Source organism: Pristiophorus japonicus, chromosome 17 (genome assembly GCF_044704955.1).
Source record: "Pristiophorus japonicus isolate sPriJap1 chromosome 17, sPriJap1.hap1, whole genome shotgun sequence".
Classification (NCBI taxonomy): Eukaryota; Metazoa; Chordata; class Chondrichthyes; family Pristiophoridae; genus Pristiophorus; species Pristiophorus japonicus.
Window position 1 is genome coordinate 14,727,597 of NC_091993.1, and position 244,073 is coordinate 14,971,669.

Consider the following 244,073-nt stretch of genomic DNA (forward strand, 5'->3'; position numbering starts at 1 on the left):
CTCAATCCATCTCCCGCCCCCCCCTCAATCCATCTCCGCCCCCCCCTCAATCCATCTCCCGCCCCCCCTCAATCCATCTCCCGCCCCCCCTCAATCCATCTCCCGCCCCCCCCCTCAATCCATCTCCCGCCCCCCCCCTCAATCCATCTCCCGCCCCCCCTCAATCCATCTCCCGCCCCCCCCTCAATCCATCTCCCGCCCCCCCCCTCAATCCATCTCCCGCCCCCCCCTCAATCCATCTCCCGCCCCCCCCTCAATCCATCTCCCGCCCCCCCTCAATCCATCTCCCGCCCCCCCCTCAATCCATCTCCCGCCCCCCCCTCATCCATCTCCCGCCCCCCCTCAATCCATCTCCCGCCCCCCCTCAATCCATCTCCCGCCCCCCCCTCAATCCATCTCCCGCCCCCCCCTCAATCCATCTCCATCTCCCGCCCCCCCCTCAATCCATCTCCCGCCCCCCCTCAATCCATCTCCCGCCCCCCCCTCAATCCATCTCCCGCCCCCCCCCTCAATCCATCTCCCGCCCCCCCTCAATCCATCTCCCGCCCCCCCCTCAATCCATCTCCCGCCCCCCCCTCAATCCATCTCCCGCCCCCCCCTCAATCCATCTCCCGCCCCCCCCTCAATCCATCTCCCCGCCCCCCCTCAATCCATCTCCCGCCCCCCCTCAATCCATCTCCCGCCCCCCCCTCAATCCATCTCCCGCCCCCCCCTCAATCCATCTCCCGCCCCCCCTCAATCCATCTCCCGCCCCCCCTCAATCCATCTCCCCGCCCCCCCTCAATCCATCTCCCGCCCCCCCCCTCAATCCATCTCCCGCCCCCCCCTCAATCCATCTCCCGCCCCCCCCTCAATCCATCTCCCGCCCCCCCCTCAATCCATCTCCCGCCCCCCCCTCAATCCATCTCCCGCCCCCCCCCCTCAATCCATCTCCCGCCCCCCCCTCAATCCATCTCCCGCCCCCCCCTCAATCCATCTCCCGCCCCCCCCTCAATCCATCTCCCGCCCCCCCCCTCAATCCATCTCCCGCCCCACCTCCAATCCCCCTCAATCCATCTCCCGCCCCCCCCCTCAATCCATCTCCGCCCCCCCCTCAATCCATCTCCCGCCCCCCCCCTCAATCCATCTCCCGCCCCCCCTCAATCCATCTCCCGCCCCCCCCTCAATCCATCTCCCGCCCCCCCCTCAATCCATCTCCCGCCCCCCCCTCAATCCATCTCCCGCCCCCCCCTCAATCCATCTCCCGCCCCCCCCTCAATCCATCTCCCGCCCCCCCCCTCAATCCATCTCCCGCCCCCCCCTCAATCCATCTCCCGCCCCCCCTCAATCCATCTCCCGCCCCCCCTCAATCCATCTCCCGCCCCCCCCCCTCAATCCATCTCCCCGCCCCCCCCTCAATCCATCTCCCGCCCCCCCCTCAATCCATCTCCCGCCCCCCCCTCAATCCATCTCCCGCCCCCCCCTCAATCCATCTCCCGCCCCCCCCTCAATCCATCTCCCGCCCCCCCTCAATCCATCTCCCGCCCCCCCCCTCAATCCATCTCCCGCCCCCCCCTCAATCCATCTCCCGCCCCCCCTCAATCCATCTCCCGCCCCCCCCTCAATCCATCTCCCGCCCCCCCCTCAATCCATCTCCCGCCCCCCCCTCAATCCATCTCCCGCCCCCCCCTCAATCCATCTCCCGCCCCCCCCTCAATCCATCTCCCGCCCCCCCCTCAATCCATCTCCCGCCCCCCCCTCAATCCATCTCCCGCCCCCCCCTCAATCCATCTCCCGCCCCCCCCTCAATCCATCTCCCGCCCCCCCCTCAATCCATCTCCCGCCCCCCCCTCAATCCATCTCCCGCCCCCCCCTCAATCCATCTCCCGCCCCCCCCTCAATCCATCTCCCGCCCCCCCCTCAATCCATCTCCCGCCCCCCCCTCAATCCATCTCCCGCCCCCCCCTCAATCCATCTCCCGCCCCCCCCCTCAATCCATCTCCCGCCCCCCCCTCAATCCATCTCCCGCCCCCCCCCTCAATCCATCTCCCGCCCCCCCCTCAATCCATCTCCCGCCCCCCCCTCAATCCATCTCCCGCCCCCCCCTCAATCCATCTCCCGCCCCCCCCTCAATCCATCTCCCGCCCCCCCCCCTCAATCCATCTCCCGCCCCCCCCTCAATCCATCTCCCGCCCCCCCCTCAATCCATCTCCCGCCCCCCCCCTCAATCCATCTCCCGCCCCCCCCCTCAATCCATCTCCCGCCCCCCCCTCAATCCATCTCCCCGCCCCCCCCTCAATCCATCTCCCGCCCCCCCTCAATCCATCTCCCGCCCCCCCCCTCAATCCATCTCCCCCCCCCCCCTCAATCCATCTCCCGCCCCCCCCTCAATCCATCTCCCGCCCCCCCCTCAATCCATCTCCCCGCCCCCTCCCTCAATCCATCTCCCCGCCCCCCCTCAATCACTCCCCTCCCGCCCCCCCCTCAATCCATCTCCCGCCCCCCCCCTCAATCCATCTCCCGCCCCCCCCTCAATCCATCTCCCCCCCCCCCCCCCTCAATCCATCTCCCCGCCCCCCCCTCAATCCATCTCCCCCGCCCCCCCCTCAATCCATCTCCCGCCCCCCCCCTCAATCCATCTCCCGCCCCCCCCTCAATCCATCTCCCGCCCCCCCCCTCAATCCATCTCCCCGCCCCCCCTCAATCCATCTCCCGCCCCCCCCCTCAATCCATCTCCCCGCCCCCCCTCAATCCATCTCCCGCCCCCCCCTCAATCCATCTCCCCGCCTCCCCCCCTCAATCCATCTCCCGCCCCCCCCTCAATCCATCTCCCGCCCCCCCCTCAATCCATCTCCCCGCCCCCCCCTCAATCCATCTCCCCGCCCCCCCTCAATCCATCTCCCGCCCCCCCCTCAATCCATCTCCCGCCCCCCCCTCAATCCATCTCCCGCCCCCCCCTCAATCCATCTCCCGCCCCCCCCTCAATCCATCTCCCGCCCCCCCCTCAATCCATCTCCCGCCCCCCCCTCAATCCATCTCCCGCCCCCCCCCTCAATCCATCTCCCCGCCCCCCCCTCAATCCATCTCCCCGCCCCCCCCTCAATCCATCTCCCGCCCCCCCTCAATCCATCTCCCGCCCCCCCCTCAATCCATCTCCCGCCCCCCCCTCAATCCATCTCCCGCCCCCCCCTCAATCCATCTCCCGCCCCCCCCTCAATCCATCTCCCGCCCCCCCTCAATCCATCTCCCGCCCCCCCTCAATCCATCTCCCGCCCCCCCTCAATCCATCTCCCGCCCCCCCCCTCAATCCATCTCCCGCCCCCCCTCAATCCATCTCCCGCCCCCCCCTCAATCCATCTCCCGCCCCCCCCTCAATCCATCTCCCGCCCCCCCCCTCAATCCATCTCCCGCCCCCCCCTCAATCCATCTCCCGCCCCCCCCCTCAATCCATCTCCCGCCCCCCCTCAATCCATCTCCCGCCCCCCCCCTCAATCCATCTCCCGCCCCCCCCTCAATCCATCTCCCGCCCCCCTCAATCCATCTCCCGCCCCCCCCTCAATCCATCTCCCGCCCCCCCTCAATCCATCTCCCGCCCCCCCTCAATCCATCTCCCGCCCCCCTCAATCCATCTCCCGCCCCCCCTCAATCCATCTCCCGCCCCCCCCTCAATCCATCTCCCGCCCCCCCTCAATCCTTCCCGCCCCCCCTCAATCCATCTCCCGCCCCCCCTCAATCCATCTCCCGCCCCCCCTCAATCCATCTCCCGCCCCCCCCTCAATCCATCTCCCGCCCCCCCCTCAATCCATCTCCCGCCCCCCCCTCAATCCATCTCCCGCCCCCCCCTCAATCCATCTCCCGCCCCCCCCTCAATCCATCTCCCGCCCCCCCCCTCAATCCATCTCCCGCCCCCCCCTCAATCCATCTCCCGCCCCCCCTCAATCCATCTCCCGCCCCCCCCTCAATCCATCTCCCGCCCCCCCCTCAATCCATCTCCCGCCCCCCCTCAATCCATCTCCCGCCCCCCCCTCAATCCATCTCCCGCCCCCCCCTCAATCCATCTCCCGCCCCCCCCTCAATCCATCTCCCCGCCCCCCCTCAATCCATCTCCCGCCCCCCCTCAATCCATCTCCCGCCCCCCCTCAATCCATCTCCCGCCCCCCCCTCAATCCATCTCCCGCCCCCCCCTCAATCCATCTCCCGCCCCCCCTCAATCCATCTCCCGCCCCCCCCTCAATCCATCTCCCGCCCCCCCCCTCAATCCATCTCCCGCCCCCCCTCAATCCATCTCCCGCCCCCCCCCCCCTCAATCCATCTCCCGCCCCCCCCTCAATCCATCTCCCGCCCCCCCCTCAATCCATCTCCCGCCCCCCCCCCCTCAATCCATCTCCCGCCCCCCCTCAATCCATCTCCCGCCCCCCCCTCAATCCATCTCCCCGCCCCCCCCTCAATCCATCTCCCGCCCCCCCCTCAATCCATCTCCCGCCCCCCCTCAATCCATCTCCCGCCCCCCCCTCCAATCCATCTCCCGCCCCCCCCTCAATCCATCTCCCGCCCCCCCCTCAATCCATCTCCCGCCCCCCCCTCAATCCATCTCCCGCCCCCCCCTCAATCCATCTCCCGCCCCCCCCTCAATCCATCTCCCCGCCCCCCCCTCAATCCATCTCCCGCCCCCCCCTCAATCCATCTCCCGCCCCCCCTCAATCCATCTCCCGCCCCCCCCTCAATCCATCTCCCCGCCCCCCCCTCAATCCATCTCCCGCCCCCCCCTCAATCCATCTCCCGCCCCCCACCCTCAATCCATCTCCCCGCCCCCCCCTCAATCCATCTCCCCCCTCATCATCTCCTCCGCCCCTCAATCCATCTCCCGCCCCCCCTCAATCCATCTCCCGCCCCCCCCTCATCCATCTCCCGCCCCCCCTCAATCCATCTCCCCCCCCTCAATCCATTCCTCCCCCCCCCAATCCATCTCCCCCCCCCCTCAATCCATCTCCCCCCCCCCTCAATCCATCTCCCCCCCCCCTCAATCCATCTCCCCCCCCTCAATCCATCTCCCCCCCCTCAATCCATCTCCCCCCCCCCTCAATCCATCTTCCCCCCCCCTCAATCCATCTTCCCCCCCCCTCAATCCATCTTCCCCCCCCCCCTCAATCCATCTTCCCCCCCCCTCAATCCATCTTCCCCCCCCCTCAATCCATCTTCCCCCCCCCTCAATCCATCTTCCCCCCCCCTCAATCCATATCTCCCCCCGCCCCCCCTTCAATCCACCTCTCCCCGCCCCCCCTTCAATCCTCCCCCCCCCTTCAATCCCGCCCCAACGCCCCTTCAATCCACCTCCCCCCCCCCCCCCCTTCAATCCACCTCCCCCCGCGCCCCCCCCTTCAATCCACCTCCCCCCACCCCACTCCCATCCGCATCCCCCACCCCACTCCCATCCGCCGCCCCCCCATCCATCCATCCGCCCCCCGGCCAGACCCGCTCTAACTGCCGCCGCTCCGATTCTGCGCAGTCCCTCGGAAGCCGGCACATTGCAACTCCTGTTCGTGTCAACCTGCGCTTCTCTCTCAATCCTCCCCGGGGGCAATTGCAATTGCGCCGGGGCTTTGCTCCCAGTTCAGCTTCCCAGGACTCCTTTTGGTGCATGATGCGCCAGCAAAATGCAGCTGTTGGATCATATGTGAATGAATGGCCCCAGTGTGTGTGTGTGTCCCAGTGCTGCCACTAACCATGGTAACACTGGCCATCTGTAATAGGTTGCAATAGTGCTGCTGCGTCTGTCTCCTGCGGCACAACACAGCCTATCCCTAATTGGAGGCATTAAAGCTTGCATATGTCGAATTGTTTATTTAAAATTTACTGTATCAGCTGAGCTGAGGGGACAGTTGCAACTTCAGGTCCTGATTTTGCTGAGGCATTGATGCTGCGTGCAATGTGATCAACCACCTGTGTTCTATTATAAAGGTAGCTTTGCTGTAGAATCATGTGGATTTTCATTTGAAGTCTATTATTTTACCGTGACCTTTACGAGCAATTCAGGATTTTTTTATTTGAGGAGAGATTTTTTCACCCAGAGGGTGGTAGAGATCTGGAACTCACTACCTGAAAGGGTGGTAGAGGCAGAAACCCTCATAGCATTTAACAAGTGCTTGGATGTGAACTTGAAGTGCAGTAACCTACAGGGCTAAGGATCAAGAGCTAGAAAGTGGGATTGGGCTGGATACCTTTGTCAGCTGGCACGGACACTGGCCCGAATGGCCTCCTGTGCTGTAAAATTCTATGATTATGTATTTTTAGATTACTTGCCAAGAACAGAACAAATTCAACCAATTGCTGCCCCATCAACCTACTTCCAACCATTAGTGAAGTGATGGAAGGAGTCATCAACAGTGCTATCGAGTTGTAGTTGCTCACCAATGCTCTGTTTTGATTCTGCCAGAATCTCTTTGCTCCAGACCTTGTTACATAGATACGAGGTGAATTGGTGAGGTGAGAGTGACTGCCTTTGATTTCAAGGCAGCATTTGACTGAGTGTGGCAGCAAGGAGTTTTAGTAAAACTGAAGTTGATGGTGATGAGGGGACATCTCTCCAGTGGTTGGTGCCATACCTGTGCAAAGACAGATGGTTGTGGTTGGAGATTATTCATCTCAGCCCAGGATATTGCTGCATGAGTTCCTCAGGGCAGCGTCCAAGCTTAACTATCGATAGTTGCTTCATCGATGACCTTCCCTCCATAAGGTCAGAAGTGGGACTGTTTGCTGATGATTGCATAGTGTTCAGCTCCATTTGCAATTGCTTAGAATTCATGCCTGCATGCAGCAAGACTTGCACAACATCTAGGCTTGGGCTAAGTGGTGTGCTGCACAAGTACCAGGCAATGACCATCTCTAACTGGAGAGAGCATAATTATCCCCTCTACCGTTGCTGAGTTCCCCACAGTCAACATCCTTGGCGGGGAGGGGAGGGGGGGCGGTGGGGGTCACATTGAAAAGAAACTAAACTTGGATCAGTCAGTAGCTGTGGCTGTTACAACAGGTCTATGGTGCGTGGCTTACCTACTGACTCCCCAAAGTATGGCAGCAGCTCCAACAACATGAGGTTTGACACAGCAGTGCAGTAACCCATCAAGGCATTTTCAGCAGCACTTCCCAAACCCACGACCTTCACTACCTAGAACGACAAGGGCAGTAAATGCATGGGGACACCACCACCTCAAAGTCTCACACCATCCTGACATGGATATGTATTGCAGTTCCTTTTATTGTCACTGGGTCAAAACCCCACCTAACAATTGTGAGAGCCACCTTAACCACATGGACTGCAGCGGTTCAAGAAGACCCACCACCACTACCTTAAGGGCAACTAGGGGTTGGCAATAAATGTGGAGGGAGGGTAACTAGGGGTGCTAATATTTGCTCACATAAGTCATTAGCTGTTTTCTGTAGGTGCATAAATAGTAAGTTTTTGCAGCCCAACTAAATGGATGTGAGGGATTTGAGAATGATTTTAGCTTGGTGCATTCATATTAAGTTCAGTATCTAATTTGAAGTGGTTTTGACTAACTCTGCATTTTCTTGCTCCTCTTCACCCTATATTGGGTTGGGGCCCAATTCTGCATTCAGGCTGCCATTACACTTTAACTGCAGGGTTGGTGTGATATTAAATCACTTTTTGGCCTGACACTAGTTATAGGGTGAATATAACCTCCTTGCTTTGTTACTATCACCATCCTGAATGGGGCAAATTAAAGAATGTATTCTGTTGCTTAATGTAATTGTACAGTGTTTAGTGTTACACAAAAATTAATGTTGCTTTGATGGCATTTCTATTGATATTAATGCTGTCTGCATAGAATTTTACAGCACAGAAACAAGTCATTGGACCCAACAGGTCTATGCTGGTATTTGTGTTCCACACAAGCCTCCTCTCGCCTTGCCTCCTCTCGCCTTACTTCACCTCGCCCTGACAACAGACCCTTCTATTTCTTTCTCACTTGTGTTCTTGTCTATTTTCCCCTTAAAGGCATCTATGCTATTTGCCTCGACCACTACATGCAGCAAGTTCCACTCTGGGTGAACAAGTTTCTCCTGACATCCTTATTGGATTTATTAGTGACTATCTTTTATTTACGGCCCTTAGTTTTGGACTCTACCATAAGTGGAAAGATCTTCTCTACATCTACCCCATTGAAACCCTTCATAATTTTAAAGACCTTTATTGGGTCACCTTTCAGTCTTTTTTCTGGAGTAAAGAGCTGCAGTCTGTTCAATATTTCCTGATTGTTGTACCCTCTCAGTTCTGGTAGCATCCTTGGAAATCTTTTTTGCACTTATTCCAATGCCTCTATATCCTTCCGATAATGTGGAGGCCAGAACTGTGCACAGTTTTCCAAGTGCGGTCCAACTAAGGTGCTATACAAGTTTAACACAACAGCTCTGCTTTTGAAATCTATTTCTCTAGAAATGAACCCCACTGCTTTATTTGCATTTTTTATAGCTTTGTTAACCTGCGTTAATACTTTTAACAATTTGTGGATCTCTATCCCATTTAGAATCATACAATGATACAGCACAGAAGGAGACCATGCAGCCCATTGTGCCCGTATCTGCTCTTTGAAAGAGCTCTAATTAGTCCGACTTCCCTGCTCTTTCCCCATTGCCTTGCAAACTTTCCCTCCAAGTATTTATCAAATTCCCTTTTTGAAAGTTATTAATTTGCTTCTAACACTTTTTCAGGCAATGCCTTCCAGATCTTCATTACTTGTGCTTATTATATTTTATCCTCTGATTGCCTCTGGTTCTTTTGCCAATTACCTTAAATCTGTGGACTGTGGTTACCAACCCTTCCGCCACTGAAAACCGCTTACTCGATCAAAACCCTTCATATTTTCAACACTATCAAATCTCCCCTTCTCCTCTGCTCCAAGGCGAACCCCAGTTTCTCTCATCCCTCCACTTATCTGAAGTCTTTCATCCCTGATACCATTTTAGTCAATCTCTTCTAATGTCTTAATGTCCTTCCTAAAGTATACTGCCCAGAATTGAACACCACACTCTAGCTGGAGCCTAACCAGTATTTTATGAAGATTTACCATGCTTCCTTGCCTTTGTACACTGCTTTTTTTTATCAGCCTTCAAAGCCTCTTGTGTGCACTCCCAGGTCTCTCTCTCCCTGCAGCTCCTTTAAAATTGTACCATTCAACTTGTAATGCTTCCTACCAAAGTGATTCACTTCATATCTTTTCTGTGTTAAATTTCATCTGCCATGTATCTGCCCATTTCATCAGTCAGTCTACATCCTCCTTGCTGTTTACTACGTTTTCCAAGTTTCGTGTCATCTGCAAACCTGGCCCCAACACTGGCCCCAACACTGGCCCCTGGGAGACACCTCTCATACTTCCCTCTAGTCTGAAAAACAATTGCTCACCACTCCATCATCATCATCATAGGCAGTCCCTCGCATCGAGGATGACTTGCTTCCACATTAAAAAGGGGTGCATTCACGTGCTTCAATGAAGGACCTAATATTCCCGGTCCCGAACTACATCTTGAAGGATGGAAGATGCCTGTGCGTGGATTTTTTTAACGTGTGGTGGCCGTTGCACATCAGCCACCACATGGGCTTGACAGAGCTAGGTCTTGGTCCAGTGGCAAGGATTAACCAAGATGACTGGAAACCAGCTCTGCTGCACAGATCTAGTGCGTGCACATATCACAGTATGAGCTGGCCCATGCTCCCCCTGGGCCCAAACTCACGCCTCTCCTGGGCCCTGATCATGTTGGTCTACGAACTCTTCGCCCCGACCTCACCGCTCCTGCTGTACCTGCCCGTGCTCCAATCAGCGACCTGGAGTTGGGTGATGTCACCCTCTTCACAGCTGTCGCCCTCCTGCAGCCAGCAGCATGCGCTATGTCCTGTAGTGGCATGCCTCCATGCTCTTTTAAGGCCCTGACCTGTCTCTCGTGTTCCTTACAGATTGGGGCCGTGCCGAATGCCGGGTCCACCTCTGCACTCTGCTTTCTGTCCCTTATCCAGCTTCGTATCCACACAGCCACTGCCCTTTAATCCCATGGGTTTCAATTTTGTTAACTAGTCTATTATATGGTACTTTATCAAACACTTTATGAAGTCCATATACATAAGCTGCACTAACATCATCAACCCTCGCTTGTTGCACACACAACTCAATCAAGTTAGTCAAACGCAATTTGCCTTTAACAAATCCGTGCTGGATTTCACTTATTAACCCATAATGTTCCACGTGCCAATTAATTGTATTATTGTCCCTTTTTTTAAAAAAAAATGTAGACTCTTATTTTCCATGGAGTAGCTGGCCCCTTTATTCCTCCTACCAAAATACACCACATCACACTTGTTTATATTGAAATTAATTTGCTATTTGCATGGCCATTCTCCAAGTTTGTCGTCTTGTATTTTGTCGCAGTCTTCCTCAGTATTAACTATACCCCCAATTTGGTATCGCCTGCAAATTTTGATGATGTACTTTGATTTGGACTCGGAAATCAATCATATAAATGGTGCAGTGGTGTCAGCATCAATCCCTGTAGACTGGTGGCTGGTGTGCAACGGCCACCACATGTTTAAAAAAAAAAAAAAAATCCACGCACAGGCATCTTCCACTCTTGAGGATGTAGTTCGAGTTCTTCTTTCAAAACACCTGTGAACTCATCCTTTTTTTTTGGTGTGGAAGCAAGTCATCCTCGTTTCGAGGATCGCCAATGGTGATGAATCCCTGTGGAACACCACTTCCCACCTTTGCCAGTCTGAGTAACTACCCGTAACCAAGGTTCCCGCTAAGCTACATGGCTGCGCAGCAGTCAGGAAGACCTGCGCAGGCCACTCACCAGCTTTTCAATGGCAATAACCACGCATGCGTGAAAAATGGAATGGGCCGCGCAGTTAGTTAACGGGGCCCGTGCAAGAAAAGAAATTACAGGGGCCATTGCCTTTAACGACGACTGTTTTCTGTTTTGTAACCAGATTTAATTTGTGCTGTATTAATTAAAATTTGATACTTGGAGCCACTTATAGGACAGTTATCTTTGTAAACTGTCATTTGAGTGACATTCTAAGCTGAACTCCTTTTATTTAGTTTGATTTTTTTTTACACTTTCAATTACATTTGAACCTATGTTCCTACTCCCTTATTTTAGGACGCCTGAAGATCAGTTTGGTAACATTGAAATGGTCTGTGCAGAATGCCCCAATTACTGGCAGAATCAAAATGTTGCTGCATGCACTGCCACTTCTGTATGTTAAAAATTAAACTTCAAGCTGATACAATAGCACAGCTGCTACCTCGCCAGAGCTGTCATTTTAGATGCGGGCTTACTAAGCAAGACTCGCAGCTTGTTCCCATCCAGCTGCAGTTTGACCCAGTTTTCTAGGCAGCGTGCAGTGCAGTGATCAGAGCAAGCAAGCTCGCTATGAGTCTTTCTCCAGCTAATGCGGAGGAAGATGAGACCAATTTGCTGAAGGTTATGTGAAAAACAGAACATAAGGTTATGTAGTGAACTTGTAAATCCTGATGTCCTAGTAATGGATGTAGAATCAGATGGTATAGAATCCGTAAGATAGGAGGAGGGAAATAGGGACATGTATATATTGAACTTGCTACTTTCCATCCCACCCCTCACCAAAACGAAGTCCGTAGTTTGATTTATCAAATCTTTGTAACTGGTTTACTTTGTGACTGAACATCTTAATCTTTGAATTGCAGCTATTTCAGTTTTTTCCACCTGGTACAGTATTGTTACTAGAATTCATAATTCTATGGGATCCCTGAAGTTTGTTCTTTAAATGCCAGTAGCATGATGGCAGTAAAACATACTGAATGTTTCAATGTTGATCAGCTACTGAACAATTTCAGTAAGAGTTATGATCAAATGATGTTTGAATTATATATTATCCTCGAGTTTCCTGATCTTACTGACTTTTCAGGAAATGGATGACACCGTAATCAGTCCTGAAAAGGCGGAGGAAGCAAAGTTGAAGTTAAAGTATCCAAAGTTAGGACAGAAGCCTGGTGGGTCAGATTTTTTGAGGAAACGACTACAGAAGGATGTAAGTATTTGTTGGAAGTAATTTTACTATAACTGTTGAACCTTGTGGGTGCACTCAGATTTTTGCGATCTAGTGTTAAATGCTTTTTATATACTTTTGCACATATTACCCAATTATAGTATTTTTAACCATATATCGAATATGAATGTCTTTAAAGCCATATGGTTATTGGAGTGCAAGTTCTTGGTGCACAGTTGACGAGATAGCAAGCACTTTATTTAAGTGCGAATCTGTTGAACTGAGGTTATTGGAGAACATGAATCTTTGAGTGACCTCTGCCATCAAAGACAGGACATTAGGGTTTGCAATTCCTTTTCACTAGGATCTCTGCTTAGCCCTATATACAAGGAGCTGTGTTCTTGTTTTTTTTCTCCTATTGGTAGCTGTGCTGTTGTATCTGTCTTAACAGTTTCTTTTCTAAATTCTGTAGTTCTTTGTTTTCCAGAATTTTTAAAAATGATTTTTAGTGATTCTTATCATTGGTATAACTCCAGCACCGTGCAAAGGCACACTAAATGGTTTGAGCACCTTATAACAATAAAACAATTGTCTCCTGACAATTCAAAGTTAGGTGCTTGGGCAGCAGAACATTGCAGGCAGTAAGGACACATGCACCAAGATCTTCTGAGTGCTAAATCCAGCAGAATAACACTGGTGTCTCTGCTGGGATTGCATTCAAGTGATGCTGATCTGTCTGACACAACCTTGGCTTGATGCTGATGCCTGGCTTCAAAGATGAAGGTCCTTCTGGGCTGTCAGAACTCTGCTTCGCCTGCTGTCTACTGGTAATTGAACGATCAGCAATAATATTCATTTTCCATATGTGTTGGAACAATGTTAAAAGGACTAAATCCTGCATCTAATAGCTGACACCTCTCTACCCAAGGAAATACTTATTTTTAGGACTGCCAAATGGTCCATTTGAAGGAACTGTTGGTCCTGGTTCTAACATTTGGTTTGTGCTTTGGAGAAATTTTGGGCCCGAAATTGGTGGACTTGCCGTCCACTGCACAGCGGTCGCCCTGGTTTCTGGGCGCTTTCCCTGCCAAGTGAGTTTGGTGGAGTCCTCCTGCCGGCGGGGTACCGTTTGCGTGCAATGCCCACAAGAGTCCTCCCACCACTGTGTTGCCAGTTTGGTCCAGGCGGTCCTCCGCTCCAGCATGGGCAAAGCCTGCCGCATGGAGGCAGGTCTTACCTCAGTGGTAAGTACGAAGACCTGCAAAGAAAGGTTAGTCCACTTTTCTTTTGCAGGGATTTAGGTCGATGGGGTCCCCTGAAGGATTTCTGGTGGTTATCTTTTTTGTTTTGAACATTTTTTATTTGATCAGTTTTCCCCCCTCCCTGGACCCGACTAAATCCATGGCGGTACTTTGCCAAGGATTGCATTTGCTGCCCAGAATAGGAACTGCTGCCGCCCAGAATTCGCGTGCAAGGCCCATTTTTGCCCGCCAGGCAGTCTTTCCCACATTTTTTCATGAAACTTCTGCCCAAAGTACCGTCAGGATCTTAGCAGTCCTTTGGGCGGAACTTAGCTTTCACCAAACTCGGGTCCTTTGACTTTCCCGGGGCACAGAATAAATGTTAGTAGGACCAGGAAAAATAGTACCTGTTGGTATTCCCCATTTTCCATTGTCTAATTCCTATGTAGTGGTGGTCCATATTTTAATCACTTAACACTTTTTTTCTAACCTCCTTTAATTTTTTGTGGTTAACTTGAAGTTGTGCCTTCTCATTTACTGTCTTGTCTCTCACCTTTGGAAACAGTATGTCGTCTTCCCTCACCTTGAAGACCTTTCATCTATTCAGCTTCTCAGCTTGACGGGGGAGGAGAGCGTTTGAGACCCTTACTTCTCAATCACTGCAAAACTAACTCCTCATTGCTGGTGACATCTTAGTGAATCTACACTTGCATTTTTCCACTTCTGTTGCATCTTGGAGTGCTCAGAACTACAGAATTACCATTTAGCATGTACTTAGTAACTTTATCTTCTTTTACTCTAGCTTACCAACAGAAGCAAGGCTTATAATCACCATTTCTTTTTGAATAGGGGTGTTGCCACCCTTGAGTTCTCTGGCACAATTTTCCTTTTCAAAGAATTTTGGAAAATTGTCAGAGACTCTTCTCTAGCTTCCTTCGAGATCTTTGGATGTAAATCCTGTTGTTCATTTATCTTTCAGTTTGAATAAATTTGTCTTTGAATAACCCACCTTCAGTTCTACATTACAATATCCACTTCCTCTGAAAACTAAGCCATTTCTTCATTTAACACTAAAACTTGCATCTCTTACTGCTAATGTGTCTAAATAAAAAAAATTTTGATCATACTGTACTATTTATTTGCTAATTTTCTCTCTCCCTTAGCTACCTTTTTGGAGCTTTAATATTTGCCATTCATTTTTACATGCCCTGTAATCAATGCTTTTTAATTTTGGGGTTTTGCTTTTAACAGCCCCTTCCATCCATGGGGCCCCAGCTTATTGTATGCTCTTACTGGATGCACTTGATTTGTTCCCGTCCAACTCCAATTTGAATATTCCCCTGCTGAGCTCTGGTTCTGTTTGCTAGATTTCCTCTCAATTTTAACCTGGACAAGATCCATCTTCCCTCTCGATTATTTTTTTCCCAGTCATGTTCCCTTGCCTTCCACCTTTTTTTCTTTTCCTTCTATTAACCTAATTATGTTGTGCTTACTGTTCTCTCCTGTTTGCTATGATTCATTACCCGAACCAGTACAAGCAATGCTTCTTGCTTACTACAGCAATGTTATGGCAAATAATGCTGAACACTAATGTAAAATATCTTTCCTTTTCACAACCAAGCACTTTGACTATCCCAGTTTCGGTAAATGAAACTGGAACTGTTGATGTCACTAATTTGTGTAAAATGTTAGCCTCTATTTCCTGGTCTACAATATGTGATCAGTAATGTGACCGATCCTTTACTCTGCCTCAACTTAATCCAAAGGGATTGTGATTGGATCACTTCTCTTTATATTTTGATGATGTACTGCTAATCTTTACACACAAGTGATTATATTGTTTCTAATACAACAACTCCAGATTCTTCCTATCCTGTTTGCCGATATAACTGACTGCACTTCAAACACAAGTCATTTGATGGTTGTAGTTTCAGATGCACTGTATACGAGGGGCTATATAAACAAATGTATTTTTCTTGTCTTCTCTTTCACCTGTCTCTCTTTGCATGTATGTGCAGCATTTTAATTGAAGTCTGTTCTGTAAAAGCTGATTGCAATAGGGTGTTTTGCAGTACAAAACCTTGCGCTATAATTGTTGAGGGTGGGGTATTGCAAATTGACTATCAAAAGCTCAACTTGTAACAGTAATTATGATCATGTTTTTAAAATGGAATGATTGCTTCAGTGTGAACTAATTTTGTTTATGTTGCAGCCAAAGTACTTTGATTCAGGAGATTACAATATGGCTAAAGCTAAGATCAAGAACAAGCAGCTGCCAAACAGTGGAGCAGACAAGAACCAAGTGACTGGGGAACACATTCCCACTCCGCAAGACCTGCCTCAGAGAAAACCTTCTCTTGTTGCTAGCAAATTGGCTGTCTGATACCTCCATGAAGAATGCATAAAACTCTTGCCATTCCTCTTTCTTGCTATTCATTCCTGTGTTTTAGCTTTTTTCTTGTACCATTACATCAACATGACTGACCGCTTGACAGATAACTACAGTACTATGCTGTTGCTGCAAGAAAGTCCTGTAAACACAGACTGAGGACCAGCCTGGGATTTCATAAACTATACACCATGCACTGATGACAAGGACTTTGATGTTAAAAGTAGGAAGTAGTGGACTACAATACTGAGGCACAAATATGTACATATAGTAACTTCATGTAGAAGCAGTCCCAAGAAGTAGTGACATTAAGTATTTTACATTTTTACTGTTTCCAGTTTCCCATAAATTAGTATAAAGCTACTGGATTGAATTAGGTAAGCCTTGATTGTTTTTCTTTTTCCATGTTTTTTTTTCTGCGTTCTTGCATATGACTAATCTCAATATTGCAACTAACAATCCTTCTGGATGTTAACACAAAAATGCATAGAGCATGTTTGAAAACCAGGATAGCTGCCCATTCCTCAACTAGTCTTGAGAAGCTTAAAGAGCTTTAAACCTATTTAAATGTTTGTGTTAATTGGACAATATTTGTCCACTCCGATATAGCCCTCCTGGATGTACTTCAATTTATAACTACTTGTGCCTCCTAGCAGTTCTGAATGGTATTCACTAAAGATTGGTAGGTTAGGGCTGTTGTATATTCAAGGTGATTGAAATGTGCATGAGCATAGACTGTGCAGTCACTGTGCCATTTTTGTAAATAAAATAGTTTTGCACAACATGTGCTGTTGCTGCCTTTAAGTAGTGGGGAGTTATTTGTAATTAGCCGATTGCTACACATCTTGAGTATAGAGAATCAATTGAAATCTTCTCTGCAGTGTTGAAGTTCCAGTGCTGTATAATAATGGGGTGCTCCATGTCCTCCAAACATCACTGGGGGAGATTAGTTACCACTTTGTGGCTAGTCGACAGAGCTGTGGGTATTATTAACCTGCCATCAGATGGGGACGTTGTAGCGAGACTTGAGATGTTCCTTGAAAGAAATCTTGCTTCCAAACACTTCAAGTTAGCATTTACAATAATTCACATACTCGGGTGTCCAAATAATCTATCAGTTGTTCAATGTGTATGTGGATACTATCCTCGCAGACTTGTGCTAGCATTTGCCAATTGGATTCATTTGATATGCCTGCAGTTGCACCAAATTGGCTAATTCCCATATACATCTACAATCAGTCTAGATAGTGATCATGTTTGGGACAGTAATTGCATCAATTCATTCCAAATGGTTAACCATCAAGGGCAAATAGGCATCATCTATTGGCTGGTCAAGTTGCTCACACTGATCTGATGAATTTGGTGAAGATGCAAGAATAGCTGATTTGACAGCAGGTTGTGTATTGCAATAAAGTTCAAAACTTGAATGCTAGTTATAATATCTTGATATGTTGCCAGTCAATTCTAAGTATGTCTGCCTTAAATTTTGTATTAAATTATACATGTTCAAAGAATAGTGCTGTTTTATTCCTCTGAACAGTACTTTATAAAATGGATTCCTCCTTCATATAAGTGCAATGGACTGGGAGTGGTAACATAGTGGTTATATTACTGGATTAGTAATCCAAAGGCCTGGACAAATGATCCAGGACACGAGTTCAAATCCCACCACGGTAGCTGGGGAATTTAAATTCAGTTAATTAAATTAATCTGGAATTAAAAAGCTGGTATCAGTACTTGTGACCATGAAACTACCCGATTGCTGTAAAAACCTATCTGGTTTGCTAATGTCCTTTTAGGGAAGGCAATCTGCCCCTGTTAACTGTTCTGGGCCTATGTGTGACTCCAAACCACAGCAATGTGGTTGACTCTTAACTACTCTTTGAATGGCCGAGCAAGCCACTCAGTTGTACCAAACCGATACAAAGGCTCGAGGGCAACTAGGGATGAACAATAAATGCTGGCTTTTCTGGTGATGCCCACATTCCACAAACAAATAAATGAATCCACCCTGTAGACTGCCTCCTTGAAAGCTTGAAAGAACTGGCTCTTCCACCATGCAGCAGCAATATATGAGCTCCTCGTGGTTCGGCCCTACTTCCAGCTTCCTCATATCGTACTGTGCATGCACGACTGGCTTGCGCACACAAAGGGGCAAGAATCCACAGCACACATGCAGATAATCACTCCATTATGTTGATGTGGATGCTGCTCTGAATAAAAGCTCTTAAGAGGGACTTTGGATTTGCTTCCTCATCCTTTTAGGCTGAATACACCATGTTGGTAGCTGCCTTCAGTTGCAGAGAAAAACAAGTGTTTGAATTTCCAATGTTTTGTTTTATTCTGGCCTTTATTTCATAATATCCAAATGCATTTTAAGGTAAGTGGGAACTGAATACTTTAACATGCCATGGGAAATACCTCTTGGCATTGGAACATAATTTTCAGGAACAGTAAAAGTTAATATTTCAGAGATTAACTCTATTTTGCCATAATCCCACTTTCCTATGTTCAAAGAAATTGTTAGAACTCTCAGTATCTGCTTCAGTAACGTTCCCAGGTGTTAAATATGCAACCATTGCCCTTTTGAGTGAAGTTCTACCAGACTTATTGCTTCTAGTTTTCTAATTAACTTTATCATCTCTGGTATTTGAACTCTTAATCATCATCATCATTTGTATGGATGAATTTTACCAATTCATTTGCAACTGGAAGATTAGCATTTCTGTGAAGCCTTTCAAGACATCACAAAGTGTGTCACAGCCAATTAAGAACTTTTGAAGTGTAGTTACATCAACTGGATCAGCTCCATTTCTTTTTCTGAAAAAAACAAACCTATTTTCCCAAGATTTTCCTTTAACTTAAATTTAGATGCCTTCTGTACCCCATCAAAGTTATTCTCCCCACTATTGGGTAACCAGAACAACAGTACTTATGGAGGTCCGATGAATGTGTTATACTGAAACAGTGCAACTTTTCTGATTTGTACATAATCCCTCTGCTCACTCAAGGTACTTGTTACCTCGACTACATGACAACATGGTTACACATCACAAAATGCTTACATGGATTTATTCACAACTCAGCGTAGGTTTTCTTGCCAATTTGTAGTAAAAAGATGAGTATAAAATAGTGAACTATTTTTTAAAAGTAATAGGTTCTTTTAAAATAAAATTGAAAATCTGCATTATTAACATAGATTGCTTTTGATCTTCTCTACATGTTGTGGGAGTGCCCATTATCTTTTTGGGTTTCTGAAAAGAAAGTTCTTGAGAAGCTGGAGGAGATACATCTGTAACCAGTTTTATACAAACTTCCCTTTGCTGGTGGTTCCAGGCCAGTTTGGAGCTGTAGCCTTACTGTTCCAGTTACCAGCACCATAAATGGTTCCCCTACACTGGAAAAACCCTAGTCCACACGAAAAAATTTTTATAGAAACAGACGAGGAAGAATTAACATTTGGGCACAATATCCCTGGCCAGGAATCAACAAAAAGAGGCAACATTTTTAAACGTAGAACTAAATTAAGCATTGGGTATTGACACACGATAGTCAATATTAACTGAATTTTCAAGAACGCATAAGTAAGATGCTACATATTTTATGTTGCAAGGTGGGAGGAGAGGAGCTTTATTTTCCTCTACCAAATCAAAATTAACATAATCAGCGAAGGTTCCCAATTCTGTCTGCTAAATGGTGATCCCAGTCAACGTATATTCTTGTGGGCCAAGAATGAGGGTAGATTGCTGCTCAGCTGTAAGGCTTCTTGTCTAACTTCAAATGGCAAGAAACAGTAAGAGTTAAGGGTTGTTACTCAGATTGGCAAAAGGTGGGAAGTGGTATTCCACAATGATCAGTGCTGGGACTACCTTTTTGCAATAACTTAGTTAAATGTTCAGTAACTTGTACTTGTGTAACTTATAGTCATGTAATAAATAATCCACATTTTATAAAATAAATACAGAAAAAATCTCAAGCTGAAATTTCTATAAAAATCACATTTGTTAAAAGTAAACCCTAAAATTCTAAACATTGAATCTAGATGTTAAATGCAAGTTGTTTTTCATTTAACCTATAACATTGAAATGCAGTTATCTACAATTGAAGTGGTTATGTATTGAAATTACATTATAACTAACACCACATGAAGACTATAGAATTCAGTGCAATAATAAAAATCAGTTCTTTATATCAATTATCCTTACCATTTATATAGCTCAGATTACATTGATTTTCAGAATTTGCAATGGAACTTATTTTGGTGAATGTCCGTGATCTCTGCCATAAATCACCAATAGCTGAGCCAAAACATTTGGTTCTGAGGCCACATTAGAACTTTGCAGTTAATTTTGAATAAATAGTTAATATCAATGCAATGTTAGTATTTGTATAGTCCTTCATATGTCAAATGGGAAAGACTGCTAAAGACCCCCCCCATTGAGTGTCTCATCTTGGAATTGTATATCAGCTGTCCGTGTGTATGAAGGTAACCTTTTCATATAAAAAATTTGCAGGCATTCATGAAATAAGAGATGAAGTGCTGGAGAATGGGAACTTTAAATCTTGATGGCAGCAGTACTTTTAGGTCAAATACTAGTAAATGCAATCTGCAGTATCCTTTCCCCCTCATTCTCTTTAATTCCAGTATATTCATCTGTCGCTTGCACTAACCGCCCGTGTCATTGATGAATCAGTAACCGAGCCTTCCGTGAGAGGTGGGCGCCAGAGGGACTGGAGTGCATCATCACCCCCGGCAACCAAATTTTAATTTGCTCATTTAAGTTCAAAGTTTAATTTGCCGGTTTTAGTGTCCCCCCACCATTTTAACCAGGGGGCACGTGTATAATTTCTGATTTTAGTGCCCTAAACTGCCCCCCCCCCCCAAAAAAAAGGGGGACTAGAAAAAAAATTAGTTTGGAGTGTGACCCCCCTTACAGGGGGCATTTGTTTAAAGTGCACAACTAAAATAGTTGAATCAGTAACCGATGTGCACCTAGTTCTTGTCCTATGGACTTTTGCATCCACGTGGACCTGGGTTGAAGCATCAATGGTTGGTCTGAGCAGATGCAATTGAGTTTTGAAGTAAAGTGACTGCTCAGCAGGATTCATTCCAAATCATGTAAGTTGAACAAGTGTCACCCCACCTGCCTCCTATATCAGCTTGCACCTTAATCATTGGTGTGCCTTAACTACATTGTAAGGATTGGTTGAAATAAGGTTGTAAAACAAAAATAATCTACACAAACTATACATGTTTGCACATGTACACTCATGAATGATTTTATCTTTTTGTATTTTACATTTCAATTTTCAAGTTGTGATACTGGACTATTTCCACTGGACTAACATAAGAACATAAGAATTAGGAACAGGAGTAGGCCATCTAGCCCCTCGAGCCTGCTCCGCCATTCAATAAGATCATGGCTGATCTGGTCGTGGACTCAGCTCCACTTACCCGCCCTCTCCCCATAACCCTTAATTCCCTTATTGCTTAAAAATCTTATCTATCTTTGACTTGAAAACATTCAATGAGCTAGCCTCAACTGCTTCCTTGGGCAGAGAATTCCACAGATTCACAACCCTCTGGGAGAAGAAATTCTTTCTCAACTCGGTTTTAAATTGGCTCCTCTGTATTTTGAGGCTGTGTCCCCTAGTTCTAGTTTCCCCCACCAATGGAAACAATCTCTCTGCCTCTATCTTGTCTATCCTTTTCATGATTTTAAATGTTTCTATAAGATCACCCCTCATTCTTCTGAACTCCATGGAGTAAAGACCCAGTCTACTCAATCTATCATTATAAGGTAACCCCCTCATTTCTCGAATCAGCCGAGTGAATCGTCTCTGTACCCCTTCCAAAGCTAGTATATCCTTCCTTAAGTAAGGTGACCAAAACTGCACGCAGTACTCCAGGTGCGGCCTTACCAATACCTTATACAGTTGCAGCAACACCTCCCTGCTTTTGTACTCCATCCCTTTCGCAATGAAGGCCAATATTCCATTTGCCTTCCTGATTACCTGCTGCACCTGCAAACTAACCTTTTGGGATTTATGCACAAGGACCCCCAGGTCCCTCTGCACCACAGCATGTTGTAATTTCTCCCCATTCAAATAATATTCCCTTTTACTGTTTTTTTTCCCAAGGTGGATGACCTCACACTTTCCGACATTGTATTCCATCTGCCAAACCTTAGCCCATTCGCTTAACCTATCCAAATCTCCTTGTAGCCTCTCTGAGTCCTCTACACAATCCGCTTTCCCACTAATCTTAGTGTCATCTGCAAATTTTGTTGCACTACACTCTGTCCCCTCCTCTAGGTCATCTATGTATATTGTAAACAGTTGTGGTCCCAGCACTGATCCCTGTGGCACACCACTAACCACTGATTTCCAACCGGAAAAGGACCCATTTATCCCGACTCTCTGCTTTCTGTTCGCCAGCCAATTCTCTATCCATGCTAATACATTTCCTCTGACTCCGCGTACCTTTATCTTCTGCAGTAACCTTTTGTGTGGCACCTTATCGAATGCCTTTTGGAAATCTAAATACACCACATCCATCGGTACACCTCTATCCACCATGCTCGTTATATCCTCAAAGAATTCCAGTAAGTTAGTTAAACATGATTTCCCTTTCATGAATCCATGCTGCGTCTGCTTGATTGCACTATTCCTATCCAGATGTCCCGCTATTTCTTCCTTAATGATAGTTTCAAGCATTTTCCCCACTACAGATGTTAAACTAACCGGCCTATAGTTACCTGCATTTTGCCTGCCCTCTTTTTTAAACAGAGGCGTTACATTAGCTGCTCTCCAATCCGCTGGTACCTCCCCAGAGTCCAGAGAATTTTGGTAGATTATAACGAATGCATCTGCTATAACTTCCGCCATCTCTTTTAATACCCTGGGATGCATTTCATCAGGACCAGGGGACTTGTCTACCTTCAATCCCATTCGTCTGTCCAGCACTACCTCCCTAGTGATAGTGATCATCTCAAGGTCCTCCCTTCCCACATTTCTATGATCAGCAATTTTTGGCATGGTTTTTATGTCTTCCACTGTGAAGACGGAAGCAAAATAATTGTTTAAGGTCTCAGCCATTTCCACATTTCCCATTATTAAATCCCCCTTTTCATCTTCTAAGGGACCAACATTTACTTTAGTCACTCTTTTCCATTTTATATATCTGTAAAAGCTTTTACTATCTGTTTTTATGTTTTGCGCAAGTTTACCTTCGTAATCTATCTTCCCTGTCTTTATTGCTTTTTTAGTCATTCTTTGCTGTTGCTTACAATCTTCCCAATCCTCTAGTTTCCCACTAACCTTGGCCACCTTATACGCATTGGTCTTTGATTTGATACTTTCCTTTATTTCCTTGGTTATCCACGGCTGGTTATCTCTTCTCTTGCCGCCCTTCTTTTTCACTGGAATATATTTTTGTTGCGCATTATGAAACAGCTCCTTAAAAGTCCTCCACTGTTCCTCAATTGTGCCACCGTTTAGTCCTTGTTTCCAGTCTACTTTAGCCAACTCTGCCCTCATCCCACTGTAGTCCCCTTTGTTTAAGCATAGTACTCTCGTTTCTGAAGCAGTTTTTGACTGGAGCAGAAAAAGCCAAGAGAAGGTTCGCTAGAGGTGTTTTAACATCATGAAGGGTTTTGATTGGACGAATAGGTAAAGACTTTCCACTACTTAAGGACTTGATGATGAGAGGTCATCAATTTAAAATTGTCATTGGGAGTGAGGAGAGGGGTTAGAATTTTTTATTCAATGTTGGAGCACGGACTGCACTGCTAGAGGGTACCATTGAGGCAAAGACCATTGTATCTTTTAAAGGAAGAGTAGATAAACATTTGAAGTGCAGGAAGATACAGGGCTGTGAGGAGAGAGTGGGGCAGTGGGATTAATGATGGATTACTCTTGCAAAGAACTAGTACAGACATGATTGACTGAATAGCCTCCTTCTGTGCTGTTAATTTATATGCTCCTATGACAAGATATCCCAAACTGGATGTAATGGGCTTCGTGTCTCTGGTAAATTTCAGGCTCACTGTGCCAATCTAACTCTGGAGATCATTTTCATTGCAGTAAGTTTCAGTTTTTCAATTGGGTCTCAGCAGACAGACAGTCTTGAATGGATTATTCAAGATGCCTCCTCAGTCAATCTGGCTCAGTCGTCTTAACTCTGCCTCTCAGTCTATTGCACTGTTCAGTTCTTCTTACTCCAGATACATTCACACTAGCATAGTGCGAAGAATACTCTGCATAGAATTTGGTTATGCATCAAAACTACAATTACAATGTAAAAGCAGTCTGACTCTGACATTTAGACCTGATCGGACATCAGAATGGAGCTTAGTGACACTCCCTGGAATAGATGGTCTTGCTCCCCTTTACTTTGGAATCAGTTTGTGACCATGGCACCTGATTTACAATCCAATTTATCCTTTGTTTATTTTTATTCGTTCCTGGGATGTGGGCAAAGCCAGCATTTATTGCCCATCCCTAATTACCCGTGAGAAGGTGCTGGTTAGCTGCTTTCTTGAACCACTGCAGTCTGTGTGGTGAAGGTACTCCCGCAGTGCTGTTAGAGAGGGAGTTCCAGGATTTTGACCCAGCGACGAAGGAACGGTGATATATTTCCAAGTCAAGATGGCGTGTAACTAGGAGGGGAACTTGTAGGTGATGGTGTTCCCATGTGCCTGCTGTCCTTGTCCTTCTAGGTGGTAGAGGTTGTGGATTTTGGAGGTGCTGCCAAAGAAGCCTTGGCGAGTTGCTGCAGTGCATCTTGTAGATGGTACACACTGCAGCCACGGTGCGCCGGTGGTGGAGAGAGTGAATGTTTAAGGTGGTGGATGGGGTGTCAATCAAGCGGGCTGCTTTGTCCTGGATGGTGTCGAGCTTCTTGAGTGTTGGAGTTGCACTCATCCAGGCAAGTGGAGAGCATTCCATCACACTCCTGACTTGTGTCTTGTAGATGGTGGAAAGGTTCTGGGGAGGTGAGACACTCGCCACAGAATACCCAGCCTCTGACCTGCTCTTGTCACCACAGTATTTATGTGGCTGGTCCAGTTCAGTTTCTGGTCAATGGTGACCCCCTGGATGTTGATGGTGGGGGATTCGGCAATGGTAATGTCAAGGGGAGGTGGTTAAACTCTGACTTGTTGGAGATAGTCCTTGCCTGGCACTTGTGTGTCGAGAATATTACTTGCCACTTATCAGCCCAAGCCTGAATGTCGTCTGGGTCTTGCTGCATTCGGGCAGGGACTGCTTCATTATCTGAGAAGTTGTGAATGGAACTGAACACTGTGCAATCATCAGCGAACATCCCCACTCTGACCTTATGATGGAGGGAATGTCATTGATGAAGCAGGTGAAGATGGTTGGGCCTAGGACACTGCCCTGAGGAACTCCTGCAGCGATGTCCTGGGCTGAGATGATTGACCTCCAACAACCACAACCATCTTCCTTTGTGTTGGGTATGACTCCAACCAGTGGAGCGTTTTCGCCCTGATCCCCATTGACTTCAAGTTTACTCGGGCTCCTTGATGCCACACTCTGTCAAATGCTGCCTTGATGTCAAGGGCAGTCACTCGCCTCACCTCTGGAATTCAGCTCTGTTGTCCATATTTGGACCAAGGCTATAATGCGGTCTGGAGCTGAGTGGTACTGGCGGAACCCAAATGCAGTGGTTTCATCTTCACAACAATGATAAATGTGTTAAATGTGAATGCTTCTTTAGGGCACACTTACACAACTGTAGCATTAGTGCAAAGCAGTTTTACCTCAGGCTGATGCTGCAGTTCCTAGAATGATACAGCATAGGAGGCCATTCAGCCCATTGTGTGCGTACGTACCCACTGAAAGAGCTATCCAATTAGTCCCACTTCCCTGCTCTTTATCCATTTTTCCCTTTTAAGTATTTATCCAATTTTGAAAGTTACAATTGAATCTGCTTCCACCACCCTTTCAGACAGTGCATTCCAGATTATAACAACTCTCTACATATTTCCCACCTCATGTCGCCTCTGGTAATTGCAACCTGAATCAAGTATCAGGGCCTGACCAAACGAGCTTGGGCCATAATACTTGATATGTACTAGAGGTTTAAGTGTGAAGTCAAAGCCGATTTGCACCAACACTACATTTGCAGGGCAAATGCACCTCATTCTTTCTGAGCTTCTGTTTCAGAAGGCATTTTACAAGGTGCCACATAAAAGATCACGGGGTTGGGGGTAATATATTAGCATGGATAGAGGATTGGCTAACGAACAGAGAGTAGGAAGAAATGCCAACACGAGAATGAATCAATCAATAACCAGTAGGGTGCCGCAAAGATCGGTGCTGGGACCCCAACTATTTACAATCTATATTAACAACTTGGAAGAAGGGACTGAGTGTAACGTAGCCAAGTTTGCTGATGATACAAAGATGAGAGGAAAAACAATGTGTGAGGAGGACACACAAAATCTGCAAAAGGACATAGACAGGCTAAGTGAGTGGGCAAAAGTTTGGCAGATGGAGTATAATGTTGAAAAGTGTGAGGTAATGCACTTTGGCAGAAAAAAACTCAAAGAACAAGTTATTGTTTAAATGAATAAAGATTGTAAAGTGCTGCAGTACAGCGGGATCTGGGGGTACTTGTGCTTGAAACATAAAAGGTTAGTATGCAGATACAGCAAGTAATCAGGAAGGCCAATGGTATCTTGGCCTTTATTGTAAAGGGGATGGAGTATAAAAGCAGGGAAGTCTTGCTACAGTTGTACAGGCCACACCTGGAATACTGTGTGCAGTTTTGGTTTCCATATTTACGAAAGGATATGCTTGCTCTGGATGCAGTTCAGAGAAGGTTCACTGGGTTGATTCCAGAGATGATGGGGTTGACTTATGGGGAAAGTTTGAGTAGTTTGGGCCTCTACTCATTGGAATTGCGTGGAGGTGCGTGGAGAGGCCTATAAAAGGCACAGCAGGGAGTCCGGGGCCCAGCGTCGGCGGCAGTCGGGAGCAGCGTCGGAGGTGCGTGGAGAGGCCTATAAAAGGCGTACTTGTGCAGCAAAGGGAGAAGGCAAAAAAGAAGTAGAAAGAAATCAAAAGGTGACGTCACAGCCAAGGGGGTAAGTGATTGGCTGGTGATTGGTAAGTAGTTTTTCTTTTTTCTCTTCTATATCAGTGAGTAACTTTTAACATTGTTGTTGCCAATTTAAGTGTATCTAAGGGTTAAGTCATGGCAGGAGAGCTCGGTCGGGTGTTATGCTCCTCCTGTACCATGTGGGAACTCAGGGACGACACCAGTGTCCCTGACGACTATATCTGCAGGAAGTGTATCCACCTCAAGCTCCTGACGGACCGCGTTGCGGAGTTGGAGCTGAGGGTGGATTCACTCTGGAGCATCCACGATGCTGAGAATGACGTGAGTATCACGTGTAGCGAGTTGGTCGTACCGCAGGGAAAGGGTCCACAGCCAGATAGGGAATGGAAGACCAACAGGAAGAGCAGTGCAAGGAACGTAGTGCAGGAGTCCCCTGTGGTCATCCCCCTGCAAAACAGATACACTGCTTTGGGTGCTGTTGAGGGGGATGACTCATCAGGGGAGGGCAGCAGCAGCCAAGTTCATGGCACCATGGCTGGCTCTGTTGCACAGGAGGGCAGGAAAAAGAGTGGGAGAGCAATAGTGATTGGGGATTCAATGGTGAGGGGAATAGATAGGCGTTTCTGCGGCCGCAAACGAGACTCCAGGATGGTATGTTGCCTCCCTGGTGCAAGGGTCAAGGATGTCTCGGAGCGGATGCAGGACATTCTAAAAAGGGAGGGAGAACAGCCAGTTGTCGTGGTGCACATTGGTACCAACGACATAGGTAAAAAAAGGGATGAGGTCCTACGAAACGAATTTAAGGAGCTAGGAGCTAAATTAAAAAGTAGGACCTCAAAAGTAGTAATCTCGGGATTGCTACCAGTGCCACGTGATAGTCAGAGTAGGAATCGCAGGATAGCGCAGATGAATACGTGGCTTGAGCAGTGGTGCAGCAGGGAGGGATTCAAATTCCTGGGGCATTGGAACCGGTTCTGGGGGAGGTGGGACCAGTACAAACCGGACGGTCTGCACCTGGGCAGGACCGGAACCAATGTCCTAGGGGGAGTGTTTGCTAGTGCTGTTGGGGAGGATTTAAACTAATATGGCAGGGGGATGGGAACCAATGCAGGGAAACAGAGGGAAACAAAAAGGAGGCAAAAGCAAAAGACAGAAAGGAGATGAGGAAAAGTGGAGGGCAGAGAAACCCAAGGCAAAGAACAAAAAGGGCCACTGTACAGCAAAATTCTAAAAGGACAAAGGGTGTTAAAAAAACAAGCCTGAAGGCTTTGTGTCTTAATGCAAGGAGTATCCGCAATAAGGTGGATGAATAAACTGTGCAAATAGATGTTAACAAATATGATGTGATTGGGATTACGGAAACGTGGCTCCAGGATGATCAGGGCTGGGAACTCAACATCCAGGGGTATTCAACATTCAGGAAAGATAGAATAAAAGGAAAAGGAGATGGGGTAGCATTGCTGGTTAAGGAGCAAATTAAGGCAATAGTTCGGAAGGACATTAGCTTGGATGATGTGGAATCTATATGGGTAGAGCTGCATAATACCAAAGGGCAAAAAACGTTAGTGGGAGTTGTGTACAGACCTCCAAACAGTAGTAGTGATGTTGGGGAGGGCATCAAACATGAAATTAGGGGTGCGTGCAATAAAGGTGCAGCAGTTATAATGGGTGACTTTAATATGCACATAGATTGGGTTAACCAAACTGGAAGCAATACGGTGGAGCAGGATTTCCTGGAGTGCATAAGGGATGGTTTTTTAGACCAATATGTCGAGGAACCAACTAGGGGGGAGGCCATCTTAGACTGGGTGTTGTGTAATGAGAGAGGATTAATTAGCAATCTCGTTGTGCGAGGCCCCTTGGGGAAGAATGACCATAATATGGTGGAATTCTGCATTAGGATGGAGAATGAAACAGTTAATTCAGAGACCATGGTCCAGAACTTAAAGAAGGGTAACTTTGAAGGTATGAGGCGTGAATTGGCTAGGATAGATTGGCGAATGATACTGAAGGGGTTGACTGTGGATGGGCACTGGCAGACATTTAGAGACCGCATGGATGAACTACAACAATTGTACATTCCTGTCTGGCGTAAAAATAAAAAAGGGAAGGTGGCTCAACCGTGGCTATCAAGGGAAATCAGGGATAGCATTAAAGCCAAGGAAGTGGCATACAAATTGGCCAGAAATAGCAGCGAACACGGGGACTGGGAGAAATTTAGAACTCAGCAGAGGAGGACAAAGGGTTTGATTAGGGCAGGGAAAATGGAGTACGAGAAGAAGCTTGCAGGGAACATTAAGACGGATTGCAAAAGTTTCTATAGATATGTAAAGAGAAAAAGGTTAGTAAAGACAAACGTAGGTCCCCTGCAGTCAGAATCAGGGGAAGTCATAACGGGGAACAAAGAAATGGCGGACCAATTGAACAAGTACTTTGGTTCGGAATTCACTGAGGAGGACACAAACAACCTTCCGGATATAAAAGGGGTCGGAGGGTCTAGTAAGGAGGAGGAACTGAGGGAAATCCTTATTAGTCGGGAAATTGTGTTGGGGAAATTGATGGGATTGAAGCCGATAAATCCCCAGGGCCTGATGGACTGCATCCCAGAGTACTTAAGGAGGTGGCCTTGGAAATAGTGGATGCATTGACAGTCATTTTCCAACATTCCATTGACTCTGGATCAGTTCCTATGGAGTGGAGGGTAGCCAATGTAACCCCACTTTTTAAAAAAGGAGGGAGAGAGAAAACAGGGAATTATAGACTGGTCAGCCTGACATCGGTAGTGGGTAAAATGATGGAATCAATTATTAAGGATGTCATAGCAGTGCATTTGGAAAGAGGTAATATGATAGGTCCAAGTCAGCATGGATTTGTGAAAGGGAAATCATGCTTGACAAATCTTCTGGAATTTTTTGAGGATGTTTCCAGTAGAGTGGACAAGGGAGAACCAGTTGATGTGGTATATTTGGACTTTCAGAAGGCTTTCGACAAGGTCCCACACAAGAGATTAATGTGCAAAGTTAAAGCACATGGGATTGGGGGTAGTGTGCTGACATGGATTGAGAACTGGTTGTCAGACAGGAAGCAAAGAGTAGGAGTAAATGGGTACTTTTCAGAATGGCAGGCAGTGACTAGTGGGGTACCGCAAGGTTCTGTGCTGGGGCCCCAGCTGTTTACACTGTACATTAATGATTTAGATGAGGGGATTAAATGTAGTATCTCCAAATTTGCGGATGACACTAAGTTGGGTGGCAGTGTGAGCTGCGAGGAGGATGCTATGAGGCTGCAGAGCGACTTGGATAGGTTAGGTGAGTGGGCAAATGCATGGCAGATGAAGTATAATGTGGATAAATGTGAGGTTATCCACTTTGGTGGTAAAAACAGAGAGACAGACTATTATCTGAATGGTGACAGATTAGGAAAAGAGACCTGGGTGTCATGGTACATCAGTCATTGAAGATTGGCATGCAGATACAGCAGGCAGTTAAGAAAGCAAATGGCATGTTGGCCTTCATAGCGAGGGGATTTGAGTACAGGGGCAGGGAGGTGTTGCTACAATTGTACAGGGCCTTGGTGAGGCCACACCTGGAGTATTGTGTACAGTTTTGGTCTCCTAATCTGAGGAAGGACATTCTTGATATTGAGGGAGTGCAGCGAAGGTTCACCAAACTGATTCCCGGGATGGTGGGACTGACCTATCAAGAAAGACTGGATCAACTGGGCTTGTATTCACTGGAGTTCAGAAGAATGAGAGGGGACCTCATATAAACGTTTAAAATTCTGACGGGGTTAGACAGGTTAGATGCAGGAAGAATGTTCCCAATGTTAGGGAAGTCCAGAACCAGGGGACACAGTCTAAGGATAAGGGGGAAGCCATTTAGGACCGAGATGAGGAGAAACTTCTTCACCCAGAGAGTGGTGAACCTGTGGAATTCTCTACCACAGAAAGTTGTTGAGGCCAATTCACTAAATATATTCAAAAAGGAGTGAGATGAAGTCCTTACTACTAGGGGAATCAAGGGGTATGGTGAGAAAGCAGGAATGGGGTACTGAAGTTACATGTTCAGCCATGAACTCATTGAATGGTGGTGCAAGCTAGAAGGGCCGAATGGCCTACTCCTGCACCTATTTTCTATGTTTCTATGTTTCTATGAATTCAGAAGAATGAGAGGTGATCGTATCGAAACATATAAGATTATGTGGGGGCTTGACAAGGTGGATGCAGAGAGGATGTTTCCGCTGATAGGGGAGACTAGAACTATGGGGCATAATCTTAGAATAAGGGGCTGCCCATTTAAAACTGAGACGAGGAGGAATTTCTTCTCTCAGAGGATTGTGGATCTGTGGAATTCGCTGCCTCAAAGAGCTGTGAAAGCTGGCACATTGAATAAATTTAAGACAGAAATAGACAGTTTCTTAAACGATAAGGGAATAAAGGGTTATGCTGAGTGGGATAGGAAAGTGAACCTGAGTCCATGATCGGATCAGCCATGATCGTATTAAATGGCGGAGCAGGCTAGAGGGGCTGTATGGCCATCTCCTGCTCCTATTTCTTATGTTCTTATGTATACTCTCTGATACACATTAACAGGTTTCAGTTGTTTTGTTACATTTTAAACACACAACAACAACATATAATTGATTATTTATTGCTATTATTTGATAAAGTAATTTTGCAAAACAATTTACGAGATCAGCTAATATGTGCTTTTTTTGTGTATCTGTAAAGCATGCACTCCCATGTTCCACCACCAGGGAGCTCATCCCCTGAAGTCCCAAGGGATCCCAGCATCCCTTGGGAGCACTGTATATAAGCCGGCCCCTAAGGCCTGTTCCACACTCTGGAGTGTCTTATTAAAGACTGTTACTTTAATCTCCCTATGTGCAGCCTCATCTGTGGTAGGAACACAATAACTGGCGACCAGAATACAAATCCAACGCAAAGATGCAGCAAACTCTGGGCATCCTGGAGAAGTTCTCGGAGGGTGAGGACTGGGAAGCCGGTGTCGAATGACTAGACTAGTACTTTGTAGCCAACGAGCTGGACGGAGAAGGAAGCGCTGCAAAAAGGAGAGCGGTCCTCCTCACAGTCTGCGGGGCACCGACCTACAGCCTCATGAAAAATCTTCTGGCTCCGGTGAATCCCACAGATAAGTCGTATGAGGAACTGTGCATACTGGTTCGGGAGCATCTTAACCCGAGGGAGAGCGTGCTGATGGCGAGGTATCAGTTCTACACGTGCCAGCGATCTGAAGGTCAGGAAGTGGCGAGCTACGTCGCCGAGCTCAGGCGACTTGCAGGGCAATGTGAGTTTGATGGCTATCTGGAGCAAATGCTCAGGGACTTTTTTGTACTGGGCATTGGCCATGAGACCATCCTACGAAAACTTTTGACTGTAAAGACACCGACTCTCAGTAAGGCCATTGCAACAGCACAGGCGTTTATGTCCACCAGTGATAACACCAAACAAATCTCTCAGCGCACAAGTGCTAGCAATGTTCATAAATTAACTGGAACTGTGTTTGCGAGCAGAAATGTACAGGGCAGAAACCACGAGTCTGCAACTGCCAGCAGGCCTCAGTGATCCAGATGTCTCAGAGTCCCCAACAAAGGATGAATGCAAGGCAATTCACACCTTGTTGGCGTTGTGGAGGCTTCCATTCAGCCTATTCATGCCGCTTCAAAGGGTATGTTTGCAAGAGCTGTGGAACAATGGGGCACCTCCAACAAGCTTGAAAACGAACTGCAAGCTCTGCAAAACCTGCCAAACACCACATGGCAGAGGAAGATCGGTCCATGGTGAATCAAAGCAATTTCGAGCCTCAGAGAGAGGAGGCAGATGCTGAAGTACACGGGGTGCACACATTTTTGACGAAATGTCCACCTATAATATTAAACATAAAATTGAATGGCTTACCCGTAGCCATGGAACTGGGCACTGGCGCTAGCCAATCCATCATGAGTAAAAAGATGTTTGAGAGACTGTGGTGTAACAAGGCATTCAGACCAGCCCTGAGCCCCATCCACATGAAACTGAGAACGTACACCAAAGAGCTTATCACTGTCCTGGGCAGCGCCATGGTCAAGGTCACCTAGGAGGGTATGGTGCATGAACTGCCACTCTGGATTGTCCCGGGCGATGGCCCCACACTGCTTGGAAGGAGCTGGCTGGGCAAAATCCGCTGGAACTGGGATGACATCCGAGCGCTATCACATGTTGATGAGGCCTCATGTACCCAGGTTCTTAACAAATTTCCTTCCCTTTTTGAGCCAGGCTTTGGAAACTTTTCCGGGGCGAAGGTGCGGATCCACTTGGTCCCAGAGGCACGACCCATTCACCACACGGCGCGAGCGGTACCTCACATGATGAGGGAGAGAGTGGAAATCTAGCTGGACAGGCTGCAACGTGAGGGCATCATCTCCCCAGTGGAATTCAGTGAATGGGCCAGCCCGATTGTTCCAGTACTCAAAAGTGATGGCACGGTCAGGATTTGCGGCGATTATAAAGTAACTATTAATCGTTTCTCGCTACAGGACCAATATCCGCTACCTAAGGCAGACGACCTATTTGCGACGGTGGCAGGAGGCAAGACATTCACCAAGCTCGACCTGACTTCAGCCTACATGACGCAGGAGCTGGAGGAGTCTTCGAAGGGCCTCACCTGCATCAACACGCACAAGGGACTGTTCATCTACAACAGATGCCTGTTTGGAATTTGGTCGGCTGCAGCGATCTTCCAGGGAAACATGGAGAGCCTACTCAAGTACCACACATGGTGGTCTTTCAGAACAACATATTGGTCACAGGTCGGGACACCGCTGAGCACCTACAAAACCTGGAGGAGGTCCTCCAGTGACTGGATCGCTTAGGGCTGCGGCTGAAGAGGTCGAAATGCGTCTTCATGGCAACAGAAGTGGAGTTTTTGGGGAGAAAGATCGCGGCAGATGACATTCGGCCAATAGATGCCAAGACAGAGGCGATTCGGAACGGGCCCAGGTCACAGAATGTCGCGGAGCTGCGGTCATTCCTGGGACTCCTCAACTATTTTGGTAACTTCCTACTGGAGTTAAGCACCCTCTTAGAGCCCCTACATGTGTTATTGCGTAAAGGTGAGAACTGGGTATGGGGAAAAAAACAAGTAATTGCTTTTGAGAAAGCCAGAAACATTTTATGCTCCAACAAGCTGCTTGTATTGTATAACCCGTGTAAAAGACTTGTGCTAGCATGTGATGCATCGTCGTACGGAGTCGGGTGTGTATTACAACAAGCTAACGTTGCGGGGAAGTTGCAACATGTCGCCTATGCTTCCAGAAGCTTGTCTAAGGCCGAGAGGGCCTACAGCATGATTGAGAAAGATGTATTAGTGTGTGTGTTCGGGGTAAAGAAAATGCATTAGCAACTGTTTGGCCTCAAATTTGAGCTGGAAACCGATCACAAGCCCCTCACATCCCTGTTCACTGAAAACAAGAGGATAAATACTAATGCCTCAGCCCGCATACAAAGGTGGGCACTCGCGCTATCAGCGTATAACTATACCATCCACTACAGGCCAGGCACCAAGAACTGTGCGGATGCTCTCAGTCGGCTACCATTGCCCACCACGGGGATGGAAATGGCGCAGCCTGCAAACTTGTTGATGGTGGTGCAGCCCGCAGACTTGTTGATGGTCATGGAAGCATTTGCAAATGATAAATCACCTGTCACAGCCCGCAAGATTAGGACTTGGACCAGCCAAGATCCTCTGCTGTCCCAAGTAAAAAACTGTGTACTGCATGGGAGCTGGGCCAGCATCCCAGTTGAAATGCAAGAGCCAATCAAGCCGTTCCAGTGGCGAAAGGACGAGCTGTCCATTCAGGCAGACTGTCTGTTGTGGGGTAACTGCGTAGTGCTACCAAAAAAGGGCAGGGAGACGTTCATCTCGGATCTCCACAGCACACATCCGGGTATAGTGATGGTGAAAGTGATAGCCACGTATGATAGCCACGTGTGGTGGCCCGGTATCAACTCTGACTTAGAGTCCTGTGTACCGCAATGCAGCGTATGTGCTCAGTTGAGCAACGCGCCCAGAGAGGCACCACTAAGTTTGTGGTCCTGGCCCTCCAGACCATGGTCAAGGATCCATGTTGACTATGCGGGCCCGTTTCTTGGTAAAATGTTCCTGGTGGTGGTGGATGTTTTTGCAAAATGGATTGAATGTGAAATAATGTCGGGAAGTACCGCCACCATTGAAAGCCTGAGGGCCACGTTTGCCACCCACGGCCTGTCTGAGATACTGGTCAGTGACAACGGGCCATGTTTCACCAGTGCCGAATTTAAAGAATTCATGACCCGCAATGGGATCAAACATGTCACCTCGGTCCCGTTTAAACCAGCCTCCAATGGGCAGGCAGAGCGGGCAGTACAAACCATAAAACAGAGCCTTAAATGAGTCACAGAAGACTCACTCCAAACCTGCCTGTCCCGAGTACTGCTCAGCTACCGCACAAGACCCCACTCGCTCACAGGGGTGCCCCTGGCTGAGCTACTCATGAAAAGGACACTTAAAACCAGACTCTCGCTGGTTCACCCCAACCTGCATGATCAGGTAGAGAGCAGGCGGCAGCAACAAAATGTAAACGATGGTCGCGCCACTGTGTCACGGGAAATTGATCTGAATGACCCTGTGTATGTGCTAAACTATGGACATGGTCCCAAGTAGATCGTGGGCACGGTGATAGCTAAAGAAGGGAGTAGGGTGTTTGTAGTCAAACTAGGCAATGGACAAATTTGCAGAAAGCACCTGGACCAAACGAGGCTGCAGTTCACAGACTGCTCTGAACAACCCACAGCAGACACCACCTTTTTCGAGCCCACAACACACACCCAAAGGATCAACGACACCACCCCAGACAAGGAAATTGAACCCATCATGCCCAACAGCCAGCAAGGCCAGGCTCACCTAGCAGCCCTGCAGGGCCAACAACACGCCAGCCCAGCGAGGGCACAGCCAACACACCAGAACAGACATTTGTACCGAGGCGGTCCACCAGGGAAAGAAAGACTCCCGACAGCCTCACCTTGTGAATAGTTTTCACTTTGACTTTGGGGGGGGAGTGATGTTGTGTATCTGTAATCATGCACTCCCATGTTCCGCCACCAGGGAGCTCATCCCCTGAAGTCCCAAGGGATCCTAGCATCCCTTGGGAGCACTGTATATAAGCCGGCCCCTAAGGCCTGTTCCTCACTCTGGAGTGTCTTAATAAAGACTGAGGACACTGTCACTTTAATCTCCCTGTGTGCAGACTCATCTGTGTTAGGAACACAATAGGCTTGCGATCAGTAATGTGGTAACATGATTCCAGCTGTTGTTGTCAATTAATTTATGAATCTTGCATTTAATTGTAAAAAACTGCAGGTGTATATTGCAACAGATTTCATGAATGCTGCATTGACACGCTGCTGCAACGGCCAAACTTGTGCAAAGCAAAATCGTTTCGAGAGCAGGTTGTTCCTAGTTGTGTGTTGCTCCTGGCTTTACAGATTGTGCAATTTCATGGAGAGTGAATGTTTCTTTCCTGAGAGATACATGCACAAGATCAAGCCACCAGTTCTGGGATCATTTGATTTGGAGGAATCTGTGAAGCCCAATCACGAAGAAGTGCGAGTTCTTTTTAATATTCCCATTTCATTTTTCCTATTTGCCAATTACATGTGTACAAGAGGGATGTGACCTAATCTTTTTAACCAATTAAAAACTACCAGACAAACGTTAACCACCTCAGTTTGAGGGTGCATTTTGATTTGTAGGGTGGGTCAAGCCATACTGGTTCAGTGTTTCTACACAGTTCCAATTTGCCTATTAGCTAGATGATGGAAAGACTTGCATTTATATAGCACCTTTCACAACAACCGCACATCTCAAAGCACCTTACAACTAATGAAGTGCTTTTGGAGTGTAGTCACTGATCATCATCATAGGCAGTCCCTCGAAGCGAGGATGACTTGCCTCCATGCCAAAAAAGGATGAGTTCACAGGTGTTTCAATGAAGGACCTAATATTCCTATGCGGCTTGACAGAGCTAGGTCTTGGTCCAGTGGCAAGGGTTATCCAAGACGATTGGAGACCTGCTCTGCTGCACGGACCTAGTGCGCACGCATGTCGCAGTGTGGGCTGGCCCGTGCTGCCCCTGGCCCCGAACTCATGCCTCTCCTGGGCCCCGATCACGTCCCTCTACGGTGTCTCGACACTCCTGCTGTGTCTGCCCACGCTCCAATCATCAACCTGGACCTTGATGATGTCAGTCTTCGCTGCCCTCCTGCACCAGCTCGCGCTGCTCTCTGAAGTAGAATGTAACGTGGGAATCGCGGCAGCCAATTTACATACAGCAAGCGCCCACAAATAGCAATGCGATAATGATCAGATAATCTCTTTTAGTGATGCTGATTGAGGGATAAATATTGGCCAGGATATCAGGGATAACTCCGCTGTTCTTCTTCAAAAACGTGCCATGGGATCTATTTCCACCTGAGCGAGCAGACGGGGCCTCGGTTTAACGTCCCACGTGAAATACAGCACCTCCGACAGTGCAGCACTTCCTCAGCTGGGAGTGTCAGCTTAGATTGTTGTGCTCCAGTCCCTGCAGTGGGACTTGAACCCACAACCTTCCCTCCCAGATGTGGCTCACAGCGGAAAGGGAAGCTGTGTTTCAGGTGACGCTGAGCATCTGCGCGCATCTTCTGGTGTGTTGTATTTTCGAGGGTTTGACGCTGGGGCGAGGTTGCCCCGCCTGGATGCTCCTTGCGGTGGCGCTGTATTTCCAGCCAGATTTCTGACACTTGCTCTGTGACTTGGTGCTGCCGATGGGAGGCACATTGAGCAGGGATTTTTTTTTCTCGCACGAAAGCATCTCAATGACTATCTTCCCTTGTACCCAGAATTCACAGCCGGGTAGCTCTCCAGTAACACAGGTAACATGGCGTTTGGTACCTTGGGCTGAGATTCTGCAGCGGGTGGGGATCGCTGGTTTGGTTTTTTTTTGCGGGGGGAAGGGGGAAGGAAAGAATTGATATATTTTTGCAGCTGACAGTGAACCCATTCCCTTTGCAGCCGCTTTCCAGGGGCTGCTCCGAACGGCGCTGGAGCCGCACTCTCGTACCGCAGCAGAATGGCAGCATCCGAGCTCTTCACCAAGGTACAGCCCTTTTTTGCATTCGCCTTCAAACGTGTTTATTGCCGGTAACGTGAGCAAACCCTGCCACGGAGCACTGGTTAAAGAAAATAATGATGGAGGGTTTTTTTTTGTTTGTGCATCTCATTTGATTGCAAAACAGCGGCTGCCAGATTTGCCAATATCAGGCCAATATTTGCTCCAAGGAGAGAGAGGTTTGGAGAACAATGGTTGGAGAGGAGGGGGGCGGATTAGCTGCCCCTTCCCATCATTGCAGCAGCCCGATTTAGACATGTCCTTTCGATTTAGCAGAGAGTTCGCGGGGAGAGAGACACACCAGCTCAGATTGTGGTGTATTGCATCTCGGTGGGGGAGAGAGCTAGCTGCGATGGATGAGTTTGTTCATGTGGACCTTTAGCATTAAAATGGAGCAGTCCGATTTCCTCTCTTCCCAACCCCCCCAACCCAGAGCCATGCAATCCTGAGACCACCTATCCCACACTGTTGCAAGCAGAGCATTTAAAAAAAAAACAAAATAGAAGCCCTCCCCATTACTTGGACTCGCTACGTCAAGGAAATGTACCAGACCAGCTGATTTATTGACCTAAAAAGTGAAAGCAGGAAGAGGAAAGCATTTTGCATCTCGGCACTTCCTCAGGTCACACGCTGAGCAACATTGAAAGCCCCAATCTGTGAAATGAATGAACCCAGCGCTCGGCTCGTGTGGTTGTGATAATTTTCTTAAGGCAGCGTTTGAACGAGATTTCGACATTTCTCAGTGTGCTGCTCGCACTCAAACCCCTATTCCAATCTTTGTTTTAAAAAAAAAATGTAACCAAATTGTAGCCGTTTGACGGGCCATTTTGAAACCGCTGCATCTGAGCCTGGTTCCAGGAGGCTGAGTGTTGGAGAGCCAGCTCGGGCTTTGTGCTGACTGGTGGCACAGATTGACAGGCCATTGGATTCACCATTTCCACACAGTTCTTCACCAAGAACACTTGCATTTCTAAATCAGTTCCCCATATTATTAAACACTGATTTTGCCTCCATTCTTACAACAAACAAGTCAATCATGTTTTCAATCATTTGGAATCTTCATTTAAATCGCTGATCCTGATGAAATGCATCCCAGGGTATTAAAAGAGATGGCGGAAGTTATAGCAGATGCATTTGTTATAATCTACCAAAATTCTCTGGACTCTCGGGAGGTACCAGCGGATTGGAAAGCAGCTAATGTAACGCCTCTGTTTAAAAAAAGGGGGCAGACAAAAGGCAGATAACTAGGCCGGTTAGTTTAACATCTGTAGTGGGGAAAATGCTTGAAACTATCATTAAGGAAGAAATAGCGGGACATCTAGATAGGAATAGTGCAATCAAGCAGACGCAGCATGGATTCATGAAGGGGAAATCATGTTTAACTAATTTACTGGAATTCTTTGAGGATATAACGAGCATGGTGGATAGAGGTGTACCGATGGATGTGGTGTATTTAGATTTCCAAAAGGCATTCGATAAGGTGCCACACAAAAGGTTACTGCAGAAGTTAGAGGTACGCGGAGTCAGTGGAAATGTATTTGCATGGACAGAGAATTGGCTGGCGAACAGAAAGCAGAGAGTTGGGATAAATGGGTCCTTTTCGGGTTGGAAATCAGTGGTTAGTGGTGTGCCACAGGAATCTGTGCTGGGACCACAACTGTTTACAATATACATAGATGACCTGGAAGAGGGGACAGAGTGTAGTGTAACAAAATTTGCAGATGACACAGATTAGTGGGAAAGCGCGTTGTGTAGAGGACACAGAGAGGCTGCAAAGAGATTTGGATAGGTTAAGCGAATGAGCTAAGGTTTGGCAGATGGAATACAATGTCGGAAAGTGTGAGGTCATCCACCTTGGGGGAAAAAAAACAGTAAAAGGGAATATTATTTGAATGGGGAGAAATTACAACATGCTGAGGTGCAGAGGGACCTGGGGGTCCTTGTGCATGAAACTCTTTTTGGAGTTCACCTGCAAAACATAAAACATTAAACGGTGCCACCCGACCTGGGTGACACTCCAGACATTTACAAGGCCCTTTTTTTTTTCCACCCTTTTTTTTGGTTTTTTTTGTGTTTTTCTTTTTTTTTGGGGCACTAAAATCACAATTTTTCCCCAGTGCCCCCTATAAAAGGGAAGGGGACACTAAAAGCACCGGCAATTAAAACAAATTAACTTTAAAACGTAAAATCAAATTAAAATTTGGTTGCCGGGCGTGATGATGCACTCCAGTCCCTCCGGTGCCCACCTCTCGCGGAAGGCCGCGAGCGTACCGGTGGACACCGCGTGCTCCATCTCCAAGGACACCCTGGACCGGATGTAAGAGCGGAAGAGAGGCAGGCAGTCAGGTTGTCCTTGTGCATGAATCCCAAAAAGTTAGTTTGCAGGTGCAGCAGGTAATCAGGAAGGCAAATAGAATGTTGGCCTTCATTGCGAGAGGGATGGAGTACAAAAGCAGGGAGGTCCTGCTGCAACTATATAGGGTATTGGTAAGGCCATACCTGGAGTGCAGTTTTGGTCACCTTACTTAAGGAAGGATATACTGGCTTTGGAGGGGATACAGCGACGATTCACTAGGCTGATTCTGGAGATGAGGGGGTTACCTTATGATGATAGATTGAGTAGACTGGGTCTTTACTCGTTGGAGTTCAGAAGGATGAGGGGTGATCTTATAGAAACATTTAAAATAATGAAAGGGATAGACAAGATAGAGGCAGAGAGGTTGTTTCCACTGGTCGGGGAGACTAGAACTAGGGGGCACAGCCTCAAAATACCGGGGAGCCAATTTAAAACCGAGTTGAGAAGGAATTTCTTCTCCCAGAGGATTTTGAATCTGTGGAATTCTCTGCCCAAGGAAGCAGTTGAGGCTAGCTCATTGAATGTATTCAAATCACAGATAGATAGATTTTTAACCAATAAGGGAATTAAGGGTTACGGGGAGCGGGCGGGTAAGTGGAGCTGAGTCCACGGCCAGATCAGCCATGATCTTATTGAATGGCAGAGCAGGCTCGAGGGGCTAGATGGCCTACTCCTGTTCCTAATTCTTATGTTTCTTATGTTTCTTATTTGTAGATCCACTGTGATCGTCTTCATAGAATCATAGAAATTTATGGCACAGAAGGAGGCCAATCAGCCCATTGTGTCTGTGCCCTCCGAAAAAGAGCTATCCAGCCTAATCCCACTTTCTAGCTCTTGGTCATTAGCCTTTGTAGGTTATTGCACTTCAAGTGCATATCTAAGTACTTTTTAATTGTGATTAGGGTTTCTGCCTCTATCACCCTTTCAGGCAGCGAGTTCCAGACCCCCACCACTCTCTGGGTGTACAAAGTTCTCCTCAACTCCCCTCCATACCTCCTACCACTTACTTTAAAAGTCTTGCTGTGTTGCTGGAAATGTTTCAATGAATACATTGGTTGTATTTATATCAGCAATGCATCCATAAGGTTATTTGATCAAGTTTGATTTTAGGCAATGTGCCTCAGAATTCACCTAGCGGGGTAAAGCCACTTCAGTATAGTGCCACCAAATGATGGTTTCGACCGAGCGATTAGGTGTCCAGCAGCTTGTACCATATACAGTACTTCATTCCAAGAGACTGATCATTTCATTTCAGGGTGGATATTCATGTGTGTAGGAACATTATTGATTATTTTCCTGGAGTAGTCCATCCGTTACAACATTTAGATTCTGCAACCATTCAAATAGTAAAATGTCTTTGTTAAATGTGTGATCAGGATCATATCCAGTAGTGAGCATAATAGACATTGCAGAATTCATGCTGAATCTTCAGTCAGAAGATGTGGCAGTTATCAAACTAATAAATGCAAGCTTTGTATGCTGGAATACATTTTATTGCGGCCGCTTTGCAGTTTATCTGAAGGAGTAGATTTCCCCTGGGGTATGGTTCCATGGATACCTGGCACCTTCTGCTATCTCCCCTCAATGGCCAGTTTTCATTTATGAGTGCTGATGGTGTGTGTCAGTCGGCTTCTCAAATACAAGGCATCACAGCCACTCTAATCCTTGCCCTTGCCTGACATCCATACATGTGCCTTTCAGTATGGAAGCCTGGAAAACAATCAAGAGTGAAAGCTTGATCAATTTTATCCTTCCCAGCTTAGCAACTGGGGAACTGAGGGCAATTGTAGTGTCCCAACCACTACCCGAGCTGCCAACAGGAAACTAAGCACCGAGCCATTTTGAGCTGGAACCTTTCTGGTTTCTAGCTTGTTACTCAACAGATTAACTTGCTGAGTTCTGAAAGAGATGGGGCTAAGTTACTTCTTTGTGTAGGACTTTGCATGGTTTTAAATTGACCTATTTTTGGGAAGGTGTGATGAGATCGAATCCCAGCTCACCAAAATGATATATGTTCATGCTCGGGAATGGAACATTTTTCAAGTTTTGTCACCGAGTGCCACCATCCAAAAAAACTAGCAACTCGAGGATAGCATGAACCAAACACAGAGTGAGTTTAAACAGCCTTCGACTCTGCCCCAACAATTTACCTCAACCCCGACATCAAGTACACCCTGATTCCCAACAGTTTGAGTTTCCTACTCGCTGACCTGACTGCGGCCTGTTCAGGTGATTCCGCTAATTTGCGGCGGACTATGGGCTTGTACCTTTGCCCACAGGGACTGGGATGAAGCTGCACAAACCCAGTTCACTTGGAGCCTTGGTACTTGTAATTGTAGCTTGATTCAAATTCATTCCCAGGAATGGCCATCTAGAGCTCTACTGTTGTGTGCTACCCAGTCCTACACAATATCACTACTTCCTGCTCAAAGGGGAATTAGTTTATCTCTTAATTCACAATTTGCAGTGCCATTGAGTTACGGTGACACAATAAGTCAAACTCTGTCTCGTTCTGTGGGCTGACTGGATCTTTCAGGGTATTTTATTTTTTATATACCAATGTTTTGGGAGTAACATTTCTCAATTTTGGCTACTTTCCACGAAATGCTGAGGGATTTATATAACGAGAAAGTGTTTCCAATGCGGAAAGGTTGTTACCCAGGGGGCACAGATTTAAGGGGATTGGCAAAGGAACCAGAGGTGACAAAAATTAAAACTTTTTAATGCAACAAGTGTTTGGATTTGGAATGCACTGCCTGATGGGTGGTGAATACAGATTCCATAGTGGCCTTCAAAAGAGAATTGGATAAATTCTCGGAGAAAAATTGAAGGTATAGGGGGAAAGAGCTGGGAGTGGGATGAACTAGATTACTCTTCAAAAGAGCGGGCACAGGCTCGATGGGCCGAATGGCCTCCTTCTATGCTGTACTATTTTATGATGGCCCCAAAATGAGTAAATTGAATACAGTCTGAATGCTGGAGTTGCATCTGTGAAGATCCGAACCAATAATTCATGTTATTTAAAGGCTGGTCTTGCTAAGCGGAAATAAGAGGTGCTCTATGAGGAGATGAGATCCCACAGAGTAAACTCCCTAACCTAATGTTGCATTCCAGCTGCTCTTTTGATCTTCTGAAATTTCACTCTTAACCTGCTCTGACAGGCAGTGCTTGTAAATTGCAGACGGAGCCGGAAATTAACATTGGCCTCACCCTCTGCTGAATCCAAATCAGCACATTCAGCAACAGACTGCTAACATTAGGAGTGTGACCAACTCACTAGATCGGTGATTGATTTCTGCGCCATTTGGACACCCGCACTGCTACGCATGCACAACTTGGTGGCAATAAACTATTTTGTAATGTTTATGAACCAGCGGGTCAGGGACTTTGAGTTACGTTACTGGTGTCTTGTTGCCGTGAGAAACTGATGTTGAGATGGCCCCTGTTTTTGTTACATATATCAATGTTGTTGATTAGCGTGAGGGCAGGTGATGCAGGTTAAAGATTACGGGAAAGAAATGTTTAAAGTTCTGGTAAAAGTTTTCATGTTCACACTACGGTTTCCAGATCTTGGCTTTTTCAGGTTTTTTTTTTTAACCATTCTATATTTTATAGCATGATAATTCAGTAATTCTGATGTCAAACCTTTGAGTCATTCATGAAAATGTTATCAGCACCTTACCCAAGTGTGACCGTGAACTTTGCCAACTTAGTCGACCCATGTGCGAAGAATCGCAGCCAAGCCCAATCCTGTGTTTGCCAAACACCCAGACCTGCACTTTGGAGGGGAATTGCTGTACAGTAATTGGGAATAGGAGTATTTTCTTTGCTTCTTCTTAGCCTGGGGACATTGAACCCAGTTGTCTTGCCCCATCACCACCTCACCTAACATCACCACTCTGTACATTTATCCTCTAAGTCACTGGGAAATTGTTGACTGACATTTGGCACCCTCTGTTTAATATTATTGTAGTGGAATAGCTATACAAGTTTATCTGTGCAGGGTTTTCTGAACAAAATACATTTTGGATCATCGTGTAGCTGGGACCTATGTAAACCTCCTGATAAGCATTACAGATGGGATGTTTGCTTCTGTGGAGAAGGAGACGGCGATGTTCTCAAAGATCCTGTGATAACCTGACTTTGAATGGGATGTTCTAGACGCATGTTTCAAAGAAGAAAGCCCGATGGATTATAGCGCCGGAAGGATGCTGCTGTATGTTTTGGAAAGATGGATTTAAATTTTCTGTTTTACATAGGTATTCCTGTTCTTCATTTATTTTTCAGTAGGTTTGTTTAAGCTTGAGTTTTCACCATTACAAAGCAGGCCATTCAGTGGTGGGGGCATTGCGACCAAGTCCAATCATCTCTTTGCACAACATCCACATGAATGCTGGTCTGTACCAAGTTTGTTGATGTCGGTAGGGGTGCTAAACTTGGAAACAGTGACATTGGAGATAGCGAAGCAAACATGGACCAAGATTCTGGCTCCTGATGTACAGCTCCCCTATAATTAAAAGACAAGGGTGGAATCTGTTTCTTGCTTTAACACCCTCTCTTTGCTGTGCTGTAGTTTATGTTTCAATCCTAGTCTTCAAGAACTAATTTTGTGGACTGGAGTCTTAATGCAAAATATTTTTAAAATCACTACCAAATGGGGTTTAAAAAATCATCCTTTTTAATCAAGTCTGTTTTTAGAATTGAAATACCGCACACAGAGCAGTACTGTACATTGTATGGCTTCTGTGAGGTCCCAGTTTACAGTATTACACAGTAGCTTGTTTAATGAATTTCCCCTCCCTCTTATGCCAACAAGACAATTGGAGTTTTTGTTCCAGAAATGCATTGAAAATGGTATTTGAAAAAGGTGAAGAAGAGTTTGATGTAAACCCGAGGTGTATTTTATTTCTTTATCAGCAATAAATTTATGCATGAAATGTTGTTGTGAAAAGGGGGAATCGTTTATCCCCCTTTGACTCCTGACGAAGCGTCTGTTATTTCAGGGTCATCTCCTTGTGTACTAGCAGCTGAGCCCATCCTCTGGGAAATGACATCATCAGCAGGCAGGACTCTGTGGTCTGCTGGCAGGCTGAGCAGATTGTGAAATCCTCCCTTTATCTCCACACCTGAAGCACTGAACGGGTTACACAAGCTTGAGGGTTGAGCGGCCTTCTAAGCAGCAGCAAGAGAGCAAAGAGAATTCTGCATTTTTCTGCAGAGCATAATCCTGTTATTGTCATCAGATGAACACAAGGATAAATTTATCACTTTTCTGCAAACAGCCAGCCTCTTGTGCTCGAATGGACGATGGGGATGTTGTTCCAGGGATATGCAAAAAAAAAATGCAAGAAAGGCTTCATTCACCTAGAAATGTCATGTTCTCTAGTCACATCAGGATTGTGATTTTGTCACGCTTTCCTGTGTTTAGGGGGAGGGATTATCATGTACTCCACTTTCACAAGTAAATGTTCAATTTTGTGGGGCTGCTGCAGTCCACATATGGGCTAATGTGACATAGTCCTCGATATGAGCAGAAAATAGATCCAACATAAAATTTGGGTCTATTACATGACTGAGGGGATTAAGAGATGGATTTGGATTGTATGTATGTGAAAGTAAGTACTTGGTAAACGTTCTGTCATTTTTCTGTACAGTCAGGAAAAAAAAGCTTGCTTTTAAAATTGGATTCACAGTTCTCTTTTGTTGCTTTCCAAATGTTTTTTAATTTCTCTCGGGCTCCCACCCAATTTTAGACTGAATTAAAATTAGATTTGGAAATGTTAATTGGAGAATGGAGTACAGTATGCGGGGAAGATAAACATGGCTTGTCTAATAACAAGACACTTTGGGGCCGTGATAACACTGATGTATTGCGGAGGAAATCTTATTTTTGTCTTTTTTTAATTAAAAGGACAATAACGTTTGTGTTTTCGGACCCAAAGTCGTCTTCTCCATTAGACAGAGGTTAGATTGAGGGGTGTATGTGCACATTAAGTGACTAGTAGCGGCCAGTGGAGACTTACTGATTTTTAAAACTTTTTTAAAGTAAGCCTTGATTAATCTGAGTACAATTGCAGGTCTAAAGTTACAAAGTATCTATTTTAGATGAGACATTAAACCGAAGCCCTGTCTGCTGGTTAGGTAGATGGAAATGATCCCACGGCACTGTTTGAAGAAGAACAAGCAGTTTTCCTGGTGTTGTGGCAATTTCTTCCCTCAATCAATATAACCCCCAAAAAATTAGCTGGGCGTTTATCTCATATTTGCTGTTTGTGGGACCTTGCTATGTGCAAATTGTCTGCTACATTTGCCTACAGAAGTGATTACATTGCAACAGTAATTGTGATTGGGTACAGAGGAGATTTACGAGGATGTTGCCAGGATTGGAGAATGTTAGCTATGAGGAAAGATTGGATCGGCTGGGGTTGTTTTCTTTGGAACAGAGGCGGCTGAAGGAGACTTAATTGAGGTGTATAAAATTGGAAATATAAAATAGGAAGGATCCATTTCCCTTTTAAGATAGGAATGTCCCAACACAGCAAGACTTTTAAAATAATTGGCAGAAGGATTAGAGGGGAGTTGAGAACTCCTTTCACCCAGATGGTGGTGGAGGTCTGGAACTCACTGAAAGGGTGGTAGAGACAGAAATCCTGATCACATTTAAAAAGTATTTGGATATGCACCTGAAGTACCATAACCTACAGGGCTACGGACCAAGAGCTGGAAAATGAGATTAGGCTGGATAGCTCTTTGTCGGCTGGCACAGACATGATGGGTTGAATGGCCTCCTTCTGTGCTGTAAATTTCTATGATTCTAATTGATTGGATGTGAAGCGCTTTGGAATAACTATGTGATAAGGTCCTGTTATAAATGAGTGTTCGTTTTTGCAATCTCTCCTGCTATCACCTACAACTCTCTTTACAATCTCAGGGAATCGGTATATTGGTATTAAAATACTCCAAGTGAATGGATGTGAACCTTTTGAGTGGCTATTTATTACTGTGTATACGTACCGGGGTAGTGCTGGCCTCTATTCCTATACCCACAGATTAGTCTTTCTTCTTAACAACATTTACGAACCTTTTTAGTGTGCATTACATAGTTGCCCATGCAGACAACTTGGCTTATTACCAAGCAGTGTATATTATCATGTATCTGATCAAGGTTACTTGGCTCCTGGTGACTATAGTTGTCAATGGCAGAGAGATCAGTGTCGTCCACAGATGAAGCACTTATTGTAATCTATTTTGTCCCTGGCTTTTCCAATATTCTATCGACATTGACCAGCGGCACTGTCCTTTGTCTCTGTTGACTATGATTCCATGCTATAAATTGTGTTCAATGTGTTGCCCACCGTTTCAGTACTATGGACCTTTCTGCCGAGGACTAACTAGCATTGATTTCCTCCTTTTGCCATTAAATTCAATAATTGAAAGTAATAGACCTTGTTTTGAGGCTGAAGGTGACAAACTGATTTTACAGTGAGGTTTCTAACCGTGCATTTACACCAGAGGCCTGGGGTTGGTGGAGAGTGGTTTGGCTTCGCATTGATGCTAAACTTGTGGAGTGTCAGGTTTGAATGTGCTCCTGAAGTGGAGTGAGACGACCTCCTCCAGGGAGTCTAATTCGGCTTTGTTCCCTTGTCCAACCCGCCAGATTCAGGCTGCTTATATACTATAACTGCAGCGAATCCTGCTTTGCAGGCGACACTAGACTTGTAACGGCTATGTTACTCTGAGCTCAAGCTTTCAAAGTGACAGATGCAATCTTTAAACAAACTACTTTTTATGCTTAATAGAATGAACGCACTTTCTTTATATAAAGGGTTACTAGCAAATATACCTCTGCCAATTTCCACTGGCATTTATTTTCCCTCAAACTTTTTTTTCCGTATAACCATTTGGACTCCTAATATGCCAGTGATCAATGGGCGTTTAAAACAGTGTGAAATCAGTGTTGCTATGAAACATTTTCATGTAAATATCAAACAAAACCATGGACATCTGCTGCTTTAAATACTTTGCAAATCCACAGGGGAGTCACTCTGCACTAATAATTCTACTGAGCCATGTGTGGTCTGTTGTACACTAATTATAAAGAAAGCAGTGGTGAATTACTGCTTTTAATTTATCGCATGGACTGAAATCCTGGTTACAGTTTCCCCAGGCAAAAAATGGTGTCCTTTATGTAATAAAGCATCGCATGGTTAATCATGGTTTGCATCAAATAGCACAAATGACCCAACGTCCAACAAGCCAGCACATCGCCAAATGGGCACAGTCATAATCTGTGATCGTTTAGTGCATTGGAAGTGGGTTCTGCTTCAAGGGGAACTTAGTTATTCCAGTTAATGTGCTTCGATGCAAATCCCTTGTATCTTTTTGGTTCCATTTGAATTGGCCTTATTTTAACTGAGAGTTCATACACTGAACGGACCACACCCTACGTGGACTCTATAGATTTTGCCTATTCTGCCTGATCAATGTTGGAGAGGATGTGGCTAGACTGATGTGCCTCTGTACATGCCCTCAAATCCAACCATTCTGCACAATAATCCAGGAAAGAAAAGAAAGACTTGCATTTATATAGCACCTTTCACGACCACCTTGCGTCCCAAAGCGCTTTACAGCCAATGAAGTACTTTTGAAATGTAGTCACTGTTGTAATGTAGGAAACGCGGCAACCAATTTGCGCACAGCAAGCTCCCACAAACAGCAATGTGATATTGACCAGATCATTTTTTTTGTGATGTTGGTTGAGGGATAAATACTGGCCAGGACACCGGAGATAACTCCCCTGCTCTTCTTCAAAATAGTGCCATGGGATCTTTTACGGCCACATGAGAGAGCAGACAGGGCCTCGCTTTATTGTCTCATCTGAAAGACGGCACCTACGACAGTGTAGCACTCCCTCAGCACTGCACTGGAGTGTCAGCCTAGAATTTTGTGCTCCAGTCCCTGGAGTGGGACTTGAACCCACAACCTGCTGACTCCGAGGCAAGAGTGCTACCCACTGAGCCACGGATGCCACAAAGGCCCTGTCTTGCATTAAGATCCCTCAGACTTGCTCTACTATCTGCTGGACCAATCCCCAAGGGCTCGAGGGTTGCCTGAGATGCACAGACTAGCATTCTTCTTCAATGGCAAAGCCCCATCTTCCTTCCCGCCCTCTCCTCACTGCAAATGTGTGGATTAAAGCATCTTTCGAACGTATTCCACTTGGAACTGGGGAAATGCAAAACTGTCTGGACCCCTTCCTCGCCTAGAAAATGAGCAAAGCTGACCATGTCCTGAAAAAGGTAGACATCACAAATAGCCCTCACTGTATGTCTGAGGTATAGTTACATTCAACTGCTTGTATAATGGGAGATTACAGGGATTTCCCCTCATTTCTTGCAACGGATTTGCAGCCTATTCTGGATATGTATTGGAATTCTCCATTGCCAAATCTGATATTGTTTTAGAATTGTTTCTACCATTGTCAGTGATACAGAGGCAATTTTCTCTTTCCCCCCCCCCACCATCCCCACCTTGATTCATTGTTGTACTCATTTCTCTACTTCTCCACCTATTGCACACTGGCACTGTTCTGACCTCCTCACTGCTGATCCCAGATCCTATCTGAAGCCCTAGGAATCAAACTGTGTTCCAGGTATCCGTTTATTTTAACATTTGATTTCAGCTGTCAATGTCACATCTGGTAGCAGCATAAGTCAACAATGCAGCAAGCTGATTGGATGAAAGGAAAGGTCTTGCATTGATATAGCGCCATTCACCACTTTGGAACGTTCCAAAGCACTTGACAGCAAATGCAGTACTTTTGAAGTGTAGTCATTGTCGTGATGCCAAGAAACATAGCAGCCAATTAGCGCACAGCAAGGTCCCTCTTGCGTCAATGAGCTACATGACCAGATAATCTGTTTTAGCGATGTTAGTTGAGGGTTAAGTATTGGCCAGGACACCAGGGAGAACTCCTGTTCTTCGATTGGTCCCGTGGGATCTTTTACAACCACCTGACAGGGCAGATATTTTAACATCTCGTCCCTCAGTACTGCATTGGAGTGTCAGCCTGGATTATGTGGCCAAGTCCTGGAGTGAGGCTTGATCTCATGACCTTCTGACTCGGGCAGCAGTGTTATCACTGAGCCAAGGCTGACACCCCAAGATCCTGCAGAGGCAGTGGGTTGAGAGCGGAGCGGGGCTATTGCAAATGAACTGCAGTTGTCCAGGGGGACAGCCTTGGTGAATCACAGGAAATGGTTCAGGCACTGGGTCCGAAACGCAAACAGTTGGCTTGTGTGATAGATGGTTTCATATAAACAGGCAGAGTACAGAATCATAGCATCATAGAATAGTTACAGCATGGAAGACGGCCATTCGGCCCATCGAGCCCGTGCCGGCTCTCTGCAAGAGCACCTCAGCTAGTCCCACACCCCCGCCCATTCTCTGTAGCCCTGCATTTTTTTCCCTTCAGGTACTTATCCAACTCCCCTTTGAAAGCCGTGATTGAGTCTACCTGCACCACCCTTTCAGGCAGTGTATTCCAGATCCTAACCACTCGCTGCCTAAAAAAACAGGTTTTTTCTTATGTCACCTTTTGGTTCTTTTGACAATCACACATTCACATTTTAAACTTGTAATTCCCCAACCACAAAAAAGAATGTTGCTAAATCTTAGTTAACCACTTTGTCATGCTTTAATTAACGTTTAATACCCACCACCCCCAAATAAATCTAGAAAATGGACTAAAATTACCATTTTCAGCAGCACTTCTTTCAGTCCGGAACGACTCTCCACCTGTAGGATCACACAAGAAATCTAGGATAGATATCCTGCTGCCCGTATCCTGACTCACACCAAGTCCCATTCAATCATCATCCCTGTGCTCTCTGACCTACATTGGTTCCTGGTCCAGCAATTTTAAAATTCTCATTGTAGTGTTCAAATCCCTGCATGGCCTCGCCCCTTCCCTCTTTATCTCTCCGACCTTCTCCAGCCCTACCAATCCGCAATATCTCTGCGCTCCTCCAATTCTGGCCTCTTGCGCATTCCCCGATTTCCAACACTTCAGCAATGGCGGCGGCTGCGCCTTCAAGCTCTGGAACTCCTCCCTAAACCTCTCCGCCTCTCTGGCCTCCTTAAAACCCATCTCTTTCACCAAGCTTTTGGTTTCCTGTCCTAATAGCTCCTTATGTGGCTCAGTGTCAAATTTTGTCTGGTAATTGCTCCTGTAAAGTGGCTTGGGACATTTTTACTACCTTTTATAGGCGCTACAAAAATGCAAGTTGCTGCAACAGTGCCTGCGAACAGTGTGGCCCGCCCAGCGGGTCTGGTCGAGTGTGGTCAGTGCTTCGATTATGGCTTGGTCGAGGACACTTAACGTTGGTGCGTCTGTCCCCCCAGGGGATTTGCAGGATCTTGCGGAGATATCGTTGGCAGTGTCTCTGTCTGTTCAACCAGTGACAGAGACTGTAATTCCTGTATTGGACTGTACAGTCACCTGAGAACTCATTTTGAGAGTAGAAGCTAGTCTTCCTCGATTTCGGCGGATGGCCTATGATGATGCAACAGTGCCTGGGCAGAAATACTGAGCCACAGTGGCTCACAGGGCAACCTCTGCAGCCAGAGTTTAACCTGTGGTCCAGCTGGCGAAACACAGGCTGATCGTATGAACTGTGCGAGCGGGTATATGCTCTTCCTATAGGCCCACATTCACCGCGCCCATGACTTATTTTTGGAAAGAGAGAGGGGCAGGCTGGGGCACATGCAATCACCTGTCCTCAGCCCCAAGAAACATAACCCACCGTTAGCAATACTTCAGCAAAGGCCACATAGGTGTGTGTCTGACATGATCCAGCGTTGCCTTGGTGATGGAGCATCAGCAACTGCAGACTAAGGAGGAGCACAGGGTTTACAGTATGTGAGCTTTGTGCTTGAGCAAAGGAATAATTATATTGATGTATCACGAGCTACTTTTACATTAAAGCTCTTGAGTAGAAATCCTGCCTCATGATTTCTTTTATCCTTTGGGGTCAGTAAGTGGACGGTCTTTCGGTTTCGAAGGCCTGGTACTAGAATCCTGAGAGAAGAGTTCCATATTCGGACTGTACGAACTGTAGTTAAATAGCTACTCTAGCTGCTTAAACAAAGAGTGCTTCAAAGCTGTCTAGACAGGTTTCCTACCTCTCTCACGACATTACAATATTCCACTTGTATCCCGGTATGGGTAGAGCATGAAGGCTGTCTGGAGAATTTGATGAGCAAAACATAATAACATAAGAAATAGGAGGAGGAGTCGGCCATTTGACCCCTTGAGCCTGCTCCGCCATTAAATAAAATCATGGCTGATCTGATCATGGATTCAGCTCCACTTCCCTGCCCGCTCCCCATAACCCTTTACTCTCTTATCGCTCAAAAATCTGTCTATCTCTGCCGTAAGTATATTTAATGACCCAGCCTCCACAGCTCTTTGGGGCAGAGAATTCCATAGATTTACAACCTTCTGAGAGAAGAAATTCCTCCTCATGTCAGTTTGAAATGGGCGACCCCTTATTCTGAGACTGTGCCCCCTAGTTTTAGTTTCTCCTATGAGTGGAAAGATCCTCTCTGCATCCATCTTGTCGAGCCCCCTTATTATCTTATATGTTTCGATAAGATCACCTCTCATTCTTCTGAACTTCAATGAGTACAGGCCCAACCTACTCAACCTATCTTCATAAGTCAACTCCCTCATCTCCGGAATCAACCTAGTGAACCTTCTCTGAACAGCCTCCAATATCCTTTCTTAAATACGGAGACCAAAACTGTATGCAGTACTCTAGGTGTTGCCTCACCAATACCCTGTATGGTTGTAGCAGGACGTCACTGCTTTTGTACTGTATCCCCCTTGCAATAAAGGCCAACATTGTATTTTCCTTCCTGATTACTTGCTGTACCTGCATACTAACTTTTTGTGTTTCATGCATAAGGACCCCCAGGTCCCTCTGTACTGCAGTACTTTGCAATTTTTCTCCATTTAAATTATAATTTGCTTTTCTATTTTTTCTGCCAAAGTGGATAACCTCACATTTTCCTACATTGTACTCCATCTACCAAATTTTTGCCCACTCACTTAGCCTGTCTATATCCCTTTGCAGATTTTTTGTGTCCTCCTCAGAATTTGCTTTCTCACCCATCTTTATATCATCAGCAAACTTGACTACATTACACTCGGTCCCTTCCTCCAAGTCATTAATATAGATTGTAAATAGTTGAGGACCCAGCATCGATCCCTGCGGCACCCCACTAGTTACTGTTTGCCAACCGGAAAATGACCCGTTTATCTCTACTCTTTGTTTTCTATTAGTTAGCCAATCCTCTATCCATGCTAATATATTACCCCTAATCCTGTGAACTTTTGTCTTGTGCAGTAACCTTTTATGTGGCACCTTATTGAATGGCTTCTGGAAATCCAAATACACCACATTCACTGGTTCCTCCTTGGATGAACTTCAACAATTGTACATCCCTGTCTGGAGTAAAAATAAAACGGGGAAGGTGGCTCAACCGTGGCTAACAAGGGAAATTAAGGACAGTGTTAAATCCAAGGAAGAGGCATATAAATTGGCCAGAAAAAGCAGCAAACCTGAGGACTGGGAGAAATTTAGAATTCAGCAGAGGAGTACAAAGGGTTTAATTAGAAGGAGGAAAATAGAGTATGAGAGGAAGCTTGCCAGGATCATAAAAACTGACTGCAAAAGCTTCTATAGATATGTGAAGAGAAAAAGATTAGTGAAGACAAACGTAGGCCACTTGCAGTCAGATTCAAGTGAATTTATAATGGGGAACAAAGAAATGGCGGACCAGTTAAACAAATACTTTGGTTCTGTCTTCACAAAGGAAGACATAAATAACCTTCCGGAAGTACTAGGGGACCGAGGGTCTAGTGAGAAGGAGGAACTGAAGGATATCCTTATTAGGCAGGAAATTGTGTTAGGGAAATTGATGGGATTGAAGGCCGATAAATCCCCGGGGTCTGATAGTCTGCATCCCAGAGTACGTAAGGAAGTGGCCCTAGAAATAGTGGATGCATTGGTGATCATTTTCCAACAGTCTATCGACTCTGGATCAGTTCCTATGGACTAGAGGGTAGCTAATGTAACACCACTTTTTAAAAAAGGAGGGAGAGAGAAAATGGGTAATTATAGACCGGTTGGCCTGACATCAGTAGTGGGGAAAATGTTGAAATCAATTATTAAAGATGAAATAGCAGCGCATTTGGAAAGCAGTGACCGGATCAGTCCAAGTCAGCATGGATTTATGAAAGGGAAATCATGTTTGACGAATCTTCTGGAATTTTTTGAGGACGTAGCTAGTAGAATGGACAAGGGAGAACCAGTGGATGTGGTGTATTTGGACTTTCAAAAGGCTTTTGACAAGGTCCCACACAAGAGATTGGTGTGCAAAATCAAAGCAAATGGTATTGGGGGTAATGTACTGACGTGGATAGAGAACTGGTTGGCAGACAGGAAACAGAAAGTCGGGATAAACGGGTCCTTTTCAGAATGGCAGGCAGTGACTAGTGGAGTGCCACAGGGCTCAGTGCTGGGACCTCAGCTCTTTACAATATACATTAATAATTTAGATGAAGGAATTGAGTGTAATATTTCCAAGCTTGACACTAAACTGGGTGGCGGTGTGAGCTGTGAGGAGGACGCTAAGAGGCTGCAGGGTGACTTGGACAGGTTAGGTGAGTGGGCAAATGCATGGCAGATGCAGTATAATGTGGATAAATGTGAGGTTATCCACTTTGGAGGCAAAAACACGAAGGCAGAATATTATCTGAATGGTGGCAGATTAGGAAAAGGGGAGGTGCAATGAGATCTGGGTGTCATGGTTCATCAGTCATTGAAAGTTGGCATGCAGGGACAGCAGGCGGTGAAGAAGGCAAATGGTATGTTGGCCTTCATAGCAAGAGGATTTGAGTATAGGAGCAGGGAGGTCTTACTGTAGCTGTACAGGGCCTTGGTGAGGCCTCGCCTGGAATATTGTGTTCAGTTTTGGTCTCCTAATCTGAGGAAGGACGTTCTTGCTATTGAGGGAGTGCAGCGAAAGTTCACCAGACTGATTTCTGGGATTGCTGGACTGACATACGAGGAGAGACTGGATCAACTGGGCCTTTATACAATGGAGTTTAGGGGATCACACAGAAGCATACAAGATTCTGACGGGACTGGACAGGTTAGATGCGGGAAGAATGTTCCCGATGTTGGGGAAGTCCAGAACCAGAGGTCAGTCTAAGGATAAGGGGTAGGCCATTTAGGACTGAGATGAGGAGAAACTTCTTCACTCAGAGAGTTGTTAACCTGTGGAATTCCCTGCGGCAGAGAGTTGCTGATGCCAGTTCATTGGATATATTCAAGAGGGAGTTAGATATGGCCCTTACGGCTAAAGGAATCAAGGGGTAGGGAGAGAAGGCAGGAAAGGGGTACTGAGGTGAATGATCAGCCATGATCTTATTGAATGGTGGTGCAGGCTCGAAGGACCTATTTTCTATGTTTCTATCCACCCTGCTCGTTACATCCCTAAAGGACATTAGTGAACCATTCAGCCCCTCGACCCAGATGCGCTATTCAATTAGATCATGGCTGATCTGTATCTTAACTCGCCTTGGTCCGTTACACTGAGTACCCTTGCCTAATGAAAATCCATCATTCTCAGTTTTGAAATTTCCAATTGACCTCCAGCCTCAACAGCTTTTTGGGGGAGAGAGTACAGATTTCCACCACCCTTTTGTGTGAAGATGTGTTTGCTGACATCACCATGAATGATTTTAAGGTTATGCCTCCTTGTTCTAGACTCCCCCACCAGAGGAAATAGTTTCCTCTCTCTCTCTCTCTCTCTCTCTCTCTCTCTCTCTCTCTCTCTCTCTCTCTCTCTCTCTCTATCTATCTACTATATCTAGTCCTTTTAATCATATTAAACACCTCAATTGGATCACGTCTTAATTCTCTATACCCAAAAGATACCATGCTATTATTCGAAGAGTATCAGAGTGTGTTCTGGGATTCTGGGCAACCATCCTTCAGCAATAGCACCAAAATTGCCCATTCATCTCATTGCTGTTTGTGACATCTTGCTGTGTGCAGAATGGCTGCTGCGTCTGAAGGAAAGAAAGACAGCCTTGCATTTATATAGCGCCTTTCACGATCACGGGCGTCCCAACGCGCTTTGTAGCCAATGAAGTACTTTTGAAGTGTGGTCACTGTTGTAATGTCTGCCTGAATAACAGTCAGTGCACTTCATAAACAATTTATAGCTTTGTTGAAGTATTTTGGAATGGCCTGATGATGGGAAAAGGCATTATATAAAATGCAAGTTTGTTCGTTTTCCCCTTCATTTGTGATTCTTGGTGAAAACGCTGACCATCTATGCTTTGCACTTTGATTTTTTCCCCCCCCCCCCCCCATATGTACTTCTTTCTTAAACGTAACATGGATTAAGCTGCTTGTATCAATAACTGTCATTTTCTTGAGGAATTACATTGTTATCCATCAAAAATCAATCTTCTGCTTCCTGGAGATCTTTTATGTCCCTGAACAACTAGCTGGCATCTGAAAAGACATCAGCAGTTTTCTGCATCATTTTTTATACTTTGTTACGTTCCATATGTTGTTAGGTTTTTAAACATAATGTCATATTGTTCCTGCAGTGGCCTTGATCAATCTGTTCCTCAAACCAGTTATGTAAATGTCATACTGCACGTAAGATTTCACAGAAACAACTTATCATCTACAAAATGTATCTGAGCTTTGTTATTACCAACAGTTAGCTCCATTCATTAGCATTTAAGATCATCAAAGGATCAAAGAGGTTGGAGAAATTATTTTCACGCAGAGGGTTGTTGGGACCTGGGGATGTTATCTGCCACAGGTGGCAGCTGAATCCAAGATTTCTTAAAAGGAAAGTGGATAAATAATCTGAGCATTTTAATAAATAGAAAGAAAGTCTTACATTTATATAGTGCCTTTCACGACCACTGGACGTCTCAAGCGCTTTGCAGCCAATGAAGTACTTTTGGAGTGTCGTCACTGTTGTGATGTGGGAAATGGGGGGAAACCGTTTCCACTGGCTGGAGGGTCGGTAATCAGAAGACACCAATTTAAGGTAATTGGCAACAGAACCATAGGAGCGATTAGGAGAATTAATTTTTTTCTGCAGCGAGTTGTTATGATCTGGAATGCACTGCCTCAAAGGCTGCTGGAGGCAGATGCAATAGTAACTTTCAGAAGAGAATTGGATATATACTAACGGGGGGCAGGGGGGGGGGGGGCAAGAATTGCAGGCCTAAGGGGAAAAGGGACTCAGTGAACAGCTCTACCGAAGAGCAGCACAGGCACGTTGGGCCAAATGACTGCCTCCTGTGCTGTATGATTCTGTGAAATATTTGAGAAAGAAACATCTGTGGGGGAAAGGGCAGAGAGCCGGCACAAATGTGATTGGCCGAATGGCCTTCTGTGCCCGATCTGTGATCTACATAAGCTCTTTCACTTGGTTGGAATTAAAACCACCAGTCACCAATTCTAAAACCCAACACTGTGGTTCTGCCAGGTGTGCAACACTGAATGAATTCACCAAACCAATATTGCCAACAGCACAGTGAGTCGAAAATGCAGAAGACCCACTCCTTTGATGATCTGATGCGACAGTGCCTTGCTGTGGCACTGGAGAAATAACCTATTATTTTTGCCTTTTTTCTTTTTCCACATCTGCCCTGTAACTACTGAATACTTTCAAATTTGCTCTGATTTCCCTATTCCTACATTACAACAGTGACTACACTTCAAAAGTACTTCATTGGCAGTAAAGCGCTTTGGGTTATCCTGTGGCGGTGAAAGGCGCCATATAAATGCAAGTCTTTAGTCATTATCAGGACCCTAGCCTACCGTATCACTCTGTTATGGTTCCATTTCCCAATGTTACTTTGTTTAATCTGGGCAAGTTCTCTCTTCCTATTTTTTGCTTTTTTTTCCAGTCAAGAATAAAGGGTATTGATCTTTTTCTGTTCTTCGATTGAACCTAATTATGTTGTGGCCGCTGTTTCCTTTTGCGTACATGCTGTGCTTTATTGCTCAGAACCAAGTGCTTCCTTCCCCAATACGTTGACTGAGGCGTTTTTATTTTGGATTGCTTTGTGTGTGTGTGTGTGTGCGTGTTTCTCTGTTTGCAAACATTGATAATATTCATTTTGAGACATCTTTGATTCTGGTGATCCACTGATATCTTTGGCTCCCCACCAGTGCCCATGTGATCTGCAACGATTTGGTTTATGGGAGGACATTTTCTTTTATTGGAGCCTTCTCCAATAGGAACATGATCTTGTAACTTCAGACCTCGTAACCCCTTCAGAAATGTGACCACTCCAAAAAAAAAAAACTGTTTTGTGTACTCTAGTTTGTCCTGCAAAACCAATGATGAAATTTTGGGTGTTACTACAGCTTAACTTCTTCTTTCATATGGTAGTAGCAAAGCGAATCAAATGTCAATATCCAAGTTGGATATCCAGGCCAAAGCTTCCGGTGTAACAGCGTGGATATCTTGTAGGCTGTCTGCAAATTTCCTCTGAGGGTAGTGCTCAGTGATGTGCTCTTGGGTCTGATTCGGAGCTCCACAGTCACATGATGGGGAGGCTTTACTCTTCCACCGATGGAGAAGGTGACAGCGTCGGCCATGACAGGTTTTGAGGCAGTTGCTGGTTGTCCGCTGTTTGTGAGGAAAGTTTGATCCTTCAGGTTGTACTGTGGGGTCCTCTGTAAGGAATCCATTCCGTATGTCGTGGATGATGACCGTCTTCTCGTGGTCCACCCTGTTACGTGATCTTAGATCTCAATGAATGTGGTTTCAAAGGACACCGGAGTTGTCATTAAATCCACCTCCCAGTGACGGTAGCAGTTTACATTAAAACAACCTCGTGCCCTGCAGCACACTCTGTGTAACCACTTGTTTTCACATGTCACAGACAAATCCTTCGGGTTTCATTTTTTATAAGAGAAATGGACTGAATTATGGAATATGCTGAGCTGATGTTTCCCCTCGTGGGGGAATCTAGAGCTAGGGGGACATAGTTTCAGACTAAGGGATCATTGAATATATTCAAGACTGAGATAGACAGATTCTTGAATTATAGGGGAGTCACGGGTTATGGGGAACAGGCAGGAAAGTGGAGTTGAGGCCAAGATCAGATCAGCCATGATCTTATTGAATGGCGGAGCAGGCGCGAGGGACCAAATGGCCTACTCCTGCTCCTATTTCATATGTTATGTTATTATATGATCACTTGGATTCCATGTGTTAAAATTGACCAAGTTATTCATTCATCATAATGTGGCCAGAGCCGATTTTGAGTTGCCAGCTTTTTTGGGACTGTTGCCCTTATTTCTTGGACATCTTTGCAGATGATGCAGGATTTTCCTTTCGATGAGCAGTGCAGCTGCCACGTTTTGTGAGTGGCAGATGATGCACAATTTCTAACATCAGGGGTATAGTTGTCAAGTGTGTGAGGGCCACTGACTCTCTCAAAAACCACGCTGGTTTCTTTCTCGGCTACTGTTTAAAGAAAGAAATGCCGCAGTGGAAAATAGCTCCTAAAATATTGACGTGTAAGTGTGTCTGCTGCTTTGACCACAACGCGCTTATCACAACTCGCGTCATCTCCGACCAGTGCCTCGAAACCTCTCCGTGTTTGGACTGCAGTGAATGTTGCCACTTTGTTAAAGCAATATCTTATGGCACCTCCCCAAAAATGCCTCCAGCTCTTTACATTTTATTAACAGTACAGCAAGATAGGAGTGGCCCCTGGAGTGATGCACAGGAACGAGATGAAGATCGAATCCTTTCTGGGCAGTATTAGTCACACACAACTTGAAGAGCTTACAGATCAAGGTCCAGTGATTTTGTGTGGCTCCTTGTGGGATGCTGTGTGCTGGTCTCATGACAGTACTGGTGCGTAATGAAAAGGAGTGACTTGTTTGCTGATGCATATGACTGGTGCTGTTTCATATGACTGCTGTTCCGAAGATCATGAGATTAACATCAGAGCACAGGCTCTTTCCAATCGGAAGACTGGCTAGCTGAACATCACCGCTATCTCGCAGAATAAGCCCATCAGACTTTCCCAGTTCAATTGCATTTTTTCTTCCTCGGTTACAACGCATTTGGCTTTTTATAAATGCTGTTGGTGCTGAAATATTTCTCACGTACAGAAAAGGAATGAGATTTCCAAAGTGCTCGGTGCTGTATGATTTCACAGTATGTTGCACTATTATTCCCCATCCCTCTGAAAAGTGGAATATCACTAGAAGCCAACCGTTGTTTGTGATGTATGGCACAAACCTGCAAGGAGAGGTTGAGTAGACTAGGCTTAGATTCCCTCGAGTTTAGAAGAATGAGAGGTGATCTCATTGAAACATATAACATTCTTACAGGGCTTGACAGGGTTAATGCTGGGTAAATGTTTCCCCTGGCTGGAGTCTAGAACCAGGGGTCACAGTCTCAGAATAAAGGCTCGGCCATTTAAGACTGAGATGAGGGGAAATTTCCCCACTCAAAGGGTTGTGACTCTTTGGAATTCTCTACTCCAGAGAGCTGTGCATGCTCAGTCGTTGAGTATATTCAAGACAGAGGTCGATACATTTTTGGGAACAAAAGGATATGGGGATAGTGCGGGAAGTTGGAGTTGAAGTAGAAGATCAGCCATGATCTTGATGAATGGCGGAGCAGGCTCGAGGGGCCAAATTGCCTACTCCAGCTCCTATTTTTTATGTTCTTGTGTTTGAAAATACTCTGGTTTGTAAGCTGCGAGGCACACTGATGGACTATTTTGTTTTCCCTTCAGCTTACTTGTGTGCCCCTTGATCTCGGAAGCCATGCCAATTGAAATCCCACATTGAATATATTGTAGTACGAGATAATTGGTTTTTAAAAAGAGACCTTTTTCCGTTCTTGTCTGCCTTGGCAACGAATCAAGTTTGCAAGGCTGCACGATGTCAGTATTTGCATGGCTGGGCCTGATATTTGATGGACTTCTCCATTCTGAAGCTTAACCGAGCTACAGCCAGTCCAACTCGGCTCACCATTTTGATGACAACTGTATGGCAATGCAACAATGTATTTACAACGCGGAGGAGATGCCAATAAGTGAGACGTACTCACATTGGACGGAAAAATCACATACATACCAGTCAGGGATCAGCAGGAATCAATAAAACAAATGGCATGCTGAACCATAAATCAGATTAGCAATGTGAAAGTCCGAGGGTGTCCTGATAAAATTGTACAGGGAACACAGTGTCCCGTTTTGCTTACCCTGCACTTGAGGGAAGCCTTCAAATTTTGGAGGCAGTGCAGGGAAGAGCCATTGAGCTGATTCCTAGTTTCAGTGGACTGAGTTAGAATGAAAGATGGAAGAAACTTGGGTTCTTCAGCTTTACAAGGAGCCAATTCAGAAGGAACCTCATGTCAGTGTACAAGCTAGTAAACAATAGGATACGGTTCACAAGTTCACACTGGTAAAAGGCAAACTTAAGACTGATGTCAGGCGGTTCTTCATATAAGCTGTTGGACAGTGGAGACAATCTTTGGGATTGTTCCAAAAGAGATTAGATGCTGTGATCTGGGAAACTAAGTTTCATCTGGATGGATGAGCTAAATTGAGACAAATAGCCTTCCTCATCCTATCGATCTTGGGATTTAGATTTATTCTTTTTAAACAAAAACTCTGCAAAAAAATTAATAAAAATAAAGCATGAAATTCCCAATTGAATTGCATAAATTTAGGGCAGCACACATCTGATGATTATGCAAGCCTTTTCTTATTGACCTGAATTGGAAACCATATGATGACTGAAACTCAGTCTTCAGCTAATGTCAGCAGGATATTGCACAGGCCTCTGGTTAATATTTCTCTGCTCAAAATGGGGTAAATGAGGCAGATAAAGTTGTTCGAACAGTGGCGTTCATAAGAATCATTCTGTTGAAGTATGCTCCAGGCTATTTTTTATCAGATTTGTGCAATAATTTGTCGTGTCTTCAAACCTACTTTTCAAGCGATGATTCGTTAAGTTGAGTTGTCAACTTTCCCAAATTACCTCCAAACAGCAATTTGAAAGTAACACATGTATGGAAAGAATTGAGCATATTCAGTGTTTTTTTACTAATCTGGACATGATCAGTTTTGGTGAGATTACATAGTATTGGCGCTTTGCACAATATGACTATTATTCTTTTCTATAAAGTGATTTTTGTTTTGCAATCATAGAAATTTACAGCACAGAAGGAGGCCATTCAGCCCATGCTGTCCGTGCCGATCGCCAGGTTCTGAGCAGAAAAGGGTATATATGTAGCTGTACGTCAGTACCTTGTACCAATCCAAGTTGGTCTGCCTATCAGCTGCAGTTGTTTGGTCACCGGATTAGGGTACAGGGTTAGCCGACTATTTGGTGCCTGGTCAGAGAAACAAGCCTATGTTTAAGGTGACCAGAATACTCACTTCAGCAAAGAATTTTAAAAGCCGAGATAAAAATATATGTTTGTACCAAGTACTGATGGGCATGACTTTCTGTGATTTGAGGAGAATTTGAAGTACCAACACAGATCTGTTGGACAGAAGGTATATGAGCAGAGGGACCTGGTGTTTGGAAACATGAGTCATTAAAACACAAGTAGATAAAGCCATTTCTAGCCCCTGCTTCTTCACTTGGTGTCACATCTGATCTACGCTGGGTCATAGTGTGGCTGAGATGCTTGGCAAAACTGGTACAAGTGATGGCAACCCTTTTAAGAATGTCTGACCTTGCTTGCCACCATCTTTAACCTCCGTTCTCTACAAAGCTTGTAACCGTCCATTCGGTCGAACCCTATTTGTTTGGGGAGCTGCAGAACAAACCTATCTGATGCTCCTCGGCTCTGCAAAGTCCAAAGCCAAGCAGACCGATGGGCTGATTTAAGGATGGGTTACTTCGTGCCCAGTTCTGCTGTCTGCAACGTTCGAGACATGTGGCTGTGCTGCGGGACCTCCAGAAGATGGTGATTGGAGCTGTTTTAGAAAAATCAATCGAGCTTGAGCCAGAGGCCCCCCTTCTCTTTTTATACTAGGATATATATGTAGCTGTACGCCAATATCTTGTACCAACCCAAATTGGTCTGCATAGAATGTTAGTGCCAAGGTCCACAAACTGCTCCATCTGTCAGGACCTCTGTCCCTGTATGGGGAAGGTCAGATGCAGTACTACCCGTGAATATGCGGAATCTGGGAAACTAGCAAAACCTGAGCAACAGCTTCAACAAAGTTCACTGCTCGAAATCTGGTCTAAATATAGGACTTGTGATATGTGAAAAGGAGTTGGATGGAATTGTCCAACCTTCAGTTCCTGAGATCTAAAACATTGATCACTTATATTGAAGGGGAATAAAACTAGGCGCACACTATAATTTGTAGTATTGTGAATTCCCAAATGAACAAATTCTTTGGTTCTGTCTTCATGAAGGAAGACACAAATAACCTTCCAGAAGTATTAGGAGACAGAGGGTCTAGTGAGAAGGAGGAACTAAAGGATATCCATATTAGGCGGGAAATTGTGTTAGAAAAATTGATGGGATTGAAGGCTGATAAATCCCCAGGGCCTGATAGTCTGCACCCCAGAGTACTTAAGGAAGTGGCCCTAGAAATAGTGGATGCATTGGTGATCATTCTCCAACAGTCTATCGACTCTGGATCAGTTCCCATGGACTGGAGGGTAGCTAATGTAACACCACTTTTTAAAAAGGGAGGGAGAGAGAAAGCGGGTAATTATATACCGGTTAGCCTGACATCAGTGGTGGGGAAAATGTTGGAATCAATTATTAAGTATGAAATAGCAGCGCATTTGGAAAGCAGTGACAGGATCAGTCCAATTCAGCATGGATTTATGAAGGGGAAATCATGCTTGACAAATCTTCATTTTTTGAGGATGTAACTAGTAGAGTGGACAAGGGAGAACCAATGGATGTGGCGTATTTGGACTTTCAAGAGGCTTTTGACAGGGTCCCACACAAGAGATTGGTGTGCAAAATCAAAGCACATGGTATTGGGGATAATATACTGACGTGGATAGAGAACTGGTTGGCAGACAGGAAGCAGAGTCAGGATAAACTGATCCTTTTCAGAATGGCAGGCAGTGACTAGTGGAGTGCCGCAGGGCTCCGTGCTGGGACCCCAGCTCTTTACAATATACATCAATGATTTGGTGAAGGAATTGAGTGTAATATCTCCAAGTTTGCAGATGACACTGAACTGGGTGGCGGTGTGAGCTGTGAGGGGGATGCTAAGAGGCTGCAGGGTGACTTGGATAGGTTAGATGAGTGGGCAAATGCATGGCAGATGCAGTATAATGTGGATAAATGTGAGATTATCCACTTTGGGGGCAAAAGCGCGAAGACAGAATATTATCTGAATGGTGGCAGATTAGGAAAAGGGGAGGTGCAACGAGACCAGGGTGTCATGGTTCATCAGTCATTGAAAGTTGGCATACAGGGACAGCAGGCGGTAAAGAAGGCAAATGGTATGTTGGCCTTCATAGCTAGGGGATTTGAGTATAGGAGCAGGGAGGTCTTACTGCAGTTGTACAGGGCCTTGGTGAGGCCTCACCTGGAATATTGTGTTGAGTTTTGGTCTCCTAATCTGAGGAAGGATGTTCTTGCTATTGAGGGAGTGCAGCAAAGGTTCACCAGACTGATTCCTGGGATGGCTGGACTGACATATGAGGAGAGACTGGATCAACTGGGCCTTTATACATTGGAGTTTAGAAGGATGAGAGGGGATCTCATAGAAACATATAGGATTCTGACGGGACGGGACAGGTTAGATGCGGGTAGAATGTTCCCGATGTTGGGGAAGTCCAGAACCAGGGGACACAGTCTTAGGATAAGGGGTAGGCCATTTAGGACTGAGATGAGGAGAAACTTCTTCACTCAGAGAGTTCTTAACCTGTGGAATTCCCTGCCGCAGAGAGTTGTTGATGCCAGTTCATCGGATATAATCAAGAGGGAGTTAGATATAGCCCTTGTGGCTAAAGGGATCAAGGGGTATGGAGAGAAAGCAGGAAAGGGTTACTGAGAGAATGATCAGCCATGATCTTATTGAATGGTGGTGCAGACTCGAAGGGCCGAATGGCCTACTCCTGCACCTATTTTCTATGTTTCCATGACTGAAGCTGAAGGTATGCGAATCATTTTCCAGGGTGGTTTGGGGACGTGCCTGCCCCTTAGACAGTTTAGTTTTTTGACACCTTTCTGCAGGCTATTCTGATGCTGCCAAAAAGCCAAAAGTAATTTCCCCTGGCACGGTTACTTATATGTTTAAATTAAAAGTAGTTCTAGGGTCTTCAATGCAGCTTTACAGGGTCTAGTTCATTTCATTGGCAGGATAGGCGAACCAGTGTCAGTGTTCTTTCTCAGGCCAGCATTGACCACGCTCAATCAGCTCCGATGGATGGGCCACATTGTCCACATGCCTGATCCAAGGCTCCCGAAACAAGCGCTCTACTCCGAGCTCCGTCACGGCAGGTGATTTCCGTGTGGGCAGAGAAAACGCTTTAAGGACGTCCTCAAAACCTCCTTGGGGGGGGGGGGGGGAAATGTGACGTACTCATTGGCTCTTGGGAATCCCTGGCCTAAGACCACTGAAATCGAAGGAGGAGCATCTGAGAAGGCGCCGAACACTTTGAGGCTCTCTGTCGGGAGCTCACGGAAGCCAAGTACAAACAGCGGAAGGAGCGTACGACAAACCAAGCACCCCACCCACCTGTCCCTTCAACCATCACCAGACCCACTTGTGGCAGAGTGTGTAGATCACGCATAGGACTCATTAGTTGCCTTAGAACCCATAATACTGGTGTGGAAGTAAGTCAACCTCGACTCCGGGAGACTGCAGAAGAAGAAAGAGCTCATTTCACGAACAATCTAACACCAGATGCGTCATATTAATTTGCGAATGGTAAATTAAAATGAATGGATTGTCGGCTCATTTTAAAATAGCAGACAGAGAAAAGGCATTGATCATCGCTTCATGTTCATTGACGTCATTTCTATGTTCTTTTGACTCTGTCTAGAAGTTAATTATAACTCGCTGTAACTGTTTTTAACAAGTGATATAACTAAAGTGCAGAAACTGTGTGAACCTGACTGACTGCCACCTGTCTGTGACCAATGTCATTCTTACTAAATATTGCTCCTCACATTTGCCTGTGGATGTTGATTGCAATAGTGGATGGTGTCACCTCTTTTCCTGATTTATTTCATAGTAGCGAAAGTACCTCCCATCATGAATGTGTGGGGAAACAGAAAATCGCACTTCAAAGTTATACAACATCACCTCTTCGTTCCGTGGTCAACATCACCCAGCACCGTAATACACGATAGTGACATCTGAATTAATGGGGATCGGTGTAATTTTTGGATTAAATTCAGTATAATTCACCATCACTCCAACCAACTTCCCTATTTAATTTTAACCCATGCCACTTCCATGTGTGCACTGATGGGTATGCTCAAATAAAGACAGTTTATGCATTCACACCATGAAACATTCTGCTTATTTGTCTTGGCGTGTGCACTAAATCCCGAAGTTGATATGGTGGCGTACTCTGAACATGCAGTCATACTGACTGCAAATTCAGGGCCATTAAATAAACACCCCTCGAATTCTGACACTGAAACCATCTCGTCTTGTTACCTCCAGTTGTGCAACCAACAGCGGGAGCGTTGGGATTGGGAGAAGTGGGAAGGGAGCCCAGGATTCAGAGAGCTGGGAGTACTGAGAACTGGGGGAGAGAGATCTGGGGTTGGGAAGGGTGTATCAGTGTGTTATAGGAATGGGAGAGAGATCTGGGGTTGGGAAAGGTATACCACAGTGCTATAGGAACGGGAGAGATCCATGGGTATGGGGTGAGTATGTTTGAGAAGGTGTAGTGGAAGGGTCCTGGGATATGGGAGCACTTGGAAGGGGAATCAGTAATTCAACAATATGGGGGGTGGAATTATGGGGATTAGTGGTATTTGTGGGTGTCATTTGATGGGAGAGAACTGGGGAAGGTAGTTCTCGGGTCTGGGAATATTGAGGTGGTTCAAAGCAGTGCGAGAGGAGTTCTGGGGTCTTTCTGGTGAGAGACATGTAACAGGATCTGAGAGATTTGGGGATTGGTCATGGAGTGTTGAGGGGGTCTTGGGGCTAATGTCACATCTTTGGAGAACACACAACTTGTAAGATGGCTGCAGGTTTCCGGAATCTTCTGACCTGGTCAGGTGACCTGCTCTTTATTAAACAGCACTAGCTGCAGTAACACAGGTGTCCACAGTGTGGAGCTACAGACATTACACTTCTCCCTCCTTAAGAAGTAATTATAACAATCACCATACATAATTTGCATGGTTATATATAACAAAGGATATGGGCTTATTTTGCCATATTTACAAATCAAGCTTAACCACTTGTTTTCTGTTTCGAAGAGGATACCTTTGCTCTCGAACAGAACCTTCCAAACATGGTGTTGAATTTAAACTCATTCAGAGCTGATCCTGAGGGAAGTTTTCCTCCAAGGGATGCCCTTGATTTCCATTTGAACTTTCTCTCACTTCAGACTGTTTGTTTTCCTGCCTCGGACTCAGTCTTAAATTCTGACTGTCTCTTGGATTTGTTTCCAGTACATTGGATTTAGGATTTGCTACTGGTGTATCAAAACTATCTGATGAGTCAGAAATAATTGAATCACTCCCACCTTCAACTACTTTCATGTCTGTGGGTAAAATATGATCAATGTGAACAAACCTAACCTGTCCATTATCAAACACTTTGACCAAATGTGTGCGAGAGCCACACATCGCCACCATTCTTCCTGGTAACCACTTTACCCATTTATGGTGATGGTTCTTCACTCTTACGTTCTGATTTAATTTCACACTTCTCTCTTTTACTGTACCTCTATCATGATTCTCTTTCTGTCTTAATTGTGTCTCTTCTTCGGACTGTGCCAAGTTTGGTTTTAACAACGAGAATCTGGTTCATGGCTGTCGTGTGAGAAACAACTCTGCTGGTGTTCTACCAGTAGTTGTGTGAGGAGTATTACGATATGTTATAAGAAAATTAGCCAATTTGTGGTCCAATGACAATATCGTTTCGTTGGATTTGGACCCAATATTTGTTTGATGAGGGCATATTTTACAATTTGTACAGTATGCTCTGCTGCACCATTCGAAGCAGGGTGGTATGGTGGAACCTTGGTATGTTTCGCACCATTTTTGCTCGTGAACTGTGCAAATTCTTCTGAACGAAATTGTGGTCCTTTATCCGAAATAATTTCTTCTGGGAGGCCAAATGAAGAAAATAATCTTCACAAAATGTCTAATGTTTTACTTGTTGTTTTCCACTTCGAATGGCTATCAATCACAACGAACAATTGTTGTTCTTCTAGCTCAGCAAAATCAATATGTAGCCTTTTCCACACACTGGGAGGCCATTTCCATGGCTGTAATGGTACTGATGGGGGTTGCTTGCTTACCGATTGACATGTCGTACACTGACTGACTATGTATTCTATATCTTTATCAAGACCTGTGATGGGGAAGGCAATCTAGACATAGCATCAGCATTACTGCGTGCAAAACTCTTGGTCAAGTACATTCTTGGTCAGGTACTGGTCATGGAGGTCTCCTAATAATTTGGACCTGAATTTATTTGGTATAACCACTCTTGCAACCGACATGATACAATCTTTATCGACTGATAATTAATTCCTAAGAATGAAGAATGGATGAATATCTTTGTCTGTTACCTGGTTTGGCCATCCGTTTGCAATATAATCATACACCTTTGACATAACTGGGTCATGTTTGGTTGTTCTACCAATCTCTTCAGCTGTGACTGGCAATTCATCGATGTATGAAAAATAGAACACCTCTTCCCTATCGGGTGTAACTTGTGATGGGGAAGGCAATCTAGACATAGCATCAGCATTACTGTGCTCAGCTGATCGTCTATATTCAATATCATATCTATATGCTGACAAGATCAAAGCCCATCTCTGCATTCGGGCTGCAGCTAATGTTGGAACTGGGGACTTTGGATGGAGGATTGCTGTCAGGGGCTTATGGTCTGTAACGAGAGTAAACTTATGACCATACAAATATTTGTGGAATGCCTTGACCCCAAAAATTAATGCCAAAGCTTCCCTTTCGATTTGCGCATAATTACTCTCACTGGCACTGAGAGTGCGTGAAGCAAAAGCAATTGGTCTCTCCTCCCCACTACATAATACGTGAGAGATTACTGCCCCAACTCCACACGGAGAGGCAGCACATGCTAGCTTGATCTCCTGAGATATGTCATAGTGAACTAACATGGTGCTCTCTACCAAGTTGCTTTTACAATTCTTGAATGCTGTATCGCATTCTTTTGACCACTTCCAATGGACCTGTTTTTTCATTCAGTGGATGTAATATCGTAGCCAAATTTGGTAGGAACTTCCCATAATAGTTCAAAGGACTCAAAAATGATCGAAGTTCAGTGACATTCTTGGGAGTGGGTGCATTTCTGATTGCATCCAGTTTTTCCTTGGTTGGATGTAAACCATCTTTGTCTACTCTGTACCCTAAGTACTCCACTAAGGTTTGAAATAACTCACACTTGCGAGCAGCCACTCGTACTCTGTGCTTCTCTAGCCGTTTGAGGACTTCATTCAATATGTTATGAATTTGCCTATTTGGTGCTGAAATTATTATGAATATGGCAGGGGCGGAAGACACTCCAAATGGTAGCCTATTAAATTGATATAGGCCTAGATGAGTATTTATAGCCAAGCATGACTTGGACTCCTCATCTAGTTCAAGCTGTAAGTAGGCATTCGTCAGATCCAACTTTGAGAAAATCTGACCCTCTTGTCAGTGTTGTGAACAAATTTTCCATATTTGGCAATGTATTGGGGACATTACCCTCTAGAACCTGGTTTACAGTTACTTTATAATCACCACACAATCTTACCTTACCATCGAACATGGGTACAACAACAATGGGAGTAGCCTAACTACATCGATCTATCTTAGAAATAATGTTCAGTCTCTAGTCTTTTGAGTTCTTGCTCAACTTTCTCCTTGAGTGCATATGGTACGGAACGTGGCTTGCAGTAAACTGATCTAGCGTCCTTCTGTACCCTGACACTCGCCTTGAAGCCTTGGATTGGACTGTCCATTTCGCAGAACACCTTCGGATAATTTCTTGACGACATCATCCTTTGACGCAAATCTCGTTTCAACACAAAAAATTTCACTCCAATCTAGCTTCAGTGATCCCAACCAATTTCTTCCTAGTAAGGCAGGCTTGTCTCCTGCCACTACTATTAGAGGCAAGCTCTGAACTTGATCCTTGTATTTCACAGGTACGGTGATAGGTCGTATCACCAGAATGTTCTCTGCCGAGTAGCCTCGCAGCTCTATCTTGGCTTTCTCCAATGGAAATCCTGCAATTTGTCGAGGTATAGCGACTCCGGTACTACACTCATGGATGCACCAGTGTCGATTTCCATAGGTATCTTGAATCCTGCAACATCTATATGGATTATGATATATTTCGAATCGCCGTCCGTTAACCTCGTGCTCCTGATGACGTTTAACTCTAACATCTCCTCGTCCTGTTGTTGTTCTTCCATGCTATGTAGTCTCTGGGGATTTCTACTCATAGCTTTGAAAGCTGGTTTGCTCTTCAGTCGGCATGCCTTCGCAGGATGCCCAGTTTTTCTGCAGACGAAACACTGCCTTCACATATGGACAACTTTGAGCAGAATGTGTTGTCCCAGGCACCGATAGCAGGATGTCAATGCTCTGTTCCCATTTCCAGTTTCTGAGACTTTGGGGCCCCCCGCCTTTTACTTTGAACCTGCAGGCGATTCACCTCGGTTGTCTGATGACTGAAATTAATATAAAATTCTTGGGAATATTGGTCGGCCATGCTCATCAACCTAGCTGTCTGACCAGCTAAATCTAAAGTCAAGTTGGGCGTCGTCAATAACTTTCTTCTGATCGTATCATTTTTCATCTCACAAAACAAAACGGTCTCTCAATGCTCAGTTCTGAAAGTCTCCGAAATTACAGTGAATAGATCGCTTTTTAAATGCTTCAATGTACTCACTGATATCTTCTTTGGCCTTCTGATTTCGTATTCTGAAACGATAACTTTCAGGAATTTCTAACAGAACGAGACTATATTGTTGTTCCAGCTTAGTTAGAATCTGTTTCAGCGTTGTATCCTTTGGCTTGTCAGGCCAAATTTATCAGCGTTTCATACAACTCTGGCCCGGCCTCAGTAAAGAATATAGCTCTTTTTCGTTCCAACACCGCCCGGTTATTGTCTTCAGTACTGGGAATTTCGATTATATTATTTTCAGTGAAAAACATTTCTAGCCGATCCACATACGCTCTGAAACTTTCACGGTCGCGTTGAAATGCCCCCAAATGCCCTATAACTCCCATAGGGGCAGCCATTTTGACTCTGGCAGTTTAACCAAGTGCGCTGTAATTTACCTCGGATTTGTAGCTGTTTCCAAAAACAGAGAAGCTCTCAAAATCTCTCTGTCGGCTGGCTGAATCCTTCACCAACAAAAATGTCAGCTTTGTATTATCCGATTACATCCCATTCTCGTCACCAAATGTCATATCTTTGGAGAGCACACAACACACAACCTGTAAGATGGCTGCAGGTTTCCGGAATCTTCTGACCTGCTGGTCAGGTGACTTCTGACCTCTTTATTAAACAGCACTAGCTGCAGTAACACAGGCATCCACAGTGTGCAGCTACAGACATTACAGCTAAGGAGTGGGGAGAAGGACATGGGATGCACCAGCTTTGGAGGTGCTAAAATCTAGATTCATCTGCTTGGCTTTAGACTTTGCAGAATCTAGGAGCATCTAGAAATCTAATTTCAGGTTTCCAGCAGAGAGGGTAAAGGTCTGGCAAGAATTAAAGAGGAGAAGGAAAAATATGTGGGATCTGGGCCTGGCCTTGTTGGCGATTTTGGGTGTCTCTTTCTCAATACAGTTCCCTTATCTATCTTTGTTTCTGTTAAGCTGTTATGAATTTTCTGAATGCTGTTACTGGTTTTCAGCAGCTCGTGGAGTTTCAGCTTTTGACTGTAACAGTTAGTATATAGTCAGCAAATATTGTAATAATTGACATACATTCAGAAGATATTGTAATTAGTAGTCAGCGTAACTTATTGGCATGCAATTGGTGAATACTGCAACCCATGGTGTACTGTTGGAGACCTAAGTGAGCTTCGAACCCGATATCCTCTCCATCACACAGTGTACTTCCACCTCCATAACATCATCCCATCTGCTGAAACCCTCATGCATGTCTTTGTCACCTCCAAGTTAGACTCTTCAAGTGCACTCCTGCCCAGTTTCCTGCCCACCAGCCATCATAAACTTCACTTCATCCAAAACTCTCTTGCCCATATCCTATTCCACACTTTCTGTTCGCCCATCGCTCCTGTCCTCGCTGACTTGCATTGGTTCTGATCGTCAAATTTAACATTTTTCATCCTCCTGCTTAAATCCCTTCGTGGCCTCGTACTCCCCTATCACTGTCATGTCCCCTCCCTCTCCCAGAACTCTTGTTCCTCCAACTAACCTCTTGACAGTATCCTCCTCACTTTATCCCACTATTGGTGTCCATGACTTCAGCAGCCTAGGCTCCACGGTGAGAATTTCCTCTGTCAACCCCTCTGCCTTTCCATCTCTTGTCTCAACCCCCCCCCACCCGCCCCCAACCCCGGACCCACCCCTTCGACCAAGCTTATGGTCACCTCCTAATATCTCCTCCTTTGGCACACTCTCCATATTTTTCCTCCTTAACACCTCTGTGAAGCACCTTGAAACTTTTTTTTTTACATTAAAGGTGCCCTATAAATGCAGGTTGTTGTATTGGTGGTAGTGCTGACTAGGAGAGGAGAGGATACTGTTGGGATCGGGGTAAGCACTAACACTCTGGATAGAAGCAGCAGCAGAGCAGGGAAGGGAAAGGACAGAAGCAAAATCAGAGCCTTGAGACTGTGCTCCATAAGTAGATTTAAGCATGAAGGAAATAGCGTTGCACGAAGTGAGACACATCCAGGCGATACATTCTCTCTGCAACATGGTTTAATATGTTGTAGTTAGTGGATATATGCAGGAAACCATTACGCAGTGTTTGTTATGCAGCTGAACTCAGTTCAGTGCTGCACATTGTATCACTGTGTCCCCCTCTTGATGGGCAAAGATTAAAATGAATAGGTATTAAAAGTAGAAATTTCCCGTCGAGCTCTTCCACTCAGTTAGTCGTTTTTAGTTATGAATCTTCAACCAGCCTTTGTTTCTCCACAGGGTCGGTTCCCCGGTAATTTGGTGTCCACATGAAGCTTTAATCTTTCTCCCCGAGAGAAGTGATGGATTTATTTATGGCTCCGCCTCTGTTAAAGTTATCCTGTCAGCTCGAAACCTAAAAAAAAAATTCATTATATTTTTCAATAAGACTTGAAAAGTATTTCTACAGCTGCAGGAGATTTCTCCATCTGCATTTGCTGACAAATTGTGTAAAATTACCCACCTATTTAGAGTTAATGATCAGGGTTTTCCACTTGTGCAGTTCCCTACCAGCAATTTTCCTTTCCCTTTACGATAAGTGGTTCAGATGAAAGCTGAAGTATTCCCAGTGTGCTGACCAATGCCCTCAACCAATACAGCCTGAAAACAAATTGATTCACTCTGCATTTTACCAAGTTTCGAGGGATTTCTGCATTTCTGTAGTTTGTGCACTGAATGCACATGTTTACATTGCTAAAACTGGTTGACATTTGCTAAAACTGGCTGGCATTTTCAGAAGTCTTCAACTCATGTGTGATAAGGGAGCCATTTTTCGCATTGTGAATGTAAGGGCTGTTGTAGCAATGTCTACTTCCCTTGATCGGAGCAAAAACAACCAAACATATAGGTGCCTTAAATGACTCATAACCACTATACTACCATATCCCCTTATGTTACTGGACTAGTAATCCAGAGGCCTGGACTAATAATCTGGAGACAGAGTTCAAATCCCACCCTGGCAGCTGTGGAATTTATATCCAGTTAAATAAATAAATCTCGACTTTTTTTTTTAAAAGCTGGTATGGTGACCATGAAACTTATCAGATTGTTATAAAAACCCGTCTGGTTCACTGATGTCCTTCAGGGAAGGAAATCTGCCGCCCTTACCCAGTCTGGCCTGTATGTGACTCCAGACCCACGACAACGTGATCGACTCTTAACTGCCCTCTGAAATGGCCTGGCAAGCCATTCCGTTGTACCAAACCGCCACGACAAAGTCAGCACTGTGGGAGTACCTTCATCATTCACACGGCAGTGGTTCAAGAACGCTGCTCACCACCACCTTCTCGAGGGCAATTGGGGATGGGTAGTGAATGCCAGCCTTGCCAGCGATGCCCGTATCCCATGAACAAATATAAATATATTTAAATCCTACAGAGAAGTCTAGCACATACACTATAAAAACTGAAGGTGCAGCCCTTCTGCACACTGAGAAATCACAGACACTCCCTCAGCATTGTGTATAATTGAAATGGAACTGATACGGTGATCCTATGTTATAGACTGAGGAGTAAAATGAAAGACGGGTGAAAAGCTGATTTAGTTAAACGCTTACACTTATTCCCAGAAGGAATTTTCTCCTAGTTGCCTTCAAACTGCTTGACAATACCTCTTGTGTTTTGTTATGTGAGAAGTCATGAGACTTAATTCTGAGGGAATGCCTTCTAACCAATAAAGTAAAATTGGAGGATTTCACTGAGGTTTACAGCAGTTTAACAGCTAGTACCGTTGAAGTATTAAAAGCCGTAACAGTACAACTAATCCCATTACTATTTCAGAAACCTTGTAGTGTTCATTGCATTAGACTCATCCATTTCTGACATGATTTTTTTTCCTTTACTGTATTTCTTTGGTCTGAGGGTTATTTTTAAAGCAATTTCAGCTATACGTAAAGTCTAGATGTAGTTTGACGATTCAATCACTGCAGTATTGATAGAACAAGACTTGAACAATAATAAACTCTGTTTTATTTGCCTCACTTAAGGGGGCTGTGTTACTGTTTAAGAGGACTAAGGTGGATGAAGTCGCAGGTTTCTCAAACACCTAGGGATACTCCACCCAGTTGTTGAAATACTGTCGTTGACTATGTCTCTGCTGTAACGCACCCTTTCAAAGGGGGTTTCACTTATTTGTCTTTGTTTATTGGGTAAATTCAGCATTTCTAGCAGGTAGCTGCACTTGAAGGGAAAGCAGGTCATCGAGCCTCCAGTGTTGTAGCCCCACCGCTGAGCTATGCTGTCTGCTTATCCTACATAGACTCCAGTTGAAGTTTCACCCTTCCTGTTTTTGGATCCCCTCATGATCATCAATATCGACCTCTCTCTGTAGTGTAGTGTCAAGGTCTTCATTCCTCGTCTCATCCGCACTTTATCAAAGACTTCCCCCCACAACCCCCCCCCCCCTTTTTTCGGTCAGCAAGCACTGGAACACGAGCAATTCCTGAATGGTAGACGATGCTCGAACCCCTGTTCCTCTGACCATCTCTCCTTGTGGCTGCATTCCTGTCCATAAATGTGTTTGTCAGACATTCCCCATCATTGCTGAGCTTACCCTTCCTGACCCCGAACACTCTGCCCCGGCAAGGGTCCTGGCTTCACTCCTCTATCATCCCCACTTTAGTAAATGCCAAGCCTGACATGATACCGAACTCCTCTTCGACCATCTTCATGGCAATGCTATCATTATTGGCCGGGCAACTGTTCCATGTGAACCTGAGCCCCTTTTGCTGTCCTCGACCTCATTACCCTCCTGAACAACAACAACAACTTGTATTTATATAGCACCTTTAACTTAGCAGTATTAGAAGATAAAAAATTTGACACCGTCCGCATAAGTAGAAATTAGCGCAGGTGATGGGGGATATGTTTTAAGGAACGTCTTGAAGGAGGAAAGCGAGGTAGAGAGGCGGAGAGGTTTAGGCAGGGAGTTTCAGAGCTTGGGGTTGCGGCAACAGAAGGCACAACCACCAATGGTTGAGCGATTATAATTGGGGATGCTCAAGAGGACAGAATTAGAGGAGCGCAGACATCTCTTGGGAGGAACCGGGTGGGGGGGGAGGGTGGTGTTTGTGGGGCTGGAGGAGATTACAGAGATAGGGAGGGACGAGGCCATGGAGGGATTTGAAAATAAGGATGAGAATTTTGAAATCGAGTCGTTGCTTCTGGCCTCAATCTTACTTCAATCTTTTTGTTGAGAATTGCTCCTGAGATATCAGCTGTCTGAAATGTTGCACTCCCCTTATGGTAGTTTATTGGTCTCTGACTAAGTATCTCTATGTGCCAACTCTGATATCGTCATGCCTGTTGTGTGGAGGAAGGACATGCTTGAGGCCAAATGATAACTCCTCTCTTCTGGAGATCTTCCAGCCCATCCAGTTCCCATGCCACATTCGGTCTTCGGTTTCCAACCCTTCACGGTTCATTTCTTCCTTCCTATGTGAAGCCACATAGATAGGAGTGTCTTGCTTCTGTCCCACTGACATCCACCTTGACTTTTTAAATTTCCTTTTGTCTTGTCTCTATCCACCTACATATGTAACTCATCTTATTTAAAGACCAGGATGGTCTTTGGATCCCCTGTTTCCTCAAACAATGGCCCAGCCATTTTCCCCTACATTCCAACAGTGACCACACTCCAAAAGTACTTCATTGGCTGTAAAGCACTTTGAGATGTCCGGTGGTCGTGAAAGGCGCTATATAAATGGAAGTCCTTCTTTCCAACCATTCTTCATCCACCATCGCCCTCCTCTGCTTGGTTGAACTTGTTCTCACCCTGAGCAACTTCTCTTAAACTCCACGCCTTCATCCAGATTAAAGGTGCTCATTGGGAACCTACATGGCTGCCAATTATGTCTGGCTTTTTTGTCTGATGTGTTGGGTACTTGTTCCAGACCTGTTCAGGCTTGCTTCCTGAGGTTCCCTGCTCTGTTGCCTTGATTACTGTGTTGCTGTTCCCTCCTCTTGCGAATTTCATTTGACGACACTTCCCATTTACACCCCTCCCTTGCCTTGTTTTTCTGGAATTACCCCATCCTCTGATGATGGGCTTAACACAGATATCCCAGCTATCATACGCCCACGGGCTTCAAGGACTAATTGGATTATGCTTCATTGCTCCTTGCCTACTATAAAAAAAAAAGCTCTGACTGCATTGCTGAGCGAGGAAGTGGAGCATCATTCTAACATGAACTGGTGGTTTTGGTGAAGAAGGCGTGTTTACAGAATTAATCATTTTCATGTAAAGATTCAAAACTTGGCTATGTGGACCATGTTCCAGAGGCCTCTTGAATTCACCACCTATGGCTGGAATTTGCTGCCCACAGCACTATGTTCAAATAAGATGATGTTGGAAATAAAATGCACTCCCCCCCCCCCCCCCCCACCACAATAATAGGTAATTTTCTACGACTGGGAAAAATAATTATAATAGCAAAAGAAAAATAACAATTTTACTAAGTGGAAAATGTTCCTTCATTTAAAAAAAAAAGTCCAGTGCAGGTTCATTGTAGAATCCAAAATGCTTGAAAATAAAGTGTCAGAATGACACCATTTTATGGAGAAGTTATAATGGGATATGCTCAGTCATTGAGCAATCCATGTAGGTTTCATCATCATAGGCAGCCCCTGGAATCGAGGATGACTTACTTCCACGTCAGAAAGTTCACAGGTGTTTCAGTGAAGGCCCGAGTATTCCAGGTCCCGAACTAAATCTTGAAGAGTGGAAGATATGTGTGTGTGCATTTTTTTAATGTGGCCGTTGCACACCAGCCACCACACAGGCTTGATAGATCTAGATCTAGGTCTTGGTCCACTGGCAAGGATTACCCAAGATGACTGGAGACCAGCCCTGCTGCACGTGCCTGGGGTGCACACATAATCTCTGTGTAGGTTTAATGCACTGTTTGTGCATGTTGTGTGTGTGCAATCAATCAAATTAAAAAATCAAGGCCATGTGTGAGCAGAGTCGGAATGTATTCCTGGTGCAGACCAGTGAATGTACTTAAGCTTTTAGTTCTGTTGTCTTGCTATCCAGGACTGAAAGCCAGTGAGTTTATGCCTCAGTCCTGGTCATTCTACAGACACCAGTGGATATGGGGCTGCTGCTTCACTGAAACATGCTGTTCTCTCCAGTAATCCTCTTGGGTGGGGTTTATGGTGATTCAGGATTGTGTTGTGCAAATCTGATTTCTGTTTTAAGATGTAAAAGACATGTTCTGATTTCTGCCCTCCACACCTTTTAGAGCCCAACCTCTTCCAAAAATGCAGCTGTCACAGGTCGACAAGCCCGTGCAGCAGCCCAGCCCTGGTGCCACTCCCACCGTGCTCAATGATTTTGCTTGGCTGGTGCAGATGGTCACATTTGCATTAGTAAAAACAAATGGGGAGCATGAAAAGACTTGTGTTTGTGTTGCATTGTTGCTGTGTTTTGACGATCCCTGTGCCCACAATGAGTGCGTATTTTGAAGGTGATTTTGTTATTGTGGTGGATTGTAAGTGACATTCAAACAGGGTGCCTTACTTATCGACCCTGCTCTCCTGACGCATGGCAGACTGCAGGCTCCTGAACCGTTCTGGAGAAGTGCCGGTGAGAAGGTTAATTGGCATCTCGCATCCCCCCCCCCCCCGCCAGCTCCTAATGGTTTCAGTTCAATATTTGCATATTTACTGCTTTTTAAACCGCTAAATCCTCACTGCCAGTTTCTTGCAGGTATAATGGAGCCCTTGTGATGCCTGCTTTTTTTTTGGTGCAATATTTAAAACTCAGCTCTTTTGCAGTTCCAACTCACTGCCATTTCATGTGGTGCAACATCCTGTGACTGTCCTGCAGATTTCAACATCAGCACGTTTGGGGGTGGGGCGGACGAGGGAGGAAGGGATAAAACGACAGGCTTGTAATTAAGTAATACAAGTACTTCATTTTATCGTCGACAGACTTTTGAACTGCAGTCAATAGCTTTAGCTTGGCCCAGAAGGTAGCATTCTTGACTCTAATTCAGAAGGTCGTGGGTTCAAGCTCCACTCCAGGGGCACACAATGTCGTCCAGAGGTTCCCACATTGGGGGTAGGGGCTGTGAGCTGGCCGAAACGAACCAGTACAGTAGTCACCGATGCGACCTCAAATGGCCAGAGGAGGTGCATTAAGGGGACAATTCAGCACAGTGCGGGTTGTTTGAAACTCCAGAAGTGAAGCAGCTTTGATAGGTCCAAAGTTCACTTCTATAAACTGGCGGTGATTGAAACATCTCCTACTGTGCTGAGGCGGCCTCGTATTACACCACCTCTGGCTGTGCTCACCAAGTCCCGCTCACCCACCACCCCCTGTGCTCACTGACCCACATCGGCTCCTGGTTAAGCAACGCCTCGATTTCAAAATTCTCATCCTTGTTTACAAATCCCTCCAAGGCCTCGCCCCTCCCTATCTCTGTACTCTCAGCCTCACAACCCCACGAGATGTCTGTGTCCCTCAAATTCTGCCCTCTTGAACATCCCTCATTATAACTGCTCAACCATCGGTGGCTGTGCCTTCAGCTGCCTGGGCCCCAAGCTCTGGAACTCTCTCCCTAAACCTCTCCACCTCTCTACCTCTCTTTCCTCCTTTTAAGACGTTCCTTAAAACCTACCTCTTTGACCAAGCTTTTGGTCATCTGCCATAATTTCTTATTATGTGGCTTGGTGTCAAATTTCTCTGTTTTGTCTTATGACACAGCCGTGAAGTGCCTTGGGATGTTTTACCACGTTAAAGGCGCTATATAAATACAAGTTGTTGTTGTTGTTGTGCGAGGCTGCATTTGTGGCTCTCTTACTGGTTGCTTTAGGCAGTTGCTGGCACCCACCAAGTAAGCAGTGTCTATTGACAATATTACAGCTTGCTATCAGTCCAGGTAGATCTTTGCCTGAATAATTAGCTGCACTGGTCTTCCATTTCAAATTGAAGTGTTCCCAACACCCTGAGACATGCCCCCAAATTGCTGGCTTGAGTTGTGGGCAGATAGTTAGCGATGAGACGTGAATCTCCCAAGAAGCAGGCTCGAAGCAGGCTCGAAACAAAGGTTTGGGAACCTGTGATCTAGGCTGTAAAAGGTCCCCTGGTACCAATTTGAACAACAGCAGCTGAACATTTATCCCTCCACTCAACACGTCCAAAAACAGATTAACTGGTCACTGATCTCGCTGTGTAAACTGCTTTCTGTATTTGCCGACAAAACAAGTGACTACACCTCAAAAGCAAATCATTGGCTTTGGGATGTCCTCCGGATGTGAAGGGCGCTATAAAAATGCAAATTCTTTCCTTGCGTTGTTTTGTAGACAAAAGCAACAGCTCATTCTCACACAGCAAGATCCCACAAGCAGTAATGAGATGGAACGACCAGTTAATCTACTCTAGCGTTGGTTGAGGGAGGGTTGTCAGCCAGGGACACTGGGAAAGCTCCCTGTTTCTCCTTGGAAAATCTGTCACGAGATCTTCAACTTTGCAGGCAGGTTGCAACCTCCGCTTAACATCTCATTTTCAAGGTCAGCACCTCGAACAGAGCAGCACGCTGGATGCCTGCCTTCGATTATGTGCTTAAATCCAGCAGTAAGCCTTGAACCCATGGCCTTTTGATTTGGAAATCAGATTGTTATTAATTGAGCCAAGCTGACACTTGGCCCTATTGAAAGCTGGAGATAGGGGGGCATATCTGCCCTAATTGGTCATGGGAAATCTTCCCTTTTTCCAAACTGGACAATTGCTCACCTTGGAACTCTCTCCCTAACAACACTGTGGGAGTACCTTCACCACACGGACTGCAGCGATTCAAGAAGGCGGCTCACCACCACCTTCTCGGGGGCAATTAGGGATGGGCAATAAATGCTGGCCCTGCCAGCTATGCCCACATCCCATGAACAAATTTTTTAAAAAACCCTGCCAATACTTTATATAAAGTTGTGTCCCTTCTTGCCGCATGTGGGTGCAATTGGCTGCTTGAGTGCTTTGTACACCAAGGGGCCGAAATTGGCCCTTTCTATAAAAGCCATGACCACCTCCGAGGCGGCCCCAGATCGGTAAGGACTCGTTCCTCGATCAGCACGGAGGACTCGCCATTTTGTAAATTGCCATCCTTTATTTTTGGAGCGGTATACGGGGTCGCCCCGCCAATTTTCCCGCCGTGTCGGCACGTGCCGACCCCTTACCGACCGGTGGGCGACCTGCTTTCCAACCCCCGTGGGGAAATTGCCCCGTGGGAGTGGTGCTGCCGCAGATCGGTGCCCCCCGACAGCTTTCCCCAGCAGGGAGCTGTCTGTGTGGCTTGGCGGCGTGTTTGCCCTTAAAGGGGAGGTTGCACTGCCGGTGACTCCATTTTACTTTGTCTTGTTGGCCGACTGCCAGGATTGGCCGGACCACCAACAGGCAGCTGGGCCTGGCTGAAACCCTTCCCGGTGGCCCAGTGTTTGCAACTAAAGTGGCTGCAGAGTTCACAGCGGCCCTCCCCTTTAACCGAAGGGGAGAGACGTTGTGACGCATCAGCGCGCATCGCGATGACCTCATCAGCGCGGCACTGATGACGTGGAGCGATGGCCGTTCCGATCCGCCCGCACTTCCATCCCTCTCCAGCACCAACACCGCTCCGATCGGAAACGAGAAACAAAGTGCTTCATTGTAGGATTGTCCGCCCAATGCATTGAGGCGAACGGAACACTTAAAAATCGGTCGGTGCACCCCGATTTGGGTGGAGGGCAATTCTGGCCCCCAAGTCTCCAAGGCAATGAAAAAGCTGTTTTCTGATTGGGGTTGCGCAAGAATCAAACCTTTGCTCTAATACTGACCTGTAATTGTGCACAGTTGAAGAGAAGACCCGACACCTTTCATATTCTATGTCTTGCTTGCTTTCTTGCTTACTTTTGAAACCAAAGATCCCGAGGTGGAGTCAAAGCAAAGCACCAATGCCAGGAATCTGAAATCAAAAACCAAAAACACAAAGTGAGGTTGGTCAGCCAGCAGCTGAAAGAAAATGTTGGGTGGGACCTTCATGACGAATTTCAAAGTGTGGGTTGCAAAAAGCCTTGCCCTGACATGACCCAAGTGAGATTAGTGATGGAATCACGTTCAAGTACTATCCAAAATGACTTCATCTGACAGAGGTGTGAGTTTGCACACCAGTGCTCACTGTTTACCTGTGTGAGCCATGCACACCAACTTGTAAATACCGGTCATACCTGATATATTCCTGGCCAACATCTCCACTTGTCCCACTGATGCTGTTGTATGTAAGCTATCTGCATCATTAATCCCTTAAATTTATAGGGGACAAAATTGCCCCTATTTATAGCCCTGTTAGCACCTCCGGGGGGCGCTAACTGGGGGCAAGGCAATTTTCGCCTGGGGGAGGGGGGGCGGGGGGGCGATACCGCTTCCCGGGAAATTGCCCTGCAGGTTTGGGGGGCGCTGTCCCGGCAGCGGTGAGTCCCGTGGTTAGTGCCCTGGGCCGCCCCCTTAACACCCCGAGGGGGGGGAAATTGCCCCGCGGACCCCGAGACTGGAGTGGGCGGATGTCAGTGCCAGCTTCGCAGGTCACGATGCCGGCGAACATCTGCTTCCGAGGCGTTGTTTAAAGGGAAGGCCTGCAGTGCCCCGGGCCGCCATCTTTCTTTGTCAGCTGACTCTTGGGTCGGCCCGACCCGTGGCGGCCCTAGCGTGCTCCAGGCCACCGTTGTGCAGCCCTGGCACTCCGTCTTGGTTGCCGGGCTGGCCCGGTCTTGTGCTGCCCTGGTGGCCACCAAAGGGCTGTGCAGAGTGCGGGAGCGGCCCTCCCCTTTAATAGAATGGGGAGGGGCGTTGTAGGCCTGGCACCGCCCCCAAAGGGAGCGGGGCACAGCGACAGCGCTCGGCTTCCTTTGAGACGCGGTAGGCCCAATTCCGCGCGTGGGCGGGACTTCTGGGCCAGCGATAAAAGTCTCGGCCCCGGAAGGTTACCGCCACCAATCAGGGCGAGGGGTTTGACCCCCCATAGTGCTTTTCAGGGTTTTTTTTTCTTTTCCCATCCCTGTTTTTGTATCTCGCTCACTTTTCCCAAGCCAGTTTGCTGCCTTGTATCATACAATGCCATGTGCGAATTGACATGCTGAGAAGGCAGAGAGGAATTGTCTTCACACAACACACAGCTAAAGTACCCAAATTACCTATTCATCAGCAAGCACTTGTAAATGTCACTGGGCAATTCTGGTCACTGTAGCATATGTCTCTTTAAAATTCTTCACCCAGTTTTGCAATAGATACAAACTTTGGCTGATGCATCTACTGGGCAGTTGCCAAGATATGTAAAAACATTAGCTTTAATGTTCCCTTCCTGCACCAATGATGAATTACTGATTGCATCTAATATTGATTTGGTGCATCATTCTCTGGAGGCAGGCGCATGGACTGGGGAAGGGGTGTGTGGGCGGGGTGACTCGGGACTTGCACTGTGAGTCACCTTGGGTCATACTTCAGCACCACCTACTGTCTGGCTGGAGGCAACAATAGAGGAGGCTATCGAGATGACTACTCTTTTTCAACTGGTGTCCAACAAGACATTGGTCTGAGAGAGTAATGAGAAAATCTAAAAATCTCTGCTGTATATTGTTCATGTTAATTCAAGATATCTTAGCCAATCAGAAAGAAAGACTTGAATTTATATAGCGCCTTTCACGACCACCAAACGTCTCAAAGCGCTTTACAGCCAATGAGTACTTTTGGAGTGTAGTCACTGTTGTAATGTGGGAAATGCGGCAACCAATTTGCGCACAAGCAAGCTCCCTCAAACAGCAATGTGATAATGATCAGATAATCTGTTTTTTTTTGTTATGTTGATTGAGGGACCTCTGCTCTTCTTCGAAATAATGCCATGGGATCTTTTACGTCCATTTGAGAGAGCAGTCAGGGCTTCGGTTTAACATGTCATCCGAAAGACGGCACCTCCAACAGTGCAGCACTCCCTCAACACTGCACTGGAATGTCAGCCTAGATTTGTTTTGTGCTCAAGTCCCTGGAGTGGGACTTGAACCCACAACCTTCTGACCCAGAGGCGAGAGTGCTGCCCACTGAGCCACAGCTGACAGTAGATATTAAGAGTCAGCTGATAGACTTGGCCATTGTTGAATGATTGTCTTCTCAGTCCCTGCTTTTCACGTTTAAATTAATTGCAGAATAGAGCTGTGTTTACCCATGAACAAGTATAATAAACTTTAATTCAATGCAAAAATAAAAATTGTGAATTCTGGAATTCACAGCACGGTCAGTCAGCAATTGAAAGCTCTGTTAGAAAGGGCACACTAGAGCCACTAACCTGTCTTCCTAGTTCAGAGGTTGATGCCCATTTCCAGCTTTTAATTTTTTTTTAATTCATAATTTATTTCATTTGCCCATTACTGTCACAAGAATACACCAACTTTGCAGCATAGTACTACAGGTGCAATCTCCCAAATCCGGAAACCTCGTAACCGAGGCCACTCCAGATTTTGGGTATTTCCAGATCTCGGAACAGAAATCCGAAGTCCCGAATCTGGAAACCCTTGGGCCGACTTTCGTGCACCTGTATTTTCCGACAGCATGCCAACCCGATCAAGGTGGGAACACCAGAGGCAGCGGGGAGAAGAGGAGCAGCCAGCCCCAGGACACAGCGCGCTGACCCGACCGAGGAAGGAACACCGGAGGCAGCGGGGAGATACCTTGCTCCCTATTAAAAAAAAATGTCTGGTTTTCGGACCATAGTTCCGGTTTTCGGATGACCCCTCCTCCGATCTGTGCGATGTCCGGATTTCGGAACATTCCGATTTCTGGAACTCTGGATTTGGGAGGTTGTACCTGTACATGGAGTTTGATCACTTGGAGTATCAGCATGTTGCACAGTATCTTGGGCGTGCGTTTGAAGTTCTGCCACAAATATCCGACTCCTCTCAGCTGCTGTGTCCACTTTGCCTGCTTCAGGGGCCCACAGTGATGGGGAAGATTTGACGGACAATTGTTCTGCGAGAGCCTCTGGCAGCCCCTTCCGAACGGAGTTCATGCTGCACAACCTTGTGCCAAATCAAGATAATCCTGATGTACAATTAAATTTGTCCCTGTTTTTAATCTAGTGTCTGCTTGTAATTCAGGAAAGAAGAATTTTTAATTTAATAAATACAATAGACATAAAATCAACCAGCATGGGAGCAATGTGAGGGACTTTATACCGATATTAAAACATAATCTGGAATTGACTTGCCTGGTTTTATGATAAAGGAGCAACTAGTGTAAACTTGGCTCCTCAGACTCTGGAAGGGTTGGTGGTTGGGGGGAGGGTGTAAGATGCACTGCATGGTGTAAGTCGTACAAAATCCCAGAGTCCCCATTTTGATTCCTGGTTCCTGCAGAGTTAACTGATCTCTGGGGTAGTGCCTGGGCTATAACTGATCTCTGCACCTCTGCATTAAGGAGGAGAAAAGTCAGACACAATTAGGATTGGCAACTCTGGTTGGATGTATTTCGGGAGGTGTAATGTATGCAGCTGTGAGTATGCTCACAGGTTTGTAGAACTGTTGCCACCGATACGCTCGTGGAATTCCGCGAGAGGTGGGCACCGGAGGGATTGGAGTGCATCATCACCCCCGGCAACCAAATTTTAATTTGATTTTTTTATAAGTTTTAAAGTTCTATTTGTTTTATTGCCGGGTTTTTAGTGTTCCCCGAGACAGGGGGGCACTTGTATAATTTGCCTCTCGGTGCCCCTAAAAAAAAAACCCAAAAAAACAAAAACAAAAAAAGGGCACTTGAAAAATGTTTGGAGTGTTCCCCCGCCCCTTTAATAAGGGGGCACTTGAATTAATTGTTTCTTTGTGTTTGCAACAAAAGAGTTGTAGAGCTGCTGCCACTGATACGCTCGTGGCCTTCCGCGAGAGGTGGGCACCGGAGGGACTGGAGTGCATCATCACCCCCGGCAACCAAATTTTAATTTGAACCATGTCCAAAGTTTAATTTGTTTAAGTTTGTCGGTTTTAGTATCCCCCCCCCCTTTTTAGTCAGGGGGCACTTGTATAATTTGTGTTTTTAGTGCCCCCCCCCCCCCCCCAAAAGCCAAAAAAAACAAGGGGGCACTTGAAAAGTTTTTTGGAGTGTGCCTCCCACCCCCTTAAATCAGGGGGGCACTTGATTACTGATACAACTCAAAATAGTTGTAGAGCTGTTGCATGGTGAGTGGTTTAGCCAGTCACGTGATGTTCACAAGACTCAATAAAACCCCAGCCAGTTGGGTCTCGGTCATCCACGATGAGGTATGCAGTTGTGAGCCTAGTGGATGAACTGGTAATATGTAGTGTGATTGTTAAACCTTTGTTAATAAACCAACTTAATAGCAATGTGTTGCTATGAATTATTAAGCAAGAGCTCATGAATGAAATACATTACAGGGAGGTTTCAGCACATGATCAAATGGTTTTAAGGACTCTGCTACTAGAAACCCACTTGCTAAGGAGTCAAGCAGTTTGCCCCCCCCACCCCCCCCCCCCCCCAGTGGAAAAGAAAGACTACATTGCACCTAGTGGTAGACTACCCTTTTTGTTTCCCAAAATCTGAAGGTTGTAGAAGGACTATTGTTTAAACGACCGATTGGGGGTGAGTAGGACGATGTATTGTTTTGACTGAGGCCATTCTCTTCTGCCATTTTGACTCCCTGACTCTGCAGTCGTTGTGCTGAGTTTACTGCTGTCATTTTAAACATTCAGATACTTCCCCAGCCCAGGAGTACGCCTGGCTGTGCAGCATTGTGTACAGAGACATGCTATGCACAGGTTTGGTGCGAGTGGGCCAGCGATACTGAGCCATGGTTGTGTGCAGTGTACTGAGTCTCCGTAGTACCTGGAGCTCATTTGGGAGCTGCTTTGGCAGATCGCTGACTATAGGTTCCTTGACTTCCTTTCCCGTTAAGGAGCAGAGCTTAGCATGAGGGATACCGAAGGTGGGAGAAGAACAATTATTTTAACACTGGATTGGGGGTGGATTATCACATTTTAGTTTGCTGAATCTGTTTCTTTTGACCTAAACATTAACCTGATCTGCCAATACAGGATATAATTTGTTTAAAGGGCGCAGTATTCACGAGCAATTATACGACCAACTATTTTTTTTGTTTGAAATTTCTCGTGTTGATTTAATTTTAGCAATGGAAAAAAGTACAGTGTTCGCATAAAATGGGATTTCTTCATCCCGGCATTTTCCCTCAACTTCTTGGCAGAAGGAATTTCACTTCCCTGCGAGATTGCCAATATGACTGGACTTTGACGTGGAACGATTTGATGGAGGCTCTGTCTCACTGAGCGTTGTTCCCACAGCAGTAGGTTGGGGAAGTCCATCTGGGGAGCCCAGCGGGTAGGGACACTGTGCGAATGGCACATCCCAGTGCAGTATGTTTACTGGGAAACACTTGACCATTTCAGATAGTCCTGTCCTTGAGTAGTTTATTAAGGCAGAATTATCTTGTTTACAATAATAGGGAAACCATCTCACAGCTGCCTCTGGCTCATGATGATAACTCGATTTAAATATTAGTCAGAGAAAATAAACTACTTGTATTATAATCAGGAAGAATCTACAGCAGGAACCCGCACAGGAATGAACTCGGTTGCTGCCTCGTATCATAACAGCAGGAAGGGCCGGTTTGATCAAGTAAATATCGTCTAATCTCCAGTAATTTGACTCTTGGCTCCTGATATTTTCTCCATTTTTTTTCCACTTGGCTTTTTCCCTCCTTATCTGATGGAGTGATGAATGATGGAATACAATTTCTGGGTACTGGCAGTCCTTTGAAGGTGTGGTCTCTTAATTTGCAGAGGAATGATCGAATGATTCGAGAACAACATCAGTACGGTTTGTAGTGGCCATTTTATTGTCAACAAGTAAAAGGCGTAAGTATTTAAGCGGCACTTAACAGAATAGGGCAAGAATTGACATTAGTGCTTCTATTGCCGCCTGTCAAGCTGTGCCTTCCTCCGTTGCCTTGATTTCACACTCAGTCAGCGTGACTCCTAGTTTTGACCCACAAAATTGGCTCTGCTTTTAAATCCAAGGAAGAAGGAAGCTGCAGACTGTATTCTTGTCCCCGGGAGAATCAGTTAACCTACCCCATCTCCTGAACCATCATAACTGTAGTTGGTTAGCACCTCTGTCCAACAGATAATGGTTTATTTGACTATTGCTCAACTTAAACCTAGTTTCCTGTCTGGCATTTCAAATGAACATGAGGGGAAATTAAGACGGTTGATATGATCTTGCAGCTAGTCTAGGTGTTGACTTTGGTGCTTCCATTGTTCTGGCCAATATGATATTGGGATGCTAAGGGAAGTAAAGGTGGAAATTGCTGAGGTATTGGCCATAATCTTCCAATCCTCCTTAGATACGGGGATGGTGCCAGAGGACTGGAGAATTGCAAATGTTACACCCTTGTTCAAAAAAGGATGCGAGGATAAACCCAGCAACTACTGGCCAGTCAGTTTAACATAGGTAGTGGGGAAGCTTTTACAAACGATAATCCGGGACATTATTAACAGTCACTTAGACAAGTGTGGATTAATTAAGGAAAGCCAGCATGGATTTGTTAAAGGCAAATCGTGTTTAACTAACTTTATTGAGGTTTTTGATGAGGTAAGAGAGGGTTGATGAGGGCAATACAGTTGATGTGGTGTACATGGATTTCCAAAAGACAGAATAGGCTTACCAGCAAAGTTGAAACTTGTGGAATAAAAGGGATAGTGGCAGCATGAATATGAAATTGGCTCAGTGACGGGAAACAAAGAGGAGTGGTGAACGGTTGTTTTTCGGACTGGAGGTAGATAGACAGTGGTGTTCCCCAAGGGTCGGTACTCGGACCACTGCTTTTCTTGATGTATATTAATGACTTGGACTTGGGTGTACAAGGCACAGTTAGAAAATTTGCAGATGACAAAACTTGGAAGTGTAGTGGGGAGGATAGTGATAAACTTCAAGAGGACATAGATAGGCTGGTGGAATGGGCGGCAGATAATGCAGAAAAGTGAAACATTTTTGTAGGAAGAATGAGGAGAGGCAATATAAACGAAAGGGTACAATCCTAAAGAGGATGCATAAACTGAGAGACCTGGGGTTGTATGTGCACAAATCATTGAAGGTGGCACAGCAGGATGAAAAAGCAGTTAAAAAAACATATGAGATCCTGAGCTTCATAAATTGAGGGATGGAGTACAAAAGCAAGAAAGTTATGATCGTTTATACAACACTGGTTAGCCTTAACTGGAGTATTGTGTCCAATTCTGGGCACCGCGTTTTAGGAAGGATGTGAAGGCCTTAGAGAGGGCGCAGAAAAGATTTACAAGAATGCTTCCAGGGATGAGGGACTTCAGTTACGTGGATAGACTGGAGAAGCTGGGGTTGTTCCCTTTAGAGTAGAGAAGTTTGAGAGGAGATTTGATAGAGGTGCTCAAAATCATGAGGGGTTTAGACAGAGTGGATAGAGAGAAACTGTTCCCATTGGTGGAAGGGTCGAGAACCAGAGGACACAGAGTTAAGGTGATTGGCAGAAAAACCAAAGGTGACATGAGGAAAAACATTTTTATGCAACGAATGGTTAGGATCTGGAATGCACTGCCTGAGAAGGTGATGGAGGCAGATTCAAGCGTGGCTTTCAAAAGGGAATTGGATAAGTACCTGAAGGAAAACAATTTCCAGGGCTACGGGAAAAGGGCGGGAGAGTGGGACGAGCTTGAAGTGCTCTTGAAGAGAGCAGGTACGGGCTCGATGGGCCGAATGGCCTCCTTCTGTGCTGTAACCATTCATCTATGAACACCTAACATGCGATGCTGTTGCCCATCTGCTTGTCCCTAATTCCCTGTTGTTCCGACCAATCTCCAATATTAACATATTCTAATCAATGACCCCATGATCAGATCAACTTCTGACGTACATCGGCAGTCTGTGGGTTTAAACTGTATCACTTTGAATGAACTGCAATGCAGGATGGTTAATGAGGCAAAGCAAAAGATGTTCATTTATCTCCTTTGTCCAATATTCTTACAATACCTCCCCCTCCCTTCGCCTCCCCCCACCCGCCCACCCCCCCCAAACTGCTCCCCAGCTGATTTCAACTGATAAAGCTGAAAGCAGGGCTGGAATGTGCCACCTTCCCGATCAGTGTGGGTCAATACCACAGCAGCTGGTACATTACCAACTGAGCAGTCCAAGGGGATTTGTCCTCCACGTTGCAATAATTGACTAAAATGAGTTCCGATGAACGTTCCCGCTGGCCGCACAGTGGTTGGGATGTCCCACGCAGGCCACTCACCGGCTATTCAATGGAAGAAACTAGGCCTGTGTGGAAATTTGAATGGGCCACACAGCCAGTTAAAGGGGCTGCGCGTGGAAAACAAATGAGATGGAACATGATCTGGCCTTTACTGCTAACTCATTACCACGGTGACCCCTTGAACCACCTGAGCTATGAATTGGTTGCAGTTCGCAATTACTTGTACTCATTGAGAGGAGACTTAACTGATAGTGGAATAGAAAATAAATGGATGCCTCCATGGAAAAGGTAATGGCTTTAACCACTGGGGAAAGTGCATTAAAATGAACAGTTAGAGTAGGTTGTGCTCTGAGCAGTTAAGGTTTGGAATAGGGATGCTCTCAACTCCTCCAACATTTCAAATATTAATCGACATCATTTTTTGAAAACAAACTTATCCCAAGCATGATCCAAGGAGCTGGCTGTGCTGTTAGCTTGTCAGCTCAACACCGATGGTATTGTAAAAGCTGATGCAATGCCACTGATCTCCGATTACTAACATTTTAAATTGACTTTGAACCACAAGTCTTATTGGATGCATAAGAATGTCTGGGTCAAAACAAGTTTGCATTTCATAGACACTGTTCATTCCATTGTGGGACTTAATATTTTTGAAATTGAATACTGTAGATCAACTTTTTTCTCTCTCGCAAGCTTGTGTTTCTCTTCCCTCCCCTACTCCTGCACTCAAACACTGATCAGTTAACCGAATAGAAATTCATTAACCCTCATTATGCCAATATATTATGTTGAACAGTTAAATGTCAGCAACGTCAGTTTTACCATAATCTTCAAATCAAAATTGAATGAAGAATTCTCATAAGAAGCTCCTAACCCAATCTGTCCAATGTCCCACAGTGCTTCACAACAATGAATTACCATGAAATGTAATCACTGCTTTCTGTAACTTTTTCCACTGATCACATTTGGTCACGTAATGTAAAGGACTGTCTCATTCCTTCCAGATCATGAGTACCAATTTGTGGACCATCCTAACAGAATGACTACTTTTGTTTTTAAAATACGCTCTCTGGACAGCTATTTCTCTTCAGTGTCATCCTTGCTACCTTTTATCTGTCTTTCTGGTACAGAAAGAGTTACCAAGCTTGTAGTGAGAGTTGGCTCTGCTATTTGCATCACCATCAGCTGCTATTTCCTCACAGACTTTGAGTGTTAATGCTGTGAGGTTGCAGCCCCTCTTCCAATATTTGAAGGGGCTGCTCCTCAAATTCTGGTTGCACTTCAGTCCCACGCTCCTGATCTTTGGACACCCTGTGCGGAGGGGAGCGGGCAGGTCGGAAGGCCTCCTCGTAGGACTGCTCCTGGGCATGGCCAAGGTGGCCATCAGCCAGTCCAGGCAGCGGGCGATCGAGGGGATTGTTCAGCCCGACTGCCTGCCTCTCTTCCGTGGTTACATCCGAGCCAGGGTGTCCCTGGAGATGGAGCATGCGGTGTCCACCTTCCGTGCCTTCCGTGAGAGGTGGGCGCCGTCACCCCCAGCAACCAAATTTTAATTTGATTTAAGTTACTGTCCAACGATTAATTTGTTCAATGTGTTGGTTTTAGTGCCCCCCTTTAATCAGGGGGCACTTGATTTACAGATCAACTTAAAATAGTTGAGTGTTAATGTAGGTGGCTGGCTTATGTCTGTTGTAACTCACATAATGAGGACCCACTGTCTGCCAGGTTAAGGGAAGGGTGGGGGGCCCCAATAGCAGACGCAAGACATTTCATCACAAGAAATGATGGGAAAATAATGTAGGCACGTGGTCTCGTATCATTCTCTCGTGTTGTGGCTGATTACAGAGCTACATTAGCTGAAGCCTGGATATGATGAATGACACATGGAGAATATAAATCACATCAAAGTACTCCAACAGATTACAGTATGGAAGCTTTACTCAGTGACTCAGTCCAGAGACACCATGTTGAATATTGATTTTGAAGTCATTTGCAAAATTTAACTATTTGGAAACTCTCAATCTATAACTTGAAACTTTTTTTTAATGGTCACGGACTTTAAGATTGCAAGTAGACAATTGATGACTGTGTAAGTGAATATTGTGCACAGATTGAGGGGTAAGAAATGATCTCTTTCTGGACAATGTGAGTACTGACTGGGAGTATTTTGTACCATGCCTGTGAACTGGGTGCAGTGAGAGTGATCATTAGCCTGTGGACTGGGTGTTGTAGGATTGATTGCGGAGTGATGCTGTGTGTGTTATAGGATTGATTACGGAGTGTTTCTGTGCAAATGATCTTTCCTCAGGTCAGCACTGTTTTATAAAAAGTGGTGAAGCTTCAAGTGCTTCCATAATGCATGTGTCAGCTGGGGATGTGGAGTTTATAATGGTGTCGAAAAAGCATCTTGAATCAGTGAATTTAAAAGTGAGGTTTACTTAGCAAAATGATTGTTTGTTTGACCGTATCACTGCCTGATCTCACTGCTCTGTTGTGTTTTATGTGGTTTGCACAGGGACTAGGTATCAGGATATCTGGGTTGGTCCAATTCAGCTGATAAACAGCTTGTGCACAATGGTGCTGAGCAATGAGACTGTACAACTTTTTGCAAATTTACATTCTCCAGTTTAAAATAGATTGAGTTAAAGGTTTGAGGTCATTCCATTGCTGATAGCAGGTTGCAATAACTTCGAGTCCGAAGGCCTGGTGCATGTTCAGAAATGTGGAGCACTCGAGTTCTGAAGTGGCTTGGAACGCTATCTGCTCACTTCCAGGGACGAGCTTGTTATCCAACTCCGACTGAGATTTCTTCTCTTGGCCGGCTAGAAATACGCTTTGAGCAGATTCTGCTTAAATCATCATTCCCCCCCCCCCCCCTTGCATTTAGATTGGCAGTATTGGGCAGAAAGGATTGCTGGTGTGGAAATATTTATACTGCAGCAGCTGTGGTTAAGGAAGATTTTTGGTGAGGGCGAGTGAAGGGAAATTTACTCGGGAGTCTTGTGTTGTAGCTTTTATGTTTATATTTTTGTAAACTTTTTTTTTTAGTGGTGACTGGGCTGAAGGCATTGGCACTTTCGATACCCAGTGTTGGGATCAAATGCTGCCAGGTTCCATGTAAAGTAAACATCTCTCGCTGACTGACATTTTCCATTTTCCACAACACATTATCCCGCCCTCAATAAGATTACAAAGTCAGTGCCAACTTGTGTCAAGCTGTGACCATTTTGAAGTTGGCTGCCAGCAATTTGTGCAAAGCTGCACGCACTTGTTTCCTGTAGGAACCTTGAACCTGGAAGGGAGGGGAGACATTTACCGGACTCCACACCAGTCTACTGCGAAAGAAGAGTGACCAACTCAAGGTGCCAGCCAGTGAACTGGTTTATTCCTGACTTTAGTCTATACCTGGTGCTACAGTTGACTTGGGACCAAAACTGGAAAAATGTGTTTTTTTTTTAAAAAGAGGCTTTAGAATTTTGGGTACTGGCAGAGTCCGTGGTGTGTTCTCAGATTCCCACTGACCATGTGAGGTTTACACAAAGGCAGTGTCGTTTGAATGCAGGTTTTGCTGCTTGAAATGAGCAGTGCTTCTGTGTGTGAGTGATGCACTTGGGCAAATCTCCACATACCTCCAAGTGTCCAGCAAAGGTTTCTAAGCCCTTTGGATCAGGCAAAGCGTGCCAGTGGTTTGTCGGCATTGACCAGTCAAGTGGTGGCCAGGTCATGATAATTGAGGTTAATGAGATGTGAGCTTACCAACAAATTGGCAGCAATTTTGTATCAAGTTTTCTTTACATATCATTCTTGTACAGGTTGAACCTCTCTTATCCGGAACCCTCAGGACCCGGCCTGTTCTGGATAAGGGAATTTTCTGGACGAGGGGTGGTCACGTTAAATTGGATGTTACAGGTACTGAGCAAGTGGATATTGGGGCTGGGAGTGCGGCAGAGAGATCACAGGGGGGGCGAGGGGAGGTGGGGGCTGGGGGGGTGAGAGGGGGGGGAGGATCGCGGGGGTCGGCAGCGAGGAAGGACTTCAATTTGTTCATGTCGGAGTTCTGCTCATGCGCCACCCGGTGGCCGAGAATGGTTCTGGACGAGGGGTGGTTCCGGATAAGCGAGTTCTGGATAAGGGAGGTTTAATCTGTAATGGATGTTGACGCAGCCATCAGTAAGTGTGAACTTTTATGATTTATTGGGCCCCCTTCCTGCTCATCAGGATAAATGCTGATGAACCCATTTACTGATCCACTCGGAAAGCCTGACCAGCTTTCAACATTCTTTTGCTTCTATTGCCTCGAGGCAATGCCGCACAAGCACCAGACTCTGCTGTAAGGTGCTGCCTCCGCTTGCTGCAATGCTGAGCAAATAGGAATATACTGCTGCCGGAGTTACTGTTCGAAACAGGAGGTGGATGGGAAGAGTCTCGTTGACATCAGTTAAAGCAATTCCTATTTTGTGGTGCAGTCTTTCTTCAAGAAAATATCTGGGCATTTCTAAATTGACTGGACTGTTTTCTGTAAACCTTTAAAATGTTTTGGTAATTAGTGCAAAATATGAAGGGGCAGAAATTGCCCCACGACAAAAAAGTGGCACACTCACCGCTTTTGTAGTTTCTTTTTCTCCGCCCGAATCCATGGGGCGGAGCCTCGAGCGATATTCAGCTCGGTTTATTTTTTGCGGTGGGGGCGGTGTTGCTGTTGACTGTGGGGCGGTAGTGCCGGTGGTTCGGTTTGGCCGTCGCTCCGAGTCATCAGCGGCGCGCTGACCCGTCACAACGTCCCCGCGCCTTCAGTTAAAGGGGAGGGCCGCTGCGAACTCTGCACTGAGTTCAGTTAGGCCCACTGGGCCACCAGGGAGGGTTTCAGCCGGGCCTGGGACCCAAGAAGGGGGTACCGTCCACCCTTGTCGGGCTGACCTCGGAGTCGGCCGACAATTAAAATAAAATGGAGCTGCCGGCAGCGCGCCTTCCCCTTTAAGGACGGGCGGCACCGCCCAGGCACACGCAGCTTCCCGCAGGGGAAAGCTGTCGGTGGCACCGACCAGTGGCCGCTCCGCTCTTGCGGGGTGGAAAGGGAGTCGCCGCTGGGTGACATGGCGTCGGCGCACGGGCAGTGTGGAAAGCTGTTGCCGCCGCTCCCGGCCAGGGGGCAATTTAGGGCGGGTCGGCCCATCCATCGCCCCCGCTCAGTGAGGCCCCTCCGCTGCAGGCGGTAATGGGCCTTAAAGAGGGGGGCAATTTTGGCCCCGAAGTCTTTTAGTATAACTCCGAGTTATACGAGTGTATGACTAGTATCTTCTGCTATGCATAGGTTTGCTTTGTGGGGGGATGGGGGAGCGGAGGGAACCTAATCCTTTTTTACCAGTTTGGAATCCATTTGTCTTTAGTCCGCATTGTCTTTTGATCAGTAGCTTTACCTTAGTCAGAAATTCAGCTGTCATTCTCCTCATACTGCAGAGCATTTAAGTCCTCAAACTATCTATGTTGCACTTCTCTGAACTGTCTCCGATCGTGCATCATTGAACTTTGTTCCCACAGTGTGACAAATATGACTTCATGTAACCTAATCAAGGTTAGAATTATTCATGTAAATTTTTAGGCAAATGCTCTGGATGTGCGGAGAGCCGGCATGGGCTGGACGGGCTGAAGAGCCTTCTGTGCTGTAACCGTTCTGTGATTCTATCTGCCCTAGTGTGTTGTTGATCACCGATTCATATTGACTTGGAAATCCTCAAGAAATGTTCATCATCATTTTGGCCAATATTTATCCCTCAATCAACATAACAAAAAAACAGATTATCTGGTCATTATCACATTGCTGTTTGTGGGAGCTTGCTGTGCGCAAATTGGCTGCTGTGTTTCCCATATTACAACAGTGACTACACTCACAAAGTACTTCATTGGCTGTAAAGCGCTTTGAGACATCCGGTGGTTGTGAAAGGCGCTATATAAATACAAGTCTGTCTTTTTTTTCTTTATCAACGCAGCCAAATCCTTTTCTTTTCCACCTTTGTTGATGATTCACATGTTTTCAACTCTCATTACATCACTACTCCACGTTAATAGCCCCGTGCCATTCCGAACCCATTTGCTTCATTGGTCGAGATCTGTGTGAAATGCTGCTTACCTCCTTTTTATTTGGGAAAAAGTAATTCGGAAGAATAAAAAAAAGTCAACACAGAAGAGTGTGAAAAACTTTGAGCTTCATTCCCAAAATGTTGGTGCACGAGTGTAAAGGGAAGAAGCTGGCAGTGTGTCCACTTGTTTAAAACCGACGGAGCTGGGCTCCTCCACTCGCCCACTAACTAACGTCTGTGCTCAATGATCTCGTGTTCTGTTAACATTAGTTTGTCCTCGACTGCCCAAACAGCAATCAGTGGGCCACACGAGCCTCCAGATCCCTGTCAAGCTAGAAAACATGGTCCAATTTCAGCTTCTATTTCTCATTTGCTGTTGTGTTCTATTTGAATTTTTATGGGCCTGAGGGATTTGGAGTGGGCTGATTTTAGCTCTGTTACTTTATCGGTGGATAAATCCTAAATCCGAGCATGTAAAGCCTGGACAGCACTGGCCCACCCTAATGGAATCAGGTAGGCCATGAAACGTCATTGGAAAAATGTTGAGCAAGTCAACCTCATGGAGACGCTGATGGATTCTTTAGTTAAATTGAAGCGAGTGGTATTTTAGAGATTTCTCTGGATGAACTGTGTGATTTATAAAAAAAAAATGTGTTCACAGGATATGGGCGTTGCTGGCAAAGCCAACATTTATTGCCCATCCCCAATTGCCCTTGAATGCCGTGAGTGGCTCGCTAGGCTATTTCAGAGGGCAGTTAAGTGTCAACCACATTGCTGTGGGTCTGGAGTCACATGGCGGCCAGACTGGGTAAGGACAGCAGATGGGTTTTTACGACAATCCGGTAGTTTCATGGTCAACATGACTGACACCAGGGAGGCCGAAATGATCCCTTTCTATAAGACCCCTGGCCGCGGTGGGGCCGCCATTTTGTAAATTGCCTCCTTTTGTTTGGGAGCGGTGCAGGGGACTCCCCCATCCGTTTTCCCGCCACATCGTGCACACGCTGACCCCTTACTGACCGGCAGTGACCCCATTTCCAAAATTGCCCCACGGGAGCGGTGCTGCCATCGGTCGATGCCCCCGCCAGCCTTTTCTGTTGGTACCCCTTTTGTGGATTTGGGGGGGTGTGGGGGGGGGAGCGCGCGTGGCCGCCCTTAAAGGGGAGGAGGCACTGCCGTTGACTCCATTTTACTTTTTATTGTCTGCTGACCATTACGCCCTCGGGTTCGGCCGACAGGCAGCCTGGCACCCACTCTTGGGCTTTTAAAAGGTGGAGAGATGGGCGGAAAGGGAGAGAGGTTCAAGTGCAGTGTTCCAGAGAGTAGGAGCAAGGTGGCTGAAGGCTCTGTCACCAATGGTGGGGAGAATGGGTGGGGGGAATGCATAAAAAGTTAGAGAAATGGAAGGGGTGATTGTACCCTAACCGACCCAGTGGGGAATGGATGATCAGATGGGCAGGCAATGGAAAGTAAATTGGCGGAGGGGTGTAAAACGTGGTGATCAATCTAATCCTGTTGGTTTCCCACTGGGTGGGTTAAGCTAAATTGACCCTGAAGTGCTTTGCGGTGTGGGGGGAGAGGAACTTAGGAATGGAGAAGCTTATAAGGATTGGGGAGAGGCGGGATGAGACCATGGAAGGATTTGAAGATGAGGATTTAAAATTTAACATGCTGGGGTTCTGGAGCTAATGTGAGGTACGGGTTGATGGGCAAACAGGGTTTACTGTGCGTCAGAATGGGCCGGATTTTGCTGGAATGGAGCATCTTGCGACCAATGTTCCCTCGCAGGCCGATCACCGGCTTCTCAGTGGGACATTTCGTGCATCATGGAACTTTGAATGGGCTGTGTAGTCCATTAAAGGGACAGAGCACCCAGAAAGAAACTGAGGGAACTTTGCTTGCGGCCTGCCTCGTTAGTCAGACTTACAATTGCACGTTTAAGTTTAAACGTTTTTTGCCCACAAAGTTGCTGGAAGTGCGGGTTGATAACAGCACAGCGAGGGCAGCAGGAAATCCGGGACCTTGATGAACAACGGGACAAACCGTGCATCTCCTTAACCAATGAGATTAAAGGAATGGGAACTAAATGGGGTGAATTAGAGTGGGTGCATTCAATGTCAAATTAGATACAGCAAGAGAAATAGGGACGGGAACAAAAATTGGATTAAGAGAGAGAGCGAAAATGAGAAAAAGGAAAAGTAAGAAGATTGTTTTGTGACATTTTTAAAAAATTACACTGAAACAATTCACAATTTGAAGGAATGGGACTCCACACTTATAACTGTTCACTTTCTGGGCCAGAGAAGTTGATTGGCAGTCATTAACAATTCATCATCATAGGCAGTCCCTCAAAATCGAGGAAGACTTGCTTCCACTCTAAAAGTGAGTTCTCAGGTGACTGTACAGTCCAATATAGGAATTACAGTCTCTGTCACAGGTGGGGACAGACAGTGGTTGAAGGAAACATAGAAACATAGAAAATAGGTGCAGGAGTAGGCCATTCGGCCCCTCGAGCCTGCACCGCCATTCAATGAGTTCATGGCTGAACATGTAACTTCAGTACCCCATTCCTGCTTTCTCGCCATACCCCTTGATCCCCCTAGTAGTAAGGACTTCATCTAACTCCTTTTTGAATATATTTAGGGTGGGTGGGACAGGTTTGCCGCACACTCCTTCCGCTGTCTGCGCTGATTTCTGCATGCTGTTGGCGACGAGACTCGAGGTGCTCAGTACCCCCCCGGATGCTCTTCCTCCATTTAAGGAGGTCTTGGGCCAGGGATTCCCAGGTGCCCCACCGGCATTAACAATTATAATGTCGGTAAAAGGATACATACTAGACTTAACGGACCGGATTTTAAGGTGGTAATGACAGGGAAACTGTCGGCATTCGCCATCATTACCCCTCTGAAACTGACCGCAACTTGAGGATATAGCGCATGCGCAGATAAGTGCAGAAATCCTGAAATTGTGGCCAGTAATTCACTGCTCAGACACAGGTTGCATTGTGGAACTCCCCAGAGCCGGCAATTAGTTGAAATCGCATAAGGAAAAAAACTTATGATGGAATATCGCTATTTAAAAAAAAAAACCCTAAAACATTAAGCCTCGAGGGTTTTTTTACGGCGTACTAACCGCTGAACACTCATTTTATATCTGCGGAATGTCAAATTTTTCTATTATTGATATTACAAGTTAATATTAATAAGTTTCTAATCTAATTGTTTTTTAAGTTTGATATTTTGGCTTCTAATTTAATCATATGTGTATGTCCCAATCTTTATTTTGATCTCTGTAAAAATATTTTAATAAAAAATTAAATTGGAATCTGTGCATTTCACTTTATGATTTGCTGTCTCTGAGAATTCTACAATGTGATTGGCTGCTGAGCCAGTTTGATGACATCACTGTTGCTGGACGCTTAGGATTCGCTTGATTTGGCGGCAGATTCAAACAAAGGCCGGGAGAGCTGAAATCGACGCCATAGATCGCTAGCTCTGTGAGCAGCGTTGTTCAAGGTCAGCGGCGCGCTCTGTCGCTACGGTGCTGACCACAAATTCTGGGCCAGCTTTCTGTGGCAGGTAATGGGAATGAATGTGCAAATGCAGCACCTTCATGAAAATCATGGGGAGGTTAAGCATGAAATGGCTTTTTCTCAAAGATAAAGGCCGAGCAGCGCAAATCGTCCAGAAACTTGTGACAATTCGCAATTCACGGGATATCTCTTCCTCGTCCAAGTTGCTGGCGTATTTGCGTATTAATAACAAAGTGCGTTCAAACACCGTTATTATTTCAGCAAAATCTGGCCCATTGTGTGTGGCAGAGTTTTGGACAAGTTGTTTATAATGTAGATGTTTTTTTTAATTTTCGAAATCCATTCTTTTCTATGTATTCATTGCCCTCGGTTGTAAGGTTGAACCCAAACTCTCTTAATTGGAGCAGCAGAAATCAAAATGGATGTTTCTCACTGATCGAGGGCTTCCCTTCTGCCTCCTGTACAATGCACAAAGAAGGTTTCCTTATTTCTGAGAGTCAAGATTGAACCGGACAAATCAGTCCACTCCTGTTAATTGGAGGTTTTTATTTTTGCACCCAAAAAAACCCAAATTAAGTGTTTAAAATAATTGAACAGTTGGGTTTTTTAGTGCGTAGAAATGGTGAATTTGGATGAAGTGATTTTGATTTAGCAGTGGATTGTATAACACAGACGGAACTATTTTCTGTTCGACCTCCTGTTGCTGTTTCCAATATTTGTCCAAACCAGCTTCACTGAATTTTCTGGAATGTTTCTTTGTATTGGTTCGTGCTTTGTAATGTCGTGCAGGCTAATTATTGTCTGCTTTAATAAATGCAATCAGAGCTGTGATAGTGGGAAGTTTCACGGTATTTCTTCAATAATGGGAATATTAAACTTCCCATCCATTACCTAGAACCATCTCCATATATGTATCATAGCAGTTCCATCAAGTTTGTGACTCCTGGCTGGCCTCCCACATTCTATGCTACATAAGTTAGAGGTGATCCAAAACTCGACAGCCCTTGTCCTAACTCGTACCAAGTCCTGCTCGCCCATCACCCTTGTGCTCGCTGACCTACATTGGCTCCCAGTTAAGCAACGCCTCGATTTCAAAATTCTCATCCTTGTTTTCAATTCCATCCATGGCCTCGCCCCTCCCTAGCTCTGTAAACTCTTTCAGCCCCACAACCCCCCCTCCGAGATGTCTGCGCTCCTTTAATCCTGTCCTCTTGAGCATCCCTGATTATGATCGCTCAACCATTGGTGGCTGTGACTTCAGCTGCCTCGACCTTAAGCTCTGGAACTCTCTCCCTAAACCTCTCCGCCTCTCTACCTCTCTTTCCTCCTTTTAAGACATTCTTTAAAACCTACCTCTTTCACCAAGCTTTTGGTCATCTGCTGTAATTTCTCCTTATGTGGCTCGGTGTGAATTTTTTTGTCTGATAATACTCCTGTGAAGTGTCTTGGGTCATTTCACTACTTTAAAGGCGCTTATATAAATACAAGTTGTTATGGTTTGTGAACAACATAACTGTCGTAAATCCCTTACTATGGTCCAGTCCATCAGATTTATCAATAATGGGATGAGAACCATGCTGAATGAACCGCTCTCAGGGCACTGCGACCACGACACAGTATATCAACATCTAGAAAACGATCGTTTTGCCAGGTCCTGATTTCCTAGCCTGTGTCAGGAAGGGTGTGCAGAATAATTTATGGTACAGTTGGCAGAATTGGGGGCCACTTAATGTTCTATTTAACAGTTATACCGACTCCCTTTTGCTTCAGAGACTTATTCTCAATCTGTCCCTGTTTCTCTTGTGTGTTTCAGTTTGCCCGGGTTTGGATCCCTGATGGAGAGGAGGTCTGGAAATCTGCAGAACTTCTCAAAGACTACAAACCAGGGGACACAGTGCTTCATCTGAAATTGGAGGATGACCAGGTAAATCGATGTCCTAGGTGGAGCGTACGCTGGCAGATATTGCAAGATACAGTCTGACACCTAGAATATTAATGCTGACTTAGAGGAATTCGTTTTTTCCTTCCTATACTACGTCACATGAGTGGGACATTGGTGTTGGCAAATATACAGTGATGCCCTTCATGGCAATCGTGCTGGGGATACACATCAGCAGATTCCCCCCTCCCTTATGCAGATCAAGCCAAGGCCTTCTAGTTTAAAAAAAAATGATTTCATGCATTTAAGAATCCAGAGTTAACTTGTGCTGATCCAGCGTAATTCAGCCAAATCAGCGGAAACGATTGAGGAATTTCAAGCTCAAGTTGCATTCAGCGCAAATTAAATTTGCGCGATTTTTTTTTTTTACATTGCTTTAAAAAAACATTGCACTGGAAGCCAACCCCGCCCACAAAACTGGCCACGCCCCCAGGGAATTCATGAGCCTGGCGAGCTTCCGCCATTGGCGGCCCTTCAAGGAGGCTCTTCACAATAAGCTGGGGTCAATTATTTTAGGCGCAAAGGCACTAATTAGACGCTTTTTTAAAAAGTTAAAAAATATTAAATATTTAATTTACTAAGAAACTGACTAGTGTACTCCAATGAAACTAATAAATGGTTCTGTAGAGTTTCACGAAGTCCTTTTTCAATTATTTAAAATCAGGTTACTCACAGGCGGTGGACTGGACACTCTTAATTAAAACTGCTTTTTTGTGATAAACCCACTTTCAGCTGTATTGATATAACTGCACCAGGTTACCACACTTAAAAAAAAAAAAAAAAATTAAGGAATATTTTTTAATGCCGGAGGGGACAAAAATGAACATTTGTGTTGATTGACTGCCGGATTGAGCCGATTCATTGGAAGATATGGGGGGAAATTCTGGTCGGAGGCTTCCTGTGGATGAATGCATCTGACCCGAAAATTTTTTGCGAAAATACCTGGTGGACCTGGAGACGCCTTCGATTGCGGTCAGAGGCCTTCATTTGATGCACAGCGTACGAGGAGATGACTTTCCTGTATGTACGGAGTAACATGGACCTGAACCACCAATCACTGGGTCGTATTCTCATCGATAATAATGGGAACTCCGTTTTTATGAGTTCCCATTACTATCGATGAGAAAACCCTCGTAAAACAAGAAACGCAACATCATAAAAAATACACCTCACATTTAAAATTAATTGAAATTAAAGTTAATTAAATGTTTTAGAAAAAAAAAATATATTTTTTAATGTGTTTTAATAGGATTTAAAATAAACTTACCTTAATGGACAGGGATTTTAACATAAAAATGTATGATTACATTTCATTGTTATATGTTTTAAAATTCTTATGCTGGTAAAAGTAAGCTATACGCCTGCTTTTATCAGGCGTAAAAGTTTGAAGGGCATTCATTGGGCATGAGTTGGGCAAATAGCCCAATCTCTCCCGCGGGGATGTCCTTCTCCCGGGGATGCGTAGAATCTGTTGAGAGAAATCTTGACAGATCAGTAAAGCCAGTTTCGGGGCATGCGCATCTCGCACTTTGTGCGCACCCGGTGAGGCCGGAATTTTCGGCACAAGGTGTTTGGGATTATGCAAATGAGTTTGAATGGCTACTTGAACCAAAACTTCACTTCGGGAAAACCGGTGCAATTTGCGCCCAGATTGACGATGGCTTCCAAAGCGGAAAGTCTACCCCCTTCATCATCATTTGCCATTTTTATAATGCGACGATCAATATGGTTCTGCTAATTTACAACCCCAGCTGCTCCCATGTGTGAGCGGAATCAAAGCCCCCTGGAGAAGGGCAAGTGTCTATTTAAAAAGAACCTAATTGAGAGCTAGCATCATCCTGACCCGAGGCTTCGGTTTGAGTTTTGAGTGTACACAAAGAAACAACCCAACTGGCCGTAACCATTCTTTCAAGGGGTGACGTTACAAGCTGCCACAAAGAATTCATTGTAAACTTGATGCACATCAGGTATTTTCAGTTCCCATAATCAACTGCAGATTATTCCTCTGTAAACTTGCAAGTAATTATGTAATAGACCTCTTTAAAACTGACTGGAAAAGTTTTTTTTAGCAAAGCTGCCTATGTTTGTTTATAAACACACAATGCAACAATGTCAACTGTGCTGAGAAATGTCATTGGACAACTGGCATTGAACATCACTGACGAATGGAGCTCGACTCCCTCCTTGCATAAAAGATTGGCCAAACATCAGAAGAAAGTGAGTCTTTAATACGCTGCTTGCTAAACCTGTGTCAGCTGCTGATTTATTGCAGAAACCCTCATCCACCAAACCCATAGAAACCCGAAGCCTGAGTGACCTATTAAAAATGAACAGCCGATTGCCAGGGTGGACCTTGTCCAAATCCTCGCCCCTTTTGCAGCTTCCAAATGGAGGACCGCAGTCAACAAAATAGTCAACTTTGCACATTTTTATGGTGGTCATGCATTTTACAATGTGTTTTATGAATAACTGATAGCAAAGAGCGATTTCAAACCTGTAAGCTAATCTCGGCGCTCTGATTGTTTGGAAAGTGACTTTCCTTTTTATTTTTAAGTGGGTGAATTTTTGTGCATGTGTCACTACTAAGCAATCGAACACTCGCCTATTTCATGTACTTAATTTTAGTATCCAGTTAACCAGTAAAGGTCCCGATATTCTGACCCAACCATGTACCTAAACCCCACCGCAGAATTATATTTCCCACGGCACTAGTATGACTTTTCCATTTCTCACCTTAGCCATTCTATTGGGTTCTATGAGTGAGATTGCCAGTTGTATTGTATGCACCTATGAGTATGCTCACAGGTTTGTAGAGCTGTTGAAGGGGGGCCATCAATCGGTCCAGGCAATGGGCTGTCGAGGGGGTCGTTCAACCCGACTGCCTTGCCTCTCTTCCGCGGTTACATCCGAGCCAGGGTGTCTCCGGAGATGGAGCACGCGGTGTCCACCAGGACACTCGCGGCCTTCTGCGAGAGCTGGGCGCCGAAGGGACTGGAGTGCATCATCACCCCCGGCAACCAAATTCTAATTTGATTTAAGTTACAGGCAAAAGCTTAATTTGATTGATGTGTTGAGTTTTAGTGCCCCCCCTTTAATAAGGGGGCACTTGTATTAAAGTTTGCCATCTAAATTACCCCTTTCAGGGGGCATTTGATTTACAGGGGCAACTAAAATAGATGTAGAGGTGTTGAGTTGGGAATGGCTTAGCCAGTCACGTAATGTTCACAAGACTCAATAAAACCCCAGCTAGTTGGGTTCAGGGGATCCATGATGAGGCAGGTGATTGAGAGCCTGGTGGATGAACTGATAATGTGTAGTGTGATTGTTAAACCTTTGCTAATAAACCAACGAGTTCTGAAAAAGCAATGTGTTGCTATGAATTCTTAAGCAAAGAATCCATGAAGCAAATACATTACACCAATTAGTGGCAAATTATGGTCAGTTCTGTGCTCTGGACTCTGCCCATTAGGACATAAATTGAGATTGTTCAAACCTTCGATTCCTTACAGCCCCCAGAAACTTTTCATCCGATCGGTTTGGGCTCGATTTAAGCACAAGTCCCAGAGAGATGAAAGAACAGCCCACTACTTCACTGCCTCACGTGCTCCTCTGAGCGTGTCTGTCATGGTTTATGTTTTTGAACCCCTTGATATCATTACAACATTGTAATCTGTTTATGTCTGCAACAAACTGCCTTTTAATTCCCCGTTTGCTTTATGTAAACATTGGGAGCTGAAATCCAGTCCAAAGGATGGGTCTATTTAATATAGATTTTAATTCAGTCAGCAGCTATTGAGTAGGGAGAATCATGAACTTTTAAAGACGCTTAGGAAGCAAGGGCATCAGGCTTCCAGATATTTCATTGCCTATTCATCCTGTTTGTCTCATTGTGTGACCTCCTAGTGTTGCTGAATCACCGTAAGCTCACCCTGGTTAATAATGGGATTTAGTGTCTGGGGCAAAGTTTGAAACGTGCAGAGCTGCCGATTGATTCTTCACTGACACGGGGTCAGTTAGCAATGTTGCTGATTGTGACACTGTTCCTGCGTGCTCCCAAGCTCCGCTGTGGGTAGATTTTCTTTTGACACCCACATTGTAAATGAGGCCCTGCTATACATCATCACCATCATCATCATCGGCAGTCCCTCGGAATCGAGGAAGACTTGCTTCCACTCTTGGCATAAGTCCTTAGGTGGCTGTACAGTCCAATACGAGAGCTACAGTCTCTGTCACAGGTGGGACAAACAGTCGTTGAGGGAAGGGGTGGGTGGGACTGGTTTGCCGCACGCTCTTTCCGCTGCCTGCGCTTGATTTCTGCGTGCTCTCGGCGATGAGACTCGAGGTGCTCAGAACCCTCCTGGATGCTCTTCCTCCACTTAGGGCGATCTTTGGCCAGGGACTCCCAGGTGTCAGTGGGGATGTTGCACTTTATCAGGAAGGCTTTGAGGGTGGTGTACAGGCCACTGCTGGTGGCATTTTATTCCAGTAACTTGGACTTGTTAGTAATTTAACCTGTAAAACTTAGTAAATTTGCTTTCAGCTGAGGCAGGGTCATCAGAAAAGACTCCATGCTGTGAAACATTTTGGGGTACTCCTGCCCACCCTATCCTCCTCCCCCCTCCCCCTGTTATTTTGGTGGAAGTAAGATGGGATCGGGTGTATCTGTCGATCTACCACCGCCCGTTTTCTGCTACCACTGAAAGTTAAAGTTCCTCCCATATAGTCAAGTTTATTTACAAGTACAGGCAACTCTCGATTATCCGGGTCCCTCCGGGATTGGGCTATACCGGGCAAACGATTTCTCCGTCAGAGCGAGTTGACACTACAGTTAATGCTTACAGTACTGCAGGTGTGCTCTAACCAATAGCTGTAGCGTATCTTCTAATTCTTGAATTCTAGTCCTCTAGATCTAAAGACCATTAGGCTTGTTGATTACTTCCTGTAACTGTTCGTGGCATTTTAATGAATTATGAGTTGCAGTGGACCTGTGTGCGAGCAGCAGCGGGAGCCGAGGCAAGGCAGAGCGCTTAAAGGCTCAACAGACAACATTTGAAAGGAACATCAGAGTTTTAAAGTGACGTCACACACACGGAATTTTAAATGCAGTGACAACGGTTTCCCGTTGCATCCGTGTGCGGATAATCGAGAGTTGCCTGTAATACAATTACACAGAAGCAGATAGCCAGCCGTATAGTGCTTTGACATACACAATACTTAAATTGTTCCAAATGAAATTGTTCTTTTCAAAAATTTCCAACTAAGTCTCTCAACCGTTTGATAACTCCATGCGGTGTGGGTAGGGAACTAAAGATTCTGGTGAATAAACAAGCTCCTTTTATATAAAAGGAACTATTGGGATTCCAGAGGTAGGTTTCACTGCCCACGGGCAAAGGAATTCTTCTCAATGGTCAGACAATTAGCATATTCAACATGTCTAACACTTGAGTAGATGGCAGGGGTGAACATGGTCTCTTGGCCATTGTTGCTTTTGACACCTGGCCTGCAGAGAAACCATTCTTCGTGAACAAAGAGCAAAATATGCAGATGCTAGACATGTGAAACAAAAACTGAAAGCACTGGAAACACTCAGCAACTCAGACAGCGGAGCGATCGCAAGTCGATGATTCAGGCACTAATCCCTTCCTCAGAACTGTTCTTGTGTCCGATATGAGCCGTCAAAGAAATGCCCATTGTACCTCTAGGGGCTAGTAATTAATCTATTCTCCTAAAGCAAACTATTGTATCGTGGCTTATCTGCAGATTGAAAGACCTCTCTCATGCTGGCATACAGCTTCCATCTAACCTTGGTTCTTAAAAAAAAATGCATCACCTTTATATTTCTGGCGATAATAGTGAAAAAAGTTTGAGACACAATGGACACAATCTGTCACAACCTGTAATTCGAAATGGATGATGAATTAAACTTTTCCCCTACGTTTGGTCCAGGTTTTTCTCCTTGCACAACCAGTCCTGCTACAACCAGCTTTTTCTCCCGTTCACTCTGTGGTGTATGGGGGTTTTGTGTGGATCAGGATGGAGTGAAAGGCTTCGGAGCTATCAGTGAGCCATATTTCCAAATGACGTGATGCTCTGCTTGAGTGCCGTCAAACTTAACATTGCCATTGCATTCTGTGACTGTAAGGGTACAATATAAAATGCAATTGAATAGAAATCTCAATGAACTAGAAACATGATTTTAAACATTAGAGATTGGCAATGACAACAATCTTTTTTTTCTTCCCCGCCGGTCCAAAGATAGATCCATAATCATTTTTCTTTCTTTGCTAATTTGATGGGGGAGGGAAAACCAAAGTTTAATTTGATGACCACCAGCTGACTGAAATTTGACTTTGTTAACTTTGACCTTTTTCTCTCGCGTTCCTTTTCAAGCTTTGTGGGAATACTTGAATATTATCAAATTAACTGATATTTGACCCATTTCTCACACCCATTTTTACAGTTTCTGTTGTGCCCTGATTGTTGTAACAACAACTACTTGCAATTATATAGCGCCTTTAACGTAGTAAAATGTCCCAAGGTGCTTCACCAGAGCGGTAACAAACAAAACAGCTGCGTCACATGCTGAAGTAATAACATCGCTTGAAGAAGCACTGAAGCACTTTTTGTCCATTGTGGAGAGTAACTAATGCATGACATCCCCCTCACTCTATTTTGGTCTTTTCAACTAAGCAATTACCCTTACCTTTATTGTAGGAAAATCAATATACAATTGATAAGAAAACGAAGGAACTTCCGCCTCTACGGAACCCTGACATTCTTGTGGGTGAAAATGACCTCACGGCGCTCAGCTATCTCCACGAGCCTGCAATTCTGCATAACCTGAAAGTACGCTTCATGGATTCCAAACTCATCTACACTTATTGTGGTAAGTGAGGGACTATTCTAGTGTCACTCTGCCAGTGAAGGCAAAGGATGATTTGAGCTCAAATTGAGTGGATCACCAATTGATGAGTTTTGGGTTGGAAGAACATTACGTCATTTTCAACCCTGTCACATGCAAGATTAATTGATGCAGTGAACCGATTGACATTGGGTTATGTGCATTGCAACAAAAAAATAACACATGCTCTTTAACTAAGGTGGTCACCTATGACCCGGTGGAGTGTCTAACCTAAGTGTCAATAAATAGTGGGCGAATCCGTTGTTCTAGCGGTGTTGGATTCCAGTGTCTGATATTCACTGCTGGAAATCTACAACCAGCTCATAGTTCTGTATCTTCTTCTACTTTGGGCAATCAGAGTGTCCACTTATTATCACTGTGCACAGTTTTGGTTGGAGTAAAGCTGGTATTTTCTCCCCCCAGAAGCAATGAATGTGTTGAATTTATTTGCGACCACAATGTAAATACCGATCAGTTTCTCTTTGCTATCGTAGGAAGGTGGAACTTTGGTGGTAGAAATGCAATATAATCAATGTCAATTGGTCATAGGGCCCTTTCAAAAAGGTTATTTTTGACTTGTACTACCACTCTTCCTGTTTGTCGTAAGTTGCAGACTGATTCTTCGTGACAATGTAGCAATCAGGAATGGGTTGGTAGCCTTTGTCTTAACACCCCTTCCTCAAAGGTCTGGTGCTTATTCTTACTCTGGAATGTGTGTTACTGTGAAATGGCCTCCCTAATGGCCTGCCTTAAAACTGCCGAGAGTCTTCCCATATCATGCTGCTGGTCTGCTGCTTCCTGCCAGACACTGCCACTCAATTACTATAGAGATTTCCAAGGGGCTGGATCCATTCCCACTGTTGAGATGTTCAGTGGATTAGATCCATTCCCACCGTACAGATTTCCAGAAGAATGAATCCATTTCCATTCATTCCCACTGTACAAACTCGCAATATAAGTATAAAGGTTTTGATTCCATTCTCCAATCGGTAGGCAGTTCAGTTTGGAACCAAGTTGGCTGTAAAGGAATCTCACTTAATCCACACCCTCCAAGGGAGATGGGCAAACTACTATCTCTTGTGCTTCAGCCACAGATGGTTGATGTTGCGAAGCAGTGCTATCTAATGCAGTGCTATTGTGTCACTCCTCACTTCACAGTCAAATAAATTACTTCCAGGATGTGTTATCACAACTCTCTTGCATTTGGCAATGGTGTTGACTCGAGTTGTAGCCTTATGCAAAGTCAGTATTTCAAACAGACTTGCAACTGACTTTCAGTGAGTCATTTTTGCTGCAGCCAATATCCATATTGGATACCACTAACCACAGCTGCAACCTACTGAAAATATTGGAGACGAGTTGGAGATGTCTCTGCTCGTTGACTGTGGAAAGTTTCGCTTAAGAAAAGCCCTTTGATCCACTGCCAGAACCCGATGAGATCGTTGGCATGGGAGAGGTGCGGGGATAAGCACACCTGACGATAGCTACAACCATTCACGGGACAGGTAAGTTTGAGAACATTCATATTCACAATCCCTTGAACGGGAGGAAGGGAATTCAGCGAGTTCATGTGGGGCATGAACATGGAGATTTGTTTACCCCTCTGATTTCAAAATCTCACATTTCCCCCTTGATATTTCATATTTTCTTGTTTGAAAATAGATCTGCAACTAAGTGTTTTAAGACCAATATGCAATTTACTGGAGTCATAATTGGCCTTGCCACATTGATTTATTTTGAAAATTGGTTCAGTATTTTTCTAAAGTACAGATTGAGTTGCAGCAGTTGTTGTAAACTTGGTGCTGTCCCCTCTGGGAATATCCTACAGAAACTTGCACCCGAGGCAGGCGTAACCTGGATCTATTTAGAAAAGAAAGACTTGCGTTTGTTATAGCGCCAATCACGACCACCAGACGTCCAAAAATGCTTTACAGTCAATGAAGTACTTTTCTTTTTTGAAGTGTATTCACTGATGTAATGTAGGAAATGGGATCAGTAGAACAAGGGGAGCGGCACTTAACTCTTATGGAAAAAAGCAAACATGAATTTCCAATCTTAACTAAGTTGTTGGCAGAAAATATCAATGAGTCACTTAGAATCACATAAATATCAGCACAGAAGTGCGGCATTTGGCCCATCTTGTGCTAGTACTGGCTTGATATTGGAACCTCTAATCCCATTTCCCTGCTTTTTCCCTGTACCCGTAAAGATTTTTCTTCAGTTATTGATCGGATTCTGTTTCAATAGATGTGTGGTACAGATAATACATTCCATAGTCTAATAATCCTTTGCCTGGGAAAAAATAGTAACTACCCCCTTTATACCTTACACCTGTGGCAAGCTAGGAGAAAATTACCTGCCGTAAGCCTCTTGGCCATACTTGCACTTGGGAATTATGGGGCAACTTGATTGCAGAAGGAATTGGCCTGTTCTTCATGAAGCTGTATTAGCAACAACAATTTCCATTTATATAGCACCTTTCAACATAGTAAAACGTCCCATAGCGCTTCACAGGAGCACAATCCGACTATTTGACAGTGGGCCAAGTAGACATATTGGGACAGGTGACCAAAAGCTTGGTTAAAGAGGCAGCTTTTAAGGAGCAATTTGGAGGCGAGGTTTAGGGAACGGATAACTTCTGTGTTTCCTTGTATAGCAGAGTCTCTGCTTCTGTTGATGGATTGCTAACGTGGCTTTGGAATGTATGTAATTATAGTTTGCGTGTAGTATTGAATGCGATTGAAAAGACATAATGCACAGCAACCTTGGGCCAATGCTGATTACTGTTGTGCTATTGAACTAGAACCAGTGGCTCTACAATTCAGTCTGATGCTCCTGTCTAGAAGAATGTACCCATTTGTGTCAAAACAAATTAATTTCAATTTGACATTGAGTTCAAGCTCTTGATATTTGATAATTATTCTGACCTAATGTCAGCCGTTTTGTAGCAATACATAAATATCTAAATTGAATTTACTTTTCCTTCGTTCTCCTGAAAATAAGGATCATTTTCTCTGTGCTCTGATGGATCTGTATCCTGCTCCAGTGCAGTAAATTATAAGATTTTAGTATTGCTATTGAAGGTTTTCTATTATGGACCGATTACTCCGTGCATGCATTGGTGGGATTGAGAGAAGTATTAATCAAAAAAAAAATAACGACAGTAGGATTTGAACTATTTATTCTTTCCTGGGATGTGGGCGTCGTTAGCAAGGCCAGCATTTATTGCCCATCCCTAATTGCCCTTGAGAAGATGGTGGTGAGCCACCATTTCAGAGGGCAGTTAAGAGTCAACAACATTGCTGTGGGTCTGGAGTCACATATAGGCCAGACCGGGTAAGGGCGGCAGATTTCCTCCCCTAAAGAACATCAGTGAACCAGATTGTTCTTTACGACAATCCAGTAGTTTCATGGTCACCATCACTGATGCTAACTTTTTATTCTAGATTTATTTAATTAACTGAATTTAAATTCCCCAGCTGCCGTGGTGGGATTTTAACTCACGTCTCCGGATCATTAGTCCAGGCCTCTGGATTACTAGTCAAGTAACATAAGCACGATGCTACCATTGCCAGTAACTATTGTGCTTATACTCCGAATATTTTCTATTTCCTAGGTATTGTTTTGGTAGCCATCAATCCGTATGAGCAGTTGCCGATCTATGGAGAAGATATCATCAATGCCTACAGTGGGCAGAACATGGGAGACATGGACCCACATATCTTTGCTGTGGCGGAGGAAGCATACAAGCAAATGGCCAGGTTTGTGCATTAGATCAGCCAGTTCCAAGTCCCAGTATGTCTTTGTTTATTTTGTTTGAAAGAAAGACTTGCATTTATCCTGACCTCGGGTTTAACAGCCAATGAAGTACTTTTGAAGTGCAGCCACTGTTGGTCTAGTTTAATGGCCGCTTTCAATATTTCTGGGTGTGACAGCCTTGCAAATATTGTTGTGCACCCACTTAGCCCTCGTCCCAACACTCAAAGAGCCAACCAAAGGGAAACAATGCTATGATTTCGGAAATCATCTTTTTAATTAGCAAACAAGAAAAGGACAACATTCCAGTAAGTAAACAAATACTAGAAAAATATAGATGGATAGATATCTGACCTCATGGACAAGCTAAGGTCCTGGTCACCCTGTTTGAAAATCTATGGAGGGTTAAATTGGATAACCCGGGAAAATGGGCACGTGGATTGCGGTATGCGATTAACCCGTGCCTGTTTATTGTGCTGTAGGCAGCATGTTAAATTGGTGCTGCCTGCTGTTTTACATGATTGCTGCGTGCAGCCAGTGCTACCCGCGCTGATCATTGGCTGCATGCATCAGCAGGGGGCCCAATATTGCGGGTGGCAAGAGCTACTGAAAGGCAGCCTGCACCTCTTAATGGGGAGGTGAATTTTGGCTGGAAGAATGGTGGGAATCCTTTGTGAAGTGAGTCTGCTGTGAAAGATGGAAGAATGGCTGAACGTGCGAGAGAGAGTACACCAAAGTTTTCCGATAATCCACTGGAGGTCTGGGGTGCAAGATTTGGAGAGAAGGAGAGATATCTTTTATCCACAGCGGGGCAGGAAGCCTTGGAGACATATTCTCAGGAGGCAGTAGGAAGAATTAGTGGTTGAGGTCAATGCCGGGAGTGTAGCTCCAAGAGCATGGATGCAGTGCAGGAAGAAGTTTAACGATCTGACACGAATTGTCAAGGTGAGTGAGATCAATCTTCAAATGGCACATGCTGCCAACTGCATCATTGGCCTCATCCACTGCTCCGTTCACTACACCTCATCACCCCCCTCTCAACAATCTCTCAATCCGTGCTCAACAATTCTACCTCACGGACTGCAGCCTTACAAGCTCAGACTGCTGCCATCGTGGCTCTGGATACCACTGTTCAAAGGGTGTTCCAGGGCACTGCAGCAATCAGTTTGTTCTCCAGCAGGTTTGCTAAGGCGCTGCCCCGGGAAAGTGGCAGTGGCTCCATGGAACACGAACCTTCTGATCTCTCTCAGGGTGACCGCATCCCTGCTCCCACGCCGCCAGTGCCTGAGCTGTTGCCTGTCAGCCAGACAGACTGCTGCAGCCCAGGCCGAGATGGTGCAGTCTGAAGCCTGGCCCTCTAGGCCCAGAGCTGCTCAAGGTCACCGTTCAGGGCCATCTGCAGTCTCCTCAATTGAAGGTCAGCAGCATTCCACCTCCCATGCTGCAGCCATTGCTGTGCGAGGTTAAGATGCCATTGGCTGGAGTGTGCAGTTGGAAACTGGCAGCGGTGGTTTCAAATCAGCAGTCCTTACTCATTTGCCACATCATCTCGCTGTCTTTAAGGTTGGGTTGTTCTTTGCTGATTTGTTTATTATATTCAGCTCTGAGCTTTGTCATTATTAAAACCAAGAACACAGTGTTTTTCATAGCATCCAAAAATGAATGGGTCATGTAACCGGTGAAATAATTATTTTGCTTCTGGAAGTCTTGAATTATAGAGTAGAAATGAGCCAGAGATCATTGTTCTATTTACCACAGTTTTTAAATGAACTATAAATTCTGATCACTTTTTTTTTTGGTTATATTTGAGGAAAGGGCAGATGTACAACTACAACAACACAACGTGTATTTATATAGCACCTTTTAATGTGGTGAAACGTCCCAAGGCGCTCCACAGGAGTATTATGAGATTTAAAAAATTGACACCGAGCCGCATAAGGAGAAATTAGCGCAGGTGAGGATGGTTTTAAGGAGCGTATAAATGAAGAAAGAGGCGATAGAGAGCCGGAGAGGTTTGGGGCAGGGAGTTCCAGAGCTTAGGGCCTAGGCAACAGAAGGCACGACCACCAATGGTTGAGCGATTATAATCCGGGATGCTTAAGAGGGCAGAAGTAGAGGAACGCAGACATCTCGGGGTGGGGGTGAGGGTGAGGGAGAGGGAGATTAGAGACAGGCTGCAGCCTGATGATGGAGCAGTCACTTATGGACCACATTCTCTGGTGTCTTTTTGTGTAAACACAGCAGTTGTACATGATCACGTCCTCATCCCTAATTGTCTTATTAACATAGGGTGTATGTGTTGTTTATTGAAGCACCTCAACTCATGTTATACTCTTTTTTTTTAAAGAAAAGTCTGGATCACCAGTCCATTTTTTTGCCATTTAATTCCATCAGTCAGTGTAGATCAGCAGTCACTCTCCTATATTTGGATGGTAGATGCCGTTGATCCTTTGTGCAACCTGCTACACGATCATAGTCTGAACCATTGAAACACCTTACCTAGTGCGTAACTAGCGGCTGAAAATAATGTAATTTTCAATACTGTAAGCTATTGTACAATAAACCTATTGCGACCAGAACTGGATTAGCACTGTGGTTTGGATGGATTTTTGTTGACTTATTTTTTATTTATTATAGAAGTAATGTGACTGATTTTTAACCATCTATCCAGGTTGGCTATGGAAAGTCAGTCCTAATTTGTGAAGATAAATCTTTCTGTTTGCAAGGAGCTCTATGCTTTTAATAGAAAATGTTTAACCAATTGAAGGATCGCTGTTGTTGATTAACCTGCCCAACATCCTATGCTCCAAGCCCATTCCAATCACATCAGCAAAGAGCAAGTATGCACCTTTCTCTCCAATTAAATAAAACAGAAACACGTATGCTTGTGAATAGTTACAAAGAAATACAAGAGGAGGCCCGTGTGGCTCCTGTGTCCAGTCCCAAAGTTTTAAAAAAAATCCAAAAGACCACTCGATCCCGGCTACCCTCGGTTGCATTCTCCACCAAATATTTATTCAGTCTCCCCTTGAATTTGTTGACACAATCTGGCTCCCTAATCTAGCCTATCTTCTGTGTATCGCAGCTATATTTAAATTGCTTTTCTCCCCTCTGAGCTGAAATCCACGCCGCCTTGTCGAGTTTGTTCAAGCCTATTATTGGGACGTGAGTGTGGTAGAGGCCGTGTCTCTCATTAGCATGTGCCCGCCCACAAGCGGTCAGTGGTATTCGAACGTGGGGATTGTCCTCCAGTGATCATTTCCAACCCAGTCTGCCCCCGATCTCTAACTGGGCTCAGAAAGCCCTGGCCTATCTATCGTTTTGTACTGGTGGTTAGTTAGGATTCAAGCACGGCTTTTTTTATATATACAACAGTTTCATTTTCGAGGCTTCCCAACTTGGGCATTTCATATTTTGAGAATGAAAACAGTGTGGTTTGCCAATTCCCTTCAATCTCGATGCGGAACTTCTCTTCATCAGCCTCTTGGCCTCTTTTAAAAGGGAAACTGTATACTGATCGGAAAAAAATTCCACTTTTACTCAGTGATGCATTTCAGTGCATTTTCAGTTATTTTGTTGAGATTTAAAATCAAAATTTCCCTTTCTCCTGTATTTCGCCCATTGGAAGTCACCTGTTACCAAACATCCTTCTGCTGGCTCTATGATCTGTATCATTAACTACTTCATGATCCCATCAATACATCTTTGTGACTGGTCAGTACTTTAGACTGGATGGTCTCAGTTTCTGTCGCCTCAGTACAGTACAGTACAACGATGTCTCCGCAAGATCCTGCAAATCCCCTGGGAGGACAGACGCTCCTCGATCCTTGATCAGGCCAAGATCCCCAGCATCGAAGCACTGACCACACTTGACCAGCTCCGCTGGGCGGGCCACATTGTATGCATGCCTGACACAAGACTCCCAAAGCAAGCGCTCTACTTGGAACTCCTACACAGCAAGCGAGCCCCAGGTGGGCAGAGAAAATGTTTCAAGGACACCCTCAAAGCCTCCTTGATAAAGTGCAACTATTCCCACCGACACCTGGGAGTCCCTGGCCAAAGTCCGCCCTAAGTGGAGGAAAAGCATCCGGGAAGGCGCTGAGCACCTCGAGTCTCGTCGCCGAGAGCATGCAGAAAACAAGCGCGGGCAGCGGAAGGAGCATGCGGCAAACCAGGCTTCCCACCCACCCTTTCCTTCAGTGACACTGACAGAGACTGTAATTCCCGTATTGGACTGTTCAGCCCCCTGAGAACTCACTTTTGGAGTGGAAGCAAGTCTTCCTCGATTTCGAGGGACTGCCTGTGATAATGAGAGTGTGCCGCACCATCGTGTGACCAGCGGGAAGGTATCTCATTGGCTCGCCTGAGGCAGGCTATTTGGCATGACTGGCGGAGCGGTTCACTTGGAAAATGTGTGTAAGCTGTTGGAACTGCCGGTTCAACGAACCTTCAGCAGAAAGGTGGTCATTGCAGAAAAGCTCGAATGCTGACCCTTTGTTTGAGTTGGGTTTTTATGTAAAACCCTCACACATTCCTCGAGAGGGAGGGCGGCTAATCAATCAGCTGATGGGTTTAGGTCTCTGCCTCTGTCGCCAGTTCGTACAAGGCTCTTGTAGTGAAGTGGCTTGTCTGTGCCCTGCACTTCGCATTGAAGCCAGACACAGACCCAACTCCTGTCACTCTGGTGAAGGACGTGGTCTGGCAACGGGGTCACCAGTGTGCTTCCTTTCTGCAGTCATGGTGCTGGATAGTTTCCTTTGCCCTTGATCACTTTTTTTTAATATCCAGGCACCGCTCTTTTGTAACGTGAATGCTTTACATCTCTGATCATCCCTTTCATCACGCTGCTGAAATTCTAGCAGAAAGCTATGAAACAGCATGCCCTACCCTTTTATACGACAATTTTTTGATCACTTACAACAATCAAACTATTCCTTTGCTAATTGCCTGTCCATGATCACAGCAAGAGCCTGCTAGAATCGCATGTTGTACAGTGGGTATCAAACAGTGGGATGTCAGGCCAGTCCAGTTGTGGCACGAAGGGGGTTCCTGGCTGCACTATCGGCCTCGGATAGAAGTGGATCTCTGTAAGTAGCAGTGCTGTCACTCCCAGACTAATTGACAGAGCACAGGTTGTTGCATGCTTTTTGCAGTGTTTTCCCTGGTGCTCGCTCAGCTCAGCCTTGCCTACCGACCGCCTGTGTTTGTTGACTGTCTGGCTTCGTAGGGCATTGCCAAAACATTTGTGTTCTGCCAATCCCATCTTCCCAAGACATTGAAGGGGGTAACCTGGTATGTCGGGCTGGAAAAGTCACATCTGTTGGAGCAGACACATTCGCACTGCTGAATGAAATGGAAGGGAAAGCAGAAATACAGAAGGCGGGAGGCAAAGAGCTGGAGGAAGAGAGAGAGAGAGAGAGACAGAGAAAAACTTGCATTTATATAATGCCGTATCAAATTCTTAGAATGTCCCAAATTTATTCATATCCAATTAATTCATTTGAGTTCTAGTCACTATTGTTTTGCAGGCAAACATGACAATCACTGATGCACAGCAAGATTCCATAAACAGCAAATACAATAATCTGATTGTGTTGGTTGAGGAAAAACTCCGGAGATCTATCTCTCGCTCGCTCTCTCTCTCTCTCTCTTCTCTCTCTCGCGCTCTCTCTCTCTCGCTCTTGCGCGCTCTCTCGCGCTCACTCTCGCTCTCCTTGCTTACCCCTCTCTTTTTCTTTCCTCTCCTCAGAGAAAAGAAAGCGGGGAGGAGATTGAATCATACACTGAGAAACAGTGGCTTTCAGCCCCTCCCCCTTATGTGGCACAGCAGGAAGTTTTCGCATATCCTGCAATAAATTGTTTCAAATCAGGGACAGTCTAATTCATTTGGATGTCATTGTGACAGGGTGTTAGTCTTCACTGGATTTCTTGTCCTGGGAAACTGCAGCCATATAGTTTTGGCTTGCTTTGAATGCCAGCTATAAGAGTGGGCACGGCCAGACAGGCCTCGGATAAGAAAGTACTGAAAGCCAGAATACATACAGAATCCTACCCTGGGAGGGTTTGATAGCATTAACACAAACATGGACATTTTTAGCACAAGAGAAGGTCAACCAGCCCTTGACTGCACTAACTTTAAGCCCCTCTCGTAAGCTGGTTTTGCACACACATTTTCCCGGTTTCTCCCATGCCCAGTTAGGTTCCAGTGCCATTTTGAATTGGTGCAATTATTTTAGCATTGATCACCACTTGTAGATTCTAATAACTCTTTGCATTACAAACAAAGAACTCCCAAAGCCGCAACCTCTACCGCCTCGAAGGACAAGGGCGACATGCGCATGGGAACACCACCACCACCTCAGTTCCCATCCAGATTACGCACCACCCTGACTTGGAAATATATCGCTGTCCCTTCATCATCGCTGGTTCAAAATCCTGGAACTCCCTCCCTAACAGCACTGTGGGAGTACCTTCACCACACGGACTGCAGCGGTTCAAGAAGGCGGCTCACCACCACCTTCTCGTGGCAATAAATGCCGGCCTTGCCAGCAACACCCACATCCCATGAACGAATATTAACAACAAAGTTTCTTCTACTTTTGCCCTTGGTGCTGAATGCTGATTTCCATCTCCATCTCCATGTCTGATGGAGATGCTGGACTGACAGCAGAGCTATACTCCCGCCCTCTGCGTCTCTGTCAACAGCGCTGTCTTCAAAATGAGACAGATTATCATCAGCAGCTTGATGTTCCAAACAGCTGTTCATTACAGATAAAAGAACAGCAGGAAATGGGCGCAGATCTTTGTAAATAGAAACACAGCCGCTGGTTTTAAACTTTACTGCCCTTTCTTTAACTTAGCATGTGAATTGGATAGTGTTTCAAGAGGCAGCAGTACAGGCCTACTTTACACTTCAGGAGGTGCAATGTTTGTTAATGAGGTTTTTTCTGATGACATTCACCGTTTAATGCCTGGCAGTGACCCACACTTGTGTATTTTGTAACGGCAGCTCATTTAAAAACATGTTCGAAAACAGGTTGTTTGCCCACGGTTTTCTTGCTGTAATATGAAGTGCAGTTTAAGCCCTCTTGGAAGCCGACTGTCTTCAAGCTTCTGTTGCATGTTTTTGTCGCAGCGGTGGCCCTGAATTTGTGGTCGGAGGCCTCCCGCGGGGAAATGCCACCGATCCGCAAATAGAATTTCCGCGTACCTGTTGGTCTGCGAGGTCCTGGGCCTCTCCGGGTACACGCGGGTAGAGGCCCACATATCCCAGGGGCGCAGGTGGTTCGCAAGCACCCCTGAGATCATGTGAGCCACCCAACCAATCAAAGAAGGGGTCCCCATTCATACTTATGGGGATTCCGTCTGTAAGGAAACTCCAAGTGTGAATGGGAACACCCCCAAAAATACATCTACAGATAAATAAAAAATAAATTATATATTCAAAGTTAATTAAAAGGGTATTTAATTAAATATTTGAAACAAAATAATTTTTGGAAAAAAAATGTACATGTTTTAAAGGGGCTACAAATGAACTTGCCTTATTGTACAAGGGTTTAAATCTATAAATGATATTTTATTTTAATAGATTTTTAAAAACTCTTATGCTGGTAAAAGCAGGGCATATGCCTACTTTTACCAGGCATGAGAATTTCACCGGAACTCGCTGGGCAGAAGTTGGGCAAATAGCCCAACTCTCTGCCTGTGGATGCCCTTTTCCTGGGGATGCGGAGGATCTGTCGAGAGAATTCTTGACAGATAGCAAGCTCCGGATGTTTGCGCATGCAAATTGTGGCCCATTATCTTCAGCCTTATTCAATCTTTAGACAAATTTTGGAGAATTGAATTAAAGCGAAGTGTTCCCATGTTTAATCGATAACAGCGATACAACAGACATTGGCAGCCATTCAGCAGTTATTAGGTACCGTGGGTAATTCTCGGGCTAATTGCTAAGTTGTTTGATATAATGTAACCCTTACACTCAATTACTACACTGTTGTGATTTTAGTGCTTTTAAAAATGCACTTCTAACAGTTTCACAGCACATCCCAGGAGTGGACCTGCTCCCTCATGTACTCAGAATCTTACTTAGTATTACATAGTATTTACAGCACAGAAAGAGGCCATTCCGACCATCCAGTCCATGCCGGTGTTTATGCTCCACACAAGCCTCCTCCCACCTTTATTCATCTAACCCCACCAGCCTATCCTCCTGTTCCCATCTGCCACCATACAGAAGCTATATGTTTAAGGTTGTCTGCCCTTGAGAATCCTGTATGACCGTCTGGGTTTAATAATTAGCCCAACTGTACTAAATGGCTCAGTTGAATCCATTTATTCTTGAGTTTCTCGTATTCGGTAAGATTTCACTGGTCACCGTTGGACTGTGTGAGGCTGACCAAGTCCTTTCAGACACCGGTTGATTCTGGGTTCTGGAGGGTTAGCCAAGAATTGGAATTGATGCTTGCGCTGAGCTCTTTCACACTGCTGACTTGCTGAGTGTGGAAGGTGGGAGAGAAAAGAATTTAAATTACGAGTGGCAAAAATGCCAAATACGCAGGTTGTATATAAATAATTGCATTTTTTTTCCCAACGGTCACCATGCACTGGAGTTTCCAACAGCAGCACATAGACATGGAGCTTCTGTAAGGACGCAGCATTGATTCTGCAGCGATGGTGCTGTTGTCAATAAACTGCCGATGCTTTCTTCATTCCCTTCCTGTGTGGAGGCACTCGGCTTCTCTTCTGATACCCATGTGTGAGCGCGGTGTGTGAGCACGGTGCACTTGCTGTAACTATGAGACAGTGGATCTTTATCTGTTGATGCCATAGAGACAGATGGTAAGGTGAAGACAGTTGGAGATGGGCCATGGCTTCAATTGTTGCAGTTTAGCAGTGTGGCTGGTGGTGTCTTTAAAATAATAATTTCCAAGTAGTGTTTCATTGGTCGGTCTTTGTTCGCTTTGAGAATTTGCTCCTATTAATATCAGATATGCATAGGATTACACAGGACATATGGCACAGAAACTGGCCATTCGGTCCAACCAGTCCATGCTGGCGTTTATGTTCCACTTGAGCCTCCTTCTATCTTTCCTCATCTAACTCTTATCAGCATGACCCTCTATTCCCTTCTCCCTCATATACTTGTTTAGCCTCCCCTGAAATGCATCGATACTATTCGCCTCAACCACTCTCTGTGGTAGCGAGTTCCACATTCTCACCACTCTTTGGGTAAAGAAGTTCCTTCTGAATTCCCTGTTTGATTTCTTGGTGACTATCTTATATTGATGGCCTCTAGTTATTCTCTTCCCCACAAGTGGAAACATTCTCTCTGTATCCACTCTCAAAACCTTTCATCATTTTAAAGATCTCTTTTGGGTCACCTCAGCCTCCTTTTTTCAAGAGAAAAGAGACCCAGCCTGTTCATCCTTTTCTGATGTGTATACCCTCGCATTTCTGGTATCATCCTTGTAAATCTTCTCTGCACCCTCTCCAGTGCCTCTGTATCCTTTTTATAATTTTATATAATATACAATTCTTCAAAGGGGAAGGAAACTTCTAGAAGATGGAACTAAAATTCATTTAATTGAAGGTTTACTTGCCACTTGTTTTCTAAAAAAAATACTTTGTCACAGTTACAATTGTCAAGAATCCCCGCAGTTCCAACAAACATTGTATGCCATCTGTCTGTTCTGATTAAACTCCTTGTTTCTCTATCACTGTACCAGCTCCGCTTACAGGAATTCTTTTTGTAGACATTTATAGACGTATTGGGGGAATTTCAAAGGAAGTGAATACCCACATGGTTAATCTAGTTCCTGAAAGTATTTAAACAATTGCTGCTTGTTTTAAGTTTGAAAGAATTAGAGAGCAATGTTCAAAGCAGTTCTCATGTACTCCATCTAGGCTCCTTTTACAGAGATGGTCTTAAAAGAATCTCCCGAGACCAAAATGTGACATAAAAGGTTTTGCAGTGCAATGAAAGATGTCAAATTCTATCTGTCTCCGACTGCCTCGACTCTACAACTAGAAGCGTGCTGTCAGTTTGTCCATCGATATAATGTTGTGGAGGGACCAGGACTGTCTCCAACTGAACATTGACAAATTAAAGCTATCCAATTCGTCTGCCCCCAAAATCTCTCTACCCATGCCCCTGGTTCCATCCAATCCCCAGTTGCTCAGTCAGGCTGAATCTAAAGGAGCTGCCCCTTGTTGCTCTGTTCGACCGTGAGTTGAGCTTCAAATTCCAATTCTGACCTCCTGTGCACGCCCCGACCTTTTCACTGCACTATTCATGGCAGAGACCTCAGCCATTTTAACACTACTCTCGAGAACTCTCTTCCCAATCCTCCCGCTTGCTAACTAAATTCCCATCTTCAAAATCCTTCTTAATTTGTTTTTTTTAATCTGCCTGTGCTTTCAGTTATTGCTCCTACCTTTTTTATTAAGGCTCACCATTCGATGAAGCACTTTGGGATGCTTACTACATTAAAGATGTTATATAAATGCAAGTTGGTTGGAGTAATAGTAGTAGTGTGCTGGGGGGTTGGTGGGGGGGGAGAGTGAGGGTGAATGGGGGATGATGCTTGTGGGATAAGGCATTGTATGTTACATTAAGGCAATGACTATTCCAACGCACTCCTGGCTGGCCTTCCACATTCTACCCTACGTAAACTTTGAGGTCATTTAAAACTCGGCTGCCCATGTCCCAGCTCGCATGAAGTCCCATTCACCCATCACCTCTGTGCTCGCTGACCTACATTAGCTCCCGGCTAAGTAACGCCCTCGATTTCAAAATTCTCATCCTTGTTTTCAAATCCCTCCATGGCTTCATCCATCCCTATCTCTGTAATCTCCTCCAGCCCCATGACCCCCTGAGATATCTGCACTCCTCTAATTCTGCCCTTTTGAGCATCCCTGATTATAATCGCTCAACCATTGGTGGCTGTGACCTAGACCCTAAGCTCTGGAATTCCCTGTCTAAACCTCTCTACCTCTCTTTCCTCCTTTTAAGATGCTCCTTAAAACCTACCTCTTTGACCAAGCTTTTGGTCACCTGCCCTAATTTCTCCTTATGTGGCTGGATATAAAAAAGTTGTTATCTTATAATACTCCTGTGAAGCACCTTGGGATGTTTTACTATGTTAAAGGCGCTATATAAATACAAGTTGCTTTTCTCCAGTACTTACCATTCAATCATTTCATAGAAACATAGAAAATAGGAGCAGTAGTAGGCCATTCGGTCCTTCGAGCCTGCACTGCCATTCAATATGATCATGGCTGATCCTCTATCTCAACACCATATTCCCGCTTTTTCCCCATATCCCTTGATGCCTTTTGTGTCTAGAAATCTATCTATCTCCCTCTTAAATACATTCAGTGACGGCCTCCACAGCCTTCTGTGACAGAGAATTCCACAGGTTCACCACCCTCTGAGTGAAAACATTTCTCCTCATCTCGGTCCTAAATTTCCTACCCCATATCCTGAGACTGTGACCCCTTGTTCTAGACTTCCCAGCCCGGGGGAAACATCCTCCCCGCATCCAGTCTGTCCAACCCCGTCAGAATTTTATACATTTCAATGATCGATGTAGCTTCCACTTTTACAAGACACAAATACAGTACCAACACTAGCCATCCCAACTGGTTTTGAACTTTTACTTGTATTGGAGAGCTGGGATCAGCAGCCTGTAAAGGACCTCTCCACGTAAGAAAAGTGAGTCAAAGACACGCCGCCCATCTCCATACAACACAGAGCGGGACTCCTGCAGCCTGCCTCCTTGGAATGAAAAGCTCCCAGTTCTCCTCTTGATTAGAAGAAACAATAAACCCCTTTTTTTTTTTTTTGGTTGCAAAATGCATGGAGTATTTCCATTTTAAAAACATCTCCCTTCACTTTCACACTATTGTTCTCATTTTAAATAATTGGTTAACTCCCAACAGCGAATAGAATCTGGGCAGTAATTGGTTTTGTGTTGGATCTAAGCCCCTTCCACTTGTTCTCTGGAAAATGTTGCCTATAATTCTGCAGTAAGTGAAGCTGGTGGTTCGTGCAGGCTCGATTAAATTGACGGCACACCACGTTTTCATTGTGCTTTTCTAACTGATCACGGAGTGTACAGCAATTTATAATCTGTGTTTCAGAGATGAACGGAATCAATCTATCATCGTAAGTGGAGAGTCTGGCGCAGGGAAGACTGTCTCGGCTAAATATGCCATGCGATACTTCGCTACAGTCAGTGGTTCAGCCAGCGAGACTAATGTGGAAGAGAAGGTCCTGGCCTCCAACCCCATCATGGAGGTGAGATTGGTGCTCGAAAGGCAACTTAATTAATTGAATGTTTTCTCAATTAGATCGATGGGTAAATCTGAAATATAGTGTGGCAGTTCAAGGGTCATTGAGAGGTTTAGTTTGGTAATATTCAAGAAAATGTGAACCAAATTGTGCCTGCTTTAGACTGAAAATGTAGCTTCCTTTAAACATGACCTATGTGGCTGACTGGCTGAACTGATCCAGCCCACAGACAGGTGAAAGGTTCTCTTGAACCCAGTTGATGGGTTTGTGGAGCAGGCTCGAGGGGCTGAATGGCTTACTCCTGCTCCTAATTCTCATGGCATTGAATGCAAACTCAAAATATACGGGGAAATGTATGGTGCTGTGAGGATCCCAGCTTGTCTGAATTGGACCAGGCCCACAGCAGAGCCTTGAAATAAAAACAGAAAATGCTGGCAATACACTCCATTTTGAAAGTGTAAAAGACAAGTGGCGACATCTTAGTTGTGTACCCTTCATAACGCATCCTGAGCAGAACTTTGCTCGGTCCAAGCACTGGGAAGGTGGAAGGGTGGAATACGTGCTTTTAACTCTGAATCACCATTTCTATGTGGAAATATAATTCACCCACTTCCAGGTGTCAGTCGGGTTTGCCTTGCTTCGGTTAGTCCAAAGTCTTTGAACTGCCAGGAACAGTTCCGATTGACATAATACCTGAGGGGGCACATCAGCAGCAATATTGTATCATTGGCTCTGTTGTGAATCAAGAAAATGGTCTTGCCCTTGATCTGTTTGAACTTTATGAATCTGACTGTTGTTTTTGAAGAGTGTGTTCCTGGACAGTTTTCAAAGTGTGATCATATAAAAGGTTTGGTATGCTCTAGCAAGTCTTTGGGATGGAGAAATCCCTTTGATCTTCTGAAAAATCACATTGACACTCCAATAATAAGCATACATCTGCTTGTCTATCATCACTCCAGTGTGTTTAACTGTTTCCTTGATAGAATAGATGATTACAGGACTTTTAAAACAGCAGAACAGTAAGTCTGCAACTGATCAAGGTCTGAATAGTTATCCTTTGAGATACTGTTCCCCTTTAAATTCTTCCTGAAGTGCTGATGTAAAAACACACTCGAATGAAGAACAAAAGTTATCTGAGCAGCAAAGTAATTACAGCTGCTCGGCTAATGGTTCTCGAGATCACTGCAAGAGATCTTGAGCCTTTTCAGAGTGCAGGCTGAAATAGATCGTCCTTCACAAGTCATTAATATCTGCCATTTGTCCAGGAATGGAACACACTCACGTTTAATTTGCAAGTCCTGTGTGTAGCGCAAGTTGAAGTGTGACGTATAAATTGGAAGGATTGCAGTGTTGAGTTTATTGCACATGTACATAGATTGCAAGTTTCATTAAATGGCATGCAGACCGCAATGAGATGATGCGTTGGCACCTATTGTACTTTCTGGGTTGTATGACTTATCAGTTGTTTACACAATGACCATAATCCTTTTCAGAATGGCAGGCAGTGACTAGTGGAATGCCGCAGGGCTCAGTGCTGGGACCCCAGCTCTTTACACTATACATCAATGATTTGGATGAAGGAATTGAGTGTAATATCTCCAAATTTGCAGATAACACTAAACTGGGTGGCGGTGTGAGCTGTGAGGAGGATGCTACGAGGCTGCAGGGTGACTTGGGCAGGTTAGGTGAGTGGGCAAATGCATGGCAGATGCAGTATAATGTGGATAAATGTGAGGTTATCCACTTTGGGGGCAAAAACGCAATGACAGAATATTATCTGAATGGTGGCAGATTAGGAAAAGGGGAGGTGCAACGAGACCTGGGTGTCATGGTTCATCAGTCATTGAAAGTTGGCATACAGGTACAGCAGGTGATTTGAGTATAGGAGGTCTTACTGCAATTGTACAGGGCCTTGGTGAGTCCTCACCTGGAATATTGAGTTCAGTTTTGGTCTCCTAATCTGAGGAAGAACGTTCTTGCTATTGAGGGAGTGCAGCGAAGGTTAACTAGACTGATTCCCGGGATGGCTGCACTGACATATGAGGAGGGATTGGATCAACTGGGCCTTTATACATTGGAGTTTAGAAGGATGAGAGGGGATCTCATAGAAACATATAAGATTCTGATGGGACGGGACAGGTTAGATGCGGGTAGAATCTTCCCAATTTTGGGGAAGTCCAGAACCAGGGGACACAGTCTTTGGATAAGGGGTAGGCCATTTAGGACTGAGTTGAGGAGAAACGTCTTCACTCAGAGAGTTGGTAACCTGTGGAATTCCCTGCCGCAGAGAATTGTTGATGCCAGATCGTTGGATCTATTCAAGAGGGAGTTAGATATGGCCCTTACGGCTAAGGGGATCAAGGGGTATGGAGAGAAAGCAGGAAAGAGGTACTGAGGTGAATGATCAGCCATGATCTTATTGAATGGTGGTGCAGGCTCGAAGGGCCGAATGGCCTACTCCTGCACCTATTTTCTATGTTTCTATAACGTTCACTCTGTGTAAAACGAGACAAGTATCCCTGCTGTGGCTTGGGTCCATGTAGTTCTCTTGAATGTGACCCGGGAGGCTCCCATTTTCAAATTCCAGCATTGAAACATTATTGAGACATTTTTTTAGAAAGTTTAGAATTCTGAAAAGCTTCCTAAGCAAACCACTTATAAGAATTGACATTTGTGAAAACTTCAATCTCTCCACTCGGGTACATGCCAACTTCGCTGCACCGAAGAGAATCGCATGGGCGTTTCCCCCCCTTTACTGATGGTCTGCTTACCCTTTATTTATTTGTTACTTTTGCTTATCAGCTGACCTCAGCCTTGTGACGTGATCTTAGACTGGCTGCACAGTGGTCGCTGTCATTTCCCAGAAGGTGTCTGCTGTCTGGTTTGCAGTGCGGCGAGTTGTCGAGAAAGTGTTGTCTTTGAAGCTTGAGATATTTATATTGCCTGAGGCAGAATTGCAAAAGCAAATCAGAGAGCAGTCCGTGATCTTTGGGCTTTTGAAGAATTATGTTTTATTCACAATGGGAACAGTTACAGTCAGAGCATTCACTCCAGTTGCAGGTGCCTTCAGAAGTCTTGCAACATATGTCAATACTTTAAAAAAAAAAAAAAAAAATTCTCGCAAGAAGAGGTGTTGGCTATGAAGAGCACTGGAGGATAGAGCCAAAGTTAACTGAGATTTGAGAGCCCCACGGAATGAAGTGTAATGGAGAAGGTGCTTCAAGGAACGCTACACTTCTATATCGTCCACATTTGCCAACGACTCACTTTTTCACCACCGAGCATTTGAAAAATAATTTTTCTAAAATGAGGTTAAAAAATTGTTTTTTCGACCCAAAGTCTTTACTTTAAAAAAAAAATACCATCCCAATATGCACTTCAGAGTCAGAAATGTTTGAAGTCTGCTTGAAAGAATGTATTTGGCTCCCCAGATAGCTCCTTGGCTATATTGCATTGCCTGGTGTTGTATGGAACTGATCAATTCCCCGCCTATGCTGAGTTTGCTCTGTGTGGCATTAGGGATATTTCAGTTCGGCTCTATTGCCTCTGGGCGAGGGAGCAGAATAAGCAGCCAGGTTCCCACCCTGCTGAAGAGTGAATGCTAGGACAGGACTAGACTTGCATGCGACAGCTTGCCAATGCTCTGCCAGATCACAGATGAAGGATGACTACATAGGTGCAGTACCATAGGGGGTAGCCTTAACCCCCCCCCAAAAGCCTGTACCTCAAATTGAGTGTGTGCATTCAGGAGAGGAAGGCAGAACTTTGAGGTTGGAGTCACATTGTAGATGAGATACTACAAGAGTTGTCTTCTAACCCCAGTAGCTGAGCTCCTGGCTCTTGGTGTAGGTTTGCGATCAACACAGGAAAATGATAAATTAGCACGGTACAGAAAAAACATACATCAGGAAGGCTGAACATGAGCAATGAATGTTGTAGACCTAATTCAGATTCAGCAACATCTCTGTTCTGTATGGTAAGGGAGCAGCACAGTGTTTAGGGAGTGCTCAATGCAGGTGGCAACATGTACTTGCCATTGAACAGCTCATTCAGTTTGGGCTGGGTTCTGGCAAATTGCTTCAGTACAAGATTGATCTGTGAAAATAAAATATGATGTAAGCAGTTTAAAAAAAAACTCCTCCATGCCCAACATCACAGGAGGTGTAATTTGACAGAAGTGGCACACATCTTTGTGCTCCTATCAGATGAATACATGGATTTTCTGTAAATTATACACATTCAGAGTTTACGCACAAGAGCAGCATATATTGGATCATTTTATTTGGCGGGGGGGGGGGGGGGGAGAAGTGCTGTTTCCTATTAACAATAATGAAGGGGCCGAAATTGCCCACCGCCTGAAATGAGTTGAAATGTTCCGGCCGCTCCAATGCATGGGGCAGCCAGTCCGGACAAATCCAGCACTTCAGGGCTTTTTTTTTAAGCGGGTTGGAAGTGGCCTCATCATCGGGGTGGAAGTGGGGGCGGGGCGAAGTAGCCGACACTCAGAGTCATCAGCATGGCACGTCACACGTCTCTCCCCATCAGTTAATATATATATATCTATATTTATATCTATATTTATATCTATATTTATATATATATATATATATATGTGTGTGTGTTCAGTTAATATATATATATCTATATTTATATCTATATATATATTATATATATATATATATATATGTGTATGTATGTGTATGTATGTGTATGTATGTGTATGTATGTATGTGTATGTATGTGTAAATATGTATGTATGTGTATGTATGTATAAATATGTATGTATGTGTATGTATGTATAAATATGTATGTATGTGTATGTATGTATAAATATGTATGTATGTGTATGTATGTATAAGTATGTATGTGTATGTATGTATAAATATGTATATGTGTATGTATGTATAAATATATATGTATGTATGTGTATGTATGTATAAATATATATGTATGTATAAATATATATGTATGTATGTGTATGTATGTATAAATATGTATGTGTGTGTATGTATGTATGTGTAAATATATATGTATGTGTGTATATATATATTATATATATATATATAAAATAAAATGTATATATAATATATATAAACTTAACCCTTATGATACACTCGTGACTGATAACTTGCTGCAGCTGGCATTGAAGAAGTGAAACATTGCCTGCAGTCGCTGAATAAAACCAGCACTATTGTCTAAAGCCTGAAAAGTGAGAAGGTGATGAAGCTGGTCATTTGACATTTCAGAATTGGGGTGCTATGTGATACAGCTGCAGCATCACTGGCCCACTGTGCTAGTGCGTTACTGGGTCTTGCATGAGGTTGTGGTGTTTATAGAATCATAGAAAGCTTACAATACGGAGGAAGGCCATTCGGCCCATCGAGCCCGTGCCATCTGTTGCCGAGAGAAGATAAATGCTGCATGGGTGATAACTGAGGGGATGTGTCCTGTTTACTCTTTAAACTCCCACTGTTGCAGACTTCTTTGGAATCTAGTCTCTAGATGAAATGCTTAGTATGGCATTGGTAATGAGCAAAATGCGGATGTATTCCATTTGAGTATTATGTGTTGAACTGCAGATAGAGGGCTATCCGTAACTTGGTGTGAAGTACACAGTGGAGTAAAGATCCTGCATAAAATACAGAAACTAGAATAGAATCATAGAATGATGCCACACAGAAGGAGGCCATTCTCTGCCCATCGTGCCTGTGCTGGCTTGTTGCAAGAGCTATCCAATTCGTCCCAATCCCCAGGCCCCATTCCCCATAGCCCTGTGTATTTTTACAATTTCCTTTTGAAAGTTATTATTGAATCTGCTTCCACAGTGAAGGTACTGTGGGATTTTGTTCTGTAGAATGGGTCATGTTAGACAAATACGTACTATTACAACACACCATTCGGCCCGGGATGTGAGCAGGGGGCGGGGGGGGGGGGAGGGGGGACCTTTTGGCCCAGGATAAGAGCAGCACCGGATAGGGATTGGGGGGGGAGGGGGCAAAGGGGCATTCGGCCTGGGATGACAGCAACACCGGGGCTCTACAATTGCTTATGTCTTGCTGCATCCTGTATGTTTCACTTTGCAGCCTCAACCCTTCAGTGTGTCTCTTGTTACCCTGGCAACCTCTTTTTCAGCACAGAGCTCCAAAATGAAAGTTTATTCTGGCGAAACTTGCAACTTTTTTTTTTGGCGCAATTGGCCACTAAAAATTGGACATACCTTTACAACTGCGCCAAAAAATGGGCAGTGTGAAAAATTGGCCCCCATGTTCTACAACAACAACAACTTGTATTTATATAGCACCTTTAATGGAGCGAAACGTCCCAAGGCGCTTCACAGGAGTAATATGAGATGAAAAAATTTGACACCAAGCCGCAAATGTAGAAATTAGCGCAGGTGACCAAAAGTTTGGGTCAAAGAGGTATGTTTTAAGGAGCGTCTTAAAGGAGGAAAGAGAGGTAGAGTGGCAGAATGATTTGGGCAGGGAGTTCCTGAGCTTGGGGCCTAGGCAATGGAAGGCACGGCCACCAATAGTGGAGCGATTATAATCAGGGTTGCGCAAGAGGGCAGAATTTAGAGGAGTGCAGACATCTCGGGGGGTGGGGGGTGGGGGTGGTGTGGGGGGCGTGGTGGGGTGTGGGGGGCGGTTTGTGGGGGCTGGAGAAGATTACAAAGATGGGGAGGGGCGAGGCCATGAAGGGATTTGAAAAGAAGGATGAGGATTTTGAAATTGAGGCGTTGCTTAACCAGAAGCCAATGTAGGTCAGCGAGCACAGGGGTGATGGGTGAGCGGGACTTGGCGTGAGCTAGGAGATTCAGGTTTATCATTCAAATCCACTACGCACCAAAACTCGACTTATATTTTCAGTGATGCTAACTCCATACAGCACTGGCAGTCTCTGCCTCTCTGTTTGCTGGCCACATGTAATGGCATAGAATGATAGAATGTAGATGCTGAAAATTTGAGACCGATGATTGGTCAGGTGAATATCAATGAAAGCATTCCAATTTCAAGGGATTATGGCAAATCCAGCCTCTGGGAGTGTGTCACTGTTTGCCACAAAAGAAACGGAAGCAACGTAAATGGCTTAAAACAGGAACCGTTCTGGTTGACAGCTGTAAATGTGATGCCGGTTGCTTCAATTGGTCATACCACTTCGCCATGTCTCTGGTATGTGATGCGTGTGCAGCTAACCAAGACCTCAGACCAGGGATGTGTGTGAAGTATTGCTAATTGTACATGCGAAGCAAGAACACCAAGGTTCTGGGGTTAGTTTGCGTTGCAAGTTTGCTTTTCCTGTGCGTTTTCTTCAAGTGATTCAGTTACCTTTTGGAAGAAATGAAGAAATACAATTGCACGTTAAGGAATTCCCTTGTGATCAGGTCCAGTACATGCCGAGACATTGGTTTCCGCAGCTCCATTGCAAAATGTAAATGGCTGAATATACCTCGGGTTGCAGATTTGGAAAAGAATGCCACGCACATTGCAGTTGACACACATTGTATATTTGTGTGTGACTTGACACATTCTTCACTCAGGGCAGTGAATCTTTGGGATTCTTTACCCTAGAGGGCTGTGGATGCTCAGTCTTTGAGTATATTCAAGATGGGGATAGATAGATTTTTGAATATCAAGGGATATGGGGATAGTGCAGGAAAGTGGAGTTGAGGTAGAAGATCAGCTATGATCTTATTGAATGGCGGAGCAGGCTCGAGGGGCCGAATGGCCTACTCCTGCTCCTAATTCTTATATTCTTATCCCTTTCATTGGTGTCTCAAGTTCAATTTAAAAATGGTTCAACTCGAACCTATATTTTCTGCACTTCAGCCTTTTCGTGGTGTGAAAGCAGTTAAAAATAAATATAATCCAACAACCTTGTCATTTGGACTGAATTCTTGCCTTTTTGTGAAGGTCAGACTTTGAGGAATGAGGTGAGGTGATGCATTCGTCAGCAGTTTCGTGCAACACCCAACCCTTCATCTTCAGTTTAGTTTAACATTGATTGTGTTTATGGTTGTTTGGCCTGGTCTATGGTTTTGGACCAGTGTGAAATAAAACTCCTGAAAATGTTGACTGTAAGGCCGCTCAGTGACGTACTGTGTGACGGAGTGATAGGATTGTGATTGGTGCCTGAGATTCACCATGTGGTGGATTCTCAGTCTCGCTCAGTTTGCAGGAAGTGCAAAGCACTGCCTCTCGGGGGCTTGAGGGAACCTCAACTGCGCTTCTGGAGTTGGCAGAGTTCTCTTCGGAAATGGTACATTGAGGGAGGAACAAAGAAATTGCATTTTTAAAAAATTATTAAATGGAGGTGGGCTAATGATGATTGTAAAACATCTTGGGGTGGAACTTGCCCTCCGCCTTTCCATGGGGTGGAGAATAGCAGGAAATAGGCCTCTTTAAATGTTAAAATTTGTCGGGGTGGCGTTGGGGGCGGCAGAGGGGCGGAAGTGCTTTGGGGGCGGGGCTGAAGGCGGCTGGTGTCATCAGCGCCGCGCTGATGATGTCAGCACGATGCGGACGTGCCGCGCGCTGACGCGTACCGTCACTTAAAGGGGAGGGTCACCGCGAGCTCTGCAGCCACTTTAGTGGCGCTCACTGGGTCACCAGGGAAGGCTTCAGCCGGGCCAGCGGCCTGGTACCCAAGGGTGGGAGCCAGGATGCCTGTTGGCGGCCCGGGAGAACCTGTGGCCACCATTGTCGGGCCGACTTCAGAGTCGACCGACCATTAAAACAAAGTGGCGGCCGCGGTGGTGCGCCCTCCCCTTTAAAGGTGGACGTGCCGCCCAGTCACTGACGACTTCCCGCCGGGAAAAGCTGTCGGGGGCACCGAGTGGCGGCTTACCACTCCCGGGGGGCAATTTCCCACGCAGGGTGGAAAGGGGTCGGTGCGTGCCCGACGGGGCGGACACGTGGGCGGGGCAATTTAAGACCTGTTGGCCCATCCATCTGCCCCTGGTTGGTGAGGCCTATCCGCTCCGTTACAGCCTCTTAGAGGTGGTAATGAGCCTTGAGGAAGGAGGCAATTTCAGCCCCCTTTATGTAGTTTCCTAGGCTCATGTTTGTTGCTCTCATGAATTCATGAATTACATTTCGCAACTGATTTAGTAACACCGTGAATTCCAGCTGGACTTTCACAATCTAATAGCACTGAGGAAATCTGACCCCATCATGCTGCAACACCTGCCTCAGGAAAAGAGTGTACCTTTTTATAGTTCTCACAGCAGCCATCAACATGATGGAAGGAATTTCTTCTCCCAGAGGGTTGTGAATCTATGGAATTCTCTGCCCAAGGAAGCAGTTGAGGCTAGCTCATTGAATGTATTCAAGTCACAGATAGATAGATTTTTAACCAATAAGGGAATTAAGGGTTACGGGGAGCGGGCGGGTAAGTGGAACTGAGTCCACGGCCAGATCAGCCATGATCTTATTGAATGGCGGAGCAGGCTCGAGGGGCTAGATGGCCTACTCCTGTTCCTAATTCTTATGTTCTTATGGGCTGACTGAGACTTTCAATGTGTACCAATTGTGCTGAATTATCGGGCAGTTCTGTGCTGCACGTCATACCCTTTGGGGATTGGGTACAAAATGATCCAACTTCATGTCACTTGGGAAACCTCCAGCTGATTTGAGATATCAGCCTGTGCTGGATTTGGGCTGAGCTCAGTTGTGAAATGACAAGGTGTTAACTTTTTGCCCTCAAATTACTGCACTTTAACAGCTCCTATATGTTGTGCAAACACAGCATTGAACAATAATATGTTGCATGAAATGTTGTCTGTATTTAAAGAATCTGTCAAAAAAAATTGTATTTTTAGCCATTTATTTTTGGGTCTCTCTGACTAATCCACGTCTAAAATTTCTGTAAATAACCAAACTCTTTTTGAAGAACTTGCCAGTTCTGTTGTGACCGATTCTGTCAAGAGAATTTTCTTCCACCTGGGCACTGAAATACAGGCTTGAACAGCCCTCTAACTGTCGTACAACTGAGCATGTTATGAGCGTTGGGTAAAAGATCATTTTACGGAGTGGCGTAGAAACCTTTTGTCTTTCTTTGCTTGGCAGTCAATTGGAAATGCAAAAACTACCAGAAATGATAACAGCAGCCGATTTGGGAAATACATTGAAATCGGGTTTGACAAGAGATATCGCATCATCGGGGCAAACATGAGAACTTATCTGCTGGAAAAATCGAGAGTTGTTTTTCAGGTAAGTGCTACCCAGCTGCATTCCTTGAAGATCTTCAGAATCGTGTTGATACGCAATATACATATTGACAACTTCTAGTCATTGATCAAAGAAGTTTAATAGCACTTGATGGGGTTTTGGAGCCATTAGGGAATGAGAATACAGAATAGATTGAAGTACAGGCGCACTTTCTGGTCTATTCAAACTGTAGACAGCCAATAGCCTCCAGCAGTTCTCGCCCTCAGTGCTCAAGTTCAGATCTCGGCCTTCACTGTTTCTCAAGATATCTGGCATGGCCTTGTCTGGGTTGTTGAGTGTGGTGCTTTGAGGTAGCAGTACCCTCCATTATAGGGAAAATTGGATGGGGGGGTCGAGGGGGGAGAAAGACTTCCCAGGCCAATACTGGTGGACCTCCTCTTGGTCCACTGTGGAGTGGCAATGGGCCGGTCCAGAATGCCCAGTTGTGTGATGGTGAAAGGCAGCAATAGGGAATCTACTGGGGCTGGGAGGAGCTGAAAAAAAAATGAAATGATTGACTGTTTTGTTGCAGCTAGTTGTACAGGAATAAGGACATTGGGTATTAATGTATTTTTAGTTCTACTGTGGAACTGTGCACACAAGGATATTTTAAACCGTTGACTCCCTTCTCTTTTTCAGGCCGAGGCTGAAAGAAATTACCACATCCTCTACCAGCTGTGTGCCTCGAAACACTTGCCAGAATTCAAAGAGCTCAGGCTGAGTACGTTGACCAATGCTTTCGGTTTCACTCTGAAGTAAACGGGCAGAAATTCATATTTAAAGTTCTGGCCAATCTTCTTAAAGCTTAATCGGAAGATGGACGTCGTTGGCCTGTGTAATGTTTCTTGTCCGAATCTTTAGTATGGTTTCATGTACCATGACTGCACCCTCATTATCCGAGACACCACATAAAAACCCTCTGTAGCGTCATAACGGGCAAATGGTTTGATGTGACATAACATCCTGTAACAGATTCTGCAAGTTTCTGCAGTTTGCTGCCTAATTTGTCTAACAGCCCCCAGGTTGTGAAAACCCAAGTTTCTGAAAGCAATAACATGTGGCTTGCCATCACCATGAAGTCCTTTTTTGAATTGCTTCCAACGATGACCTTATTAAGAAAATCTACAGTGTGTTAGTCTGTATGGGACAGCTTCTCAAAATGTCTTGAGTACAATACATCACAGCCAAAAGCCCTTTGCTTCCGCATTAGACTCATTGTGGATTCAGTTCCTCGTCATGGTCGCTCCATCAAACTGCTTCTCCGCCAAGTCGATATTTTCCCCTCTTCAGTTTGTTTGGGAAGCTGCACCAATGGCACAAGTTCCGGAAGGTAATTCACCCATCCCGCCAGTTGGAAGGAGAATGTAGCGTGCTGTCTGTATTAATATTGTAAATCACCTTCAGTGTGTGGTTTTGGTAGCAGTGCTGTGCACGTAATCTTTTAAATGCTTTATTCAAAAAGCTATCATTTCTCCCAGTAGAAAAATATCACGCTGTTGAATTGTACTGATGGAGTCCTTTTGCTTTCAGGCCACGCCCAAAACTTCCACTACACAAATCTCGGAGGCAATCCAGTCATTGAGGGAATAGATGATGCCAAAGAAATGATGAACACAAGGCATGCTTGCTCTTTACTCGGTAACTATCGAAACCTTTTCATTGGCTTTAATCTCACGTTTCAGCTTCTGGATTTTAAACAGTCGGATCTTGCTAATAATGTCTTTTTAGGAATGCCTCCTCATCTTGAACATTAACTGGATGGAATTGCTAATGATCCAGATTAGAAAATTAAATAACGGTTGGCATTTTACAGGGGTGCCTGAGCTGCTTTTGCGTTGAAGCATGTTAACCTGAAACAGCTCCTTAATATATTCCTCAAATACTTAATCCTCACGAGTCAAGCTCCTTTCCCTGGGCTTCTGTTATTGCACTCATTGCTTGTTAAGTGATTCAGACATTGTGGAAGCAAATCATTTCCAGGTACGTGGGAGCCAAGATCAATACAGATTGCTTTTTAAAAAATTGCGCACACTCCCAAGGAAGAGAGTGCTGAATGTCACAGCAGTTCAGAAAGGAGCCGTTATCTCAATTTATTTTAACTTGTTGCATAAAACTAGGACTGGCACCTTCTTGCTCCAAACACTCATTCAATTTTGAAATATCCTCCTGGAAAGGATAATGTTCATATTGGTTTTCTCGTACTGGCTTCCCTCCAAATATAGTGATTCATTATTGCCATGATTTTGGGATAAGCCATGATGTGAGAATTCCTGACCGTACACTTTAACAAATTAATCCCAGCTTTCAGACTGTCCCCAAAAGGAAAGTTGCAGCTACAGCTTTAAGACTTGAAAGATGAAATTATGTTTAGCATTATTGGCATGTGTGTCATTCATTTGTCTGCTAATTAATGCCACCGCCAACCAATTTATTGAAAACTGGCTTTGTTAAAATAACACAGGATTCCTAACAATACATTAATTTGTATGCTAATATCACCGAGTGTGATTTCCCCTCCAAAATGGGGCTTAATTTCAAAGTAGCTGGTTTTACGATATTGCTTTAAAAATATTGCAGGTATTAATGAATCCTACCAGATGGGTATCTTCCATATTCTTGCAGCCATTCTTCACTTGGGTAATGTGGGAATTAAATCGAATGATCGTGATGCAGAAAACTGCTTTATCCCTGTGAGTATCCTTGAACGTTTGAAAGTCTGTGGAGTTTCTTTAATTTGTTGTTGGAATGTGGCCGATGCGAAGACTGCAATAATGAGTGATCTCTTGTAACTCTGGAGAAGGCTTTGGTGGGCCGCAACTCTGGAGAAGGCTTTGGTGGGCTGCCGCCTTGAACGTGGGAAATGTTTGGGGTGATGGTACTTGCACAATGCTATTCGGTAGGGAGAACCAAGATATTGACCCAGCGATGATGAAGGAATGGGGATTGTTATCCGCTTTAGAATAGTTTGTGACTTGGAACGCAACTTGGAGGTTATGATGTTACTCTTGTTGTTCTTGGTGGTACAGGCAGCGAGGCTGAGAGGTGCTGTCGAAACAAGCTTTGTAAGTTGTTGCAATGCTTGTGGTAGATGGTACTTACCGCAGCCACAGTGCACTTGTGATGGAGCAGTAGGATATTCAGTGCAATCTCCGTGGTGCCACACACGGCTGATTGCTCCATTGATATTGAGGATAGTTACTCTCATCATCTTCTGACATTCAGCTTTTGCATTTGTGTGTGGTTGTGGATCTTTTGAATGCTCTACCTGGTTGATCCTCTGGCAGAAAATGCTTGTCCAAAGATTAAACCATACATGTTTAAGTCCGGGTTTATGGTTAATTTGCAGAGATGGTGCCAGCCCACACTGTGATATGTGCGCGCTCGGTCCGTGTAGCAGAGCAGGTCTCCAGTCGTCCTGGTTAACCCTTGCCACTAGATAAAGACCTAGCTCTCTCGAGCCCGTGTGGAGGCTGATGTGCAATGGTCACCACACGTTTAAAAAAAAAAAAATCCACGCACAGGCATCTTCCACCCCCTCAACTGGAGTTCAGGACTGGAACATCAGGTTCTTCATTGAAACATCTGTAAACTCATGTGGAAGCAAGTCCTCCTCGTTTGGGGGACGGCCTATGATGAGGCAGAGATGCTTCGTTTGTGAGATAGAACGATGAGTGTTGGTAGGTGGTTTGATCATGGGGTGGAGGGGGTGTTATCTGAGTACAATCTCATTTTCACCACAACATCCCTCACCTAACACAGGAAGGGGAAAATGAGTTTGGAGATGGAGAGGTGATCTAATTGAGGTGTTCAAGATGATTTAAAGGAGTTGATAGGGTAGATAGAAAGGGCTCAATTTTGCCCCAGGCGTTGCTCCTTTTTTTGGAGCAACTTGACTTTTCTGGAGTATCTTAAAACAGTGTTTCCGATGCCTGGACCATTCCGGAGGCTACTTGCTGTAACCCCCCCTGCCCCCGGAGATTGTCGGTCAGTTCACTGTTGTGTGCTGCATGCTGCATAACCTGGCCATCATGAGGCAGCAGCAGCTGGTCGTGGAAGACGCACTCGGTGAGAGTGGCTGATGATAATGATGTGGAAGGTGTAGATGACGAGCAGGAGGAGCAGGAGGAGCAGGAGGAGGAGGAGGAGGTGGTGGAGGAGGAGGATGATGATGATGACGAGGATGAGGAAACCATGCCAGTGCCTGAGGCCGGAGCACGACGTCGGAGGAGGGCGGGCCATTGTGCTCCTTTAACGATTGCTCAAGCCTTGCGCCAGCAGCTCTTGCATGAACGCTTTACTGATGCCGGAGGGCTCAGTGACAACTATTCCGCATGGACGTGTTTATTTTTTGGAGCTGATGTTGTGTAGTGTTAATGGAACATGATTCAGTTTTAATGTAAACTATATTTTATTCAAAAGTTTACAATGTACTTAACTTTAGTGTAATAAAATAATTTTTGTATCAAACTTTACTTTGATATGACTCTTTAAGATCGCTTATAAAGTTGTAAATTTGCATAACTTACAAAAAACTTTCAATTTGAAAACAGTTACAACAGTAACATCAACAACAGCAGCAAAGAAAGGCTGCACCCATCTCTCAACCCCTTTAGTCTAAGACTGCCCGCTGCGCTTGGTTTTGGACTCTCCATCACCCCTGCCCGCAGGCGGTGACATAGTGTATTTGGGCTTGGTACCAAGCTGAGTCCTTCTAACATCTCGGTGAATGTGCACTTCTTCATGGGGGGTATGGGGGGGGGGGGGGCGGAGGGCATCAGGTGTTAATGTGGAGGGCCTGGCTTGGGTCTCTTCAGAGGCTGGTGTGGGGATTGCAGTGGGAGTGGCTGTTGATTCTGTCAATGGCGCATGGCCTGATTGTGTTCCCTTATTGTAGCAGCTAACTCACACATGCCCTCCCTCATGGCCTATGTCATTGCCAGTGTCGTCCTTTCCACTACCTCCGACATTCCTTTCCTCATGGACACCATTCCTTCACTGATGTTCCCGGACATCGTTCCCATTTCCCGTGCGATTACTGTTACTTCTCCCGACAGCTCCACTACCTCATCACTCACTGGTGTCCACGAGTGATCGGGTAAGGTCAGTGCTCTCCCCACTCAATGCCGTGATCTGAACCATATCTGTTGCATCCTGCATCTGAGGAGAGCGTGGTCGATTTCTCCTTGCCCTCACCTGGGTCTGCCTTGCGGCACCCCAGCGGAAGGCGCAGGCTGGGATGGTGGGGCCCTGGGTGTTCCTCGCTGCGTCCCACCACCCCTGGGACCCTCCACCTCGGATGCTGGGAAACCATGGAATGTCGCATCAGAACTGAAACCATGAATCATGGACTGGCTGAAACCAAGGAATGTCGCACCAGAACTCAAACCACTAGTCATGGAAGGGGCTGCCAACGCCAACTCCATTAACACAACCTCCTCAAGATTCAGTACAACACTGTCCCCTTCATCTATCTCCATCTCCCCCCACCGCCCCCCATGTTGGTCTGCAGCGTTGGCTTGTAAGATGTTCTCGTGCTCAGGCTCGTCCGCGTCTGAATCATCTTCTGAATCTTCACGATTGGCATCAGGTTCTGCAAAATATAACCCAACAGTCAAATGGTTAGCAGCAGAGGAAGGGGCAGGGTGGGTGGCATGAGTAGGCCAAGCAGCAGGTTGATTTGAAGGGCCACGATGAATTTTCAGGACTTACCCTCTCCCTCTCAAGTGTGGGCCCAGCTTGTGCTGTACTGATTGTTTTTCTCCAGGCAGGACCCATCAAAGCAGCGACCCTCTCTTCCAAGGGTGTCGGTGGGTGCAGATTTGGCGGGCCTCCTCCTGTTCCATTTCTTTCTCTTTTGTTGTGGGACAATTTCTTCTCCAAAGATGAAAATGCAACTTTTTAGAGAGGGTGTCTTTATGCTGAGTGGGACATATACAGCTGGTCACATTTACAATTGCATTGAATAAATGAAAATATTACTTACAGTAACTACTTGACCAAGGTCCTGCCATTTCTTTTTACACTGGCTTCCAGATCTCTTGGTGTTCACCATTGTGCAGTAATCTTCCGCAACTTGGTTTCAGCGTTTCTTCATTTCTTTGGGTGGCACTTTTGTGTGACCTCTGCTGGTATCCAGCTCCTACCATCTGTTCCCACTGACATTAACTAGTATCTCCACTTTGTCATGCAAGAAATCCTTTGCTCTTGGTGCACGTTGCTGTATTGACACTCTCAGCACTTTTCCAATGCTCTTAGACGCAACGTGATTTTTCCAAACATGCAGTCCTTATTTTGCATGCAGCAATGATTTTCAGAAATACAGCACTCCCTGTGGCACTTTTGCAGGCATGCAACACTGATATTAACAAACAGAGCACTGCTTCTTGAATTCAGCAGTTAATTTTGTTCCACAGCACTCCTTCTGGCACCAAAACACAAGTAGCTACGTGTAGTGTATGGAGAAAGAGTCAGACTGAACACTGAGCTCAAAGTAAAGTGTGACCGTAGTCTTTTATTGCAGGTCTCCAGAGTGCCTCTCTAACCTGTGAAGCCTCCTTAAATACCTGTGCTCGCAAGGGATTATGGGATTCCTTGGGACTCCAGGGGATGGGCCCTCTGGTGGCTGTACAGAGTAAATACAAGTCCACATATATAACACTTCGTATCCCTTTAAAAATGGCCGATTGCAAAATTTCGACGCTACTGCGCATGCGCAGACATCGCGAACCGACTCCAATGCGCATGTGCAGACTTTCCGGCACTGTTTTCAGCGCAGGACACTGGCTCCGCCCCCGACTCGACTGGCCACGCTGCGCGACGACCGGGGAGAGGCTGGACGGCGGCCAGAGTGGGGAGGAATTTTTTTGGCGCTCTTCTGAACAGAGAAAAGTGCCACATCTCCGGTAGGTGCGCCGAAAAAAGGGATGGGCCAAAACTGAGCCCAAAGAAACTCTTTCCTCTGGTGAGGGAGTCCAGAACAAGGCAGGGTAACCTTAAAATTAGAGCTAGGCCATTCAGGGATGATGCCAGGAAGCACCTTTCCACATAGAGTAGTGGAAATCTGGAAAACTCTTTCCCCCCCCCCCCCCCCCCACCCCCCCCCCACCCCCCCCAAAAAAAGTAGTTCAGGCTAGGTCAATTGTAAATCTCAAAACTGAGATCGATCGAGTTTTGTTGGGCAAGGTTATTAAGGGTTACAGAATCAAGGTGGGTAGATGGAGTTAAGATGCAGATCAGCCTCCATCTAATTGAATGGTGGAACGGGTTTGAGGGGCTGAATGGTCTGCTCCTGTTCCCAGGAGTGCTGAGGCTAACTCTTCGCACTCAATTTATGTTTACACACTAAATTCATAGTCGCAGTAGAAACGACTTCACAGCAATGCTGAAGTTGGTGTTGAAAGTACACCCTTGTAGAACTGGGCCAATCAATTGTAAAGAAGCCTTTCAATCAAGGTCACATTTCTGGGTTAATGTCCAAGAAGACAAGGAGCTCATGTGCTTAGGTCAGCCTCTCTCTTACAAAAATGTCAAAAACCTCTGAACAATTAACATAGGAATTTGAAGCTGACCACTTACTTACACATGGGTGCTCCCCACTCAAATATTCTCCGCTTAAGAATTTTCTTTTATATTATACAAACTAATTTGACTTGGTTTCGGGTATAAACAAAACTTTTTGGTATAAATGGCAGCTCAGTGACCAGAATTGGGGAGATGTGACAAATGGTTGTGTGATGACCCTGCCCGACATCGAAGAGAAGGAAATATGGACATCAACTCAAATGGTTTCTCAGCGGAGCAAAATAAATTCAGCTAAATACTATCATACAGGTCAAACTGTTGGTCACACCTGGTTCATTGCTTTTTGATGGTTGCAATGTTCAGATTATGCTCGGCTGAATGTTCTGAGTGATGGGATTGGTTGCTTCAGTTTCTGACCCATCCCCTTTTGTAATGACACCCATTCCACTCCTTGGCTGAATCACAAACTCAGACTTGCATTTTGAGAAATCAACACCTGTTTTTGTTTGAGATTGAATCCCCCAAACACTTTATTAAAAAAAAATGTACTTGATTTACTGCTAACTGACAATAAAGTAGGAGCATAGAGTTTACAGCACAAAAACAGACAATTCGGCCAAATGTTCTGAGCCAGGGTTTGTGCACCACACGAGCCTCCGCCCATCCCTCGTCATCTAACCTTATCAGCATAACCGTCTCTTCCTTGCTCCCTCGTGTTTATCTAGCTTTCCATTTAAATGCATCTCATCATCATCATAGGCAGTCCCTCGAAGCGAGGATGACTTGCTTCTACGCCAAAAAGGGATGAGTTCACAGGTGCTTCAGTGAAGGACCTAATATTCCAGATCCTGAACTACATCGTAAAGGGTGGAAGATGCCAGTGCGTGGATTTTTTTAACGTGGCGTGGCCGTTGTATACCAGCCACCACACGGGCTTGACAGAGCTAGGTCTTGGTCCAGTGGCAAGGATTAACCAAGACGACTGGAGACCAGCTCTGCTGCACAGACCTAGTGCGCACACATATCGCAGTGTGGGCTGGCCCCGTGCTGCTCCTGGGCCCCGGATAACTGCATCTATGCTGTTTACCACAACTACTTGTGGTAGCGAGTTCCACGTTCTAACCCCTCTCTGGGTAAAGAAGCTTCTGATGAATTCTCTTTTGAATATTTTGATGACTGTTGTATCTACAGCCCCTAGTTTTGGATTTGCCTCAAGTGGAAACATTTTCGTTATGTCTACTCTAATCAAACCCTTACATCAGTTTAAAGATCGCTATCAGGTCACCTGAGTCTTCTCGTTTCTAATGAAAAGTGGCCCAGCCGGTTTACTTTTTCATGATGGGTATAATCTCTCAGTTCTGCAAGTGACAACAAATTTAATCATAGAAGGAAAAAGGGTTAATACTGTATGATTAGTGATTTAATAAAGTTCACTAAGGTTGGGTGAATTGCCACAAAATAGCTAAAATGCTTACTCTCTTTCTCTGGCTGTTTGTACATTAAAATGTATGCGTTGTGTATAAGAGAGATTTTCGACCACTGTTTGAGGTTGAAAGTAGGCTTCTCTTGTGTTCAATGTCGAAGACCACGGTCATAAGTCAGCCCTCGCTCCTTTCAAACCACAGTGTGACTTTATACGCATAATTTCTGCTGCTATATCCTGTTTGTAGTACAACTGGTACATAAGGGTTTGTCCACCAACACCGAGTCCAGCCTTGCTCTCACTGGACTGCCGCGAACTGAGGAAGGAGGTTGTCACACTTAATCCTGAGAAAGAATAGCAACTTGGGCTATTGGACTGTCCACCAAAGTTGACGTCAAAGGATCGGAGCTCTTTACCTTTGGAGAGTTTTGGGCCTTGCGTTAATTCCCAGGACAAACCCAAGCTGAGACAACCTTGGTAACATGAAATCATGACAATTGATTTATCTCTGTCTCCTGCAGCTTGTTAAGTGATTTAGTAGTCACAACAACTTACGCAGGTATACGTTGCTTTGTTGCTGTGACAGAGACTGTAGGTCTCGCATCGGACTCATCAGTCACCTGAGAACTCATTTTTCGTGTGGAAGCAAGTCATCCTCGACTCAGAGGGATTGCCTAAGAAGATAACTTTGTTAACATAGAAAACGCCCTAGAGCACTTCACAGAGGCGTTATCAAAATAATTGACACCAAGCCAGTGAACAAGATATTAGGAGAGGTCCAAAAGTCTGGCCAAAGAGGTGGATTTTGAGTGCTCTTAAAGGAGGAGTGGGAGGTAGATAGGTGAAGGGGTTTGGAGAGGGAATACTAGAGTGGGGTCTACATGACTGAAGGCATAGGCACCAAAAGTTGGGTGAAGGGAGGGGTGAGGGGAAGGTTGTCGGTCTGAAGGAGGTTACAGAGATGGGGAGGAGTGAGGGCAGGACTTGATTTAACACAAGGATGGGAATTTTAGATTTCAGGCACTGGGGGACCGGTTGCCAATATCGGTCAGTGACCACAGGTGTAATGGTGAGAGGGTCTTGGTACGGGATAGGATAGGGACAGCAGAGCTTTGGATTAATTATACTTTATTGTAGAGTGGAGGATGGGAGGTCACCCAGAAGAGTATTGGATTTGTCCAGTCTGGAGCTGGCAGAATCATGAATGAGGGTTTCAGCAGCAGACGGCCTGAGATGGGGCAGAGGCAGATAATGTTATGGAGGTGGAAGCAGGTAATTGTGATTGAGAGGCTATCTGATCGGATGGTCAGTTTGAGGGGTAATAGAATGCCGATGTTGTAAGGTACATCAGTTATCATGGGTGACTTTAATCTGCATATAGATTGGGCTAACCAAACTGGTAGCAAAACGGTGGAGGAGGATTTCCTGGAATGTATAAAGGATGGTTTTCTAGACCAATACATCGAGGAACCAACTAGAGAGCTGGCCATCCTAGACTGGGTGTTGTGTAATGAGAGAGGATTAATTAGCAATCTTGTTGTGCGAGGCTCCTTGGGGAAGAGTGACCATAATATGGTAGAATTCTTCATTAAGATGGAGAGTGACACAGTTAATTCCGAGACTAGGGTCCTGAACTTAAGGAAAGATAACTTCGATGATATGAGACGTGAATTGGCTAGGATAGACTGGCGAATGATACTTAAAGGGTTGACGGTGGATAGGCAATGGCAGACATTTAAAGATCACACGGATGAACGTCAACAGTTGTACATCCCTGTCTGGCGTAAAAAATAAACCGGGGAAGGTGGCTCAACCGTGGCTAACAAGGGAAATTAGGGAAAGTGTTAAATCCAAGGAAGAGGCATATAAATTGGCCAGAAAAAGCAGCAAACCTGAGGACTAGGAGAAATTTAGAATTCAGCAGATGAGGACAAAGGGTTTAATTAGGAGGGGGAAAATAGAATAAGAGAGTAAGCTTGCAGTGAACATAAAAACTGACTGCAAAAGCTTCTATAGATATGTGAAGAGAAAAAGATTAGTGAAGATAAATGTAGGTCCCTTGCAGTCAGAATCAGGTGAATTTATAATTGGGAACAAAGAAATGGCAGACCAATTGAACAAATACTTTGGTTCTGTCTTCACTAAGGAAGACATAAATAATCTTCCGGAAATACTAGGGGACCGAGGGTCTAGCGAGAAGGAGGAATTGAAGGAAATCCTTATTAGTCAGGAAATTGTGTTAGGGAAATTAATGGGATTGAAGGCCGATAAATCCCCAGGGCCTGATAGTCTGCATCCCAAAGTACTTAAGGAAGTGGCCCTCAAAATAGTGGATGCATTGGTGATCATTTTCCAACATTCTATAAACTCTGGATCCGTTCCTATGGATTGGAGGGTAGCTGATGTAACCCCACTTTTTTAAAAAAGAGGGAAAGAGAAAACAGGGAATTATAGACCGGTTAGCCTGACATCGGTAATGGGGAAAATGTTGGAATCAATTATTAAAGATATAATAGCAGTGCATTTTGAAAGCAGTGACAGGATCGGTCCAAGTCAGCATGGATTAATGAAAGGGAAATCATGCTTGACAAATCTTCTAGAATTTTTTGAGGATGTAACTATTAGAGTGGACAAGGGAGAACTAGTGGATGTGGTGTATTTGGACTTTCAAAAGGCTTTTGACAAGGTCCCACACAAGAGATTAGTGTGCAAAATTAAAGCACATGGTATTGGGGGTAATGTATTGACATGGATAGAGAACTGGTTGGCAGACAGGAAGCAAAGAGTAGGAATAAATGGGTTCTTTTCAGAATGGCAGGCAGTGACTGGTGGGGTACCGCAAGGTTCAGTGCTGGGACCCCCAGCTATTCACAATATACATTAATGATGTAGACAAAGGAATTGAATGTAATATCTCCAAGTTTGCCGATGACACTAAGCTGGGTGGCAGTGTGAGCTGTGAGGACGATGCAGGGTGATTAAGACAGGTTAGGTGAGTGGGCAAATGCATGGCAGATGCAGTATAATGTAGATAAATGTGAGGTTATCCACTTTGGTGGCAAAAACAGGAAGGCAGAATATTATCTGAATGGTGACAGATTAGGAAAAAGGGAGGTGCAACAAGACCTGGGTGTCATAGTACATCAGTCATTGAAAGTTGGCATGCAGGTACATCAGGCAGTGAAGAAGGCAAATGGCATGTTGGCCTTCATAGCGAGAGGATTTGAGTATAGGAGCAGGGAGGTCTTACTGCAGTTGTACAGGGCCTTGGTGAGGCCACACCTTGAATATTGTGTACAGTTTTGGTCTCCTAATCTGAGGAAGGACATTCTTGCTATTGAGGAAGTGCAGCGAAGGTTCACCAGACTGATTCCCGGGATGGCAGGACTGACATATGAAGAAAGACTGGATCGACTAGGCTTATAATCACTGGAATTTAGAAGAATGAGAGGGGATCGCATAGAAACATATAAAATTCTGACGGGATTGGACAGGTTAGATGCAGGAAGAATGTTCCCGATGTTGGGGAAGTCCAGAACCAGGGGTTACAGTCTAAGGATAAGGGGTAAGCCATTTAGGACCGAGATGAGGAGAAATTTCTTCACTCAGAGAATTGTGAACCTGTGGAATTTTCTACCACAGAAATTTGTTGAGGCCAGTTTGTTAGATATATTCAAGAGGGAGTTAGATGTGGCCCTTACGGCTAAAGGGATCAAGAGGTATGGAGAGAAAGCAGGAATGGGATACTAAAGTTGCAAAAATTTTCAGCCATGATCATGTTGAATGGCGGTGCAGGCTCGAAGGGCCGAATGGCCTACTCCTGCACCTGTTTTCTATGTTTCTATCTAGTTCAGCCTAAGACAGTGGTCTGGGAGAGGAATGGAATGGGTGGCTAGGAAAAATGTTTGTGGTGGGGAGCAAAGAAAATGGCTTCAGTCTTCCCAATGTTTAATTGGAGGAAATTGTGGCTCATCTGAAACTGGATGTTGAACAAGTAGTCTGAGTGTACAGAGATAGTGGAGGGATCAAGGGAGTTGATGGGGAAGTAGAACTGGTTATCCTCAGCATACAGATGAAAGCTGACACCATGTCTGTGGATGATGTTGCCAAGGCCTGCCTGTAGTGGACGAGACCAAGGACAGAGCTTTGGAGGACTCCTTGGGAAAGGGAAAGCTTTGCTGGTGATGCTCTGCCTACGATCACTCGAGGCAGCACATTCATCTGTTCCTGACTGCTCCCTATTCCCTGTCTATTTGGAACTCTCTCCTGCTCCCCTCTCCAGGCTCCCAGTCTCCACCATATATCTGTATGCAGCGGTGCCAGAGTGTGGAACAATCCGTATGCATTCAAATGAAACTTCCCACGATTTTCAGAGCCACAAACACTGAGGACATGCGTCAAAGATTTCTCTTCAGTTATTTTTGGTTCAAAAGTAGGCAGCAGTGAATATCTGCTCATCTTGTACATGAATCATCTCATACACCAGTGTTTATGACGTGGCCTGAGATTGATGTTCAATGTAACTCAGCCAAATGATGACATGTTATCTAATTTCAACAATTAAAGGATGTGCTTGACCTTCTCGTGCACTGTAATTCCATCCACAATTAAACCATTTAAAATCAAACGAGCACCTGTTTGGAAACATGGCCCCTGCTGGTGAATTGTCCGACTTACGTTTGGCATGGAATATGGTTTGGAAGAAAAACCCCAGCCCCTTTCTATCTGCCACAATATCGGAGGGGTATATAAAGCTTCGAGGCAACTATTGTATATCCCACAAGATTGGAGCAGCATATTCACCTGTAGTTCACCAAGTGACTATCCGTCGACAATAAGTGAAGTATTTATCTGCACTAAACTCGCCTCATTAAAATGTTGCATTGAAAATCACCCATTGACCCTTTCCAATATATCACCCATTGACCCCCTTTAGAATAGCACGGAAGTTTTTGTGATTTATTATGGTCAACAAGTGTACATTATCAAACGGACACTTATCGAAAACATTGAGTTGCTTAGTGTGATTTAAGCAGAGTCAGCACAATAGTTACATGCTCAAATGTGTTTATTTTCTTAAATAGGTGGAGAATATGTTGTTCCTCGCAGAGTTTTTATATTCGCGATAGTAAAGCACTAGTCTGGGCAGTTGTGTCTCCCTCCGAGTTCTTTGAGTGACAGACTTCTCCTACTGAGTCTGTCACTGTAGTGTGCACCTGGAAAATGGTGTAAACTACACCTGGAGCAAATGTGCAGCTGTGGTCAACCCAGCTTGCCGACACTGATTTCAGTTTCAAAATTAAATAGATCTTCAAAATCATATACAGAAAAAATTACATATCGAAAGAAAAGGATATGCAGGTTGAAACTCCCTTATCCAGAACTCCCTTATCCAGAACCACCCCTCGTCCGGAATCATTCCCGGCCACCGGGTGGCGCATGCGCAGAACTCCGACATGAACAAATTGAAGTCTTTCCTCGCTGCCGACTCCCGCAATCGCTGGCCTGACCCCGCGATCCACCGTTTCCTCCCCCCCCCCACTCCCTCATGATATCTCTGCCACACTCCCAGTCCCAACCCAGCCAGCCCCGATATCCCCTTGCTGAGTACCTATACCATCCAATTTAACGTAGCCACCCCTCGTCCAGAAAAATCCCTGATCCAGAACAGGCCATGTCCCGAGGGTTCCGTATATGGAGGTTTAACTTGTATAATTTATATTAATGATTTGGACTTTGGAATCTAAAACACAATTTCTAAATTTGCGAATTACATCAAATTGGGAGGGACAGTCAACAATGAGGAATGCAACAAATTACAGGAGGACATTAATAAATGTGCAGAATGGGCGCATCATTTGCAAATTAATTTCAACATATGAGGTATTACATTTTGGTATGAAACATTAGGATCACATATTACTTGGAAAGTCAGAATCTAAATGGGGTAGAGGAGCAAAGAGATCTTGGAGTTCAAATACACAAATCCCAAAGTTGTAACCCAGGTCAGTAAGGCCATAAGAAAACCAAGCACTTGGGTTTATTTTTAGAGTGGTAGAATTGAAAAGTAGGGAAGTTATGCTAAACTTGTATCGAACCTTGATCAGAACACACTTGGAGCACTGCATACAGGTCTGCTCGCCATATTATAAAATAGATATAGAGGGACTGGAGAGGGTGCAGAAAAGATTTACAGGGATGATACCAGAACTCCAAGGTTGCACCTATCAGGAAGGGATGAACAGGTTGGGTCTATTTTCTCTTGAAAAAAGACTGAGGGGTGACCTAATAGAGGTCTTTAAAATTATGAAAGATTTTGATCGATTAGACACAGAGAGAATGTTTCCACTAGAAAGAGCAAAACTAGAGGCCATCAATATAAGATAATCACCAAGAAATCAAAAACAGAATTCAGAAGAAACTTCTTCACCCAGAGAGTAGTGCGAATGTGGAGTTTGCTACCACAGGGAGTTGTAGAAGCAAATAGTATAGATGTATTTAATGGGGAGCTCGATAAGCATATGAGGGAGAGAGAATACAGGGTTATGCTGATAGATGAAGAAAGATTGGAGGAAGCTCGCGTGGAGCATAAACGCTGAGTAGAATTGAATTGTGGCCTACTGAGCCATACCACATCCTTTGATTTTCAAGATGACCTCTTTGTGTATGTTCACATCAGACGCTTTGTTTAACAGGTACCAGTTACTGTTGGTGCAAATTGATATCCTTCTTACCTGGCTTGGCTCTGTCCCATCTGACTTAAGGTGTGATGTTCTATTTTCAGTCTGTTTAGTGGTTGCCCTTGCCATAACCCTTCACTGCTGTCTATATCCAATTTCTAATTGAGTGTAATGGGGCTTATGATACTCCACCTACCTGCGATTGCTGCTTTCCATAAAGTATTTGGGGCTTGTGCATCTCCCGTGTAAAGCGCTGCATGATGTTAGTGCTGCTGTACCTGTTTTTTTTTAATGTATAAGGAATTTGAAAGGCATGAGTCTGGAATTCACAGAAAAATAAACTGGAAAAGAAAGGTGGTTTTGACTGCAATGCAACCACTTTTTAGAAATACATAATATCCTTTCCAGTCTAAAGTTGCTGCATTTTATTTGCATATATAGATTGCAACTTTTTTTCAAAAGAGAGGTGGGGGGTGGGGGGGGGTTCGATCGGTTCGGGTTGGGGTACGGCCTATATGAAAGTGAACTTTTTTTGTACTGGAGAGGCCTCGAGTTTAGGCTTTGGCCTATACACCGGCCTGTGTGTGCGACACTTTGCAGTGTACTTCAAGCAGCTCTTATTGTGAAGCATATAGCTTGCATAAATGTTTGCATTAGTTTGTAGAATTGTATTAATTTGAAATCACATTTTGCAACATTTGGTAATAAATGGATTAACACATTCATTTGAAATTGATTTATCTCTTTTTACAATGAAGCCACGAACATCATCAAAGGTGTTAACTCGTTTATTTTAAACCAGTTTCATCTTCAGTAAAATAGTTAGCATTTTTGTTAATGTCACGCAATACTATCAAACTGTATATTCTTCACATATTTAAAGACTGTTGGAAGATTTCAGAAGCGTGAGATTTATTGTTCATACTTTTTTTTTATTGTAAAGGTCTTTGGGAAAAGTTATTCTGGCTCATGCATAATGTAATGGAGTCAGCCCAGAATCTGCTGGAGGTCTGTTGCCATTATTATTAAGTTATGAAATGTACCTTTGGTACTTATTTCTTTGGGCAACATTATGTGCTTCTATTGGTACTGCACATTATAATACTACTCCAAATCCGTGACGGAGCCGGGTTAGGCCAACCTGGGGGAAATCAAGTCAAACTCCACATTTGGCCAACTGGGGAATGCTGACAAGCCTGTTCCAAAGGCCGAGCCGGGGACTAGACAGACTGCAGGCCGAACCTGGAGGCCGAGGACGGGTGACCGAAGTTCCCAGAAGTGATATGGAGGTGGTCCTCGAAAGCCATGTTGCCCAACCTCAAAATAATTGGAGCCACTGGTTGGAAGGGTAGAATTTCTTCCAAGTCCCGTCTGTTGGTGCTGACTGAGTGGCTGTAATATTTGGGGAAGTCCCAGACAAAAAGCCGTGGTGGATATTGATCAAAGTTCACCCCAAATGCCATCCATGTCCCAGGTTTAGATCTAGCAATGGTGGATTTCCTCTTTTCACCAATTTTAGTGAAAAATGAGGTGTCCGTTTGAAAACGGGTTTGCTGTTTTATTCTTGTGTCCGCCATTTCACTAAAATTAGCAACCTGAAAAAAATACCACATTCTTTCTCAAAACTGTGTCAACTGGCTTAGTTGATAGCACACTCATCTCCTCACCAGAAGATTGTTGGTTCAAGTTCCACTTAAGGTTTTGAGTACATAAATGAGGCTGAGGGAGTTTTGCACAGTCAGAGATGCGAAGTTAAGCCAGGACCCTATCTCTCTGTTAGGGTGGATGTGAAAGAACTTGTGGCATTATTCAAAGAAGAACAGGAATTTCTCCTGGTGTCCTGACCAACATTGATCCTCAACCACAGCCAAAACATTCGCCACATTGCTGTTAATGGGATTTTGCCATGTGCAAGATGCCTGCCAAATTTAGCCACAATAAAGTAACAACAACATGCACAAAGAAATCTTTGAAAGAGCCATCCAATTCGACCCATTCCCCCTGCTCTTTCCCCATAGCCCTGCAATGTTTCCTTTTCAAGTATTTATCCAATTCCCCATTGAAAGTTATTGTTGAATCTGCTTCCACCACCCTTTCAGCCAGTGCCTTTCAGATCACACCTCGCTGCTTAAAAACTTCTCCTCATTTCCCCTCTCTGCTTCTTTTGCCAATTATCTTAAAGCTGTACCTTCTGGTTACCGACCCTCCTGCCGCTGGAAACAGTTTTCCTTATTTACCCGATCAAAACCCTTCACTGTCTGCAAAGCATTTTGAGAAGTGATGTGGTAACAAGTTATTTAAATGCACGTCTTTTTCAAATGAAATAATATAGATATTAAATAATGTGTTACAGAACGACAGATTTTATGGTAACTTAAAGCAAATTTTTTAATTGGCAAAATCAGATCGGGGTGGTCTCCTGCTTCTGCCTCCATTTGTTGTGTATACCTTTCCAGCTGTCTTTGTATCAGGTCGAATCTCTTCAATTAATGTTTCATTCACTCCTATTTAATGCCCTGAGGTCTTTCAAAATTCACTGGAAACAGGTTTAAACGATGATGAGTTGCGATCCATAAGGAGATTGATTGTGTGTTGCGTAAGCCTTACCTTAAAGGGGCAGCACGGGCCAGCCCACACTGCGATATGTGTGCGCACTAGGTCCGTGTAGCAGAGCAGGTCTCCAGTCGTCTTGGTTGATTCTTGCCGCTGGACCAAGACCTAGCTCTGTCAAGCCCATGTGGTGGCTGGTGTGCAACGGCCACCATACGTTAAAAAAATCCGCACACAGGCATCTTCCACCCTTCGATATGCAGTTCAGGACCTGGAATATCAGGTCCTTCATTGAAACACCTGTGAACTCATCGAACTCATTCCTTTTTGGCATGGAAGCAAGTCATCCTCGACCTGAGGGACTGCCTAAGAAGGCCTTAAATTACTGTATCTCTCTGGTTTTTAATTTCACAGGCCACGTACACAAAGCGGTAATGCAGACAATGGTCAAGTAACACAGAACACAAAAGTCGAATTGTTCATTATATGTCGGACTCTCATTAACATTGTGGCACACGTCATTTATTTATACAGTTCAGGGAGTTCTTGAATGAGGATTTCTCTGATCTCAAGGCTCAGATTGTTCTCGTCCATCTCTATCGTGTGTTGTAATCCTGGCAGAAATAAAACGTCAACTTGTCCAGTCAATAAAAAATCTGCTGGAGATTTTAGTCATCGGATTTGTGGAGAGTTCCAGTGGCGATGCCCTAACAAGGCCGACATGGTATCTGAATCCTCCAGCTCGTGTTGGTATCTTAAAGTGCCCTCTGCTGGTTGATGTCGGGAAGGTGCTATAACTGGTCTGCGTTTTAACACCAGAAAAAGGACCTATTATTCTTGAAACTGGGGATCAAAATGAATCCTAAAAAAGCCGCCTCAGGTTAGACAAATAAATCGGTTGCAGTTTCAGTGCCAATGCTACTTGTCACTAGGATCTACCAATGAAGATGGATGTTTCTCAGCTTGGGCGCAGCCTATCTGAGTACTTCACCTCACAATCACACCGATGGTGATTTCAAAAAATCTGCTTGATCCACAATCCTCTTGTGACCTCCGATGGTGGTGGGGGTCTGGAACTCACTGCCTCAAAAGGTGATAGAGGCAGAAACCCTCACCACGTTTAAAAAGTACTTGGATGTGCACCTACAGGGCTACGGACCAAAAGCTGGAAAGTCTGATTAGGCTGGATGGCTCTTTGTCAGTCGACGGGGACACGATGGGCCAAATGGTCTCCTTCCGTGCTGTAAATGTCTGATTCTGTGAGCTGGACGATACTTGGGGATGTTGTTTGTCTTTGTTCTATTTCACTAATGTGCAGGAAGTAGCACTGGGTTACACAGACACAATATTTATATACAGCCAAGGCTTTAGAGAGGGTGCAGAAAAGATTTACGAGAATGATTCCAAGGATGAGGGGCTTCAGTTACGTGGATAGACCGGAGAAACTGGGATTGTTCTCCTTAGAGCAGAGAAGGTTGAGAGGAGATTTGATAGAGGTGCTCAAAATCATGGGGTCTGGACAGAGTAGGTAGAGGCAGAAGGGTCGCGAACCAGAGGATATGGATTTAAGGTGATTGGCAGAAGAACCAAAGGCAACATAAGAAAAACATTTTTTACCCAGCGAGTGGTTAGGATCTGGAATACACTGCCTGAATGGGTGGTGGAGGCAGATTCAATTGTGGCTTTCAAAAGGGAATTGGATAAGTACCTGAAAGAAAAATAGTTGCAGGACTACAGGGAAAGGGCGGGGGAGTGGGACTAGCTGAAGTGCTCTTGCAGAGAGCTGGTACAGGCTCGACGGGCCGAATGGCCTCCTTCCTTCCTGTAACCATTCTTTGATTCCATGAATCACACTCCATGTTAATAAAGTCAGGAAAAAGATAATGCTCGAGGATGAATACAGCAATCTCTGATGTGATTCTCATTCCCACTATAATGCTTTGTGAAAAGGTGCACTTTGTGTACAGCTCTCATATGAGCGGAGGTACCAAGTAAAGTACCACCTGCAGAAAAGCTCCTTGCTCGATCATGCTATTCTGCACCTTCCAACCATGTGGTTGGTTTGACTATACACCAATTACAAAAACATCTTTTCATGTGCCATCTGACTGATTTTAAAAAGAAATGAGCTGACTACATTGTTCTGGTAAAAGTGATGTGTGCAACTTGATTGTGATGTGGTGTTCTGTTTCCGGCAGCCTAACACTGAACACCTGATCACCTTCTGTGATCTGCTGGGAGTGGACCATGAGCAGATGGCTCACTGGCTGTGCCACAGAAAGATCATCACTGGCTCGGAGACCTATATCAAGCCCATGCCCAAATTTCAGGCCATCAACGCCAGGGATGCTCTGGCGAAACATATCTATGCCAGTCTCTTCAACTGGATCGTTCATCATGTCAACCGAGCTCTGCGCGCTTCAGTAAAGCAGCATTCATTCATCGGAGTGCTGGATATATATGGGTGAGTTGGTTCTTCTCCCTTTATCGTTCTTATTAGTGAATGCACAGTGATTTTGTGTGACTGTCGTGCTGCTCCCACTGCACTATTCTGCAATTTATGTTAAGTTGTGTGTTGAAGAGAATGGGTTCCCCTAATATCAACAATAAGGACAGAGGTCCTGGCCGCTTAGTGAGCATCAGTGGTATTCTGATCAGCTTTGGTAGTGGTTTGCAATATTTTCGATAACTTTATTTTGGAATAACCTTTTGATTTTAGGCAGTATTTACAGGGATCTGCATTGAAAATAAATGCTGCTATGTCTGTAAGAAACCTCGATGAAAAGTTAAGGAAAATAGTGCAGGAGACTAGTTTGAAAAGGATAGGAGAGCAGAGGAGCAAAATCAAGAGGTCTTGCTTCGGTGACCCCAAACTTGTCTTTAAATCTTGTAGATTGAAGGAGGAAAAGTTTGAAAAAGATCACAAGATAATTACAGATGTCCATTCATCCCCATCTTGGTTCATCCATCCAGAAAGACCCTGGAATTGCCCCTCACCAATCTGCCCTTCTTGGCTCATCCAGTCATAAAAACCCTGTTGGTTCCTCCAATTGTTTCTTAAATGCTTCTGGGATTTTTGCCTCCAATCCGAAGTCTGGGAAGTCCGCTCCATGTATTGATCGCTCTTTCTGTGAAGAAACGCTTCTGGATTTCAGTCCTAAATTTGCCTTTTGCTAACTTAGGTTTGTTGATCTACTCTTGCAATTTAGTTGACAGTAGTTTTGCAGATTGATTGCATATTGTGAACGATCTTGTAGATGTCTGCACTCCGTGAAGCTGTATTAACAACAACTTGCATTTATATAGCGCCTTTAATGTAGCAAAATGTCCCAAGGTGCTTAACAAGAATTTTACCAATAAAAATGTTGACACCAAGCCACAGGAGGAGATATCAGGGCAGATGATTCAAAACGTGGTCAGAGGTAGGTTTTAAGGTGCACCTTAAAGGAAGAGGGAGAGGCTTCTGGAGAAAATTCCAGAGCTTGGCCCAATGCAGCTGAAAGCACGGCCACCAATGGTAGAGCGATTTAAAATTGGGGAGGTGCAACTTGCCAGAATTGGAAGAGCGCAGAGATCTCAAAGGCTTGTAGGGCTGGAGGAGGTTACAGAGATAGGGAGGGGCGAGGCCACGGAGGGGTTTGAAAACAAAGATGAGGATTTTGAAATGAGTCATTGTCGGATCGTCGTTGACCCCTTCAATACGGTATGGTAGCATAGCGGTTATGTTACTGGATTAGCAATCCAGAGGCCTGGACTAATGACCCGGAGACATGAGTTCAAATCCCACCACGGCAGCTGGGGAATTTAAATTAAATTAATTAAATAAATCTGGAATAAAAAGCTAGCATCAGTAATGGCGACCATGAAACAACCAGATTGTTGTTAAAAACCCATTGGGTTCACTAATGTCCGACAGGGAAGGAAATTGTCGTCCTTACCCGGTCTGGCCTATATGTGACTCCAGACCCACAGCAATGTGGTTGACTCTTAACTGCCCTCTGAAATGGCCCAGCGAGCCACTCTAAGGCAGCTCAGCACCACCTTCTCGAGGGCAGTTATGGAAGGGCAATAAATGCTGGCCTTGCCGTGAATGAATTTAAAATGAACACATTTTTAAAAATGCCTGATTTTAAGCCTGAAAGCTGAAATTTTTCCAGTCCTTTTGGTGTTGGTTCTCTTCACTGCCTCCAATGCTTGAATATCTGTGACCAGATATGGACACAGTTTCAATGTGTGCTCTGACTAAAGCACTATACAATTTCAGCACAACTTCCTCTGACTTGTATGCCATGTTCTGGTTATTTAATTTAGTAAGATGCTATTTAGGAAATCAGCGTGGTCCCGGCCTGCAAGACCATCAGCAGGCCCGGGACCATTGGAGGGAGCAGCGTGCAGCGATATACTACTGCGTGCTGCTGCAGGAGGGCGATGGGCTGACTGCAGTGCGGGCAGGCACAGCAGGAGGGACGAAGGAGCGGCAAGAGTTTGTAGATGGAAGTGACCAGGGCCCAGGAGAGGCGTGAGCTTGGGGCCCAGAAGAGGCGAGGGCCCAGGGGCAGCACGGGCCCAGCCCACATTGCGATATGTGCGCGCACTAGGTCCGTGCAGCAGAGCTGGTCTCCAGTCGTCTTGGGTAATCCTTGCCACTGGACCAAGACCTAGCTCTGTCAAGCCCGTGTAATGGCTGGTGTGCAACGGCCACCACACATTAAAAAAATCCACGCACAGGCATCTTCCACGCTTCAGGATGTAGTTCGGGATCTGGTATATTAGGTCCTTCATTGAAACACCTGTGAACTCATCCCTTTTTGGCGTGGAAGCAAGTCATCCTCGCTTCGAGGGACTGCCTATGATGATGATTTACTTTAACATTCTATTTGGCTGCTTGCTGCTCTGTACTGATTGGCTGCGTTGAGTGTCAAGACTCCTATGTCTCTTTCAACTTCATCCTTATATATTTTAACGTCATTCATGGAGCACAGGCCATCCATGTTTCTTTCCGATGTGTCGTACTTTATACTTACCCTCACTTAATGTCATCTGTCATGCATTGTTTTGCCCATTTAGGGTGTACTTTGTCCAAAATTGTTTTGTAATCGGTAAACTATCTCCTCCACTTTCACTGCCACTCCAGCTTCATAGTTTAGAGTTTCGTGGAAAAGGGCGAGTTAGAATGCATTTGTATGGGTTTATAAATCTATTTTACTTCAGGATAGAAGTGCAAAGCAACTGTGTTTTAAATCTATACCATGCCCGCACAGCCACATCATACTCAAATGGTGCGCGTTTATCATACTCCTATCATACTCTCTCTCCTCTGTCATTCACATATTACAACTATCGTACTCACAGTTGCACATATTACAAAGACTTCATTAATAAAAATAGTTTTGAGTTCTGCAAAGTTTACATGTTTTGTGGATCTGATGGGGAATTTACTGAAGTCCCTGACAGAATATTTTTCACTTTCTGTCCTCCACCATAAATTATCCCTGTGTTCCTTTCCAGTCTGGCTGGATTTGTGATCAGCGGCTGAAAGCGCGTGTGTCAGACTGCTCCTGGGTATCTCCAATTGCCTTGGTATGTCGGCCGCTGGGGTCTGAGAGGTACCACTCTGGTGGCATATTCCTGTCTGAGACGCTGAAGGTTCATTTGGCACTCCCCAGTCAGTGTGGCTCACATAAGGGTGCGGAGAGTAGTGGCAGATAGAATCTGCATCCTCCCACTTCGCAGTATGGAGTTATTGCTCCAACACTCAGCACCACCACGCTTCCCATTACACTGCCTGTAATACTGCAAGTTGACCACATTGATCAATTTGAAAAATTCATGGCAATTTCTCGAGTAGCTGACCTACCAGATTTAGTCACCCAGCGAGGGGGCCACTAGCAGCCCAGGCTCATAATGTGCATGTTTCTTGAAATGACACGAAATATACGGCACAGAAACAGGCCATTCGGCCCAACCAGTCCTTGCCAGCGTCATAGAAACATAGAAACATAGAAAATAGGTGCAGGAGCAGGCCATTCAGCCCTTCTAGCCTGCACCGCCATTCAATGAGTTCATGGCTGAACATGCAACTTCAGTACCCCCTGCCTGCTTTCACGCCAGACCCCTTGATCCCCCGAGTTGTAAGGACTTCATCTAACTCCCTTTTGAATATATTTAGTGAATTGGCCTCAACTACTTTCTGTGGTAGAGAATTCCACAGGTTCACCACTCTCTGGGTGAAGAAGTTTCTCCTTATCTCGGTCCTAAATGGCTTACCCCTTATCCTTAGACTGTGACCTCTGGTTCTGGACTTCCCCAACATTGGGAACATTCTTCCTGCATCCAACCTGTCCAAACCCGTCAGAATTTTAAACGTTTCTATGAGGTCCCCTCCCACTCTTCTGAACTCCAGTGAATACAAACTCAGTTGATCCAGTCTTTCTTGATAGGTCAGTCCCACCATCCCGGGAATCAGTCTGGTGAATCTTCGCTGCACTCCCTCAATAGCAAGAATGTCCTTCCTCAAGTTAGGAGACCAAAACTGTACACAATACTCCAGGTGTGGCCTCACCAAGGCCCTGTACAACTGTAGCAACACCTCCCTGCCCCTGAACTCAAATCCCCTCGCTATGAAGGCCAACATGCCATTTGTTTTCTTAACCGCCTGCTGTACCTGCATGCCAACCTTCAATGACTGATGTACCATGACACCCAGGTCTCGTTGCACCTTCCCTTTTCCTAATCTGTCACCATTCAGATAATAGTCTGTCTCTCTGTTTTTACCACCATTTTAACAAGAAGTTTATGTTTTTCTTTGAACTGCGGTTAATGTTCTTAATCTGTTTAATATTTTTCTGTAGGTTTGAGACTTTTGAAATAAACAGTTTTGAACAATTTTGCATCAATTATGCAAATGAAAAATTACAGCAGCAATTTAATATGGTAAGTAATGCCATATTAATTTGGAGTTCCTTTGTGTGTCTGTCAAAGTTTTATAACTGGCAGTTAGTTATCTCTTATCTGTACATATCTTCCTGCTGATGCCCAAGGGGGTAGAAATTAATCTTGGGCAGCAGCGCTAAACGGGCGATATTGCGTTGCCCACCTGCAGAGGAGAATGTTGGCCCTCGTGGCAGTGACTTGGAGTATGGAGTTCCATTCTGTATGGCAGGCAATTCATCAGCTGTTGAGCTTTTTGGGACGTGTTTTCTTTCATTGTATGCCTGAAGAGCTGCCAATATTACCAAAAAAACAGCAGAAAGCTTGAAAGAGTTGTACATGTGCTGGGCAAATGCAGCACTCCTAACGGTAGAATTAAAACAAGTTAGATCGCGGATTAGAAATTGTTGTGTGCGGTGCGCCCATTTTGGGATGTAAAATGATGCAAAACACCCCCAATTTAGCAGTGCTAAGGCCTGGGCCCAATCGGCACAGGTGTTGGTCTCGCTGCTAAATTCGTGCATTTTCTAATTATTCCGGCAGACACCTAAAATGGACTTTAGGCCCCTTAAATATGTTTAACGCCTCTTGACACAGCCCTCTACAAAATATGTTACCGATGGTGGGGGCAGGCATCGGGCCGATCTCGCTCAGGATTCTTTAGTGAGCCCCGCGACCACCAACTAAAGGGACGTTTAAATTTAAAAAGAAAATGAAATGGCTTTCTGTGGAGCCAGGAGGTGCAGGAGTGCTCTGTCCGACTCCACCATCCTGGCGATGATCCACCACATCCACCTCCTTCCCCCCTCCCCCCCCGCCCCTCCCTCCCCATGCCATTGCCTAATCCAACCTCCCTCTCAGAACGCCCGAGACCTGCTGCTGGAGGCCTGAAATAAATTTTTCGGGTGGGGCGAGCTGGCTGTGGGGACGCAACAGGCTCTGGCAGCTCCCCCGAAGATGTAGAATGAGGCTCAATTTTGGGCAGGCCTCGGTCCTCTCTGTTCCGCCGCGCGCTGCTTGCGAAAAAGGACCCAGACTAATTTCTAACCCTTCATATTGACAGTCTTTTAAATGCGAACTTGTGTAAGAGTTCTGGACCAATTACTGCAGCCAAATGTTGTTGCACAGTAAACTGCAGATGCATGCAAGAGTCATAATCATCAAATTCTAGCACTTTTCCCCATGGATAGGTTCTGGAGTCTTCATTCTACACAAGTAGAGCAGGTTCTGACATGTATTATTGCTGCCATATCAGTAGACGTGAATATATAGTATTGCTGTGAGCTGGGGAGGGGCTCGCTATTACACATGGACACATAATGCCAGTTGCCAATGGAATAAGGTCTGGTTTCTGCGTACTAGATTGAATTTTAAAAGCTGCCCTGAATAAGTGATGGAAACTGGTGGAGCTTTGCACTAGATAATCCAGCGAATTAGAATGTTATTCAGTGCAAGGCTTTTCCAAGGCTGCAGGTTTGACCATCAGTACAGTTCACCATAATGTTGAATACACTCACCATGTGCAGCCAGGTATAAACAGGCCCTTCCTCCAACATATTGCTGCTCTCCCTTTGGGCATATAAACAGAAGGTTATTTTTTGCCTCGTTAATACATTCAGAAGATTGTAAGCCAGGGATGACTGATGGAGATTTTTTTCCGTTCCAGCATGTGTTCAAGTTAGAGCAGGAGGAGTATATGAAGGAACAAATCCCATGGACACTAATCGATTTTTATGACAATCAGCCTTGCATCAACCTAATTGAAGCTAAACTTGGCATTCTAGACCTATTGGATGAAGAGTGCAAGGTAAGTCTCGACGATCATAAGTTGTTGGATTTTCGTTGAGTACTCGCCTCCTGCCTTGGTGTTGAGCTTTTTCAGTGGGTCAAATTGACCAAAACATATAAAATATTTGCGTCACTACATTTCAGACAGCAGAGGTTTGCCAATCTTTGCCCAGCTAGTTTTGACAGGCTTGTTCAGATGTGAAAGATCTCTTCCTATGTTACAAGTAGCTAACCATCATTGGGCCCAGATTCCGATGAGATACAGTCGCCAAGTGGTTGTGGTATTTGACTGACAGTCCAGAGCTTGCGAGTTCAAATCTGACCATGGCAGGTTGGGAATTCAAATTCAGTAAATCTAGTAATTTGTAGGCTGGGAGCAGATAAAATAATCACGTTGGCTGCCGGATTATTGTTTTACAAAAAAAGCCCCAACTGGTTCACTAATGTCCTTCAGGGAAGGGAATCGTTTCACTCCAATCCCACACAATGGAGTTGACCTCGGGGCTACTGGGCCTTGCCCGAGAACAAATATAAAATATTCATCCCTCGACTTTAAAATAGTTTTCACTTGAGATTATATCATTTCTATTCTAATTTCACCAAAGCACATTTTGATAATCATTCATGACTGGAGTTTTTCCATCTTTTTACATTAAGATGCCAAAAGGATCGGACGACACGTGGGCTCAGAAGCTGTACAACACTCACTTAAACAAGAGTGCGCTGTTTCATAAACCACGCATGTCAAACAAGGCCTTCATCATCCAGCACTTTGCTGATAAGGTAAAATGACTTTTTAATCATATTGGCCCTTGTGAAAGTGTGTAGATAATATGGTTTATTCCATTTTAAGAGATGGCACTGTGAAGCTTGGTGACCATTTGGTGATAACCACAGAAAACTATGTCTCCGTCTGTCTGTGTCTGCGTCTGTCTCTGTCTCTGTCTGTGTCTGCGTCTGTCTGTGTCTGCGTCTGTCTGTGTCTGCGTCTGTCTGTGTCTGCGTCTGTCTGTATCTGCGTCTGTCTGTGTCTGCATCTGTCTGTGTCTGCGTCTGTCTCTGTCTGTATCTGCGTCTGTCTGTGACTGCCTCTGCATGTGTCTGTGTGTAGGATTTGTATCATTTCTCGGAGATTGTGCACAGAGCCTCAAAGCTGCGGTTAACTCAGAAACACAGGCGCCTGTGACGCGAGGATCCTAATCCCCTTGATCCTGGCGGCTCAGTTGATCTTTGGTTGCCAAGGCAGCTTTGATACTACTGTGCTGCCATAAAAAATCATTCCTAATCTCTCCATATATATGTATGCTCGTGTGCAGGGTTTAACATCTCATCCGAAAGAATGAAAGGCGACGCTAGATAAGTACACGAGGGAGAAAGCAACAGAAGGATATACTGACAGGGTTAGATGAAGTAGGGAGGGAGGAGGCTTGTGTGGAGCATATGGACCAGCATGCTTCATTTCAGCCATCATCTATCATGTGAGCACCTGTGACTCTGCACCTGTGAAGGCAAAGGACATGAACCCTGGTCTGAAACCGTGGTGCTGTGTTTCCGACTGTGCACACTCATTGACTCGCTGTGTACTGCAGCTGTGTCATGGCTTGCAGGTTGATGCCATTGGCTAATCCAAAGGTTCGCTCATCCGCCTTTTAGTGGCGGTTCCTCCATCGAGGGTCCGACTACCCTCCTCCTGGTGCTCACTAACCCCAAGCCTTTGGCACTTTTTGGAGGTGGCCAGGTTACTTAACGGCCATTGGCTCTCAACATTGGCCAGTTACAGGTGACCAGCTAGGGTAGCAGCTTTTCACACCTGGCCTGACTGCAGCAATCAACAAAGAAAGACAGAAATGACTTGGATTAAACATAACACAGGAACAAAATTGCAATGGTGAGACTGAATTGGAAGAGTCAAAGGAAATGATATCCCATATTTTCCTTGTCCATTTTTGCAGCGGTCCAGTATGTGACACTGCTAAGACATTAAGCTATTTATGTTTCTCTTTGATGTATTTATCACATAGAAAATGAGTCTTGTTTTATATCTGAGTCTTCAATTGCTACCAGACTCCCTGCCCTGAACTTGCATCTCTCTCTCTCTCTCTCTCCTCGGCCACATCTCCCCAGCCACTCTCTTGGGTTGAAACAGATTGTTCGCAACCTCCCCGCCCTATTTGACCCTGAGCTAAGTTTCTGACCCCCATATTCTTCCCATCACAATGACCGTCCATTGCTGTCTTGGCCAGCAGCCTCCTTTCGTCCACCCTCCCTCAGACTGCAGTCTCGCACCAAGCCCCACTCACCCATTACCCCTGTCATCACATTGACTCCTGGTGCTCCAGTGTCTCAAATCATCATGTATCTATCATCCCTATCTCTGTATCCTCCTTCAGCCCTGCATCCCTCCTCCCAAAATCTCCGATCCTCCAACTGTTGCCATCCGCCCTTCCTTCGTCCCACCTTTGATGGCCGTGCCTTCAGCTGCCTGTGCCCCATGCTCTGGGATTCCCTCTCTGCCTCTCCTTTCTCTCCTCCTTTAAGACCTTAAAACCAACCACTTTAACCAAGCTTTTGGTCATACCATCCTAATATCCCCTCTGGCTCAATGTCTTTTTTTGACATTGTCTGTGGAGCACCTAAGGGCACTTTTTTAATGTTAAATGTGCTTTATAAATGCAAATTGTTGTCATATTAATTTCTGCATAAACGTAAACATAATTGTCCTGAATTTTGCTATAAGTTGGGGATTTATATACTTTTCACAGCGATGCAATGACCACATAACAGCTTCATTTGCTTGGAACAAAATCATTTCTACTGCGATTATTAACATCATGTGTACACTATGCTGCTTCACTGTGGGGTGGATGACTTGATTGTTCAGTGATTTCATCCAGTGAATATCTGAGCCATACAGGCTAGGAAGATCCCAGATTCAGTCTATGGTTTGTGTTGAGTTAGCTGCTCTCAGGCAGGAGAGAAGAATTGCAATTGGCCCTGGGTTAGGGAAAGGGCAATCTTTCTCCTGATCTAGACTTGACTATTCCAACGCTACTCCTGGCTGGCCTCCCACATTCTACCCTACGTAAACTTGAGGTGATCCAGAACTCGGCTGCCCCGTGTCCTAACTCGCACCAAGTCTCGCTTACCCATCAGCCCCTGTGCTCGCTGACCTTCATTGGCTCCTGGTTCGGCAGCGCCTCGATTTCAAAATTCTCATCCTTGTTTTCAAATCCCTCCATGGCCTCGCCCCTCCCTATCTCTGTAATTTCCTTCAGCCCCACAACCCCCCTGAGATATCTGTGCTCCTCTAATTCTGCCCTCTTGAGCATCCCTGATTATAATCGCTCAACCATTGGTGGCCGTGCCTTCTGTTGCTTAGGCCCTCAGCTCTGGAACTCCCTGCCTGAACCTCTCCACCTCTCTACCTCCCTATCCTCCTTTAAGACACTCCTTAAAACCTACCTCTTTGATCAAGCTTTTGGTCACCTGCCCTAATTTCTCCTTATGTGGCTCGATGTCAAATTTTTTGTGTCTCAAAATACTCCTGTGAAGCGCCTTGGGATGTTTTACTACATTAAAGGCGCTATATAAATACAAGTTATCGGTCACTATCCCGTGATCCCTGCTGGAAGTGTGTGCGCTGACACTGATTGATAACCGACTCAGGCATGTCATTCAGCCATGGCCAAATAGACTGCTTGCACTCATCATCAAAGATCATTCCTAAGTAATGGCCACTTCAGTCGCTTACTGGAGGGCGATTGCTTTTTACAGAACTGTACACCAGCAAGGGGTCAGTGCCTTCAGGAGAAAAATGGAGAGAAACGAAATTGGCCGAGCAAATTGGCAAAAAGAACAATGGCGCTGTTGGATAGTGTTTGTCTCAAATTGGTATACCACTCTTAAAACCCATTACAATTATTCATTGAAATGCCTCTTGTGTTCTTCCTGACGAATGCTGTTGGTTGCTTGTCTTTCACAGGTTGAATACCAGTGTGACGGATTTTTAGAAAAGAACAAAGACACTGTGTATGAAGAGCAGATCACGGTGCTGAAGGCGAGCAAGGTGAGCGCGGCTAACATTCTGAAACACCTCGCAGTTGTCGGTGTGAAAATCTAGAACCTGTTTTGATCTGGCTCTATTATTGCAGAAAAATTGGCACATTGTGTGTTACGTAGCATCGCACTGCTGACATAAAACTGCATCTCATCTGGCTATCTGTGAGCAATGCCACTGGGGAGAACTAGAAAAGATCATATTATACATTTAGATTTCCCTCCGTGCAGGTGAAATATGACGACTTGTCGCTAATGCAAAGTAAAATAAATGACGGAGAAAAATCGGCATTCTCACGTTATTTTATTAAAAGACAATTTTTTTTTAAAGAAAGCAAGCTGGAAATCCCATGATCCAGATTGTGGGAATCAAATTTCAGTGGGGTGGAGTTCCAAATCCAGGAGACGGGATAATTTAAATATTCGGGGTGGGTGCACACAGTGGAATAGCATAGTTGCCCACCCTACAGAAGAAGCAGATCTCGGAGTGCCACCCTGCTGCTCCGACAGAGGGCACCCATGGGTGCGATCAGGCCAAAGGGAGAAAATAATGATTCAAAAAAAAATCTCTCGATATTTGGCTTGCTGAAGTGAGGGTGATTGATCCTTCTGGTAGTGATTAGTTTTGGCCTTTGTAGCTGGAGGCCCCATTTCAGGCCGACAATGGGAGCTCTGCCTGCTCTCAGCGGATGTAGGGCCCATCCATGGCATCCTGGGAAGAATTCCCAGCGTAGTCTGGGAATGACCCCAGATGTGACCTCACAAGTTGTTCAGTGATGTAATGGGATGGGCACAAAAAGTGCCTGTACCCCAGGGGGCACAATTTCTCCGTTTGTACCTCACTGGGGTGGAATCCTGATTGTTCTGTGTCTTGCCAGAATCACATCCCAGCTGTCTCCTCCTGATTAGCACATTTGCTCCCGTAGCCTTTTCAAAAAAAGAAGCGATTTAATGAAATCCTGATTACAATATGATTACCAGTAGATCTCATGGGTTTTCAAAGGCAACCATTGACAAAACTGAATGTTGTGGTTAAATTACAATGAGTAAGTTGATTCAGAGAGCTGTGGGAGGCCCATTGTTTAATGGGGGACCACACGTCTGTACATTTTATTAAAGAAGTAAAGGGACCTCCAGGTGATGACATTGACTTGCTAGCCCTCCCCATCCCCCATGGCCCAGTGTGTAGCTAAATGACACAGAGCAAGGTGGTCCCAAGATTGATCCCCGGTCTGTACTAACTTATTAACTTACCTCCACTTGGGCAGCAGTACAACTGGTCCTCAACACACTGGGTTAGGGATGTAAAGATTGGCATGGATTCCTGTTCCTGGTTGCTCTCTGGCATCCCCTGCTGGAAGTGAATGTATGGGCGCTGGTCTTGTCTACAATGGTCCCTGCGGGTCAAAAGCCTACTGGCACTTGATGTCAATGGATCATGCATTGCCGTTGGCGACTTGGAATCGGTATCAAGGGACGATGGATATTTGTGGAACCATGTTTCAGCGAGGAGGGGACAGGAGGCGAGGGCAGAGAGAAAAATTGGAATAGCTGGGTGATAGGTGCTTTGGTTTTTTTTGTTAAATTTTCTGACTTAATGCTGATTGTTGTATTCTGTTTATTCTGTTTGATGCACTCGGATGTTTATTCTTCAGAAGGTAAAAGCCTTTAAAGTTTCCAGTTTGCATTTGTGGCTGTTGCAGGAGATGGAGAGCTCTACCCCTGCAGCTTCCTAAAAATCCAAAGCAGTGATGCTTGATATATGTGCTGCATGGCAATAATGAAGAGAGGCGGAATTAACCTCCTCCCACCTTCACAATATCCACCTTCTTAAAAAATTTACAGTGTTTAAAATGATGTATGCATAACTTGGCTCTCCTTTAGCTCAGTTGGTAAATTCAGTAACCTGCGTGATACTGAGTCCTTCCGAACCAGAGGTGCTCTGAGCTCATCCAGCATGTGGGTGGGCAGCACAGGGAGCAGGGGCAGCAACTGGCCTCGGGGGGGCCCTGGGCTAGGGAGGAAATATCAGCCACAGTCGCTGGAACCTGATCAATATCCAGTGAGTTTTGGTGAAATGTGCAAGTGTGTGGGTGTGAGGCAAGGGCAGAAGTGAGCTCGGTGGTGATCCTCCCACTGCCCCCTCTCCGTGGTCCAACCTCCTGCCCACAGGTGGATGAAGACCACCTGGGTGAGGTACTGGAAGGGGCCTAGGAGTCACAAAATCATACCCTGGCATGAGTCAGTGCTTTCAGGTCGAGAAGGTTGTAATTTAGAGGGCAGATACAGTTCACAAAATGTATTGAGTGCTGGATGAGTACAAAATAATGATTATGAACACAGCAACATAATTGCTTTCTGTTGCATAACAACAACTTACGGCACTCTGGAACTACACCGCATGATGGCTTTGCGAGTATTCCAGGTGTGCTTAGAAATGAGTGGGTTACAGTGAAATTGGAAAGCTCGCTTCTGTTCAAATGGTAAGTTGATCTCTCACCACTCCAGCCTCCTATATAATCCTGGAGGCTGCAGTTATACTGTCGGAACTGGAATACCACCTTCGGAGCAGCGCGAGCGGGCAGCGCCAATATGTTGCCTGTTGGCACCACTCCAAGCTTGAACTCGGTTCCGTGCCTCTGCGTGCTCGTAAATATCAACATTCGAAATCCCATCCGGGGGAATCGGCTCTGCTCTGTCATTAGAGTCGTAAAGGCAGTTGTGCTAATGAAGGTTTCAAGTGGAAATAAAAAAAACCTGACCTGTGGTCTGATCATCAATCAAGTCCATTCATTCCAAATCAGCTGAACCAGCGATGTGTATGAAGTAAAAGTGAATGGGTTGCAGAAACTCAGTCGATTGGTTCCACATCTCAGAACAGGCCTACAAAGCACTGGTTCGATTTGAGTTGGAGGCCTTTTTCCACAATGTACATTAAAGAAATGTACTGTCTGACATGGATGTCCAGGGTCTATCCTACCTGTTCTGGGGGGCTGTTTTGTTGGGTTGGTTCAGAGAAGGTGACGTGCTTCTATTTGCCATCCGACATGGGCCTGCCCCGCTCTGTACTGGTCCATGTTGTGGGGTTGAGGAGGGAACCCGTGAGCCTTCAGGAAGGGGTTCCAGACTGATTGGCACTTGTTCAGTTCGAGCTGGATTTGTAATGGTTCCCTTGATGAAATGAAGTCTGTCTTTATTTAAAAAAAAATATGCTTTCAGGATCTTTTCATAACACAGCTGGAGAATAGGTTGGAACATCACAGAGTCTAATTTCTGCAAATTAGATGGTCTGTACAGATTTGATCCAGTTCACCTTGGTGACTGGGTCATATCTTTGATGGCATTTAGAAACAGTAGTTTGCAGGAAATTTGCCTCCCTATATCTTCCCTATATGGGCCAGGGGGAGTCCCAAACTAGGGGTCATAAACTCGTCATTAATAAATCTAATAAGGAATTGAGAAACTTCTCTATCCAGAGAGTGGTCAGAATGTGGAACTCACAACCGCATGAAGTAGTTGAGGTGACTAGCTTCATTTAAGGGGAAGTTAGATAAGAACATGAGGGGGAAAGGAACAGAAGGATTTGCTGATAGGGTGGAAAGAGGTTCATGTGGAGCATAAACACCGACATGGACCTTGTAATGTACGTACCGGTGAGTATGCCCCAACGTTTGTAGAGCTGTTGAGTTGGGAGTGGCTTAGCCAGTCACGTGATGTTCACAAGACTCAATAAAACCCCAGCCAGTTGGGTTCAGGGGATCCTCGATGAGGCAGGTGGTTGTGAGCCTGGTGGATGAACTGTTAGTGTGATTGTTAAACCTTCGCTAAACTAGTTTTCAATAGCAATGTGTTGCTATGAATTCTTAAGCAAAGAACCCATGAAGCAAATACATTACAGGCCTGTTCCTATGCTGTAATTTCTATGTAATTCTCTGCAGTATAATTGGGTTATTATCAGTTGAGGGCCACAAATCCAATCCGTGACTTCCTTGAGGGCTATTTATAGAAATGCTGCCCCATGGAAAGATGGTTTGCGGGTCAGTGCCAACATCAAATGCAATATCTGCTTTCTGTGTGATTTTTTTTTCCAGCACAAGGGTGAGGACTGGGTGATCTGAAATGATTTCTGCTTTAACACTCTCTGTTGTAATTTGCACAAACCCAGTTAAATCTGCTTGCGGAGCTTTTCCAAGACGAGAAACCCGTCACCAGCCCAACTGGAGGTCGGCCCCCAGTTGCCAGGGCAACTGTGAAGTCTGCCAAGCCTAGAGCGCTGCAACCAAGCAAGGAGCACAAGAAATCGGTGGGACATCAGGTAAGTCTGGTGCTTCACGTGTACGTATTGCTGCTGAGCTATACTGTCGCGTAGTGGTTATATTACTGCACTAGTAATCCAGAGGCCCTCACTAATCAGACAATGAGGTCTAATCTCCCAATGGCAGTTTGAGAATTTGAATTCAGTTTGGGGAAAAAAAAATCTAGAAATAAAAAGCTGGTATCAGTCAAAATGACCATGAATTGCTGGTCTGTTGTACAAACACAACTGGTTCACGAATGTCCTTCAGTGAAGGAGACCTGCTGTCCTTACCTGACCGGGTCTATCTGTGCCTCCAGCCCCACACCAACATGGTCGACTGTTGACTACCATCTGAAGGGGCCTAACAAGCTACTCAGTTGTATCGGCAGAAGGCCTGTCACCATCTCTGGACAATAAATGCCAGCCTTGCCAGTCCCGCCCACATGCCGAGATTGGAAAAACAAAAGTGTGGCCTGATGGGAGACGCATGTACTGTTATGGGTGTGAAATTCCCCAGCGCCCTGTTTTGAGGGTGCTAGCCCAGTCGGGGAGGGACTTCCTGCGCCCGTCGTGCACGTCCCGCCCCGACCGCGGAATTGGAGTTACTGCCCCTGACGGGAAGTGTTAAAAGGGAAGGGCCGCTGCGCACCCTGCAGGCCCCCACTGGGCCACCAGGGCGGCGAGATGAGGCCGCAGCCCGGCTCCCGAGACGGAGTGCCGGGCTACACGATGGCGGTCCGGACCACGCCGCAGAGACTCCACACAGGCCGACCCGCGAGTCGGCCAAAACGGGAGATGGCGGCTCATGGCGCAGCGCACCTCCCCTTTAACTTCTGCCTCGCGAGTGGATGTCGGCCCAGTTCGCTAACCCGCAAGGCTGGCGCTGACCCTGCTCGCGGCGGCCTCGGGGGGCGCTGGCCAATTCCTGCCGCGTGGTGCTCAGGATGGCGTGCATGCCGATGACATCATTGCCTCCACTAACTCCTGTGCAATTTCGCCGGTAATGCCCTCAAACCCCTCCCCCCCCCCCCCCCCCCCGGGTGAAAACAGGTCTGCGCCCTATTAGCGCCCCCTGGAGGCGGACAACAGGAATTTCACCCCCTAGGTTTTTTCACGTGGAATATCACTGGTGGGCGCGTGTGCCAGTAATAATGTTCCCGGGGCACAGTCCTGCAGAACCAGGGGGAGGGTTCAAACTGGAACATTGCTGCTCCATTGCAGGGTGCAGGCAGACAACAATTCGAAGTTGCTCACTCTCTGGTCTGCTGTTAACTTAACAGCAATCGCTGTCTCTTGGTATACTTTCTATCCATTGGAAGGAATTGCAGGAGTTCCCTGACTGAGTCTGAGAGTGATGTCACTATGGGGGGAGGGCAGTCGCTTCTCTCTCAACTTTCACCCCCACTCCCCCAACATCTCGGAGCTGTGCGAAAAAGGTGTAGGCTTATGCCCAAATTATTTAAATTGCCGTTCCCTGGGATTTCAATTGGGGGCAGGGATATTGCTGTGTACAAGAGTCTGGGACCCTGTGGATATGAAGCACAAAGCAATTAGGGTTGTATTCTCGAGGCAAAATGATATTGTGGTTTGGTCCAAACATTGTAACTAGCACTACCATCATTGTTGCTTTTCCATTGTCTGAACCTGCAATCCATTGGATAATACAAAGCTGTTGTGTGTAAAGCGCTATTCCAGTTCTGCAAAGGGGTCCCAGTGACTTCTTACAGGAATAGAGGAGGGCGCTCAACACGAGTCATGTGAAACACTGTTGGCTCCTTTCATTCAGAGTCCTTCATGAATTATTCTCTCTCTTTTTTGTTTTTGTATGTTATTTTCTTCACTTGTTAGTGAGGTAGTTTTCTATCTGGCTTATGCCAATGCTGGTTGAAATGTGATGGCTCCCTTTCTCATTTTCAGATTTCTCTTTTTTCCCCCATTGCTGCCTTTGTTTGATTTCAATTGGACCCGTATTCCAGCTGTGTACCTTATGAATGGCTTGTTACATATTTTATTCTCTGCCCCCCATGTACCATTTGGTGATTTGAGAAGATGGCTATGCAGCCTATACCCAGGCCTCTCCCAGTACTGCTCGAGAACTGGCTGCTGAGAGGGAGATCAGCAGAACCAGTGAATATTGTCCGTGAATTTTCCAACCTCTTCCTCCCAAAAAAACAAGAGTCTCGTTGGTCAAACCGCCTTCTGACCATGACTCTCGAAGCCCACTTTTGAAGCCACTTGGTCAAGGTAGTGGAGAGCACATGGTAACCATGGAAACCCAACAAGGAGTCGGGGGAGCGGGAGAGAGAAAATTAAGAGAAAAAATCCTGGCATATTTAAGGAGAGAGAAAAATTTAAAGATGTTCCACCAATTTTGCTAATTAATATTGGTTTCATATTCATTTCTTGCAGTTCCGTAACTCCCTTCACCTGCTGATGGAGACCCTTAATGCTACAACACCTCACTATGTGCGATGCATTAAACCCAATGACGACAAATTTGCTTTCACGTAAGCCGAACTAAATGTGCTTTCATTCTCACCTTATTAACCTGTGGCATTGTGTGTGTTGAAGTTGTTTGTCACTGAGTCTGGAGAATGCTTTATACAGTGTAATTCTGCAAGCCTTGTACCAGACCAGCATTTGTGTTGGGCTAAAATAGAAAGTTGTGTAAATAGATCCAGAATATATTTATGGTTTCTTTTATCCAACAAAAAATAAATGTCCTGCGAGTGTTGCTGGTTGTTGATCAGAATGTTGCAGCTGCAATGTAATTTAGTTTGATGCGAGTATATTCATGACAGACTGCACATCTCTCAAGTCTCCAGCCCACAATCACAGCGGAAAGTGATGGTTGCACTAAAATCCCATTTTATGACCTTTTGGATTCAGTGATTTTTTTGTTGTTGTTGTAATTAACGCTGTGCAGCCCGTTCTCTAAAGTCATTCACGGGATGTGGGTGTCGCCGGCAAGGCCAGCATCTATTGCCCTTCCCTAATTGCCCTCGAGAAGGCAGTGGTGAATGAAACGTGGATTTTTCGAAGATTGAAATTTTCACTTAAAGGAGCTGTGTACTTTTTTTATTAAGTACATTTTTATTTATTTGTTCTTGGGATGTGGGCAATGCCGGCAAAGCCAAATTTATGGCTTAACCCCAGCTGCTCTGAGGAAGTGATGATGGTGGGTCTTTCCCGTGACCCAGTGGTGATGGGTCTTTCCTGTGACCCAGTGATGGATCTTTCCCGTGACCCAGTGGTGATGGATCTTTCCCGTGACCCAGTGGTGATGGATCTTTCCCGTGACCCAGTGGTGATGGATCTTTCCCGTGACCCAGTGGTGATGGATCTTTCCCGTGACCCAGTGGTGATGGATCTTTCCCGTGACCCAGTGGTGATGGGTCTTTCCGTGACCCAGTGGTGATGGATCTTTCCCGTGACCCAGTGGTGATGGGTCTTTCCGTGACCCAGTGATGGTGGGTCTTTCCCGTGACCCAGTGGTGATGGGTCTTTCCCGTGACCCAGTGGTGATGGATCTTTCCCGTGACCCAGTGGTGATGGGTCTTTCCGTGACCCAGTGGTGATGGATCTTTCCCGTGACCCAGTGGTGATGGGTCTTTCCGTGACCCAGTGGTGATGGATCTTTCCCGTGACCCAGTGGTGATGGATCTTTCCCGTGACCCAGTGGTGATGGGTCTTTCCGTGACCCAGTGGTGATGGATCTTTCCCGTGACCCAGTGGTGATGGGTCTTTCCGTGACCCAGTGATGGTGGGTCTTTCCCGTGACCCAGTGGTGATGGGTCTTTCCCTTGACCCAGTGGTGATGGATCTTTCCCGTGACCCGGTGGTGATGGGTCTTTTCCGTGACCCAGTGGTGATGGGTCTTTTCCGTGACCCAGTGGTGATGGGTCTTTTCCGTGACCCAGTGGTGATGGGTCTTTCCCGTGACCCGGTGGTGATGGGTCTTTTCCGTGACCCAGTGGTGGTGGGTCTATCCCTTGACCCGGTGATGGTGGGTCTTTCCCGTGACCCAGTGATGGTGGGTCTTTCCCGTGACCCGGTGGTGATGGGTCTTTCCTGTGACCCGGTGGTGATGGGTCTATCCCGTGACCCAGTGATGGTGGGTCTTTCCTGTGACCCGGTGATGGTGGGTCTTTTCCGTGACCCAGTGATGGTGGGTCTTTCCCGTGACCCGGTGATGGTGGGTCTTTCCCGTGACCCAGTGGTGATGGGTCTTTCCCGTGACCCAGTAGTGGTGGGTCTTTCCTGTGACCCGGTGGTGATGGGTCTATCCCTTGACCCGGTGATGGTGGGTCTTTCCCGTGACCCAGTGATGGTGGGTCTTTCCCGTGACCCAGTGATGGTGGGTCTTTCCCGTGACCCGGTGATGGTGGGTCTTTCCCGTGACCCGGTGGTGATGGGTCTTTCCTGTGACCCGGTGATGGTGGGTCTTTCCCGTGACCCAGTGGTGATGGGTCTATCCCTTGACCCAGTGATGATGGGTCTTTCCTGTGACCCGGTGGTGATGGGTCTTTCCTGTGACCCGGTGGTGATGGGTCTTTCCCGTGACCCAGTGGTGATGGGTCTATCCCGTGACCCGGTGGTGATGGGTCTTTCCTGTGACCCGGTGGTGATGGGTCTATCCCGTGACCCGGTGGTGATGGGTCTATCCCGTGACCCGGTGGTGATGGGTCTATCCCTTGACCCAGTGATGGTGGGTCTTTCCCGTGACCCGGTGGTGATGGGTCTTTCCCGTGACCCGGTGGTGATGGGTCTATCCCGTGACCCGGTGGTGATGGGTCTTTCCTGTGACCCGGTGGTGATGGGTCTTTCCCGTGACCCGGTGGTGATGGGTCTATCCCGTGACCCGGTGGTGATGGGTCTATCCCTTGACCCGGTGATGGTGGGTCTTTCCCGTGACCCAGTGATGGGTCTTTCCTGTGACCCGGTGGTGATGGGTCTATCCCTTGACCCAGTGGTAATGGGTCTTTCCCGTGACCCGGTGGTGATGGGTCTATCCCTTGACCCAGTGATGGGGGGTCTTTCCCGTGACCCAGTGGTGATGGGTCTTTCCCGTGACCCAGTAGTGATGGGTCTTTCCCGTGACCCAGTGGTGATGGGTCTTTCGTGTGACCCAGTGGTGGTTCCTCGGTGGTGGTAGGAATTTCCAAGATACTGACCCAGTGATCACTTTCCATCTGCTCCCATTCTTGCTGAGAGAAAAAGTCATTTTTCTTTGAACTCCATGGGCTAAAAATGTGTTTGTTAGCGCCCGAGAGGGGTGCTAGTGGGCTGCTAAGCGCTTGCCGCCCGAGTGCCATGCTGTCAGTGCCTGCCGCGAACTTCTAGCACCACCCACTTGGTGATGTCATGAGTGTGCAGTGCCACGTTAGAGCTATGACCCCATACTGCACTCCTTTCGCCTGTTGTAGCGCCTGACGCCATCATCGACCGACAGGCAGGCGTTCCGTGGCAGCTCCCAGGACGCTATGTTAGAACAGGAGCAGGTGGGTGTTCAGTGTAAAACCTTTGAACATTGCTGTGATTCTCTGAGGTCTGACATTCTGCTGCTGATGTTTCCAATGGTCCCTTCAGCTTTCTCTCATTTTTCGGGTATTCCAGCTGACCTCCCCTTTAGGCGCGTGGATGCTGGTTTCCTAGCACCAGAACCTCATTATAGGAACATAAGAAATAGGAGCAGGAGTAGGCCATACAGCCCCTCGAGCCTGCTCCGCCATTCAATAAGATCATGGCTGATCTGATCATGGACTCAGCTCCACTTCCCCGCCCACTCCCCATAACCCTTTATCTCCTTATCGTTTAACTGTCTATTTCTGTCTTAAATTTATTCAATGTTCCAGCTTCCACAGCTCTTTGAGGCAACGAATTCCACAGATTTACAACACTGAGAAGAAATTTCTCCTCATCTCCGTTTTAAATGGGCGGCCGCTTATTCTAAGATCGTGCCCTCTAGTTCTAGTCTCCCCTATCAGTGGAAACATCCTCTCTGAATCCACCTTGTCAAGCCCCCTCATAATCTTATACGTTTCGATAAGATCACCTTTCATTTTTCTGAATTCCATTGAGTAGAGGCCCAACCTACTCAACCTTTCCTCTTAAGTCAACCCCCTCATCACTGGAATCAACCTAGTGAACATTCTCTGAACTGCCTCCAAAGCAAATATATCCTTTCGTAAATATGGAAACCAAAACTGCACGCAGTATTCCAGGTGTGGCTTCACCAATACCCTGTACAGCTGTAACAAGACTTCCCTGCTTTTATACTCCATCTCCTTTGCAATAAAGGCCAAGATTCCATTGGCCTTCCTGATCACTTGCTTTACCTGCATACTATCCTTTTGCGTTTCATGCACAATGTCCCCAGGTCCCGCTGTACTGCAGCACTTTGCAATCTTTCTCCATTTAATAATAACATGCTTTTTCTGCCAAAGTGCATGACCTCACACTTTCCAGCATTATATTCCATCTGCTAAATTTTTGCCCACTCACTTAGCATGTCTGTATCCTTTTGCAGATTTTTTGTGTCCTCCTCACACATTGCTTTTTCTCCCATCTTTGTATCATCAGCAAACTTGGCTACGTTACACTCAGTCCCTTCTTCCAAGTCGTTAATATAGATTGTAAATAGTTGGGGTCCCAGCACTGATCCCTGCGGCACCCCACTAGTTATTGATTGCCAACCAGAGAATGAACCATTTATCCCGACTCTCTGTTTTCTGTTAGTTAGCCAATCCTCTATCCATACTAATATATTACCCGCAACCCAGTGAACTTTTATCTTGTGCAGTAACCTTTTATGTGGCACCTTGTCAAATGCCTTCTGGAAGTCCAAATACACCACATCCACTGGTTCCCCTTTATCCACCCTGTTCGTTACATCCTCAAAGAACTCCAGCAAATTTGTCAAACATGACTGCCCCTTCATAAATCCATGCTGACTCTGCCTGACCGAATTTTGCTTTTCCAAATATCCTGCAGCGCTACCCTTAGTGCTCCACTCCCCTCTTGGGGCGCTAATACTGAATATCCCGGTTGGAGACGGTAAACATCGGCCGGTGCTAAAATTAGCGCCCAGACGGTATCAGCATCTCAAAGCAGGCTATAACGAATTTCTCCCCAATTGTATTTTGAAGCGTTAGGAAACCAATCCCCTATCGCAGCTGAATTCCTCCCCTCCATTAGCCCTGCACTCGGAGCGATGGTCATGACAATTGTTGTGTCTGTCTCTGTAGCTCAAGCGCGTGGGAAACGGGATCAGGATCCTGGTGGGTTCCCTCAGCCCACCCACACGGAGGCAGGGGCTACTGGCTAAAGACCCTTCACTTGTAACATTTTAAACTAAAGCTTGTCGGTGGAACCACAACAATAATGTAGGTGTGTCAAATACAGCTTCTTTAAACATTCCCAGTAACTGTTTATAAAAATTGCTTGCGGTAGACTTTCCTTTCTCTGAACCTCATCCTTTGCAATCACCTACAGTGGTAGATTGCTTGATAATCTTTGGGGGATCAGTGAGTATTTATACAGAAACTTCCCTCAGGAAATGAAATGGGCACAGTAGAGTTCACGATGGGCCAGATTGTACATAGCCTGTGGATGGAGAGAGTTTGTTGAGCTTCTCCCAGAGGGTTGTGAATCTGTGGAATTCTCTGCCCAAGGAAGCAGTTGAGGCTAGCTCATTGAATGTATTCAAGTCACAGATGGATAGATTTTTAACCAATCAGGGAATTAAGGGTTACGGGGAGCGGGCGGGTAAGTGGAGCTGAGTCCACGGCCAGATCAGCCGTGATCTTGTTGAATGGCGGAGCAGGCTCGAGGGGCTAGATGGCCTACTCCTGTTCCTAATTCTTATGAGCTGAATGGCCGTTTCCTCACTCTGTGCGCCACCTTCTCTTAAAAGTACAACACATAACTCGGAAATGATACTAGTTAAAAAGCATAATGAGCGGGGATTGAAAAATAATCTTTCACAATGATGCATAATCAGAGGAAATTCGCCATTGTAAAGGTTTCTCCAACTCTGTTTCTGAACTGAGTTTCGTCGTCTTCATCCCCTCGAAAAAATTTGGCAGATGCGCTGTACTTTCAGAGCCGAAAACCACTGGGCATTCAAATCAGCAGTTCTGACATCGGGTCATCGACCCGAAACGTTAACTCTGTCTCTCTCCACCGATGCTGCCTGCCCCGCTGAGATTTCCAGCGTTTTCTGTTTTTATTTCAGATTCCAGCATCTGCAGTATTTTGCTTTTGTGTTAGTGTGGGAATTCAAACCCGGTTGTGTGAGGGGGGGGGGGGGGGGGAGGGGGAGAACAGTTTGATTCAGGTTGTCCCCATTTGCGGCATTTTGAAAGCACGAGAGGCTCTTTCTATTGTCAAACAGCTGTGCAGCTCACCATGTTGTCCCATTTAACCACGGATTTGCATGTTGTCCCCTTTAACCACAAATTTGCATTTTGTCCCATTTAACCATAAATTTGTATTTTGTCCCATTTAACCACAAATTTGCATATTGAGCAGCTGCAAAACTGGCACCGAAGCTGAATAAAGAGCGGTTGTGTAAGTGGGGCGACGGATCATTAACAAAGGAGAAGTCCTGTTTTTAACCCAAGTTTTAGGCGAATGGTTTAATGGAGGTCAGTAGTTCCTCGATAGCTGACCTGCAATGTCAGATTCACAGTGGGAATAGTTGAATTCTCAGTCTGTCTGTGCGTTGAGTGGGGAAGATGGCCTCCCTTATAAATGACAAATAAATCACGAAGATCATTCTCACGAACAGGGCATGGGTGTGTTTTAAGGACAGTTTGCAGTCTGATGTTCTACCAAGTCATTGAGACACTCAATAATTTAAGAAACGTAATAAATTTGACGAACACGTTAGAAAATGAACTGATCAATTCATCTAAGCCCCCAGATTCTTGGGGTCTGTGTAGCATATCAAATAGACACAGTGCTGTTCATGAATAGACTCTTAACTCAAAGCGCCAAAATTCAGCTGGTCTGCTAATTCAATATTTTTAGCGCTTCGCTGTGTTATTTGCATTGCTTAATTCAAATTGTTGGATAATTCATTTTTTATTGTGTAAAAATGACAATCATCAGGAGCAGATTGTAGCTGGGATATTCCATTGATGTGCTCCTCCTTATCCAACATAAATGTGTAGCAATTGCACTGTGGGGAAGCGGCAGTGCAGAAGTTATTCAGTGTTGCCCATCACGAGAACTGTTCCTACTGCAGAGGGAACAGAGAACATGTAATGACTGACATTGGCAGCTGGTGAGAGCTGCAGTACTTTGGGCTGTTGCTGTTTAATGTCCCAATGCCCACTCCTCTCCAGAGGTGACGCAAGAGCTTCAAGCTATGTGACTCATTTCAGATCAGGATGGAATATGATTTTTTAAAATATTTCTCTGTGATAGTTTTATAAATTTCATTGGAGAGTTTTTGAGCTCATAAAAGCACAATTTAAAAGGAAGATGAAGTGACGACTTTCACTCTTGAAATCTGCACATAGATCAATTTCTCTGTTAAAAGGTGAAGCAAGAGCCCAAACTCCAAATGATTAACCCTGTAACTCTGAAGCATGTTTATATGGTTGGATGTTGACAAATGAGAAAGTGGTTTGCATTTTGGATCAGGCTATCAATAAACTGCATAAGGATAGCCAGTTTAACAAAGGCTTCATCAATCCACCGAGAATTTAAACTGAAAAAAATTCCGAAGTTTGGCATTAATGTGATTAAACTTCAAAAATGTGCTGCTGGTGAAATTTGGTCCTAAATTGACTACATTTGTTTGTGCTGAGCAACCTAGCAATGGGATACTATCTTTGTCTGCAGTGTGTACATGACTATGTGTAGTGGTGACCATGGTCATCTGTGTAGTGGTGGACATGGTCATCTGTGTAGTGGTGACAATGGTCATCTGTGTCGTGGTGACTATGGCCATCTGTGTAGTGGTGACCATGACCATGTGTGGACATGACCATGTGTAGTGGTGGACATGACCATCTGTGTAGTGATGACCATGACTGTAACAAAACAGGGGCCAAAGTTGCCTCCATAGTAAACAATGTTGCCACTTTAGAGTGGATTATGTTTGCTGTTTGGGTCTGAAGTGTATTCTTTCACTGCAGTAATTGGGGTTACAAATTGGATTATTGCATGACCGGGCAACACCATTCGCCGTCTCAACATTCTTTGCTCAATTGACTCTTAGAGTAGGAGAGGAGATGAATACGAGCTCACTGTATGATTGTGACTGTAAAGTGACTGGAACCTTGGGCCCAAGTATTACCCTTTACCGACTTTGGGCCGAGTTCAGAAACCTTCTAGTTGAAGCCTCGAGTTGAACATCCTTCTCGCTGGAGCTAAAATTCTCCGCAGGTCTTTTAATTGTCCGTTTTTGAAATTTGAATTCCTTCAGTTTAAAGTCTGGCCGGGCTAGTTCATCTGATCATTTGGTATCTCTGTCGATAACATTAACTTGACCTCTAAATGTGTTTCCGTAGGTTTGATCCGAAACGGGCAGTGCAACAGCTGCGGGCCTGTGGTGTGCTGGAAACCATTCGGATAAGTGCTGCCGGCTTCCCGTCCAGGTAGTGTGAACCAGCCAGAAGGAATCTGGAAATCCCATTCTTTCGTCATGTGAGGTGGTCTTAGACCAGCGTTGCTCTGAGGCATTTTTTATTTGAGGTTTATGTTCATGTTTTGCGCTTTGTGCATTTTTACTGCGAACTTGAAAGTCTTTGATCCATTGAGTTTTTGGGTTTTCAGGTGGACGTATCAAGAATTCTTCAATCGCTATCGTGTCCTGATGAAGCAAAAAGATGTCCTCAGTGACAAAAAGTTGACGTGCAGAAATGTCCTGGAAAAGTTAATAAAGGTGATCATTTGAATCATGCGGACTTAGCCATTGTTCTTTTCCTTAACCGTTCAATGCAGGCTTAATGTTTTCATAGATATATAGTAATGGTCAATCATAGTGTTTTGGGCAGAAGAGCATTGGTCCATCTAGCCTACCCTTCTAACTGTCCCATCCACTTCCTTACTGTTCCCAGTTTTCAATTTCCACAGGAAAACTAACTATTTCCCTGCCCTCAATTTTCCCTGAATGTGGTGACACATGCTGGGGCAGGTAGCTCTCTGGAACCTTGTCCAAGTGCTTATTCTTCTTATGAGACCACATACACAATTAAGCTAATGACAACTTGCATTTATATCGTGCCTTTAACATAGAAAAGCATCCGAAGGTGCTTCACAGAGGCATAATAAGAAAAACAATCAGCCAAAGGAGGAGATATTAAGAGGGGTGGACAAAAGTTCGTCAAGGAGGATCTTAAAGAAACAGAGGGTGGCTGAGGAAGGGAATTCCACGCATGGGACCCAGGTAGCTGAAGACACGGTCGCCAATAGTGGAGGATGTGCAACGGACTGGAACAAAATAATGGAGAGTTGGGGGCATGTAGGCTGTGGGAGGTTATAGAGATTGGGTGGGGGCAGTTTATGAAGAGATTTAAACATGAGTATGAGAATTTTAAATTTAAGGTGTAGGTAAGCAAGGATAGGAGTGATGGGCGAGCCAGACTTGGTGAGGTATAGGATACAGGTAGCAGAGTTTTGGATGAGCTGAGGTTTATGGAGGATGGAACGTATTGGAATAGTCGAGTCTGGAAGTGATGGATGAGAGTTTCTGCAGCAGATGGACTGAGGTCGGGCCAGAGGTGGTAGATATTATGCTGGTAGAAATAGGCGATGTTTGTGATGGAGAGGATGCTGGGACTACCCTTGCTTGGTTGCACTCCTACCTATCCGATCATAGCCAGAGCATCTCGAGCAATAACTTCTCTTCCTATCCCAACACCATTACCACTGGAGTCACCTAGGGTTAACCGTGGCTCCCTTTTCTTCCTCATCATGAGGGGTCAACAGAGTAGATAGAGAGAAACTGTTCCCATTGGCAGAAGGGTCGAGAACCAGAGGACAAAGATTAAGGTGATTGGCAAAAAAAACCCCAAAGGTGACGTAAGAAAAAACTTTACATGCGAGTGGTTAAGATCGGGAATGCATGACCTGAAAGTGTGGTGGAGACTTAATCTTATCTTTCAAAACGGAGTTGGATATCTGAAGCAAAAAAAAGGGCTACAGGGAAAGGGCAGGGGAGTGGGACTAGCTGGCACGGGCTTGACGGGACGAAAGGCTGCCTTCTGTGCTATAACCATTCTATCATTCTGTCTACATGCTGCCCCTTGGCAAATTCACCCTCGGATATGGGGTCAGCTTCCACATAAAGGCTGATGATTATTGGCTTCTTGCCACTGTCGTAGGCTGAACCAGACTGTTCGCAATCTCAGCGTCCTATTTGACCCTGAGCTAAGCTTTTGACCCCATATCCTCCCAAGGACAAAAAAAAAACCTCCTTCCACCTCCGTTATGTTGTCTGCCTCTGCCCTTACATCAGTCCAACGGTTCCTGAAACCCTAATTCGTGGTTTTGTCAAATCCAGGCACAACTATTGCAATGCTGTCCTTACACAGACTACAATCTGAAACTTCAACTTATTCAAAACTCTGCTGCCCATATTGCATCCCGCTCTCCTTCCTGCTTGCCCATCACCTCTGTCCTTGGTGACCTCTGGTGGCTCTCGCGCCTCAAAATTAAAATGATTATCCCTCTGTTTAAATCCTATCATGGCCTTGCCTCTTCCTATCTTTGTAACCACCTACAGCCCCATCTCCACGAACTCTGTGTTGCTCTGGCCTCCTTTGGTGGCCCACGATTGGTGGCTATGCCTTCAGCTGTCTAAGCCTCATGCTCTGGGATTCCCTGCCTCGACTCCTCCACCTCCCTCTCCTCTTGTAATACGATAATTAATATCCACTTCTTTGACAGCCTTCCTGCTGTCGTTGTCTTCGGCTCGGTATTATTTTTGTCTGATTACGTTTGTCTTTCTGTATTAAAGGCAGCATATAAACGCCAAGTTATTTTTGATGATATGGGGTTGAATAGGGTGCTGCGGTTGTGAGCAGTCTGTTCAACTCGGGACAGCGGCCAGGGAGGGGGATGGAATCGGCGCCAAGGATATGGAGACTGTAGTGGGAGCCAAAGACCGTGGCTTTGGCCTTCCCAATATTTAATTGAAGGAATTTGCGGCTCATCCAAGATTGGATGTTGGACAAGCAATTTGACAACACTGATGGGGCCGAGAGGTGGAACTGTAGAGCTGTGTGCTGTCAGAGTATTAGTACTGAAATTTATTGTGGGGTGGGGGGGGGGCGAGGGAGGGAGGGAGGGAGCGGGAGGGAGCGGGAGGGAGCTGAGCACAATCCTGACCTCAAGTACATGATTTTAGCAGGTCAATGGAAAGCAAACTGACAGCCGAGACTGATTTCCACACTCCCACTCTCGACCCAGTGCCTAGCCCTGAGATATGGAGATTAATTGTACTGAAATACCACCAAGATAATAATCAAGGAGAACCTTACTGGAATTCCTTTGATATGAAATAGGCATCTAGTATAGTCTGAGATTCACTACGTGCACTTGCTGCTGCTCTTACTCTGCTGGGAACATAATTATAGCATGGGAAATTATTCTCCGCTCTGATGTTTTTATTAGCGATTGCAGTCTCACCAAAATAATACTGGTGACAGTTTTGCTCTGAGAGTTCCACAGTTCTTTTTACACTGAGAAACGTTGGTGAACGGCCGTAATGCTGGGCTCTGGCAAGGTTCAAATAAAAGAGAAGACAAAATACAGCAAGAAGCAGAGGTTGGGTTTTATAAATCTTCAGTCACTAATTGCTCTGCCAACCTGACCAATGCAGTCACTCAGTAAGTGATTATAAAGGTCCGTGCTGAAGTTTATCAAAGGTGCTCATTTGACATCCTGTGTAATTTGAGGACAATCTGTGGCTAATTTCAGTTCAAGTGTGTTGACAGACAGGCACCTGTGTTTATATCTGTACCTGTGAACTTTTTCAGTCTTGAGTAACGCTGGTTAGATTCAGGATGTGTATGAGGGCTAGGAAGAAGGGGAAAGATTTTTCAAATTGTATGTGGATCTTCCATGGTAAATTGGGGGCTGTTTTAAAAGGGCAGCAGACCCATGGGAACATCACCATCTCCACATTCCCCTCCAAGTCACACACCATCCTGACTTGGAAGTATATCGCCATGCCTTCATCGTCGCTGGGTCAAAATCCTGGAACTCTCAGCCTAACAGCACACAGACTGCAGTGGTACAAGAAGGCGGCTCGCCACAACCTTCTCAAGGGCAATGAGGGATGGGCAATAAATGCTGGTCTTGCCAGCGATGCTCACGTCCCAGGAATGAATTTTTTTTAAAGTGCGGCTGTCAGGTAGTTATGTGTAACCCACCCTGTCCCTTTAAGATCATTAGGTCTAATTGCTGTAACATTCTCAGAATGACATGATATTTTTGTGCAAGTTCTCTCTCTAAACTATCAAAAGCTTTTTGGCTCGCATGCCTTTCCTGCAAGTGTCACTGTTACTTCCTGTAACACTTTCAAATTGTATAATTACACAGCATGTTGTCCAATCTTAATGGTTGTATTTGGACTTTCAGTAGGCTTTCGACAAGGTCCCACACAAGAGATTAATGTGCAAAGTTAAAGCACATGGGATTGGTTGCTGACGTGGATTGAGAACTGGTTGGCAGACAGGAAGCAAAGAGTAGGAGTAAATGGATACTTTTCAGAATGGCAGGCAGTGACTAGTGGGGTACCGCAAGGTTCTGTGCTGGGGCCCCAGCTGTTTACACTGTACATTAATGATTTAGACGAGGGGACTAAATGTAGTATCTCCAAATTTGTGGATGACACTAAGTTGGGTGGCAGTGCGAGCCGCGAGGAGGATGCAATGAGGCTGCAGAATGACTTGGATAGGTTAGGTGAGTGGGCAAATGCATGGCAGATGCAGTATAATGTGGATAAATATGAGGTTATCCACTTTGGTGGTAAAAACAGAGAGACAGACTATTATCTGAATGGTGACCGATTAGGAAAAGGGAAGGTGCAACGAGACTTGGGTGTCATGGTATATCAGTCATTGAAGGTTGGCATGCAGGTACAGCAGGCGGTTAAGAAAGCAAATGGCATGTTGGCTTTCATAGCGAGAGGATTTGAGTTCAGGGGCAGGGAGGTGTTACTACAGTTGTACAGGGCCTTGGTGAGGCTACACCTGGAGTATTGTGTACAGTTTTGGTCTCCTAACTTGAGGAAGGACATTCTTGCTATTGAGGGGGTGCAGCGAAGGTTCACCAGACTGATTCCCGGGATGGCGGGACTGACATATCAAGAAAGACTGGATCAACTGGGCTTGTATTCACTGGAGTTCAGAAGAATGAGAGGGGATCTCATAGAAACGTTTAAAATTCTGACGGGTTTAGACAGGTTAGATGCAGGAAAAATGTTCCCAATGTTGGGGAAGTCCAGAACCAGGGGTCACAGTCTAGGGATAAGGGGTAAGCCATTTAGGACCGAGTTGAGGAGAAACTTCTTCACCCAGAGAGTGGTGAACCTGTGGAATTCTCTACCACAGAAAGTTGTTGAGGCCAATTCACTAAATATATTCAAATAGGAGTTAGATGTAGTCAGGGGATCAAGGGGTATGGCGAGAAAGCAGGAATGGGGTACTGAAGTTGCATGTTCAGCCATGAACTCATTGAATGGCGGTGCAGGCTCGAAGGGCCGAATGGCCTACTCCTGCACCTATTTTCTATGTTTCAATGTTTCTATGTTTCAAATGTTAACTCATTTATAAATAGTCAAATTCTGCCTTTTTAATATCGGTAAATGTCACTGCTCATGGTTTGAAGGTACTCAGTGAAAGGAAATAGAACATTTGGCATTAAAAGCAAATTGAAGAATTGGTTTAGTACAAGCTGTATTCCACGATCACAGGAGATTGTGTGGATAAATACTGACCTTGAAGAGGAGTATTGATAAATCAGTGACAGTACAACCACCTCACTAAAATAAGAAATGTTCAACCTACTGTTTATCTTAGCTCTTTAAAATGACATATTCCACATAAATAAATTGACACGCCAACAGCCTAACTGTGAACATAATAGGGCAATGCATTTGTAATATATGATAAAGAATGTCTTTCATTTGTTTAAATCATGTGCACATTTCCACTTTCAGTCCTTTGTGTGTCTATGAATCCTTCTCAATTGAATATTTCAGCAACAGCAGTGTTGGGGTGCATGGTTTGTGACGCATCCTCAGTATTTTGGCCGGAGACAGAGTTAGTCCTCCATTTTATTAGGCCAGGAACTGCTTGGAACTGCTTAGAATTAAAGTGTTTATCTTCAAAACCAGAAAAATCATCCTACTTTGTGGGATTGGTCGGTTTAATTCGAGAGCACTCTGGATATCCTGCAGGACTACAATCTCGTCGACTCCCACCCAGTCAGACTATTGGAATTTTGATGTTGATTAATTTAGGTCATTTATATCTGAATTTCCAGATATGAGATTGTCACACCGCGAGCCAGATTCATTTGTTCCAGGATAAAGTGTCCTTTTTTTTGGGGGAGTACATTCCCATCTCTATGGCACTATTCTAATGTTGTGCTTGTCGTACAGGACCAGGACAAGTACCAGTTTGGTAAAACAAAGATCTTCTTTCGTGCTGGGCAAGTGGCCTACTTGGAGAAGCTGCGGGCGGACAAGCTGAGAGCTGCCTGCATCAGGATCCAGAAGACCATCCGTAGCTGGCTCCAGCGGAAGAAGTACCTGCGCATGCGGAAGGCAGCCATTACTATTCAGAGATATGTGCGGGGCTATCAAGCCAGATGGTATGATGCTTTTCAAGGCAACAAATGATCTCTTAATGTGAACCCACGCTGGTGTACTGATGTGTGGCACTGCATCTTGGAGTGGGATGGCAGGGATTTGTAAGGCCTCCCACATGGGACCATGTTCTCACCTGAGGTGCCACTGAGAAATGGGGAGATGTTGGAGTGTGAGTAATTGGGAATGGTGGCATAGTGGTTGTTACTGGACTGGTAATCCAGAGGCCTGGACTAATGATCCGGAGATCCGAGTTCAAATCCCACCATAGCCCCTGGTGAATTTAAATCCAACTAATTAAATAAATCTGGAATAAAAAAACTGGTATCACTAACGCTGACCATGAAACTACCAGATTGTTGTAAAAAACCCATCTGATTCACGAATGTCCTTTAGGGAAGGAATTCTAGTGTCCTTACATAGTCTGGCCTATATGTGACTCTAGGCCCATAGCAATGTTGACTTTCAACTGCCCCTCTGAAATAGCCGAGCAAGCCACTCAATTGGCTCACCACCACCTTCTCAAGGGCGATTAGGGATGGGCAATAAATGCTGGCTTGTCAGCAACGCCCACATCCCGCGAATGAATTAAAAAAAGAGTCAATCCATGTTGCCTGTGTGCACCATCTAGTCGGAGAGTCTAGGTACAGGGTCACAGTCAAGCCTCCTTGTTTGGAGAAGGGACTTAATGGAAAGAAGGGTGTATATGTATAAAATGTATCCAATATGAGTTATTTATTTTTTATAGTCTCAGGATTTTGATTCATTGATCCAGTCAGAGAACTTGTAGCATTTTAGCCATTAGGAGTGTAAAGCACGTCTGTTCTTAACAAGTGCTAATGTTCTGCGAATGAATGGTGAGTACTGGTGGTTCTCAACTTGTGAAAATGATGATTTTGATGGTTTGAATGGCCCGTACCTCACAGACATTGTCCTCAATCTCTGCACACCGCCTGCCAATAAAATGAGTGAGAAAGACTAACTCTAGAAATATTCTTCCTTCCCACCTGCTCAATAATAGTTCAAACTTGCAAAACCCAACTGGCTCTCATGGTAGCATTGAATGTTTACTGCTTTATATCCATAAATTTCTACTGTCAATTAAGTTGATTGTATTATTTAAAGTTGGTGTTGTGTATGTTAACTGTGTTTTACCTGTCACCGGAGGGTGCAACTGACCCATGTTCAACTGCTGTTCACATGGAACCCTTCTCGAATAACTCCACGAGGCTAAGTACGGTGAGCTAGTTCAGGCATGACCTTACTCCAATTTATTTATTCTCAAAGTGAGGATTCAACATGGCTGCCAACATTATATACACGGCTTGCCTATTATATACGTGTCTGCCAGTGACCATTAGGCCTCCGACAGTCTCGCGCCCTCAGGTGGCAGGTAAAACTCAGTTGACATACATAACAGTTGGTGTCTCAGCGTGAGTCAGAATATTGTGGGTTCAAGCTGACCCTTCAGGGCAGTGCTGAGGGAGTGCTGCACTGTCGGAGATGCGAGCTTTCAGTTGAGGCATTAAACTGAGGCCCTGCCTGCCTCGCGACAGACCTCTTGCCACTTTTCAAAGAAGAACAGGGGAGTTCTCCTGGTGTCCTGGCTATCATTTATCCCTCCACCACCACCACTAGAAACATTGAACATAAATCTGTTTTGTCAAGGTGATGCCCAGGATATGTTTTGCCCCCCCCCCCCCCCAAAGGCTTTGAATAACAGTGGACTTGTTGTATTCCAGCTATGCCCAGTTCCTCCGTAAGACCCGGGCGGCAATCCTCATCCAAAAATACCAGCGCATGTACACAGCTCGGCAGAAGTTCCTGCGTATCCGGTCAGCAGCCATTGTTATCCAGTCGTTTGTACGAGGCTTCCGGGGAAGGCGACACTACAAGGCGGTAAGCAATTGCTTTACTAGCTCACGTCATCACCTTCTGTCCAAACGCCTCAATGGTTCAGAGCGATATCCAGAAAGATAAGTGCAATGCCAAGCAACAAATGGTGCGTTGGGTTTAGACAATGGCCTTTAGCATCCAGGCTCAACTTCAGTCCCAGTTGCTGGGATCGCGGTCTCTTCTGTGAAGACGCTCTGCGACATGAGTTTGGGCAGCATTGCCGCTCGTGGACATCTGTGTTCATTGGCAATGTTACTCACAGGCCACACAGAATGGATCAAGAGAATGGCTGATGTGAGATGTGAAAAACTGGAACACTGCTCTCCTTGGAGCAGAGAAGGCTGAGAGGAGATTTGATAGAATTGCTCAAATTCATGAGGGATCTACACAGAGTAGATAGAGAGGAACTGTTCCCGTTGGCGGAAAGGTTGAGAACCAGAGGACACAGATTTAAGGTGACTGGCAAAAGAACCAAAGACGACATGAGGAAAAACATTTTTACGCAGCGAGTAGTTAGGATCGGGAATGCACGGCCTGAAAGGGTGGCGGAGGCAGATTCAATCATGGCTTTCAAAGGGGAATTGGATATGGACCTGAAGGAAAAAAATTTGCAGGGTTACGGGGAAAAGGCGGGGGAGTGTTTTGTTTCATGTTGACATTTCTATAATTATGGGACATTATTATTACTCTGTCACAATTAAATAATCTACATTACTTTTTATATGGGAGGCACACTAGTTATGCAAATATTATCAAGATAAAGGACGTTGATGCTGGTGAATGAAATGCGTTTCCCATTTCAGACTCAACGCCAAGCATCCCAATATAACATGCAGAGCAAATCTCTCTCTGCCCTGCCCCAATAATATAAGAACGTAAGAAATAGGAGCAGGAGTTGGCCATACGGCCCCTGGAGCCTGCAAATATACCTCCGTCTGAACTTCAAGAACAGCCCCCATACTAGAATCATAGCATGTTCCAGCACAGAAGGAGGCCATTCGGCTCGTCAAGCCCGTGCCGGCTCTCTGCCAGAGCACTTCAGCTTATCCCACTCCCCCGACATTATCAGCATCATTTCTTACTTGCAGCCATTATAAGGCTTCTGCTATAACTGTGCATACCTTTTGAAACGTTTTCTTTTCCAAACAGATCCTGCGGGAACAAAAGGCTGTCGTCCTTCAGAAGCGCGTGCGTGGCTGGATGGCGAAACGCAAGTACCAGAGGACCCAAAACGCCATTGTCTACTTGCAGTGTTGCTACCGCCGCATGATGGCAAAGCGCGAGCTTAAGAAGCTGAAGATTGAAGCAAGATCTGTGGAGCACTACAAGACCCTCAACATAGGCATGGAGAACAAGATTGTGCAGCTGCAGTGCAAAGTCAACAGCCAGGTAACCCCAGTACTCATCCATACCCGTACTGTGAATGTTATCTGCGGTCACCAAATGGAATCAGTTTAATCGGTAGCATGGTGGCATTTTTTTGTCAAAGCCATATCCGCACAGTAAAGCAGCAGTTATACTCTGGTGCCATTATGTAGCTGTAGATTATGAAGTGCAGCGAGCAAGGGTCTACTTGTACTGTGGGCTGGCATTTGCACTGGGAAACAGTTCTGCACACGCGTGCTCGCACATGTCCCACCTCATGCTGGGCTAGTTCAGCTCACCAGCTGGGATGCCAAAGCTGGCTGCCAGAGGGGTTGCTGCCCCTGATGGCTAACACTGACCCATGGTGGCAGTGTACTAGTTTGGATTCTGGGTGAGAACAGGGTCAGTGTTGGCTGTGATGTCCTTCACACTTCGCCCACTGACGGTCGCTGTCGAGGCTCACGTGTGAACAATGGCCACTAGAGCAGAGGTGGTGGAGGGTGATCGCAGCCGGAGGAGCGTATCCGAGTGATCGTGTCAATACTTTCGGAAGAGTAGGGATGAAATTTAGAAAGCGGGGGAGGAAAAAAAAGTACAATGAGTATTTTAGCAGCGAGCTTATTGCCAATTCTTTGGTTATATTAGATTGTTAATGCATGTGCTGAGATTTGCTTATCTTTGGTCTTTCAAACAATCGGGATCGAGTGCCAACCAATATGATGGGTATATTGTGCTTAATCGGAGTTTAGGACAGAATATAACGCATTAGTTATACTGCAAAAACATACAACCGTGACGAGTAGCTGGGATCGGACCCAATCGCTGGTGTGCGTGAACAGTTCTCCTTGGTCCTCTCTCGCTGAACTGCCCAAGAGTGTTAGACCGAAGCCAGCATTTCCTCCACCCTTGGGAGTCCTTACTTCATGGTGTGCACTAAGGGCTTGTTGGTCTTTTATTCTCTTTTTAGAGGTGGGCCTGGGGTAAAATAATGGACATGACCATTTAACCTATCGAGGTTGTCCTTAAAACAAGGTGTCCCAACGGCATGTCGCGTTCTTTGTCTAAACCAAGGAAAAAGGGTCAAACCCTCCTGTCATGTCCCACCTGCCAGGGATCATTTCTTAGCCGTTACACATGCTTTCTGTACTTGACCAATTATGACCTTACAGCATGTTGAGCATTGTCTTCCCTTATCTCATCCGGCCCAGTCATCTCAAGGCTAGAGTTTCTCGTACTCATTTTCCAGGAAAACTAAACTAAACTTGTGCAGTTCCAGTAAAACATAACTTATGCATTAACCCCTTACTTGTCTCGAGCTCCAGTACAATAATTTAAACACAGTATTATTCGCGTCACTGTTTCATTCACATAACTATATACCTTTCAGGTATCCCTAATTTCTCTCACGTGTTTGGGGGGGGATCAGTAGAGGAGTAATCTCTACACATTAGTGAACAGATGACCATGGTAAAGTATCTGTACATAATATACATGTGTGTATAATGTATATTGTTTATATGATCACCCATCCTTTCTCTGACAGGGATACATATAGTGAGTGGTCTTGCTTTTTTTCTAAGCCTTTATCATATTTCTATGTGTTCTCGTCAAAGAACCCATTATAGGTTCACTCCATTCAGGATTAAGTTTCCATCCCCCAGCTGATTGAATGGTGGCACTTTAATTCACATTTTGCCTCACTGGGCGGCTGACGACAATCCTACTTTCTTTCAATGTAGACCAAAGAGATGAAATCTCTGCTGGAGAAGTTGAGTACTTTGGAGAACACATATACCAACGAGACGGAGAAGTTACGGACGGAGGTCGACCGGCTCCGTGTAAACGAAGGAAACGCCAAAGCATCCTCGAACAAGATTACTAGCCTGTTGGAGGAGATCGCCATACTCCGCAAGGAACTCGAGGAAACTCGGACTAAGAAGAAACGTCTCGAAGAAAGGACAGATAAATACAAAGTGGAAACGGATCAGGTGAGCGTTTCCTGCATGTTCTGCAGCTTTGCCAATGAAAACTACTTAAAAAAAAATCAAATTATTAAGTGTCAGAAGGTAATCTCTTTTTCCTCACTATATAAATACAAGCACTTCTAGATGCAATGACTGACCTAATTTCTTCAGAGATGATTATATCAATTTCTGATACAGCTGCTGAATAGGCCTCCATTCTTCCGAGAGTGCGATTAATACACTGTATGTGGCAGCCCAGCAGAATGGGGAGTTTTAGGATTACAAAATTGAGTGGGGAATATGAAGGTTGTCACATGGTACAGCATTAGCAGCGCAGAAAGGCAAAACAATTAAAATTGCCCTTTCCTATCCTTCCTGACAGATGGTGTCCCAGCTTAAAGAGCAGAATGCTTTGCTGAAGAATGAGAAAGAAGATCTGAATCGCCGAATCCAGGAGCAGGCCAAAGAGATAACAGGTGAAATTCAGCATGGCGATGGAAGGCGATGCTTAAAGGGTGCAGTCCGACTGATGTTGCTGCATAATCTGGAAACGTTCATTTGTACCACAGAGGAATGTTGCAGGAAAATCCTAAACTAATTTTTTTTTTTTTTAATTCATTCACGGGATACGGGTGTCACTGGCAAAGCCGGCATATATTGCCCATCTTTAATTGTCCTTGAGTGGCTCGCTGGGCCATTTCACTGGGCAGTTAAGAGTCAACCACATTGCTGTGGGTCTGGAGTCACACATAGGCCAGACCGGGTAAGGGCGGCAGATTTCCTTCCCTGTAGGACATTAGTGAACCAGATGGGTTTTTACGACAATCCAGTAGTTTCATTATCACCTATACTTATAACTAGCTTTTTATTCCAGATTTAGTTAATTCATTGAGTTTAAATTCCCCAGCTGCCGTGGTGGGATTTGAACTCGTGTCTCTAGATCATTAGTCCAGGCCTCTGGATTACTAGTCCAGTCACAATACCACTAAGCTTACCGTTCCCCATAAACTTAATAATTTGGGAGCATATAGTCCTTTACAAATTGTCGTAGTGTTTTTTTTAAAGATTTAAAACCACGTATTTTCTTAAGTGGTACTGTGAGCGAGTGCCACAACTCAGCTGTGGAACCTCATCGCCAACGCTCCCGCTTTGGTCCACGTGGCACCTTTAGCGGGCTGTGTGGGCCATTCAAATTTTGCGTCTGCGCGTTTTTTCTGTTTAAAAGCCATCGCCCCGGTTGCGCGGGACCTGCTGAGCGCTGTGCGTCCGCGCAGCTTAAAGGGAACGTGCCCATTGCTATTAACCCACAATGCACCCTCCGTCTGCTCTTTGCTGCCTTCTGTTGTCTGATCTCAAACAGACCGGATGCAGAAGACATAAACAGAATCTGTATTGATCTTAAACTGTTGTTTAATGGACATCTCTCTGCAATGAGAAGTTCTAAAGTAATTTTATCCTTTTAAGTGGATTGATCAGCAAAAGAGTTTTATTTTTTCTGATTTCATTCTTCTGTCTTTTAAAAAAAAATCATTCTTTGGTTGGTGGGTGTCACCGGCAAGACCGGCATTTATTGCCCGTCCCTAGTTGCCTTGAGAAGGCGGTGGTGAGCTACCTTCTTGAACCGCTGCAGTCCATGTGGTGACGATACTCCCACAATGTTGAATTCCAAGATTTTGACCCAACGACAATGAAGGAACGGCGATATATGTGCACGTCAGGATGGTGTTGTGACTTGGAGGCGGTGGTCTTCCCATGCACCTGCTGCCCTTGCCCTTCGAGGTAGTGGATGTCGTGGGCTTGGGGAGGTGCTGCTGAAGAAATCTTGGTGACGTGGCCCAGGGCATCCTGTAGATGGTGCACATTACAGCCACCCTGCACCAGTGCTGGAGGGAGTGGATGGGCTGTCGATCAGGTGGACTGCTTTGTCCTGGATGATGTTGAACTTCTTTCGTGTTGGCGTGGCTGCACCCATCCAGGCAGGTGGGGAATATTCCAACATGCTCCTGATTCGTGCCTTTGTAGGTGGTGGAGAAGCTCTGGGGAATCAGGAGGTAAGCCACTTGCTGCAGAATAACCAGCCTCTCACCTGCTCTAGTAGTCAAGGCATTTATGTGGTCATCTTAGTTGAGTTTCTGGTCAATGGTGACCCCCGGATGTTGATGGTGGGGGATTCGGCGATGGTAATGCTGTTGAATATCAAGGGGAGTTGGTTCGGCTCTCTCTTGTTGGTGATGGTGATTGCCTGACACTTATGTGCCACAAGTAGTACTTGCTGCTTGTTAGCCCAAGCCTGGGTGCTGTCCAGGTCTTGCTTCAAGTGGCCATACACTGCTTCATTATCTGAAGAATTGCAAATGGAGCTGTGCAATCAACAGCAAAAAGCCCCACTTCTGACCCTGTGATGGACAGGCAGTCATTGATGAAGAAGCTGAAGATAACTGGGCCTGGGATGCTGTCCTGAGGAACTCCTGCAGCAATGTCCTGGGACTGAGAATTGGCCTTCCAACAACCACAACCATCTCCATTTGTGTCAGATATGACTCCAGCCACTCGAGGGTTTCCCCCCTGACATCAGTTTCACTGGAGGGTTCCCCCGACCCCAATTTTATTGGGACTCCTTGGTGCCAAAACTCATTTGTTGAGGATTGTTGGTTTCACCTCTCACATTTAAAGACCAGGTTCACACTCTGACCTCATAAAGCAAGTGTGCGGATTTCTTTTTCTGAATCGTACAAAAAAAAATAACTTTCCAGTACCTGCTGCATAATCGTGTTGGTCAAATCACACGAATGAGTCATCATTCGAAAACATTAGGATTAACGTATTTAAACCCGAGTTTAGTGTAGCTGAGAGGTGGCTTGCTCCCAGGCCTTTGCCCATTGTTTTCTTGAGCTGGCTGCGAAGGTCAGATCAGAATTCTGTTTCTGCAATCAGCTGTTCCCCTCTCATGAAGCAGTGACATTTTGTGAAATCACAACCAAAATGTAGAGCTTGCCATGTGCCGTCTGTGGCGTCTGTGTCCTGCATCAAAGTACTGTCCCACTCAGTGACTCTACTGAACATTACACTTTCTATATCATTCCATTTCTAGAGAAGTATAACATGGAAGTTCTATCATCAAACATAGGCTGGCAAGACAGTAAACTATTGTAGTCCGAGTTTACCAATAATATCAATGCATTATATCAGTACAGAGAATGTTTGCCGCTTCTTGTTTCATATAACGCTCTTGTATTTCGTTGCAGAATCTATGGAGAAGAGGATGGCGGAAGAGACCAAACAGCTTGAGATTGACCTTAACGATGAAAGGTCCAGGTACCAGTCTCTGCTGAACGAGTTCTGCCGACTGGAAGAGCGCTATGATAACATGAAGGAGGAAATGTCTTTGGTCGTAAGTGGCTTCAATATCTTTCCATTCAGCAAATTGAAATGCTAAGTATGAATATTCTGTTCACTGCTGAAATGCTCCCTGCCTGCACTCTCCATAAACTACTGCACAAAGTCCCATATCCCAAGCTCCACTGCTTTCCTGTTCCCCAACAGACCAACATTGTCTCCAAATTCCTCTGTCGCCTCACCCCATTCCTCCCTCTGCAATCTCCTTCAGCCATACGTCCCAACACGTACTCTCCACTCTTCTGACACCAGTTTACTTCTCACCTTGCCCTCCACCGTTGGCCGTTTTATCAGGCACTAAGCCCGTGTCCTCTGCCTCGCCTCCTCCCTTGCTGCTTTGAACCCTGAACTTTCGGCCCTCTCCAAACTCTCTCCTGCTCCCCTTCTCTCTTGTGTGATCTTCACATTTCTCTACATTAGGAGCGCTAGAGAAATACAAGTTCTTGATCTTTGGGCACTATTTGTCCGAAAGGTCCTTGTCTTTATTTCTCGCTGCCTACCCCAGCAAGCTGTGAATCTGGCTGGTGGGCAGTCCTACAGGCACCGTGTGCTCTCTGGTACGTTGCCAAATTCCTCAAGTGTGAACCTAGTCAGACAGCGTTGTCGGGCTTTACAACTGATTATTTTTCTCGCCCTCCCTGAGCCAAGGGCGCTGAGGCCAAGAGTCATGCCCCACTGTTGTCCCGGCTGTGATCAGCTGTCTCGGCACAGACTGGGGATCAAAGCCTGGCAGCTTCCTTGCCCATAATGCTCAGTCTGCCCACTGACCCATCAAGGGAGCCAGGCTTGGTGCCTTTGAAGGCAGAAGCACAAATATTTAAGAAGAGTTCAAGGGAGCAAAGTCAGTGGTATTCCTTGGATTTTGGTGGGGAAGGATCATCCCCCATACACAATTGCAGCATCTACGTTCAAAGGACTTTGCACCAACTTTATTTCTGGCAAATTTGGTCTACAATGGGATTAATAAATCCCCATCACAGAACATTGTTTTGTTATTCCCTTGTCAACATAGTGTGAGCATGAATAACCAACTCTAACAGTGCAGTTTAATCCTTACCATAAACATGTGGGGAGAGAATGTCATTAATTCCTCATTAGTGCCTGGCAGTAAAGAATAATATATCTTGGTTTTTTTTATATTGATATCCATTGGATTACATTGCACACATTATCACTGCATTTAATTCTAAAACCTGAGGAAACATTTCCCAAGTGTGGTTTGTACAACTAGCCAAGCAATATTAATGATAAATAACTCCGACATTATTTCACACACGCTTTGTATCCAAGCTCTGTACTGAAGGATGACTTTTGATTCGATTTGGTTGGAGTTAGGTTGAAGTAACTGATTGGAAATTGCACGCTTTCCATTTACAGAGTGTTACCAAGCCTGGTCACCGGAGGACTGACTCCACACACAGCAGCAACGAGTCGGAGTACACCTACAACTCTCTGCTTTCCTCCGAGCCCGGAGAATCCGAGGATGTGACGAGAAGAACGGAGGTTGGTGCCATTCATCATCGACTCTTTATCCTGAGAGACAGAACCAGGGGCCCCAGGGTCAGTCAAGGTGAAAGGCCAAGTTAGGACTGATGGTGAGGCATTTGTCACAGTGGCCAACGTGTGCTTCTTGGAAAGGCAGTGGTGGCAAAACAACTTGCAATCGTTGAAGAAACACTCGGTTACTGATATAGGGGTAACTCTGGGGTCTTTCTCGGTGACTGGGCTGGGATCTGCCGAGTGACTCACATCATCTCTCGGTCAACAGGTCCATTGCAACAACAAACGATTTCTTACAAAGTCACACAAATTTAGAAGTGCTAATTAACCAATAGAGACACTGGTTGTTCTCTTCGGCTTAAAACGCTGGTAGAGTTGTATTAATTTGAATGGTCTAGATGGGATTGTATAGTGGATCCAGATAATCTACTTATAGGATTTATGTTGATTCTCTCCAACTGATCTTATTTGAAGTGGAAAGTGAGCTTGAAGGCATGAAGTACCAAAGCCTCTCTGTGTGTTGCGATACATTCACTGACAGTGAGCCAGAGGGAGCTCAGCTTAACCTTTAACCAGCCTTGTCCCACTGCTCGGAGAGGGACATTTGATCCAGTTAATTCTGAATTGTTCTGTTTGTAATAGGAATTTCCTGAACAGAAAGGCGCTCTGGATATGTCCCTCTTCCTGAAACTACAGAAGCGTGTGACTGAGCTGGAGCAGGAGAAACAGGCCTTGCAGGAAGAACTGGATGGGAAGGAGGAGCAGGCACTAAGAGGCAAAGCGAAGGTAAGGCCCAGAGCTTTGTCCTTCAGGGTAAGGGAAGTTGGTAGCCCCTTTGAATGATGAAGCATTGTCCAAAGTGCTCTTTTCGGACTCTCTTTAGGGCTTTCCACATAGCTGTTTACTGTCAGGGTAGTGCAGAGTTGCATGTGGACAATTTACCCTTACAGATGGATCATGCCCACAGTTGGCAATGGCTCATAGTCATTTGGGGATTTTATTTTACAGGTGTGAACAGCATAGAGACAATTTGATTTTCTCCCCTTATCTCTCTTATCGAATCTTTCCTGTCATAGGAACAGGAGTAAGTCATTCAGCCCCTCGAACCTGTTCCATCATTCAATTAGATCTTTGTTTTTTTTTAATTCATTCATTCAGAGGATGTGGGCTTCGCTGGCAAGGCCAGCATTTATTGCCCATCCCTAATTGCCCTGAATGAAGTGGCTTCCCATTTCAGAGGGCAGTTAAGAGTCAACCACATTGCCGTGGGCCTGGAGTCACAAATAAGCCAGGCCAGGTAAGCACGGTCGTAAAGGACGTTAGGTGAACCAGATGAGTTTTTGACAGCAATCATGGTCACCATTACCAATTTTTATTCCAGATTGATTTTGATTTAACTGGATTTAAATTCCCCAGCTGCCGTGCTGGGATTTGAACTCGGGTCTCTGGATCATTAGTCCAGGCCTCAGGATTACTCGTCCAGTAACCTCCCTTTATTCCACTTACCTGCCTTTGATCCAGAATCCCTTGAGATGTTTACCTCACAAAAATCTGTCAATCTCAGTCTTGAAAATGTCAATAGTCCCACATCCTTCCCTTCATGTTGATAAAGAGCTTTCTGATTTCACTCCTAAATGGCCTAGCTCTAATTTTAACGTTGTGACCCCTTGTTCTGAATTCTCCCATCAGAGGAAATAGCTTCTCTTTATCTACCCTATCAAATCCTTTTCATCATTTTAAAGACCTTGATCAGATCGCTCCTCAACCTTCTAAACAACGTTTATTCAACCTGTCCTCATAATTTAGCTCATATAAGCCCTGGTATCGTTCTGGTGAATCTGCGCTACCTTCCCTCCGAGGCCACTATATCCTGAGATGTGGTGCCCAGAACTGAACGCAACACTCCAGATGGGGTCTGATCAAGGCTCTCTACAACTGAAGCATCGCTTCCTCCCGCTGTTTTCACCTGGCGGGAGTTCTGCAAAGGCTTGTTGCACATCCATCCAGGCTGGAGTTAAAATTGCAGTCGAGGCCCGATAATGCCATCGGACTCCGAAGGGCCCTGCTGATTGTTGCTGGTGCCATTGCCGCCGGCTGAATAGAGCAGGTTAAAATTGGGATCCAGGCAGGACATCGGCAGGTATGTCACCTGGCCAATTATAACTGCCCACTGGGTCGAGTTAATATCGCCTCTATAGGCCGAATTGGATAGAGATTTGATGGAGGTATTTAGCTTCTGAGAGTGGCCAGATAGACTGCAGGGTCCTTTCTGGTCCCGTGCTTTCCTATATTTCCTGTGGCCAATTCTGGGAGGAAAATGGGACATTCTATGTGAAAATATAGGTTGTATCTCCTTAACAGTGAGAAGTGAAAGAATTGCTTGCACGTTTGTGGCAAATTAATTCCATTTTACGCAGTCAGCCCATGGGTTTTGTTTGTGCTTCTAACTAGGAGGCAGAGGATCAGCAAATGAAAGCCAGGGGAGCAGAGCTGGAATACGAATCCCTCAAGGTAAGGTGGCTCAGGTTGCGTGATCCGTTCCTGTAGGTTTCCGACGACTCAGAGTAGAATTTTCTCCATTGGGTCAGGGTCTTCAGGGCACGGGATTGGGGGGGGGGGGGTGGGAAATTTCCTTGCGCTCTATGTGTATCGCAATTGGAAAGCTGGGGTGGAGCCTGCCAGGGCTTCGAGCCATCGGTGTGCAGTGAGTGGCTCATCAGAAAATGGTTCCCCTTGCATCTTCTCGCTCTAATGGCAGTGGACAGAAGCACTCAATTCTCCAATAAGTCGCACAAGAACATAGGAATTAGGAGCAGGAGTAGGCCATTATTGCCCCTCGAGCCTGCTCCGCCATTCAATAAGATCATGGCTGCTCTATCTCCGCTCCATTTTCCCGCCTCATCCCCGTATCCCTCGATTCCCTCCGCATGCTGGGTACGAGGCTCTGCCAGTGCCATGGAACCTCAAAGTTCCGCTCGATGTTCGCTTGAAGTTGCGCGCCCGCGTGAGGGATTCCACACAGCTGGCTTTTCAATGCAAAAATCGTGCACGTGACCATGGGACTGGGCTGCACCGCCCCTTAAAGGGGATGCGTAGCACCCTCCACAATGACAGGGAACATTGGTTCTGCCCCTGTTTTTATCTTGTTACAAATAGCACAACGATAAAATCCTCCCCCAGGCGGGAAAACTCACGGATGCCCCTTGCTCAGGGGGGCCTGAAGCCAATGAGCCCTTGTCACCCATATCACCTATTCCCCCTGGAGAAATGCTGCCCATTTCAGTGGTCTGTGCCGTACCTTGGTTAAAATATCTCGTTCTTTAGAGAATTAACTTCATCCCCAATAAGGAAAGCAACTGTTCTTTTGATGGCGATACACCTTTCCGACATGGTGTAACTTTCCTCTCTGTAAACCTGGTCTGGGTATAAGGTCTCCAATGTAACGCTCACCAATATAGAAAGCAGTTGTGGCTGCTTCTTTACATTCAGCATTCAGTGGTGAACTGTGACACCAGTGTACCTGTATATCCAAACATAGTGGGACAGCCTTTTCCCTGTGTCGAGTGGATCCGCATTTGTTGCGAAACTGCTCTCGCTTCCTAGCAATAAAGGGAGTGAACAGAAAACATGGATTGTGATCAGGATTACCATTCAGGATCCAGTAAGCTTACAGGATTGAGAGAGAAATATACCAGGAATTAACATGAAATCGCCTGAAATAGACCAGGCAGTTCTGATAATCAAACCTTTCCAGTCTCTGATATTTTGAAAACGGTGCATTGTAAAAATCCTGTCAATTCCTCTTTCACTGAACTACTTTCATTGGAATCCAATTTACCTGCAGTTTTAGCCTCACTAGGTACACGAGGTTGATTCCTGAGATGAAGTGGTTGACTTAAGAAGAAAGATGGAGCCTAAACTCATTGGAGTTTAGAAGAATGAGAGGTGATCTTATTGAAACACATAAGATTCTGAGGGGGCTTGACAGGGTAGATGTTGAGAGGATGTTTCCCCTCGTGGGGGGAATCTAGAACTAGGGGACATAGTTTCAGGATAAGAGACCGTCCATTTAAAATGGAAATGCGAAGGAATTTCTTCTCTCAGTGGGTCGAGAATCTTTGGAATTCTCTACTCCAGAGAGCTGTGGAGGCTGGGTCATTGAATATATTCAAGGTTGAGATAGACAGATAGAATGATGAGGGAGTCGAGGGTTATGGGGAGCGGGCAGGGAAGTGGCGTTGAGGCCAGGATCAGATCAGACATGATCTTCTTGAATGGCGGAGGAAGCTCGAGGGGCCAAATGGCTGACTCCTGCTCCGGCCAATTCTTATGTTTTTATGTTATGTTCACAGCTCTCCACCCCCCTCCCCCCACCCCACCCTCCCCCCCACCCCACCCTCCTCCCCCCACCCCACCCTCCCCCCCACCCCACCCTCCTCCCCCCACCCCACCCTCCCCCCCCCCACCCCACCGCCCCGAATGCAGTGCATTGTTGGGCGGGAAAGATAACTTTCTGCACCATTACCAAACTCAGAATGATCCCTCGGACAGTATTTCGAATCCTCACCGTGCTGTCCTTGCCATCATTGTGTTGCACTTGGATTATCACAGAGGAAATGTCCGTTGCCATTCTGTACCTTTGCTATACATCAGATCTGTTCACCTTTCCTTTCCCTGAGACACCAGATGTTGGCGCAAGTGGTTCGATTCGTGTTCTTTTTCTGAAAGAAAATTGTCAAACTCTCAGATTTCAACACAGGGTGATCTGTTGTTAATCCTGTCTGTGTTGTGATCTACACACACGCACCACTAGTAGAAATCAGGAACAGTTTATTTTACTGCCAATAATGTGTCGTATCCTATGATGTATAGATCAGCCATCATCTCATTGAATGGCGGAACAGGCTTGAGGGGCTGAATGGCCTTCTCCTGTTTCAATATTTCAGCTGCATTGAGTTGATGCCAATGAGACAAATAGAAGGATTGACGAACACTCTGTTAACAAAGAAGTTTATCTTGTTCTCCGTCCTAAATGACTTGGCTTTTAATCTTGTATCTCTTTCTATCATTCCAGACCTCCCTATTCTGTACGATCCCTTCATAATGTTAAAATCACCCCATGTTCTCCTGTTCCAGTGAAAACCCACCCAGTTTTTCTGCATTTTTGTATTTCTCCATACTAGGCAGCAGCCTAACTATGGGAAATAAGATTGGAGGTGTGAATCCCATCTGGCTCGATCCCTTTGCTACCAATAACTCCGCTGCCAGAGTGGAGGACTGTTCGTTACAGCCATTCTTGGGTTGCTGGTTAAATGCCAGCTTGACCATGCTGCCGACAGGATCTCTACAGTTACAGAAATGGGATGGAGTTTGGTGAAGCGTCCATGAAAGGGGACTAGCAGCTCCACCTAGTGGCAGAAAACCAAACTGCTGCTGCACAGATCATGTGGCACACAGCAAATATTCACATGAGCATTACCGTCTGCTTAAATAACACCTAGTGCAGTACCGAGTAAGTCACCATTTCTGATCTCTGATCCATGAAATTAGATCAATACAATCCCATCTCTCGCAAGGTATGCAGAATACTGAACTCATTAATGATTTTCACAAATCTAATTGTATTCGGTGTGAAATGGAAGGGTCTTCAAAGCACTTGCTCTTTGAGCCTTTTTGATATTATCAAATCAATAGAAGTGTTCCAATCCCAGCAGCCACCCACCACACCTGCTGCTCATATAAAGCTATTCAGCATTTTGTTTTGGAGCGGGAATGAACTTGGAATTATTTCCCCGGACTGCACACAAGTGTTTGAGTCCCTGGATTTGTGACTTGACTTCATTCAACTTCCATGAACTTATTCAGTGGAGATTAGTTTTATCTTTATTAATTGATCAATCCATGTTTTATTGCTCAGAGGCAAGAACTAGAATCGGAGAATAAGAAATTAAAGAACGAGCTGAATGAACTGCACAAAGCTCTGACGGACAAGAGCTCCCCACAAGTTACAGCCCCTGGTTCTCCCGCGTACAAAGTTCTGCTTGATCATCTGAATGCATCGAGTGAAGAGCTGGAGGTTCGTAAGGAGGAGGTTCTCATTCTGCGATCCCAACTCGTCAGCCAAAAGGAAGCTATAATGCGTAAGGTACATAAAGCTGATGCACCCTGCTATAGATGGAGAAGACGTGCAAATACTTGAGGGGAGAAATTCCACAGCGCCCCGATTGGGGGCAGTAACCGATTCGGGGCAAGACTTCCCGGAGCGCAATCTCACGCGCTCCGCTTCCTCTTGGGGCGGGTTCCGGGCCACGAATGGGGCACGTTGGTCAACGGCTGCTCCGCGTAGTGCTGACTTCGGTTAAAGGGGAGGGCCACTGCGCACTCTGCCTGGTCTCTGACAGCCTCCCACCGGGCCATCAGGGCGGCATGGTGAGGCCGCAGGCCGGCACCCAGAACGTAGGGCCGGACCACGCAAGGGAGGCCGATGTCAGGCCAAACGGGCAAGGTGGCGGCATTGGGGCGCTCCAGACCTCCCCTTTAAATTCCGCCCCGCGAGCGGAGGTCGGCCCGGTTCGCGACGCCGCTTGTGGCAGCCTCGCGGGGTGCAAGGCAATATCCGCCGTGGGCCGGAAATGGGTCGGCACGCGGTGATATCGGCAGTTTCACAGGAGCAGACAGCATCCCTACCCCCCCCCCCCCCCCCCCCCCAACCCGCCCTGGGTGAAAACTGGTTCCTGCCCTGGAGGCGCCCCCTGGAGGCGCTAACAGGCATCGCTAAACAGGGCAATTCCAACCCCCTAATGTTTCGCATTTATTTATTCGATTGCTTATTTTGAATTAATGTGGAAGTAAAACTTGTGCTTTAATAATCCAGTAATGTTCTGCGGACAACTTCTGTTTGTAATTTTGGTTAATATTGCCGTTCTAGTAATGATTTAAAGGTGCTAACATCCTGTTTTGTGTTTTTCCTCTGAACCCCTCGCTCACCCGTAGGAAAACAAGGTAAATGTTATGCATGACTTCTGTGTCTTTTTTGCGACTGTGGTGTTTTAATGAAGATGAATTTGACACTTTCTGCATCCCCTGATATTTTTTCTATTCTGCCTTGGGATGTGGGCATTATTGGAAGGGCAGTGTTTATTGCCCGTCCTGGAGGTGGTGGAGGTGGTGGATTCCCGAACCATTGGTGTCCATGTGGTGGAGGTGCTCCCACAGTGCCGTCCGGATTCGATGTGGGTTCACAGCCGAGTGGTCCACCCGGTTTGATCCTAGTTTTACTTTCTAGCTGTTTGATGCAATGGAGTGGTTTGCTCGTGGCCACTTCAGAGGGCAGATGATAGTCAACTGCGTTGGTGTGGGTCTGGAGTCACACATAGGCCAGACATTGGTAAAGGAGGGCAGCTTTCCTTCCTTGAAGGGTATCCGTGAACCAGTTGGGTTTTTACGGAAATCCACCCGACGATGCTCATCGGCGCTAAACACCTGTTGTAAAGTTGAGTGAAGGCATTGCCATTCTTTTGCGAATGCCTGTAAAAGGTCAAATGAAAACTTTAAAGGGTTGAGGACTCCAGCATTTTAAACACTGGATTGCTTCGTTGTATCCTTAGTGTGGAAGTAGTTGGGCAAAGTTTGGAAACTTGTGTTGGGATTTCCTCGGGGATTCTCCTGATCAGCCACTGCAACTTTGGCAGAAACCCCAAATAAACAGCAGAAACGGGATTCCTGTGCTGAAGGTACGATGGCCAATCAGGCGGCTGAGGAAATTGCCAAAGTTAGAGCTAACCCATGCACCGTGTGCTGGATTACAGGACACCAGGGATGATCGATACTGTGCTGGAATTTCTCCTCTTCCCATTACTGCAATTATTAATATTCAATTGAGAGGCGCACATGAGAAAGCATTCGGCAGAGTGACAGTTTTGGGCTGAATATTGCGGCCTCGCCGGGTGTATACGAAGCGTGCACGGACCCAGCGCGGCCTCGCCGGGTGTATAGGAAGCGTGCACGGACCCAGCGCGGCCTCGCCGGGTGTGTACGAAGCGCGCACGGACCCAGCGCGGCCTCGCCGGGTGTGTACGAAGCGCGCACGGACCCAGCGCGGCCTCGCCGGGTGTGTACGAAGCGCGCACGGACCCAGCGCGGCCTCGCCGGGTGTGTACGAAGCGCGCACGGACCCAGCGCGGCCTCGCCGGGTGTGTACGAAGCGCGCACGGACCCAGCGCGGCCTCGCCGGGTGTGTACGAAGCGTGCACGGACCCAGCGCGGCCTCGCCGGGTGTGTACGAAGCGTGCACGGACCCAGCGTGATCTCGCCGGGTGTATACGAAGCGTGCACGGACCCAGCGCGATCTCGCCGGGTGTGTACAAAGCGTGCACTGACGCAGTGCGGCCTCGCCGGGTGCGTACGAGTCGCACATGGACCCAACGCGATCTCGCCGGGTGTGTACGAAGCGTGCACGGACCCAGCGCGATCTCGCCGGGTGTGTACGAAGCGTGCACTGACCCAACGCGATCTCGCCGGGTGTATACGAAGCGTGCACGTACCCAGTGCGGCCTCGCCGGGTGTGTACGAAGCGTGCACTGACCCAACGCGATCTCGCCGGGTGTATACGATGCGCGCACGGACCCAGCGCGGCCTCGCCGGGTGTATACGAAGCGTGCACGTACCCAGTGCGGCCTCGCCGGGTGTATACGAAGCGTGCACTGACCCAGCGCGGCCTCGCCGGGTGTATACGAAGCGTGCACTGACCCAGCGCGGCCTCGCCGGGTGTGTACGAAGCGTGCACTGACCCAACGCGATCTCGCCGGGTGTGTACGAAGCGTGCACGGACCCAGCGCGGCCTCGCAAATGCCGGTTCTTGGGGTGCGATGTGCATGCGCCGAGCTTTTCCAAGAGAAGGACATCCGCGCGGCAGAGATTGCACTATTTGCCCAATTCTTGCCCAGCGAATGTCCTTCAAACTCTTACACCTGGCAGGTGTATAGCTTACATTTACCAGTGTAAGATTTTTAAAACATAGAAAAACCCTGTCAATTAAGGCAAGTTTCTTTTTAACCCTATTAAAACACATTAAAACATTTTTCCCCCCAATTTTTTTTTCTAAAACATTTAATTACATTCCATTTCAATTAATTTTAAATATGCGAGGTGCTTTTTTTATTTATTGTGTTGTGTTTCTTGTTTTAGGGGAGTATTATCATTGATACTAATGGGAGCTCGTAAAATCAGAGTTCCCATTATCACCAATGAGAATACTCGATAGTGATTGGTGGTCCAGGCCCATGTGATTCCGGGATGTGTTTACATATCCTGAGGCCATGTCCCCATACACTGCGCAGCGAATGAAGGCGTCCGACCGCAATCCTACTTTCCTCCGGGACCACCCGGTATTTTCATAGATTTTTTTTCGGTTCGGAGGCGTTCATCCGAAGGGAGGCTCCGACCGCAATTTTCCCCCCAAAATTTAGAGGCCTATTTCAATCATGGTTTCCTGATGGAAGGAAGTAAGCACAGACCGTGACTAAAAATACTGAGGTCGTCATCGTTGTAGTTTGGGAAAATAGCATCAAGCAAAGTTTTAAAGTTTTTGAAAATACTGAACTCTGATGGATCTTGGGTGTAAATGTTTATACAGAAACACATTGTGGTAGTTTACTGTTTGTACTCCGCTCGAGTTTTAGCCCGAGAGGTGCCCAAACGTGCACACCATAAAACTTATACACCAGCACCATTCTTTTTAGTGAGGCACTCTATTCTCCAGAAAATGGGGACGGAATATGAGAATATTTTCCTCGAATTGCTGCTACGAGTCAAAATGTCGGTGCAAGTACAAAAGCACAAACTTTTTTTGCTCATCTTTAGTGACCACGAGGGAATCGACCCCATGATGTTCATTTGGGGGTCTGGAATAATATATTTATACCACAAACGAGATGTTGTAGCCACACAAGTAAAATTTAAATTGTCCCCAGCAAGTGCATTTGCCTTAAAGCTGCCACTTTATAGGGCAGACTTAACTATTGCGATTTAAATTCTTAATCTTACATGAACAATTTTTTAAATGTTTTCTATCAGATCATCAGAAGAAAACCAATGTTACAGATTTTTATTTTTCATTAATAAGGGAATCTCCTCCTAACGATGTCCCACTCAATGCTGTTGGTTATTCGGTATCGGAGCAACTGCTCTGTTCAGCAGAGGGATCACTGAAGTGGTTGTTGTGAATGTTGCTGGAATTCTCGATGACTTCTCGTTGCAGGAGACGATGACAGAGCCGATGGGCCTCTTGGAGGATGTGCGCAAGATGAAAGATCAAGGTGAAATAACCCAAGCCTACATTGGTCTCAAGGAAACCAACAGGTAATAGTCCCATGCATTCCATTAGTCGCTGGTGAAAAATGTGCGTTGGTGCAACATTCCCATCGTTTATGTGCTTCCGTTAGTCATCACACCTTCATCAAACTGTTTTGATGTTCGTTCGTTTTAGTCTGTAGACGGGGTTAGTGATACAGTAGTTCTATTAGTGAGATAAATGGCTAGAACTATTGAGTGAGGATCACATATTGTGGCGAGATCTTCCTCACGGGTCCAATATATATGAGTGTAGTGCTGTGCGATTGAGTTACCCAGTCATGTTTTTAAAATGTTATCAGAGGAACAATCTACAGAATATGGAAACAATGATCTGGCTGCATCGATGATTTCTAATGGAGAGTACCCTGTGTAATTACCATCTATCCCCATGCAGACCTGGTAATTGTCATATCTCACTTGGGTCATTAGCCTGCAAGGGAATGCAATGCTTGTGCAGTTAGTATAAAACTAATGTGCCCTGAGTTGATGAGAAGATGAATTATTTTGTCTTGTAAGATTCACACATGTTTAAATCTATCCCTCTCACTCATGTTAAAAGCTAATCTGGGAGTTTGATAATGTGACTTTGGTAGGGATAGATAACCTTGGATTAATGGGTATTTCCACCTTTATTCTTTGCCTTGAACTGATGTATAAAGTTCACAGCTAAATTACTTGATATTAGTAATTCAATAATTTGCGACGAATGACAGTAACTCAATGCCTGAAAGAAATGGGGAGGGTTAAAACTTGAGCAAGAGTCCTGTAACTCTGTTTAAATGAACAACTTTGTCCTCGCTTGTAGATTTGTTTGACTAGTTCAGAAGAGAATGCAGTGTTTATATTGAGTTGAGGGCCGGTGGTCATTTTTTTTATTGTGAGAGGAATCCCTGAATAATTAGTACTGTTGAAAATGGCGAAAATAAATAGGTGGATTAGGCTGCTGTTCTATCTCTGATTTCTCTGGCATTTTCTGTAACTATGGTCGACTGTAATAACATCCGGCATTGTTCACTGAGACATTTTGTCTAGGGTCCTGACATTAGCTTGAAATGCAATCCCCAAGTAAATGTTTTGTGCGCATAGACAAAGTATACCAGAATTTGTTTAGTCACAGTGAGTAATTGCAAAGAGACCAGTGGAAAAGTAAGTTCCTGAAAGGAAATCTTAAGAAAATATTTCCATTGTTATTATTCCCAACACCCAGAAGTTTCTCGGTCAGGAGGAGGCCCTTCAGTCCATCATGTCTGTGCTGGTCTTTTACTGGAGGAATCCAAAACTAATCCCACTGCCCCACTTCCTCCCGATAGCACTTTATCTTTGCGTCAAGCATTTATCCATTTTTCCCTTAAAAGTTGAAGTGGTTCCTGGCTAAACCATTCCCAATGCAAAACATTCTCGCATAAAACAACCCGCAGCATTAAACATTTCTCCTGAATTCTCTCCTTGGTCTTTTCGGGATATTTTAAGCTGATGACCTCTCATCACTGATTCACTCCCTGAAAAGAAACAGCCCATCATCATTTCAAAAACCTATTAAATCTCCTCTTGGCCTTCTCTATTCCAGTGAAATAGTTTCAGTTTTTCAATTCATTCCTTGTTACGATAATTGCCCATCCCTGACGACATCACCCTGGTAAATCTACACTACCTGCTCTCTATAATGGGGAAACCCAAAACTGTACACCCTTTTCTAATTGTGGTCTAACACGAAATATAACCACACATTAGTTAATGCAAAAAATCTATGATAAAGGTAAATTTACTTTATTTATAAAACCAACGCTGCTACTAGAATCATAGAATAGTACAGCACAGAAGGAGGCCATTCGGCCCATTGAAGTTGTGCCCGAACAGCAACCCAGTTAGTGCCACTCCCCGCTCTTTCCCATAGCCCTGCAATTTTTTCTCCTTCAAGTACTTATCCAATTCACTTTTGCAGGCTCCTATTAAATCTCTCTCCACCACCCTATCAGGCAGAGCATTCCAAAATCCTAGCCACTCGTTGCGTAAAAAGGTTTCCCCTTATGTCGCCTCTGGTTTGTTTGCCGATCACCTTAAATCTGTGCAAATTCTCAAACAGCTGTATAGTTTTACACATCATCTAAATAGACCTTTACATAAACTTAAAGCTACAGCATGTTAAAACTCCAGTGTCTTTGTTGAGTTCCTTTCAGACCCTTCCTTAGAGCAATTTGCAGAAAGCAGAACTTTCTTTGGGAAAGATTGAGTTAATATCTAATTTTTAAAAACTATTTTTCAGGTTTTCTCATGCTATAGATATAGTTATTGTGATAGCGTGCAGCTACATTTATAAAGTTGAGGATAGTAATATTTATTTAAGATGTACCTATTAGATCATTACTGGACCGTAAAAAAATAATTATGTTCGCGATTCTTGTGAATCATAAGTGTTGCAATGCGCTGATAAAATACAACCAACAGAATGTAATAATGTTTATAATCAAACACCACCAGAAAGCCAAAGATCAGCTGATGTTTTTCTGTCAAGACTTGATATAAAATATTAACAGATATTTCTTGAGTTGATATTAAATTTCAATTAAATTAATTTAAGGATTGGAGAAGCTGGTGACAGAAAATAGAACTTACCTTCTGCCTTTCATTTACCCATTTTGCTTCAAGTAGCTACTAAGTGATTTATTTTAGTGAATAATGTATTGAAATATGGTAAATGATTGTTGATCTGTTCAATACATTTGCAAACCTGGTTTAAAAGAAGCCCTTAACAGCAAGCATTAGAACTATTTACAGATTCGGACAAGTCAGCTCCATATATGCTGTGGTGAGCATTTTTACAGTAACCACACGATTGGAATCTATTCTGTAATATTCTGTATTTGAGATCTGGCAAACTGCAAAGTCCTGCTGTAAAAATCACATTTGGCAAATGTGCTTTAACCGTGGAACTTTTTCATGAAGATGTAATTAAATGTGATGGCTGTTACTGATGGGTGTAATGAATGCAGAAGGCAGTGCCACAATTCTGAACTGTTGGTCGTCTTCTCATCTCCCCCACCCCAAGTAATTTGGGTGAACAGCTTGAGTGGAGGGAAAGAAAAGCAAAAATTAGAATCCTTCGTTCCCTTCAACTTCAGAAATACCTCATCCTGGATTAGTGGGGGCTGATGCCTTCTGGACCTAATACACACACATGGGACATCGATGAACTGGCTCTTGTGCCTAAGCACTCTGCACTTGGGTAAGGTGTGTGTCCCTATGAGAAGAGAGTGTGTATTCTTTATCAAGCTAAAGGAAACGCCACCTTTGTGGAATTCTCAGTCGTTTGGTTTGGAGCCTCTTCGACGTAGCAATGGGATTCCATAAAGATCAGGCATCTAGCTGATCAAACCAAAACTTTTGGAGGATGGTAGGCTAGTTTGGTCAAATATGATCAGACAAAAGGAAGAAAAAGCTGTGTGACCTTATAAACTGTTCTCGAATATCAATACCTCCAGCGCTAATGCATGACTAGGTGCAGGTAATGATTACAAAGACTGTCAGATGCCCTGGCACAGTTTTGTTCAATTATAGCTTTACTTACTACCTAAATGATTGGTTGAGAACCAGAAACGAACAATTTGTGAGGTAAAAGGAAAAACGTACAGCCTGTGGTATTTTATTTGTGGGGAGAGAGGTATTGTAGATTTGAGCAAAAACAGATGAATCTAAAATCTGCCCACCTCTTGGATTCAGTAATCTGGGATGGCGTGGTATAGTCACCATATTTGGCTGCCATTATTTTAAACCAATAGGAGGAAAAGGACTGCTGAGGGAATCTCGAACTTGGGGGCATAGTTTCAGAATAAGGGGTCGCCCATTTAAAACGGAAATGAGGAGGAATTTCTTCTATCAGAGGGTCGTGAATCGTTGGAATTCTCTCCCCCAGAGAGCTGTGGAGGTTGGGTCATTGAATATATTTAAGGTGGAGATAGACAGATTTTTGAAGGATAAGGGAGTCAAGGGTTATGGGGAGCAGACAGGGAAGTGGAATTGCGGCAAAGATTAGATCAGCCATGATCTTATTGAATGGCGGAGCAGGCCAAATGGCTGACTCCTGCTCATATTTCTAATGTTCTTATGACTCGTCATCAAAAACAAGTAGGGAGTGATCGAAGTGATTTAAAAAAAAAATGAGATGACAAGGAAGGGTTGTCAGATAGATGTACTAAAGGTTATTTGTGCAGCAACTGGTGGAAGGATCCTTTGATAACCAGTTTGGTCTGTTTTTGGTTGAAACTGTACCTGTGGCTATCAAGCATTCCGAAGTATCTGTAGATGCTGCCAAACTGGAATTAACTGCTATATTCATGACTCATTGGAAGCTAAAGTCTTTGAGTGAAATCTTGCAGGAGCTTTTTGCACATAATGGGATGGGGAGGATACTTGTTAACTGCTCAAGGATTACAGCAAAGGATTACCTTCTCCTCACACCCAACAGTCCATTACTTAACGGGTGTCCTAACTACTATGGTCCAGTTAACATTCCAGTTTTCTGGCTGTAGTGATACCCGCCCTCCCTGTATGGCTCAGAGACGTGGATCATGTACAGTAGACACCTCAAATCGCTGGAGAAATACCACCAGTCTTTGTCTCCACAAGATCCTGCAAATCCCCTGGGAGGACAGACGCACCAATGTCAGTGTTCTTGATCAGGCCAACATCCCCAGCATCGAAGCACTGACCACACTCGACCAGCTCCGTTGGGTGGGCCACATTGTTTGCATGCCTGACACAAAACTCCCAAAGCAAGCGCTCTACTCGGAACTCCAACACGGCAAGCGAGGCCTAGGTGGGCAGAGGAAACATTTCAAGGACACCCTCAAAGCCTCCTTGATAAAATACAACATCCCCACCAACACCTGGGAATCCCTGGAGGAAGAGCATCTGGGAGGGCGCTGAGCACCTCGAGTCTCGTCGCCGAGAGTAGGCAGAAAACAAGCACAGACAGCGGAAGGAGCGTGCGGTAAACCAGGCTCCCCACCCACCCTTTCCTTTAATGACTGTCTGTCCCACCTTTGACGGAGACTGTAATTCCTGTATTGGACTGTACAGTCACCTGAGAACTCACTTTTAGAGTGGAAGCAAGTCTTCCTCGATCTCTAGGGACTGCCCACTATGATGTTTCTGGTAGTCCTTCTGGTTGTGATTCTGGATGAAGTCGATGACTGAAAATCGCAGGCTTATTGTGAGCTATGAAAGGGATTGGGATGGTGACTGCTCTGTCACACAAAAAGCCTAAGAATTTGATGACACGTTGGAATATTCAGACAGTGCTTTTATAGGTTTCCTGACGAGCTCCAGGCTTCATTTAGCTGTTGGCCTCAAAATAAGTGATGGGGCGGGTGGCGGCATATAAAAATACAGCTTTATAATGCAATCCATTAGGAACAGAAGAAACAGCAATACCAGTTTCTGGGTGTGAAATGTGTTTAACCCAGAAAGTAGCAATATGTTGAAAGAGGATACCTCACTAAGATGGCATGTCTGGCATTGAAAGATTAGATCAGAGTCAGCCAGCTGTGGCATATGGAGTATTTGACCCAGGAGGGTCTGAGGTACTTGGGGATACTGTCGATAATTAGCGACAATGTCTGGCTCGGTAATGGGACCAGCAGGAGTAGACCTTTCACTCGGGGCGGGAGTTCTTACCTCCAGATAACCATTACAAAATTGGATAATTGGAATACTATGTTGCCAATTTGACTACATTTCCCCACAAATTTTTGCCTATGAGTCATTGTAGATTAGTTGTATGTGTTGCTATAAACTTGTTTGATTGGCATTTGAATAAAAACTTAAGATTCAAAAATCTGATTGCTAAAGTCATGACTCATGCAAGTGGTGCATATTGGCCAGAGGCATAGAGCAAAACTATAATTATCTTTTAGTTAGAATTTTTCAAAATACCATCTGCACAATGAATTTAATAGTGTGGATATATTATAAAATAAAGGCCATCCTATTGAGACATTTACTTATTGCTAGTATATGTCTACTTTAATTTATGATGCACCTGTAAAGCTAGTAATGGGGTTTCCTTTATTTGGAGAAGGCAGAACAGTACAGACCAGGTTCGAGCCTTGCTTTGTATTGTGCTGGGGCAGCTGTAGGGGAACTACATTTGACCTCCGCACCCTGGGTTGGGGAGGGTGAAAAACCAACCACGGTTCTCGCTCCTGATTCTTCCGGGGATACCCCGAAAGAAAAGAAAGACTTGCATTTCTATAGCGCCTTTCGTGACCTCAGAACGTCCCAAAGTGCTTTACAGCCAATGTAGTACTTTTGAAGTGTAGTCACTGTTGCAATGTGGGAAACACAGCAGCCAATTTGCGCACAAGCAAGCTCCCACAAACAGCAATGTGATAATAACCAGCTAAACTCTTTTTGTGATGTTGATTGCGGGATGATTATTGTCCAGGACACCGGGGATAGCTCCCCTGCTATTCTTCGAAATCGTGGCATGGGATCTTTTACGTCCACCTGAGAGAGCAGACGGGGCTTCGGTTTAATGTCTCATCTGAAAGACGGCACCTCTGAAAGTGCAGCACTCCCTCAGCACTGCACTGCAGTGTCAGCCTAGTTTTTTGTGCTCAAGTTTCTGGAGTGGGACTTGAACCCACAACCTTCTGACTCCGAGGTAAGAGTGCTACCCACTGAGTCACGGCTGATACTGTGAATTGCCATTTGGGTGAAGTACCAGAAAGCAACCACTTCTCATGGAACTGTACCCTAGAAAAGAATCCGTCTTGAGTAGAGGAAGGGAGAGGGGGAAAAATAAGTATTAAACTGGAATGTTCCTATTTTTATTTAGAAAAGGTACTGTTTTAGGGATGTAAGGGATCATACCAGCATTTCAGATGAGCCTTACATTGCAGCTCTTGTCTTGATGTACGCCAAGCAACAGAATATAACAATGCTATAAGTGAAGCTCCATGGGAGAGGGTCAAAGATCAGCTGAGGTTTGACTGACTAACCTTGTGGTGTAAAACGTTAAGGTCCATTCTTTCTAATGGTGGATTAATGATTTTTTTCTTAAATTGTGGCCTTTTTATTTAGAAAGTCTCCAGCTTCTGAGGATCTTGCAACCGAGGAAAATAATCTGTTGCCTTCCTTTCATGAAGGCGATTTGTCTGAATTAATGACTGACTGAGTGATTTTAATTCATAGCGACATAAACTGTGGAATTTGCTATATTTGTCCGGAATTTGCAAATCTTGGCTCTGAAATTCCAAGATCCCTGCTCCACTTCTGCTCCGCGGAAGTGCGGCATAACGGGACTTCTGGCCGCCTACAGGCAACGTAGCAGACCCCATCCCCTGTCGCGGGGACACAGGCTCATTTCCATAATTGGGGCAGGCGAGTATTGGTGCATCAGAGGTGGCTGTCCCGTCATGCCAGTAAATACCGAAGGAGCACCAAGCTAATTAGATAAGAAGACCCTAAGGCCTGGGAATGGCTGAAGAAAAAAGGATTATATTTTTCTGCTATTAAGAGAACAAATGGCTATCTTTTTAAAGGTAATCCATTTTCCTCTCGGGCTGAACCTTTCTCTTGGGAAGTGTTAACTCTTCCCTATTGGTGTACCGGGTGAAATTCCAGGGAATCCCCATCCTTCCCACCGCCCCAGTTACACCCCAATGATTCAAGCAGACTTGGGGAGGTAGAAGAGTCACCAACCAGCAACCTCTCTCCCCCAGACTGGAATTTGGGTTGTCGTGGCTCAGTTGATAGCACTCTCGCCTCTGAGTCAGAAGGTTGTTGATTCAAGTCCCACTCCAGAGACTTGAGCACAAAAATCTAGTGCAGCACTGAGGGAGTGCCGCACTGTCAGAGGTGCCGTCTTTCAGATGAGACGTTAAACCGAGGCCCCGGCTGCCCTCTCAGGTGGACGTAAAAGATCCCGTGGCACTATTTCAAAGAAGAGTAGGGGAGTTATCCCCAGTGGCCTGGCCAATATTTATCCCTCAATCAACATAACAAAAACAGATTATCTGGTCATTATTCCATTGCTGTTTGTGGGAGCTTGCTGTGCGCAAATTGGCTGCTGCGTTTCCCACATTACAACAATGGCTGCATTTCAAAAAGTACTTCATTGGCTGCAAAGCACTTTGGGACGTCCAATGGTCATGAAAGGCGCTATATAAATGCAAGACTTTCTTTTTGTGGAAGGAATGGGGCAGAAACCTGGTAGATCTGAATTCTACCCCAAATTTCAGCACCCCTATGGGTATTGGATAATTCACCCAAATTCCACCCTCCCACACAAGCAGAACTTCAGGCCTCTTGTTTCTAAGCTTGTAATCAATCCGTGGCGTAAAGTGCAGCCAGCTCTCCTCCTGAATTTTGTGGCACTTTGTTTTCAACATCAGTTGAACTGCAAAAAATATTGTATCAGACTATATGAATTTGGAATAAGAGGGTTACTTTCTGTAGAAAATGGATAATCAGCCTTCATATTATTACGCTTTAACTGTTCAGAAAAGGAGTATCTCCGGAGATTTGTTCGGTAAAGCACTATAACGATTGGACACAAATCTCAAATAGTCACCATAGCAAATACTACTTTGGTTATTCCTCGACAAAAAATATCACACAGGTTGTCATGCTTGAACTATTTATTGTAACCAAGGGTAGAATACTGATAACATTGTACTGACAGACAAATGCAATTTATACTGTGCTGTTTCTGGTTTCTGTTGGAAATGGGGAAGACAAATTGCAAATAGGCGAGATCCACATTGATCCAAAAATGAGGGCTCAATAAAGTTTTTATAATTTTTGAAAAACTGAAAAAGCAGTAGTTTAAGTGCGATCCTAGCAAGAGTCTAGGGAATTGGAAATATGTTATTTGTGGGTTATTTTAGCAGTACCAGGTAGAATATTTCTTTTAACTCAATAATTTTCAGAATGAAGCTTTTTTTTTCTTCTTTCGTAGTCCATGTGAAGCAAACTTTACAAGGTCCAACCCATATCCAGAGGATAACAGCACCACACTATTCTCTCAAATTAAGCTTGGGTTGGATTGAAACAATATTTATGAAATATAGTGATTCTGTGAAACTAGTGATTTTCCTTCCAACTGGTTGACATATACAATGTTTTGTTAACGTTGAATATCTATAACAAAAGCAAAGCCCCGTTAATTGAAATTTCTGTGATAATTTCAAAGTCTATATTATGATCTAACACCTATCTACTGATTACCTCTCTTTTCCCTAACTCTATAACCACTTCCACCCCGACAACTTCTCCACTTCTGAATTTTCCATTCCGCTGACTTCTAGCCTTTTGTACATCTCCCTTCCCTTTGCCCCATAGCTAGTCAGCTGTGCCTTCAGCTGCCTTGGCTCCCTGAATCCTTCTGCCTTTTGACCCCCTTCTCCTCCTTTAAGACCCTCCTTAAGAGCTCACCTCTTTGACTAAGCATCCTGTTCTGGATGAGGGATTTTTCTGGACGAGGGGTGGTCACGTTAAATTGGATGGTACAGGTACTGAGCAAGGGGATATCGGGGCTGGGAGTGCAGCAGAGCGATCATGGGGGTGGGGGTGGGGGCGGTGGATCGCGGGGTCAGTCCAGCGATTGCAGGAGTCGGAAACAAGGAAGGACTTCAATTTGTTCATGTCGGAGTTCTGCGCATGCGCCACCCGGTGGCCAGGAATGATTCTAGACGAGGGGTGGTTCCGGATAAGGGAGTTCTGGATAAGGGAGGTTCAACCTGTAGTGCATTATTGGTGAAACATGTTTGATTTCAAAAGCAGAATGAAATTTAAAGTGAATAGTAGATGAGGTTTGTAAACAGTCACTGTTTTAATAGTGTAGTCTCAGGTGGTCCTAATGTGTCTCCCTCGTGTATGTTACCATCATTTGTGAGCATTGTCATTAACATTTCATACTCATTCCCATCATTTGTCCCTTTTTTCTGTTTGCATTTTTGTTCTCATTGAAGATCATCACAGGACTGCCATTTGCTGAATGAGGATGGAGAGCTTTGGATGGCTTATCAAGGGTTAAAACAAACCATCAGGTTACCACATTTATACCGAGGGCCTTTCTATGTCTGCACTAACCAGAAACCTTTGCTGTGCACTTGGGTTACAGAAATATGCTTTGGCACATTTCAGTGTTCATGTTGCAGTGAAAAGTACGCAAAGTCTTGCAACTAGAGTTATATGTACTGTGTTAACAAAGCTTAGATCAGAAAACGTCAGCATTTGCTATTGAAAATCAAATCCGGTCGTAGTGTGCGGTGAATTCTAACGGAACTTTTTTGTGGCTGCTCTACAGTAACCTTAACATAGATTTTTTTAGTGCACATTTTCTGCTTGATGGCAATGTAATCCTTTTTAACGTTGGGTATATACTGCTACTTGTAGAATAACAGAAATAAGGAGGAAGTTGTGAAATGTTACCTGGTGGTGGCAGCTCTGGATCAATAGTGATGAAGAAAGATCAGATGATAAGAGAATATATTTTGATTTCACTGCAAAGTTTGAAATGCCGAGGATCAAGTAATGCAATGTATTAGGACCGCATCCAGGCACTTCTAGGACTGCATCGCTATCTAGCCAAGGGTGATGGCTCTCTGTGAAATGAGGCCAGTTCAACTCAGTTTCTTACGGACTTGAGCTCACAACACGGAATTATGCCTAATTAACAATCCTATTCCGTCACGCCATAAGAAAGTCCTGTGTGGGAAATGTAAATATTCGGAGTAACTATTTGTACTAAGTCTCCCTTCTGCACTTGCGTCAGGACAAATATCACCGACTCCGCCCCCCCCCCCTCCCTCTGCCCAGTGCAATTCCCACTAACCCTTTTCTGCGCATGCGTCCTCTCCCATCTCCTCTTTCTCCCCGCCCCCCCCAACGCCCAAACCGGAACCGGAACGCTTCCGTAAATATTCCACCAGTACTGTAGGAAGGAAGTGTTCTGAGGTTTGGTGCTGAAGCATATGGATTGGGTAGAGTAAAGGAAGCTTTGCTCTATAGCTGGTGGTGCTGTACCCTGATACTGGGTTGCTATGACTAGCAGGTTCCTCAGTGCTCGCATCCCTTATCTCAATGTGTGGGAAATTTCATGTAAATTAGAAAAAAATGAAGATACAAAAAAACGTTCAGTCATTGAAGGTGGACAACATGCCCATAGACTTTTCATTCTCGTACTTTCTGGAAGGAATGTCAGACCTTAGCCTGGGCTCCTCAAATTCCTCAACTCTGTTTTGGAAACGCAGTAGTAACCTGTTGCTATAGCCATGTTTTAAGCCAACTGAAAGCACTGCAAGGCACATTCTTCGATGTGCCTTCAGGAGCTTGTTTCTTGTAGCTGTTACTGTTCATGTCATGTTGCTGCTTTACATATTTAAACCTTCACAAAGTGTTCAATTCACAAGTGTTGATATTAAAGTTACTTCGGGCCATCATTGTGTTCAATAGTTGTGAAACTTAAAAAGAGGTGATGACACTGTCGAGTTTCATTCTTATATTTTTTGAAGAAAAATAATTTAATGAATATTTTCATTCCTCCACTTGTCTGTACCACTTTGAAAGGTTTAAAGGATGTTGTGCCTTTACTGTGCCCCTGAGGGCAGTACACAGTCACAGCTTTAAGCCTTGAGTGTTGACCAATAGATGGACTGGGCTTGAGCTACTTTGGTTTGGAGTTGGGAAAGTTACAATTTTACAATGCCCTTTTTTTCTGCAGATTGCTGGAATCTCAGCTTCAGGGCCAGAGAAAGAATTATGAGAATGAGTTGGAGATTTTACGTGGGGAGGTTCAGAATCTCAAGGAGGAGATAAATCGTCAGCAGCAACTCTTGGCCCAGAACCTGCAACTTCCCCCTGAGGCCCGAATTGAGGCCAGCCTGCAACATGAGATTACCAGGTTAACCAATGAAAATCTTGTAAGTATTACCTTGCTTTGTCAGACTAACGTGATAATGTAAGTTAGCACAGCAAGCTCATTTCTTTATTGGCACTGTGTATATACAAGCTACAAGCCATAATGATTAGGTGCGTGTTATTTACAACTATAATTATATGCATAGTGCCAGAAGAATTTTTTACTCAAACCTTCTGATCTGAGAAAAGCAGGCATGTTATTGAAGAAGCTAATCTATCATTGTGAAATATTACAGCTCAATAATGGGGTTAGGTGTAGAGTTTAGTTAGAGTAAATGCATGTTTTTAATGATGAGCAGTGTCTTTATATGTGTATTTATTATGAAACTGAAGACGATGATTTACTTAAATGTAACCATTAGAAATAGGTCATTTTTAGTCATTCAACATTATGCATAAAATGTGAAATAATTTTTAGTAGTTCTGGCATGTTATGATTGATTGAATGGTTTCCTGTTACAACAAGCAACATGAAACTCTTAATTTTGCTTTAGAATTGTGGCAGGCTATGCATGCATTTATTTAGGGCACAGCATCTTGGTAAAGCACGGTTTCATCGTTGGTATCCTGGTTGTGGGGACTTTACCGCTTCTCTAACATTTCTGTCTGACCTGAAATGGATCTGTTGTCATTTCTGAGATGATCCATTATTCAGGCTGATTCTTCCATTCAGATTGAGTAAATGCATTTGTGCACATATTGACCGCGGCCCTAAAAGTAGTTTCCTGACTAAAATGGCCAACAAGATGCTGGTTCTAAATGGTATATTATGTTTTACTCCGCAGTGAGCAATACAGTCAATTCGTGCTGAAAAGGGGACCTATCCTTTTGTCATCATACAATAATTTATAACATTAAATCCGTGCCTACCCCATCCCAAGTTTTCCACGTCTAACTAAATAATCTTACCTGTAGGGGGCTGGGGATATAGAGAAGTGCATTGGCATTAAAAAAAATTGCTCTCACTCATTGCAGAATCCAGGCATGGTGAGTACCAGCAAACACTCTGATTGCCCTGCCCCCGCTCCCATTGTAAAAAAACTAACCTTGAAGCTGATTGGATCAGAACAAAAATAAGTTGGCAGCTTGTTCTCTTTACCTCCTATTTGTACGAGGAAAATGTGATGGTGGCACTGTATCTTCCAACAACACGAGCTACAGTTTTACGAATGAATGAATTATTATTGATGCATAATATGGAATCTAACTGAAAACATCTGCTTCAACTTAATACAGTAAATCCACCCTTATCAATAACTAAATTGATTCAATTCGTTGTCATTAATTGTTGCCCACACTAAAGCTTTTTCATAAATAACACATGGTGCCAGGAGGTTGGTGCGCCAATATGTTTTGCCAGAGATGAGGATTAGTGGAAACTGGTGCCTCTCAATGGGAAAAGCAAAGAGCAGGTCTCCTTAAGAGCAGCATTGGTTGAAGCAGGGCAGAAAATTGTAATCTTATTCCCTCAGCAGAGAGTAATATGTGGCACAGAGGAGGAGGACAAATACATAAATAAGAGGGAATGGAGGATAGAATGTAATCAATAATCCCTTTACCTATCAAATAGATGCTTGTACAGCGTGTGTCAGATTATTTGTTTCTAAATGTGGTGAAGAATAAAATATAGCCACACACGGTCAGATTTTTAGACTGGAGAGGTGCAACTTTAAAAGTCATACCGTGGAACCTAAAGGGAAGTATGGCTCTAAATGGTCTGGGCTCCCTGATGCTCAGTCAGTCGATGCACTGTGTTGTCAGTACTTGCAGCACAGATCTAGAAGGTCCGAGGGACAATCCCTGATATGAGCATATTTCACTGATCTAGCTCGGGACGTCTTTGAGAATGCTAAAATTGGTCTTGCCGTTTCTAGCAAGGGAAAGATTTAGCCAGGGTTCCTGCAGCCCATTGCCACCCAAACCACAAACAAACCCCTCGCGAAAGATCCGACACAGAAGATCCCTGGCATTGATCATCCGCGAAGCCTATGGGCAAACCCTAAACCGTATCCGCACAAACCATGGCAGATGGGGATACTTGATGCACAAATGGCGAATTGAAAACTCTCCAGTGTGTAGCTGTGGTCATCCAGAACAGAACATGGAACAGATAATGACTCAATGCCCCATTCACAATGTGAAACATAGAAACATAGAAAATAGGTGCAGGAGTAGGCCATTCGGCCCTTCGAGCCTGCACCGCCATTCAATGAGTTCATGGCTGAACATGCAACTTCAGTACCCCATTCCTGCTTTCTTGCCATACCCCTTGATCCCCCTAGTAGTAAGGACTACCTCTAACTCCTTTTTGAATATATTTAGTGAATTGGCCTCAACAACTTTCTGTGGTAGAGAATTCCACAGGTTCACCACTCTCTGGGTGAAGAAGTTTCTCCTCATCTCGGTCCTAAATGGCTTACCCCTTATCCTTAGGTGATACACTCTGCTACCCCTGATGCAATTATCTGGCTTAACCACCTAAATGTGAAATTCTAGTTGTTGCTCCATCAGCCATACGAAGTAGTATTGCCACCCAACGCCTCTGTCAGAAATTGTGCATTTTGTGGGTGTCCGACGAAGACAGGATAAAGCCTAGCTGTGATGGTCAAATAAACACAATTTAATCTCGCATGAACAATAGCGTCTGGCACCAATGGAATTTGTACCCAGTTAAAGCCATCACCTTCAGGAGAAGAGGGAAGAAAATTGTGGAAGGTATGGGGAACAGAAAGTAAAAAATAATGGGGCGGAAGCAATTCACACGAACTAATTTTAGATTTGCTCACTCTAACTTTCTGAGGTGTTCATTCCGATTAAATAGAACTAATCCCCAACACAAAATGTTTATGAAATACAACAGGCCACAATGCAGAGGAACCGCATTTTTTTAAATAGAAACGAAAAACTGCAAACACTGAATATCTGAAATAAAAATAGAAAGCGCTGGTATTACACAGCAGATCAATCAACATCGGAAAAGAGAAAGGACAGGTTATGGCCAACGTTCCCTCTCATCCGCGCAGTTCTCTGCCAGTCCCGCTCAGCCCGGGACTGGCTTTATCAATGTTAAATTGCGGGCATGCATGAGATTGTGACTGGGCCGTGCAGCCTCTTAAAGGGGCAGCGCACGCAAAATAAATTCGGGAAACATTGGTTATGACATGAATTCTGCTGAAGGGTACACACTCAAAATGCCAGAACTATGTATCTGCTCTTTACAAATGCTGATTGACCTGTGTATTTTCAGCACCTTTTTCTTTTTATTTCAATATTTTATTTTAAAATACATCATTTTTTTTCCATGTTTGCATTATTTCACACGGAATTTCTTCAGTCTAAGATTGTAGGATGCAGGGCTGTAGGAAAGCTGACATTAATCCTTTTACCGTGTTTCCGTTTGGAGGAACGATTGTACTTGCTGCACATGCCGTTGCCAAAATCACATATTACAGTTCATAAGTGCATTCAATTCTCCGGGTATACGTTGTGTTTTCTACAAAGGGATGTAATATCAAGACTGAGACTTTAAAGAAATTTGTTTACTGCAATAAAAGTTAATAAATTGTTTAACAGGAGTTGCTGCTGTGGAAATGGATGAGCAGTAACATTTAGGTTTAATTTATGAACACTTGTTCAAACATACTGTTCATGAGGTACAATGGCAACTAATCACTGTGCTCCATACTCCATAGTATGGCATTGACAGCACCTCACAGAATGTTAAATTAGACTTTTATCAGAGGCAAATCAGTCATGCAGATATCAAAACACACCATCATTTTTCATGCTGTTAACAAACCAATCTTTTGAGCAGTCATTTGATGCAATGATGCTTCAAACATACAGGCAAATTCCAGCAATTGACTTGAAGCCCCATTGTGTCACCTTGGCAGCTTCTTGTTGCGGTCTTATTGATCATCCACTGTGCAAGTTGCCTTCTTGCATTGTACATGATCTGTTGGCAGTACAAAACTCTGCTTGATTTACCAAGTTAAGTCGGAGTACAATCCCAGTTTATTTAATGGTGCTGCTCGGAATTGAAACATAGTTGTTCAATATGAAGGACTTTTGGCAGACTTGAATTTAAAAAGAAATGCATAGAGGTAAAGTGAAGACCATCGAACACATGCACTCCTGTTAAACAACTACTGAATATTTCCCATTCTACTGGCATAATTTCTAAACCGTTTGGGTAATAGCACAAATCTCACCACTATTTTTGCAGTATTATGAGGAGTTATATGCAGATGACCCCATGAAGTATCAGTTCTACAGGATTTCGCTATACAAACGGATCATTGTATGTAGCTCAAACCATTGTTGTATGGCCTAAATTGTTCTCTTTCCACTGTTTCTCTGTCCTGGAGCACTAACAGAAGAATAATCTGCCTGTGCACCTGCGAAGAAAAGTCCGTGTTTTCTTCTCCTATGTATTGTGGCTACACGACGCCTCACTGTTTTACTGCCATCACTTTTAACACAATGTAGCAATGTACTTTCACTACAGTTTATTGTTACTTCTGTTGTCTTAGTCTCAGTGGAACAAAGTTGTTTGTTTAGAGTACACATTAGGAAGAATATATTTTAACATTTCTTTTTTGCTAACTTCGCTACCGCTTCTAAAATTAATTTACTGAGTAATCAAGATTTTTTTTTCAGCACTTGCTCCGTTCAAGTATACAACTTGCACAAATTAGAGAAAGCATTTACTAAATGCATAGTTGCATCATTAACTAGACAGATTTCCTCAGAACTCCAGTAGTTGCTTATGTTTCTGACCAGAAGCAATTTGTTCCTTCACTTCCGCCTCCCTTCAGCTGGGAAGACATGGACAACTCCATGACACTACCCAGCGAGGTACTCTGGGACATGAGCTCATCTGAATTAGAGAGATTCAACAGTTCTGGGTTGAACCTAAACATTTGATTTGGAATGGACTTTTGATTGAAGTCTTAAAATAGTGCAGTTGGCCATGTGCAAGACAATTTAATTCTTAAAATCATTAAAGAGCACATGTGGATGTGTATGCACATTGTGGAGCGTTAACGAGCATAACTAATCCAGCTAATTTCATCTTTTAAGTTAGCAGACGCAGGTGCAGTGGGGCAAGCTGTTTGTACCAGCTGTCCGCTCATCCACCCCCTCCCCCAAAGTTGTCTGTCTCAATAGGTATCATGACCAAAAACTGTCCGAACTCACATTCAGGCTGACCATGCTAGATGAGATTTGCTTCCATCGTTCAGTGGTAGACCAGCACATTAATCTGAAAAGACTTTGTTTCTGTCAGCCGTGTTTACACCTCTCTGAAACTGCCTCAATCAATCACCAGCTGCCCTGTGATTTACGCTTGTTTGCGCTAACCAGTTAATGTCAGCAGTCTACACTTTCCTTGCATTATGCTATTCTGCTAATCTTGAGTGTTGGCAATTTTCACCTGCAGCATCATCATTTTAGTCGCATGCTCGAGTTCAGTATTTTCAGTCTTTTGGTTCCTTTTTGCCCTTTGCTACAGGATCTTATGGAACAACTGGAGAAACAGGACAAAACTGTCCGGAAGCTGAAAAAGCAGCTTAAAGTATTTGCAAAGAAAATTGGTGAACTAGAAGGTATGGTTATATCGGTTGAAAACAAACTTTTCCCCAAATACTTGCTAGTGAGTAAAATGAGAATAAGCAGAATCTTATTGCAGCCCCTTTGAGCAGAGTACATTGAATGTTTCTGTAGTCTTGCCGTGCCGTATCCTCGGTGTATTGTTTGCTTAGGTAAGATGACAGGTTTTGTTTTAGAAAACTAAGTTGAAACCATACAATCTCATTTCCGACTCGGTAACCACACTGAAAAAGGTGCACAAACATAGTGACTTCTACTTGGTGGCCCCTTGCCTGGAAAGGTCTTACTGTGGCTTACGTGCCGTCTCTGTTTGCATGATGATGCTCAAATGCTTCCTTCCTATCTCAACTTAATATTTTACAATTAATATTTTATATTATACAGATGATGTGCAGTATGGTTTTAAATACAATGTGCGTTGCTCAGTTAAGAGAAATAAATATTTTTGATGAAATGTAAAATAGCCGTCTGCAAGGTGGGAGTATCGATTGGTACTCCCATTGACATAACTTTACGATGCATATGTAGTGTTAACTGAGTATTTTGAACACTTGTTTCACAATTCGTATATATTGTCAGAGTAACACCTTGTAAAGTAATTAAGGCCTATTCCTCCTTGTGCGACTTGCGTGCAATACTTAATATAAACGGATGGTTTGGAAGATTTGTCTGTTCATGGTGCCTTTGTTTGTAACAGTGGGCCAGACAGAGAATGTATCTCCAGCTCAGCTCGTCGATGAACCCATCCGACCTGTGAACATTCCGAGGAAAGAGAAGGATTTCCAGGGAATGTTGGAGTACAAGAAGGATGATGAGCTTAAGCTTATCAAGAATCTCATCCTAGGCAAGTATACACTTCTAAAGTCTTGGCTCTGTTCACTCAATTATCATTTGAAAATGAAGCACTTTTTCTCCTCCTGTTCTGCAAGTGCAATATTTGGCATGTGGTTTCTGCCGAGTAATTAATTATTTTTGAGAAAATGCACTTGGTCTTGAATTAGGCCAACTTTGGTGTGATAGTTAACAGCCATGGGGAAAGCCTAGCCTAGATCTTCCTCCATTAGTGCAGCTGCGACTGGAATGAAATGTGCCGTTTGCATCCAGTTTTCCGAGAATTGCTCATTTGTATGCCATCAGCACCATCACCTCCGCGTCACACACCATCCTGACATGGACGTGTACCATTGTTTCCACATCACCTGATCAACATCCTCGAATTCCTCCCAAGCACCATTGTGGGAGCCCCATCAAGACCAGAACTGCAGCTGTACAGGAAGATGGCCTCCCAACACCTTTCCAGGATAATGGGATGGGCAATAAATGTGACCCTGCCATTGTTGCCTACACTCCACAAAAGAAAGTGTCGATTTGAGTGGGTATGGGGAGCACACTAGTGGTGGGAGAAGAAAATTGTATGCAAGTCAAATTTAAAGGGAAAGAATATATTGAAATAAGCGACAAAAAATTCCAACCCCTCTAGAAAGGCTCAACTCATTTGGAGAAATTGTTAGCACTGAATGAGGAAGGGACTAAAAGCGATGAGCAAAAATGAAAGAAAAAGTACCAAGTTGCAGACACAAGTCTGTAGGCAAGTGATGGAACACCCTGTTTGTTGGCTGCAGGAGGTAGATGCAAGATAATTGCTTGCTGTGCCATTCCATGCTATCATCCCCATAGGTCAGCATTACACCATCCCGGAAAAGAGAGCGAGCCCAGTTTCAAGCCACAGTTGACGAGTAAAGTTACTGGATGTGCTAGCCCTACGCTGCGTGGCAGATGCAATGTCCTTGAATGTTGAACCGATGGGCAGAAAAAAGTGCAAATTCACATTATAGCGAGCTGATTTGGCGATTTTCTCGGCGGTGCAGCTGTTTTTGCTAGAGAAACTGCCTGGCGAAAGTATCCCCCCCTTAGTTTTTTTTAATGGTATTGCCCAAATCTCAAAACGTCCGCCGAGACCAAACCACCAACGTGCACCGCCGAGAAAATCACCACGCTGTAAGTTTGACCTCAACGGAAGCATGTCCAGATCGCTGAGAGAACCGTCCTGTGAAAGCTGCTTAAACAGGGCGGTAGCTGAGTACTCTGCAAAGAAAGGTAAGTTAAAGGTTCGTTTTTTTTTAAAATGGCGATTAGGTTTAAAAATGTCTTGGGAATGTTTCTTAACTTTTTGTTTTTTTAGTGAAATTTTTTTGTTTGTTTTTTCCCCCCCTCCCTAGGCCAAACCACAGTCTCGGACTAATTTTTTCTTTAATTTTAAGAACCGCCCGTTTTACTTAGTTTCATGCCACTGAAATGTGTGGTCGGCAGCAGAAAATCTAGGTTTGTATGAGCAAAACCGTTCCCCTTTGCTGGGTAATTAAAAGAGCCAGGGTGAGGAGAAAGACTATAAAACATGCCTCGTCAGACCCCAGTATTTAGGACTATTCTTGCCTGTTTCTTGACTGCAAGCCTAAATTTTCTGACTAGGGATAGTAAATGGCTAGGCCCAATGGAAATTAGTGCACTGATTACTTTAAGGTTAAGCAAAGAGCTAGTCTATGTTCTCAGTTCATTATTAAGAAAATTTCAGTTATGACCACCGAGGAAGCATTTGAGTGACTGCACTTGTGGCTGTATCACCGCCAGTCATTTATCACTTGCACAGAAATGAGAAGCACTTCCATGGCATTAGTAAGCTAGCATTCACCCTGGAGTGTGGGTGGAGAGGATGAAGCTGGACTCCAGCTCTCCCGCCATACCCTTCTGTATGTTGGTTTAGATTTGAGGCAGGATCCTCAAGGTTGCGGAGAACTCCATGTCTGCGCTTCTCTGGTTGAATGATGATCTGTGCCGGTGAGAGCCCTGCGGAATATGCCTGCAGTAGATGGGTCAAGCAGCAATCTCGGTCTGGCTTGTGTTTGGTCTGTAGCTATGTAGACAGTAGTTTCTTGTACCGCCTTTCGGAAAGTAAAATGTTCTCCGTTTAAACCCCAGAACTAAAGCCTCGGGGTGTGGCCGTCAACCTGATCCCCGGACTGCCAGCGTACATCCTGTTCATGTGTGTACGCCATGCTGATTACATCAACGACGATCAAAGAGTGCGATCCCTGCTGACATCAACGATTAATGGCATCAAGAAAATCTTGAAGGTATGAACATTCTTTTCAAGGGTAATACGAATCTAGAAATAAAAATATCCGCCTCACTTTTTTTTCCAGTGAACCTGCTAGAATCAGCATATACATTGGGTGGTAGAGTTATTTCTTGCCGTGGTGGGATTTGAACTCTCTAGTTTGCTGATCCAGTACCATAACCACTCGGCTGCTGTGCTCGAGCTAATTCTTGATCGGCAGAAGAAGAAATAACTGTGAACGCTGGGAATACACACCAGGTCCATCAGTACATGAAAAGAGGCAAGCTTGTTTAACATTTCAGTTAGAGACCTTCAGTTAGATTTACTGATTGGTAGCTTGTTCAAAATAATTGGAATAAAGCCAGTATTTTTTTTTTTTAAAACGCTGATCACAAAATCTAGTCTATTTTGTCAGAAGCTCTGACCAAGGTTCTCTACCCAAAAGGTTAACCTATTTTTCCCCTCTGCTGATTGACCTGCATTTTTATTTTAGATTTGTAGCATTTAAAAAAAAAAAAATATTATAGTACACGTGTATTTTTGTTTTGTGTTCTCCGTGAGTTAAGTATACCTCGATCTACTGCCAGGGATATATTCTGATAATGGTATGATTTCACTGTGCTACTGTTGGACCTGCTCCACAATGACCATGTTCAGCGAAGCACAATACATTGACTGTCAGCCACTGTCGTCACACCATCCAACCTCTCAACCCAGATTGATCCCAGTTAAATATATCCTTGATATGTAATCAGACCATTCCTGTGAGTACTCCCTTGTGACCAATAAAATCAATCTTTAACAGGAACTTCTTTGATAAGAGAATATTGTACAATTAGAAATCATTTATCTTGTGTCTATTTATAAGCAGTGACCACCAGAATTGGGTTGATGGGGGAGGTGGGTGGGAGAAAGAGTATTTTAAGGAACAAATAAAGAGCACCTCAAACACCATCCAGCAAACTATACCTGAGAGAAAAGTAAATGGTAAATAAGTGATACATAGAGTCATAGAAATGACAGACATAGAAAAACATGGCATGAACCCAGTAGATATATGTATGCAAAGGGTGGGACATACTAAATAACATGAATGATGCAGTCATGGGTTTCTAGGATGTTGGTTCTGCCTAGGTTTGTTGTATCCAGTTAGCATCTGCATGTCGTTTGTTTACTAAATGTTGTAAAGCTCAACAACTTAATTTTAAAGCCAATTTAAATAACACTGAATCAATCCCATACAATACATTTCAATCTCATGATATCTATACAAATCATTGGTTTGGTTGCAGTGAGAAATATGAGTCCAGTTTTGGCCACCTTACTTTAGGAAAGCTGTCATGGCTGGAGAGGGTGCAGAAGAGATTCACTTCCAGGAATAAAAAGCTTTAAAGTTATGAGGGCAGACGAAGGAAAGTAGGACTACAACAAAAAAAATTAAGAGGAGATATAATAGAAGTGTTCAAAATTTTGAGATGTTTTGATAAAGTAAATCAGGGAGAAATGTTTCCCCTGGTTAGTGAGTTGGTAACTAGAGGGCACAAATTTAAAATCACAACAAAAGAACACCATCATCATAGGCAGTCCTTCGAAATCGAGGAAGACTTGCTTCCACTCTAAAAGTGAGTTCTCAGGTGGCTGTACAGTCCAATACAGGAATTACAGTCTCTGTCACAGGTGGGGCAGACAGTGGTTGAAGGAAAGGGTGGGTGGGGCGTCTGGTTTGCCGGACGCTCCTTCCGCTGCCTGCGCTTGTTTTCTGCATGCTCCCAGCAATGAGACTCGAGGTGCTCGGCGCCCTCCCGGATGCTCTTCCTCCACTTTGGGCGGTCTTGGGCCAGGGATTCCCAGGTATCGGTGGGGATGTTGCATTTTATCAAGGAGGCTTTGAGGGTGTCCTTGAAGCGTTTGCTCTGCCCACCTGGGGCTCGCTTGCCGTGCAGGAGTTCCGAGTAGAGCGCTTGCTTTGGGAGTCTCGTGTCGGGCATGTGGACGATGTGGCCCGCCCAGCGGAGCTGGTCGAGTGTGGTCAGCGGTTCCAAGTTGGCCTGGACGAGGACGCTAACGTTGGTGCGTCTGTCCTCCCAGTGGATTTGCAGGATCTTACGGAGGCAGCGCTGGTGGTGGTACTTCAGCACTTTGAACAAAGAACAAAGGGAGAGGTTAAGAGAATTTGTTTCTAATACAGTGGGTTGTTGGGACATGAAAATCCTATACCAGAAACAGTGGTGAAAGCAGAATCCATAATAATAGCCTTCCAAAGGAAGGTGGTTAATATTAGAAAAGGGAAAATTTTAAAGGGTATGGGGGAAAGGGCAAGGGAATGGGACTGTCAGAGTTGGCATGGGGCAAATAGCCATTATTTATGCTGTAAAGGTCACGAGCTGCTCCAAGTGTGCGACGATTTTAAGATGGGCAACTGGATGACGTCATCAAAATCCTGGTCGCCGTTTTGGAGCGTGGGCAGGAACATCGGCCGGGTCCAGGTACAGAGGAGTGGGAAGGTCGGGGCGGATGAGCGGCGAGTTTTTGTGGCGAGATGCGGTGAATGTTTATGGCGGAGGAGCGGTGAGAGATCGTGGCGGAGGTGCGACAGATGAGGGTACGGGGCCCAGAAGAGGCAAGGGGCCAGGGCCAGCACGGGCCAGCCCACACTGCGATATGTGTGCGCACTAGGTTTGTGCAGCAGAGCTGGTCCCTAGTCGTCTTGGTTAATCCTTGTCACTGGATAAAGACCTAGCTCTGTCAAGCCCATGTGGTGGCTGGTGTGCAACGGTCACCACACGTTTTAAAAAAAAAAATTAACACACGGGCATCTTCCACCCCCTCAATTTGGAGTTCAGGACTGGAACATCGGGTCCTCATCGAAACACCTGTGAACTTGTGGAAGCAAGTCATCCTCGTTCGAGGGACCGCCTATGATGATGATGATGATGATGATGATGATGATGATGTAAAGGTCCATGATGCTAATTGTGATACAACAGTTCTGTAAGATTGTCACAGTTAAGTTTGTTCTCTAGAATGCCAATATGTGCAGTGAATAGTCACTTAAGAACAGCACTTGAAATCAGTGGTACAATTTCCCAGCCATGGATGAACAGAAAAAAAGCTTTATAAAGTGATATAACTGAAAATGCAGTCCACAGTATTAATTTTTCAGAAATTACTGCAGCTGGGTTAGTGGCTTAGGGTGGAAACTCTATACAGCTACAAAGTAATAAGTGAACTTTTTATAGATATTTTTTTTTCCCATTATAAATGCCAGATCTGTGGTTTTTCTAATGTATTCTTTCTGGGACCACTTTACCAAAAAAGATTGTAGAAGGTTAATTCTATTATAGGGAATGTAAAGGAAGAGCTCCAAAAACAGCGTGGTTTTATCAACCATAATTAAATGATTAGTTCTCTGGCGGATCAAAACAAAAAGAATTTGCGAGCTTTCTCTTCTAGACTGTCAGATACCAATATGTGAAATATAAGTTTAACCTAAACTTTTCTTGAAACCATTTTATTTTCCTTTGTTATTACACAACTATTATGCAGCTTCCACACTCGTTTTCAGAAGGTTTTGATGCCAATTTGCCATCATGAGCCATTTGGGGTGCTGAGCACTAAATGTAATAGCCCTATCCAAACTCAGCACTGAGCTTAACAATGAATCACAAGATATTACTTTTAGCAGGACATTGTCAGCAAGCAGTACTTTTATGCCTACCGTGAGATTTAGGTTCTAAAATTATCACTGGCTGAGTGAGTATTCCCAAAATAACTTCTATTGTGAATCAGCACTGAATTTGGGTATACTTTGTGCCCAGTGCTCCATCATTGCAGAACACCATAGTGTTGTGGAAATGATTGTGAGAACTGAGTAATAGTTGTGGTCATCCTTGAGAACATAAGAAATAGGAACAGGAGTAGGCCGTTTGGCCCCTCGAGCCTGCTACGTCATTCAATAAGATCATGGCTGATCTGCTCTTGACCTCAACTCCACTTTCCCGCCCGCTCCCCATAAGCCTCGACACCCTTATCGTTCAAAACACAGGGTCAGCTGTTGCAATATTAAAACCTAAAATAGTCTTAAAATGTGATATATTTAATTTGAGCATCTACCAATTCATAAGGGAAGGCTCACAAATATGATCTTTGTGAAATGTTCTTGTAGTATGCCTTTACTACTGAATTTGCATGCTTGTTTAACTCTTTTTAAATTTTAGAATTGAGTTCTCCTTGTCTCTTAATATGTACATATTTTAGGAGTGGTATATTTAGTGACAGCATTTAGGACGATACTTATACAATCATTATCTCAAAGCACAAAGCTTCTGCATGTCATGAAGTGAGTCATAAGACAAATTTAGCTCATTATCCAGAACAGATTAACTGGCCATCCAAACTCAGTTATATTTTGCTGGAACAGGTTGAGCAAATATTGAATAAGTAAACTAAGCACTCAGTAATCTAGTGTTAAGGTATTTTCACAAGGGAATATTTTTCTTTCAGCTTACTTTACACGTGTTTTCCTGATGTTCTTGCTTTCTCCCATCCTACCCTTATTGCAGAAACGAAGTGATGACTTTGAAATTGTGTCATTCTGGTTGTCCAACACTTGCCGCTTCTTGCATTGTCTGAAGCAATACAGTGGGGAAGAGGTAAAGTGCAGTTTTGTACAGTCTGTCCTGGAAACGTTATCTTAAAAATGTTTTTTCATTGATATCATCCTTTTGTAGCTTACAGAATATATATTTTTCCTTCTTATTGCAACTGCAAACATCACTTTTTTTTTTTTACATTTATGTTAAAAATGGTAAAAGATAACTCAAAAAATGTGTGTGGTACCACAGAAACAAGTCTCATTTGCAATTTTCCAAGCTTTGTTGTTTTGATGTAGAAACACTTTTGAAATTCTTGAAGACTTGGGAGAATTTAGTTGTGAATGAACCAGCAGGTTCAATGCTGGAAGAGGGGACAAAGCTAAACCAGGCACCATGTGATGGCCAAGTACTTTACTTTGCTCAAAAAGTTCATTCTGCCACTGAATCGTCTTGCTTACAATAAGTATGACCAAAGGTTGTAGGATAAATTGATGCGACATTTTATTTAAATGGTGGTGATTTAAGAATTTGATCTTAATTCCTGACATTATTTAGATTTTAAAATCTGCTGATCAGAATATAGATTATATTCAGCCATGTATTAACATGATAACAATGAATGCACGGCATGTTTCAGTCAGCTCTCAACTCCCTCTTTCAGAATAATCTTAGAGGTACAGCCTGGTACATTAAACCAGATTTAGTATTCTATATTTTTTCAAACTGGACATGGAATTTAGCGGGCCCATAAGGTTATCACTTTTATGTCCGTTAATTTAAATGGATTAACGACAGCATTAAATTAAGACACAGATTAGTTAAACCTTGTACTACCAATGAAAACTAGATCCCATAGAGTTTTAAAATAACATTGGCATCAAAAGTAGTCCAAGGTTTCTTCAATTATTCTACTGATGAATTATTGTAATGGCATTGCTCACAGCCTGTGGTCCGTTTTCTCTTTCTGTTTTATTCGTTGAGTAGCGTGCTGTAGACTGTATTATCAGTGCAAACAGCTTTCATGATTATTACAAGTCTTTTGTTTCACTAATGTAATTTGCCCACTATTTTAGGCATTCATGAAGCACAATACTACTCGACAGAATGATCATTGCTTGAGAAACTTTGACCTTGCTGAGTACAGACAGGTCATAAGTGATCTAGCAATTCAGATATATCAACAACTCACCAAGGTCATGGAGAATGTCCTACAGCCGATGATTGGTAAGTATTTGGAGATAATGAGAATTAAGAAAATAAATTTACTCTTCAGAAAAAACATTGTCTCTAACTTGTGAAAAAAGGAAGTTGCTGAACCTCAAGTTTATTGAACCTTCAAAGAAATTGACCTGACTAAACCCATTCGAGGCTAGAGCTTTGATCGATTGTAAGCTTGAATGAGGGAATACTCCAGTTTGATCAGATATCAAGGGTATTAATACCTTTTGATAGTGGAAACGCTTCACCCATATACTGAAAATTGACTTTTTGGAGGATAAATTCCAGTGTTGAAGAAAGTGCTTCCTACAATGCACGGTAACAGAAATATTGTGACCCGAGATGGAAGAAGAGCCTGAACCGAGGAGTCACAATCCTGCTGGCCAAAAGCTGGAGAGAGAGAGAGAGGAAGTCTTTTGGAACTACAACAGCAATATAAAATTGCTTTATAAAAAAAAAGAGTATTTTAAGGTGGAAGCTATTTTTATCTGTCCAGTTAAATCCCAATTATCTGCTTCGTACTCTGAGCACTTGTATTGGGCCGTAACCAGTAAATTCCAATTTTCCCCACATTATTCTCAAACAAAAAGTAACAGCGCTTCTTTGGTACTGTCTCTGTTAGAAGGAACAGAATTATAAAATATATTGAACTTTTTGTCAGGAAGACTAACTTGTATGTCATAAGGGGCTGCTATTAATCTTCATTCTTGCTATAAAGAGAACATTGGATTGAAAGTTATATTACTAACTTCCTTGTATTGTGAAATAGTTTCAGGTATGCTGGAACATGAGACGATTCAGGGAGTATCCGGGCTAAAGCCTACAGGTCTTCGTAAAAGGACTTCCAGCATTGCAGATGAAGGAACCTATACTCTAGATTCCATTGTTCGGCAGCTGAATAATTTCCATTCTATAATGTGCCAGCATGGCATGGATCCAGAGCTCATCAAACAGATCGTCAAGCAGATGTTCTATATCATTGGATCTGTCACCCTCAACAACCTGCTTCTTCGCAAGGACATGTGTTCTTGGAGCAAAGGAATGCAGATCAGGTGAGTGACCCATCCAAAATCGTTAAAAGGTCCGTGTACTCTGCAGTACTGTTGTATAGAAAACCCATGGATATAATGCAAAATGATCACCTGCATTTTTAATAACATGATATAAATACAAAATAATTAATTTAAAAAATAGTTAGATTGTTTCTTGTTTATCTCCTTAAATCTGAAAAATTTAGACAAAAGTGTTTAAACGTCAGCATCATTATTGTGGAAAAATATTGAATAATAATTAGTTCTTAATACAAGAACCTTCAGATGTAGACTAAAGTTGTGTAATGAACTCATTTAGACAGCAGTAGAAGATTGCTATATTGTTTGTTGGTAAAGAGTAACATACTCCATATTTTCAGCCATCATCTCAAACCAGAAATAACTTTCTAACAAACATTTCCAGCAGACCAAACCCCAATTCAGTCTCTTAAACATAAAGCGAAATGCATAAGAAATGTTTTTTAATACTATATATATATATATATTAAAACTATCCCACACTTCAAATTAATGCAAACTTGAACTCAGAACTCCAGAACCAACTTCAAACTTTATGATTTTGTTTTCCAATCAATCAAAATACAGCATTATCAAAATTATTCCGAGGTGTATTTAATTTGATATTCATGTTAAGGATTTAGGTTTGGAGCCTGTTTGGCATTTGAGTTCTGATTTCTGGGTCCAGTATGCCTTGTCCATGCCCATTTTTCAGTGCAGGCGGGGCAGTGAAATCTGCCAGAAATTCAGTTTTGCTGGATTGCTACCTAATTTTGTCACTGCACCAAATTCCAGTTGGAACTGTGGCAGGTGTTGGAAGCTCTCATCTGAAGCGGGCAGAAGCTTCGTTGGTATATTCAAAAGTAGGTGGGAGGCATGCCAAAAGACCATGTTCCCAGCACATCCCTGGCAGGAATGGGGCTTGGGGGGCGGCGGGGGGGTGGGGGGGGGGGTGACCTTTTGGATGGAAGGGCCTTTAAGAAGCTCACTATGATTTAGGCAAGTGCTTAAAGTTTATTTCTTGGCTGATAATTTTTAAATACATATATCCTGATGGCAGTTAGGTTTTGGTGGGCTTTTATGTCAGTTGTTCATTTTTTTTTTGCCCTCCTCATTCTTTCCTGGTACCTTTTTATCTTAGCCGAGGTAAAATGACCCTGGCTACTTCTCTCTCCCTCCTCCCCCACCATAAAAAAAAAATGTATGTTTTATCTCCAATTTAATGTTGGTCTGTCAATTTATGCTGCTTAAACTATTTGTGCATAACCAGTTTAGTAGTTATGGCATATGTCCTAATTTCAAATTAACCTTGCAGCGATCTGTGTTTGAAACCAATCTAACCTGATTTTGACTTGGTGCTGCAGGTACAATGTGAGTCAACTTGAGGAGTGGCTGAGGGACAAGAATCTGCAGACCAGTGGTGCTAAAGAAACACTGGAGCCTTTAATTCAGGCTGCACAGCTATTGCAGGTGAAGAAGAAGACTGATGAAGACGCAGAGGCCATTTGCTCAATGTGCAATGCCCTTACTACTGCTCAGGTATGCTGAAAAAATAAATTGTGTTTCAGTAACATTCATAGATAATAACCACGTCAAATTAACATTTAAAACATTTTTCTTGCCAAAATTGTGTGTCTCTCTTTTTTGAAGGTGTTGATTAGTTGTTACAATTCCACAAGCACTGATCACCCTCTGGCACTTTGGCCAATTGGTCATTATTCATGTCTTGAGTCTCGACAGCAAATGTTTGTTGTCTGTTTGACCGAGGTATCACAGCTGAACCCAATCCAGGCATCACCCAAAGTCCACACAAGTACATCTCCAACAGGGTCTGTTGGATAGCGATCAGAAACCGAAACCTTGGTCAAGTATCCTTTCCCAAACATTGGGCCATTAAGTCCAACTGCAGAGCCGCTCCTGGTACCCCAGTACAGATCAGAATATGAAACTGGGATCTTCTTGCTGATTAGTATCAGCTTTCTAAAATACTATCAAATTATCTAAAAATGCTAAGAGATTTCTAATTCATTCACAGAATTGTGGCCATATATGTGTATTATCTATTCTCAAACTTAAAATGGAGCAATGTTGCCAGTGTGGTGACATGAGTAACAGTACATCATTTTCATAGTTTAAGACAAACATTAACACTTAGTGGAAACAATTTTGCAGCCCATTTAATTTTGCCCATTCCTTCCACCAATTGAAAATGTTTTGTGAAAAACACAGTAGAACACAACTAAATACTTAGGTGGGGTGGGAGAGGGAGGAGTAAGAGTAGGGAAATAAATGTTTCCTTTAAAGAAAAAAAAGACTTGCATTTATATAATGCCTTTCATGACCACCAGAGATCCCAAAACATTATAGCCCATGAAGTTTGAAGTGTAGTCACTGCTGTAATGTAGGAAACATGGAAGCCAATTTGTGTGCAGCAAGTTCCCACAAGCAGCAATGTGATAACTAGATAATTTATTTTAGTGATGTTAATTGAGGGATAAATATTGGCCAGGACACTGGGGATAACCCCCCTGCTCTTCTTTGAAATAGTACAATGAGATCTTTTACGTCCACCTGAGAGGTTGGACCGTCAGTTTAACGTCTCATCTAAAAGATGGCACTTCGGGCAGTGCAGCACTCCCATAGTACTGCACTGGAGTGTCAGCCTAGAATTTTGTGCTCAAGTCTCTGGAGCAGGACTTGAACCCACAACCTTCTGACTCAGAAGTGAGGGTGCTACCAACTGAGCCACAGCTGATACTTTAGGTCATTATGTTGACAGTGGTTTGTATCAATCATGCTATTCGTACAAGTGTCCAAGAAAAAGCTTTAAGATGTATTTGTTGGCTTCATATTGGAGGTGATTAATCAAAAAGCTTAACTACACAGAGAGGCAGCAGCTTAGGCTAATCAATTCATGTTGGGAATAGTGTGCCATTAGAATTGCATTAAGTGAGTATTTCTTGAATGATAACATTAGCAGATAATGTTGGATTCCATTATAGTATAAGTAAAAGCCTGTACTGTAATATTAACCGCATTTTCTTTCCTTGCCAAACAGATTGTGAAAGTCTTAAATTTGTACACTCCTGTTAATGAATTTGAAGAGCGTGTAACCGCCTCATTCATACGTACTATTCAGGTAAGACTTTCTTAATTGTTATTTTCCATAGATAAGTATCGTCAATAAAGATTGTTTAATCCATATATTCCCCCGCCCCCTTTCATGTGCATTTAACAATTTTAACTTTGGAAACGTACTGTGGGGATACTGGAATATGACATTTCATTTGAAGTTTTAATTTTGTAGTAAAGGATTAATATTTTAGTAATAAAACTACTCCTGTTTTTGAGTTGCTTTTGTCATTCAAAAATCAGCTAGCCTTGGGACATAGAAATTTTCCAGTGCTTGATGATTAATAACATAGAATTTTGAAATTATAATTTAGTCAAATTTTGAAGTCGTGCAGCTTTGAGCTAAGTTTGTTCTCTGCGTCACTACTGTGTGTTCCTACAAACCAGATGGGTAGTAATCACCCTATTATAAAATTGATTTCCAGTATAGTACTTTCAGGAAAACCTCTTTGGAAAATATGTAGAAAGACTTGGGTATTTCCCCGCCCCCAGGACACACAAAAACAGCAGCGTGTGTTGTGGGATTGCTTTATTTATTTTCTAGTAAGCATCAATGTCGATACATGAATGTTTCCCTGAATGTACTGCACACATTTAGTAAAAACCTGCAGCAATCAGAAAACATATTTCCAGTACAGTATTGAGAACCTTTTTAATCTGTAATTCCACTTAAACTGTGTTAATTATGTTCCGAAATTTTCTTTCTACTCTATAGGTGCGTTTACAAAATCGAAAAGACTCTCCTCAGCTGCTAATGGATGCAAAACACATTTTCCCAGTCACATTCCCATTCAATCCATCTTCTTTGGCACTCGAAAGCATTCAGATTCCGGGCAGCATGAACCTTGGATTCCTGTTGCGTGTCTGAGGAACGCTTGAACAAGATTATAACTTCTACGTTGGTCAGAAAATGATCATTCCCCATTCACTACATACAGCTAGAGTAATGTTAAAAGTATCTGCATTAGAAAGGAACGTGCACTGAAAGTAAAGAATGCCCAACACTTTCATGAAGCACCAACAAGTACCTGATGATGACTGCTAGCGAGCAGTTCCAATGAATATACTTTGAATTTAACAACTGTAAATTAAGGTTGTGTCATACTTTAATTATTAGGAATCTGAACTAAGGGGAAATACAACTGCCATATATAGCACCATTTGTCTAATATCTATTATTTAAGTCAATATATAAATGATGTAGAATACAAAGGTCCGTTAGAATATAATCTAGAGATTACATTGTTAGTATTGGTGTTTACTTATCATATGATAGTTACCCTATCCAGTGTCCTCTGAATATGCTGAACTGCACTCATTTAGCACTGCACTGTATAGTGTTAAGTTGTGACTCTAACTAAAAATATTTCACATCAACTTTACACCTTTTTCAAAGCCGTTTTAAACTTGATTTATGCGAGTATCTGCAGTTATGGCTATTTTAAGTTCCAAATTTGACTGAAAGCACAAAAACGCACAGCAGGGCAAAATATTAAATTCTCAGACGAATTGTAAAGATGTTTGGCAGCAGATTAAAAATATTGCAGGTTGAACAAAACTTTTTTTTTCAGTATTTGAGGTAATACCTTATTTCCCTTTTAAATATGCCCATATTGGAAGCTCTTAAGATTTTACAATACAGGAATTGCTCAATTATTTCATTTGTTTGTTACTGTGTATATTAGGGTAAAAGAGGACAACCATAAAAGCAATGTAGAAGTATTTTTTCCAGTATTTGCAGTGCAGTACTTAGTGACCTTAGGGTCAGGTTTCATGCAGGTTGCAGTGATTAAGATGCAGGCATTGTCCCAACAGGGCAGCCACAATTCCAATCCCCCCAAGCTCCCAATGTTGCAAGTGTACTGTGGATTCAATTCTGAAAGCTCTTAAAATGGACATGCTCAGTTTAAGGACAATAGGTGCTGTGACTGGAAATAAAACCAATATTAAGTTCATAATCACTTCATGGTGGCCAAAAAATATATATTTACTGCACCCTTCATTGTTTACATGTTTTAAGTTATGAAATATATTGACCAAGCATCCAATTTCAGAAACCTGATTTTCAGAACAATGGTTTACATATCTAAATGGTGTATTATGTGTGCCTATTTATAGTTCTGTTGGAATACCCAATATTTAATTGAAAGAGATGTTATTTCTAGGTCCCATGGAGTAAAAGTTGATGAACTACTCTGTAAATTTACAGAGTAGTTTATAAGTTCCACAGTTATCGTCTTAAAAAGAAATATCAAAGTTGGGCAATATTTTGATAGAAACATTACTGAATCTGTGTACTCCTTGACTGTTTTTGGTTTTTTGCATTTTTGTACATTTCAATCTATTAATGTCTTAAAATATCAAATTCTCCAGAGCCTTACCTTTCCCTCTTATCAGATGTTTGCTTAATTACAAAATGAATAAAAGCATAATGTGCTTTGGTTATCCTAAAACATGCCTTTTTGTGAAGGGGCAAATGCAGACACAAAAGGGTTTAATTTTTAAAGAAAGTTTGTCGAGGAAATCAGTACACTCCAAATTACTAGCTGTCACTCATCAATACTGTACCTCATCTTCAACAGTATTTTTTTCTTTGTTTTAAAAAAATTACACATAAACCAGGGTACAAAAGAAAAACTTGTGTTATGAATCTCAGCACATATAGAACAAAAAGAGTTAAGTTGTCCATAATGGAGTTGAGAAAATATGAAAGCAATCTTCCTTTGAAATATTGGTTATGCACTTTAGTTTTATCCGATGCGTATATATAGTCCTGTTTCCTGCTTATATTGTATGTTACTTTTTTGTATCATAAAATGTTACAAAACGTAAGTACATTACTAGTGGTTAGTGTTAAGAAACTGGAGATATTGAAAATATCGACAACAGCGGTCAGCTGAAAACACAATTGTTGTTACATTATGTAGAGCACTGATATTGACCATGGATGACTACTTTTGTACTTAACTTCTAGCAAACAATGAGTATGATATTGATGTACAGAGAAATTCTGAAAACACAGTAGCATTTCCTGTTTGTTGCAATTAGTAAATGTGTGCATCATGGCAAATGTATATTGAATTAGGTACTAAGGTAATGTCCAACTTGTAAAAATAAATTAAAAATTTCAACACTATAAGCAAGCTTTTATAATTTTTGGGGAGAAAGTGATAATGCAACCACTGTCAAATTTCAATGTTAATCTCCATGTAAATTTATTCTGAACTTTCACAAGCAGCAAAAGGTTGTTTGCCTTTAGAGAGTATTTGAAAACTTGGGGCCCAGAAGAGGCGATGGCCCAGGGGCAGCACGGGCCAGCCCACACATATGTGTGCGCACTAGGTCCGTGCAGCAGAGCTGGTCTCTAGTCGTCTTGGTTAATCCTTGCCACTGGATCAAGACCTAGCTCTGTCAAGCCTGTGTGGTGGCTGGTGTGCAACGGTCACCACACGTTAAAAATATCCATGCACAGGCATCTTCCACCCTTCAACATGTAGTTCGGGACCTGGAATTTTAGGTCCTTCATTGAAACACATGAACTTTTTGACGTGGAAGCAAGTCATCCTCTTTCGAGGGACTGCCTATGATGATGATGAGTTGAAAACTACCACGTAGAAATTGGGCCACGCCAGCAGGAAGCGCGTGCATACTTCCAACCAGAGGTGTGCCGCCCGCCATATTGGGCAAGGACAAATGAGGCGGCCTTTACCAACACCCAAAGCAAACGTTAATCCCTTTGCATGTGGGGCCTAATGCCTGTTTGAGGTCCCCACTGATTGATGTGCCCTGAGGCAGCCAGTGCCATCACAGCCTGCACGCGGGGAAACCAACCCTTCAGAAAAGCTGCAGCAAAAAATGTAAGTTACTTACCTCTGAATGTGGAGCTGGGATGAGCAAGTGATCCTCTGCCCCCCCACATTAAACCTCCCGCGGGCTCCTTCCGTAGTGCTATTCCTATTCGAATGGGTTCCAAGGCCCAAGATCTGGTACTCCTCGGGCCTCTCCATTCGTGCGCAGGGTAAGTATTTCTAGGCCACTGTTCTTCTGCTTCACTCCCGACATGACTCATTGCTGCACGATCTATGCTTAGCATGGGACAATTGCTGAAGGACACATATATCATTAATTTCCTAAAGTAAAATGATATCTAATTATAGTTTAGTCCATATTGATAAACATTTCAAAGAGAATAATCAAACACTTTTTTAAAAGCAACTGGTCGGCTGATAGAACAGTGAACTAGGACTCAAAGAGTAAGCAGATTTCTGTTTTTTGGAAACTGAAGAATCATACTAATTATAATATTTGACTCGTTATTCTGCTGAAACAACTCAGACTTTTGTAACCACATCCTGCTAACATTTGGCAGTATCTTTCCAGTACAACCATTTGATTAACACCAAAGCAAAATACTGCGGATGCTGGAAATCTGAAATAAAAACACAAAATGCTGGAAATACTCAACAGGTCAGGCAGCATCTGTGAAGAGCGAAATAAAATTAACATTTCAGGTCAATAGAGGTAATCGACTTAAAATGTTAACTCTGCTTTTCTCCCCACAGATGCTGCCTGATCCTCTGAGTATTTCCAGCATTTTCTGTTTTTATAGCATTTAATTAATAGGGTAAACTTCATCTCTAATTGGAAGGGATGAGCAATTCAGGATAGATCTTGCCCTAATTTGAGATCACAAGCATCGGAGAAAGTTTTTTTAGCTTCCCCAAAAAAGCTAATCCTTTATAAACAGTAATATTAGACACCTCTTCAATAAGTGAACTATTTTACTTCTGACTTTTATGCCCACATTAATAGGTTTAAGGGACACTGTAGCTTTAAGTAGCAACCATGAAGGTAAGTAATGACACAATGCATTTTTCTAATGTGTGGAACATTTCATTGTTTTTTGAAGCATGTTGATTGCAAAATCTTTGATTTCTTTTCACAACTTGCTTAAAGAGTAATATTGAAGAGAAACACTTATAACCATATTGCCCCTACACTCAACAATGGTAGCATGTCTTCAAAAGATTAGCAGTACAGCTTACTTTTCCAACCAGTCTGCTCAAGTATATCAATGGAACAGTAGTGGATGCTATTCCTTTTCCTTGTCCAGGACCAAGATCTGGCTCTGACAAGCCCGTGTGGTGGCTGGTGTGCAATGGGCACATGTTAAAAAAATCCACGCACAGGCATCTTCCACCCTACACCATGTAGTTCAGGACCTGGAATATTAGGTCCTTCATTGAAACACCTGTGAACTCATACTTTTTTGCCGTGGAATCAAGTCATCCTTGTTTTGAGGGACTGCCTATAATGGATGGATGCTATTACTATGAACATCTTAAAACAGTTGGTATTATGAATTAATAATGTGGAAGCACAGCACATTAAACACCAAGATGAATACCAGGAAGTAGATGCCTGAAGATTTGAACGCTCTGCTATATTGACTTCAGTCTCTG

The 244,073-nt window shown here is 44.7% G+C and overlaps 2 protein-coding genes across 5 annotated transcripts in view; both read left to right on the forward strand.

The window, feature by feature from the left end:
• Window positions 1–16,430, forward strand: part of arpp19a (cAMP-regulated phosphoprotein 19a) — a 19,509-nt gene extending 3,079 nt beyond the window's left edge. The window contains exons 2-3 of the mRNA XM_070859319.1: window positions 11,936–12,058; window positions 15,470–16,430. Coding sequence (XP_070715420.1) covers window positions 11,936–12,058; window positions 15,470–15,640 — 294 coding nt within the window. The 3' untranslated portion in view covers window positions 15,641–16,430. The remainder of the gene's footprint in view (window positions 1–11,935; window positions 12,059–15,469) is intronic.
• Window positions 16,431–37,821: 21,391 nt separating this feature from the next.
• myo5aa (myosin VAa) lies at window positions 37,822–241,750 on the forward strand. 4 transcript variants are annotated; one of them, XM_070858409.1, is made up of 41 exons: window positions 37,822–37,904; window positions 102,138–102,248; window positions 108,978–109,149; window positions 112,781–112,925; window positions 125,065–125,221; window positions 135,280–135,423; window positions 136,060–136,141; window positions 136,951–137,058; window positions 137,998–138,110; window positions 155,793–156,058; window positions 160,446–160,527; window positions 162,191–162,331; window positions 162,970–163,095; window positions 166,295–166,378; window positions 170,534–170,683; window positions 173,075–173,172; window positions 181,189–181,275; window positions 181,454–181,562; window positions 187,290–187,501; window positions 189,239–189,395; window positions 190,542–190,781; window positions 192,497–192,745; window positions 193,104–193,197; window positions 195,967–196,112; window positions 197,495–197,620; window positions 198,260–198,403; window positions 200,069–200,128; window positions 203,535–203,762; window positions 207,876–207,976; window positions 217,942–218,019; window positions 219,696–219,894; window positions 224,118–224,192; window positions 225,405–225,498; window positions 226,200–226,346; window positions 228,479–228,633; window positions 233,180–233,269; window positions 234,286–234,436; window positions 235,200–235,482; window positions 236,844–237,018; window positions 238,538–238,618; window positions 239,327–241,750. In XM_070858409.1, the coding sequence occupies exons 1-41, from the start codon at window positions 37,878–37,880 to the stop codon at window positions 239,477–239,479; spliced, it is 5,640 nt and encodes a 1,879-aa protein (XP_070714510.1). In that variant the 5' UTR covers window positions 37,822–37,877; the 3' UTR covers window positions 239,480–241,750. The 4 variants fall into 4 exon arrangements, with proteins under 4 accessions (XP_070714510.1, XP_070714511.1, XP_070714512.1 ...); XM_070858410.1 differs by lacking the exons at window positions 37,822–37,904; window positions 217,942–218,019 and adding an exon at window positions 87,940–88,107; XM_070858411.1 differs by lacking the exons at window positions 37,822–37,904; window positions 217,942–218,019; window positions 224,118–224,192 and adding an exon at window positions 87,940–88,107.
• The last annotated feature ends 2,323 nt before the right edge of the window (window positions 241,751–244,073 follow it).

Excerpts from the sequence above, each read along its gene's own strand:
- myo5aa (XM_070858409.1), top strand. The coding sequence starts at position 37,878 with ATGGCAGCATCCGAGCTCTTCACCAAG. Across the intron at positions 136,142-136,950 it reads ATTCAAAGAGCTCAGGCTGA|GCCACGCCCAAAACTTCCAC; the intron begins GTACGTTGACCA and ends TTTTGCTTTCAG. Across the intron at positions 181,276-181,453 it reads GCTGCCGGCTTCCCGTCCAG|GTGGACGTATCAAGAATTCT; the intron begins GTAGTGTGAACC and ends TTGGGTTTTCAG.